The following is a 247,490-nucleotide window of genomic DNA, read 5'->3' on the forward strand; positions in this document are numbered from 1 at the left end:
GTCCATTGCTTGCTTGCTTTCCCTTGAGTCCTGGGAAGTGACAGAATCCAGGGCATTGCCATCTGTTTCTGAGCCCAGAGAGAGACTTGCTGGGACCAGATTAAAGGGTTCAAGGACTGATTTAAGCCAAGCTAGCTGACAACCTGCTACACACCCCTTCCATCTGATACTTCTTTAAAGAGATGAAAATAATGCCTCCAAAAGATATTGGGGCTACATCACTTTTAAAGCCTTTTGGAGACGTTGAATAAAAGGAACTATGTGGAGAAAAGAAAACAGCAATTATTCCTACTTCTCTTTTTTGCTGGTACTGCTGACTATTCTCTAGTTACACATCCTTTTATGTTCCTCAAAATTTCCTTTTACAGTGTAGGTAAAAGTGCATTCCTCTTCTCTTGTGTAGGAAGTGCTTGTGGGTACTTGTCATTAACTAGATTGAAAGGTTGGTTTATTGTATATGGACAGTATTTTGGGGAAGTCATAAGCATGCTTCATCCATTGCAGCTACTCTCTTTCTTTAGAATGAGATGGAAGTAGAGTCCTGAAAATACTTTGTGAGCACACAGGGTCGTGATATAGAAAAGAGAATCCCAAGTCTAATATATCTTTATTTACAATCCTTTAGTGGCTGGCTCAAGTAGAAGTAGGAGCATGTCTGAGCCAAATTGATCAATTGAGAAGACTGAGGAGGCACAATAAAAATGGGTACATTTTTCCTGTCACCTAATTGTTTCTGAGCCCAACCTTTCTGTGTTCCTTAAATTCAAGACAATTCTTTTGGAGGTCTTTGGCATAGCGTGGAGGTGGCCCCTTACTAGTGTAGTTCCAAGTCTAGCGTTGGTATCACATAATAAAAGTTCCCACATCTTCATCAAAATGCTTCCAATTAAGAGTCTAACTGAATTTCCTATGTGCCCTGATAGAAGGCATGGTTCTTACAAGAATAAAATAAGTAATTACTACATAACAAGACTTTTATACGTTTCTGTTTTAACATGATCAGAATAGTAATTTTCTTACCCTTGAGGCTAAGGCAGTCCTGAAACATGCTGAATATTACATTTTTTACAGGTAAACAAAGATAAGAAAATGCATGATATATATATATATATATATTTTTTTTTAACTAAGGAACAACATGAAGGATGTGTGTGTATAAAGATAATGCCTCCAAGGTGCTTCGTTGCCCTACTTTCTGCACGATACTGAGTGGTTTGGCAATTGCTGATCCTTCTGGATCATGGTGTATGCGAGAGGTCACCCAGACCTTTGATACTCAGTGGTAGCAGGAAAACCAACAACCCTGTTGTCTGTGGAGCTGGTAAAAGAAACTAACACAAAAGCTAACACAGAAATTCTGTTTGTATGTAGGTGTACAACTTCCATTCACTCCTGTTGGAAATATAGATGATCAGATTCTGGTCATACAAGTTATTTGTCGATAAGGTGGCCAAGGAAAGTTTTAGTCCGCTCCCCCCCACACTTTTTATCTTTCAAAAGCTTACACTGTGATATCTCCCTGTTTATACCTATTGAGTTAATGTTTTGTTAAGTTATGTAAACCTTGTTCTACAGTATACAAAGTCAGCTTTTATTTAGTATTTCTTTGACATTTTATAACTCTTAATGGCCATAGTGTTGTTCCCAGATGCATACATGTGTGCGTTTCAGGGATGAAATGATCATGGCCAAAAACACAACATAAACAGCAACCACCACTGCTCTTTTATCAGGTCTTGAAACAGTCTCTTTAAAACTTTAAAGACTGGAAAAGATAACTCAGTAAGGGTCTGGTCCAAAGCTCACTGAAATCTCATGGAAAGTCTCTGTCCCGCACCTCTGTTTGCTTCAGTAGATCTTGCATTGGGCTCTAGATAACTAAAACCTTCCAAAACTAATTTATATTCATGAAATAAAGCAGAAGACAAGTTTTCCAGCATTCAAAATGTAGTCTGGTTTAGGTCAGTTTTTTACTTTAGATAGCAAACACTGATTTAACTGTGAAAAGCTTGTTGGCTCCTTGAACAGGCTTTTCTGCTTACATCCCATGTGCCTTCCTATGCATATTTTGACCTACCCAAGTTTTAGCTGAGAAGTCCATATTTGGAATCAATTTTTGCTGTGGTGTGTACAGTGACGCTCGCTAAATTACATAATAATGTCCATTTTGTTCCTCTTCTGTAACTTCTGCTCGCCTGTCCTGAGTCTGTGAGCAAGTTCAGGTGTGTACTACCCACTCCCAGAAGTCTGGGAACTGTTTACCACAGAATAGGTGCTGCCATAAATAATGGAACGTAAAACATGACTTCAGTCTCATGTTTCATGTCTTCTCCTAAATAATCAATGTTATTCTGCCACAGATATTCCACCCTGAGAATAATTTCCATCCATTGACTTATAATATTATATGAGCCAAATTCCTTGAAGGATTTAAAAAAAATAATTTAGAGATGTTGTCCAAGGTGTTAAGCCATCAAGAGACCCTTCCTTTCAAAAGAGGCAGGGGGAATTAAAGTTAAAGAAAAAATAAAGGCAACAGTGGACTCCATTTAAGTCTTGACTCCCTGGAGCCATGAAAAGCTTAACCTTAGGTAGCTTAACCTAAGCTGCAAGCTAAGCAAAACAAAATCAGCATGGATGTGGGCTGTTTGGGCAGACCAGACAAATACTGTACTTGGGAACCAGCCTGAACAGGCTGCTACTGTACTCTGATTCCAGTTGAGGAAGTAGGCCATTTAGAGAAGTCTCTTCCTGTCTGTCTTCCCAACCTTGATACCACTATGTTTTGATTCCAAGGGGAGTAGGCCATTTGAACAATCCTACTCTTGCATTCCTCCACAAATAGCCTGTTCTAACCGCTTAACTGTAATATCTTGTGTTCCTTTGGGTTCTTTTTTTTTGTAACATGAATCATTTGGTCTGCTACTTTAATGTGAATGTTGGGGCAGTCTCTTTGGCTTAGAAGGCAAGTACAAAGGAAACATGTTGATAGTGAGGAGCTAAAAGGTAACCACATATAACATTCCTGGAGTTGAATTCACTTGTGTAGTTTTCAGATTTTTTTTAAAGAAACCACATTCTAGTACAAATGGAATTCCCTTCCTTTTTAGCTTTTTAAAAAGTAACTATCCCAACCTTGACCTTATTCAACTGTACAATAAATTTTCTATATTTGGAGCTTATAAAAACATTCTAAACTAGAATGTGATCATGAAAGCCCAAAAGCATTTTTTTTAAATAGGAAATATTTAATGTCCTATCTTTAACTATGTAAGTGAAAATAGTCCTCTATTGTTTTTTCTCTTAATTTTTCAGTTTTACACTTAAATTTGAATAAGCATGCCCTTTTCAAACCAGATGAGTTGCAATGAGTCCTTTACTCAAGCTTGGATGCCCAAAAGGACTTGTACTTGTTGAAATGAAATGAGATTTTTTTTTTTTTTTTTTTTTTGTCTCATGGAATAGTTGCACTGATAAACACACTTGGGACTAGGTTCACAAAGGGGAGTTAAGCACTTTAAATTTCTCTTTTCTAGCTTAGCCCACTTGGAGTGCCCTAATTTGCCCCTGACATTGTACAGGAAGCCTAATTGGTGATTTTACATTGTACAGGAAGCCTAATGTGTGACTTTTTCTTTTTTTGAATTATCCAGACATCTCCTTGGATGAGCACTTAGCCAAGTTGGATTGGTCACGATCCTTCCTGACCTGTGTTGAGGAGCTTTTCCTGACTCAGGAGGTGCAAGGGCCAACCAGAGGTGACACTCTGCTAGACTTGGTCCTGGCCAAAGGAGACAACCTGGTGATGGCGACCATGAAACCATCATATTCACTGTCCAACATAAGGCAGACAAATTGGATAGCAGGATTGAAGTCTTAGACTTCAAAAATACAAATTTCAACAAGCTTAGATCACTAATAGGGCAAGTGCTGAGGAACCAGGAATGGAAGATGAAAGGTGTACATGAAGAGTGGTTGTTCCTTAAGGACATGATCTTTGAAGCACAAAGGAAGTCCATTCCTATGTAGAGAAAAGGTAACAGAAGAACTGGGAAGTCCTCTTGGCTAAATAGGGAAATGGAGGAAGAAAGAGGCTTATTAACATTGAAAGCTTGGGGTGGGCCACAAGGAGGACTATTCCATGATGGCCCACATTTGCAGGGAACAAATAAGAAAGGCTAAAGCAGTGACCAAATTTAGATTAGCAACAGAACTTAAATTAGCAATGGGAATCAAGGACAACAAGAAGTTCTTCTTTAGGTACATAGGGAATGAGAGGAAAACTAATGGGACTGTGGGGCCATTGCTCGACAACTCAGGAGGGCTAGTTACCAACACCCAGCAGAAAGCTAAACTCCTGAATGAGTACTTTTACCAAGGGTCTTTCACTGGACCAAAGGGAAAACAACACCAGGTAGAGTACAGGGTGATCATGGTAGGAATAATCATCTTCCTACTATTGCCATAGAATTGGTGTATGACCACTTAAAAAAATTAGACATACAAGTCAGCGGGACCAGATGATCTTCTGAAGGAGCTGGCCAAAGTCGGTGCAGAACCTCTGCCAAAACTCTTCCACAACTTATGGCACTCTGGAGAAGTCCCTGGGGACTGGAAGAAGGCCCATGTTTTGCCCATCCACAGGAAGGGCAGGAGGGAGGACCCAGGTAACTATAGGCCAGTCAACCTAACTTCCATGCTAGGGAAAATCCTAGAAAAGTTCATCAAGGAGTTTATCTGCGATAAGCTTGGAGAAGGTAAGATTCTGAATGACAGCCAGCATGGCTTCATTGGCAAGGCAAAATTTGCTCACAATCTCATCTCCTTCTATGACCAGATAACTCGCCACCTGGACATGAGAGAGTAGGTTCACGTTGTATACCTAGACTTCCAAAAGGCCTTTGATCTAGTCTCCCACAATGTTCTCATGAGAAAATTAGAGGATTATGGGCTTTACTCCGAGACAGTTTCTCACCCACCCAACTGTCTGCAGAATGGGACCCAGAGAGTTGTAGTGAACAGATCTGTGTCAACCTGGCTGCAAGTGGGCAGTGGTGTCCTGCAGGGGTCGGTGTTCGGTCCAGTATTTATCAACATCTTTATTAATGATTTGGACATGAGGGTGAAGAATTCACTGGCCAAGTTCATGGATGACACCAAGTTATGGGGGAGTGTGGTCATGCTTGAAGATGGGCTACAGATACAGGTGAACCTAGACAGGCTGGCAAGTTAGGTGGATCAGAACCTGATGAAGTTCAATGTCGAGAAATGTAAAGTGCTCAACCTGGTGATGAGCAACCCCAACACCTACAGGTTTGGCAGCACCAAACTGACTAGCACTGTGAATGAAAGGGACATGGGGGTAATAACAGACCACAGTATGAATATGAGCCAACAGTGTGATGCTGTAGACAGTAGGGCAAACAATACCCTGGCATGCATCAATTGATGCATCTCCAGCAAAACCAAGGAGGTAGCTCTCCCACTCTATTACAGTGCTGGTGAGACAGCAGCTGGAGTACCACATCCAGTTCTGGGTACTGCACTTTATCAAGGACGTGGACAAGTTGAGAGAGTCCAAAGAAGAGCCACCCATATGATCAGAGTTTTACACAACAAGCCATATGAAGAAAGGCTGAAGGGTCTTGGACTCCTCAGCCTGAAGAAAAAAAAGGCTAAGAGGGGACCTGGTAGCAGCTTACCATTACACTAGGGGAATACATCAAGGGCTCGGTGAACAACTGTTCACCAGAGCGCACGAGGGGAAAAACTAGGAGTCATGGCCACAAACTCCTGGAAGACCGATTTCAGGCTCAACATTAGGACAAACTTCTTCACAGGCAGGGTGTCCAGACTGTGGAATAAGCTCCCTCCAGAGGTGGTACAATCGCCTACCCTGGAAATCTTCAAGACGAGACTAGACAGTACCTTGCTGGGGTCACCTGACCCCCCAGTTACCTTTCCTGCCTGGACCCGATGATCTTCCGAGGTCCCTTCCTGCCTTACAATCTATTAATCTAATGTGTAACTCGGATATGAATTCTGCTAAGTGGAAAGTAGCAGGTAGGGCAGAGTGGCATATTAGAGAGTAACTGGTTCAGTCGAGCATGAATGTTTGTAGGCAACAACCTACTTTGTCAGATGGTAAGTGGCTGGGTGCCCAAAAATTGCATCATAATACCCTCCCTTGTGCATCTGATTCTCATTCGTTGAGTAAAGAAGCCAAAACCTTCTGTAACTTCGGTAGACTTGTGTTACTTGGGGGGACAGACTTTTAAACTGTCAGAATGAGGTCCTTTTTAATCTAAAAAAAATGGACTTATCTTTGCAAAAATGTAGAGCTAGAGATGAGGCTGAGATAAAATTCCACTTGTGAGCTAAACTCTCACAAAATTTGAGGCATTTGGTTCTATGGCTTTTGGTTAAGCCACAAGCAAACTGTTTTTACTTGGAACTCTCTCACCACTTTCCCCATCTTGATTTGATAGCTCTCATTTCCCTGTCTAAACTCTGTAACTCTCTGGGTGTGATTCCTTTGCCCCAGACTCCAAATATCAGGCCATTTCCGTCTCAACTGTGCTCCATATTCTCCCTCCTTCCTCTGGTATCTCTAGGCTGGTGTAATGTCACCATGGCTGCTATTATATCAGCTGTGTATATATATTTCCTCTAGATCATCTCTACCCTTGATGCATATTGGATCAGGGAATTCAACACTGGTAAAATCAGTCCCATCTGCTATTCGTACAATGCACTGAAATTATCCCCCTATTAAACAGGATAGGTGCGCAACCTCCAAATATGGACTTCCTAGGCCTATGAATGTTGGAAGCAGTGAAGGAAGATGGACAGGGGACAGATTAATAGGGATAAGCCCTGCAAAAATCTTCTTTTCCATAGTATCTACTTTCTGCCACTGGGAGATGTAGGATACTTATGTAAATAGACCTATTGTCTGACCCAGTGTGTCATTTCTTAAGTTATTAAAAGGGTACACTTAAACCAAACCAAAAAGCAACCTGCCAAAGCACTACAGTGCAGATACAATTCTTCCTTTTGGGAGGGGATGAGTTGTGCATGATGATCATATTCATCACACCTAGAGGCAGATGTAAAATTGTTGTTTAAATTAATGGGGGGGGGGGGGGGGGGTTGAGAACTGTTTCTGACGCAACAATTTTTTCCAATACGTTGCATCAAGCTGTTTCATTGTAACAGGTCAGTAGCAGTAGAGGATATTATGAAATCAAGTAAACAACATAAAAATAGAAAAGCAAAATAAAATAAATTGTGACCATGAGTATTTTGAAATGCTAAGCAGCTCTGGTTATACTAATGCACTGCTGGACTCTGCTCAGACAGCATGTTGATGAGGGCAATTGAATACCTATATAGGACAGAACAAGCACTGTTACTATTTCTCCCCCCCCCCCTTTTTTTTTTTTAACTGTAAAAGCAGCATAAACACATGGCCATGTATTTCTTCTACAGTTGGTGCAACCCAAAGAGACTTACAGAAAATGATTATTCTCCTGATTATTGGTTACACTACAGATACAACTTCCAAAATGGAGAGATAGGTAAGTTATTCCTGGTATTTAGCTTGCTTTGCTTGTCCTTTTCCTCCTGATTCATCTTCAGTTTAGTGGAATATTCTCATCAGTTTGTGCTCAAGAGGAAAAAAAAAAAAAATCCCTCCCCTCCCAGTGGTCCTGTAAAATTAGATCTTTTAGGCTCCTCTTTCTTGGAGGTTAATATGGGAACTACAGAATCATTTTTTTTCTTTCTTTCAAGGTATGAAAGAAACTTATCTCTTATTAACAGCAAGCCAAAAAATTGTCCTGTTCTTATTGTGCTAACACATAATGATTTTTTTTAAGTTTTCAATACTAATCTTAATGAACAAGGCAGAGAATTAATTGGCTGAAAGAGACTGAGAGCAGGTCACTTTCAGGGTAAGCCAATCTTAAAATTACTGAGGCACTAGGGAAGGCTTTTAAATCTTTTGAAAGCATACCGTTTAAGATGGTTTTAAATCTTCTGCTACTATCTCTTGATATTATGGTGAACTCCCACTTACTTCCATATTATGGCAAGTGCCATGTACAATTCAATGCATTTTATATAAACTTGCATTTTTGTTTATTTGTAAGGAAAGGCAAAAGTTGAAGGGCCTTTCAGTAACTCTCCCCTCTTCTTTTATTTGTACTTTTTTCTAATGTGCAGAAGGTTTATTTGAACTTTAAATAGTGGGACTGAAAATGGATGGAAAAGTCACCCACAACCATGAATTAGCAAGTTTTGTAGTTGACCAGTTAATTCTACATGGCTCCAAAATATAGTTCCAGGGAAAAGTTCTGTTTCTTTGGTGCAATTCAATTTGTTCCAAAGCTTGATGAATTTTAGTATAGGGCTAAATATTATAATCAATTCATCTTCAGAGATACTATAGGTATGATTTTTCATCTAAACGTTCACAACCTATAGTAGCTTGAACAGACACCGAGCTGAGAAGGGTTAATCATGGATGATGCTGCCTAGAGCAGGGGGGCTGGACTAGATGACTTTGAGGTTCTTTCCAGCCTACTTCTCTATGATCTTATGATCCTTCTGGCCAATTGTCCATCAAGAAGGACAGGGGGGGAGGGGGAAGGTGGGGGCTGGTATGGAGTGCCACCACTTAATGCCCCATGCTGCCATGTTCTACCTCTTGCAGGGAGCAGGATGGGGCCACCCTATGTCCAGTCCTCGACGTGGCTTCTGAATCATAGCGATGTTCCCCCATGCTTGGAGCACTCTGGCTGTTTCCGTCAGCCAATCAGTGTGTGAATAAAGCATTACAGATGGATAGACAGACGGACAGACAGACTTAGGCTTTTAGAATATTAGACTTACTGGTATCAACTAACTGAAATGTCCTTTTATCTGAAATAGTAGATACATTCAGATTCCATGTTCAAACCCTGCATGTGTTTAATTAAGAGGGGAAATTGGGACATCCCAATAATAAATAAGTCTTCTGCGTTAAATGATTTCTCTTTGGATTGATTATTTTTAATTGTTTTATCAATGCTAAAAGTTCTGTATGAAGATACTTTTACATCTATCAAAAAGGTTTCTGGAGAGATGCATGCTATGCTCTACTCTGTCTCCTTGTCAGGTCTGATACCCCAGTGTATTACAATAAGAATTTTGGATACTATGAACTTGTAAAACTGGACCTACAATATCCTGAAATCCAGATTTAAGAGTAACCCTGTAGCAGGGAGTTGGAGTTAGATCCTGCTATGCTTACCCCTATGGATGAGCTAAAGCTGGAAACATGGCAGCAAGACTTCATTAATACAGATGTAGTCCCTTTAAGATGAGTGAACCAGTGCGATGTAAGGGAAGCGAGGAAGTCTAAAAGGCACTGGAGTTCTGGGTGGAGGAGAGGAGGCTCCAAACTGTGGGGAGTAAGAACAAAACCTAGCCTCTGGAAAGGGGTCAGAACCAGGGGGAAAAAACTTACCTGGGCTGGCATGGAGGTTCAGGCAGAAAGACTCCAGGGAAGTAATGCTGAGCAGAGATGGCCTTGCTGGTATTCCTCGGGATGCTGAAAGCTGAAGATTTCACAGACCTGCAAAAGACCGAAAGAGACTTTTTGAATGGGAATTGTGAGTAGGAGCAAAGCTTGGGGCTAAGGGAGGGATGCTACCTGGATGGTGAGGTGCCCCAGGTGGAGAAGACTGGGACTTCCAGGGTGAGGAAACAGCCTGATCGCTGATTTTTGCCAGGGTGTGGATCCAAGCTGTGATCACTAACAGCACAGGGAGGTATCCCTGAAGGGAACAGAGACTGCTATGATAGACTGCCACTTGGCAAAGTTATGCCTATGACTTTGACAACAGGGCTGTAGATAGGCCCATGGACATTGTAAACAGCATAACAAGGGTCTGCCCCAGAAGGGAACTCTCAAGAAAAAGGGGAACTTGACAGAGACTACCAGCGTTTTTATTTTGTGGTTATTATAAATTGAATAACAAACTAAAGGACTGGCAATATTTTTGACCGAACAGCAGAATGCAGATTAAGAACACAATGAGCCCTGGCTGAGGGTTCAGGTAGCTGGCCTGTGTTGTTCTTAGATGTAGGGTCGGAAGGGACCTGAGCAATCATCAAGTCTGACCCTCTCCCTCCCTCCTTTCCCCCTCTCCCCCCCAAAAGTAGGAGCTAGCACTGCAAGGTAGCAGTGCGGGGAATGCCTGCACATGCAGTGTGTGGTGCTGCAGACGGGTCTGCAGTGCCACATGCCATATGTCTATGCTCATCTGGACCTGTTCTATGTGACCAACTAGTAAACTGATTGATTGCTAACATGGATAATTTAATCATTCTTTTAGCTATTCAATGCTTGAATAAGGTTCGAGTAGTATGTAGTGGGTTTAGATTGCAGAGTAGTAGTGAAGATAAAAAGTCAAAGGTTAAAACCATTTCAGGTAAATTAAAACTGAGCTAAACATTCTTTTGAAGTGTGTTACTTTCAGATCCATTTGTCCTGAACAGAAAGCTAATCTCTCTGAAGTCTTTTAATGTTTTTTAAGACACTTCATTGCTTTTACTTCATGAAGCATTTGTGGCCTACATGTAGCCAATTCAAATTAACCATATTGTATTTCAATTGATCTCCTAAAACACATTGCAACTAACACAATAGAGTAACATGTTTAAAATACTGAAAGACTTGATGTCTAACCCAATGGTTCCCAAACTCTGACAGGTTGCACACCACCAATTTAAAATGATATAACCTTAAGTACCACCAGCAAATTTTTGTTACATAAATTAATTATCATAAATCTGTTAATATATACCACTGATAGTTTGTCTGGGTACCACCGGCAGTATGCCTACCACAGATTGGGAACCAATGGTCTAAACATTCATTGTAGTGGAAATGATTACAGGAAACCCTCGCTATTGGCAGGTTTGGCATTTGAGGTTTCAAATATTCATGAATGCTGAAACTGCATCTTAAATACATGTATAGGAGCTCTGCACTTGCCGCTGCCGGGATCCTGCTGCCACTGCCAGGCTCACACCATCACCAGCGCAGCCATGCCCCGTTCTCCACCCCCCGGCCACCAGGGGCACTGCGTTCATGAACGCGGTGCTGTATACGCAGATTTCGCCATTTGTGGGGATCTCAAGAACATATCCCCCGTGAATGGTGAGGGTCACCTGTAATTTGTAGTCTGTGATGATAAATCATTTCATCACTTGAGAGAAAACACAGTATTTGCATAAATGGTTGTATGAAATGTTTCCTTATAGATCCAGTGAGGTCAATGTAGCTACAATGAACTATATCAGCCAAGGATCTGCCCCCTGTTTTTGAGCTGAACTGTAAAATGTACTGTGTACTTCAGAAGAATATAACCTTCTCATAGTAAAGAGATAAGGACTAAAAACCTTAGGATTTTGTCCAAGGTCAATGAACTAATTCTGCATACAGTGAAATCTAAATGTTACTGTTGGCTTCAGTGGTAGCAGGATTTGATCCTTAGTAAACATTGCTGGACATTCCTTTTATTCCATCACTAGGAGTCAGAAACAATATAGAAAACAACTGAGTTGCAGGGTAATGAGAGGCATATTTAACATAAGTAAAATATAAAAATGGAATATTCAGCAAAACTGCCCCACAAACATCTGTACCTAGCCTACAGCTGTGTTGGTTTAAGGACACAGGCAGACAAGGTTCTTTGGGTGAATCTGATATCTTTTATTAGACCAACTTAAATTTTAATAAAAGATATCAGATTCACCCAAAGAACCTTGTCTGCCTAGGTACCTAGCCTAAGATGTCACACACAATTCAAAGTAAGTGATTGGAAATCAAACTAAACCTGTAACCATACAGAATTTCAGGGCACATAGTTAGTCTGGTCTAAAAATGGCAGAATCTGGTCCAAGATACTTTTTGGATCAATGTGCATTCAAACTTATTGAATTAGTTCAGTGCATTGAACTTCTGTACCAGATCCCCTTTTGAATCGTGTTAGGTCACCATCTGCCAGAGTCCCAGGTGCCTTTGCAGCCCCCTGACTCTCAGGAAGGCACGCTATCCTTAGCCTGCACTTGGCTGCTTCAGCCAAGCACCCAGCTGGCCCTGCTCCAGAGGCTCTTACAGATTGGAGTCAGCACAGTGGCTAATGATGGCCTACGATGAGGGGGAGGGGTACTTCACTGTTCTGTGCACCCCTCCCTGATCAGACTCCCTGGGTTTGCACCTGCTTGCAGGGAGCATGGGGGTCCATGTGTGGATGTGCAGAAGCACACCCAGGGAACCTTATACCTTTGTAAGTAGGTGCAGCACCAGGGAACAGACCTGGCTGCTGATGCCTGTGACTGATACTGGCAAGGGAGGCAGGAGTGCTTCACCATGCCCTACAGTTCAGTTAGGCTCCTTGGGTCTGCTGACACTCACTCCATGGTGATCAGGCACAGCACCAGGGCACCTACCAAGCTGCAGGGTATGGACAAGCATGGTTGCTTCCACTGACTGCCTGCGGTTGATAGACACCAGCAATGCAAGGAGGCATGCTGGCCTGTGCCCAGTAGCCAGTCAAGGTGGACTGGACTCTGGGCTACACTCAGCAACCTCCAGCAGCCTAGGGAGCCTGCAGGGCATACTGAGAGGCCTGCAAGAGCACCCCAACCTGCTGGCCTTAGCCAGTGCAGGCAGCCTGTATGCCATCTGCCCACCCTCCACCAAAGGTGAACAGGTGTTCTGTTTGCTCCTGAACTAACCTACCCTGCTTACAGAAACCCAAATATGTTTGATCAATTCCACCTTGGGCTTTTTGAACATCTGTACCTAGCTTTAGTGTTTAGTTGCATGTTTCAGTCTAGGATTCAAGTTAGCAGAAATAATTGTTGTAAGAAATACAATGTAGAAGAAAGATGCAATGGGGGGGGGGGCAGGCATTTCCCCCTTAAAAAAATATCAGTTTTCTTTAATGAAATCTAAGCTCCTAGATTAACCAAATAGTATTTATCTTTTGGCCCTAGGAACACACAAACTGCATGCCTGGATCAAACATGTGGTTAATTGGTTAAGCACCCTGTTTCCAACAATGACAAGTCTTAGATGTTTCATAGGAAAAGGCAAGATAACCTCCAAAGAGACAATCATAGGTTAACTTGCCATAAGGAAAGCTTCATGTGCATGGACAACTTACAGTAACATGTGGAACTCTATTCCCATTGCCATGTGTAGCAAAAAATTGACTTTCTCACATCTCTTCCAAAACACTTTCTAAACTGTGAATGAAAAAAGGCCACATCATATCAGTTCAGTGAAATGTGAGGGATTATATTACATTTTGCCCTAGGCACTAGTGAGGTTATGTCCTCCAGGGCTGGGGACAGAAATTACAATCAAACCAGTTTAAGTGATCAGAATTGGTTTAAACCTGTAACAGAACAGAAGTTCAGTGACATTTAAACCAGTTTCAAAATGGCTGAAAGTTGTCACAACCCAAAGTTGTGGTTTTTGTTTGTGTGCGCTTTGGCACCGCTAAATTATTTTCCCGCCGATTGTAGCTTTCTTTGCATGATAGAGTTCTCTGCTGCGGGAGAGAACTCTGGTGCAACGGGGGATTTCCTGCCAAATTACAGCTTCTTTGCAGGGTGCATTTCTTTGCTGCATACTAGTGATGCACGTTGCAAAGGAGTTCCCGCCATTTGTATTTGGATTCGCGCCACATTATTGGCCAGTTCCAAATGTAGGCACACGTGGCGGCTAGCTATTGGCTTGCTAGCCGTACAAAAGGCTTGGGTAGCTTCCGCCCAAGTCGGAGGGAGAGAGAGAGAGAAAGAAGATCTCCAAGCGCTGCGGACCCAACGCGCCTTGCCTAAGCAGACAATAGAGGCTTAATAACCGAACCTACGGAGCTTTTGCTTCTAGCCTCTCCCTGTCGCCGATCGCAATCCTAGACGTATCCCTTTCCTGTAAACTTAATCTTCAAACCCACGGAGGCTAAACAACTCTGGGGAACCAAGAAACCAAACTGGACCCGCAGAGCCTAAACAACTCCGTGGGAGCAATCGAATTTGTCGTGGTACTCTAGCGAGGATCTAAGTGGAGCTGAGCCTGGAAACCTGTCCAGCCTACACCACTACCATCTTTGGGTGTAAGTAAACAATCTTTTCAATCAACCACTACGCGTTTGTGACTAATTCTGGCTTGCCACCGGTTTTCTCCGACCCTGCGTGCCCGGACTGCTGGCCACAGCCCGCGTGCGCAAAAGATGGGCCGCGGATCGCCCCTCCCGACTCGCGCGTGGCGGTGGGATCGGGGCCCGGCCCACACAAAAGTAATTTAAGATAAACCTCATTGAATGTAGTATCCGGATTAACTGATTTACATCAACGCAGGTTATGAAACTTCTGTCCTAGACCCCTTCCTGGTACAAATTAAGTCGCAGCTCCCCCAGCATCCCAGCATGCTTTCTGGTCCTAGGCTGGGCTGGGCTGTGCTGTCTGCTCCAAAGAGCAGGCCTGGCCCTGTCCCTCTGCTTCCTAGCTGGAGCCAGTGAGGGCTGGCTCACTGGCCTCATTAGCTGGCTCACTGCCCATCCCTCCCCCCCAGGCAAACCTCATCTGGGGTCAGGGAGTGGGGGCTAAACTTCCCTTCCCCTGAGTACAGAGTTGCCCTGCCCTACTAAATTTACTGCTGGCTGCAACTGTGGCCTGTAAGTCCCAGAGGCACCCGGAAGCAGGAAGAAGTGACAAGCAACCCTACAGAGTCCTGCTGCTATGACTGTGGACTGCAAATTCCAGAGACCTTGGGGGCAGCAGGAAGAGGAAGCTAACACACAGCCCATAGTGGCTACATGCCATGAAGTCATGGTCTAGTGGCCCTGGCTTCTGGCCTGAGCCACTGCAAGCATGTGGCTGCATTTCCTGAATCAAATGTGAATGTTTGCTCAGTTGCTTATTGGTTCAATCTTTGCAGCTTAGACTAACTTGCAAAGACTGAATCAATTGAGCCTCAGGTTTTTTGACTATCTGTACTTAGCCCAGGAGATTATTTATTCTGTTGTTTAGAACATAAGTGGATCTAAATGTAATGCTTGTATAAATCCCTAGTTACCACTGACTCAGCAATATGTCAAATGTTCTTTAACTTAGTCCCTAAAAGTGAGAATAAAAAAATCTAAAGAGGCAAATGTACCTTCTAAATTGTATCATTAGACAAAGCACCATGTTACATGTAAATATACTGAGATGTATCAAATATGTCTTCACCTAAGTAACAGCCACTTGACACCCCATCAATTTCTGCTTCTCATGTACTAGTACCAAACTGCAGTGTTTAGATTTCAGACACTGAATGTCAATGCTGAAGCAGCATTTGACATTTTTAAATTGAGACTGGATGCTTTTCTAACAGATACCCTGCAGATGAACCAAGGTACGGGTTTGAAGCAGAGATCGTTGACTAAAGCCATGTGGCCAGGGTTATACAGGTCACTTTGTATTTCATATTTAAATCTATTAAAATAACTTGTCATTTTCTTATCTATATTCATGAAATAGCATTAACTGTTATGAAACCTATCACAATTTTCTTTTCTCTGTTGTCCAAATCAACTTTGTGTGCATGCATTGCACATACTTGGTTCTTATATTTGGAAGGAAATATGCCATAGACTTATGCTGAAACTACCGGCCATTGTCCTTTAAAAAAAAAAAAAAAAAAAAAGTACTAACTTGAGGGATGAGTTATTTTGGTGACTTAGCAATGAGGTATCAGAAAATTGCTCTTAAATTTTCCAGTGAATCCTAGATGCATAGTTCTGGAGAAAAAAGAATGTGTTTCTATAAGTGTCCAATGATATCCCATAAAAGCAAAACATGAGCACTGAATCCATTTCTACCACAACCACCACAAAACCTGGAACTATGATGCCTTAGATCCTTTCAGTAACCACCTAGATGCCTGCCAAGTCTGCTTTCCTTTATAGTTTAATTCTAGATTCAATAAACATAAGGAAAGGGCCATCAAATGAACAGGGACTATGTAATTTGCAATTAGAATATGTAACCGGTTTTATAAAAATATGGATATAGTTATGTCTTTGGGTTGAAGTTAAGAAGCCACAAGTTTTGACAACTTGCACCTGCAAAATAAATGTGCTGGGGTTTTAAAATTTAAAATACTACATTACGTGTACATAACAGTGTATGCTAAACTATGGCACTCTTTTGAAACGTAGCTCCTAAACAATGTTGCCAAAACAAATAGGTTTTGTGCTTTTAAACAATCTTATACAATCAGACTGCTGAATGATGGTATATGGATGAATAAAAATATCGAAGATCTGATGTTCCAAACAGGGTTTGTGGGCCAAGAAAATTGCATTAAAAATGACTTTGTAGAAAACAAAAGAAAATGAAATAGAAAAAGCATTTACTTCTTGTGTTGCAAAGCTGAAAAATGTCCTTTTCCTGACTAAGGATAATTCTTAGTTTTTTTTCAATCAAGCTACAGCTTTTAAAGTATGCTGTTACACTGAATTTTTTTTTTTTTAATTGAAGTTGTGATTTTGTTAAGGCTTTATGTTGAAGAGGTAGATTTAGAGACTGAGTTATTTCAGAGACTGAGCCAAACGCAGAGAGACACAGTTAAAGTTTGTATTCCCTTAAAGCCAAGGGACACGTTACCATTGACTGCAGATTAGCAAGCATGTTACCCATAGACCAAGAAGACCATCATCTTCATTAAGTGGCATGTGAAGCCACTTAGTGTGATGATCTAGCAGGCAGTGGATCTAGTAGGGAGAGCAGAGCAATGAATCGGACACCGAGGACAGTGTTAGATCGGGCAGGGTGGAGACAGCAGAACAACAGACGGGGAAGGGGATCAGACTAGCACTTGGAAAGTGGGGTCTGGCAAGGCTTACCTTAAGGCATGTTTTCCAAAAAAGTTGGCCCCCACTGATCTAGTCTGCCCTTCTGCATAATGTGGACTGTGCAATTCAATTCAGTGACTTCAGTTTGAATTCACACACAATAATTCAGTTACACTGGAGATACAGGAGTGTAAATTAATGTAATTCAGGTCTGGTGTTTTTGGATAATGCTATGTACTAATTTTAAATACATAAAGGCTCAAAACTGTAAAATATAGAGAGAGGACTTTTTCCCCTGGGTCTGAAAAATAATCCCATTTCAGTCTTCTCTCGTTAATATTTTTATTCATTATTTCTATTGATAAAGCGTCACAAAACCCCAATGAGAATCTGAGCTTCTCTTGGATGTTATACAAAGGCACAGGAAGATACTGTCTCTGCCCAAAATAATTTCTCACCTACCAGGAATCAGAAATCAAGAAGCAAATGTAACAAACAACAGGAAGAGGAATGATTGCAATTATAATAAGATCACTTGGTTGCTGAGGCTGCCTGTGGGTTCATACAAAATATGTCAAATTCATGGTTATGGGTCTAAAGATTTAAAAATAAATGCTCTGGCAGAACTAATTTTACAATTAGCAAAATACCAACCTTATTATTTTTAGTTTAAAATGTGATTTTTTTTTTTTTTTTGGATTTTATTTTAAGTAACAAGCACTTAAAGAAATCTGCTTTTAAATATCAGGCTGGGAAAACTTTCTGTCAGCTAAGAAACATGTAGCACAGTCCTGAGTACAGACAAGGGGTGATTTAACAAACACAACTATCAATAAAGGTTTTCAGAGAGCCTTATCTGTGCTATGAACTGTGCTTCCAACAACACAAATGCCATCTGGTCCCCAAAACCCTGAGCTAGATGGTCAGATAGTGGACATTAATGTGGCTTCAGTGGAGTCATGTGTTTGTCTTCCAAAGAAGAGGAAACTGTTTCCAGGTATACAAGGCAGCATGAAAGATGGTATTAACTCACGAGTATAAGGAGAGGGAAAAACTGGAAGGAGAGGAACAGTACATTTTCCATTTTTATCAGTATTTGAAAAAAAACCAAACAAAAAACTGAGATGCTTCTATTCCATTCTGGTTTTGGCTTAACCTGGATATGGAAATAGCTTAATATACTGCCATTTCTGGACCAGATCCTATTCTACCTATTAGGTGCATATGTGGATTTACATGCCTAAATGAGATGTCATTCCACTTCACCCAGACTCTTGAAAAACAGTTAATGCAAACTGCATATTTGTTACCCAGTCTGAAGCATATGCTGAAGCCATGTTATAAAAGTAATGGATTTTCAGGATATCAACAGAGCAGAATAGAATCACTTAATTCAATGCCTAATAGATGGAAAAAGAATCTGGCCCTTAGCCTATATTGTCCAGTATGTACATACTACAAAGAGCCCTACAGGAAACAGGCTGGATCAGTGTCCAGGATTATGTAAATTATGGCTTGGAGATATTATTGTGCTTAGATTTAGATCTTGCTATTCTGAATAATTATTTTATTTAAACCACCTCATTTGTGTTTCAGAATATTTACTTTGTTTAAAAACCTGCTTTCTATATACTTAGGAAAGAGAAAAATCTTGATTTAATAAATACTTGGGTAGAATGAGGATAATTTTTTGGTCAGTTTTGAGAAGTAAGAAATGCATGATTTCAAAGTGCATAACCTTGATCACTCTGCAATTAATGTGTGTAAATAAACTCCAGAGCTAATTGCTCCTGGGCATGCCATTTCAATACCTTTTTCACCTCAGTCATCACAGGCAAAGTCAGCTCCCAGACTACTGCACTGGGCAGAACAGTTTGGGGAAGAGGTGAGGGTACAACAGTGGCAGAAAACAGGTTAGGGACTATTTAGAAAAGTTGGACATATGCAAGTCCACAGGGCCGGATGGGATACACCCAAGGGTGCTGAAGGAGTTGGCTGATGTGATTGCAGAGCCACTGGCTATTATGTTTGAAAACTCATGGTGATTAGGAGAGGTCTTGGCTGAATGAAAAATGGCAAACATAGTGCCCATATTTAAGAAAGAGAAAAAGGATGATTGAGGGAGCTACAGACTAGTCAGCCTATTCTTAGTCCCTGGAAAAGTCATGGAGCAGGTCCTCAAGGAATCCATTTTGAAGCACATGGAGGAGAAAAAGGTAATTGGGAACAATCAGCATGGGTTCACCAGGGGGAAATCATTTCTGACCAACCTGATTGCCTTCTATGCTGAGGTGACTGGCTAGGTGGATGCAGGGAGAGCAGTGAATGCGGTAAACCTTGAATTTATTTATTTATTTATTTTTTAAGCAATGTTTTGATATAGTCTCCCACAGCATTCTTGCAGGCAAGCTAAGGAAATATGGGCTGGATGAATGGACTGTAAGGTGGGTATAAAACTGGTTGGAGTATCAGGCTCAGAGGATAGTAATCAATGGCTCAGTGTCTAGTTGACAGCAGGTATCAAGGGGTGTGCCCCAGGGGTTGGTCTTGGGGCCAGTTTTGTTCAATGTCTTCACCAATGACCTGGAAAATAGCATAGAGTGCACCCTCAGCAAGTTTGCAGGTGACACCAAGCTGTGGGAAGTAGTAGATATGCTGGAGGGTAGGGCTAGGATTCAGAGCGACCTAGACATATTGGAGGATTGGGCCAAAGGAATCTCATGACATTCAACAAGGACAAGTGCAAAGTCCTGCACTTGAGACACAACAATCCCATGCACCGGTACAGGCTGGGGGCTGACTGGCTAGGCAGCAGCTCTGCAGAAAAGGACCTGGGGGTCACAGTGGACAATAAGCTGAATATGAGCCAACAGTGTGTCCTTGTTGCCAGAAAGGCTAATAGCATACTGGGCTGCACTGGTAGGTGTGTTTCCAGCATGTCAAGGAAAGTGGATTCTTCTCCTCTATTCAGCATTGGTGAGGCCACATCTGGAGTACAGTGTTCAGTTTTGGGCCCTGAACTACAGAAAGGATGTGGACAAATTGGACAGAGTCCAGCGGAGGGTGACGAAAATGTTGATGGGGCTGGGGGACATGACTTCTGAGGAGAGGCTGTGGGAACTGGGCTTATTTAGTCGAGAGAAGAGAAGACTGATAGGGGATTTATTAGCAGCCTTCAACTACCTGTAGAGGATGGAGCTGGACTGTTCTCAGTGCTAGCAGATGACAGAACAAGGAGAAACAGTCTCAAGTTGCAACAAGGAAAGTTTATGTTAGATATTAGGAAGATTTATCCCATTAGGAGGGCAGTAAAACACTGGAACAGGTTACGCAGACAGGTGGTAGAATCTCCATCCTTGGAGGTCTTTAAGACCTGGCTAGACAAAGCCTTGGCTGGGATGATCTAGTTGGGGATGGTCCTGCTTTGAGCAGGGGGTTAGACTAGATGTGACCTCCTGAGGTCCCTTCCAACCACAATTTTCTATGATTCCATAAATGTGCTCCCAGGAGCGCAGCACATTGACCCAGGTCAGAGCTGCCTTGGCTGGCAGAAGGCCCAGGGGATTGGGCTACCAGCCTGAGGCTGCTCTTCCCCAGCACAATGTGCTGTGGAGGGACTGGTTGGGGCACAAGGGGCTCTAGTGCAAGTATATTAGTTTACTCCAGCCTAGTAGGGGCACACATGTAGGTGTGCAATTCTTATTGTGCAGTTAATTAGTCTACTGTGCAGTAAATGTCTTGTGTAGATACACCCACTGTGTCTGTCCGTCCTTAGAATTGGGAACAGAATTGATCCCTGAGTAAATTGTTTTAGCTTTTCTGTTTTACCAAAATGGAGATGTTGAACACTACAGGTAGTCTGACGAAGGGTTTTTGAACCCGAAAGCTTGCTGAATAACTATTCTCCAACTATTTGGTTTGGTCTAATAAAAGATATCAGACTCACCCAAGGAACCTTGTCTGCCAGGTAGCAACTAAGCACTCAGTTGAATTAACTCTTATCATCTTAAAAATAGTATCATGTGATAAAATAATTGTTCTTAATTCAGAATTATGGGAATTAGTCACTGAACCAATTTACCTAGGGATTGGCCACGTTTCTGACACAATCCAGTCTTGATGGGAGTGATTTGTGTTTAAAACATTTGTTCTAGCTCAACCAGAAGTTATGGGCCTAAACTTTTTTAGCCTGTGCTATTCAGGAGATCCGATTATTATAATTTTCTTTTCCAGGCTTTAAATTTATAAATTTACAGTGTTATTGATGCACAGGCACTCCTCGCTTTCCGTTCCTGCGACTAGGTCGTTAAGCAAATTGGTCGATAAGCGAGGAGCCACCCCTTGATACTGCGTGCCTTGGCTTGAGACACCGCGCTGCCGTTTCCACGACCAAAGTTCTCGTACTTACGACCAGTTCTCGCTGGTCGTAAGTCCGCACGGTCGTTAAACAGGTAGGTCGTTAAGTGAGGAGTACCTGTATAGATTATCTCTGTATCAGTGAATTTCTTATTTGACTAACTTAAAAGTGTAACCATTCAGGATTTTGGATGTCAGTACTAACATGAACATTATAAAATAAGAAAAGGACTGAAACATTGATTTTTGTAAAAGTAGTGCTTACTTTGGTTTCACTTTCAGGTTTTTCTATATTGCAAATCCAATTAATGACCAAATATGAAAAGTAAAACTGACATGTTCATGGGCTTTTTGTTGGGTTTTTTTCCCCTTCAGCTGGAAAAATACAGAAAATTATTTTAAAAAAACATTGAGAAGTAATAGATGTATATTTTTCTTTCAATAACTGAATTACTAATCTCTTTCTACATAGGCACCTAATGCCTATGTGCAATAATAGATTTAGCACCTTTCCACATAGAGGAAAGGATGGAGCACATTTCTCACAGAACAACCGCTTCCTGTCTGACTCCACTGTCTTTGTACTCGGGGGAAATCTACCTGATACTTTTAAAAGGAGAACTTGGGAACAAAAAAATCATAAACTGCTGGATACTAAAGACCAAGGCCTTAACACTGATATTGGTTTTATGGAACATTATAACGTACCTGATTCCTAAATTCTTCCCGTGTATGAAAGGTGATAATGACCCTCCTCAATTCTGATAGGTCTTGATCTCCCAGGAGTCAAGCCTTCCAGGCTTCTTTTCTTCTGCCTGGAAATGTTCCTCCCTCCTCTTCCAATTGTTTTTTCTTACTATTCTGTGCTAGTTTTTGCTTCTCAGACCAAGAGAAGAATGTATTGCATTTGCAAGCTTGTCTAACTGTATCCCAGCTATGCAGTTGGTCTAATAAATATATCACCCTTAGAAATTGTTGCATCTTGAATAATTCCTGGATTATCACTCTAACACTACCTTTAAAACTACTCACTCGTTCTTTCTCTAAGGTCCCAATTCTGTTGCTATAATACAGTAAAACTAATGGAACTTTGACCATTCAGTAAGATGAGCCCCAAAAAGGGAATCTAAGAACTGAGTGAATCTTACATTTCACTTCATATTTTTTATCTGATCTGATGAGAGGGTTCTTACCCAAACCACAATGTTGCATCTCTACATACAGGGAATTTTTTTTTTTTATTTACAGCAACATCCTGGATTGTCTGCATTTGAGTCCAGGTTACTGTCATCGCAGCTGATACAGCCACTAAATAGATCAACATTTTTTCATACATGCACATGGTTTCAATGATGTTGAACTTATTAATTTGTTAGGCTTTTTTTTTTTTTTTTTTTAACCATAGCCCAAAAGACTGAAAGGCAGCCAGACATAGCCACATCTAGAAATATTGCTGATGTGAACTGAATTAACTCTAGTATAAAACTGAGCAAGCTTTTTGCACTGAAAAGAGCAATAAACAAAACTAATTAGAAATATATTTATTTAGCTTGAGTGGAGCACATATGCATTTAAAATGTGATGGTAACTTTTATCAATAACAAACAGAATGACAATCAAAATGGGACCATACTGTTTCTAGGTAATAACCTACAGCTGAATAGCACCTTTCATACCAAAGCCCTCTACAGACTTGTAACCACTTATGCATGTACTTCATTTGACTTCAACTGGATTACTCTAAATATGCAAAATTAAACAAAAATGTTTGTCCATAGCCCCTGGTCCTGATCCTGGTCCAGGAGAGGACCCTTGCCAAATAAAAGCAAGTGGCATCCAACTATATATGCATGTCAAGGATGATTTCATTCCAATTTCAAAGGCTGTAGCCAAGAAGACATCTGACAGGGAGAGCTGAAGGACAATGTGGGGGAGAGCAAATCCCCCACTCTTCTGCAAGCTGTCAGGGAGCAGATTGCAGGGAAAGGAATATTGGTGTTCTTCCAAGCTCTGCCCATGTAATAAGCTGCCAATTAGAAATGTTGCTCACAGTAGATTTTGCTGTGGAAGGTCTGCTGGGATCCCTTAGTTTGGGTTTCGTTGAGTGGGGCGTAGACTCCTCACTAGGCTCTTTAGCCTGAGGGGTCTTTGTTCCTGCAGAGGAAGCTTCGACCGCACAGTCTCCATGGGACTTAGTTTAACAACATTAGAAAAAAAATATCCTGACAGTTTCTTTGAACCTGATGCATCACTGCAATGTCCCCTCCTTTACTTTCTCCAAATGTAAGCATGCCCTTCAGTCTCCATTTCACTGTGCTCTGCAAGAAAACCTAGCCTTTAGGCAAACACAGCGTGAAGTGAATTTGAACACGATAATAAAGAGAAGTAACCCAGTGGAATAATGGGAAATTTGTTTTAAAAAATCAAATTACAAAGAAACCTATTTCTCTTCTTTTCTGACCCCTCCTGCAAATAACCCACAGGTTTTGGCTTGCCTTGGCCTTAAGAAAGCTGTCTCAAACAACTGTAAACAATAAGTCATTGTAAATGAAGTTATAACAAATGTAACATTTGTGAAATAGGACAGAAACCTTGTAATACACTCAAAATTGGGCTTTATTAAGGATAACCTTATAGCCAGGCCTATGAGTCCATATAATGTGCTGTGTAAATCACTAAACATGTGGTTTCATTTAACAGATATTTTGCTTGAAAAGTGATCAGTCAGAGTAATTTTTACTCTAAATTGGGTGGGAAACAAAAATATCCAAAAATAAATAATAAATAGGGGGCACTTTGGACAAAACTATCTTTTCAAGCCACAAAGACCTTTTCTATCTAATATAGAACCGTTTCTTGGGTGTGTTTTCTTCAATTAACCACAAGTACATTTTGCGTATTAAAAGTGACATTCAGGAGTACACAAAGGCTTGTTCATACTAAAGATAAACAGAACCTGAGATCCTGTGTCTGGAGATTAAAAAAAAAAGTGAAATAATTTCTTGTTATAGCATTTGTTTTTATATGTAACACTAGGGGGGACTTTAATATGAATATAGTTCTCACTGAAGTCAATAGGAGTTATCCTCATTCCATTAAGAGTAGAATATATCTTCCAGTCCTGGTTCTCTCATGTAAGGTCTTGATGTATTAAAGTCTACACTTCCACTGTTATGGTTAAATTTCTAAGGCAGGTTTGGGCCCATTTCCACCAAATAAGTGGAAGTCCTCAGTGCTTATGGCACAAGATCTGACCCCTTCTTAGGAGTGTTTCCCAGTGAAGGTGGGAATCTGCATACAACACCACCAAACTTTCACTGTGGAATAATTGATTTGGATCCAAATTAACATGCTGCCCAATGTGAATTATAATTGACTATAGTGACTTTGAATTTAGTTACTACTTCAGCATCAGATCCACCATGACCAAGAAATGATGACTTTTTCAGAAAAGCAGTGGCCTACCACTGTTATGTTTCTGCCTTCTCGATTTGTACAGGTTTATGTTCTTATTTAGTGTCACCCTTGACCTTACCTCCCCTGCCCCTCATCATTATGTTCTTCACATACCTCTTGTACCCGATTCCTTCAAGAATATGTAAACTCAAAAGGTCCCAGATCACCATTATCCTTTACATCTATACAGCACCTAGCATAATGGGCTTTCCGTTGGGAACACCACGGGGCAATATATTGTTTATCAGCTGATGCAAAGATACAGCTTTATAGATGCTAATATTTATTAAGATATTTTCTTGTACCACAACTAGCAATTTACTGTGAAACTCTCTTATAATCCACTATGACCAAAGGATTCATATCTCCCATCTTGGCTGCTCCTCCTCAATCATATTTTGCACCAAGTAAGCATTGCAATACAGTGTTGAAAAATGCAAAAAGACTTTCCTAAGTGAAACACATTTATAATGTGTCTGCATCCTTTGTCAGAAGGCAGGGCAAGGTGGCACTCTAGAGACTTACAGGTTCAGGGAGGCATAAACTTTTATGGATGGCAGCCTACTTCATCAGATCTTGATGAAAGCTTATACATCTCTGAACTAGTTTGTGTCTGAAGTGCCACCCTGCCTTTCCTTCGGCCTGACTTCAGACTTAACATGGCTAACTACTTCTCTATATCCTCAAGCACAGTGGTTTTCAACTTTTTATCATTTGTGGACCCCCCAAAAAAACCATTTTGAACATTGGTACGAACCCCCTCAGGAATTTTGAAAGGAGGTGAAGACCCTTTGACTTGTGTGGGTATTCACATGCTTTTGATTAATCATAATCACCTTTCGTGGACCCGCTTTGACATAGTCTGCAGACCTCTAGGGGTCTGTGGACCACAGATTGAAAACCACTTTTCTAGCATGATGAACGAGCAAGGGGGGAAAGATTTCAGTCAGTTGCATTTATCTTTGCACATAGAATGTACAGAAAAAATAAGGTATTTGTACTGATAAAGAAATTAATTATATCAAGCTCTTCTGATAGACAGCAGTAGTGTGAAAGGCCAATTCATGAACTTGGCTGTGAAGCCATTCAAGGAAGTAAGCAGCCCTCCCTTGCAAGTGCTTGAGTTGTGGGGAAATCAGAATGGAGGTAAAACAACAATTTCTGAGTTGCTGCTCCCCATCCTGGCTAGATGGGATGGACCAGGCAGAGTGTAAGAAGCTGAGTTGGTGTGAAGGGAGCAGCTGTGGCAGGAAATGGCTGTCTCAGTTGTTCACCTCTGTGCAAAAATCAAGTTTGTTTTCTACCTATGGGGACTTTTTACCATCTTTAATTTTCCCTGAGCTTGAGGAAGGGTGCACGTGCCCAAAAGCTTGCAAAAAAAAAATATTTTTATTTTTTTGTTGCAATTTCTTAGTTGGTCTAATAAAAGGTATCATCTCTGACCAGAGTTTTGCATTTCTTCTCAGTTGTTCACCCACACTGGAGCAAGGACAGGGTGAATTGTCACTCTCAGAGCTAAAGGCTTTACTCTGCGTGGATTGCAAGGTGACAGACACTGTTAGCACTACTCTACCCCTTTCACATCCATCTTTAAAACTTAAACTGTCTGGACAATGTTTTCTTATAGTTTTATACATGTTCCTTTAGGAGCTCATCCAGGGCCCAATGTACTAAATCAACATCAACTTCAGTGAGTATCAAACATGTGACTGCCAAAACTTTGGTTGTAAAATATTCCGGCAAGAGAATAATCTGGATCATATGAAGCATTACACAATGCCATGTACACCTAAGATATTACATAGAAGTAATAGTCCCCTGAACAAAGATAAATGCTTATGATATTGTGGCATATTTCCATTGTAACCTTTAAGAGACTCTATTTCTGCTATGATAGTTCCGGTGTGATGAAAATAATTTTGTTTACCAATTAGATTACTCAGTTGATATTAAGTAGCTGGACAATAATCACGTTTCAGATGCCTTGTTACAAGCAAGCAAAAAAATGGCTTAGCTCTTAGGTTTTGTTTAGTTACTTTTAAAGACATGTTGCACCATTTTAACTCCTGTCTCTTTGTGTGTTAACCATTGTTCAGGGAGAGAAGTAAAAGTGAATAATACAAGTCATACAAGTCTAACCTCTTTTTTGTGATTCATCTTACTACTATGAAGTTTGGCGGGTTACATTGGCCATTGTGAGCATAGAATTTGGCCCAAGGAATCTCAAATAAACTGTCAGAGACAGAGCAATAAATGCATTCTTTTCTCACATTTGTATGATATTGAGTTCACCAATCTTTAAATTGCAGGTGAAAATAAATACCCAATGAATAACATTAAGAAATTTGAAGCTAACTTTTCTATGAAATTTTCAACCATTTGCAGGGCATTTGGAGAAATCACCCTTCATTGATGTAGCTCTCATGCTTCCCTCTAAAATTGTGGGAACAGCTGTGATTTATATTATTATGCTTAAGGAGACTACTTTTCTACTATCTGAACTTTTAAAAGGTTCTCTATGTGGACAGTGAATATATCTTTTCATTCTGCTCCTATGGGATCACCTTTGTATAACCTTATCAGTGCATGTATAGCCATTCCTAATACACATAGAGTAAAAAGGAATGCTTATTCTACTTCCTGAAATTTTATGAACTATTTCCCCCACTTTTAAACATCATAGTCAAATTGCCACAAGAGGGCATCTTTTTCTTGTTTTCAACAGTTTCAGTAAATGCATTGATTAATAACTGTATGATTTGCTTAGCATATTTTGGAAAGATTAAACTTTACTTGTTGATTATGTTAAATTTACAGTAAATAGCCTTATTCTAAAGAGAAAATGTGGCCATTCAGGAAAAAAACCCCAAAAAACACTGCCAAATGTTTTTTTTTTTTCCTTGTATTACATAAAGAATGTAGATTTTGATAAGAAATTAAAAAGGAGGCCTTTAAGCTTCCTTGTTATTTTACATGGCCTGAAATATTTCCAGTACTTAAGCAGATCTCAAAAGATGCTAAGTGCATCTTTCAGGATGCACCTAGCATTTAAGACAATCTATGTGATGCATGTCCAAAACTTTTTCAAAGTGCTTAGCCTGTTCAGGATTAGACAATTTTTAATGGATAGAAAGCACTCATGAAAATCAATGGAAGTTATATCTTTGCCAGTCCTAGAAGATCTGTATTTCTTTACTAAACTTCGTCTGTTGGAAAAGTGTCATTACCTGTAATCTACCTGACATGTATTCTGAACCTGGCTATCAAAGGGAAAAATAATTTTCTATACTTTTAAAATTCAAACAGACTTCTGGCTTCCAACATATTAATCACAACTCTGTTCTAACTAGCAAAGAATAACAAACCATGTTAAAACCATGTTGAGCATCATAGAAATTTTTCTGTGATGCTGAAATTTGTCTTTTCTGTGTGAATTGTTGAGGAAATGAGGTTGAAAAACCATTTTTGAAGTTTGCAAAACAGTACAAGTCAAGGCTGCCGGCCACTTCCAAGGTTCTATTATTCAGTGAACAACCTTCCTATATATATATATATATATATATATATATATATATATATATATATATATGATTGTGTGTGTGTGTGTGTGTGTGTGTGTGTGTTTGTGTGTGTGTAATTTCCCCATATAGAGGGAATGCCTACAACCCACACTCATGGCTCAGGGTTTAAGCAACATGGCAAAAATATGGTCTCTGCCTCCAAAACTTCATAATCATCATATCCTGTGGTGACAGACTTAATATAAAACTCACCCTAACTTTGTTGACAGGTGATAAGAAGACAACTCTGAGTTCTTGTTTTCCGAGGCAACCGTAATAACTAAAGTGGTCTCTGACCCCAATGTCGAGAAGTTTAAACTTTCCCTAAAGTGGAAATCCTAATATATCCCATTCTTTGACTGATCTTTGTTGTTCTTTTAGTGGAAGTCTACTGGTAGTCTGGTTCATAACCCAATTGCCAACTTTCAATCTGCGTTCCCTCTAGGAGGAATCAAGGCCATTTTTGGAGGAATGCTCGGGTGTCTTGTCTGGGAAGTTTGATACCATCCATGCAGTTTGTGCAGTGTCTTTCAGCCTGTGGTCAGCAAGGCTTTTCCTTGGCCAGCCACAGAATAAAAGATGTTGAGAAGGAAGCCTGGGAAGGGTGTTGGTTTGGTGTGGGAGTGGGTGGCTCCCAAGTGAGGCATTCTTTCTTAGGAAGTGGTCTGCCGAATGAAAAGGTTGACGACGGACAAAGGAGAAAATAACTAAATGAGAAGGCAGATCTACCCATGCTGGCCACTACTTAGTTCAGACGAGCTGCTTGTGAAGGTCACCCTGCTCAAATTATGGGCTCTTTCCTTTGCTCGTGGGCATCTTTTATCTCCTGCCCTTTCCCTCTGAGGGGGGAATCCTGCCAGTGATGAGAAGGTCTCTTGCCAGGGGTGTGCAGTGCTCCTTCCTGACCCGGAGGCTGCCTGCTGTGCTGTGACCCAGTCTTGCACCTGCCCAGGGTAGACACAGTCCTATGGGTAGCACCTCAAAGTGAACCTGTATAGCTCCGTGATTCATCCTGGGACCCAGACTGAACATGAATCTATGTGGTACCTATAGCTCTGTGATTCACCCTGGGACCCAGGGTGGGTCTGGTCTGGTGGGTACCACCGCTAAGTGAATCTGCGTGGTACCTACAGTGCCATGATTCACTCCGGGACCCAGAGTGGGCGTGAATCTGTTTGGTACCTATAGCCCTGTGATTCACCCTAGGACCCAGGGTGGGTCTGGTCTAGTGGGTACCGCCTCAAATTAATTTGTGTGGTACCTATAGCTCCATGATTCACTCCAGAACCCAGAGTGGGCATGAATCTGTGTGGTGCTTATAGCTCTGTGATTCTGTGTGGGACCCACAGTAGGTCTGGTCCTGTGGAGGTAGCATGTATTATTGAATCCGTGTGGTACCTATAGCTCTGTGATTCACCCTGGGACCCAGGGTGGGTCTGGTCTAGTGGGTACCACCTCTAAGTGAATCTGCGTGGTACCTATAGCTCCATGATTCACTCTGGGACCCAGAGTGGGTGTGAATCCGTGTGGTACTTCTAGCTCTGTGATTCACCCTAGGACCCAGGGTGGGTCTGGTCTAGTGGGTACCACCTCTAAGTGAATCTGCGTGGTACCTATAGCTCCATGATTCACTCCGGGACCCAGAGTGGGTGTGAATCCGTGTGGTACCTAGAGCCCTGTGATTCACCCTAGGACCCTAGATGAGTCTGGTGGTCAGCCTAGGACCCTTAGTGAATCTATGAGGTATTTATAACCCTCTGATTCCCCCCGGGACCCCAGCAGCACTGCTGGAGCTGGGTGTCAGTCCAGTGTCCTGGTGGCTAGCAGTGCTGGGGGGATACGGGTGTGCGTGGATGTGAGGGTGTGTGTGTGCAATACACTCTACAATAACTGAGGCTGCCTGGCCTCCGGGTGTGGGATCTGTGAAAGGGTGTGTGTGTGTGTGTGTGTGAGCGCGCGGCAGAGAGGCTCGGCTCTCGGGGTAGGTGTGATCTCTTGCGAGCGGAGCGGAGCGGAGCGGAGCCGGGGAGGAGGTGCAGCACCAGGCGCCCGCCGGAGGGTGCGCGTGTGAGGGCGGGCGGGCGGGCGGGGATGGCAGCGGGGGAGCAGGAGCGAGCTCTGCCAGTCCGGCCAGCCCTGGCGGAGAGTGCGGACCCCGCTGCCGCCGCTTGAGCCCCGCGAGGACGGGACGGGACGGGACGGGACAGGAGGGGACGCGGCGCCGCTCGGCTCCCGGCTGCAGCCGCCCAGCCCGCCGGGGCAGCAGCGCCCGCCCTCCGCGCCCGAGGACACGTCCAGCCCGGCAGGTACCCAGCCTTTCCCTGCCCCGCGGGCGGGCGGCCCCCGGCTCCTGCACCCGGGAGGCAGCGGCGCAGCCGTCGAGCCCCGGGCGGGGCAGCGCAGCGCAGCGCAGCGCTGGGGCCGGCGGCTCCGCTCCGCTCCGCTGGGCTGGGCGGGCGGGCGGGCGGGCGGCGAGAGCGGCAGCGCCGGGCACCCGGCTCCCGCAGCCCCGCTGGCACGTGGCGTCTCCCCCGGGGCCCGGACAGCCTCTCCCGGAGTTGGCAAAGCGGCTCCCTCCTCCGCGGAGTCCCCTCCGTTCCCGCAAGCGAAACGTGGCTCTTGCTGCTTTTTTCCTAGAGGGAGAAACCGAGGGGTGGTGTTTTCTGGGGGGTGCCCTGAGTCTAAAGAAGGGGCTTGCTGAGTTGAGGGTGGTTGAGGGAGAGCCGCCCTCCTCCTGCATTTGTGCTGGAAACCCCCGTCCAGCCACATCACTGGGAGTCGGGGCTGAAGTGCTGAGGATCTGGGAAGGAGGTCAGGCACTTCAGAGGCAGGCTGGCTGAAAGAGCTGACAGCCTGCTTGGTGGGATGCTGTGAGGAAGGTGCTGTGGGTAGGACGGCTGTTGCCTTCCAGCCAGGCAACGGGTCTCCCTTTGCCTCCCGCTCCTCACTCAGATGGGAATCTTTGTACAGGGACAATCCTCGGGCTTACGACACAATCGGTTCCTGAAAACCGCGTCTTAAGTCGAAACGTTGCAACTTGGAACCAATTTTGTCATAAGAAACAATGACAAAAATGGGGGATTGGTTCCTGAACCAAGGCCCGATATATATATGGGGTTATAAATGGGGGGTTGGTTCCTGAACCAAGGCCCGATACCCTATTTTCACTAAAAATACCCCAGAACTTTGTACTGGAACAATTATAGATGAGTGATATAGCTACATGAATGTATTTATATTGCAAATAGCAATCATATTGATTTGGAAGGACTTCTTTGAGGTGACTTTGCTGGACTTTTTGAAAGGCTGTTGGCTTCTCAGGAGTCCTGGCTGCAGGTTTTCCTGGAGTCTCGTCTGCTTTCTTAAAGAAAGTTTCCAAAGAAGTTTGGTCAGATGTTCTCCAGGGAGACAGGTGACACAGAGAACTTGTTCGCTGGCATGGCGTCGCATCGGATCAAGCATTGTAAAGTCGAAATTGATGTCATAAAGTTGAAACAGGGTGTCAATTTATAAATGTTGTAAGTGTGAAACGTTGTAACTCAAAATGTTGTAAGTTGAGGACTGCCTGTACATTCACCTTCGGGCCCTGCTTTGGAAATGATGTCCATGCCTAGTTTTCTTGTCTTTGATCGTTACTCAGGCTTAGCTAGATATTTCCCAGATCATCACATCAGGTGTGGAGTCGAAGAAGAACACCTGTCCTCCCTGGCAAGCTGTAGGTGTGATCCAGATGAATGCACTCGAACACTGAGGTATGGGGGCTGGAGGGGTTAAGGCATCTATTTTGCTATGGCTCCAGGGACATAACATTGAGCTCTGTTCTGGACTGATGAATTTCTCCAAATAATCCAGTGTAAATCGGTACTTGGCCATTCAGGCTTGGAAATCAAAGGTGGCTAGACATAATATTAGCCATGTCATGGCCTTACGTGCTTTTGCTCATGTGCCTTATCCATGTTAGCCTTACGTTAGGAGTAGTAGATGTTTGCATTACCTGCTCTTGCCCAGAAGTTGAGAAGACACAGGAGTGGATCCTGCTTGCTTGTTTAATCAGACTACAACAATGCAGGCCATACAGATAGGCAAGACTAGGTACCTGCTGGGATTTTCTTAGCATTTGTGGGACTAGTTCCTCTTTAAATGTTATTATTATTTTTAAACAGTGAAGAAGGAAAGACAAAGATGGCACAGGCATTTTTAGACTTAGTGTAAGTGTGACACAATTGAACTCTGGAGTTGCAGCTATTGAGACCAATATTCTCCTTTTTCTAGAAATACAGATATAGTAATGAGTATGGTCAAGCTAATTATATTGCTCCAATGCATCCATCCTTTTAATGGTTGACCTGTGGTGGTCAGCGGCAGGGGGTTGCTAGTTTTCTCAAACTGAAAACAAGCTGTATATTGCTTTGGGTACTTGCATAGTTGGTGCCCACGTTTAGTTATTCAAGATCACGGTTTCTTATAAATATTGAAAATGGCATTTGCTGTGTCCAAAGAAGAAGCATTCCACAGCGTGTGATGTAATTGGTTTTTGTGTATTGAAGAATCACAAAGCAGCAACCTAGATTTCCTTTAAAAATGCTTCACTTTTATTTGAACTAAGAAAAGTTTTCCAAGAACAATAGAGATCAAAACACTTGTCAGACCACGTACCAGACAATGCTTCCTTGTCTACTTACAGAGCAGCTCTCAGACTGCTCATTTGTATAGCTCTGCCTTTAGATTGATTGCACACGCAAACTAGATCTTAAGTTGTAATAATACATTGTATCACCATCTTACTCTTAATTACAAATCTGGCCAAGGGGAAGAGAGGCATGGGTTTTATCAGAACCTTCAGTTAATCAATGAACACAAAACAGAGCTTCATTTTCTACCTTGTGTTATTACATGTGTGAAATATGATGCATGTCTTTATCTTGGTCTGTTAGTTTGCTCAGCTGAAGATGAGAAAGTGATTAGGATTATGAGTCCTATCCAGAAAAGGGCTATGCTGACTGCCATTGTCCCTCTACTTTACCTGTGGCAAGTTAAGGTGCTATGCCTGGTGGTTGTGCAACAGGGTTGTTGGGGTAGTTTTAGTAATCGGTTAGACAGGGTTTGTGTCAGATGATTTGGATATGGATGATCCTGCCTCAGGCAGAAATTTGGACTAAACCTCCAAAGGTCCCTTCCAGCCCCACTTTTCTGTGATTCTGTAATTCTACATTCCTGAGAAGAAGTTTAATCAGAACATTGGTACCCAAGTCCTAGGAGGCCTAGTCTGATCTGTCTTGACAGGGCAGAGCAGCCTGGCTCCTGTATCCTCTCTAAGCATTATGGGAACCCAGAAACTAGGTATTCTTTTCTTGCCAGGCATTGATTGCTACATATTATGAGGGTGCTTCTAAGAAATCAGGCTGCACAGTGGTGATGGCCAGCTTAAGACAATCAGAGGAGGAACCAGCAACAGGATTCCCATTTTGCTACACAGTAGCTCAGTGGTTAGTACAGTCACCCATCATGTGAGAGACTCCGATGCAGTTCCTTCCCTTACCAGAGAGGATTCAAGCCTGTAACCCCCACTGCCCTCAAAGATGTGCTACCCACTGATTTACATGCTATTCTAGGATTTGCAGGATACTCCATTGTGCAGAGAAGGATTCCAAATGAATTGGCTGAGAGAGAGAGAAACCAAGAAAGACCATGACTCAGTAATATAGTTGTCTAATCACTCACCTGGGAGAGAGGAGGCTTGCATTCCAATCCCTGCTCCAGAGGCTTCTTATTCATTGCAACATAATACCACCATTAGAGAAAAAGCTTAAACGGCCTTTGGAGCAAGGCCTGGAACCCAAACAAGACTCTGCCATCCTAGGTAAGTGGCCCCATCACTTGGATAATGATGCTTCCCTTGGTGGTCTCTCTCTAGCCCAGCTATTGCATGAAAAGTAGAAGAGCTTCAGGTGGAGGCCTGAAGGGTCCAAGCCATGCCATCGTTTGCTCCAGAATGGCAGCTAAGTTATTTTCCTGAGACTGATGATGTGTCCCATGAAGAGAAATGCAATTCATCCAGGTTCTCCCAACTCTTGGTATATGCTTTAATTGCGTACGAGACATACGAGCATTATATGTAGATCAGCCTAACCGGGGTTAGGTCAGCCTGAATGCCTGATTGTACAAGCTGTGCTCTGCTCCCACCCCTCTGTCCGCAGCCCGATCCTGCCAACCTCCAAATACACCTAGACTGGATGCAGTGAATGCTTATTTGCAGCCTTAGTTATTGTATAAAGGGAGGGCATCACCAGTTCCTCCTGTCATAAATAGAAAGACTGACCTTTGCCCAGTATGTGAAAGAAAAAGCTTTGGCATCTGTCTTCAAGTGGAGGCTTTGGACTGTGAATCCCAGGAGTAGTGATACTGCTGAGTATATGGACTTGACCTAGATAGGGTCGTGGCAGCTCCCTGCTTAGTGTGACTCTCTCGCTGGCTCCTTACTTAGTGTACTTATTCTGCATGCCATCCTGAGGCATCTAATGCTCCTCAAACCCCTAGAGACACTAATGCTTAACTTCCGATTCTGGATTCCACTATAAAGTGGCAGGTCACCTAGGGTACATGCAGACATTACATTTAAATAGCCTAACTAGGGTTAGGTCAATCTAAGCGTGGATCTGTGCAGAAATTCAGGGAAGTTAAACTGGACAAAAAAACCCAATAGCTTGATCATAATTAGTTCAACTGAGGTGATGAACTAAGTTAGATTGGGAACAGGTTAGCCCAGTCTACTGAATGCCTGCATATGCTTGGAGCACAACCCTGGGACTGGAAAAGCCCAGCCACTTGTCCCAGCTCCAGAGCTCCGCTCTTCCTACACCCTTCTCTAACCCTGACTGGACTATTTTTAGCTCCCTGAACATCCCCACCCCTGCACAGACAACTTCCCGTGGACCTGGCAACCCCTTCTGCAGACCCACTAGGCCCCTGGATCCTGCCAACACCCCCCCCCCCCCACCCCCACCAACCCTGTACCTATCAAAACCTGATCCTGTCTGCCCCTCTCACCCAGAGTTACTTACATTGGGTTTCTGGCATAGCTTCTGGCACCAGAAAATGTGTATACAAGCCTTTCTTGATCTACAATCACTGACTTAAAGTATACTGAGTGTGGCAAACATCTGCATGTACCCCTAGGTGCTACAGCTTACAGTGTTATGACACCTAAGTGCCTTTATGGACCTAACTGACATGGCTTATAATTGATTCACAGTGGCTTTTCAGAGGTAATATTTCCCTATGTATGCAATTGTGTTCATTCACTGTTTGATACTACTGGTAAATTCAATTGGATTTTTGCAATTTATGGGTTAGGGCCCTAGGGAGAAGGCTTGTGATGTTTTAAAAATGATCAAATTAGAAAATTAAATATAAATAATGTTGCTTATAAGGTGTATACCTCAAAACCCTTGGGGGTGCTGCACAAGGGTAATGTAATGATTAAAATATCACTGTATACCACCCATACACCTTGTGAGGTTTTTCTACTGGAGGAGTCTTTAGGAGCTGGTTAAAGACTTGCCTTATAATTAAAAAAAAATCTCTGTTCTTTTCCTGTAGCAAGGTAGTCCAAATCAGTCAAAGACAATCAGTGAAAGACAAGAGTTAAGTTTTACCCTGTTGTCTTTTTCACCTTTGTAGAACACCTTAAGCCCAGGATGAGAGCTGTTCGATCTAAACAGATACAGTAAATGTGTTGACTATTTGCTTTCCCTCCTTTGTGAAATCTTCTCAGCTGTAGATAGATGGGCAACAGACAAGCTTAGAATAAAGATGCCCGCAAGGCATCTGAAGTGTGAAGAGCAATGACTCCATTTAATTTATTTGTGAAATAACCTTTTTCCATGGTGTGCTGTTTTGCTCTTGTTTAGTAGTATTTTGTAAAAGATCTGACATCTCTCACTGGGCTTTGTGTAATACATTTATATAGCAGTGGCAATGAATACGTGTTTAAATTAGCTAGGGTTAGCATACGTCTGGGTTTTCCTGGACATATCCTCTTTTTGAACCCTCTGATCTCCGTCCAGGTAGGTTTTTTAAATCTGACCAAATGTCTGGGATTTTGCTTTGCTTGCAGGGGTGGAGCGGCCAGGAGACACTGCCGGGGAATGGGGGAAGAAGTGGGGAGGGAGACCATTGCCAGGCTTTCTGGTGTGGTGTGGCAGCCCTGTCCCAGGGCGGGGGGTACCACAAGCCCTCCCTCCTCTTCCCTTCAGCCTGTGCTGGGGACGGATACACTGCATTGCTGCCTGAATGAATCGGAGCCACCGTGCTCTGACCCAGTCAGGATGGGGACAGCTGGGGCCCCTCCAGCAGGGCTAGGGGGGGAGGCAGAGGGCTGCAGGTCAGGAGTGAGGGGCATCAGGAGGGGCGAGCAACTCTGGTTGGGAGTGAGGGGCACTGGCAGTGTCAGGGGGCATCAGATTGGAAGTGATGGGCACCATAATGGCCCAGGGGGGCATGGTACTGCAGTCTGGGAGTCAGAAGTAGTAACCGGGCTGAGGTCAGTGGGTCAGGAGGGAGAGGCAGCAGCAGGGCTGGGGTTGGGAGAGCGGGGGTTATGGCTTGGCAGTGAGGGGCAACTGAGTGGGGCACTGGCATGTCACTGCCCACCCTCCCACACCCACACCCACAACAGGTGTCCTCTTTTTTTGGACTTGGAAATAGGGTAGCCGTAAAGCCCTATATGGACCCTTTTTTATTTTCCTATTTCAGCTTCCATCCTTCTGCATTTTATCTGAAACTACCCTCCTGTATTTTTACTTTTCAGATAGCAGGTAGTAAACAGCATAAACACTCTAATTATCTACGATAATGGTCCCTAGATTCTATTCTGCTCTGCACAGATGGATCAGGCATAACATGGAGTGCACCCAGAAGGAGTCAGTAGCCAATGTCTAGTCCGAAAATCCAATTTGTATTGTGGCAGAATTTAGGATAATATAGATTTTTGTAGAAATGCCCAAATAATGCATTGAGGCAATGTGGTCTACTGGGCAAATAACTGAAATCCAAAAGAAACCAGGATTACCATCTGGGTTGAATCATTGCCTCAGTTCAGCTATCATGCTGAGGGGTGTGGTGTTAATACCTAGAGTGTTAGATGTGACCTTTGGTAAATTATTGCACCACCCTTCAACCTTTCCAACCCAACTGGAAAATCTGATTAAAATATAGAGCTTCCCTGATGCTGCTACCTTGTAATGGACTTCACTAATCAAACCCTTGTCAAGAATAACAGTAAATTAGCCCTATTTAAGGAATAAAGACTACAACCTTTACTCTCATATGGTTCAAGATTTATGTGGGTACAGAGGAACTTTTTTGTCCTTTGGAATTAAATTATGCATAGGGGATTAAATGGTGAGGACCTTCACATATAATGTATGTAACCTAATGATGAGGAATTTTGCATATAATGTACCATCTATATTATTCTGTTTTCAGCAATATTTTTCCTCTTGTGCATCTTTAACATTTTTCATGTGTGTGTACAAAACAGAAGAACGTTTGTGAGTTTTCTCTCTTGATGTGGTCACTTTTAAAAAAAGAAAAAAAAAAAAAAACAGAATGAAATTGTTTCCAATCAAGTTGGTCAGTGAATCAGGATTCTTGCAGGAAGCAGATGTTGTACAAAAAAAAAAAGACAATCTTTAAAACACTTTATTTTTACAATTCAATGTGATGGGTTGTTTTTTTGGAGAGGGGAGGAGGAAATTACCCATTTTCCTGGAATTCCCATTCCAAAAACATTACAGATACTGCAGACTTGCTTCTGATCTCATCTCATTCCAAATAGCTCCGAACTCAATTCACTGCAGAAGGCCCAGAAATCAGTAGACTTGTACTAGCCTAACTTTCCAGATGTAAGCTTGTTCTTAGCTATCTGTAATTATTGACTTCAGCACAGCTTAACAGACGTTGTAAGAAAAGCTTGAGCTTAAGTGTTACTCTTGTTAGGGGTGCTGTTCCTGAATGGATTTTCCTGAAAACTAATGTAAGGTGAGGTTCCTAAAATGCTGAGTATAGTTTTCAAAATGCGTGTACCCAAATACTCCTGGGTATGACTGTAAATTGTATCAGACTGGAGGGCTTAGTAGCAACGTGGTGGGGGATACTCGTGGTAGGGTTGCAACCACAAGGTTGCAACCTCCAGAATAAGGTGAGTATCAAGTGCCTCAAGACCCCCACTGCCTTGTGGGTACTTCTTGATTGGAAAAAGGCTAAGGGACATCACACTGACAGAAGCATGCCCTTGCTGAGGTGTTAGGCAGTCAGCAGCAGTTCTTATCTGTTGCTCTCTGGCAGGACCTACAACCACTGAGGCACTGAACATCTGGACTTGGTCTGGCTTACAGAGGGGATAGTAAGACTTAGGCGGCCACCACTTCACCTTCACTATCCAATGGTATGTGCCTACCTAGCTTGTAATATATACTGGAGCTTATCAGTGACAGACTCTATGTAATTCTGCTTTTTTATTTTATTTTTTTATATAAAAAAACATAATTTCCTGGTTTAATGAAAGGAGAATGCAAAGAATTCTCTTTCTCCACAAGACAAATTGTTGCTTCCCCCCCAAAAGAAGATTTAAAAACAATGTACGCTACTCTAAAATTAAATGTCAGACTCTCTGCCAAAAAAAATGAAGAAATATATTGTTTTGTACATGTAGGTTTTTTCTCTTTGGGATTATAAAAGCTTTGCAGCTTTTTATGATTACTGGACATGCATTATAATACAGAAAAAATCCAGTTATACTATGCTTTGAAGCCAAAGCAACTCTGTGGATCCATCTAAAAAAAATGAAGGGTATTGGCAGTGGCAGGTACTTGTGTCTTGATGCAAGTGTGCTCTTCTCCAAACATAACAGAAAAATGACATGGCTGTTTGAGGCCATGCTGTATTCCACCTACTGAGCATCTAAGTAGATTTAGGCACTTAGGTATAATTCTATTCCACCTCATTCAAGTCCTTAAAAATCCATTAATGTATCTACTCACAAGAAAACATCAAGTATAAGAAGACCCACCCTACTTTTTTATTAACTGTTCTTAAGGGACTTGAGCAGGATGAAATAGGATCGCGCAAAGGCTCCTAGGGTCCACTTATACACCCAAGTGGACTAGAATCTGGCCTTTTATCGGACGACAGTCTCTGATTTTACCCTGTGTGTTTTGACTTCCTACATTTCTCTTGTCTTTATTACAACCTCCCAGTGACTAGCCTCTGAATTTTCAGTTTTTCATACAATATTGGGTCTTTATTCATTTTTTTTTTATTTTTATGTTTTGATAATGAGGGCCTGAAAGTCTTTATGACAAACAAAAATATTACTTTAAAGCTACTATAGGATAGTGTGCTCAGAGTTTAATTTATTCTTCTTCATTAAAGCTTCTTTAAAGTTTCATGGCAACTGTTGAGAAATAGATTTACATGCATATTTATTTGTATCCATTTTCTGTTTCTTCAAGCTTGTTCTTATTAGCAGGATAGTTTGCAAAATACAAAAATCTTTGGAATTCACCATCTGTTCAAGAAGAAGGTCCTTTCTAATCCAAGTGATTTTTAAATATTAGTGTATTATTTTTGTGGAAGCAGCATCTGGAGATCCCTGCCAGTGGTCAGGGCCTCATTATACCAAGCACTGTATGTATATCCAATAAAAATAAGACAAAAGTTTAACATTTTTAACGTATAATGTAGACAGTAGTTGAAGAAGACCAGAAACACAGCTACAAGGTGAGACAAGGGAGGCAAAATATGTTTGGTAGAACAAACAGTAGTTTCAACACACCTGCTGTCTGGGTGTTGGAGAATTTTGCAGGCATTATTGGAGAGTTGCACCTTAAGGAGAGGTTTGAAACTGGACACACTAAGGTTTCAGAGGCTTTTAGTAGGAGCTCTTTCTTAGAGATGAAAGAAGGTTATGCTGGTGCTAAGAAGGTGGGCACTGATGTTTTGATTGCTAGAATAGGTAAATAGAGTGGAGTGATGCATAGTGTTTGACATGATAGAGAAGGGGAAGCCACTGAAGGGAGGCAAAGACAGGAGTGGTAAAGCTGTAAGAGTGATGACACAAAGAAGTGATAGTAGCACCAATGCATTGAACAGTTTGGGGAAAAAGAATGCCCTGTTGCAGCAGTTAAGATACAAATTGAACATGTTAAAGAATTAAATGCAGGCTAATACTTAAACACATTTTAAACAGCAATAATTATAATAAAAAAATCCCAAATGAAATAAAATAAGCATAGTAATAATAAAACAGTCTTCCTGCTAATTCAGAAGCCTCCACTGGCTACAAAATATATTTCCAAGATGTACGGTGTCAAGGACGACATCTTATTCTGAGGAAGAATATTGCAAATAGATTAGGAGCCTTGACATGGTGCATCTGGAAAGCATCCATCCATTGAGATGCATATGATTTCCAGGCAGCAGTTTGATGAGGGGGAGCTAACCCCCAGTCCCCCAGTTCCCATTTAACTGGATGTAAAAGCTAAATGATCGAAGAAAGGAATCAGAAACTCCATGCACTCCCCAGTGTAAAGCAAAACATGCTTCTCTGTTTCATCATCTATAAAATGGGCATAACAACACTGCTCCTGTTTCAGAAAAGGTAGGAGGCTTAACTGGCAAAGATTTATGTTGTCTCCTCCAAAAGAAGGAAGTTTTTAGAGAAATTAGGCATTAAGCAATAGGGTAAAATACATTACTCGGGAACAAACATGTATATGCAAAAACCTGCAATGAGAAAAGCACAGAAGAAACTCCCTAAATTGTCCCAACCACTTGTCTTTGGAAAATAATAATAATACATGGTAGAAATAATTATCTAAATGGATATTTTTTCAAATGTTTCACAATAGACATCAATTGAACTTTGAAATCTGTAGGAGTTTAAGTCATACTTATGGCCTAATAGAAAGAAACTTCCTGTGTGGCATCCTATTAAAAATGAGAGCAGGAGAGTGGTTTAATAATGATTGTACTGTTAAAAATCCATATGTGTGGGTAGTTCTCAGTTTTACATAAGCTGAGATACACACCATAAATATAACTCATAGATGGGGTGGGGGAAAAAAAAAGCCTTATGAAGACATGCCAGAGCAGGAATAGGTAAGATTGCTGCAAGGAAAGATTAGATAGAACAACAGCTCTCTGTGCCTGCAGTGGGAGTAATAACATAGCCAACATTTGCAAAGTATTCAGGATTTTACAAGTCACAGCCTCAGCTGGAATAAATCACAGTCGCTTAATTGAAGTAGCACTATTTTATTTATACTAGCGGGGGACTGCCCTACATCTAGAGAAGTGTCCAGTGGCATCCCCACTTTAACGGTTTCATGAAGACACCCCAATTTTTGATTGCTGCTTATAGATTGGACACACTTTTTTTTTTACTACATTTGCAAAGAAGGATTAGACTTTGCAGTGCTTAACAGTTTTGTAACTTGGGGGTGGGGGCAAAATAACTATCACTGCAGCAGCACCTGCTGCAATTAACACACCAGCAGCTGATCCTGCTGCCCCATGTGTCATGGCTGCCTCGGTATAGAGCTGTCTGCTAGGCTTCTGTGCCAAGCATTGCTATCCCCAGCTTTAAGGCACTGCTGCTTAAGAATGAGATTCACATGAGCCTACACAAGGAGTGAGAAATTGCCTCAGTTAGCTAAAAGGAAGTTGAGGGAAGGCAATGCTAAACTCTGTCTCTCAGACTCAGATGTCTAGCATTGGGCTGAGGGGGATACATCTTGGCTAGGGATTCACCAACATGGTAGGTACCTAAACCAGATTAATCCCTTTTTTTTAAAAAGAAAGGGAGAGGGAATAATGGTACCCCAGGGATTAGAGCACTTACCTGGGGTCTGGAGGACACCTGATATATAGAAGCCTGCCTCTGCCTAAGGTGTTTTGAACCTTTGGCTCCCACCTCCCATGAGAGTGATCTAATCAGCAGGATAGAGGGTAGTCTGGGATAGGGCTGTTGTCAGCTCACCTTCTGAAGTTTCCATTTTGTGTGGAATACCATAATAAAACATCCCTTGGACAGGGTGGGTGGAAAGGGAGGTTGGTTTCTAGTGGTTGAGGCAGTCATCTAGGAGATGTTTGGCTTCTGGTCCCTTTTTTAAGCTAAATACAGACAGTCAAAAAGCCTGAGGCTGAATCAATTCAGTCTTTGCAGGTTAGTCTAAGCTGCATAAATTGACTGATAAACAAGAGAGCAGACGTTCACTTTTGATTCCAGAAATGTAGACACCCACCTGCAGTGACCCTGGCCAGAAGCTGGGGGGCAGTACTTGCTGGAGTAGGCAGCTTGGGCCAAAGCTAGCCTGCCCACCCTGTGAGGGGAGGTTTGCAGGGGAAATGCAAAGCATCCTGGGATTCTGAGGGACTGTCAGTTAACTTGATTTTGGAAGGGATCTGGGACAGAAGTTCAGTAAACCGATTGACCTTAAATCAGTTAAATCTGATACTATATCCATCTAGGTTTATCCTAAACCAGTTTGGGCCATTTTGAAAGCAGGTTATGTGCACTAAACTTCTGTTGTGTTACAGGTCTGAGCCACTTTCCAATCACTTACACCAGGTTTATGGATAACTTCTGTCCCTGGCCCTAATTAATGTTTTATATTAAAGATTTATTAGGCAAAAGTTTTGTCCCCCCCACAGGGCTAAGAATTGGTAGAAGTGGGTCACTTTGTCCCCCCAGTTCCTTTCTGCACATGGTTAGGCATGTTCTCAACTTGTTCCTTTAAAAAGAAACATTAATTTTGTCTGGGTTTAAATAACTGAATTAATTAAAGGGAAAGTGTTAAGGAAAAAGATTTTAAAAGCACAGTTAAACAGATGGGAAGTAAATCAGCTTGCTAGACTTGTTTTCTATTTGGGATTTATAAGATAAGAAAAAATATATTGTGTTGTTAAAACTGTTACTCTTCATAACAAGTACCTTAATGTCTTGGTACATAAAGCCAGTTTAACAGAGGAATAGTGACTCTAAGCAGGAGTGCTAATAAAAGATATCACATATGCTTAGACAAGGTTCTTTGAATAGGAGTAGCATTGTTAGCTTTGATATACAGACTGGCAGATAATTGCATATCCTTTTGTGACAACACACAAAGAATACCACAGAACTTGCAGAAGGACCTGTATCATCATTGTTATCTATTTGTTTTCATTCTTCTTTTTTGATTGGCACATCTGATATATGAAAGCAGAAGCCTTTTTGACCTGTGTTTTCACCTTTTCTCTGCCTATTATGTGTCTGTAGAAGAAAGGGGAACAGAGGAAACTAGGAAAGACATGAGCAATAGATGGAGGTCTTCATAAATGTCAAACAGCAACAGAGGCAGATATATATTGATTGACCCTGCAGTAAGCTTTGTGTAAGTGAGTACCTGTCACTCCTCCAACATGTCTTTCTGATAGGAGAGCTGGACAGTAGTTCACTTCATCAGCAATTGTCTGGTCAGGCGGGCGGTCAGCCTAATCCATGTAACTAAACCATACCACTCTGGCATCTATTGTGTCACACTGCCTTAGGCACGTGATATTTACTTGTTCTGAAGACGGCTGGAAAATAAAATAACAATTTTTAATCTAGGGTGGTTGATTGTCCTCTCTCTTTTTGTAGACATGGAGGTGGGCAGTAGTCTAATGGATAGGACATTGGATTGGGACTTGAGACACCTGGCTATGCTTTGACTTTGTCAAACAATTGTGCAGAGGGAATTGATAGATCCTTCATCTCTTTCTACCTTCAAATCAAGGAATGACTAGAAGATATGTTTTTGTTAGATAGGAGTTTCTAGATTCAATAGTGGAACATCTGGATGAAATTCTATGGCTTGTTTAATACAGGAGGTCACAGTACGTGATAATGGTCCATTCTAGTCTTAAACTGTGAATTTAGTAAAATAATATATGCAGAACATGTTTACAATCTTAATTTTAACTGGAGTAACTTTCATTTTATTTCAGGAGTCCATTTATATATATATCTGTTCAGTATGCATGTAATTTTTGAGAACCAAAGAATTGATTGGCTTTGGTGGTTTGAAAATGGGATGGGATTATTTTGGATAGTTTGAAGATCAAGGATACTGGCTTAGCATGAGAAACTAGCACATAGAGATAGTGCTCCTATTTTCACTTGGCTTGATAGTGAGACTGTCGCGGAGAGGGACCTCTTTGTTCAACATAAGCGATAATTTTGTCTCAAGGACAGCTTGCTTTTCTGCCTCCTTGTAGGGAAATTGTGCATACTAAGGCCTGATAATGGCATCTGAGCTAAAATTAATAAAGCCTCATTTATAAAATGAATGCAACTTGCTTTTCATCATTTGCTTTTAGTGCTTATTTTGGAAGCCCATGTATAGTTCCCACTGAAATCAGCACTAAAGTTGGAAAATTATTTAGGACAGTGGAAGAATGGCTCAGCACGCAAGATGCCAGCTTCTGTCCCTTGTTCTGCTACAGCCATCCTTTGTGAATTTCAGAAGTTAGGCCCAGACCACCAAAAGCTATTTTTTCCTTTTTTCCTTTCCCTGAAGAGAATTAGGCACTTAATACTTTGATCCTGGTCTTAACCTCTTTGTGCCCCAGTCTTGCATCTACACAATCCCTTCCAAACATAGGGGTTGTGGGGATAAACATCCTAGAAGATTGTGTGGTACTCAAGCACTATGTTAATGGCAATCGCATAAGAACCTGAGGCAGCAAAAAGACAGTATAGCTAGACTAACAGAATGAAACAAAAGAAAAAAAAGATTTAGGCTGGCTATAAAGGGAAAAAAAGAAATCTACCTGCCACTTATCTTGGGGATTGTTCTTCCAAGAATAATGAGGGCAGCTTTTTCAGCTGTGATCTTAAAACTGAACTGGAAAAAAAAACCCATTAGTTATTTTAAGTTCAGGAGAAGTCTTGCCATGTTGGAAGAGATTAATTATATGAATTAAGGTACAGACATTTCACATCCATATATTATAAGAACCTGGTAGGGGTATTAAGGGACTAGAGTAAGCAACTATTTCAAATGTTACAGCACAGATCTTCCAAGTTTAATGGCATTAATGTAACTTAAAGAACATTAAACACCTACGTGCCTCAAAAAATCTGGGCCTAAATGGAAGCCAATCTGTTTTGAAAATCTGGTCTTAAATATTTTAATAAGGAAAGTGGATTAAAATACCTGGCAGTCAAAATTGTTTACTGATACTTTGCCATGAGCAACAGTCACCGACTTGGTTAGGGCTCGGATGAAACAATTACCAGCACCTTGGAGAAAAAAAAGATTTAAGGAAAGTAAATGTCAAGGAAGAAGTATAGGATGCTTGGTGATCTCCATTAAGCTTGGAGCTGGGAGGTCCATGTGCAGAGCAGCTGGAGGATAGGGGGTCTTTGAAGCAATATTAGCAATAATGATGGGAGGGTAACCCATCTGAGGTCCCTTATAACCCATGCAAGTGCCTGATTCTACATTTCAAAGGAAGATGAGCTTAATTACTCCATCCTGTTAACGACATAGGCGTGACCTAGTGATTGATTTCTCACTGGTATTTTTACATTCTTTATCCGGTGAGAAGAACATCTTCTCTCTCTCTCTCTCTCTTTTTTTTGTCTAGTTTACTCCTTTTGTTTGTAGCCTTCAAAGTAAATGCCTGCTTTTAATGTCTTGCCCTTGTTGTTATGGAAACTACCCGTTCCACCCTCAGTGGACCTCATGCCCTCCTAGCTGGCTCCACAGCTACTCTCCCATCACAGCTGTTTGTGGTCGTTTACTTTTGCTGTCTCTGCAAGCATACACTCCCTTCAGCATGATGTTTCTATACCCACATTAACTTAGTTTCCTGCTGGCTTTCCTCATAGTTAAAGGTTAGGAGAGTGCAGGGGATCCTCAGTATGTAGATTGGATTTCTGATTGTCAAGCAACTGTAAAAATACATCCTATCTGATTAAGCTCCAAAATATAATAATACAAAGATGCTATCTTGCAAGAAGACCATCGTTTTAAGAATGTATGTTAGGAAGAGGTACCTAGGTTGTAGCCATATTGGTCTAGAGGAAAAGGCAATCAGGACTCCTAGTAGAGATGATATCCTTTATTAGACCAACAAGATTTTTGCAAAAAATGTTTTCTTTAATTGCAAGCTTTCAGGCACAAACACCCTTCATCAGACATTGGAGAAAAGATTGTAAAAAGTTCTCCTGGGTAGAAATGAAAGGAAGAGGAACATTAACAAATGCCCTGAGTTGTAGCACACAATTTGGATACCACTTTTTATTTTTTGTAGTTCCCAGGGGCCCAAGCTCTGTTGAGTCATATAAATATAAAACAGGGGCTAGTCCCTGCCTCTCACAGTTTAGGGCTGGAGTCACAATGCCCGACTTTTCGGCACTCTGCTAATGGAATTTACATCATCCTGTTAGGCACTAATAAGGTTCCCGGCACTACGCTTGGGGAGGCAATGGGATTCACAGAGGTCAGCCACCTCAGCTAGCCAGTAGGAAATGCTCAGGCAAGAAGGGTGTAATCCCAGCCCAGGGGGCTTAGGTCCTTATCTCCATACATGATTCACAGCCATGATGCCTCTCCTGGCATAAATGCCTAAGTACTCAGACCTTTTTATCTTATAGCCCAGAGCTTACAACAGGAAAGAGGATCAGATTTAAGTCCTGTCTTCATCCAGGGGGATTTGAACTCTCCTATCTCTTCAGCCAGGTAAAGGTTTTAGGCTTTCAGGTAACAGTTGTTTTCAGCCACACTTGCTAAAGCTGATTAATGGGGGGAAATGTATTTCTCCAAAAACAGAGAGAGACTTTAGAGACCAAGGGATTAGCATACTTACTTGAGGCAGGGATATGTGGGTTCAAACTCTTTTAGGCAGAGGAAGGACTTGTGTTAGTCTCCCAGATCCCAGTATTTTAGTTGGTGGGGTCTTGGTTAAAAGAGCTGCTATCAGCACCTCCTTTGGCCATTTGTTAAGTGGGGTTAATGTGGTCACAGTATGATCACACACAAGATAATTGGGGGGCATTTATTTATGAATTCTGATGGGGCCTATGTGTAAACTACATGCTGAGATACTCCACATTGTCAGGACTTGACAGTTGACTGTGAACCCAGTGGCAGAAATTTGAGTGCTTATGGTACTTTGGTACCAAAGTGCTATTTCAGGCATAAAGTCCTTGTGAACTGAGCTTTTAGATTCCAAGCATCTGGTTCTGCAAACACTTGTTTGAAGTCAATGCAAAGTTGCTCATTTGAAGGCCTCTATATGGGGATAAGTAGCAACAGGTGGCTATAAAACACAATAGAGAGGGCATTGGGAAGACCCAGCTGACATTAATAAGAACACAAGGTTGCATCTACATAGCTGGGATAGCTCAGCAGCTGGTGTCTTTGATGACTGTTCATTACATTATTCATAGTACCTTTTGCTCCCCATGATTATTGCATTCAGGTCATTATATTCTTAAGGGGAGGGACTGTTCTGGTCATCTTTGTAGTACAATAAGGTCTCACCCCTGATTGGGGCCTTGCATTGCTTCCCCAATAACAAATGCTATGGAATAATACCTTACTGATGTAACATCCATTAGTTCTCCAGACCCAAGTGGTGTCCTAGCAGGAAACTAATCTGTTGTCTGATGATGACTGTTTCATGCAATTGCCTACCCAGATTTTTGTAGAGCTAAAAACCCAAGAAAGATATGAGGCTGTGTGCGTGCGTGCGTGCGTGCATGCATGCATGCACGTTGGGGTGGGGAGGGGAAATCTATACGTATTGAAATTTGGGAAGTATTCCAGAGATGACTTACAAGTATGGAAAAGAATACATCTTTTGTGATGCCCAAGACTTTATCAGGTTAGTTTTGGAGGTTTTCCAAGCTTTTAAAGAATTTTTTTTGGAATGAAGCAATTGCACTGAATAACAGTAAAGTGTTTTCCATGTTGGTTTTTTTTTTTTTTTTTTTTAACTGCACTGGGGTTTTGCAGCAGCTTCCTCTCTTTTTATATAGCTTTGATTTTGTTCGTGCAGTTCCGCTAGGATCAGATTAAGCATTTATCTTGGTGACACACCAACACATTTTGGAGGGCTATAGTAACAATGCACAATGGAGCCAGTGGTTGGTTATAAATACTTAAAGGTACCTAGTAGCCCAACTATCCTTGGGCCCCCTTCTTGTGCTACTCACAAAAATATGGAAAAAGGCTGAGTTAAACTTGCTCTGAAAAACTTGCAATTTAAATAGACGGTACAGATGTATAAAGGAATCAAGAGAATAGTAGTATTCCCTCTTTCTGGGTAGGAAACTGGGGCTATGTCTATGCTGCATCCTTGTCATTCTGGATGAGGAATGGGCTCAAAATGCACTCTACCTGCTTGTGCTTCTTTGAGCTCTTCACATTTGGAAATGCAGTAGTGAATCCACTGGGTGGACATAGTGCATGGCTCCTCTCTGGCACCCTGAATCATGTTTCAAGAACCAAGTGAGGGAATGGGACATTTCTGGGTTTGGTGTTTGTGAGCTGCCCATCTACTTCTGCTCATAATCTCCCCAAAAATACTGGGGGCAGGGCTGATATACCTTAGAGCACTGCAAATGACTTGCTGTTCTATAGTTTTTTCCTTTTTGCAGCTAACCATTGCTTTCCCATATGAGTTGATAAAATTGTAGACAGTGTTTAGGATTACTGATGAAATGTTCTTGGCAGTCTTATCATTTGGGGAACATCCTTATTTAGCAGCAGCAGTTTCTTAAAACTTTGAACCTAGAGCTTTTGTGGAGTTGTGGTTTCAAGAGTTGCTGTGTTCCTTTAATTCTTTTCAACCCCATGTCTCCAAATGAGGAACTACTACTAGGACTGTTGTGGCAGCAGGTGCATAGAAAGTAGCATCTCTGATAGGTTCCCACAAGCAGACCCATGTCCAAAAACTTTGCTGTTCACTTGGTTGCCAATGCTGTGAGCCAGTGAACTTGACAATGCAGTAGCCTCAGGCATACCAGGAAGACCATCTAGTTAAATTGCTTTATCATATTTATAAAGTCTCTTCAATATTTTTCTTCTCCACAGTCTTCGATGAAATAGGCAAATATCACCAGCTCAAAGCTCAGTTACTGCCTTTGTTTTTTCTGCTGAGTAGGAGGTTGGGGCTTGAATAACTTCTGGACTTTAAACTACATGCAACAAGCTATTGAGTGGTAAAAGTGGCATTCCCAGCTAGTCTAATGGGAGTGACTCGTGAGCTCGCAGTTCTCTAATATAAGATTACAAGTTGATATCTGTAGCAGAAGCTTTGCATGCAACTACTGTAAGCTAAAATCCATGTTATGTGGGGAAGCTGACTGATGAAATGACATGCTGTGATCTTGGGCTGTTTTAATTAACCTCTAAAATTACATTAATTGTATATGGTGCCTCCAGCGACTGCAGGGGGCACCATGGTGGTGAGCAGCAACTGCCTGCGGAGTCGGCGGCAGCCACCCATAGAAGCCGGCAGCGGCTTCAGCAGCAGCCAATCTTGGGGGGAGGGGAGCACATGCCACCCCGTGCCCCACCTACATGTTGCCTATTTCCCCCAGTGCTGCCGGTTCCCCTTGCTCCTGACCCACAGCCGCTGCTCTCCCCCCAGCCCTGCCAGTGGTCCTCACTCCTGACCTGCAGCCTCTGCCCCTCCTAGCCCTGCTTTCTGTGCAGTGCGTGCATGTGTGCATGCGTGCGCTCTCACTCACATTCACACACGCGCGCAGTTGGCCAGAGCTGTGCAAAGACCACATGACCCCCAACAGCCAATCACCTTGCCCGCTGCTCCCAGCCCCAAACAGCCAACTCAGGAAAGCAGAAGCAAAGTAAAAACTTGGACATCTGCTCACATTTCAAAAACCTGCCTGGACATGAGGACGGGGGGCCAAAAAAGAGGACACGTCCAGGAAAACCCAGACATATGGTAACCCTACTGGTAGGGGCATGGACTATGCCCCCTCCTGCCCAGGCAGCAGGGAGGCAGCCTCTCCCCTGCAGCCAGAACCAGCTGATGCACATGCATCAACTTGAAACAGCTTTCTTGCCATGGGGGTAGGGGGGTACAGCTCCTGGTTGCTCCCTGGCTGGAAAGCTTGCCTTTTGACACAACTTTGTTGCCTACCTTCCAGGGGGTTGGAATGCCTGTTGGCTTCCCCCGTCCTACCACATTTTCCACTGCTGCAAATTCCCTGTGAATTTGTAACACTATAATTGAACACATCTCCCTAGCCTTTCTTTGGCTGCTTGCAGCTGCACCATCTAATAAATGATATCAGATTTACTCAAAGAACCTTGTCTGCCTCTTGTATATAGCCCAGCACCTATTTGGGCTGTAGCAGCCATTTCAGGGTGCAACTAGGTTGAAGAAGGGAGATTCTTGATTGCCTACTGTACTGGACCAGGGGGAGGAAGGCTTTTCTATGAACCTATATTTCTCTTCCAGCCATTATTCTAGTCTATTCTGGTCTATAGAAGGCATTGCTATGGATAGGCTTTCTTAAAGGGAAATAAAGGAAAAAGTGACTGATCTAGGGTTTTACTTTGTAAGCAAAAGATCCTGGCCTTTTCTCTGAGCGTCAGGAACTCTTGTCCTTCCAAAGTGTTGAGCCCCTGGAGAAACTTTTACTGTATCTATGAATGTGAGTTCATAGCCTGGATGAAAGTCAGGTCCCCCTCATCTCTCCCTGGGCTTCTTTTATTTTGAACTTCTTTATAAGCAGGAATTTGGACAAATGGTCTCATTCTTCAGTAAAGTTTGTCACCAAACCTAAAAAGACAAATGTCCTTCGTTTCCAAAGAGTTGAAAACTCCTTTTCAATAAATGAAATAAAGAAAAGGCCAGTTCTCTTCTTTTCTCAAAAAGTCTTAGAAGGATACAAAAACTGCTGCAAGGCAAGAAAGAGAGACAATAACAATTACTCCCTATTCATTTAACTAATGCTTATTGGAGGGGGGGAGATTCCCAGTGCAGGAGAAGAGTAATACAATTAAAGAGAAACAACCTCAGGGTCTTTGGGGTAGGAAGGAGAAAAGAAATTGTAAATGTTCTTTTCTCATGGATTGTTAAAACAAAACTAACACGTTGATGGCAAATCTGTGCCATAAAAAGTTCTGAGTTCCCTTTCCTTTAAGAGGTATGACAAAGTTTAAGAAAAGAAAAAGAAGAGAAACTCTTCCAAAGAATTGGTTTAGCAACAGAACCAGACCACCCTGTTTCAAGCAATATATATATATATATATATATATATATATATATATATATAGCTCTAGAGCTGAAAGAGGGGACCAGTTATGCTATTCCTTTTAATGGAATGAGGATTAGGCCCTACCCTTGAGCATCTGACTGGGGAGACCAAAAAGCAATGTGGCCCGTAATCTCTTGTGTGTCACAAGCAATGATATATTTTTTTTAAATGCAGTCCACTCTGAGTACTGGAATGTGCACTCGGAGTGAGCATACAGACATAGACAGAGTCCTATTTCAAAAACACACCTTGTGTTAAGGGTCTGCAAGACAGTATTTGCTTTCATTGCAGCACCTGCCAGCTTTTGCTGTGTTTAAGGATCTGTCAACAGCTTCAAAAGAAAGGGATTCCATGGCAGTGAAAATGAGGAGGGGTTTTACCTTAGGACTGACCTTTTTAAAAATCAGTTTTAGATTCCAAAGGGCACATCAGAATTTGTGTTTCAGCTCTCATATAGTTGCGTGAAACCCTTAAAATGTCTTTAATTTTTATTTTTTTGCAATTTCCATTCTCATTGTGGGTCTGGCTTTGATTCTGCCACCTTACTGATGCAATTTTTTTTTTTTTTTTACTTGGTGTGTAATCCTATTGTTTCTATTGAAACCACCCATGGAGAGGTAGTGTGGGCCCAATGCAGTAGGCACTGAACAGTGTCTTGAGACTTGGGTTCTGCTTCTGCTGGTAACCTGAAAAAAAAGTCTTCAAATCTCTCTCTTTCTGTTTCCTGTCCCACCATCTGTCTTGTCTATTTAGACTGTAAGCTTTTTGGGGTAGGGGCTGACACTAATTACTGTCTTACAGTAACCAACACATTATCAGGTCCTGACCTCAGTAGAACTCAGTGTGAATAAGGGTAGCCAAATCTGGTCCTCATTATATGCAGTAGTGTATGCTCTTATTATAATTTTATCATCTGGGGGGAAATGGAGGGTGTTTATTTAAGCAGCAACAACCACAAATTAATTCAAAATAACTTTAAGTCCTTAATAACTTCAGGCTAGTTATTGCTGCTGTTCTGAAGTCTTATTTCAAACCTTGCAGATTAAGCCTATTGCATTTTTTTTGTTTGGATGGAGTAAAGGGAACATTTAAAAGGAGGAAAAAATTCCACACAGCTTACCCCAGTCTGAAGCAGTTGCCTGTTTTTCTTGATTTGAAACACTTTAAGTGGAGCAGGGCAGGGCTAGCTATGGCAGTTTCCAGCCCATTTTTGGACTGCACATACAAAGCAGAGCTGAGAAACAGGCTTTTGCATGCATGCTTATTGGTAGTTGATCCAATCCTCTTTTTTTGTTGTTGTTGTTTGGGACATGTCTGGCTTGTGTGGGGGTTTTTTGTTTGTTTTTTTTGCTTTGTGGGTGCATGCAGGGTGTGGGGGCAGAGGCATTTGTTCAAACCTTACTTGAAGATGAGTAATAGAAAAGTAAGTAATTGTGGTGGGTAGCAAACAGAGCCCTAGGGTGATAATAGGATGCAATGAATAATCATCCCTCCATGTCATTCTTGATATAGACTTGAACTCTGCTGAAGGGGTGTTATCTGCCGAGGTCAGGATTGTGACAAAGTGTAAGTTTGAAAGGGAAATGTGCTAGTGAGAGTGATACTCGCACCCGCTGAGTGATAAGCTGCTGACAGAATGGCACACTGATGTTTGAATTGCTTTCTCTTGTGGCGGAAGTATGCCTCGGATCCCCTGGTGCATTGCCACAGCCAGCCTGTTTTGAAAGCTTACACTTACTTGCCACAGAGGTGAAAATGAAAGGATTCCTGCTGAATCAACAGTACCTTGAGTCTTGAGCCAAAGGTAAAGCAGCCTGACTGATGCGAGCTGGAAGCATTCAGTGTAGTTTTTTCCCCCCAAAAGAAGTTCATAAACAATAATCATACCCAGATGGCAGCCCATTGTTATCACTGTCATTATTAATATGTGTTTACTTAAACATTTTTCTAATGCCTTTTCATTAGGTCACTGTGTATATCTTAAATGTAGGGAACTGGGTCATGTAGGATAAAAAGTATGCATTTCTCATTTCCAAAGGAGGATAAAACAATAACAATGGCGAAAGCTCAGCATTCCACTAGTGTTTGACAAATTGGGGACACTATTTAATATATGCAGGCAGATTATTTCCGAATTCCTGTTCCTATTTGTTTCCTTCCTATAGCTGAAGTCTTAAAAGCTACAGACAGGGCCCCACATGGAGAGAATACCCTGATGAAAATACTCTGCTCTCCTCCCCCCCCAAAATCAGCCATAAAAGATGTTTTATTTAGATGCCAAAGGTTAGTCCTATATGGCTAAGAAGAGACTCTGTATAATGTGTGATCTTAAAAGAACAGTTAATGATAGGCCTTTACTGTACCACTTGGTTTGCTTTGGTTACCTTTTAAAGGTTATCTTTGCTGTGAAAAAAGTTAGAAACCTGATAGTGTTCAAGTAAAAGCACCAAGGGGATCTGACGCCTGGCATGAAGTGCGAATGTGGGATCTGATATCAGATCCCATCACACCATATTGCTGGGGCAGAGGGAGCAAAATCCTGGGTTACCCCCTGTACTGGCAAGTAACAGCCTTCTCCGTGTGCCCCACCAGCTGGGAGCCCCATCAGCACATGGTCTACTGCCCTGGCTGGGATCCTCGATCAAGGGTCTTGAAAGGCTTCTGTGTGCTCCAGAGGTTGGGCACTGGCCACATGTTCAGTTAAAGGCATAACAGAAACCAGCCACAAAGATGTTACCAATTTTTGTGCAATAACTTTGTGGGTTATTCCCCATTTTATCGCACCATTAATTGATTGAACATGTGGCCAGGTCACTACTTAAGACATCATTAACCAGTTAATTGAGCCTTAAGTATAATGTCTGTCAGAGACTTTAGGGTCAGATCCTTTTGTACCTGTAAGATGCCAAGGTGGACTTAGGTGCCTAAGTATTATCCTCTTCTACCCTGCTCAAGCCCCTTAAGAGCATTAATGTTCCAGTTTTTGTGAGGAGTCATTTTCTTAGCCGTAAGTCTTAAGTCACAAAAAGTGGGGAGGCGAAGGACACACTTTACTTTGCGTTAATTGTTTTTTCAGGACCTTGAAACTTCATTTAAATGCCTAATAGGTGGAATAGAATCTGTCTTTAAAAAAAGAGATGAGAATTTATTTTAAATTTATAGTCTTAGCAAGAGGGTCAGTTGCCCCTAAAATACCTGATGCCTTGCTCTTCTGACTTTTAATTTCAGGCCACTTTTCCATCAAGAATAAAAATCCCTGTGCTATTTCCTGATGACTTCCTGTATCTGGTCAGTACAGTGTTATCTATCTAGTCCCATATCCTGTCATTGGTAATGGCCAGGACCATCAACCTAAGAGCATACAATGCACTTTGCAGTATGATATTATAATATAACCTTTGAGAAGACATGGACAGGGTATGGACATATGGACAATTTACCACACAGAATAATGGAGGCAGGGCTTTACCAAGCCTCCGCTACTCTGTAATAATTGGCCATATGCGTGTTTTTACCCCATCCAAAATGGAAACTAAACCATATTAGGGTAGCCCTTAATAGAAGATGACTATGCTACTGTGACAGTCTTCATTTATCCTAAAAAATACATTTGTGCAAGTAGTTATTGGGGAGGAACTGACTTCCATTAAGCCCTGTTGCCTTTCATTTCGTGATGGACTGTTCTGACTTCCAGGGTCAGGTCCAGGGGTGCATCTAAAGGAGATGCAGTGGTGCAGATGCACCCTTCTTTGATTCCTGCTCCACCCAACATTTAAAACCAACTACCTGGCCACAGCAGCAGTATTATTCAGGCAACACTAATGAAGTCAATTGAGTTCAAGTCTCTTTATAATCCACTTGATGTCTGCTAATCTCTCTTCATCCCACAGATGTTAATGCTTTTGTCTTCTTTTAAATGGTCTTGGTGTTTCACTAATCAAATGCAATTTTGCTGTCTGTTAGCTACTCCTGCTAATGTTTCTCTTCTCCTGTGTCACAGCCTTATAGACATTAACTCAGGTGTAGAAATAACTGTCAGTGAAGTGTTGGATGCACTGTCAAGATGACTAAAGTTTGTTTTATGAATCTGAATCAGAGATGAACATGTAATTCTAATGACTACAGAAATAATGAAAAAACAACTTGTGTTTTTTGCCTAGTTTGTGTTTTAAAATTTAATATAACAAATTTAATGCATATTTCATAGTTATATATTTTCCCTTTGGGTTGAATCTTAAAACAAATAGCATAGCTCTAGGCCTCAATAATATTAGAAAAGCTTCTAGTTTTATTTATTTTTTAAATAGTGGTGATACATCACACCATCTGCACCCACCACTTTTCAAAATTTTAGATTCATCCGTGCATATATGTCTATATAGATGGCCCGCTCTAGATCCCCCTTTCCTACATTAAGCACACAGATTATATTTGCTTAGACAAAAATATAATTTATTGGAATAAGCCATGGGAGAACGAAGGGATATCTACCTACTCCTAGCCTGGTTGATTTGCAGATATCCTTTGCTAGAGGGAAAACAGAGACGGTCTTTTTTTTTTTTATTGCAAATTCCTAGTGAGTACCTTTTTACCAGGGTACCATGGGGAGCTTGTCTCTGTCCTCCAACTCCCTACCACACATGTGACTGGGATACAACATTCAGTCATGTTATCACAAAGTGCTTGTTCTACAAGATCTCTAGATCGTTCAGGACAGAGGATGGACATTGAATGAGGCAGAAGGCTGCAGGAAGAAAACTGATGTCTAATTGTTTTTGATGCATACTGAGAGAGAAGTTGACTGCACTCTATTTCTAGCTGTGACACAGATTTACTACATGATGTGGGGCAAGATATAATCTGAACGTGTGCATGCAAACCTATGCAACAGCTATAATTCTGTCATTTCCCACTTTGTGCTTGTCTTTGTTCTTATCTTGCATTTTATGCAATTTTATCTGTGACTGGTTTATCATTGCTTTTATGTCCCTTCAAATCAGCACAAGAGGGAACGGTAAATGAGACTAAAATGTCACCATAATAACATGCACATGTAACAACTGTCTAATGTGTTTTTTATTCCCTAGTCCAAATGGAGTGTAAGTGCTTACTGCTGCTCCCAGCTGATGTCCTTTACCTCAAGGGTAGAGGCCCATGTTTTTGTGCTTATGGTTCATGATTAGTTCCAGCAGGTGATCCCTGTTGAAGGGAATTACACACTACATAATGACTGTATTTTTGTTTCTCCAGTTCCAGACTGTGATAATTGTTCAAGTTGCGCAAGAGCCCTTGAGAAGCAACTTGGCGAATACTACGTTTTCTTGCCTATAACCTATACCCTTCTCCTGAAACCCAGCTGGGTAAGAGTGGGGTGTACAATGCATTATATGTGAGGAAAAGGGTTTTCAATGGGTCCTGAAATGTTGTCTTTGGAAATATTTAGCTGAGATGAGTAAAGTCAGGGCAGTAAACACAGAAGTGAGTAGAAATTTTGGGAGTTTCTTTTTGTTTGATTGGGTTTTTTTAATGAAAAGCTCTATATTTTCACCCAGTTGAATTGAAAAGATATGCCCATGAAATATTCTGTCTAGAGTATAATAAAAATATGAAGACGATTCAAAATGATGGGAAAATAAAGTAATTCTGTTGCTGTGTGCTTATATGCATTTATGCTGTAGGTCAGACCCTTCCCTGGAGTAAATCTGTGCAACTTGCATTACATTTCTGAAACAAATTATCCATTTTTTACCCAACTGTTTCTCACTGCTGAAGCATCATTTCAGTGTTTCATTTTTAAGGAGGCTTGAATTAAAATGAAATCTATACTCCAATAGCAGTAACAATGCTGTTCTGTATTGTTGCCCTTACACAATACAACATAATTTACCTAGTACTTTACTGAAGCCTGAGCCTTTAAAAGAGACAAGCATGGGATCAATGGGATAACACACATGAACCAAGAAATTCCTGTGTGTGTTTGTAGGATTGGTGCCTATCATTTGATGAGCATTATTTAGGACTAGATACTCTGCCTGTGTAACTAAACGCAGTTCTGTTACTTCCACTGAATTTAGCCTTTTACTTTGGCAAATAATTTGATGCTAGAGAGAAAATATACTTTTAATTTGCTTAGTATGTTGAATACATGTCCAGAGATAAATATTCCAGAACATATCTATCTCACTTTGCAACGATCATTTATAATAATGGTTTTGCTCTCTGGAGAGTTCCTGTTTTGTCTTTCTAGGAGTAGAAATGTAATGTAATAGATGTGTTTTTTGCAGTTTCTGCCTCCAATGGACTGAACAAACTGCCAGATTTCCTTAAATTACTGCTAACGTGGAATCTTAAAAAACAAAAATGTTTGTTTATTTGAAGGAATTTGGCCAGTTTGAAGGCTATGTTTAGATACAGCTATAAATGGACATTTAATTGTTTTTAAGACATTAGTATTGCATTTATTAGCTAATTGTTTGTGTTTAGCTGAGCTGTTGTCATGATATAACACTGCTTAACACCACAGATAAATGTGTCTGTTATCCCTTGAGGCCATCCATGAAAAGATATTCATTGTTTCTCAAAATTAGCTTATGTACTAGCATCCTGTAATCAGTTCTCTCAGGGCATGTCTACACATGCTATTAATTCGTTTTAAGCTTACTGCGCATTAAAATGAGGTGCAGTAAGTTTTCCCTGGGAGCACGTCTATGCATGTGCCCATGAGGAGCAGTTCATTGCCAAGCTATTGCTGCTCTTCTCTGCCCCGCTACAGCAGCCCGAGTAGCTCCAGGCTCTTTTGGTTGCCAGCCCCAGGCTGGCAGTGGCATTGGGGTGCGGCTTGGGCTCTGGATGGTGGGGGACCTGTCCCATCTTAAGGGGCATCTACTTCCCAGCCCTGCCCCCCAACTGGCTGGGGTTGGGGCTCAGAAACTACCCCTGCCCTGGGCAGCTGCCTGATTCTCAGCCCCCACTCCAATTGACTGATTGGAACGGGGGCTGGGAAGCAAGCACGTGCTCCCTGTTGCTGGGGTTGACAAAGAGCAATGCCTACATGTGCACTATTGTGCAGTAGCTACTGCATAATAAATCTACTACTTGTATCTACAGGTAGTAGGTAACTGTGCAACAGACTAATTTACTGTGCAGTAAATGCTGTGCACGTGTAGACAGTGATGCTTTATTACTCAGTAGATTAGTCTAGTGCTCAGTAAAGCATCTTATGTAGACACACCCTCAGTGTACCAGACTCATCCATTTTCTACCTCTGGCAAATCTACACCTATTCACCCTCTCAGGGTGGTAGCTTTGTCTCTGCCACATTCTTCAGCTTCTACCATATTTTCTTGCATTTAGCATGCCCTTGAACCTAACGGTCATCCTAGTTTGGGGAGAAGGGAAAAAAAATCTTACTATGGATTACAGGTAAGTACTAGATACCTGGGGTCTTTGTGACTGGGGGCTGTGCACTGGGGCCTGGGGGCCATGCGTTGGGGCCTGCTCCAATGTACCAGTACCAGTGCTGTATGCTGGGTCTGAGCCTGTTCTAGCTCTGGAGTCGCATGCAAAGTCTGGAGCCATGTGATAGATTAGACTCAGCCAGGTCTGTCCCCAGACCAACCCTGCATGTTGTTCTAATCTGGGGTTTCCCATGGGTCCAGAAATGTGGTAGTGGGGAGGGAGAGGATTAGGGAGGGAGTAGTGGTAGTGTTAATTGCCATGACTCCTAGAGCCCTGACAATTAAAACTCCTACTTCCCCTGCCCCTCCCTTCCAAATTTCTGAATGCATAGAGGCCCTCCTCTTCGTATAATGTATACCCCAATTTTCTCCAGGTGCTTTTTGGGGCAAAGTGTTTGTTATACATAAGACAATCTGGCATTCACTGAGTTGCTCCACAGCTTCTCAAGGATTCTTTCAAAATCCAACCTAGAATTCCTTGAAATTGTCAGACTACTAATTAGGACACACTTAATTGAAGGAAATGTTTTGGGTTTTTTTCTTTTTGTAAAGAGCTGTCAATTCTGTTGGGAGATGCACTGTGTCAGATCTGGATTGGTGTGATAGCAAAAATGGAGGAAGGAAAACATTTACCTTCTCAGATGGTTTGTTGTCTTCCACTTTCAGCCCCTATGTTTGTAGACGTTCTTAGGGATTTATAGCTAACCAGCTGGGAGATGGATGCAGACCCTTTTATAGGTAGCTAAGGTGAGCATAAGTTTTGGACCCACTGTGATGGAGTTACTTCTTTCTCTTTGTTAGGGCAAGCTGCCAGAAGTGTGTAAGAAAATTCTGGTTAAGTATTTAATAGTTTGATATTAATATTCCTTATTTTACTTTACTGCCTTTTCTCCCTGCTTTTTTCAGGGAAGTTTATTGAAAAACAATTAACGTTAGACCAGTTACACCTATACTTGGCTTCCAGAGATTTCACGGTCTGGTTTTCACTGCTGATGACTCAGTTTGGAAAAAAGAGGATGTGATGATTGTTAGTTAGAGAGGAAAATAGGTGGAACACGTATCTGTATCATCTGTTGACAGGCTGCTAACTCTCCACGAAATGTTCCTTCCTCCTAACATGGACCTCATATCTATCGTTTCCTTGTTGCCTTCATGCTCCATTGCTCTAATGTGCTTCATACTCTGAATTTTTCCTGCTTTACCAGTGGCAGAGAGCAGCTTCTCACCTTCTGACCAAAGCATTCTGCAGGGAGCCCATTCACTTGTGCTTAAACCTTGTTCACTTCTGTGTGTCATTTAAGGTGCCTGTGATAATATAAAAGCTTTGCATGGTCTGGTTTCCAAGCTCTCTCACTGCCATGACACTTAAGATATTGCTGTCATCCATGGGTTGAACTCTCCTTGACCAGTGTCAGGGATTTCTCAACTGAGGCATCCTGTGGTACTCTGCCAAAGCCCAAAACTAATTAATACCAGAGTAAAATTCAAGACACATGTGTTTGGTTTAGCATGTACTCTTTGTTTTTGAATTATGATTTTTTTAAGCTTATTTTCTATTCCAAACAAGATGACAATGTGATTAATATTTCTTTAAGGAACAGCTTTTTAACATTGTTATTTTGGGTAGCTTTATGTTAGTGATGTTTTTAATTTGGTAAACATTGATATAGTTTCTCCAATAAAAGACATTTTGTAGAATAGTAATATTATAATATCCATGGCTAAGTACAGGCATTCCAGAAGCCTGAGGCGGAAGCACTCTAACTTTTTTGAGCTTTACTCTTAAGCATCCAAAGTTAGATCAAGAGCCAGCAGAACATGTTAGCCCTTGGGGGCTAGGGGGAGGGTCGGAGACTGCCTGTACACCCTGAGTCCAGCAGACAGGGGTGGCTCTTGCACACCTCCCTGCTTGCACTGTGGGTTCCCTGGGCTGCCAAAGACTCCCAAACAGAGCTGAATGGCCAAGCCACTCCTGATTGGCTGTGATGTCCTCACCAGCTGCCCATCTGGACCTGATATGGTAGCACCTCATCATAGCATACACCATCTTGGGCACAAGCCATCAGCCAGCCACCCTACATATGGCCACCCAGTGAACTCTGCACCCACTGTGTGTGTGTGTGTGCATATGTGTGTTTTGGATGCCTGGGTCCCGTGTGTGTGCACACACATGTCCTGGATGCCTGTATTCCCCTCCTGCTGATGCTGCTGGCCCTGGCCCTGCACAGGGGCAGGCTCTCTGGATCTGTGAAGGCGTGGCCAAGTAGTTCTTCATCTTCATAGACCTGGAGCCCTCCCCAAATGAGTAGTAGGGCTGGAGGGCTTCAAGTGACACTGGTCCATGGGTCTCCAGCCCTGGGCTTCTCTGGCCCTGCATTCCAGGCAGTACTGCCCACACCCCAAGCTGGCCAGGCACCATTCCCCTTTCCCTCTCCCTCTCCAACTCCCCCCAGGGGCTCTCACCTGGGCTGCAGAGAGGATGTAGCCTGAGGAAGAGATCTGCCATGTTTTAATCAAATGTTAAAGCTGCAATACTTTTAGTGTGTTTATCAAACAAAACCCGAGGAAGGTTGCCTGCTCTGGAACTGGGAACCTTTTCAGGCAACAGTCAGCGAGTGGGGAAAGCCCCTGGCTGCACCAGGTGGTTATGGAGCGGAGGGCAAGATGGGGGCGGGCAGCCAACGGGGCTCAACTTAAACACAAAACCACGGGGCAGCGGATGAATGTTAGGCATGAAACTACTGCCCTTGGGCTTAATTAAATGTTGCAGCCACCAAACATTTTTTGTGCATAATAAAGAGAAATTGTGGAACATTACCTGCTCCAGAACTCGGACCCAAGCCTATGGGGCTGTGCTGCTCCCCTGCAGTGGGATGAATGACTGGACTGGCTTGGCCCAGTGGGCTGGGGGGTGTTTCCCCAGCCCGCCTCATTTTAAGTATTCCTGCATCCTTCAGGGACTGGCCTGGAACCTCTTTGTGGCCCTAAGCCTATGCTGGCAACTTCCAGCTGGGGTAACGAGTTGGCCCTAGAAGGTGGGAAGAGTCAGTGCTGGCCCTGGCAGTGAATCTCGGGCAGCCTGGTTCCTTTTCCCTCCCGCAGTACTGTTCCCCAGAGCGGGCCCTGCTGGATGCCTTCATGGCTTCTTGGACCATAGGTCAGGGGCTTCCATGTGTCAGATCTGTTCCAGGACTCTCCTGCTCCCCAGCATCTCCAAATCAATGCATCATGTGGAGCGTTCCCCCACAGCTGCCATCTGGCCCCACCTGCTCTGTGGGACTCTCGGGCATGTCACCCTTGAGCAGGGCTGTCCACGCCAGGGAAAGGGTAGGCGGCAGCTTGCCACACCATTCCTGCCAAGAAGGGCACCAGTCTCCCCTTCTGCTGCTTATGCTACTCAGGGTGGGGGGAGAGGGGGTTGTAGCTGCATCCCAAGTGGTCTTTGACCCTGCACATAAACACCTTATCCTGTTGCTGCAACTCTCTCAGTTCCTTACTGGTGTGGGTGATCTCCCTCAAAGTGGGTGGCTGTCTGTAGATCTTGTTTTTGGACCTTCATAGCACATTCCTGGGCCTGGATGGCTCAATCAAGTGGCACAGCAGTGTGGGTGTAAGAAATTGCTAACCTGTCCATTCCAACCCTTTATATCAAGGGTCCCATTTGTCCTCATTTTGCTAGCGCTGTCTACACGCGTCTCTGGCTGACCATCCTGGATCCAGGATTTTGGGCTCCACAACTGAGCCTCCCATGTGCAAATGTAGAGTCTGCAGACAAGGGAGACACCAAGAGACCTATGGTGAGTCCCTGTCCAGACTCTTTTCCCTGCCTGGGGCTGGAAGCTGCACAGCTGCTTACAGCCTGGCATTGACCATACTGTGTAATGCCTACAAACACATTCAGGAGGTCAGAAGTAAAGTCTCTACATGGGTATCTGCCTTAAGATGTGTAGCCAGCATGACATGGTGTGCCAATATCAAAGTGGTCAGAGCAGATTATGTGCTCCTGCATGGTCCAGGAGCCCATACTAAAAAGCTCAACACCATAGTTGCAGTGTACAGAAACTCATAATAGGATGTACAATTCGCACACACTCTCATGTATTCCCTGCACTCTAGGGCAGGGGTTCCCCAACTGTGGTATATGTACCCCTAGGGTACACAAGGCATCCCTAGAGGATACGTGGAAGAAATTGTGTAATGGTGGATTTAATTTTCATTATAATAATAATTGGCATTTAAATATTAAATTTTAAATATAAAAACGAAGCTGGTAAGGATATGCAGGCAGCTGGTAAAACTGGAAGGTGAAACGCAATAAAAAAGTTTGGGAGCCTCTGTTCTAGGGCATTAGACCAAGTGATGTAAAAAGACAAACCTTAACCGCTCCTGTGCTGCTGGGTTTTTGGGTCCATGGAGAGCCTGGCAGGCCTGGTACTGTGGCCGTGTGCATTGCACCTAATTTAGATAAGGGGTGGGGTGAATTAGAATGAAATGATCATTCAGATCAATCCAGTCTGAAATCTATTTCTACAGCATTTTATATCAAAGCCAAATGAGTGCCCCGTTGGGCACAACTTTGACAGAGAACTGTGGATCAAACTGAACAGACTGAGATCTGGATAGGGAAGCTTCAAAACAACACTGTACAAGATGAACATCTTGAACAGCCCTCTGTGTGAATGTGGTGTCCAGCAAACAGCACAGCACTGAAAGTTGCATTCTTTACAAATGCCCAGATGGGGTAGATGGATCCACATACTAAGCGATAATACCAGACAGTGGCCAGAGGGAATGGGGGTAGGGGGTTGGAAGCAGGAGGGGGCAAGAGCAAGGTCATTGGCAGTCTGGAGGCAAGGCCAGCCCAGCACTTAGGCAGACCAAATGAGCTTTGGCCCAGGACAGAGCATCACCCTTGAAGGGGGGGTGAGCAGAGTGCAGCAAAGTCCCATGGGTTGCCTAAGTCACAATGGGATCTGGTACAGAACTTCATTACAGTGCTGTAACCTACAGCACTGAAGTTTGATACCACATCTATCCAGGGATATCTTAGAGAGGCATCCACCATGTTTATAGCGCTCTATATGCCCTGCCCATCTGTTTGGTTAGGGCTGCAGAGCACTTTCTGTGTGCTTACCACGCAATAAGTGTACCTTCTGTACCTGGTCCCTGAAGCCTAACAGATTAAACCAATAAGGACACTAAGTTTAAAATCAATACAGCATTAAAGTATTAAGTTATCTCCTTTTGATTTTCTTGAGCCCCACTCACGCCCCTCCCAAAAAAATAGAGGTGTCATAGTTCTAATAAGTCTTAATTTTGATTGAAATGATATGTTTTCAATTGTTTCTTTGTTGTAGTGCTGCTGGATTTCAAATTTGGAGCTCTAAAAATAAAATATCTTAGTATGGATATTAAAAAATTGAATATAGGACCACACAGCCATTACTGGTTTGTCTACAGTTAACCATTTCATATCCTTTTGATCCCATTTGATCTCAGAGAGATAAACAGTCAGCTTTCAGTAATCTCTTTTTGATAATGTTTCCCTTAATATTCCAGTGCTAGAAGTGCCTTCATGGCAAAACTTGCAATGACAATGCTTGAATTCTGAATTAATCAGATCTCTGAGTTGGTTTTCTGTCTGGCCTTTTTCAAATAAATGTCTTGAGGGAGGTAATGTCCATAATTAAGTACAAAGAACATGTGGTTCAGCATGTATAACTCATGAAAATTATTGTGCAATATCAAAATAATCAAATAGTACGTTTTGTTTTGATCCAAGAAGAATACCTTTTTATTTCCTTTGTTCCCTTAGAGATTTATATTTCTGTGGAAATGTAAGTGATACCAAGGGCAGCAGCTTTCAAATGCAGCTATAGATAACAGTAATGGAAATAAATATTTGAAGGAATTTTGACATTTCAGCCATGCTTTGACATCAGAAGGTCTCTTGTGAGAAATAAGAATTATGCCAACAAAAATGCAGAAAACCATTGATTAGTGAATGCTGGATATAGAAATCCATAAGTCTATAAGGCATTTTTTATTAACTGATAATTAATTATAGGAACATAGTGAGCCAGATCATCAGGTGGTGTGAAGAACCATTATGCCACCTGGTCCAATTAGCTTATTAGACCAAAACAGATGTGCAATTTATTTAATAATTGTAAAACTCCTTTTCTATTAGCAACCCCAGCAATAAGGAGAAGAGAGCCAAAGCAAGACGGTAAGATGTGCAGCTTTGGGATTTAAGGGTTCACATATTCCAACACACCTTTATCTAACAGGCAGCAAAATGTCATATATCCATATTTGCAAGCCATCTTGTAAAGGTTATGGAACTGTTTTCACTGAAGTCAAAGGCAAAACACCTTCTAACAATAATGGATGAAAAATGTATATCTGGTTTTCTCTGTGTATATTTAATGTTTTCTTTCTGACATAAGGAAAACCTAAAATAAATGGTAATTTTATAGCATCAGTGAGCTTGGACAAATCACTATGAGGTTGATTCTTCTCTAACATCCCATCTGCCCTCTGCTTTCCCATCCCATCCTGCCCTCTGCTTTCAGGGCCTTCAGAAGGAATTGATAGCAGTCAGTAAAGTGAAGGATAATTTCTGCCAAGCCTCTGTAAAACTGACCCTATAACAACAAAAAATCATATTTTAAATAACATATTGAAGTCTATAATTGAATCTTGGAAAAAAAATACTGTAAAATTATGGTCTGTGGGGTTCCACATTCATGATAATACAGTGCTTCCTATACTGGAGTTGCTTGATTTACAAATTGAAAGATGCCATCTCTAAAAGGCACTTTCTCCAGATCCTCATCTGGGCTTTTATAGGAAAACTGGGTTCTTCCCATCTTCTTCATAAGCACCAATAAACAATGTTCTCTAAGCTAAATTACAGTCCCTTAAATTGAACTACTGAGGGTTATGACATTAGTAACACCCTTGTAGCCCCTTTCAGAACTAGTTAAATAGTTAGAGTAACTAGATTCCCAATCCTAAATTGCTGTCACTGTGCAAATATCATCTTGTATTTGTGCAGAGAGGAAGGAGTGCTTTTGTTTTAGATGGTTTTAGGATTTATAACTCTTGTGTAACACTGTTTCTGAATCACTGTGGCTGAATGTTTTGGGGAGGAGCATCCTTGAGGCTGAAATCTTAATATCAAACCTTTGATTTTTTTTTTTCATCTCCCTGAAAATAATCTAAATTATCTTTCAAAAAGTCCGAGGCTTTACATAATTAAGTTTTAAAACTGCCATTGTACCTAAGTTTATTGGTGCCTTGAATTATTCCAACCAAGAATCTTATATTAATAGTTGCAACATTCAAGCTTTCACTCACTAGAAAATAATGTAACCTGACTGTTGTGGTTAATGTTACACAATCTTGCCAGTCGAGCCTTGGTTTTGAAAACATAGTGGGTGGCTTAGATTCAGATCTCTCAAACCCTGAAATCTGAGGAGTTTTGGATGTATGATTCTACTTAAACCATTTTCCATCATCATCTGTGAATCAAGGTTAAAGTATTCCAACTCCTAATGTGCCTGGTTTATGCAAGTATGAAATGTTTGGCATCTACAAAAAGCTATACTAGAATAGAAAAAAAGACAAAATAAATGTGTTCTGTTCTGAGGATTACTCCTTCAATTAAACATCTAATTGTAGTACTAGCAAATTTTTTCACCATCCTTAATTTGTGGTTTACTGTAAAGAATTTATCCTGAATAGGAGCAATAGTTTGATAATGTGCTTTGCTGTACTGCACTTCATATTCCTCTTGATTTTAGGAGATACTAGTTGTATTTTAAAACTGCAAAATCTAATCTGCATTGTAGCTATTTGTGGTACACACAAATGAGGGACAACCTGTAAAACAGAGCTAACTGAAAAGCAGAATGTAATTTTATTTTTAATAGATTATTTTCACAATAAATAATATTAATAATAAAACAATTGAAACCTTTCTGATAGTAGGTTACTAACAGTGGTGGTTTCCATAGGCTATCATATGAGATTGTCTCTAAAGACAGATATGTTGCATTGAGCTTTAAAATGTATTTGTAGCCTATATTGAAATGGAGTTTGTGTTGACTGGTGTGCAAATAGATTCAGATTATAAATCCTACTGAGCCATTACTGAGGTAACCTGACCCACTGATTTCTTGAAAATAAAACATCTTCAGTGTGTTTGGGGTGCATCCTAAAACCAGAAACAAAGAAAATGCCTTACCAAGTAGTTCTTCCAAGTGTGTTCCTTTGGCAGCAACCATGGCAAAACCAGATGGTTCAGAAAACAATGTTAATCCTCCTGATTCTGTAAATAACCTACAAGGAGATACTTCTTACCAACCCTAACTAGGGATGTAAATACCAATTTAAAATATCCATTGACCCTGTTGTAATTATAATAATGATTAATCAGTACAACAACCCCCATCCTGGCCCACATGGGCCTGCTTTGGGCTGGCTGGAGGGGCACCCTTGCCCAACCCAGCACCAGTGGGGTGCTTCCAGCTCCACAAGGTGTGGCAGGGACTTGGGAGCTCCCCAGGGCCCCAACTCCCCAGAGCTCTGCCTCATGATGAGCTGGGTGGGTGGGCAGGTCCTCTTGAGGTGGGATGCACCATGGGGCTGAGCTGCAGGCTCAGAGGAGCCACTCCATGCTGGTTACTTCCACCTTGCTCCTGCTAGGCCCTGCAGCTACCATGGGTCTGGCTGGGGGGCATGCATGGGTGCCACCAGCAGCAACAGCTGCAGCAACAGAAGGCATCACATCCAGCCAGGCATGGAGATAAGGATGGGCACCGCAGGGCTGGGCTCCAACCTTTGGCAGGCATCACATGGCCTCTGATTTCCACGCTCCCCAGAGAGGGAGCTGAGTTGCTTTCCTTGCAGACAACAGAGTAGGGGGGGATGGAGTGGAGGAAGGAGGGACTAGTACTGAATAGCTAGGCTCCATGGACCCAGTTCAGCTGCTTCCAGCCTCCTGGCTACCTGCCACAGGCAGCCCAGGCTCCATGATGAGCAGTAGGGGCCTGCCTGGAGCCTGAGCTGCTCATGGGAGGTGGTGGGGAGGCTGCAGGTGGCTGCACCAGGGTCTGCAGATGTAAGCTATAGGTACTACTCCCCACCTCTCCCTTCTCACCTCCTCACTTCTCCCTCCCTCCCCCCTTCCTACCTGCCTTGCTGCCTTCCCGTTCCTGCTGGTGCACTGCACGGCTTCCCTTCCCCACTCCCCTACCAGACTGCCTATGCCATGCTAAACAATAACCAGTAAGCTATAACTGGTTATCGCTGGGCTTATTGGTTAAAGAATTCATTTTTTAGCCATTCACATCCCTAACCCTTCCTATATTAATCATAGATAACTGTGAAAGCTTATACATCTCTCTGATTCAGTTAGTCTATAAGTGAGCGTGGCAGAATTCAATTTTTATTTTAAAATAATTTTGGTAGGTAATATTGATATTTATTTTTAAACATTTGATTTTTTTTATGGATTTTAATTTTCAGGATTGTGAAAATTAAGGGTGTGGGGAGCAGACAATTTATTGATGATAAATGTAAGTACTGTAGGACTGCTGCCAGCTGAGTGGCAGAGCTGCCATCAGTCCTGGCTCTGCTTGCCCATAGCTCCCTTGTCCACTTTGTCACTTCCTTTTCCTTTGTTCCCAGTCCCCTGGGGTTTCTGGGAGTTTCAGTCCAAACTACTGCTTCCCCTGTCATCACACACTCCATCAGCCATCATTTTTCTTAGGTCCTCTTTCAATGAATTTTGATGATTAACAATGGAAATATTTTTTCATTGGTCACCGAGTGTGAATGTTTTATCAACATTTTCTGATTAAAATGAAATCTTGCCAAGTCTGTCTATAAGGTACCCTTCTATCTGGTTGTCTATATTAATTTATTTATGTCTGGCAATACTAGGCTCTGGAACTATTAGGCCTCTAAAAATAATTTCATCATGTGCTACTGTAGCGCTTGTATTCCTCAGGAGAAAAACTTTCTAAACATCTTTTCTCACTGTGAAAGTGCAGGTTCTTTGGTTTATTTTTAAATTCTCTGACTTTTATTATAGAAAAGTATAAACATGAATAGAAGTCTGACTTTCTATATGTTGTTTGTCATTTTTACAAGTCTCTGTAACACCCTTTTCTAGTCGTATCTTTTCCAGACTAACACCCCTTTCTAGTCCTCTCCTTTCCAGACTAAATAGTCAGGGGGTGTATCTACATGTACATTAGCGCACCTTTTCTAATGCACATTCAATTTAGTACTTCTGGGCACTTTTACATATTCTCTGGGGGTGGAGGAGCAGCCCTAATTAAAACACTACAGCATCTTATGTATTAGCATCCCCGCACTTAAAAATGGTGGCAGGGGCAGCACTTGAACTGAACCTTATTCAACAAGCTTTAACTTCAAGCACCCCTGCTACCATTTTCAAGTGCAGGGACACTGAGATGCAGGAGGCTGCTGGATCGCAGTAATTGTAACGCTGCAGCAGAGTCAATTAAGTGAGTTTGCTCCATTGTGCTGAAATTCCAGCACATCAGAGCAGTCTCCGCATTTCTGTACAAGCACCCTCTAATGTGAAATACTAAATTAATGTGCATTAGGCTGTGCTAATGTGTAGTAGTACATTTACATGCTTTTTAGTGATGCTTAATGCACAGTAGATTATTTTACTGCACATTAGCGTAATGTCGCCATTTTTTATACACAGTAGAAGTGTCTACTGTGCAGTAAAGTGCATGTGTAGATGCACCCAGGATCTTAAAACATTCCCTGTGTTGAGCTGTTATTTTATTGAACTGGAATACTCTTGATTTTTCTTATTTTAAAAACCAATGCTGGGATGGGGAGATTCTGATAAATGGGAGATGGATCAAAGAAGCAAATGTGAATAGTAGCAATGTACATTTTATTTTAGGGAATAGTCAGCAAGGATGAATGCATTGGCTGAGGGAACTCAAGATAGGCACATGCTATACCATTCTTCTTTTATCATTCATGTGCTTAATCTAATAAAAACAAATGCATAAAAATCTCAGGGCATGGTGCATAATGCATCATGTGACAAAATATGCTGATACCCTTAGTTATTTTCCAGTCTAAATCAGTCATTGTCATTCCCAGAATCCAGTGTGATTTCCTTTGTGTCCCTTAGTATGGTGGCATCAGTGTTTGGAGTAAATAATCATTTCAAATATTGTTAAATTATATTTTTGGTAAAATCCTTTGAGAGTCAAATGTTTGTCTCATACCATAATGATAAAATAAATGAAAGGATGGAAGTCCTTTTGTGTCTAATAGATACAAAGGATGAGGGGAGTTGGTAAAAAAAAAAAGGTTGGGGACAGAATATAAATCATTTGCTTGCTAATACATATTGGAAATGAGAGACTGAACTCTTGGCTAACACGTCAGTCTTCTATGAGTAAAGGGAGAGGCATCATTTTTCTGCAAACTAAGTTTTGTAGGCTTGACTCAGAGAACACAAAATGCTTTAATTAATGTTCAAAGGTGACCCAGTTTTATTATCCCAGCTGCCTGGACACAGGTTTGCAACCTCAGCGTTAAGCTTTTCCTTTTACTTCTGAGGTCTTCAAGGGATGGTTTTGCAATTTTTGGCTAACATTTCCCTCTTGCAAAGCTCCAAGGATTCATAATGATCATGGAGGGTAGATGCAGACATTCAAGGAAGTATGGGGAGATTACATCAAGGTAAAAATGACTAAATTGGGATGGGGGGGGTTGGGAGTAGGTGGGGTCCATGGGGGCAAGTGGGGTCTGAGGGTTGTGGGGGGAAGGCTAGGTCTGCAGGGAGAATTGGGGCAAGTGGGATTTGTGGGTGGCTTGGAGGGGTTGGGGTTGGTTGGGTCTGGGAGGGTTTGGCAGCATCAGGAGGGCTAGCGGGGTTTACGAAGGAGCTTGGAGGGATGGAAGGGCTCTCTCCTTCCGCCTCCCAATCAGGGGCTGTTTTTAGCCCACTGATCCTCTGCCTCCACCACAAACCTACTTCCCCAATCCCACCTGCCCTTCTCCCCTCTCCAATTTACTTTGATCAGCTCCTGGCCGGGCCAATGCTGGTAAAACTGGTACCAGAAGTGGCTTGCAATATTATGGGTTTTATGGTCTTGTGCAAGGGCTGGCTGGTCTATAGGGGAGGTGGTTGTCCATCTGAGAGAGAGGAAAGGAGTTGGGGGGCTAAACATATTCTCGTGCCAAGGGGGCAGGTAGGAAATGTAGAGACTCAGGGCTGGGGCCAACAGCTGGGCTTTCCCAGCCCCAGGGCTGCACTGGGAGCTATATAGAAATTCTTTCTGGATCTGATCTAAGTTAGACTACCTCAGAGGGTAGGGTTCACTTAGATTGGCTGGACATTTTTAGACTGATCTAAACTTTCTGAACTTCTGTATGGTTCACACTTAGATCCCTAGTTAGACAAATCTAAGACCAGGTACAGACATTACATATAAACCAGTATAAGTGATCAGAAAGTGGTCTAAACCTGTAACAGAACAGAAGTTCAGCACACACAGACTGTTTTAAAAATGGTGGAACCTGGTCTAGGATAGATCTGGATGGATGTTGTAACAGACTTAATTGTTTTTGGTTGTTTTAATTGGTCTGTAGAACTTCTGGACCAGATCCCATCCCAACTTAACTTAGGCTGCTGGCATCCCAGGCTGCTTTGTGGCTCTCCCTGCTAGCCCCTCCTTGCAGGGAGGTGCACTGGAACTTGGTTGCACTCAGCTGCTCTCAGCTGTCAGCTGTGGACAGGAAGGGGGAATGGGAAGGGAGCATCTGTAGTTGAGTAATTTTCTATCTTTATACAATGTCCCTTGGCATGGAAGGGCTCTCTGCAGAAGGAAGGATTGGACCCCTCTGACAAATTGCAGGTGGTTTGGGGGGCAGCAGGGAGGAATAGTTGTCATCCTGGCATCTGTGTCCCTGCATGGCAGAGCAGCAAAGTGGGGGGGAGTGGGGGAGGACTGCTCCCATCACTGTTCCATCATGCGAGGATGTGGTGCATGGAAACAATCCCTTGCACCAGTACCGGCTGGGGGCTGACTGGCTAGGGACATGATTTATGAGGACAGGCTGAGGGGACTAGGTTTATTTGGCATGCCCCTTCTGTGATTGAGGTAGGCCTTTTTTGTGGCTGAAAGGTCTGAGTTGTGAGCAGATACTTAAAATGCTGCTAGTTCAAGTCTGGGTGTGGGTAAATGATCTTAAGTCTCAATTTATTGGGGCTGGACCTGATGGTCTAATGAAATCCCTTTCAGCCCCTAACTTCTATGAATTTAGTCTAGAGAAGAGAAGACTTGGAAGAGATTCAACAGCAGCCTTCAACTACCTGAAGCGGGGTTCAAAAGAGGATGGAGCTGGACTGTTCTCAGTGGTGGCAGATGACAGAACAAGGAGCAATGGTCTCAAGCTGCAGCAAGGGAAGTTTAGATTAGATATTAGGAAAAAAATTCTCACTAGGAGGGTAGTAAAACATTGGACCAGGTTAAACAGAGAGATGGTAGAAGCTCCATTCTTGGAGGCTTTCAAGACCCGGCTAGACAAAGCTTTGGCTGGGATGATCTAATCGGGGATGTTCCTGCTTTGATTAGGGGTTTGGACTAGATGTGACCTCCTGAGGTCCCTTCCACCCTAACTTCCTATGATTCTGTGATGTGGATAGAGGGACACAGATACAGCCACAGTTAGGTAGGGGGCAGGCGTCACAGTGGGAGTGTCGCCCCCCCCCCCCACCCCCACTTGTTGCTCTGTCAGGTGGGGACATGTACTCTGGGATTTTCCCCACTCCCTGCCTGGCCGTGGCTGACAGAGAAGTGTGTGGTGGGTGACCTGACCTAATGTAGGGCACTTAAAGAATAAAGCATAAAAGTTAGATCACTTCCACCTTGGGTTTCTTGAACTTCTGTACTTAGCCAAAGTGTAAGATCTGTACCTGGGCAAACTCAGTCACATCAGCTAGTCATTTTAAAAGTATTCTGACTTCCTCCAACCTTGTAAAACATCTGTTCCTAGCTTGAGAGATCCAGATAGAAATCTGCTGTTGAGAAGAGTCTTGTACACATTGGCGATGCACAGGGGGTGCACATGCACCCCCTGAGTGTGGTGGTGCACCCCCTGTGAAAAGGCACCACTGACCCCCACCTGTCTGTGGGTGGTCCCCGATCACCACTGGCTGCTGCCAACTACTGGTCGGTCTACTCCCTGCCCCCGCCACTGCCAACAGCATTGGGGCCACCTGCGGGAGCTCCCTGCTTGCTACCACGCTTCTGCTGCCAACAGTGCCACTGCCGCCTGTGCCCCCCCTAGGCTCCAGGGGCATGCAGTGTTCATGCTTGTACAGTTGTATCCATCTGAGCAAATGACATGGATTATGCCAAAGTATTTGCCTATCACTGATGAACAGAAGAAACTTGACAATAAAAAATATATATATAGGGTTAAAAGCACTTACTTCAGTGTACATGTTTTTGACAAAAGATCGTTAGTCTGGGTAATTAAAGGGTCACAGCCAAATTGTAATATAGGAGCCAGTTCAATGACTCATAATATTGTAATTTTTTATTATGCACATAGGGTATTTATTTCACTTATTCTGTTGCTCTTGCCTGATCTAGTGTTTTACTGCACTTTTATTTTCAGTTTTTTACTTCGTAACTGTTTAGACATTTCTGTAACTAAGGCTGTTTTTAGGTGCCTAAAAATGGATGTAGGCAGCAAAGTTGGAATATACTCATCAAAGTAACCTGTTCTTCATCTCTGGATTATGTGGTTGGTCTGTAGCCATTCAAACCTATTTCATGTATGACTCAGCATTCCTGGAAGCAGCCAACTTTCCTGTCTCCTTAAAACTTGCATTAGTCTCTGAATTAACCTGCAGTGATAACTTATTAAAAACTGTGTTTACACTATGAATATCATAGCCATGATTATTATGCTTCTTTCCAAAATCGTCCTTCCAAAATCTGCCACTGTGTTCATCTCTTTGCGCATACTATCAGCATGGCAGTCTATTCTGATGCACATTTCTGTCCCTGGTAGGGCAGCCGTCGTGCTTACACACATGGTGATTCTGTGCTGTATGGATGTCTTATCAGCTCTGTGGGTAGAGGGGTTCATTTTTGTTAGCGTGATTAAGTCTGTTTTCATATTTACTTGATTATGGATCTCATACTGTTTTTGTGAAAACCAGTATAAGAAATTGCAGTGAGTTTGGTTGCAGCCCAAGTTATTGGCTCCTCTGGAGATCATTTGTGAAGGCCTTTCTTGAGGAACTGTATGTTCTCTCTCTCTCTCTCTTTCTCTCTCTCTTCTTCAAATTTCTTAATTTGTAAAAGAATCTACAGTTATAAAACTCGCAGTTCTGGAATGCATGTCTGAATTTTTTTTCCAGGGCCAGAGGCACTGCAACTATTTAACCTCTTTTTTTTATTCTTCTTGAGGATAACGTGGTCCATAAATCCATGCTTCTTTCTATCCATTGTTTTAGACTAACATCTTTTTTCTGAGCTGTTGTCTCTTGAGCATTTTAGATTCTCTTAAATGACCTTTTTCTGGAGATACTGAGTTTTTTATTATTATTCTCTTATGCTCTTTCTTTTGTCATGGAGACTGTTTTACTAAAAATGTAAAATTGTTGCTCTGGTGGTTAGAAATTTCTAGCTAGGATCTGTTTTCATCTCTGTTTTTTACTCATTGCAAGAGCTTTGAGAGAAGTTTAACCACTGTTTCTCTTCTTTAGTTTCCATATGATGAAATGAGGATAATAATTACCTGTAGTACCCCAAGGAATGGTTCAAAGATTTATATTTTATTAGGTGTCTTGTAGTAAGAGGATGAATAGCATTTTTTTTTTCTTTTTAAAGCTGCTGCTTAGTCATCATTGTTGTCAGCATCATCTGATCTCATTTAACCTTAGTATTTTTGTTCCCTCTAATTTCCTATAAGAAACTGTCATTCTTGAACTGAGCTCCTGTAACGTTGTATAATACGTGCTAATTTAATTGGATCTTACATTTGTAAGCTCCAGATGTATCCATCACTCTTAAATCTGTCACAGAAAGATTTTGTTTTAAATTTTGTCTGGCTTCATTTTTGGGCATCTCAATTCCTCCCTGTGCTTAGCCACAGCTGTGAGAAGAGAACGATACCTCTTTAATTCAGGAGATTAGGAGTTTAAGAATATTAAAGCAATGGGGACTATTAAAGCATGCGGATTCCAGAGCGTTTTGGAGGCTGAATTGCTGCCCATGTGTACAAAAGGCTACCAGAGGTCTTGTGATACCTGTGCTACTCAGCTTGAGTTGTTCAAAAATCCTGGGGAAACAAACAATTGCTCAGTTAATTTAAGTACCACATACACGTCTCTGCTTACAGACGTGGAAACCCCCCCCCCAAAATGGGGCTTTACTTTAAGCCCAGCGTGCCCCCACACCAAGTGCAGCACATGCCCAGAAGAGGTATTGCATTACTTGGACCCGGCTTGCATCAGCTTTAGATGAGTGCCAAAAGCTCCCACTGAAGCACCTGATCTACACAGATGCTGTGGAAACAGGTTGAATTAAAGTGATATGTCTTCCGGTAAAGTGATGCTTTTTTAAAGGTTTTTTTCATGTCTGTCAGCAGCCAAATGCCCAGGTCTGAGGGCCTGATCCTTCTAGCTGTTTCTCACATGAAACTCCTTTATTCATATAAATATTTCTATTAAAGGGAAATTGGGAGGATAGGGTTACCTTGAGAAAGGACTACCCATAGAGTAAATACTTGTGTGATTAGCAGTTTAGCCAGTTTAATCTTAAATTCTTTAAAAAAAAAAAAAATTCTCTGTACTGTGCAAACTTAGAAATTGCTCTGGAAACAATTTTCTGGGAGTCTCAGAATAAGCTTTTGGTCAGGCATTTAGTGCCTTATTGATATATCAGATTCTTGTAAGCATGAAGGGAAGGTGTCTCTCTGTATGTATTTCAAAGTACCCAAATTCTTGGGAGAGATGCCCTTGAAGAGCAAGCCAAAAATGAGGATTAAATCAGCTTGTGTGTTCTTGTTTCTAAAAGACCCACAATGCTAGAAGACATATGTTCATTGTCCCAGACACAGGGGAAGAACGGCAAGATGCAAAGGGTGTAGTTTAATTTAGCCACAGTTTTATTAACTTAACTCATCTAGGAGCTATCCAGAGCAATAACTCATACAGGGAAGGTCAGAAATCCTGTCCTAATTGTTTTCATATGGTGGGAAGACTGTCTGCCCGCCCCACCCCAAGTACTTCCTAACTTGTGACTGGCACCTCATAGCCCCCCTGCATCTCATTTGGAGGGTGAAAGGGCTAGGAAAGGGCCCTAACCTTATTCTGCAGCTTCTTTAGTGGATGCTTCCCCATAAACTCATCTCCAGTTCCAGGTTTTCAGGAACAACCCAACCTTCTGACCTGCTGTGAGGAAAATGAAAAAATCCTACTTAATCATGGTTAATCTTGTAATGAGAGGAAAAACTCTTTCTCAGTCCCCCAAAAAGTGTCTAGTTCAATGCCCATAGTAGAATAAAACTAATCTAACACTATGGCCCTGGATAGGCACATGGCAACTGATAATCTTGACATGTCAGGAGGCAGAGGGTTGATGTCTTCTTTCTGATGTGCAGTCCAAAAGCCTACTTGTCCACTTATTCGTTCAGTGATGGACCCTTCTTTTCTTTTGTCTCTGAACAGGCTCATGAAGTGGGCAGATGAGAACCTGATGGTGTTTAACACAGAAAAATGCAAGGTTCTCCACCTTGGGAGGAAAAACCTATAGCATGCTTATAGGCTCGGCAGTTGTACGCTGGTTAGCACTACAGATGAAAGGGACTTGGGGGTCATGATTGACCACAAGATGAACATGAGCCTTCAATGTAATTCTGCAGCTAGTAAAGCAAGCAAAACTCTGGCTTGCATTCATAAATGCTACTCAGGAAGATCCCGGGACGTCTTTCTCCCGTTGTACTCGGCCTTGGTGAGGCCGCAGCTGGAGTACTGCGTGCAGTTTTGGGCTCCACAATTCAAAAATGATGTGGAGAATCTTGATAGACTGCAGAGGAGAGCCACACACATGATGAGAGGTCAGAAAAACAGACCTTATGATGAGAGGCTGAGAGCCATGGGCCTCTTCAGGCTGGAAAAGCGCAGGCTCAGGGGTGATCTGGTGGCCACCTATAAGTTTACCAGGGTTGCTCACCAGGATCTGGGGGAACATCTGTTCATCAGAGCACCACAAGGGATACCAAGACCAAAGGGTCACAAACTCTGCTGAAACTTATTCAGGCTGGACATAAGGAAGAACTTATTTACTGTCCGAGCCCCCAAGGTTTGAAATAGACTGCCGCCAGAGGTGGTTCAAGCACCCTCTTTGAACACCTTCAAGACACATTTGGATGCTTATCTTGCTGGGATCCTATGATCCCTGCTGACTTCCTGCCCCTGGGGCAGAGGGCTGGACTCGATGAACCTCCGGGGTCCCTTCCAGCCTGAATGTCTATGAATCTATGAATTCATATGGTTGCATAGCAGAGCAGAATATATAGCATGAATCTACCCAGCAACTCAGAGGTTAAATGTCTGAAAAAGTTATGCTATGTTCCATCTAAGTACTGACTCATCTTTGCACTTAGTGTCCTCATAGTGTACTCAAGAGACAAAAAAAAAACAACCTTGTGGTTTGAAACCAAAGTGGAAAATAATTCAGAGTTTAATGGGGGTGCTGATCCCTGATTTTTTTTATTTTTTTCAGAATGATTTAAGTTTAAACCCTGAGGACATTGACACAATGCCCTTCACAAAACAGCCTTTTCTTTTTTTTTTCTGCTGTATTGCTCTAAAGATAAATGGAGTCCTGTTGTAACATAGGCAGAAACCTCTGGGTTATAGTAACAGTGCGTTCATCTACACATGCAATTACCCTGATACAATAAACTCCGTTGCAATTCACACAGAAGTCAGCTGCTCCGAGGCACGGTATTTACACATGCACCCAGGATTGCAACAATTCAAGCCAGGGCAGAGGAGCCCTGGCCTGGCAGGGGGATCAGGGCTCAGCCCTGGGCTCTAGTGGCAGTGTCAGGTGGCAGAGGGGTTGCCTGGGACACAAGGGTGCTACAGTGCAGGACTAGCTGGCAGGGCTACCTTTGTGACTCAGCCAGCCCTTGTGATAGTCTACATATGACTTTGATCGCATGTAATTACTCTGCCATAAGATAGTACTGTCCCTGACAGTAACCTGAACTACTATGCAGTAGTGCTGACAGATGTCTTTTTTGTGATGCTATCGTGCAGTAGCATCACTTCACTGTTTTTGCCACATAGCACTACTATGCAATAGTTTAAGGTGACTGCGTAGTCAGCATTTTGGGTAGATCCGGCAAATGAGTAGTATGTTACTCCAAGAGGAGGCTTACTGAATCTGCTATAGTAAGAAGAAGAATATTCTGCAGCTATCCTAGGGGCTTTAAATGAAGAGTAAAACCTTAGAAGATCCTTCTTCTATTCTGTTGGAAGTTCAAAGGAATGCAAATCATCCAGTCCCTGACCACAGGAGTCATGGCCAACAATGCATAGCAGGAAGAGTTAACAGAACAAGGGGAGAGGGATGATCTTGTGACTAAGGCATTAACTAGACAGGAAGGGATGTGGGTTCTGATCAAGGCTCTGCTACAGACCTTATGGCTATGTACTGATAGTCAAAAAGCCTGAGGCTGAATTGATTCAGTCTTTGCAGGTTAGTCTAAGCTGCAGAGATTGAACCGATTAGTAAATAAGCACACATTCACTTTTGATTCAGGAAATACATCCACATGCCTGCAGTGGCTGAAGCCAGAAGTTGGGGGGGGAGGGGGGAACTAAAGTATGCCTGCCAGCCACTGCCAGAGGGGAGGGAACAGAGAAAGCCCTGCTGGAGTGGAGGGGGTGTGGCCAGACCCCAGCCTGTGTTCTGACTGGGCAGTGCAGGGGGAGGGGGCAAAGGTAGTAGCATTGAATTCATAAAAGCTTTCACAAAAATAGTTCTTTCTCTGAAAAACTATAAACTAAAACCTATAAACACAACCTGGGAGGTGTGTTTGCTTATTCTTCCTGCTGTCCCCCAAGGTCTCTGGGATTTGCAGTCCAGTACCAGAGCAGCAGGACTCTGCAGGGGTCCTCATCACTTCCTCTTTCTGCTTCCAGATGCCTTTGGGATTTGTAGTCCACAGTCACAGCCAGCAGTAAGTAACCCCACAGTGCAGCTCCATACTCAGGGGAAGTGCAGTTTAACCTCCCTCCCTGGCCCCAGGCCCCAGACCCCAGGCAAGGTTTGCCTGGGGAGAGGCAGTGAGCTGGCCAGTGAACCAGCCCTCACTGCTCCAGCTAGGGAGCGGAGGGGCAGGGCTAGCCCTGCTCTCTGGAGTAGACAGCACAGCACAGCTCAGCCCAGGGCTGCAAAGCATCCGGGATACTGAGGGACTCTGATTTAACTTGAACCAGGAAGGGGTCTGGGACAAAAGTTTCATAAGCCAGTTTGACCCAAACCAGTTAAGTCTGATACTGCATTTAACCTGGTTTACCTTAAACCAGTTTCAGCCATTTTGAAATTGGTTTATGTGCACTGAACTTCTGTTCTGTTACAGGTTTAAACTAGTTTCTGATCACTTAAACTGGTTTATGTGTAACTTCTGTCCCTAGCAAAAATTGACTTCATTGAAGCCATGTCCTGTCTGCGGTAATAGGGAAATAATTGCCTCACAATGATGTTTTGAAGACAAATGCATTAATATATTGCTCAAATTGTATGGAAATGATTGGAAATCCAGTATATATGAAGAGGCCTACATTGCTAACTTAGGATAAAATGAATTTATTCACTCTATGTAAACTTATCAATGCTATATGCTATAACACTTCTCTTACTTCCTTCCCACACAGCCTCTGCTTATGCCTGATCCAAACATTTAAACAAAAGGAAAATTAAAACAAATACAATCAGCCCAGCAGGGAAATAACTTGGTTAATGTATAAATAAAAATCACCCTGCTGTAATATGTCCTTGCTTAGGCTTTCTTGAATATCATTTTACACATAGGCTGCACAAAATGTTGATCCAAAATTTCCTTGGACAAGCAACACAAACAGCTCCTCCAAAAGCTTTCAGATATATGATCATGAATTATAAAAAGAAACCAAAATCTGTTACAATTGTAAATTTGGAGATCCTTTTCTTATAAATCCCCACTTCGTAGTTTACATGCTAAATCCAAGCAAACTATGTTGTATAGAGTTCACTGGCAGTGCATCAAATAATAAAAGCATACACTAAGTTTAAGCATTAAATTAAACTTTATAGTTTAGTGTAGAGCAGACTTTTTGATCCCACACTATTATTTATAAATTGCTATAATTAGTAGATGATGAAACATGCTGACTTGAATTTAGGTAAAATAAATGACTGAACTTATTAGCAAACTTTCAAAGCAATAATCCACGCAAGCAGATAATATGTTGGCGATTACCAGCAAATAATGGAGCTTCCTATTAGTAGTAGTACAGAAGAGGTAATTAAAAAAATGTAGCTATATAAATAAAATATGCAATAAGTTTCAGTATTTGCAGTGTTCAAATATTTCCCATAGGAGTCTTCTCAGTAGAACTGGTAATTTTTTCGTACCACTGCTGTATCAAAGTTCTTCAGATTTCCTGAGGCAGCAATAAAGTAGTTAATGTTACACATTTTGTATTCAGAGAAGCTAATCGTATTACAAACATATGAGACACACAAAGCAAAAAAGTGTTTTGCTGTGAGTTGTAATAAATAATATAAATGAAAATGCAAGTGACACTTCTGCTTCTCCAATCATTTGTTTCATCCAGTTTTAACCTAGCATATTTGGGCTGTAACCCAAGGGTGGGTACACATTGTTGCCTCGCTCCCACCCTTGCTGATGGAAGGGCTGGGCAGAGCACAATTCCTTGTGGGGGCGGGGGCTGCAGCCTGGATGAAAGTGCTTGGTGGGCAAGATCTGGCCTGCAGGCTATATTTTGCCCATCCCTGTTGTAACCCCATGAGGTAGTGATTGTCATTTCCTACATTATGGTACAATGGCTGGAAAGAAGGGGCCTTGACCTGATTGAGACCTTTAGGAGCAATATGCACATTTACTTGCCGTACAAGCAGCAAGGTCCCACATACACGATTCTTCCTCCAGTTTTCTCAATCTAATAGCAATAACGCAATGGATCTCCAGTTTGGTACAGCCTCCTGTCACAGAGGAGGAATCGGAGTGCAATTCTTCCAGCTTCAGAAATGGGTTTCGCCAAAGCTGTCCTGTAGCTCCTATCTCTAGAAGTCGTAGTAGGCATTTCTCCAGTTTGTACATCGGTCATTAAAAAGTTTCATGAAATACTTATCACGTTATATAACATCTCTGTCATGGTAGGCTTATTCAAGGCTGGGAAGGTCTAGGGAACACTAATCCTGAGTAATGGATAACTCACTTGTAACAACCCATCATTACTAGTTAATTAGCTGTCCCATAAACTCTGGCATCAAAGCCCACACCTTGCTAATTGAACCTGGAGTTCTCGGCTCTTTTGAGTGTTGATGAGTTGGGGTGGGGTTGGAGAAATGCATCTCTGGTGGAGCCTGCACACAGTTCTCTCAATACACCTCTGGCAAGACCTTGGGAGCAGGCGAAGCAGACTCCAACTTTTAAATTGGCTGCTGCAGGTATGCTGCTGTGCCAGCAGGATAATGATGGCTGCAGGGGCAGTGGTTTAGCTGGCTGGAAATGCTGTTTGGGGTTTCTCAGGTTTTAGAAGAACAAATCAAATCTGGATGTATTTAACTGCAGAGGCAGATCTCCTGAAGAGGAAGGGCCTTTATTTTCTCTTGCTGCCATCATGACATTTTTTTGGCTTCTCGTTATTTTCTCAATAGCGGGCCAAGGTGCTTCCGTAGGCAGGGCTTCCTGCCTTTTCTCTTTCTACCCACTCGTTCCAGAGCTGAGCCAACCTATCTCACTGCTGCAGGTGTTGTCTAAATGCTCTGCCTCTGCGAGGAGTGCTACAAAACCCCTGACACTTGGAGGGAGGCAGTTTTCAGCATCCATTTGTTGGATATCAACTCCACACTTTTCATTTAGTGCCTCAAGGGACTTTATTTGTGTTGGCTTCTCCTTGTTTTGGATGCCAACCAAGGTTGTAGATATTTTTTAAATACTTCATGCTGCCTGATAGTTTCTATAGTTCCTTCCATTCAGTCTAATGAGTGAATGAGTTGTAATGAAAATAACATATTGGAGAAGCTTGGCCTTGGGTTCTCTTTTAGTTTTGGGTAAGCTACATAACTGCTTCACACCCCTTTGCTCATTTGCTTTGTTTCATTAATTAGCAAATGTGACGTTAGGTGGTTTTAAATGCACGGCCTCTGGGATGCTAGTAATAAAGCAGTGATATCTGGTAGCTGATGGAATGGCTCCTTAAAATGCAGATTCTTCTATAAACACAGGGAACAATCCCACATGAATTTAATTTAATAATGTTATTAATATTTGTACCCATTAATTAGTGGATACTAATTTTTATCCTTAAATGATAAAATGTGTCCTTGAATATAAAATTCATTTATTTATTTATAAATTTATTTTAAAACATATCCTTGAATATAAAATGTATTTAAGAATGTATAAAAAATGGATCCGTGAATATGAAATGTTATTTGAAAATAAAATTTTGAATAAAAATTTTATTTTTGAAATGATAAATGTATCCTTGAAAGACTGGGGCTTTTGAAGAGTCTTCAAATGTCTAAAAGCCAAACTTTTCTCCATCGAAATGTCCTATCTAAATGGAAAATAAGGAAGAAATAAAGACATGAAGAAAAAAGTTAGCTTATTGCACAGCCACTTGACAAATGCCAGAAGTATCTAATTGTGCTAATGTTGGGAAATGGACCAATACTGATCTGGAGTTTTTGTAGATTCAGAGAAATATTTTTCCTTTCTTTACAAAGGGGAACATTTGCTGCTCTTTAAACAGTACAAAAGCTGCTTAATAAATGGGAGAATGGCTATGAAAGATACTGTTTACCAGTTCTTAGAAGGATTTAGTTTTAAAGTCAGATTCTTAATTGAAGCAAAGAGGCTGAACTGTGTATCCAAGATATCCAGAATGCCTATCCAAGGAGGATAAGACCACAGTTTCATTGTGCACTGGATCAATGTCATCTTTGTTTTTTTAAGGAATGAGTGTGGATGCTAAGTGAGCCCCAAGACTAAATTATACTTTTATTTTTGTTTATTCTCTGATTTATTAACCCAATTCATATATATGTTTTTCATTTCCCCTTTGATTAAAACAGCGTTTTCAATATCTCATTCATGAGTTTGGTGCAGTTTTGAAGTTCAAACTAGTCAAGAGTAGGCATGTTCCTTTTGGACCCATGTATAGCTCTTTTAATTATAAGTCATCTGTAGGATGTATACATATCTATTTATACTTGTAACTTGTGTGTGCATGTTTGCAATTTTAATAGAAGATGGGATACTTTTTCCAATCTTTTTGCAACTAAGCGTAGCATTTAACCCATGTGTGCTTTACACTCATGTATGGATCTCACTGTAGTTTTAATAGCAAGCCTCCATGTACATCCATTTAGATCACCTAGTGAAAATGTTTTTTTTTTACTGGGCAAACTTTCCTTCTTTCTCAGCCTACAAACAAAGCAAAACACAACCTTCCAGGTTAATATTAAACACGTTGAAACTAAAGGGACAAAGAATTGAGTAAAGATATTTAAAATAGAAAACTATTGTCTCCCCATTTTCCCTACTCTGTTCCTAGCAGTCATAATCACAACAGCCCAAATGTTGGTTTTACCTGGATTTGATGCTATTCCTTCAGCTTGACCCTGTTGTTGTTGAGCTCAGCATACATAGCCCTGCAATTTAGTTAATGGACTGTATTTTCCCTCAGCTGTTCTCATCTTTCTCAGGTGGTATGAACTCATCATTTTAAAACCATCTCCTTGATAAATATTTTAAAATCAGTCAGTAAAGATTATTAAATATTAAAATGAGTATTAGATCAGCCACTGGCTGAAAACATCTATGTTTGTAAGTGAGACAGTCCTTTTGCTTTGGGGCTCCATGATACAGTACCAGGGAATGTCAGACATCCACTCAGTGTCTCCAACTGCTAGACTTTTTCATTTAGATGCCAGCTTTAGCTGAACAATGTGTTAAAATTCATTCAGTCAGACAGCTCCCTATTGGCTAGGCTCCTATGTCTGAGGAGGCTTAAGAGCTCTGTTTATTGCAACAAAGAGCCTGGAATAAATTATGTTTAGTAAATTGGCTCCAGGTTTGTCTAAGACAGTAGCTTCAGAGTCATCTATTTTACAAGCATTACAAAATTTGATCACTTGCAATGAGATGACACCTCTTTTTGAGGATACGGTATTACCAAGTACCAGCTATGCCCAAGTGGGCTTCCCTGGCTGTTGCAAGATGGCAGGATACCAGCAAATAAACACTTTGACAGTTAGCTGCTCTGCTAGTCCATGACCTACTCCAAGTTTGAGTTCCACTGTGGAGCCAAGCACATCAACCCCAGCGTAACGAGGAACTTGCAGACACACACATGTGCGCACAGGACTAGCACTCTTTCCTTTAGTGGAAATATCTTTGTGGTTAAAGCTGGATTTGTTCTTAAGCACTTTGATCATGGCCTTGACTAGGGTAACCAGAAACATAAAACCAAAAGGAGATGTATCCTGGTCTTAATCTTACACTGTAAATTGAGTGATGTTCCTGTTTCCCCCGCTTCCCTCCCAACCCCTTCTCCACACAACCACCATTTTGCTTTAGGAGATCTCACAAAAGCAAGTGCAGATGCTTAACATCGAAGAGCGGTAGGGACCAGGACAGTTCTTCGTTCTCTCTGATACAAACTCATTTGCTCTTTTACTAGTCCTTACTGATTCAGTTATGTTGAATAGTGTGATTACTGTTCATTTAAACCCAGACCCCTGATTGATTTAACAGATGCCATGGGAGGTGCAAGGCATTTCCTGGGGGATTAATGACCAGTTAGCTGGTCCGAAGTACATTAACCTGAGCTAGTTATTCATCTCCTTGAAGAGCCTTTTATTGGAGGCGGGCTTGGATTAGATCAATCGTAACCTAAAAATAAATGTGGAAATCTGGCCAGATTGCAGTGTGTCCAGCATGGGACGTGGCTGGCTCAGATTCATAGAACAGCTGCGTCAAGTGTAAACTAAGTTCCTTGTGTCAGGCATTAATGCAAATGGCTTTCCAGAGTCAGAGTGCAGATAAAACAAAGGAGGAAGATTTCTTCTGGCCAGAAAACTCTGACATGCCAGGCTTCTGCCAAAAGCTCCAAATCAGTGCTGGCTCTGTGGCAACAAATCAGTTGAAGTCAGTAAGTCTGCAAGTTAATGCTGCATCCTACCTGTGGCCCTAGATCTTGATTACACTCTTCTGTCAGGGAGCTGAGCCCCCACTCTGGTAGAGTATTTATTGGCTCTGACTTCCCAGTCATCAGTCCTTGTAATCTTTGTCGACCCTACTTAATCTCTTCTTTAGGATTACAACTTTTACTTTCCAAATATGGAGAAAGCCAGGGCATCTATTCACAATCCTTCTTTTTTCTTTTTTTTTTTTCTTTAGTTATTTTTTAGGTAAATTTAGGTACTGACTGGCAATAGGATCATGATTCTTGGGGACAGAAAAGCTTATTGTACTGGGACGGGAAAGATACACCAGGCAACTAGATACTTGAGGTGAAATCCTTTCTCTACCCATTCATGCTTTAACCATAGTCCCAGTTGCTTTCCACTGGGTAAAAGTGTAGGAGCAATGTAAAGGGGCTTCAAAGGCATATCAGTGGGTGAATCTACATGTGAACTTTACTGCGGAGCTGTCTAATTAGCTGGGCAGTAAAGCATTACAATCTACACATGTGCTTATATTAGGGTGCAGTAAATTAACTCTGCTGTAGGATAGTACTGTTCGAGACAAATACTATCCTACAGGGGAGTAGTTGTCAGGGGTGGGCAATTATTTCGGGTGGAGGGCCACTTACTAAGTTTTGGCAAGACTTTGAGGGCCACATGACAGGCAGCCGGGGGCAGATAAATATTAAATTTCTTAATTGGGGGGGGGGGCCCGCGGACCAGATAGAATGGCCTGGTGGGCTGCATCCGGCCCCTGGGCCGCATTTTGCCCAGCTCTGAGTTACATGCACTGGAGTGCATGTATAGACAGTGACTGGGACTGGCTGGGGTACAGGGATGCTGTGTGGGGGCTGCCTGCCAGCTAGCCTCGTACTTTAGCACCCTCATGCACCAGCCAGCCCCTCTGCAGTGCATTGAGCCAGTGTGGAGCAGCCCCAGGCTGCTCCTCTCCCGGGTCCTCTGTCAGCCAGGGCTGCTCCAACCCAGGTCAACATGCTGCGGTCCCAGGCGCACGTGTAAATGCAGCACCCAGGAGCAATAAATTCTGCCATAAATTGCACTGCAGTTGATTGCTATGTGCTAATTGCTGTTAATTGCTATGTGGTAGATGTGTGGTAACTTGGCAAACGCTATCTTTTTTTATGATGGACTAGTTTTAATGGATGTTCTATTAATTAAATTTGTATTTGACTATTAGCTTAACTTTGTTTAGAAAGCTCACATATTTTTACTCTCTCTCCAAATGTACCAGAATGATTTTATGCAAACAGATTTACAGCATTCGGAGGGAAAAAAAATCCCTAATGGCAAGCATGGTTACAGTTTAAACTCCTCTCTAAAATTAGGTCTGCCTTGTCTTCATGAACATGATTTGTGTGATGATGCAAAAGACATACAGATGTTTTTCTTTTTTGTTTTCAGATTGAATTTGAATTTCCTGAATGAAAGGCTTTTACCGGATTTCAAAACAAGATTGTGGAGAGAAGAGCAGAATGAGAGCTTCCCAAGCATCACATGCCTCCTGCTTCTTATCCTTGCTAATGCTATTCCTTCCAGTCACTGGAACTTCAAAACAAAATATCCCAAGACTTAAGCTTTCCTATAAAGGTAAACTCTTCAGAAAAGCTTTTAGTTCTGCCATTTATATTTTGGTTGGGTGCTGCCAGCAGTTCATTTTTGTTACGTATTAAACAACGAAATGGAACCCAGTTGTCCCCATTGTTTCTAAAGATACAAAGATAGAAATTCTGCTGGGGGAAAGACTCCTTAAACCACCTTCCTTTTTTAGGGGGTTGACTGCTAAAGGAAAGTTTCTCAGATTAATTTTTGAAGGGGCATAGTTTATAACTCTCCATAAGAACTGCAAAATAATTGTTGAACTTTGACTTGCTTTTTCCTTAAAACTAAAATGGCATTTATGAAAAACTGCAAGCAAATCACTGGGAAGGGAATTAGATGAATTGAGTCCTTGTGAAAAGCAAGAAAACAATTCCCGTACTTTCAAATACTTTTATGCAGTCTCACTAAATGTTTCCCTCTGGCTGCTGTTTCATAGCATGTCTTATTGTTTGATACCCTCTTTTCATTAAAGTTTGGGTAAAAGGTCAAGTACAATTTTCTGAAAAGTAGTTATGAACAAAATTATATTTTAGAGTTTTTTGATTGTGTGGCAGCTTATTTCCATATGAAATATATGTTCAATTTATATAAATATATAGATGTTGAATTTTTATAGCTAGTGGTTGCACATTTTCATATCCTGGCTTTTTTCACTGATTTTTTGAAGACGTTTAGCACACACTAAACATATTTTAGATCAGACAATATAGCAGTCATGCAACTCATCAATTTGTCTTCAATTTCTGTCACTGATAGCAACCATAAGAACGATGAATTTAACATAGAAATGCATTAAAATGTTTTGTGAGTATGATCATCTGATATGTGGCCTGTTGTTGCTCCTTATGCACAGAATACTTGCAGAGTTTAGCAAGATCATCCCATTAATATTCACAACTTTACCTGATGATATCTTAGGTAGAATAACAATTCTATAGTTAGTTGTTTTACAATCATGTCAGCGCCCTGTACTTAGGGGAAGTGATTCTGCATTCAGTCACATGGACAAAATCCTTTCTCAGCATGTAACCGATGGTAGATTTAGGTTCATGAGGATCTACAATGATGAGAGACCATAAAACCATCATTAGAGAGTCCAGCGTGTTTACTGTAAGCCATAACATGTACAAAGATTTATTGAATAAGTATTGTTTTATATGAAATGCTGTTTACAAGTTTCTCTTTGGCATTCCTTGCATTTGTATGCATGCGCATATACGCACATTTGTATCTCTGTACATCCATTTATAGGAGTGTGCAAGAGACAGAGCTTGACAGTTTGTGTGTAATTTGAGGAAATACAGTCATTTAAGCCAACAAAGAAACTAAAAGATCCAACACTGAGCTATGGATATTAATAGGAAGAAAGCTCTGCTTATATTCAAACTTTTCTTTCAGTGCCCCACTGGATTTTAAGCAGTGCCCTAAAGTTAAATATTACCTCTGAAGAAGGTGTTTTCTGTGGGATTGAACATCCTGATTAATGAATTCCTCTGTATTTCAAAGATAGCCACCTACCTGCAAAATTATAATGGACACAGTTGGTGGATAGGAGAATAGATAAAAGATCATCAAGGTCAGCATAGGAAAAAAAATATTTACTGGAATATTATTTTAAAATAGTGAAAGAGATTTGCTAGGAGTGGTATGGAAAATGTCTGACTCATCCTTAAAAAAAGACAATGCACAGATGATTGATATGGAAGTCCTACACCAAACTTTTATTAGCATCTTCATAAAACTTTGGGTTTGGTCAGCGGGATAGGTTTTATTCAAGCTCACCCTCCAAACCCTGCAGGAAAAACAACACAGAGGGGGAAAGAGACAGAGAGATAAGCTAACATGCAATTCCAAATTCAGAGAGTTGGGCAGAGACAGATGAGGCAGGTGTGCAATTAAGAATACTGATTGCTGTGTTCACTCTTCCTTTTAATGTAGAACAAAAGAGTGAAACAAAATTAAAAATAAGCAAAGAAAAGAAACCATTATTTAAAAGTTTCTGAGTTTCTAAGGCTTCTGGATAGTACATAAATAAAGGAGAGAGATGAAGAATAGAGGAATGATACTCATCCTTCATGCACTCAATGTACACCTGTAATCTTCATACCACCCAATAGAATTAAATGGGTTGCATCAGTTGCTTATGACTTTTGAGTTTAGTTTCTAAGACTATGAAGTAACTTTGTAAACCATTTGTAGGAATGTCAGACAGTTGGGTCACCAGTTGCGTGTGCAAGAAAAACTGGGCTGGTTCCTATAATTCAGAGGGCACCATTTGTCAACTGATTATTATATTTACTCAAATCTAGAATGAGTCGCCCCCCCCCCCCCCCCAGCCCATTCAGTATGTGAAGGGAGGGGACCCTTGTCTTTAGATTTGAGCATGAACCAGGTAGGCAGTTGCTGCAGGTCCAGTTGGGGCAGGGTGGCACATGCATCAGGATCGGGATGCATGGAGAGGGGGGAGTATGAGGGAAGGGGGGGGTCACAGTGCAGGGGATGGCATGGAGGGAAGGGGTGCATGGTGCTGGGGGGAGCACAGGGGAGGATGTGCGAGTGAGGGGGGTGCAGGGAAGGAGGCATGCAGTGCAGGGAGAGTGCATGGGAAAGGGTGTGCAGTGCTGTGGGTAGCATGGGGAAGGGTGCATGGTGCAGAAGAAACATGGAGGACATGGCAGCAGGGGGCATGTGGAGGAAAGGATGCACTAAGTGAGGAGAGGACAGAGAAAGGGTCCACAGTTCAGGGAGAAGCATGGGGGAAAGGAGCACACAGAGCCAGGGGAAAGTGAGGATAAGGCATAGAGAGTGGTAAGGGGAGCTGCTGCAGCTCTAGCCCTGACCCCAGTCCATGCTGAAGCCTGAAGCCAAAGCTTTGCTACTAACTGGCCTAGCCACATACTCTGTGCCCCCAGCACAGGCAGAGGCAGAGCAACTGCAAAGGAAAGTGGCAGGGGAGAGGATGTGGGAAAAGGGAAACAAGGGGCATGGGGCAGGCTGCCTGCCTTCTAGCCACAGCTTTCCCTGCTGCTGCTTTCCTTCTGCAGTGGCGTGGGATATAAATTGAGGCCTCTCCAATAACTAGACTCTAGACACGGAAAATTATAAATCTGTTTTATTTCCCATGTCTAGAATCTAATAAATTGGGGAGAAGGGTCATATTAAATTTGAAGTCACGTTGGATTTGGGTAAATATGGTCATTTTGAAGATGTACAGATACTTGTGATGGTAGTTAAACAATCCTTATGTGTTCAAACATTCATTTCCATGAGATAATTTTGATGTCTCTGCTTTATAGTGACTCTTCAGTAAGTGATCTAGTTTCCATTTTGGGTGGAAAATATAGTGACACCTACAATTAAAGGTACCTGACATTTGCCATGACAAGACCATGTGTTCATTTGCTTATACATTGACCGAATCTTTACTCTTTAGACTGAAATTTGACATAACACACGTTCTACCAACACTTTGAAATTGTTATTCTTTTCAGCTTAACCATCTGTTTCACCAGTAGTCTTAAACCCATTTCATTGAAAAGTTTCTAGTCCCTCAGTTTTAAAATATGACAGAAAACCTGTATTGTTCCTTTTTGGAAAACACCTACATTTCAAAGAGTCCCTGAAAAACTGCTGTTCGTGCAGTTACATTCTGTAAAGATTAGATCTTTAATGGATGTGCTCAGCCTTTCTTCATCGCTTCATCCAGTCTCTTACTAGGACAGAGCATGTTCATACTCATATTGCAACTGAGCATACAGTATTTTCGGACTGTGAATCCTGAGCAGGACTTTCCCTAGAATTACTGTCCCTGAGAAATGTAGACTGCTGGGCTGTTGGGCATAGGAACTGAAAGCAGGGAAACTATTTGTTATGTATTTTGAAGGCCTTCCTGCTGGGAAAAGGAAGAGGAAGCCACTTGCTAGTAATATAGAGGGGTGAGGAAGGTGCCAGGGAATGGGAGAAGAATAATACACTGTAATGGGATACAGAAGATATTAAAGAAGCCAAAGCATGGGGGAAGAAGGGAGAGGGTGATGTTACTTTAAACTGAGACCATACTAAGGGCACTTGAAACGCAAGTGTCCCCATATTAAAACTCATCAACTCAGGGGTGGGCGAGATACGGCCTGTGGGCCAGATTCAGCCCACTAAATGGTTCTGTGGGGCCCATGGCTGCTTTTCTGAGGGAGGAGAATCGTGTCCAGCCCATGGCTGCCCTGCTTGCTCTTTTCCCTTCCCTGTGCCATAGCCGCCTGCAGCAGCAGTAGCAGCTCTAGCTCCAGTAGCCAAGCAGCCACTCCCTGCCCTGCTGCCCACCGGTGGTCCAAGGCAGGGGGTGCTGGGCTCCTGGCCAGCGAGGATATCTGTGCACAACTCAGACCCTGCAGTCATTCACAGACCAAACAGCCCTGCCCCCGGCAAGAGTCAAAGCTCAGGTATGGTGAGGGTGGGGGTGCGGGGGGGGAACAGGAACAACAGGTTATCTGGGTCTTGCCATGCCAATCCAGGCGCTAGTAGGGGCTCAGATGCTGCTAACTAGGGGTGTGCAAAATGGGCCATATTAGATTTGTGTTCAGATTCAGCCTGAATCAGGGACAGCAATTTGATCAGTTGATTCGGATTACTAACCTCGATTCGATTCAGCCAAATCCGAATCTGAAGATTTGGTGCTGATTTGGAGAATTAGCGATTCGGCCACAAACAGCTTTAAATGTTTTTTTTTTTTTTTTAATGTACCTTTGAGGTACCAGGTGTAGCTTGCAAACACTGCAATGGTGGGGCAGATGGAGTGTCCCATAGGAGCACAGGGGGGTCCTCCGCGTGCTCGGCGGCAAACCTGGAAGTGGACCTAGAAGTACTTCCAGTCCACTTCTGGGTCCAGCGCCAGGAGTTCCCCCCCCCCCACCTCCCAGCTCAGCAATCAGCCATGGGAGGACCCTGGTTGCCCCCTCAGACCCAGGAGGCACCAGTCGCTGGGCTGGGGGAGTGTGGGGGGGCCCCCAGCGCATTCCCCAGTGGAACCGGAAGTGGATCAGAAGTGCTTCTGGTTCACTTCTGGGTCTGCTGCTGAGCATGCTGGGGAGCCCCCCCATGCTCTTGTGGGACACTCCATCCACCCCAGCATCGCAGCATTCACACGCTGCCTGGTACCTTGAGGTATGTAGAAAAAACATTTAAGGCTGTGTCTATGTCCAAATTGTCAAATCTTTCTGAATCTCTCCAAATCGATCTGGAGGGTTCCGATTCAATCCAGAGAGATTAAAGGGTCCTCTGATTGAATTCAGATTCAGAGATTTGGCCACCAAATCGGGCTGAATCTCCACTGAATCGAATCAGGGACTGAAGCTTTGCACAGCCCTACTGCTAGTGCAGTGTTGTGCTGTGTTCCTGTGCACCACTTTGGGTTATGCCATGTGGACACAGCTGGAGTGGCTGACATAGCTCCTGCCTGACCCTGAATCCCTAGCATGTGGCTGGGTTGGGCAGGAGACACTCTAGCTGCACCCATGTGGCCCAAAAATTGGCATGTGAGAACACTGTGCAGCACTGGCCTAGCTCAGCCACGTGCCAGGGGCTCAGGGCAGGGGGAGGAGGTGCAGGGAGAACAGGGAAACACAGCATGGCACCAGCCTAGCTGGGTCTACGGCTCCCAGCCCCCTTCTTCCTTCACCCCCCTTTCTTGCCCTGAGTCCCCAGCACACGGCTGGGCTGAGCCAGGGCCAGGCCAGTGCTGTGCAGTGTTCCTCCAGCCCAAATAACTGCCCACCTCTGCATCAACTTACGTTAAGTGCCCTCTGAGCATCTCAAAGTTATACCACTTCAGGTGAGGGTAAACTCTGGGCCATGCTACCTAGCTCATGTTAGTTCAGTCTGCTCCAGGGATAAAATGGGCAATTTACAGTCCTCGAGCACTCCAGGATGCACCACTCCAAGCCATCTTCTCCCTGCTTCTGACCAGGGATAGAGCCCAGGTGCCCTGGCTCCTAGTCGTACCCCTGCTTGTCAACTCTCTAGTGATAAATCAGGGCTGAGCAGGCAAGAAATTGTATTAATTCTTAACTTAAAATGTGACTGCTCACAGCATGTTCTAACTTTAACATCACTTAACATCCACAGATGTAATATGGTCTAAGTGTAATGTATAACTTCACACTGAAGAGAGAGAGGAGCATAGGAGCTAGTGGATGAGTGCAGTAGACAGGCAGACAGGGTGGAGCACAGGCTGGGACACAGGGAAAGATAGACCTATAACTGCAAGACCGCACTTTCTTCAAGAGCTTTCAGTGAAAACCAACAATCGATACGTACCAGTCCTCTGCTGTCAACAAATCTGACCATGTCTCTCATCTTCCCTGTATGTTATCCAGGTAGAAGAGGACAATTTCCTATTGCTGGCAGTCATTTAGCTAGCAACTGTGTCAGATATGGATGCTAAAAGCCTCTAGTCCTTCTAGTGAACAGTGGCTATGTGTATATGTACTTGGTGATAGAATTTATTTCTTTTTTTGTTAAAAAAATCGGTGGTATTGTCCACCCAGCAACTGAGAAGGGGGAAAAAACCAAAAAACACAATTAGGGTTGCAAACTCAATGATTATGATACATTAATTATATGATCTCATACTATTTTCTGCATGTCCCGAGTCTCATTAAGTGAATACATAGTTGCTGAATATTTCTTTTTTTATCTTTCTCATTCAAGGTTTGGCTCCAGGCCATTAGTACTGCATCCTGTTCACACTCTGTACTAAGTACCAAACTATGAATGTCCTCAGGTGTGTTTATAGGGTGCTCTCTTTACAGTATCTGAGTGGCTTAGAAATTTATTCTCTAAACACTACTGTAAGGCTAGTTGAGACATTATTATTTCCATGTTATAGCTGGAAAACTAAGAGATTAAGGGAGAATATTGTTAAAAGTGATTGCTAATTTATGCGCCTCCTTTGAGGCACGTATGACCTGATTCTGGAGGGTACTTACGAGATTAACATCCCTTTAATGGCTTGAAAACACAGTTATGATTGTTCTCAGGTGCAGTTATGAACACTGAGCACTTCTGCTAATGTGGCCCTAGACGTCTTGGTTTTACATTAAAGGCTTTTTGTAGCAGACAGGGATAAAACGTAAATCTCCAGGGTGGCATTCAACTTCCTTAACCATGACACCATCCTTTCTCTTATTTTAAAACCTGATCTTACTCACTACACATTTTCCAATGTCTGCAACAAATAAGGCAAAGTTCCAATATATAAGATACTATATCATTCCACAGAGGTCCTGTTGAAAACAGAGTATATGACTATATAATTAAAAACTGTCTCATGCATATGCAGAAGAAAGTTGAATTAACATTACACAGGAGATTTTAGTGCTGGTATTGATTAACTTTTGAGTGCTTGATTTCTGCAAGCTTCATCTTCTTTTTACATAGGCTTTTTGCTTGAATATATTTTGTTTAGGCAGTGAGTTGTTGGTGCATCAATAGCAGCAGCTACTTAGTATGCCCAGCCTTGGTATTTTTATAAACCAGTTTTCAACTCATGGCATTTGCCTTTGTATTTCAGAGAAGAGTATCAGGGCTCCTATGTATTTGCCCCTATTAAAGACGGCTCTGGAGGTACCTTAACTAATTCCAATTGAAAAGAAATAGAGTTTTCAGCGGCTTTTCCCACCTCTTGTCACATGAGGATCCTGCTGTGTGAATGAAGATGCCATGTGCCTAGTAGTGGCCTGTTCCCACTGTCACTGAAGTGAGTAGGAGTTTTGCTGTTGACAACATTCGGCGCAGGACTTCGTTCCCAGTTGTTCACATTTTTATGCAGCTTTATATGAGGGAATTGAGGCTGCAGAGTTCTTTGTATATTGTAGGATAACAAGTAAATCATCAGTCCTGAATAGGACTTAGTCTTGTTTTATAAGCTTTTAGCTCTGTATGAACAAGAGTGAAGTTTCTTGACAAGAAGAGCAATCCATTCTTGTGCACATAGCCAACAAAGAAGGCGGGGGGTATCATGGGTACTTTTGAAAATGTTACTGAGAGACGATACTGTAGTTTCTTTATTTTAATTAGTTTAATAATAATGGTTTTAAAGTATCTTGTAAAAATATCTTTGCAAGTTGCCAAGTTCATTGCCTTTTAGTTAATACCATATCAATTGAAAAGATGATTAACTCTTACTCTGCATACTTGGCTGTGCTACATCTGTCAAGTTGGCTTCTCTCCAGGCCACGTGCCACTTAGTTACACCTGTAATATTCAGTGACAGCAACACAGCTCCTTTATCATGGTTTAAGCTCTTACTAACATCTTTATAATTGAAACATCATCAGCAAGGGGTTGCAGAGGTGTAGCTGGCTGTAACTTAGTAAACTGTTGATATATAAGAAGAGACAGAACTGAGCTCACACTCTTGCACCTGTGTTGGCAGGGCAGGATTAGAAGGAAGAAAGAGGTAAAAATATACTTAAGTGGCAGGTCCACGGATATGACTGTAACTATAGGCAGGGAACCAGCAAATGAGTCAGAGAATCATTTTACACAATCCTTTCTTCAAAAAATGCTTTAGTCACCCTTGCAGAGGAAAGTGGAGATGAGAAATTCAAGATAAATGCAAAGTGTTACAGCTGTGGTTTGCAGTGTTTCCATTTGGTACAGGGTCCTCAAGAACAGATGCAGCTGCATGAAAAAACAAGCAGAACATCTGTGACATCCTCAGCTTAGGGGTCCTAATTATGGACATTGTGTAGCCCTTATGCAGGCTTTTTCATAACCACTGTCTTTTTCTCTGAAAGCAGTTAACATGGAAACTTGAGTCAACACTATGTGAATGTGGGCAGTCAAGGATGTCCTGTGTAGAAAGATCATTGTGAAGTCAAATGCATTGAATCAACCTGTTTTTCACTTGGGTTTCCTGAAAAGTTTTAGTAATTAGAAAACTAACACATTTCTTACCAAGATCCATGCCCTCCTCCCCCACCCCCTTCTCTAACCATTGAACTTCAAGGTCAGCTCTGGCTATATGCTGTATTTTCTGTCTTTATAATTATAACATATATTTATGTTCTGTAGGGCAGCCTCTGCTCAGTGACATCAACAGTTTACATAGCAGCTGAACTAAGAATAACCTTAAAGAACTGACCCATATCAACCTCATAACAGTGTAAACAGCTTGTAGCTCACAACAGTTTTCTCTTTTCATAATCTTAAAAGGGCCCCAATTGGATGAGAAAACATCTTCTGTCCAGAAGATACCATGCAGTAATGCTTAATGTTCCCTTGATTAAATCTCTGAAGATGACAGAGGAAATGAACAAGACTTGGGATAAAGGGTTGGACTATTTAAAGCGGAGGAGGAGAAAGCACAAAGAGACACATTTCTAAAAAGAGTAGAATGAGGGATAAAATGGGATCAGTGGCAGCATTTTAGGGTGGGGTTCTCAAAAGTGTGTGCTTAACTAAAGTATTTTAGTCGGTGGTAACATTCCAGTTAGTTTCTATGTGAACAAAGACCGGTGCTGAATACTGTAGGGTAGCAGGTGAACTATTTACAAGGAGTTAAAAGGGATGGGGAATCACCATGCATCAGCCACTCAGTGTAACTAATACTCCAAGATTCTGGTAGATGAATGATATCTAAGAGCTCAGGAATGCAAGCTGCACTGGTTTACTATAGGGTAGACGTGGCCAAACTGTGGCTCACAAGCTGTTTGCAGCTTGCTGGAGCAGTACTTGTGGCTCTTCCACTTCTCCCGGGACTGCTGGCTCAGACACTGGGCTGCTGGGAAGGGGGCTGCAACCACACCGTTTACCCCAGGGTGTGCTCCCTGCGGGGAAAGTTGGAGTGGCTTGACACTGCAGCAGTGGTGGGGTGGTCACCTCCAGGTTGCTCAGCACACACCCCCCCCCTCTTCTCCCCTCCTTCTCCAGCTCTTGAACTTCTGTGGAGGATTGGATGTGGCTCCCAGGGTCAGTAACTCTGGCCACCCCTGCTACAGGTTGATATAACAGTGAACCCTTGCCCTGTTACTGGAGAGTGGCGTGGCCCCTTTAAGGACAGGGTTTTAGCACAGGTAACTAGCAGAGTGGGGGTTAAGGAACAGCCCTGTGGGCAAGTCAGCTGACAGGGAGGTCACATGACCAGAAAGGGGCAGGGCTTTAGCACTATATAAGTTGGAGCCAGAGCAGAGAGTTAGACTTGGGAAGCAGCAGGTTGAGGAGGCCCTGCTGTAAGATGGATGCTACTGATGACTGCCTAGCAGGGAGCTTTGGGAATTCAACCCAAGGGACCTCATTATGGGCCTGGAAGAAGTGTAGTGGTACACAGCCAGTGGGCTGGGTGTTTGTGTTGCTGCCAGAAGGCTTAAATTTGTGTTTGGGTTTCAACTGATGGTTTGGGTGGAACTAGAAAGGGGTGGCTTTGAGGTCCCATGAATGCCCAAGTGGCACTTGATTTCTTTGAGCCCTGTGGAGGGCCCAGCTCAAGGCACAGATAGGGGCCAGGGGAGCCTGGAGCCTAAGGAAGGGCAGAGATAGCCCAGGAAGGAACAGAGTTTGGGGCCAGAAGGCCTGGGGCACAAGAAGGACCAGGATATTCCAGAGAGTGGCAGAGTGCAGAGCCAGAGGGTCCAGAGCCCAAGAAGGGCACAAATAGCCCAGAATGGGGCAGATCTTGAGTGCCAGATGGCCTGGAGCTCGAGAAGGGCTGAGACAGCCCAGAGATGGGCAGAACTTGGGGCCAGAGGGCCTAAAACTAGAGTGGGGCAAAGATAAAGACCCCAGAGGGCAAGATAAGGGTCTGGAACCCAGAAGCCCAGTCTAGAATAATGGGCCTTGGCTAAGGGACCAGCTAGAGTAGAGGAGCAGAAGCTGGGAAGGCCAAGATCCCAGTAAGGGAGTAAAGGCCTGAGGGGGACTGGTGGCTTTGAAGGACAAGTGTCCCAGCTGAGTGATGATACATAACATCTGCGAGGCATGGGCATGATTATAGGGGTGGTCGGAGGTCACAAGTCAAGCCCTTAAGGCAAGCAAGGTTGAGAGAGTTGGTCACTGAGGAAGAAGGAGCACATTTGGCTCACCAGTGTCAGAGGGCAGCCTCTCCTTCATAACGTTTCCATCAAGATATGGCAGGAAAAAAAGCAAGACGAGATCTTGAGAGACAGGAAAGAGAGCACCTGGCAGGGATGAACCAGTCTGTATGGAGCATCACAATGGTTCTAACCTGTTACGTGGGAGTACATGTAGTTACCATGAAGAAGTGGATTTGTGGTAATTCGCCTACACAACAGCCTCATGGAAAGTAGTTCATCTGCCCATAACCTAAGTCTCACCAAACACTAATGTTAGGATCTGATCCTGTCCAGTTGATACCAGTGGATGTTTAGGCATTGATGCCAGTGGGTACAGAATTGGACTGAGCATGAGGTATTACTTTGGTAACCCATGTCTGGCAGTGGTTCTCAACTTTTTTTTAATCAGGGCATTCCTCCTCAACTTCTCTGAAGGTGGCAGCATGCCCTGTTGAGAATCACTTGCACTGCCTCAGCTGACGGCAGTGGGTCTCAACTGGCTTTCACAGTCAGGTAAAAATGCCTTGTGTACAGCCAGACCAGAAGGGCTGTGGTATACACACACTCTCTTACTTCATTAGTAATCTTTGATAAGCCTAAAGCAGACAGGAGAGATGGCTTGTGATGCCAAGTCAACCCTGACTGGCATCTCCTGAAAAGAGACAGGCACAGAGTGTGGGGTGGGTTGTGGACCTGGAAGGTCTCTGGCACAAGCAGGCTCTCCAGCCTGCTTTAGGCTTATCAAAGAGTACTGATGAAACAGGAGAAGGTGCATATATTGCAGCCTTTCTTGGTGCACAGGGCACTTACCTGACTGCTGTGGTGGTGGCAGTGGTGGCTCCTGTGCTGCAGCACCACAGAGGGCACCTCATTTGAGACCCATGGATGCGCCAGTCTGCTGGTGCTCCTGGAAGAGGGCAGGGGAGTGGAATGTACTGCAGCAATTTTACCAAATACTTGCTCAGATGTGTCTGTGCTCTTCATGTGTCTGTAAAGTGGCACAAATGGATACAAGGACAAAAATCATCTAAGAAGTCAGCAGCTAGCTGTATATTTGAGGCTTCCTCTACTGCCAGGCCAGAGGGGGGGGGGCTTTGTGTCATACACTCTGGTTTGCAAATGGATTTTAAAAAGGTCTATGGTAGTGGTGCTTGACTCCATGGGCCAGATGAGTGGCATGAACTGGTCCACTGGCTGGACTGAGCCTTGTGCAGGAGGATTGGACTTCGGGGCCCAACAGCCACTCTCTTCCTGCCCTGAGCACTAGGATTGAGCCCTGGGGCCTAGCACCACTTCCTCCTACCCTCATGTGATGGGGTTGGGCCTTGGGGCCCAGTGTCACCCCATCTGTCCCCATGGACTGGGACCAGGTGCCCAATACAGCGTGAAGGGCCCAGGGATCCCAGCGGTTCCAGGAATTTGGCAGCCGGGATGTGATGTCACCACTCCCCTGTCTTCACATTTCCAAACTCCTGGGGAGCCCTGCAGGCTGGATGACTGATTGCCAAGGGGCTGAGCACTCCTGGTCTAGGGGGACAGTGACACCCATAGAGAGCAGCAATTCAAAAACCATCTAGATGTTCTTCCACTTCAATGGCTACAGAAGGCAGTGACATCTTAAAGGAGAGGCAAACTAGAAAAGAAGAGAGGACTGTCCCTATTCCATTCTATGTGCAGCCATAAGAAAAGTCTTTCTTCACAGTGTTCATTCTGGCAAAGCAGGGGAGGGAGATGATATATCTGGGGCCACATTATCTTTTAGCACATTGGAGCAAAATCAGGGAAACTAAAGGATTGCACAGCTGAGAACGGGATTTGATCTGGCATTTAAAATCAGAGGGTAGGGATGATAGAGTGGGTTTCAAAGGGCTGAGGCACATGAACTTAATGACAGTGGGAAAAATAAAAACAGAATAAAACAGCCTTTGATCCTGTAATACTAAAATGCCTTGTAGGGATCTCTGATATTGAGCTGATGTATCTGTTGGTAAAATGTAATTCGACAGTGCACATAAGTAGCCTAGGTAACTTTGCTACATTTTCCTTGCCCAGTTCTTTTTGATTAGTTAATTGTCTTCTCCCACATTAGATTGCAAATGTTTATGGGGCAAGGGCTGTGTCTATCTATGTGTTTGTACAGCTTTTTAGCACACTCAGGCTCCAAATTTGAGCCTGCCGGGCACTGTTCCAATGCAAATAATGGTATTTAGAAGTAATGTAGAAATACAGTGACATTTAGTTCCAAGGGCCTTATCCAAACTTCAGCTCACACCAGTATAACGAAGTATAATTGAGAATTATTGTTAACTGCTATGTCAGAATTGCATGATGCTAGTTGGAGCTATTACCATACAACGCCAGTTTCTTCACTGCTGAAATTAGCTGTGCTCTTACCGTGCATTACCATTGCAGAACCAGTACAAGCCTAATTGTTAGTAAAATAATCCATTGAAAAATCTATTAAAGCTAACTGAGTGTCCAACCAGATCTGTGCAAGTTGGATAGGAATAGATTGTATAAATCAAGCTAAACAAGGCTTACTCAACCTGAGACAAATGGGAATAGAAATAAAATGAGTATGAGGAGAAAATCATCTACACAAAATACTTTGAGATTTTCTTCTTTCCACTGGAATTCAATGGAGTTGACTAATGAGATTCCCTAGTATTGATTCAGTGAAAAAACTTAGTTCGTATGGACAGATTTTTGCCAAGCGGTCCTCCTTTCTGGTCCCAATTAATAACATAGTTTAGTTCTAAACTCATTACTCAATAAAATAATTCTGTACTTTAAAGCAGCAAAATTTTAACCTTTGGGTATGTTTGCACTGCTGTTAGCCAAAACCACTGACACCGAGGTCTGAACAGCACCTTGTGCTAACCTAGTCCAGGTGCGAGTATTTCCATAACAATGTCCTAAACACTTTATGGCATACTCCCTGTTTCTGCACTCAGCTGTATGTGTTTAGGGCTATGCCTACTGGCTCTTTCTCAGTTAGCTGTTTCAGTAGTCCAAGAACTTGTCTGCCTTTTAGGAGGAGTGTGGGAAGAGCGCTGGAGAACAATCAGCACTTGAGAGACCTTGCCCATGCTCTTGCTGCAAAGTCGGTGGGTTCTAAGTCAAGCTAACATACAGCTGTGGTCTTAGCCCTTACCCGGTCACTGCAAGTGGACACATTCAAAAGCCAAATAAGCTTATGAAGGTTTTGTGTGTGGACAGTGCAGGAGAAAGGTAAACCCAGGTGTATTAGTATGGCCTAAGATGACGCTATCCAACTTCTTAGCAGACCTTGCCACACTGTTGAGAGCCATGCATTCACCCAGCTGCACCATGGATGCACCCTAATCCCTGGTATACCATGCTGTGCAGGCTTCCTGCCACTGTGCCACTTTCCTGGCTGCAGTTTCCCCCATTGTACTGTGCTGTGAAAGATGCTGTATGCTCCACTGTGCCACCCTGCCCCCTGAAGTGGGGACAGGAAGCGGAAGCCAGAAGATGGAGGGCTAGCTATATGCAGCCTGCAGGCTGGCTGTTGGACAGCTCTGGCCTAAGACATACCTGTAGTGGACTTTATATTACTTTGCTTGTGTGATGAATTATTCTACATGCGGGAAAAGATTGTTTGAATGGCTCAGCACTGCCATCATGTGCCATGCAGTACTATTATCCTCTTGCAGATGGGCACAGACAGGCTAAGTCATTTGCCCAGGGTCACACAGGCAGATGCACAGATTTTTAGACTAATGGTCGAGCTACAAACCATCCTTCTCAGCCTGGGATGAAGCACAGGAGCTACTTAACAGTTATCAGCAAATTTAAACAGCAGTTTAGGATAGAAAATTAAGAATACCAAATATAGACAATCTAGTTCATTCACTCTCACTTGCTTTCTCTCTCCCCCAATTTTTATTTTTATTTATTTATTTATTTATTTTTTGAAAATGAATGGTTTATTTTTGGAGTAAATAGTTTATCAGCATTTGAAATAATGTTTTCTCGGATGTACATAAAATGTAGATTGGTCCCCAAGTCTAGTAACCTGTTCTCAGACAGTTGCTCTGATGTGGCTTCATTGGTTTTAAGCTCAGACCAGAAAACCTGACCTAACCACATTCAAGTGGAAATGCCTAAACAGAATATAATTGTCTAAATATAGATTTGGTCAGGACACCTTAGTCATATCCTTACCAAAAGTAGTCAGGATTTCACTTTTATATCCTATTCAGAAGCACAGTGCCACTGAACAGCATGACAAAAATTCAGTTCAGCCACGGGTGAAGGAAAAAAAATGGTCTTTATATAACCAGCAATCCTTCCTGTGGCACACTTGACACCAGATCCTCAGCTGATGGTACTTATCACAGCTTGAACTTGGAGTCAGCTTAATCTGGCTCCTGATTTTCCTTTCTCCTTTGTTCTTCCAGCCAAGTTTTGTGCTTGACTGCTAGGACTGCTGTTCCTACTTAGTTTTTGAGATCTGACAAGCTCATAGCATGTTAGCAAAATCAACCTGTTTAATACACTTCTTCTGGATTCAGAAGTTTTAAACACTGGACGGCATCTATACGTCTTCTTCTTTTTTCAATTCTAATTTAGTTTCCTTAGTAGTTCATACAACATTATTACACCAATAAAAACACTATGATTTTGTTTTCATTTGTAGAATTTAAAATATATCTATTTGAGTTGTTTTCTCCATAAAATGTTTTTTAAGCTTTAAAAAGGAAGGTGTTGAAAGTACTTAAAAGACAACTAAGCAAATAAATCTGATTTGTGTTAACCCTCCTTAACTTTGTCAACTCACCTACCTCAGCAGTGGTTTGTGCTGCTATATTGCTCTCCTGAGCCTGTTAGAGCTGATATTAATGTGCTTTACAGGCCATAGTCATTTGGCACTTTTATTGCAGCAGAGTTGTTCATGCCACAATAGTTCAGTGTTTCTCATCTATTAACTCATAAACCCCTGTCTACTCTGGTATAAAATTTACTCTCATTAAGAAGTTGGCAAATATGTTTTTAACTGGAGAGAGAAATTTAAGGTGAACATAGTCTTTAACAAGTGACTTTATAGAAACTCTGCCTTCTATATTCCACAGAGCTAATCTCAATGGGCCAAATTCTGGCACCAAACCCTTAATCCATGTTGCAAGTCAGGCAAGAGTAAGTCAGAAACCAATCTGTCAACACCTACCTATAGTATCAGGCATAGTACTGGAGCCAAGCATCTAATTTTCCTCAGTCTACTTCCACAAACTCTTGTTGAAGACAAGTGGCAAAATTACCATTAATTTCTCTGGGGCTAGGATTTTACCAGGGCTAAGTACAGACAGTCAAAAAGCCTGAGGCTGAAATAATTCAATTTTTGTAGGTTAATCTAAGTTGTGCAGATTGAACTAATAAGCAAGTGAACAGACCACATGCCTGTAGTGGCCTAGGCCAGAAGCTTGGGGGTGCTAGAGCATGCTTACCTGCTTGGCTGCAGAAGACAGCTTGGGCCAAAGCTAGCCTGCCTTCCCTGCAAGGCCGATTTATGAGAGATGTGAAAAGAATCCTGGGATGCTGGGGGCTGTGAGTTAATCTGAATTTGGAATGGATCTGGGACAGAAGTTCAATAAACCGATTTAGCCTAAATCAGTCGAGTCTGATACTATATCTATCTAGGTTTATCTTAAACTGGTTATAACCATTTTGAATGTGGTTTATGTGCACTGAATTTCAGGGCTAGGTACAGACAGTCAAAAAGCCCAAGGCTGCATCAAATCAGTCCTTGCAGGTTAGTCTAAACTTCACAGATTAAATTGAAACAGAAGTGAACAGACATTTATCTTTGATTCAGGAAATGCAGCCACATGCCTGCAGTGTCTTAGGTCAGAAGTTGAGGGGCACTAGAGCACAGCTCTCTGGATGTGTGTTCACTTCCTCTTCCTGCTGCCCCCAAGGTCTTTGGGATTTGCAGTCCACAATTGCAGCAGCAGGACTCTGCAGGGTTGCTCATCACTTTTTCCTCCTGCTTCCAAGTGCCTCTGGGATTTGTACCCCACAGTTAGAGCCAGCAGTAAGTTTGAGCAAGGGAAAAGGTGTTTAACCCCCTGCCTTGGCCCCAGACTCTAGCCAGGGTTTGCCTGGGGGGCAGTCTCCACCTGCAGACTTGGCTGCATCCCCAGCTGGGCTTTTCTTCTTCACCACCCCCTTGTCAGCCAGCTCTCACTGCTCCAGCTAGGGAGCAGAGGGGCAGGGCCAGCTCTCTGGAGCAGACAGCACAGCCCAGCCCAGGGCTGGAAAGCACACTGGGAAGCTGGGGGACTGTGATCAGGAAGGGGTCTGGGACAAAAGTTTCATAAACCAAATCAGTTAAGTCTGATACTCCATTCAACCAAGTTTATCTTAAACCATTTTCAGCCATTTTGAAAGTGGTTTATGCGCACTGAACTTCTGTTCTGTTACAGGTTTAAACCAGTTTCTGATAACTTAAGCTTGTTTATGTGCAACTTCTGTCCCTAGCTTTGTTGTCTTACATATTTGAACCAGTTTCCAATCACTTAAATTGGTTTATGTGTAATTTCTGGCCCTAGCCCAAAGGAACAAAAACTGAGCACGGAGTTCAAAATTGGTTGTATACCATCACCATATGACAAACTACCAGAGCCTATTTATCACATGAAAAATTAGACCAATTGATATGGTCAGTACAGAAAGTTCTGGCTGTTCCTTCTGCTTGTCCTCAGTGTGCATGCAGGGAGACTTGCCGTGAGCTTGCCTCCATGCCAAAAAGGGTGCATATAGGTCTTCAGCTGTCCACTTTTTCTCTTATACCCAATTCTTGCTGCCTTGACTGCACAGCAAAACCTTTTTATTCATATGCACCTGAAGAAGGAACAGGGCAAGCTTCTTATCTTGTATTTTTATCACATCTGTTGCTTTCCTGGAGAGGGGGGGTAAGAGTTTATCCTTAATTGGGTTGCAGAGTCCTCACAGATATGGGATACATAAGGTGGGCTCTGTTTTGCTTATGCCATTGTCAGATGCCTCCTGTGAGCTAATGCAGAGATGCCCCAGATGCAGGATGTAGCAACTTTACCATCCACGGCTCAGGAGTTTGGTAGCCTTTCACAGTTCCAATGTGCAGCTATGTCTTGGCTGCTGGCACATTTTTTATGTGGGTGCTTTATGTGGCAGAATAGTCCTGGTTTCATGTCATATGCCAGTTTGAGCCTACAGTGCTAGCAGTTAGCAACGTTAGTATTCAACATGTAAACTAAACAAATAGTGCGATTCTACAAATTTTTGTAGAAGAATAAATACTGAAGGCCAGGAGGGCCAGTTTGAGTCACACATCTGTCTAAAAACTTACTGCAAACAAACAAATAATCTTTTGAGGGTAGATTATAGGGATTTGGTGCTTGAAAATAATCCACGTTTCTTTGAGTCACTCTAAGGCAAAATAAGTCTTGAAATGAAGGGTTAGTGCTATTTTGAAGACATATGTAATGTAATGACAGTTATTTTATTTTAAAATGAGGTGCAGTACCAAGAATAATTGTGGTATGACAAAATTAAAGCACTATGTGTCTAAGTGCTAAGCTTCGTCATTATGTTACATTTTTAACACCTGGATGTGCTTGAAATGTGCAACATACACATCTGAGCTACGAACGACTACCAGGCTGCTGAGCCACTGATGGTAAAGTTGCCAAATATTGCATCTGCTGCAGTGTGCGCTGTATTAAGTCATGGAAGTTAATTCAAAACCCAGATTGCCTGTGCTAATTCTGATGCTATCAGCTTTCTGGTAAGCCCATTCTACTGCCAATTTTAAATTGTGCAAGTGCTACTAGTCCTAGTCTGTTTAGTAGGCACGTTTCAGTAACTATGGTAGCTAAGCAATTTCTAGGATGAACTGTACTCTTGTGGCTCAGAATCTCTATGGGAATGCAGCCTGTTTTGAATTTGAGGTCTTGTGATTGCACACACAAATGCAGTGGGCAATTTTAAAAAGCAGGGATGACAAACGAGGCTGATGGGGAGCAGGTATTGCGGTTGGGGTAGTTCACTATAAACAAGTTTGATGTAAATCATTTGAGTAAGCCAGCTAAAGAGAGATTTTTGCCTTCCTCTTCCAGAATATGAACTTTTCTGTTTGTAAAGTTATGCAGGATGCCTTTCCCTAATGCTCTCAGAGCTTCCATGCCTGACCTGAGAAATTTGAAGTAGAAGAATGAGATCTTAAGGTTCATTTTCAGTGGGTGTGTCTACACGTTCATTTATGCACCTTAGATCCTGCACATTTAGTTTTAGTACTTCTTTATTGAAGTACTAACTGAATGCACAGTAACTAGAGGTACTGCACAGCAGTGCCGGCACATACTTTTTAATGATGTTTACTGTGCATTAGCCTAATGACACTGCACAGTAGGCTATTAGCATGGTTTTTGCCGTGACATGCTACTGCGCAGTGTTATTAGGCTAATGTGCAGCAAGAGTCTCATGTAGACGTGCTGATCATAGTTAAGGCATTGACGATTTATTAATATAGCTAAACTGCTTTAAAATCCAGCGTAGGCAAAATGAATAACTGTAACAGATTTATGGAATCCCTGAGCTGTCCAAGCTCAGAGGTTATTTCCAATTCTGGTCTTGTCAAATTAATCTTTGAGGATCTGAACTTTTATTAAATGCGAGTCCCAGTGTTCAACTCCCAACGTGTTGGACCACTCCTAACTTATCCATGTGGGCTCTTGTTTGCTATACAAATTATTTTGTAGGTACATAGTGGACAAGAGAGACAGAATTATGGCAGGATATATGAAGGGGTTGCCTTTTAGGACAATAAAAAATCCATCTGTTTTAAATCCGGCGTACTGATTTTAGAAAACAGTCTAGATTCGTCGACAGCTTCTCTTTAAATAAATAAATAAATAAATAGTGATAAATAGTAATCCAGATCTTCAGAAAGCCTCCAGGACTTGTTAAGAAGCATTTTGAGTGCCCAGTCACCTCAAAATGTGGCAGGGTATCAGGTACGTTCTTAGATATCTGAACCTTAGCCACTGAGGGAAAGTTGTAAAAAATACAGGCTTTCAGGCTTTGGGATTTTCTAATACAGACCATAACTGCTTTGAAAGAGCCAATAGCTGACAAGAAGAACATAATCTATCAGGCTGAAAACTCACCCCCATTAGAAAGAAGAAACTAGTGTCAGAGAGTAGGGCTCTGTAAGGACTCACAGTTATGGAAACTTCAAATGGCATTTGAAATAAGGAGAAGAGAAGGGTGAGAAGTGATCTAGAGTTAAATAATGCAAACAATCTACCCCTTGCACCTGGGGCTTACGAGCATGTTTTAGCAGGGAGCTGTGGGAGGACAAAGGAGGAGCGGCAGGATGTTCAATTCTGAGAAACTGGGAAAGAAAATGTGATGGGAAGTGAGTTTGTCTTCTCCCCAAGAGAGATTTGTTTGGGGTGGAGTTTCCTTCCTGTCGTGCCAGGCTGACCCAGGTAGGTACAATCTGTGGATGTTCCAGAGCTTGCTTAGCTATTGTGAATTTGTACAGGATCAAACATTCAGTGGTTTCAATTAAATAAATAAATCAATCAGTAAATTAAATTGTCTTGGTCACAACAATTACTTTGCTTTATTTGGCAGTAGTGCAAGAAAGATAAAGTGCTGCGGAAAGAGGGAACCTGTGCAAATCCATTGCCAGAAATCATCTTCGTAATAATAAATGGTTTGGTCGGATACATTTTCATTTGTGCTGTGTCAGACTAATTATTTTGTTTGGCCGCGTAGAGTTTGTGAACTGGGCCCTTGCATTTTTCACCAAAAACATGAAGTCACAAAGCAGCTTTTAATCATCTCTGAAATAACAACACGTTAACTGTTATTTGTGCAGCTGTTTCTCTAGTCAAATTTGTTTGGAGATGAAACACACCTAAACTATGCAGCTATAAATGTCAGAAGGGATTGTTTTGTCCCTTCTGCAAAGTAGGGCATACTCTGCACATTGCTCCCATGTATTTCATGCTGTAGTTCCCAGCTCTTTTACAAATTTAAAGTATACAGCACCAAATAATGATTGCATACCAGAAATAGACTGCCTGTATCAAGCCTTTTCCTTTATAAATGTCAAGGGGTGCATCTACATGCTCATTAATGCACCCTTGCTACTGCTCACTAAGTTTAATACTTCTAATATGAGGTGTACTAGGTAAAGGCACAGTAACTGAGCTAATGCGGTAGCAAAGGTGAACTTTTTTGTGACACTTAATGGGCAGTAGGCTTATTCTACTGTGCATTAGTGCATTAGCACAATTTTTGCTGTGATGTGCTAATGCACAATAGAATAATCCAGTGCACATTAAGGCATTTTATGTAGATGTACTTAACCTGTTGAAAACCGGAGATGGCTCACTGAGGCAATTTAAGGAGGAAAAAATGGGGCTTATTACCACTACAAGAATACAAATATGACTTGATCTCAATGTCAGCATTATTTAAGCTACCATTTACCACTTGAGAGTCCAGTGAGCACACATTATTCTCAATGTGTATCACAAGGAAAATGAAGAAACATCACAAATAGTGAGGCTCTTATTTCACAGTATAACTACAACATGTAATCATCTTGCACTTAAATGCCTATGAAAGAGCAGTCCTGGGCATTTTGCAAAAGTGTGTAAATAAAATTATTCTTATATTTCAGGTTAAGGGTTGGCATAGGGATTAGGTGCCTTGCTTTTGAAATAAAAAGTGGTCAGGTGTGAAGTGGGCTATAGGTCTGTCATGAGTGAGTTTCACTCCTGGAACTTGCCCAAATTCCTGAGAAAGCTCAGTGTGCTTCAGAGATGCTATTTACCCTAATAGCAAGGAGTTTTGTGTTGTGGGAAGAGAGAAAAAATTACTTGCGACTGTTCTAGTCCCAGCATGTAAAGTAATCTTTTAGGTATCCCAGATTAAAATTATTATGAGGTTGAAAATAAAGATGAAGGTTTTGGCACAGTGGTTTATGGGGATCGAGTATGGTCAGCATGCTCATGGTAACCTGTGGTGTCAGGGAAGAGTACTGCTGTTCTCTGAAGTAGGTATCTGTAACAGGGCAGGGGCTCCAGGGGTGCCTGTAATGCACCCTGGTGGCTATGGGGTGCCTGCTGTACTCTGGCTCTAGGGTCCTTCCCCTCAATCCCACCTGTCAGGCCTTGATGTTCGTAAATTTGGAAAGGGAGGCTGCCCAAGGATGCTAGAACAAGTCCTAATAGGTCTTCCAGTCAGCAAATCCCTCCTACTAAGTTGACCCTTCCAGCCTGTACATGCCCTGGGGGCAGCTGTTGCTTTATGGGTTAATTTTGTGGCCTCTGACCTCCCCTACAGCCATGCCCAAGCCTCACAGCTGTCAGCAATCAATCAGTTCAGAGGGCACTCAGCCCCAATTTCATATCCCACCTCGGTGTGCTTTTACATCCTTTGTTAGTCTCTGCCCGTCTTGAGGCTGCCAGCCCCTGGCCATAGTCCGTTCCCCTCTTGGGCACTGTGCTTCCTGACCTTGGCTCTGTGTCCCTCTTGGGAACTGGGCCCTTTGACTCCATCTTTGTCTTTCTGTCAATGGCCCTTGCCCTCTTGGGCTACACTGCAGCTTGCACCCTGCCATGGCAGGCCCAAACTTCACGTGCCACTCTGGGACTTCCTACCTTCCCTATCAGTCTCCAACCCAATCCACCAGTTTAACTATAAAATAAGAGCAAGCTCTCTAGCCATAACACCTGTTGTCACTGAGTCTGAACCCCTAACATCAGCTGTTCTGCTGCCTTGCAGTACTTTCCCCTATCCTGAGCCCTATACTATTGCAAGTCAGCAGAATACTACCGCCTTCATACCCAGGGTAGTTTAAGTGCCCCCACAGAAGCTCCTCCACATCCCTCTTGCTCTGGAGCGCCTTCCTCAGTCCTCTCCAAGGTCAGACTGCCTGCGTGGTTCAAGCCCTAGGTCTATATACTTCCCAAACCCTGCCCCCTTCTGGTCAGGTGGCTTCGCCCAGCCAACTGCCCACCATTTTTCATCTAGGCCTGATGACTGGTTTTCGTGTCAACTTACAGATGAGGCTTTAGCCATGCCCTTGTTGCCCATAGTATGTTCTGTCCTACTGCCCTATTGTAAAGCAGTCAGCTCTGCAATTGGTACTCCTAGCCTTTGGCTTCTAGCTGCCTATTCTCTTGTGGCCAGCTTATCCTGCATGGTATTCCTTAGATGGGCTGTAGGTGTTCCCCTTTTCCTTAATGTGCAGCTCCCTGCCTAGGCAGCAGTGTTTCTTTGTAGCCTCCCTCCTTCCAGCTAGCCTATATTCAACTGCCTGGGCTCTATTTACAACATTCTTTCCTTTTAAAGTAACAGGAGCCCGAGGCTGCCTGTTATGGTGTCGTTTTCCTCAAGGCCTAGTAGATTGCATACTCCAGCCAGGAGGTAATAAGGCATGCATTATTGAGGCTTCTAGCCAGCCAGAGATGGTAGAATTCACTACTTGGCTCACAGTTGTATGAGAAATCATACTGGAATTATTCCCTATGGTTTAGGCTCATTATATCTCTTTGTCCTTAAGTACTTAACACAATGGACTGTTTAGTCTGTAAACTGCATATAGGGATCATTTCTCAGCCAACAGAGTGAGGCAAGATGGCTCTTTGGAACACTAACCAGCATAGTAGAGGAGCTATACATTTTAAATGGCAGGGAGAGTTTTAAGTATATGGGATTAGTAAGTATGTGCAGGTTAGTAAGGATACTGATGGAGAAAAAAGCCACAGAATAGTTTAAATAAAAATGCACACACATGCATGCGTGTACACATATACACACACACACACACACACACACACACACACTGATGTTCTTTTAAGGGAAGGTCCTTGGTAGATGTGAGCTGTGCAAACAGAGGAACCTTATCCATTCTACCATAATTAGAAAAAGTGGTTGCAAGTGATGAGAACTGCAGATCTATGTTTGCACACGACTGGAGTTTCAGTTTGCAGTGCTTCTTGTGCCACGGTGAAGCTTTGATCCAGAAATGGAAAGTAATCATGACTACAGAAGACTGTATGTACAATTAAGGGGAAAATGAAACAAAGAAATGAGGGAGCCAATCTTAAAGTCCAGGTAACCTGCACTATTGTAGGCATATTGGGTCATAATATGGCGGCATTTTATTTAAAACATTTTTAGTGAAAGTTGTCTGCACACGACAGCAGTTATAGGAATGGGAAGGCCAGTCTGGCCTATTGAGTTGCTTTTCTCAATTAATAGCAAGGATGAACTGATTTCTGCTTCATTTACAAAACAGTGAAACATTAACCTAAATGGAAACTTGGTGAGCACTGACATAATGACTAACCTGGAGCTGTTGGGAGACATACATTGTACTTAATTTTTAATATAACAGCAAATGTATCTTTTAAAGGGAATGGTCAGTGGACACTAATAAATGATCATCCAATTAATTACTCTGTTATTCTGTAATATGAGTATGCCACTGACATGCTGAAACCAGCCACTAACTGATGCAGGTGTAGTGATGCAAATCCATGTCTCCCTCTAAGGAACCATCAATTCTTCTTGATGTCAGTTGACAGGTCTGTTTTTATAGCAACTTTGATCAGCTTAATGTCCTTGATAATCTTTAATAGATTTACCCATAAGGGCTAAGTCCAACCCATAATATTGAATTGTTTTTAATGCAAGCAGGTGGAATGATTAATTTGCCGGTAATTTAATCAGTGTTCTGTTAATGTTTCCTTGCCAAATTTTAACGGGTCACTTCTTAGCTCTAATCCTATCAGTGATAGAGGACAGAGTCTAATTTCTAAGCCATTTGCAGTAAAAAAATATATATATTAAGAGTCCTGCATATCTGATTGTTCATTGCCTTGCAGCTTATCTTGTCATTTACTTCAGGACAAAATGAAGTGCTGTGTTTTATACCCACTGAATATGGAGAGTGAAAAGAGATAGATGACTCTACAAGGCACAGGATGCAGAGGAGTCATCTCTAAGTACTTCAGACTCCCAGTCAAGTGCTTCAGCCATGAGACAATTGCTGCCCTTCCTGGTAATAGCTGCCTTCAAAGATAATTAGTTAAATCATCTAGTATTTGTTTGTAAAGAATGGATGATGCATCATCCCTTTGGGATGCTTATGGTAGGAATATTTCCTTCAAAAAAAAGAAAAAAAAAGAAAAAAGCCAAACAATGTTTCAGTTCCCTTCCCTCAAATATGTTGAGTCAGTTTTGTATATCTTGGCAAATCAAGCATTGCACTTGTAACTTAGTGATTTCTTGTTCTGTGGCGGTGGGAGCCATACGTTGTTCAAAAGCAGTGTGTTAGTACCTCAGCAGTAAGGGCACTTATACATGTGCCAGACGTCTGCTCCAACACATGCTAATTAGCACACATCAGAGCACACTTGATTAATCAAGTCTGCTGGAGCGTGTTAATTAACATGCTTCAGCAGCCTCTGTGTCATGTCTATTCAGTGTCCCCATGCTTTAAACTGGTGGTGGGGGTGCTTGAACTAAAGCTCATCGAACAAGCTTTAGTTCAAGTACCCCCGCTGCCATTGTGAAGCATGGGACACTAAATGCATGTGATGCTGTGGGCACTTTAATTAGAGTGCTCCCCCCCACCCTCCCCAGATCATGTGTGTAGATGCACTCAATGTCTAGATTTATATGCTGGGTAAGGGGAAAGGAGGTGGAGGGGAAATGAGGTTGGTGGACTATTTTTGACCTTGTTAAGCCAACTTGTATGGTCTAGGTTTTTAATTCCATTGGAAATGTGCGGTCAAGAGAGCACAAGGTCATGAAGGGTGTTCATGTAAAATTAATAATGGTAAAATACATATGATGATCAATTAAGTATGTATAACCATTGTTTTTCCCTTCCTCCTGTCCATTATGCATGACCCTGAGCAATTAAATAAGGTTTTAATTTAGATGGCTAAAACTTTGGGGTGGGGAAGTACAGCTACTATAGTCCAGATTCTTTAGTAATGCAGCTAACAAGTATACCACCCTCTTTTTAGCTTACCTGACATGTTATGTGCAGAGAAGAGGAAGGAGAAGGACTAGCTGGAACTTAGGAAAATAGGGCTAGAAGGGAACTCATAAGGTCATCTAGTCCAGCCCCCTGCTCCAGGAATGGTAGTCCTTAACTACAGAAATCCCAGCCAAGTGTCTGTCCAAACTGGTCTTGAAAATTTCTAAGGAAGGAGATTCCACAATTTCTCTAGGTAGCCTGTGCCATTACTTGACCACCCTCACAGTCAGAAAGCTCCTCCTAATCTCCAACTTAAATTTATTTTGCTGCAACTTGAGGCCTTTGTGTCTGGAGTACCCACATCTTCTTAAGTCCTGTCTCCTATGGACACAGAGAAAATAACTTAGTAGCCACCCTTTTAGGTATCTGAAGTATGTAATAAGGCTGCTTTGGTACAAAGCAATCTTGCAGCTACCCTAGTGCTCATATTAGTACCTGATTAAAGCAACTCTATACCTGTAGCATAAATCATAGGATCACAGAAAGGTAGGGCTGGAAGGGACCTCATGAGTTTATTTAGTCCAGCCCCCTGCTCAAGGCAAGATCATCCCTGACTAAACCATCCCAGCCAAGTATCTCTATAATCTGCTCTTAAAAATTTCTACGGACAGAGATTTCACAACTTCTCTAGGTAGCCTATTCCAGTGCTTGACTCCCAGCAGAAAACTCCTTCTAATCTCCAAGCTGAATTTCCTTTCTTGTAGTTTGAGGTAAGTGTTCCTAGTTCTATCCCATATGGCCACCCGGGAAAGATCTCAGTAACCACGCTTTCAGGTATTTGAAGACTGTTATCAGGTCCCCCCTCAGTTTTCTCTTCTCCAGACTAAATAATCCTAGCTACTTCAGCCTGTCCTCATCAGTCTTGCTTCCCAGGCCCCTAATTATTTTTTTATTCTGTGCCTAAGTCTTACTGTCTACATCTTTCTTAGTGTAGGGCCAAAAATTGCATGCACAACTCCAAGTGAAACCTCTGCAGTGCTGAATAGAGAGGAAGAATCGCTTCTTTTGAATTCCAAGTGACATTTGTGTTAATACAACTCATTATACTGTTGGTTTTTGCTACAAGAGTGCACTGTCGGCTCATATTCAGTTTATGGTCTACTGTAAGCCCTGGGTCATTTTCTGCAGTACTGCAGCTTAGCCAGTAATTCCTCAGTCTGTATTTGTGCATTCAATTATTCTGTCCCAAGGGCAGGATTTTTCACTTGCCTTTGTTGAATCTCTTTTGGTTGATCATTGGCCATTTTTTTCATTCTATCCAGATCATTCTGGATCATAGCCTTACCCTCCAGAATATCTGCAACTCTACCCAACCTGGTGTCATCTTTAAATTAGCTAAGCAAGCACTCAGTGGTATTGTTCGAATTACTGATAATGATGATGAATTCTACCCATGATAGACCCCTGAGGAGCCCTACTTGATACCTCCTCCCAGTTAGACATTGAGCCATTGATGACTACTCATTGAATGCAATGATCCAACCAGTTATGTATCCACCTTCTGGTATTTTAATCTAATCAGAATTTCCCTATTGTTAATGACAATATTGTGAGTGGCAGTGTGTGACAGGGGGCCATCCCGGGGCCTGGTGTTATGTCACCCGCCCAGCTGTCTGAGTAGGGCAGTCCGCCCAGTCTTGTCTGCCATGAGCTTGCTGCTCACAAAACTGGTGTATAGATATAGGAGGCTGCCCATTTTGAAGCCCCAATGCCAGGGGGCACTATCCACAGCTCCATACCATCCCTACGTTGTGGCCCATGCCTCACAGATGGCATCCAGACTATCATTGCATCCAGGCTTCAGACCAGGCCAAACTCAGTTCACTGTTAGGACTCTTTCATACTTCCCCATTTTGGGCCTTATGCATACTGCCCGCCTCTCAGTGGGGCCTCGACCACTCTGCCCTCTCTCACCAGGCCTCTTGCATGCCGCCCCTCACTGGCCACATTCACCTTGCTCTGCTCCCTTGAGTGGCTCCCATAAGCCATCAGGATTATCTCTTCATTCCTTGGCTGGTCAGCACACAGCCTTTTGGGCCTCTCCCATGACCCTCATCTGCACAGTGATCGGGCAATTCACCAAACACTGGGCTGACTCTGCCCCTAGACCTTTCACTGGGCCACTCGTCTCTCTCACTTCCTCCTTAGGGCCTACTACGCACCCTTTTGACCCGAATTTGGCCTCACCATATCTGAGGGCTTAATGGGGTCTCCCTCTGACCCAATAGTTGGCCTCAACACATCTGAGGACTTACTGGGGTCTTGGCCTCTGGCCCAACTGCAGCCTTAGGCATCTGTAGACTGACCTTGGCCTAGTTGCCCTCTCATTAGGGTCTCCCACATTTGCCCCTCTACTCTGAGACCTCAACACTTGCCCCTGTGCTCTGGGGCCTCTAGGATCTTACACCCCTGTGGGGCTCAGGTGCCCAAAGGTGTGCCTGGCCCCCACTTGTCCCCTTCTCTTGGGCCTCCGGGGTCTTACACCCCTGTAGGGCTCAGGTGCCCGAAGGCATGCCTGGTCCCTGTGCCTGTCCCTGTGTGTGAGTAACCCACCAGATTGTGGGGGCTGGCATTTTAAGGCACCCCTCCTCGCCTTTCAGTAGGGAGGTAACTGGCCTGGCATTTCTGGGGGACTCTCCCACCAAGACCAATCCCACCAGACTACCCTATCCCTGGCAGGGTTCAGTTTTCAGTCCTACCCAGGATCATGAAGGCCTACCTGCCTTGGTCTGACCCTTACTGGGATAGGAGTTATTTTTATGGCCTGCTGTCTTGCTGAGCCTTCTGCCCCTAGGCAGTGATGTCCCCCTCATTGAGGGGACCACGAGCCTCCTTAGATCCTGGCCCCACCTCCAGGCTAGTCAGGGTGCCAGATGCCGCATCATGGCCCAGGGCTTCCTCTTGCATTGGGCTTCATTGCCCTTCAACCTTCTGGCCCAGGACCTCTTGCATTGACCAGTCAAGGTGTTCTGGTTCCAATACCACAGCAGCCGACCTCCTTAGACAACAGGGGTCCCCTCCTGGGCCCCACCATACTGCCACTCTGGGCTTACTTAAAGCCCCAGAGATCATAATACCCTGGCTCTGCTCTCAATTAATCTCATCTGAGCCCCAGGCAGCTCTCCTGCTTTTTCTACAGCTGGAGCTTGCCTAGCCCCTATGTAGGCCTGCTAACCATAAGCCCCTTCTCAGGCTGGGCCTTGTTCTATTTAGGCCCATAGCCTTCTCTCTGGGGCTTGGGGTCTCACTGGGTCCCTAGAAACCTCCTGCTATCCACAGTAGTCCTTCCTTACCTCAAGGTGTTATGAGCAGCAGCTCAGTTGGATGTTGTTGCTCCCTGGCTGCTTGCAGCTGACTGTTGGCTCAGCCCTGTGGGTCTGGATCTAGAATGGCCACTTTGTCAGGGCTGGCCTGCACCTGCACCTGTTGGTTGCCTGCTTTCAGCCTTAAAATTGCAGGCACCAGTGGTGCACTGCCACACAGTGTCAAAAGCCTTGCTAAAGTTGAGGTATATCACATGAGGTATATCACAATGAGTTTAAGCTCATTGAAGAGATTGTTGTCTAGCCAGACTAATTTTATGTTGCACTTCCCATTCTTCTGTCATCTTGGGATAGCTTGTTCCTGTGCCTGTAAAGAACTTTCTTAGATATAGCCAGCAATCCTGAATTCCTTTTCCACTTCTTTTCCACTCAGACTTATATCCTAGGAGATCCTACCTATTAGTACCCTGAGTTGGTTAAAGTCTGTTTTTTCTGAAGTCCAGTGTCTTTATTTTGCTGCTCTCCATACTTCCTTCCCTTAAGATCCTGAAATCTATAGGTGTGTATCCATGTGCAACAAGGCTGCTCCAACATGTTGTAATTACTGCACTCCAACAGACTCCAGTGCCACATGTATTAGCATCCCTGTGCTGAAAAATGGTGGTGGGGGTGCTTTAACTAAAGATCAAATGGCCCCTGCTGCCATTAGGGATGTTGATACACATGATGCCCTGGGCACTTTAATTAGAGCAGCTCTCCGAGAGCCATTCTAATTAGCCCGTCACCCTCCCTGAGCATGTGTATAAAAGCCCTATTATTTCATGGTCACTGTTGCCTGAATTACATTCCACCTTCACATTCTGAACCAATTCCTTCCTGTTTGTGAGCTGCAAGTTAAGAAGAACTTCCCCTCTAGTTTGCCTCTCTACCATTTGTATCAAATTTATTTCCAACATCCATCTATGACTGTCAGTCATATAAACTATCCCCCCACATCTTTATAAACCCAATTATATCATAATTCTATGATTATATTGGGGTCTTCAGTTCTTCCTGTTTGTTCTCTATGCTTCTCATATTAGCATATAAACATGTCAGGTATCTAACTGACAGTCCTGTCTTCTTCTTGAGAGAATTGTTAAGGCTTCCGCTATTGCTTTCCCTTACTAAGTTTTTATCCAGTTCCCCAGGTTCTTTACTTATCTCAGGGTTTTTGTCTCCATGCCCAGTGAATGTAATCTAAAGAATCTCCTCCCTAATTTAGCAAGCTTGCATAGGAAGACTGTCTTTCCTCTCTTCATCAGGTGGACCCCCTAGCAATCTATATTCTTTGAACACCACTCTATCATTGTAAAAGCCAAAGTCCTGCTGATGACATCATCTATGCAGCCACATATTGATCTCCAGAATGTGTTTGCTCCTAGCCAGGCCTTTAACTTTGACTGGAAGAATCAATGAGAGCACCATCTGGATCCCTATTCCCTTCACCCTTGCACCCAGAGCCCCATAGTTACTTTTGATCTGTTCATAGTCACCTCAGGAGTATTGTTAGTGCCTGCATGGATGGACATCTTGGGATAGTAGTCAGAGGGTCACATGAGTCTGGGCAACCTTTTCATGTCATCTCAGATGTGGGATCCTGGCAGGCAGCAGACCTCTAGAGCCAGTGCATCAGGCCAAAAGATGGATGCCTCCATGTCCTGCAAAAGGGAGTCACTGGCCACAACCCCCTATCATTTCTCTTGGCAGTAGTGGTCACCATCCTACCCCACAGGGGTGCATGGCTGAGCATCTTCTGTCACTGGAGTGGGCTCTTTCACATGAATGCCAGGGCTTCATAACAGTTCTCCGTATGGATAGCCACAGGTTCAGAAGGGAAGTGGTATCTGTTGCCAGAGGTGACAAGCTGTTGGCTCCCACCTTCTGCAGTACATGTGTCTTCTAAAGCCTTCTGTGAATGTGCAGCATCTATGATGCTGGAGGTAACTTTGTGAATTCAGTTTATGAAGGCCTCATGCTTGCAGACGATTTTGAGCCAATCCACCCCTCCCTGCAGTTCTCTTATCTAAGTCCTGAGACAATCCACCAGGAGGCATCTCTCACACCACAAGCTTTCTTCTACCTGGCTGTTCTGGGCAGGGATATACAGGCTGCAGCCCCTGCAAAATCAGACCAGAGTCATGGTGGAAGCCTGGGTGGTCATGATGTATTTCAGTAACATTAGTCTGGCATGCAGTGCTTTAGGGATTCTTAGATAGTGAAAGAAAGCATTCTGTAATTATCTGTAACCTCCTGCTAAATTGTTTTCAGCGGTAGAAAATCTATTCTTATATATTTCCGTAGCACCCAATATAGTGGCCACCAACCCCAACTAGGAATTGGGGCATTACTGTAATTCACACAATTTGTCACAAATAACTTTTGGAATAGCTATGATGAAAGTTTGAACAGCATTTGCTTCACAGTAGACAGTTATCCATACATCATGGGAAAAACAGATGTGAAAAGCATCTTCTCGGTAAGTGTCAGTGACTGGCTGCCACAAAAGCGAGGCCGATAAATAAATCTTGGAAAGGAAAACTGTCCCTCAGCTTTGGCACAAATGCTGCACTACACTAAGATGGTGGAGAAATTTAGGCTGCAGGGCCTTGTCTCTACCACTGGTGAGATTAATAGACATTTTATAACAATGGTGCGACTACACTTAAGCCAGCTATATATTAAGGAGCAATGTGGACTGTGCTCAGTTGTTTATAGTTCTCTGTCATGAAAATGTGTTCATCCATAACTATCCTCTTGTAATCTTGGTCCAAGTTAACAGACATTTCTTTTAAAATATTGTTTATTTGTTCCACGCTGATGACATTTTGAGCTCTGTAAAAGATATAAGTAAAGGCAGTTTTGCTCTAATTTATTTAGTTTCCAGTTTAAATCAAGTCTTTTTCAAAATACCACTACAGAAACCTCACCTAGGGGAATAGGAGCTGAGATACAAGACCATTTGTCTTCAGATTGTTTTGTATCAACATTCAACATTGAGCCAAACAATAACACACAAACCTCCTAAGTATAGAAGACACAAAGCCAACTTACAACTGTAATAAAAGTATCCTGAGTAACTATGATTAGTAAAAACATCTTTATTTTTTTTGTTTCCTCTGTGCTTTTTCCCCAGTAAGGACATTTTATTTTTTGCTTACCCTGTAGGATAAGCTCTGTCTCTCTATATTTGTGCAAGAGACGCGATGGGATGTTTTACTCATTGAAGAGTTTCTATTTGAAAAATAATAACTTTTTTGTCATGTGCTAGGTATATAAATACATCATGTTGGTTACATAAATGGGTGGGAATAAGTCCACCCATCTAAAGAAAGGATATATTATATTATCAATGTGAGGGATTTGGAAAGAATCTTAATTTCATGTTAGACATATTCAAGGATTCACATGTCTCTTTTAACAGATAGGTGTGGCTTAGTTTAGAGCACCTAGTGATGGAATAATTTATGCACAGGTTAAAGCACCTTTTCATCAAAATTCATGGGCTTTAAGGCTGTCTGTCATCTGAATGGGGAGTCTGAGCACGTTGTTCACATCATAATAAATTAAGAAAAGCTTTAGTGATTGCTTTAATAAATCCACTTTCAAAATCTGGAAATGGATCCATGTTGTTGAGTAGGATGGTATTGGTGAGAAATGCCAGGCAGAAAATGGATGAATGGGGTGAGTGCAGTTGTGATATATAGTGGCTTCCTTAGTGTGAATACTTGTAGAGGAGACCTAGACTAAAAGTCCTTTTTGGGGAAGGTTTCAGATTTTCCTATGGCTGATCAATACAGTAGTCAATTTAAAAATGAGTATTAGATTGCATGGAGTGAGCACAAGAAGGGTATAGCTACAGCCTCACCAACCTTGCTGACAGGCTGTCAGTAGGGAGATGTATAAGGGCATTGCTTGGGCATGCAGGGATGAAGTCAGGAAGTCGAAGCATAATTGGAGTTGCAGCTAACAAGGTACATGAAGGGTAACAAAAAGGATTTCTACAAGTATGTTGGTAGCAAGAGGAGGATCAGGAAAAGTGTGGGTCCCTTACTGAACAGGGGAGGCAACCTTGTGACAGAGGATGCAGAAAAGGATGAAGTCCTCAATGCATATTTTGTCTCAGTCTTCCTAGGCAAAGTCAGCTCCCCGACTACTGCACTGGACAGCACAGTTTGGGGAGGAGGTGGGCAGCCAAGAGTGATGAAAGAACAGGTTAGGGACTATTTAGAAAAGCTGGACATGTGCAAGTCCATGGGGTCAGATAGGATGCACCCAAGGGTGCTAAGGGAGTTGGCTTTTGAGATTGCAGAGCAACTGGCCATCATCTTTGAGAACTTATGGTGATCAGGAGAGGTCCCAGATGATTGGAAAGGGACAACCATACTGCCCATATATAAGAAAGAGAAAAAGGAAGATCCAGGGAACTACAGACCAGTCAGCCTCACCTCGGTCCCTGGAAAAATCATGGAGCAGACCTTAAAGGAATCCATGTATAAGCGTTTGGAAAAAAGGGTGATTAGGAACAGTCAGCATGGATTCACCAGCGGCAAGTTATGCCTGGCCAACCTGATTGCCTTCTATGACAAGATGACTGGCTCTGTGGATGCAAGGAGAGTGGTGGATGTGGTGTACCTTGATTTTAGAAAGGCTCTTGATACTGTCTCCCACAGCATTCTCACAAGCAAGCTCAGGAAGTATGGGACTGATGAATGAACAGTAAGGTAGACAGAGAACTGGGTGGATCATTGGGCTCAGAGGGTAGTAATCAATGACTTGATGTCTAGTTGGCGGCCAGTATTAAGTAGATGGCCCCAGGGTTGGTCCTGGGGCCAGGCTTGTTCAATGTCTTCATCAACATCCTGGAAGATGGCATAAAGTACACCGTCAGCAAGTTTGCAAATGACACCAAGCTGGGGGAAGTAGTAGATATGTTGGAGGGTAGGGCTAGGGTTCAGTGTGACCTAGATAAATTGGAGGATTGGGCCAAAATAAATCTCATGAGGTTCAACAAGGACAAGTACAAAGTCCTGCACTAACGACAGAACAACCCCATGCCCCAGTAGAGGCTGGGGACTGACTGGCTGGGCAGCAGCTCTGCAGAGAAGGACCTGGGGGTTACAGTGGACAGTTAGCTGAATATGAATGAACATTGTATACTTGTTGCAATGAAGGCTAGCAGGATCCTGGGCTGCATTGGTAGAGTGTTGCCAACAGGTCATGGGCCGCCCACTACAGAAAGGATGTGGACAAGTTGGAAAGAGTCCAGTAGAGGGTGACAAAGGTGGTGAAGGAGCTGGGAACATGACTTATGAGGAGAGGCTGAGGGAACTGGGCTTATTTAGTCTACAGAAGAAGGGACTGCAAGGGGATTTAACAACAGTCTTCAACTACCTGAAAATGTGTGGGAGGGGGATGATCTAAAAAGGATGGAGCTAGACTGTGCTCAGTGGTGGCAGATGATAGAACAAGGAACAATGGGCTCAAATTGTGGCAAGAGAATTTTAGGTTACATATTAGGAAGGATTTTCTCACTAGGAGGGTAGTAAACACTGGAACAGGTTACCCAGAGAGTGGGCAGAGGGAAACCCTGGCACACCTGACCCTCAAGTGCGCCAGGCTGCAGCCCCTCCACCTCCAGAACCTCCTCCTCAGGTTCTGGTTGAATTTCACCACCCACCTTTTTGTTTTCGGTCACCCTGTCCCTGGCTCCACCAAGTCCCGAGACTTCTTGGTCAACCTACTCCTGGCCCTGGCCAAGTGGGCCTTTTACTTGACCAGGAAGGAGGCTTTGGCTGGGAAGGTGCCCAGAGACTGTGGGGCCACTTTCCTCTCATTTGTCTATGCATGTTTCCAGGCAGAGAACCAGTGGGCAGCATCCACTGGCTCCTTGAATGCCTTTGAGTACTGGGAGTGTCTGCCCAGGGGGCTCTGCTCCGTGTCCCCCTCAGGTACACTTATTTTCACATGTTGACCCTTTGACCCACAGAGCACTCCTATCCTGTTTTTTTTTTTTTTCATTAATTGTCCCAAGAATTTAGTTGTTCCATTCATCCTTTAGCCCATGTAAAATGGGGCTGCTAGTTAGCCAGGTGGGCCTTGCCCATGGTAACTGGATGGACAAATAGACAAGCTATTGAGAGAGGTGATGGGATATCAGTCCTTGGAGGTATTTAAGACCCAGCTAGACAAAGCTTTGGGTAGGATGATCTAGTTGACGATGGTCCTGCTTTGAGCAGGGGGTTGGACTAGATGACCTTATGAGGTCCCTTCCAACACCAATTTTCTATGATTCTACACTGGGAATAGCATACCCTGCTGCTGCTTCAAGAGAAGGATATTGACTGAACTCCCTCAGGAGCCCTGGAGGTATTGTGCTTGGCTGAGGCATATTGTATGCATGTTGCCTCATGCATTTTCTGGGAGAACATGCCTCTGCTTTGCCTTCTACTGCAGGGCTTTATGGTATTTCCTATATGTCACAATCTAGTGCAATACAGACAACTAGTTTGGGCCCCAGAAGCAATGTAGCTATGTTAGCCTAGCTATGTTAGCCCAGACTAATATACCCTCCTTGTTATGAGGGATAATTAGCTTAACGCACAGATGTACCTACAATATTTCCGATTCTAGAATTAGCTTGTCCAGAGCTATCTCATTGGTGTATCTCTCCATGGTGGTCCATCGTACTGTGTATATGTATCCTATGAGGCACATCTGAGCCTGTTAACCTATAAATCAGCAGGCACCTGGTATTGGTTAGCCAAATGGTGAACTGAGATTTCTTTTATACTTAATCCTATTAAAAGGTTACAGTTACCTCATCCTAACAGATCCTCCGTCCTTGTTTGTTCAGTGTATCTACCTGTTGCTTCCTGCATAATTTTCCTGTGGATTATTATTTATACACCATTATTTGTATTGCACCTAGCACAATGGGTCTTGATCCTTCAGTAAATTGATATCCAAATTAGTGATTTCAATATGTAACCATAATTCATTATTTGATCATATTTTCTTACAGCAAGAAAAAAAGATAGCAGCAAGTTCTTTCAGCGTTCTGTCATCATATTTCCAATTCCTTCCAAAAGTTTGGATTCCATAAATATTTTTGATTTATATTTATTAACAAGGTTTCGATCATGCAAACATTTGGTGAAAACAAATATCCCCCTATTTAAAGCAAAGAAAAAGGTTGTTGAAATGTTAACAAAATCTATCTTATGACTCCAGAAAGATATGGCATATGTTGCAGTTATCTCACAGGCAGACTCCAAGCTGGGTGCATATATTTACAAAAGACACCGATGAGTCATATGTAAACATTTTGATTATAAAGATTTTCTTCATTTTCCCACAGACTTGCTGCTCTCAAACAGCTGCATCCCATTCCTGGGCTCAGTGGAGGGGCTTGATTTTCGAACCCTGCTGCTAGATGAGGAGAGGGGTCGGCTGCTAATCGGAGCTAAAGACCACATCTTCCTGCTCAGCTTGGTTGATTTAAACAAAAATGTAAAGAAGGTCAGTTTGTTTTCCACACAGTTCATCTGATAAGTTTGTTTTCAGCCCCTCCCTTACTCCTTTTTTGCTTCACTAGCTACATGGCAAATGCATTATGTGTGTGTTGTAACAAGACTTAATAATTTTACCTCCTGTTGTTACAATCGCTTTCTTTAATAAACTGAGTTTGTCAGTATATGTGACCTCTTATAGGAATAAAGTAATGTAATATGTCAAATACCTGTAGGGGTTCTGCACTGCATGAAACCAAAATATCAACACAGAGGCAAGGATATAGCTCAGAATATTTGTTTCTTATGTCCTCTGCTATCATGACAGCCCTAACCTAATGAAGATAACTGGGGCTAGTTTTCTTCATAGAGATCCCATGGGTGTGTCTTCATGCAGAATTTAGAAGATTGATATTCTAGTTTGCTGTTTTAAATATTCTCAATTCTGTTAATAATTGGAATTATTGCCTATGTAAAACATGTATTAGGACTTGTTAAGTCTTGATTTAACTGCACTAGGCTTGTTACGTTTAGTTACATTTAGACCATACCTTATAGATGGAAAGCAGTTCTTAAACTTCAGCATTTCCCTTGGAGATTATATTTTGATGCTTAGACAAACTCTTTTGGTCATTACATATAAGCACCAGCTGCTTGCCCAAGAACCCTTGCAAAAACTGCATTTTGTTTGTGACAGATATGTTGTTCATTTAGTAAAATTAAATCCTTAGCTGTGTTGCATACATTTCTTTAAATTTAATCAGCAGTTTTCAAATGGTTAAAATGTTGCTGTCATATACTAGAGTCACTGAATCCAGATCAGTTTGCCTGAAGCCAATGGAATTAACAGGTGTAACAGAAAAGACTTTGGCTTCATATGTGTAAGTGGAAACTAGGAGCTCATTGCAAAAAAAAAAAAAAAAAAAAGAGAGTTAGTGTCTTTAAAATTAAGCTTACACACACTGCTAGAAGCTTCTTTCCTTGTATGCTTTCCAAGCAGTCAGTTTTCATCTGGAAACACAGAAAAGCTACAATATAAAAATGGTATCTTTAACATAGTTATTCCTAAACTAGATTTTCAGGTCCCAGGTTGAGTTTCTGGCATGACCATCTAGAGAGGGAGAAAACCAAAATAATTTTTCTTGTAACAAAGGCAGCTTTTTTCTCCTGCCTAGTTGGGCTCCCTCCCATTATGTTTAAAGGCAGTTGAGGTATTCAGTACTTTTCAGGATTAGACCTTCAATCTTACTAGCTCAAGTTTATTCTTTAGCTAAACTATATCATTGATTAAAACAGAAGAAAAAGGGCAAAAAAAAAAAAGATTTTTAAAAATACCCAGTTCCTTATTTTGACTTCTGCAATGCTCCATATGCTAAATTTTAAAATTCAGGTTCTGAGTACTTCAGGAAGTGCCCCCCCCCCCCCCCCCCCCCCCCGCTTCAGTGGGAGTTTTGTTTCTATACACAGAGCTGAATACAGCTGAAATTACGGAGACAATTATCATTGTCTCAGTTATCATGATTGTTGAGATGTATATCAATGTAACTGTCTAGTTCTAGGCACCTAATTTTGTCATACAAATGGGATGCTAATATTAATAACCTTATGTGACAAGCACTCTAACGACAGTGTGTGTGTGCGTGCATGCGCACACGTGTGTGTATTACTATGTCTGAGATATAGATATATACATACACACATGCAATGATAAGGGGAAAGAGAGAACTCATATACATCATACTCACTTAAAAGTTTTCAGTGCTAAAGGGTACTCTCCAGTAGCAAGTGAGTGTCAGAAAGTAGTGCTTGTCTGTGCTGTGTTTAGACTGACCATGGTTTAGATTGGCTCTGTGCCACTCGGCTCAGTTCCAGGCCTTCCCTGTGTGAGGAAACCACACATGTTGGAGCTACAAGGATTTGAAGTGTGTCCTTTGTGCTCTTTGGAATAAGAGTCATCTGAAAAAATATATTGTACTATAGGTGGCCATTATGGATAGAAGTAATAAATTAGAATATTACATTTCTTCCTGCAAATGATTCAGCTACTAATGACTTTAAGAAAGGATGCTTTAAGGATATTATGCTTCAGGGTCCTGAGATGGGCGCAAGAGGTTTGAAAACCAGAAGGAAAGTTTGTGTAACTAATGCATGGTTTTCATTCTTTTTAAACAAAAATAAATATGAACTGTGCTGAGCATTATATATTGAGTAGATCTGGGGCTGTCTGCTGAGCCTTTTATTCGGTTTCAGGGGATAATTTTATTATAGCAGTGCTGTTACCCCTAAATGGCTCAATCTGAATATTGCCATATATACTCTCTGAATCCCCTTTTGGATACCTATTCACTCGTCAAATACTACTGTAGCGTCTGGCCATACACATTACAGCATTTCTGGAAGAGATTTAAAGTAACCTCAAAAGCAGGGATCCTTTTCTCCCTTTAAGAATATCTTTTAACAACTTCCTTCTTGCAGCATAGGGTGTATCTGAATGTGACAAACCAAAATATTGGGAAACATTTAGGTACTGGGAAATTCAGGGTATTATATTTATATATCATTTATAACTTGTATTCTTTTATTTCCTGTGGTATGATTTTAGCACCTTGCGGAGTGGGTTAACATTGAATCTACAGTTCCTTCAATGCTTATAACTTTTAATCAAATTAGTTTATATAATTGTGGATGTTGCTTGAAAACTCACATTTATTACTATGACAACTGGGACTTACTTGAAGAAATACCCCAGCTTTCAGTGCAGTACATGCAGAGTATAATCTCCTCCCCCCACAATAATTTCCATTGTATGTTGGAGGGAAAAATTTCTAAATTTAATAGGAATGAAAACCATTAAAATTTGGGAACATTTTATTCAGATTGTATACATAGAATTGTAGTTATATATAGAACTTAATAAGGAATGGTAAACGCGTTTCTGTAGCAGGGACAGAATATTCTGTGTCATTTTAATTGATGCAAATCTATGTTAAGGGTTTTTTGCCACCCTCCATAGAGATTTTCTGTAGGTGAGCAGACAAGTATGTGTCCTAGCGTTTTTTATTCAAAGAACCAATACATGTGACAAATAGTGCAAACTGTGACACACAAGGAAACCTGTGATACTTTGCTGTACAAAACATGGAGACTGATAGTAAAATGATCAGAAGAAAGCTTAAAAGAACAGGCTGCTCCAGTGTTCCAGCTACAAACAGCATACGTGATGACTTGCGTGTTATAACTGAGATAGCACGAGGGTTACAAAACAGCAGGGTTTTGCACAGAACTAAGGGCATGGCTATGCTTCCTACAAGCATGAAGAGGTAGGAAAAGAGCCTGTATAGAGATCTGGCATCCAGAGTTCCTGCTGAAATGATGACTTCAGTACTTCAGGGATTTCTTTGTATTTACTGAATTGCTAATAATTTGTTATTAGCTTTCTGTAACACTTTCTATAAACCGTTCTATTATTTTAAATCTAAATCTATATATCTATATCTATATTTAAATTTAAAATATATTTTGATCAGCCCTATAGATTTTTTTTAAAAGGTAACATAGGAATTTCTGTGCTTTTCTTAAAGTGGTGCTTACAAACAACAGCCCTCAGCAGTACAAGCAGGGTTTCACGCTAGCATGATTATCACTGAACAATCCGCAGTGAGACCCACCCATCTCAGCAGCAAAAGGAATGCTATCGAAGCCTTACAAACCCTTGAAATGCTGCCAACTTGCAGGAGCTGTCAGTGCTAGAAGACGCATCCACATGTGGGCCAAGGAGATAAACACATCAGATCCCATCTAGCTGCTTTGGAGCAAGCTGTTTTGATCTGCCATGATGTGCACTGACACTGAGTCACACGTTTTTAATGTTTAGGGTGTCTTTAATCTGCAGTTATTTTTTTGTCAATACCGTGTGCATTTTTAAAGGTATCGTGTGGATTGATAATCTTTTGGCTTGACCCCTTCCATTTTTGGAAAGACGTCAACTCACATGCTGGTAGTAAAAACAAACAAACAAAAAACCACACACACACACGGTAACGGCCCATTGTCTCTGAGACAAAACTTTTTATTTAAATCAGGGGAATTATGTCTAAATCTGGACTGAATTGGGCTTGTACACCATGGGTGTTTTGCTAGACGAATAATGAGGCTTTGGTTCTGTTATGAGCCTTGAGGTGCATACACACAGCCTGATGTGCCTGTTCGGGCCCTTATGCCCACTAAGGTTGTGGTTTGTCCTGGCCACATACATAAGCCCAGTTGCATGCGTTACAGAAAAGTATATAAAATTTTTCTGCCTCTTGGGCAGAGCCAGGGTTCGTTATACCAGTAAGTACAGCAGGCTTCACAGCACCAAAGGCCAGAAGATTCAATTGGGAAAGTTTCTAAGAAAACATTTCAAGGACTTTGGATACAGAGGCTGTGACAAAATCCTGAGGGGTAGTGAAACTGCCCTGGATCACTTTGTTTTCTTATGAATCCTTTTTAATAAAGAAGGGCTTGAGAAGAAAATTGGAACCAGGGCATTATTTGGAGCATGGATTTACCTTTCCCAACAGGTAGGTTAGCTTGTTAGCTTGCCAGTCCCAACATACATAATAAGAATCATGGTTCTTTAGGAAAGGGAAACAGGATCATTGTTAAGATCACATCTCTTAGAGAAATCGGTTCCACATATATTGCATTTCCCTTCCACCACAGTACATTGCATGGGGGAATGATTTCATCTGTTGTTCAAATTCAGCTACCTCTATGGTAAAAGCCAGCAACCTTTAAACCCTGCATAGCAACACAAAAGCAACAGATCAGGATAATACATAAAGAATGTCTTATCTAACTAGAATGACAGTGGAATTTTAGGTTGAAGAGAATGCACCATTCTTTTCCTTTAGCATTGTTGCCATAAATTACAGTGCAAACATCCAATGCCCTATTCAGATGTCACACTTTGACTTTTGGTGTAATTACAAAGTTAGTATCCTCCTGTCTGAAAGATCCTGCTCAGTTTGGGCTCTGTTCAAGTTATGGCAGGGAAACATACGCATTCATGCAAAAGAGGTGAGAATCTTGTCAAATGAGGTATTATTTTCCTTAGTTCTTATATGTAGCTTTCTCCTAAAAGCAATAGATGAGGATATATTATGTTCACAATCACACCAAGAGTAAGTCCACTGAAGTCTTTTTATAAATGTATATTGGTTTACATGAAATCAACATCTGAGCTATGAAAAACAGGAAAATGGAAGTTCTTAGTGAATCATTGGACATTCATTTTGCAGCATTTTTTAATTTCAGTTTTATATATGATTAAGTCTGAGGTAGAAATCATGGCCTGTTGAGACCTCCATGGCTAGGGACAGACATTACACATAAACTAGTTTAAATGATCAAAAACTGGTTTAAACCTCTAACAGAACAGAAGTTCAGTGCACATAAACCAGTTCAGTGCACACAAACTCGTGGTGCTCAGGTGAGGTCCTAGAGGACTGGAAAAGGGCCAATGTCGTCCCTATTTTCAAGACAGGGAGGAAGGAGGATCTGGGTAGCTATAAACTGCTTAGTCTTACCTCTATCCTTTGGAAAACCCTTGAAAAAGTATCAAGGATCACATTTGTCCAGTGGGTAATATGATTTCATACATTTCATAGATTTCTGGAGTCGGAAGGGACCTGGTAGATCATCGGGTTCAACCCCCTGCTTCAGGCAGGAAAGAGTGCTGGGGTTAAGTAACCTCAGCCAAATGCCTGTCTAATCTCCTCTTGAACACCACCAGGGTAGGGGAAAGCACCACCTCCCTTGGAAGCCCATTGCATATTTTGGCAACCATTAACATAAATAATTTCTTCCTGATGTCCAATCTAAATCTGTTCTCCTTCAGTTTGTGGTCATTATTTCTGGTAACCCCGAGGGGCTCCCTGGTAAACAGAGTGTCCCCTATTCCCTGCTGACCACCCCCCCCATGCGTTTATAGGGACCCCCCCGATGATGCTGAAAGGCCTGGAACCAGCACAGGTTCATAGTAGGTTGATCCTGCCTGACTAACTTTGTTTCTTTCTATGACCAGGTCAATAAATGCTTAGATGCAGGAGTCAAGGTAGATGTCATCTATTGGACTTTGAGGAGGCTTTTGACACAGTATCCCATCCTATTCTTATAAACAAATTAAATGGCTGTGCCATAGACGATTACACAGTTATGTGAATGGCAAATTGGCTTAAGGGTTGTACCCAGAGAGTGGTGGTGGATGGGTCGGTATCGATCTTGAAAGATGTGGGTAGTGGGGTCCCCCAAGTCTTGGTCCTTGGGTCAGTGCTGTTTAATATCTTTATCAGTGACCTGGATGAGGGCATGGAGAGCACTCTGTCCAAATGCACAGATGACCCCAAACTCTGGGGTGAAGTAAACACACTGATGGGAAGAAACCAAATCCAGGTAGACTTGAACAGGTTAGAGAAGTGGAAAGAGAACAATAAGATGGAGTTAAACAAGGACAAGTGCAAGGTGCTGCACCTAGGGAGAGGGAATCACCAGCACACCTATAGGCCAGGAGATGACCTTATCAGCAGCACAGCAGCAGAAAGAGCTTTCAGATTTGTTGTCAACTCCACGATGAATATAAGTCGTCAATGTGACAAAGTAATTAGCAGAGATAACTGCACTTTGTCATGCATTCGTAGGTAGCATCATGAACAGGTCCAGGGAAGTGATGCTTCCCCTCTATGCGGCACTGGTCAGGCCACAGCTGGAGTACTGCATCCAATTCTGGGTGCCACGATTCAAGAAGAATGTGGACAGCCTTGAGAGAGTCCAGAGGAAGGCCACTTATATGGTTAGAGGTCTGCAGGGAAGATCCTGTGAGGAGAGGCTAAGGGACCTGGACTTTTTCAGTCTGCACAAGAGAAGGCTGAGGGGGGACCTTGTGGCAGTATACAAATTCATGGGGGGGGGGGTAACAGGAAATAGAAGGTGCTCTGTTTACCAGAGCACCCCTTGGAATAACCAGAAACAACTGGCACAAGGTGATAGACAGTAGATTTAGGTTGGACATCAGAAAGAACTTCTTCATGGTTAGAATTGCTAGAATCTGGAACGCGCTTACAAGGGAGGTGGTGCTCTCCCCCTACCTTGGGAGTCCTCAAGAAGAGACTGTACAAGCACCTGGCTGGGGTCACATGACCCCAGCACTTTTTCCTGCCACAGGAAGGGTGTCAAACTCAATGATCCATTGAGGTCCCTTCTGACCCTATGAATCTATGAATCAGTTTCAAACTGGCTGAGACTGGTTTAAGATAAACCTGGTTGAATGTAGTATCAGACTTAACTGATTTGGGTCAAACTGGTTTATGCAATGTCTGTCTCAGACCCCTTCCTGGTTTAAGTTAAACCAGAGTCCCCCAGCATCCTAGATGCTTTGCAGTTCTCAGATGAGCTGGGCTGGGCTTGGCTGGGCTGTGGGCTCCACAGAACAGGCTGGCCCTGCCCTTCTCCTCCCTAGCCATTGCTCTAGGGAAGACTACAGGCACAGCAGGATCTACCTGGCTTCCCTTGTTGCTTGCTGCTCAATTCCTCCCCTCTCTCCCTCCCATGTCCCACAGAATGGATCCCAGCCCCACAGACCCTAGGCATGTGGTAAGTTCACTAATGCTGAGAGGTGCCTATGAGTGTGTCTCCAATTTCAGTGGGATAGGCAGACAGAACAGTGTCAGCTTAGGGCTTCTTGGAGCTAATTAACAGGTCAGCTGGTAATGTCCCTCCATTCCTTCCTTGGAAAAAAGCTGTTTAAGAAGAGCTTGATCTAATGAGGGAGGCTTTTGTTTTGCTGATGGGCTGATAACACTGTGGTTTTATCAGCCCCCTGCTGGTCTGCAGCCCTGCCAGGTTTGCAGACACAGAGATGGAGATTGAGAAGCTCAGTATCATCAACAGATTTGTGCACTGTACACCTCCCCATCAGAGTGCTAGCCCGGGCTGGGGTCTGGTAACACCCCCACCCCTTAAGCAGCGAGCAGGAGAAAAGCCTGAGACAGTGCAGGCCAGGGTGGGGGTTTAACCCCTCCCTAATCGGACCATCCTGCTGGGGCCTGGCCATGCCCCACTTATCTCAGCACTGCGGAAGGAAAGTGAGGTCTTCTCTAGTGCTCCCCAGCTTCTAGCCTGAGCCATAGCAGTCATGTGCCTACATTTCTTCAGTCCGGAGGGCATGTCTATGCAGTTACAAACCAATTCAGCCTACCAAGTTAGACTAACCTGCAAAGACTGAATCAATTCAAGTTCAGGCTTTTTGAATGCCTGTCCCTACCCCATAAGATTCAGAAGTATAATGCAATGGTCTCACCAGCTTCCAAAGAGAGGTTGCTCTTTAGCATCCACCTGCCAAATCATTCCCCTGTTTTAAGTTGCATCATGTTTGCTAAGTGTAATCTTCCAGGTAAAGATTGGTTATATCTCTGTAACTTCCAGTGTATTTATACAGGCTGATGAGGGTGTGAATGTGAACAATATGTGGGAGGTACTAAAATACCTGACACTACTTTGCTACTCTACAGTTGGTTTTGTAGTGTTGTAACTCCATTGACTTGGAGAAGAATCAACTTCCTTTATCCTTGATTCCATGTAGGGAAATATTTCCCTTATATTCATTTTTCAGTCAGTATTAAAATACTTGACTTTGAAAAGTCCAGTCAAAAGCTTGTCTCTACATATACAGTTTAGGGGAAGGAAACAATGTCAGGTGTGTAAATATCTGTTGAAAGCATAGAAGACCTGCAGCAAATGGGCATCAAAGTATAAGAATACCTAACATTTTAGTGTCCTAAGGTTTTTTGTAGGTCAGTTAACTCTAAATGCTTCAGTAAAACTGTTAAAAAGAAAATACAGTAAGTATTTAAAACCTCAAATATACTGTATTTAAAACATGAAATATGGAGAAATGTATAAATAAGGTTTGTTTTTTTTTAACCTTCTCTGTTTCCTAATGATCTAAATAGCTTTGGATTTAAAAGTACAGGAAGTTTTCTTTGGACAACCCGATTTTGATATTGCCATATTTAGTGACTGTTATATGTAGATTCCGAAAATAATGAATTTCCCATGCTGGATACATGCATAAAACAGTGTTTGTATATGTGAAGAGCAACTGGCATGCTTATGTAGCATTAATTCTGGCTCTCACTAACATTCCCATGAGCTATAATTATTTTTTCAGGAAGAATTTCAGAAAGGTGAGAAATTCTTTCCAATTTCCAAATACTTTCCAACTTTCTGGAAAAAAAAATCCAAGAAATTACATGCAATCATTTTTCTATCATCTCTCCCACTGATTAAAATACAAGAATAACAAATATGCCAGCACCAATGGGAAATAACCTGGAAAATCATTTTTAATCCATAGACTTCAATAACAGAGTTATATGCCACACTGTTACAATTTTAACTTTCCAGAAAACACATTTGATTTTTCATCATAACTTTTATTGATGCTGTTTCATTTTTCTGTCATACTATTCTCTTTTATATTGTATTATTCAACCATGGACTTCAAAAGTGTTTTACAAAAGAAGAGGAATTAACATTATACCTATCGTATTCATGGAGAAAATTGAAGGGACCTTGGCTGAGGTTACTTAGCTAAGGTCAACACTTCATTGAAAAAGCTGGGAAAAAAACGTTCTGTCCTGATGCCAGTGTTTTAGGGGTATACCGTGTCCTTTATTGCATCAGACTGGTAACTATTTAATCATATAGACATTTCTTTTGAGTCATGATGTTTATCCATGTGAGTTACTAGCTTTGCAAATTGGCCCCAAATTATCAACGTTAAAGGACTCAAAGACCCAATCAAACAAGACCTCTTTCACTAGTGCCTCAACAAAAAACTGGCAAATTCCAATCTACAACAATGGGAGAATGTTGGCAGTGCTTGAGGTGCATCCAAGTCCACTGTGATCAGTGTCTGTGAAGAGAACTTTGATTTTTTACCAGGAAAGAACAAGACTGGTTGGATGAGAATGACCAGGAGATCCAAGAATTGATTGGCCACACATGCAAGGCCTTCTGTGCTTGGCACAGTGGCATCAACTCCAAGCAAAAGAAATGGAATCACCAATAAGCCAAAGCAGAGGTCCAAAGGAGGACTCATGATATGAAGAACATATGGTGAAAAAACAAGGGAAAGGGGATTCAGCATCTCACTGACATCCACAATATGCATGGTTTTTTTTAGTGCCACCAAAGCTATCTATTGTCTGAGCACTCGGCCAGTCCCCTTGAGACCTAAGGATGGAAAAGACCTGATCAGGGAAAGGAGAGCCAGCAATGTTTATTGGATGGAGCATTTTGAAAACATTCTCATTTAAGACACTGTTGTTGACAGAAGTGCTTCAACTCCATCCCACAACATACAGTTAGAGACAATCTCAGAATCCCTCTAAGCCTTGGCAAGATGAAGAGAGCCATCAAGCAGATGAAGAATGACAAGACATCTGGAGTTGATGGAGTACACTGATGACCTCAGGGGTGCCATGATCATGACAATCCTCAAGAAAGTAAAGAGGTCCAATACAGAGGGATCATCAAAAGAAAGATCATTATGACAACTCTCCTGAACCATCTTTTTCCACAGCTCCTCCCTGAATTTCACGGTGGGTGTAAGGCATAAAGAGGCACAACTGACATGATCTTCACCGCTTGCCAGCTTCAGGAAAAATTCCGGGAACTGCATAAACCTCTCTACCTCTCTACATGGCCTTCTTTGACCTCATGTCAACCAAAAAGTACTATGGAGGATCCTTCTGAAGTGTGGATACCCATCAAAATTTATTCTTTGTCTGTCCCAGGACAGTATGTGAGCAGTGGTCCTCAGTAACAGATCTATCACAGATCCCTTTGAGGCTAAGATGGGACATTCATCACATTGATCATCACTCCAACATTCTTTTCAATATTTCTTACTGTGATGCTACATCTGACCACCAACAAGCTTCTAGTCAGAGCAGGCCTAAACTTCTGAATAGATGGTAAGCTGTTTAATCTTAGCTGACTCTGAGCCAAAACTAAGACCACCCCAACCTCAATCATCAAGCTCCAGTATGCTGATGATGCTGTAGTGTGTGCTCGTTTGGAAGCAGACCTTCGCATAATCATCAACATCTTTACTGAGGCAAACCAAAAAAATGGGACTGATGCTTAACCTTCAGGAGACTAAAGTCCTCCATTAACAAGCTCTTAATGAGCAGTCCTTAGGTCTGGTAATTCAGAGATACAGTGGACTCTGGAGAATGTTGAGTATTTCCCATACTTTGGAAGCCATCTCTCACAAAAGGTTGACATTGGCAAATAAATCCAACATCACCTCAAACACAGACAACCTTTAGACGTCTGAGAAAATGTGTATTTGAAGGTCGCAATGTCAGATCTAAAACCAGTCTCATGGTTTATCAAGCAGTTATTATCCCCATCTACTGTACAGAGCTGAGACGTGGACAACATAGGAGATACCTCAAATCAAGTCTCATCAATGAGTGCTGCAGAAGATCCTTTGAATCCACTGGAAAAATAAATACATCAACATTAACATCCTCTTGCAAGCAAAGACCACGAGCATTAAGGCAGTGATCGTCTGACATCAACTTTGCTGGGCCAGCTACATCATCCAGATGTCTGACTCCAGACTCCTGAAGCAAGTTTTATTCTCTCAGCTGAATCGAGGCATACGCTCAAGAGGAGGACAAAGTACTTCAAGGATGTCCTCAAGTCCAACTTGAAAAAATGTAACATCAACTTATGGGAGACTGTTGCTCAGGACTGCCCCAAATGGGGGAAGAGTCTGCTGTAGGGCTTTCGGGGCTTAGAAACCTCAAAACAACAACAACAGGAGATGGAAAAGCAGGAGCGGCAGAAACAGCATGTTGCAGACGAAATCAAGAATCTAGTGCCACACACCCCACATGGAAATGCATGCCCGAATTGCAACAAAGTCTGTTGATCCCAGATTGTCTTTGTCAGCCATCTTTGGACACAAAGATATAGCAATCATGGAAGATGATCCTCGTCAACTGCAAGAGATTGCTGATGATCATAGTGGAGGGCATATCAGCAATTCTTATTCATGTGAATCCATTTATTCACTTAAGTATGTTGTGTACATATCTGCCTTGAATTGTTATGGATGCATTTTAAGGAGGCAGAAGAAATCCATGTCTGTAATTTGTCAGCCAAATTGACCAAGTTGGGATTTTCCCTGGATTCAGATACTGAGCTCCTTCTGATGTCCATGGGAATGTTTTAGGTCACTGGCTCTTACAAAGTATCTTTTGTGTGTCATAAAAATGAAAAACTAAATGCTTGATCTGGTTGAGCAGTCAGCCTCCATGTTTTGTCAAGGCATACCAAAGATCTATTTGGGTGTTGCTAGGTAAAACTTACTCTCCCCATCACTACTTGGCCTCCAAAGAAGGCCAGCACCAGCCTACACACCAATTTTACCCTTAAATAGGAAAAAAAGTCCTCTTAACAGCATGGAATTTGACCCAGTGTGTTGTGCTGTGACCTGGTTGGTTGATGCTGATATTTCTAAAGCTCTCTTAAAGTGCTAAAATGACTAAGTTTTTTGCCCATCCTACTTTTACTAGAAGGCTGTTCCAGAATCTCACTGCTCTGCTAGTTATAAATCTTCTAATGTCCAATCTAAATGTATTCATGGGATGTCTTATACCCTTTTATTCTTGTGCCAACGTTGTCCTTTCACTTAACTAATGCTTTTCTCTCTCTTGTGTTTTCCCTTGTGGTGTATTCATAGGCAACAATCCTATATCCCCTCACTCTTTGTTTTACTAGGCTAAATAAATCACTGAGAACAACTGATTGTCACAATCTCTTTAGCCAGGTCCTTTAATCACCTTACAGTTGTAGTACTCATCTTCTATACGTACAATATCTCATGTGGCAACCTATTAAATGCTTTACTAAAGATAATTTCCTTTGTCTAGAAAATCAGTAGTAGTAGGAGGCGTCTGTCTGTCTTGCAAGGCAAGAGACAGTAGGATTGTGCCGAGGGAGGCCTCAGCTCACTGAACCATTGATAAGTGTGGCTGTAGAGCTCAATTCTTGAGCAACAGTCTCTTCCATTCTTATCACATTTGAAGTTCATATCAAACCTTTCTGAATGTGGTGAAGGGGGTCTTTCATGAGGTTTTTCTTCCCTCCGCAAGTTGGGCTCTTCTTTCTTCCCAAGCCTTTGTTCTATGCTTATTAGACTGTTTCCAAATACTTTTATGCTCAGCAATCTTCTTCCAAGAGATAAGGATGCCCATGCGGCCTTGTTCCTGTACAGAGTTTGCCATAAGAGAACTCCTTAGGTACATGCCCATCATCAACTGGAGTTGACTCTGGCTAAGAAGAGAACGGATGCTCAGGATGTTGGCACGTTCTAAGATCTCAGTGTGGGCGGCTTTGTTTTATCTAGAAATTCCTAAGTTGCATTAATAACACATGTAGAGGCGCCCTGTATGAAGTTCATTTTGTCCTTCAAAATATTTGCAACCTCTTACTTGTTAGAATCTGCAAATTTAATGTGCACTCTTCATTCCATCATCCAAGTGATGAATGAATGTATTAAGTAGTACCAGACCTTTGTAGGAAGTTCCTGGAATGAGGTGCAGTCAGTAACGTGAGGCAATTTTCTTGAGTAGAGTATCTTATCGAAAAAAGCTATCAGGTTGGTCTGGCATGATCTACCTTTGGTAAGCCCATATAATATTTTATCCCTTTTTACATTCACCTCCGTGCCTCTTTAATTACTTTTCCTTCAAAATGTGTTCTGAAGCATTGCATGCTAATGAGGTGAGACCATAGTTACATGGATCACATTTTTCCTTCTCTTTATTACTGACTCATGTTCTGTTTTTCACTTTTATGGATACCACCTTGGATTTTGATAGGTTTACTAAAAAAAAAAACCAACACAACTTGCTATTGAAAGTAATGGGCCTATTCTTTCAAAATTTTAGCACGGTGAATGTCTCCTTGATTTATTATTATGTAATTATATTTGCTGTAGAAAGGCTTCAGTCAGTGGCCTTTATTTTAATAGGTACTGTGGAAGCAAATAATAATGAATACCTAGGTCTTCTAAAACACTACAGCAGTAGGTCTAATTTTTTATCATATTAATTTGCATTTATTATATGTTTTTAATTTCTATTGGGTTGGTCTGGCATGATCTACCTTTGGTAAGCCCATACAGCATTTTCTCCATTTTTACATTCACCTCAATGACTGTTTAATTACTTTTCCTTCAAAACTTATTCTGAAGCATTGCATGCTATTGAGGTGAGACTATGTCAGGTTCCTATATGTTGGTATTCCTAAATGTTGGTAAAGAATATTTTTGTAGAACTAATTAAAAATAGTGATATATTACATTTTGATCAGAATAACACAAGATACAATCTGGAGACAGTAATAGCAGCACTGACCTTTTAATCTGCAATATAGATACATTGCAAGAAAAATAAACACAAAAATTAAAAGGAGAGAGAGAGAGGGAAACCTCTTTAAGGTTGATAGTCATGTATTTAATTCTTTGTTCACTTATGTAACCTGAAAAGTCACAGATACTTGTAGTACAGATGATCACTGTGAAATGTATAACATTATAAATATTTAATAGGTGGGATTTATAGAATGAAAGCCAACCCTATCGATTAATGGAATGAAAGTCAACCATATGTATTCTAAATCCAACCTTATGCATTTAGACTTGAAAATGATATGTAGTAACTGTAATATATCCATATAACATTTTAACACTTATCCATGTTCATTCTCAACATTTATGACCCTCACATTTCAGAATTCCAGTGCAAAATGGTGAGAAATTCGAAAACCATTATTTGGCATTATACATCTCAGTTGAAATTTGTCTTGCAGATCAGAGCGAGTGACTTTGCCAACCATCTACAGATTTGTGCATCTCAAGGCCAGACAGAATTGTTAGACTGTCTAGTTTGCATGAGACTGAGCCCAATAACTTATCAGTGACTAAAACGTATTTCCAAGAGAAGCATCCAGACTAAGTCCATTGCTGTTGTCTGGGAAACAATTATGCATGCAAATTAGTCTACACTCATGAGAAATCAGTCGGATAACTTATGAATGAAGTTACTTTTGTGTGCCAATGTCTGCAGGTTTAATTATGTATATTGATTGCTAAGCTAAAATATAGTTCTGTACTTTGGCTTGTGATAATACTTTATAATTTATTGTGTAGTTTTCTTGATCTGTTACATTTGAGAAATGACATTTTCTGGGAACTTCTGATTTCCTGCATGTAAATTAAACAAACATTGTATTAAATCCTCTGTACATAATTGTGAATGGATTCTTAGGTTTCAGTACTTAATTATACCTTCTAGTGGCTGATTTATAACACTAAACTCTGGGGCTGTAAAATCTTCAGAACTAAACCAACAGACTCTTCTATAGTCGTAATTGATTGTGGCATTTTCCTCAGTCAACAAGGCAATGCACACTTGATGATGTACCTCAGTTTTCAGCCCTGCAAAAGAGATCTGCATAAGAATTGGGATCCACCCAGATAGGTCTCTTATCTTTGAAGAACCATGGCCTTAGATTTATTGCACAACTCTTCTTCAGCCTTTCTTCAACAGCATCCTCCCAAAGCAGCCTCCCTTCCTTTTAACCTCACTACCTTCCATGGTAGTCCAGTATGTCATGTGCATCTACACATGCAACCTTTTGGGAGCAAATCTGCTCCCAGTGGGAGCAGCGTGGTGCAGGGCTGCTCCTGCCCTTCTCTGCCACCTGCAGCAGCCAGGGAGAGCTCCAGGTGGAGCTAGCCTGGTGGCTGGCAGGGAGCATGGGGACCTGTCCTGATAGACACAGACAGTTGTGTCCTGGCCCCATGCACTTCAGAGGCGTCCTGATGTCCATGGGGCCAGGACACATCTGCCACTGCAGGTGGCAGAGCTCTCCTGGCCCCATGCACATTGGGACACACAACTGCCAGTGAACCTCATGCCCTGCAGAGCTCCCTGCCTCCCCAGCAGGGGGCTCACAGGGAGCTCTCCCACTTGTGGGGCAGCTGCCAGTGAGCCTCCTGCTGGGCAGGGTTTCCCCAGCCAGCCCTGTGCTGGCCAGGGAATCCTGACCTGGCAATAGGCTTGCCAGCAGCTGTTCCACAAGTGGGACAGCTGCCAGCGAGCCCCTGGCTGAGTGGGAAAGCAGACAGGTCCCCAGCCCAAGCACTACTTGGCTCCCAGCTCCTCTGGGGAGCCAGGAGCCACGCATCCCTGGGATGGGAGAAGTCATAGAGTGTGACCCCATGCTAGTGCTGATTGGCTCTCAGTTCCTGGGATTAGCCATGAGCTGAACAGTGCCAAGACTGGGGACAGAGAAGTCCCCTGTAGCCCCCTGCTGGTGTGGCTGACCAGGGCCAAATTTACAGGTACTAGCTAACTGCGCAGTAGATTAATTGACTGCATAATAAATGCCACACATGTCTAGATGATGTCACTTTACTGCACAGTAGATTAGTTTACTGTGCAGTAAAGTGTCTCATGTACACATAACCATATTGGAGAAATTATCTGATATAAATTCAACAAGGACAAGTACAAGGTTTACATTTATGGAGGAATAATCAGCTGCACAAGTTCATATTGGGTAACAACTGACTAGGCAGCAGTTCTTTGAGGAAGGGCCTACATATTACAGTAGATCACAACTGAACAGGAGACAATGAATTTATACTATTTCAGAAATCCTACTGGTATACATACAGAAATATTGTATTTAAGACATATGAAGAAATTCTTCTACTCTAGTCAGCACTGCTAAGGGGTCATTTAGAGTATGTTTTTCAATTCGCAGTGCCTCATTCCAAGAAAGATATGGACATGTTGGAAATATTCCAGCGAAGAGCAATAGGCAGAGTTCTAGAAAACATGACCTATGAGAAAATATTGAAATAATTAGATTAGTTTAATTTAGAGAAGTGAAGAATGAAAGGAGACATGACAATAGTCTTCAAATAAGCAAAAAGGCACTGCAAAGAGGAGCAGCAAAGTTGACTATTTTTGTCCATGGTGGATACAAGAAGGGGCCTAAAGTATAACAAGAGATTTAAGTTAGATGTTTCTCAAATATTCAGTTCCCCCCTTCTAATTATAAGGATTATTAAGCACTGGACCAAATTACCTAGGGAGATTGCAGAATCTGAATCACTGGCAGTATTTAATAGCAGGTTAGATAAAAACCAGTTAACAGCAGAAATTTTGTTGGAGGAGGTTATCTGTTAATAACCCTTCAATTGTAGTTGTCTGTGTTTCTATGATAACTTGCTTGTAGAAGGCCAATATAGTCCATTTCAGTCTGAACGTACAACAAAAAATGGCTGAAATACAGCCAGAAAGGTTTCTTTCACCCCTGGTTTTGCAGCTGTTGTAGGTTGGAGTGGTTCAGGAATTTAATGAGTTTCCTGGAACCAGATCCTAGTTTGTGGTAAGACTGCTTTGGCAATCTTCAAAGCTACACTAATGCTAGTACTAATACCCTGTTAGAGTTACTCTACCTGTGGCATTAAAGCATAGGATCATAGGAAAGCCGGCCTGGAAGGGCCCTCATGAGTTCATCTAGTCCCGCTCCTTCCTCAAAGCAGGATCATCCCTGACTAAACCATCCCAGCCATTGCTCCTATTCTTACTTCTATAGGCACAGAGAAAAATCTGTCTTCATCTTCTTTATAATTATCGTTCAGGTATCTGAAGTCTGTATTTTCTAAATCTATGTGCTTTGCTATAATGCACTTCTAGCTTATTGGTCCTATTTATTAAACTGCATGCTATTATTTTCTGACAAATGTCCTTTTTGTTCTATTTCCCTAAAGCTACACTTAGCTTTTAGAACAAAACTCCTTTTCATATTAAAATTGGCAGAAACAGCTAATATTTCTTAATTGCTTTGCTAAAACGTTAGCCAGTGGGGCAAATTAATGTAATTCCAAAAATTATGTTTGACTAACTCCAAATTACTTTGGCCTATCGCATCCTTGAAAACCAAAGGGAGTTCACAGCACTGAAAATGCATGAGAGTCATGAAACCAGAGGGAAAAAGTGTTAATGATTAAACTGAAGAAAAGGTAATTAAAAAGAAGAAATGAACTAATAGCAGACCACATTTAAATTCCCTCCACCTGTTCTGCTAGAAATACATATGAAAAGTCACATTAATTCCTATTCATATTAAAAATTCTTTAATAGACTTAAAGCAATTTTAGCTGTGCTTAATAATGAAATTCTTAAGCTGAAAGTGAACTTAATGCCTCTTTAAATTACAGATTTACTGGCCTGCAGCAAAAGAAAAGGTGGAATTATGCAAATTAGCTGGGAAAGATGCCCATGTAAGTACAGGATTTTTTTTCTATTTTATTGTAGCTGGTAACACTGTATGCATTTGTTTCTAAGGGCACTATGTTGGATTATTAAACTGCACTCAAAAAGAGTTGATAAGCACATATATTTAGTATTTGTTTTCTAATCATGGCATAGAAGATAAACCTTCCATACTTTGTGCTTTTTTTTTTTTCTTTGAACTTTGAATTAGTTGTATTGGCTTCCAGTGTTTATTGAGACCATTAACTAGTTTCATCCTCTATTTCAAATGTTAATGTTGCAAATAAAATATGGAGCAACGAGTAGAAGTTGTCTTTAGCTATTGTTATGCATAAGTATAGCTAGATTTTGTTCTCAGGAGTGAATATATCCTGAATTTTACTCAGCCTGGAGCTGATCCAAAGCCCAGCAAAGTCAGTGAAAATCTTTGAATGATCCTCCTGCTTCATTGAAACTCACCAAAATCCTTCTCAAAGCTATGCCATTCCCACATAATTTGTCCTGGCCCACATCCTTCAGCCATCATAATAGGCATGTAGATCGTTCTCTGATGTACAGGGATTAGCCATTGCTCATGTTTTCCCAGTTCTTTTTATAGTGGGACTAGCATAGCTATTGCTTAGTGAAACGCAGACATGAGAGGCAAATGAAGTGATGAGATATGAGTATTGCTGAGGGCATAGTTGTACAATCTTAACATTTTCCTCATGTTTTCCTCAATAGACAGAATGTGCAAATTTTATCAGAGTTCTTCAGCCCTACAACCGGACCCATGTTTATGTCTGTGGAACAGGAGCCTTCCACCCTATCTGTGGATATATTGAACTTGGAACACACAAAGAGGTAATTTAATCCACCCGCCAGTGGCGCATGACAAGAAATGGCTCTAACCATACTTAGCATCCATCATTTATTTTAAAATACACTGTGCAAGGTATAAAAAATGAACTGACAGCAGTTTGTATAAATAGCAGGGTAATGGTGGGTTTTATAGGTCATATAAGAACTCATGTTCTCACATTTGATGTGTGCATATTATACTTGGACAAAGTTCTTTGCCCAATCAGAATTAATATACAAAGTTCTTTAGAATGACACATTCCAATGATTAATTATGTGAAGAGCTCATTTAACCCAGATGTCTTTCTTCCTAACAAGTCATTTCCCTATAGTTTTTCTACTCTGTTGCTTTCTGGCCACCACTGTAAGAAATCACTTCTACAGAGGAAAATCATAACTTCTAAAACAGCTTCCCTTGCCACTCAATGGGCAAGCTACCCATGGGAATGGAAGTGCCCTCCCATTGTGGGGCTGTTGAAACTGCTTTGCTTTGGTTAGTCTATTTACTACTTAAGGTGAAATCTTATATTCTCCATGTTAAGCCTTAAAATCACTCATTCCCAGTGAGAATAACAATTTTGCTACAGGAAGGAGAAGTACTGTGAAATGGCAAGGCAGTAGGGAAAGACTATACAGTGGTTTTCCTCTCTTGACAACTTGAAGACTCTGGGGATGGGATTGTAGTTCTCCTCTGGGTTTTCCACTTGTGTGGTCCTAGTGGTCAAAGTAATTGCTAGAAGGAGAATCAAGCTGCAGGTAAGCAACAAACACAACTCTGCCATGGCATTGTGCCCTAAAGATGCCCTTGAGAACAAACAATGGAGCTCTTCATATGGTCATTACACCATGAACATGGCTCTACTTGAGACTTTTTCATCTTAATCCATGGTTCCTCAAAGCAAATATGACATTATATCAGCTTGTCTCTATTAAGTATTATGTCAGCAGTTGTAACGGGGTGGAGGAATGCATAACCCTATTGCACTCCACTTTTTTCCTGCACCTCAGCTGAACTCTTCATTGATGCATGGGCCAGAAATCTTTCTTTTCAGGACTTTCAGGGTGTATTATAGAGCATTAACCTCATGGCTGTTGTACATAAAACCTTCATTAGGAGATACTAATGATTCACAGGCAAAGAAAAAGTATCATGCACTTTCTTAGCAAAGAATCAAACATATAATGCCAAGAAAAAACCGTTGTAAATAGTATACAACCTTGTGAGTAGTATTTAGAATACTATCACTTCTAACTGCTCAAGAGCTTTATTTTAATCTATGGATCTTCTTTATGTTGTTACCTATATTTAAAAATACTCTTCCAATATAATATTTACGTTTATTGCCTTTAGTGTGCCATATGTAAAACATTCCCCTCTGATTTGCATTCAGAGGTGATTTTCTTAGACATCGCTGCATGCCCGTAACATTCAACTTGGGTCACTCAGACTGTTGAAGCTCATGCAGAATAGCATCAGAATAGTTCTTTCCAAAAACTTCAGGATCCCATAACCAAACCAAAAGTTTGGTGTCTCCATAGCTGTGCACATTCCAGTCCTTGGGTTAGTAACTGACTAGTCCTCACTGACTGGTGAAACCAAAATGTATGGTGCACTGAACTGGTACAGATTTTGAGACAGCCATTCCAACAGATACATTTTGGTCTTGCATCGCTCAGCTGCTGAGTTCACAGGACCATCTTTAACAGCTATAAATGTGTATCTCCCATGTGTGTGCTCCAGTTGGTTCCATTCTCAGTAACTGGATACTTCCTGCCAGGCAGCTTGCTCACAGTGAAAACTTCCTGTACAGTTACAGAAACTAGTTCTTAACACATCCAGTAACTGTCGCATCCTATTTCTGAATGTTTATGGTTCCTTTCCAGCTGAGCTGTCCAGAACTGAGCTCTGCACCTGTCCAGAGACAGAGTATTCCAGCTAAAATTAATGTCTTCTGCCCATTGCTTCTTTCCTTTGCTTGGGCACAAGTCAGTTTTTGGAATAAAGCATCAGAGTTACCTGGTAGCATGCCAAAGTGTGCAGGAAGGAGACACCTGCATGCCATGGAATTATTTGGGGACACTTGTCTGAGGATGAATATTTCCATCTGAATACAATATGACAGAATTTCTTTTAAGCCTTTTTTTTTTCTTTTTTATTATTTTGCTGCCAAGCTTCACAGTCCAAAGTGAGGGAGGTTATGGGTGCTGTGTTTTCAGTCACAATTCTACATGTTTTCTCACTTTCTATGGACTAAAAGGACCTGGAGACCTGTGTAAGTTATGTCAGTTGCTTTGAGACACCACGGTATTGCAGCCCCCTCCAACCTCACCCACCCCAGCATGTATACAAATCCAGGATAAGCAGAGAGTTCCTCAGAAGGGTTCTAAACTAAAATTTAAAAAATGACCGTAAAGCTCTGTAATAAACCCCACACATTTTGTCACACCAATAGACTTTGCATCACTGGAGTTGCCCAATAAAATGGTTCTCTAGACATATACAAAGATTGGACTTGTCCTATTGGGTCAGGCTAGCATTCAATACAGTCAAGTATTCCATCTTCAGCATTGACCAGAACCAGTTACTTTAAGGAAAAATAAAGATTTCTATAATGTGCCATTATGGAATAACCTGACCATAGGTAAAATTTCATCTTAACCCTTCAATTTAGAGACAATATGGCTAGGGACAGACATTATATATTAACTGGTTTAAGGGATCAGAAACTGGTTTAAACCTGTAACAGAACAGATGCTCAGTGCATATAAACCGGTTTGAAAATGGCTAAAAATGGTTTGAGATAAACCTGGTTGAATATAGTATTAGACTTAACTGATTTGGGTCAAACCAGTTTATGCAATGTCTGTCCCAGACCCCTTCCTGATTTAAATTAAATTAGACCCTGCCAGCACGCCGTAATGCTCTCTGGGCTGGGCAGGGCTCCCTGCTCTGCAGTAAAGCTGGCCCCTCCCCTCTGTTCCTTGTCTGGAGCTCCGGCAGAGACTGCAAGCATCTGTCTGGCTTCCCCCTGCTCCCCCGCCCCCACTCCCTGCTAAGCAGGGATCCCCCCTTCTCCTCTGCCTTACACAGACACTTCTCAGCATTAGATAGCAGACCACATGCTGGCTAAAGTCCGTGCTGTAGGAGACCAGACAAAAGGAGTCAGGACAAGCTTAACTCTTTGGAGCTAATCAACAGGTATTTGGTAATGACCCTCTTTCCTTGGAACAAGTTGTTTAAGAAGAGCTTGAACTTTTGTTTTGGTGGTGGGGGGATAAATGCTGTGTTTAAACTCCTGCTGGCTCCCTCACTGACCAGCAAGGAGGATCTGATTAGGGGGATCCCTCCCTAATCAGAGCCTCCTGCTGGGGCCTGGCCATGCCACCCCCTCAGCTCAGCACTGTGCAAGGGCAGGGACGGCTTCTTTAGAGCCCCCCCATCCCCCCCCCCCAGCTTCTAGTCTGAGCCACTGCAGGCATGTGCCTGCATTTTCTAAGTCTGTGGGGTTACAAACCAATTCAGCCTAGGCAGGTTAGACTAACCTGCAAAGATTGAATCAATTCTGGCTCAGAATTTTTTAATGTCTGTCCCTAGCATATAGCACTGAGTTTCACCTCACCCTGTGCATCCTTGAGCTTGGGAGAAATTTTCCATGTCCCCGCCCAACACCTCACCTGATAGTATCTCTCACCTACAGTTGAATATTGTGTTAAGTGACAAGAGACAGTCATGCCTTTTTGCCCTTCAGATCTTATCTGACTGTCTGCATTCACTAGAAGTGACACATCAGGGCTAGGTTCCACTTACCTTTTTCTAAAAGTTATTGTCTGAAACATTCATTGGAGGCTGATTCTGTCCCCTGACACAAGGATGCAAATTCCATTTTCTTGCAAGGTAACTAGATCACTGTTTTTGACCCTTTTAGATTTTTATTTTTTTTAAAATCTGCATTATACTGATATGTTTTTAGATTAACAAACTCAGTAGGATCCATTTGGATTCTAGGGCCTAATCTGATGCTTAGAAAGCTAAGGCTCAGTATAGTCTTGCTTTTTCTTATAAGCCTTTGAAACCTCCCAGTATATCTGCCAACTGTCTGATGCCAGTGCTATGAAAACAGATGAGTCAGTGTAGGTCAGGTGATTTAAAACCATAGCACATGCTGTTTTTGAAAACAGTTTAAATCTCTGTGGGGTCACACAGTTGAATTTCAGGGGATTAAAATAGTTACAGTCAATACAGAAACTTCTTGACTACCAGGGAACAGGTTTAGGCCAAACTCATACCTTTTTCTCAAAATGGGTTTACTTTCTTTAAAAACTTTTTCCTAGGATAAGGTGTTCATTTCCCCAGAATACTTTGGTATTCTTCTGAGAATGTTATAAAACCAGTGCCTTTTTCTAAATATTGGTAGTGATAGCATTAGCCTAGTGGTTTCCAACCTTTTTACAGGGGGCATCCCTCTCCAAGATGTTTGAATTGGCAGGGCCCTGAGTCGAGCGCCACTGTTTCTGCTGCTTCAACTACCCACAGTGATTTTCAATTGGGTGATCATCACCGCCAGGTAAAACTTTCCCATACAACTCCTGCACAGCTAGACCTAGAAGGGGCATGACATGTGCACACTCTCCTGCTTCAGTAGGGTTCTCTGATAAGCCTGAAGGAAGCAGGTGAGACTGTTCCTGGCACCTCTGTTTCTTTGAGATGATGTGCACGGTTAAAATGGGAAAGGCTTCAGCACAAGTTGGCTTTCCTGTCTGCTTATCAGACAACCCTAATGAGGCAGGAGTATGTGTGTGTGTGTGTGTTGCAGTTCTTCCTGGCCTGGCTGTGTACCAGGCATGTGGGGCACTTTTACCTGGCCACTGCTGCAGCATCCATACTGTGGCACCCCTGAGGGGTTCTTACAGCACCCCAGGGTACCATGGAGAACACATAAAGAAACAACAAACTCTCCCTGTGCCTGAAGAAGGGTATTTGTACCCCAAAGCTTGCAAAGAACAATTTTTCCAACTATTTAGTTGGTCTAATAAAAGACCATCTACCCAAAGAGCCTTGTTTGTCTATGTCTTTAGACCAACATGGCTACAATTAACAACCCTAACCAGGGTACCATGGCATTTTTTATGGAGGACCACTGGAATGGGTCTACTGTTTGAAAGAATAAGGTGGATGAAGGAGTGGGGGTGAAAAAAAATTGTTCCTGGATTGGAAAGGGCCTTTTTAGGGAACTTATTTATTAATTATCCTACAAACATTGTTTTCTTTCCAATATTTTCATTTTTGTGTTGAACCTAGAGAATTTATAGATAGACATCTGAGAAAAAATCTAAAAAAGAAAATAAAAATGAAAGTCCATCAATCTAACTCATTATGAAGTCTGGTGATGAATGGGCCTCTGTGGGTAGATAAGTAACTGTCCTTCATACCTTTATACAGGATGGAGTATTTTTAAGTCAAGGCAATTTTAAATAATTTGTTTAAATTGATTTTTAAACTGTTAATTTCAATGAGGCTTCATAGTACTTACCTGAAAAATTACCTGAAAAACTTACCTTATATGTCATCATAACTTTAGGTACATACAGGCATTTGGGGAGGTTATGGGATGGTCGAGGTTAAATTAAGTTAAAATGGTCACCCAATCTAAAGTAAATAAGGATGTTGGGGGGGGGGGGGAGGGTTAGTGGAGGGGCTTGGGGACCCTGCAGGTACAAGTAGGGTCTGTAGGGGCTTGAAGGATTTTGAGGGCTAATGGGGTCTGTGGGGAGGTTGGAGGGATCAGGGGACTAGCTGGGCCTGCGGTGGGGGACTGGTGGGGTTTGGGAGGGTTCGGTGGCATCGGTGGGTGCTAGCAGGGTCCATGATGTGGGTTTGGTGGAGTGGAGGGTTTCTCTCTTCCCCCCTTCCCCTTCCTTCCACCCCCAGCCAAGCGACTTCCCCCAAGTGAACCAACCCCAATCTCACCCACCCTTGCCCCCACTCTAACTTACTTCCTAAGACTGACCCTGGGAGTGACTTTTGGGATACTGAGTTTGGCGGGCTTAGGGCAGGAGAGCTGGCTGGTCTATGGTGAGAGGTTGTCCATCTGTGGGGGAGGGGCTAAAAATAGCCAGGTGCTGGGGGGTGGGGGTTAGGAAAAGCACTGCCCTGGGTCTGGAGCCACTGGTGGAACTTTCCCAGCCCCAGGGCTGTGCCAGGAACTTTACAGAAATTCAGATGTTCAGTTAGATCAGTCTCACCAGACCCAGTCTGAGCTAGACTACCTCCGAGGTACAATTAACTTAGATTGGGTTAGCCATTTTTAGATTAACTTAGATTGGGTTGCTCTAACTGTCCTGAACTTCAGTACAGTTTGCACTTAGTTTGACCTAACTAGGGATCTGGGTGAACTAAATTAGATTGGTTGGCCATTTTTAACATGAACTAATCTCCCCCTAATCTCCTCAAAAGTTTGTATGTACCTTTTAGGTTAAACTGGCTGATGAACTGAATTATAAATACTAGAAGAGTTTTGAACTAGACTACTGGTAATGCATCCTATTTGAATTTTATGAAACAACTCAAGACTGAGTATATGTAAAAGTATCTGAAAATAAAAAAGTAAGGCCTTGCTCTCGCAAAGAGATCTTCTTACCCTCACAAATAGTTAAACTACCTTCAACAGGGTCACTCATGCTTAAAGTTAAGCATGCATGTGAGTATTGGCTGCATCAGTAGCTGCAGTTGTATTTATTTGAACCTTTGAGTTATTTGAGCTTATTCTGATCTCACAAGAATATTAGTACTTGTCTAAATGGAAGGTATGGGGTGGGGGGCATTTGTACTGGAATAAACTAGGCAGTGAATTTAAATAATTGAAATTATAACATAGAAATTTACTGTGTAGATAGTCTTACCCTGCTACCCACTCCCCGCACCCCTCCCCATGTTTCTTTCAGTTCAGCTTTTGTCACTTTGTTTAATAGGTAAACTAAAAAAGCCTCTACGTGGGGTGTTATATCAGCTTGACCACTGTAAAACATCCCTGTATAGTCAAATCCTCAATCAGGTCCTGGACTTCTCTTTTTCAGCACAGGTGGGTCTTTAAGTGTTAAACATGTTAGTACAAACCCTCTAAATATTAGGAAACCATTGAAGGAAACATTGAATTGCCCTTTGGCAATTAAAGGTTGTATATAGAACTAGCAACTTGTAAATTGTTTTACTTTATTAATTAGTTTTAATTACCATCTTTCTCTGCTTCAGTCTATGCCCCATATCTCTGCCCAGGAGCTAACAGCCATGTTAACAGTTACTAGAGGCACTGCTCCATAATGACACCCCCTGTACCATTAGCCTTCTTAAAGGGAGCAAGAAGACGCATATGATGCACCCATTTAAAGTGAGGCTGAGCTGAGCCTGTAATGAGTATTATTGAACCCCCCACAGTGAAATTCAGGTGGAGTCAGCCAGAATCACTTCAGGGCCTCCCATTAGTCTCTGTGTACTCCCTCCTTACTGGAAATGCTTTTTATGGCACAATCTAACCCTTATTCAGCCAGAATTGAATACTGTATCTCTTTCCCAATCAATTTATTTTTATTTGATTTAGTTGCGTTAAATGATCCTGCTTCATTAAAATACTGAATGTAAACCCCCCCCCCCCATCTAGATATGGAACACATATCATAAAAGTAGAAATATAAATGCCAGATACAAAACAGATACTTGTTCTAATACACATCCACTTTATAAGTATGAGACTAAGATACTCTCTGCAGCAACACATCCATAATGAATATGTATTTATTTTCAGGAAACAGTATTCAGGCTGGACACACAGACCTTGGAGTCTGGCAGATTGAAATGTCCTTTTGATCCTCAGCAGCCTTTTGCTTCCATAATGGCAGGTAAGACATTAAAGCATGGATGCTTTTCCCTCGCATGTTCACTAACGTATTCTGAAATACTGAAAATAGCAGAGATGCTCAGCAGGTGTAAATCAACTTGGATTTCAGTGATGCAGTGATGACCTACCTGGCTCAACAACATCCTGAAATCTGCATATGCTAAGAAGGGAACTAGGAGAGAGCCAGTAAATGGAAGCAATGCCTATTTAAAATCAAAATGGTATCATATTCATTGGTCAGTTCTGTTACCTAAGACATACATCTCCAGTGTTTCAAATAATTTTGGGCTTCTGTTTACAGCTACCAATCTGTTCCACTCTTAGAAGTCTGTGGACCTGAACCATTTCCATAAATACATTTTTGATGCTTCCAGTTACTTGAACGGCCACTTTTGAGGCATTCAATCTAAGAACAAGATAGCACAATCTGCCTCCTGCATAGGTTCTGGTGCTGTGTGGCCTGACATTTGGTGCCGTGAAAGGTCAGCTTGACCTCCGGATTTCAAACCACCAGAAGAGTTACTTTAGTCAAGGCTTGGTTCGTAGCTTTGGACAATTTTAATTTAGCTTGTCCATCAAGTGTACGAATGGAAGATAAGAGTAAAGTACCGTGACATTTTCATTTGAGTCAGAAGAGGAGTGGTGACAGTGCTTTGAAGTATTGGTCACTGTGTGTTATAAAAAGAATATGACTAATGCTCAGTCTTTATTCTCAGATAATAAGATAGATGATTTGTGATCCTGACCCAACAGATGGGCCAGCACTTCCTTTATTAAAAACAATAGATTAAAGCCAGTGGTTATCCTTCTCAGGAACCCCTAGTATTTTTTAATGGCCATGAAGTCTATTTTTAAACAACTATTCCAAAAACTTCTACTATTCTCTTTACCCTAATGTGACCAAACACTATGATTTATTATAGTCTTGTTTGCCTATTTCAGTAGCACTAAAATACTTTGACTTTTCTCTTAAATCTTTTGAAATGGAGAAACTGCTATGTTGCAGCTTGTGAAGATAAATTTTTAAACATAACAAGACCCATGCCAGACCAAATTAGTGATCTGTCTAATTCAGTATCCCTGTATGAATGTGAATGGTTGCAAATGCTTCAGAGGAAGGCACAAGAAATAGTACGGTGATCAGTTATGAAATAACTCGCCACTCCTAACACATCAACTGGAGATTATGCTAGAAGCCTGAGGGAGCTGTATGACTTCTGGCAAAGGCATGGCACTGAGATGCAGGAAATCTCAGTTTCTGGTTCTTATTTCTTTTTTTCCCTGTACCTCACTTCTCCCATCTGCAGAATGGGAACAATGATATTGTTCTCCTTTGCGAAGAACTTTGAGATCTCAAGATAAAAATATACATATGCGCTGAATATTATCTCTGTTTCTCTCTATCTGGTTTACTGCAGCCCATATAGTTTTTATTCTGTTCCATTTATTTTTCTTTTTTAATTTTTAAAATAATCTGGCAGTAATTCATCTGATTAATTATTCATTATGTTAAAAAATCCTGGTGGCTAGAATACATGGGAGCAGATATTTGCCAGTTTAGAGTTTATTTAGTCCATATCCTTACAAAAAACCAAAAACCCAAACTGTAAATACTTGCTGTTATGAGTATTCACAGAGAAGTCACAGATATCATTAGAAGTTTTGAATATTCACTTACCTCATCTGGGTAGAAAAATGACCTTTTAAGACCATGATTGTTACACGGCATTCTTATTTTTTGTTGTTATTTATATTCATGTTCAGGATCCCTCTTATTTAAAAATCTGTTCACCAATAGTTTTGTACAAAATAAGTAGAACTTGGAATGCAGGATGCCAAAAAAAAAAAAGCCCAACAAAAACTAAAGTGCTGAAAAGTTCTTGTCAACAGGAGTTAAGTGAGGATCAGCATTTTTTTCTTTTAGCCCTTCAGATTTATCAATCATTGAATGCCTGTCAGTTAGCAAACACCAATTATACTGTCCATTCCTCATTATGACATTTACCTTTCAGAATATGCTATTGTTCTTGCACAGTGGAGACGCACTGTCTGAAAGATGTGCTTCTAAATATTACCATGGAAAGACTACCAATCCAAGTTAATAAAAGCGGGAGAGATTTATTTGGTTGGATATATTGTGTGTAGATTTTTTTGGTTTTAATTGTTAAAGTACATTTATCTCTTTACAAAAGAAAACACACAACACTGTACTAATATTGGATATGCTTTCAGTATATGACTTTTTCCTTAAAGAGACCCTGAAAAATGTTTCCACTGAGGTCAAAGTTGAAATTGTGGATTTTGACATGTGCAATGTGATTGTTGTGAAGTTTAAGTTTCTTTCACTAAATTACAGATAACATGCATGATAGTTCAGTTGTTTCTCATGTCAGACAACAACAACAAAAATCACCATTATATTCAATGCTGTTATATAAAAAAATCCATTCTGGTAAATTATCTCTTTAGTTTGCAAGGAAGACAAACATGATGGAATGCATGATGCTATGAAAAACGTTCACAGCAAGATCATTTTTAAAATATTTCTTTTCAAAGAACAAAAAAGAAAGTATTGGTCTGGTCTTGTGCGTTCTTTGGTTTTATACAGTGCTCAGATATCAGGAAATTATGTATTGTATGCATAGCAGAATAAACCGTAGCTGTATTTACAGCTGGCACAACTCAAATGCATTACAGATGGAATTTCACTGTGTGAAATCCTGACCACCTTATCCAGGTAAGGCTCATTTACGTTGGTAAGTACATCAAGGTACAATAAGCAGGATTTGATCCTGTATTCAAACTCAAGATTAGTAGTATGAGCTGTACGCAATATTAATTTGTGTGAACCTGATCTCATTTTCATAAACGACACACTGGGGCACTTAGAAGCATAAGTCTCACTCAGTAGCCAATGGGGTTTAGGCTCATTACTGCCTAAGTCATTTTTGAAAATGGAATTTGAACTCCTAGGCCACTTAGAAAAACCAAAAACATTCTCCTTCAAGGAACTTGATCAAATCACACGTCAGAATTAAAATTAAAAAAACCCAGTGGCTTAAAATTAGAATTGTAAATATGTATAGCTGTGTTTATTCCCTCAGTAAAAATGGGAATGATTTAAACCATACATACAGTGCTCTTGAAATACCCACACTATTTCTCATTCACAGATGAGTACCTCTATGCTGGAACAGCTTCTGATTTCCTTGGCAAAGATACTGCTTTAACACGTTCTCTGGGCCTGTCTCAGGACCACCATTACATTAGAACTGACATTTCTGAACATTACTGGCTTACTGGTAAGATATTAAACATATGCTGGTACTAGTTATATCGTCTCTGTTCTTTTTCAAACACCTGTATAACTAACATAGATACAATCACTTAAGGGTATTTGTTGGGGATGTATAACTAGAGGATTAAGAAGCAGAATTGATAAAGTATAGAAAATACATACCAGAAAGGAAAATACTGCAGTTTCGAGGGAATTGGAATATCAGACCTCTGATCCATGTGTCTGTATAATGTACAGCCATTGGAAATAATTTTGTGACAAAAATGTTTCTATTTTCAGCATTGTCAGAAGAATTTTTTTCAACTAATTTTCCAATTACTTTTTCACAGCTCTTTCCTACAGTGTATTAAACTGACAGGTTAGAAAATCCATTTTGTTGGGTAGGAGGTCTTTTTTTGGAAGGAAAAAAATACTTTCTGCTGCTGCAAACAGCAGTTTAAAACCACTAAGGGCACTTTAAACTAGCTTCCCAAGCGAAACACTGCTTTTTCTTGCCGACTAAAAACTATTCTAAGCTAGTAAAGCCTCTGAAAATGTCCACACTCGCACCACACACAGAGCAACACAGAGAACTTCATCCACAGTCCTAAAACCATCCAGCGTTGAAGTGTCCATATTTAGTCACTTGTCTTTAAAAATGAGGTAACACTGCCCCCTGATATTGGATGCCTATGTGCCTTTTCTGAGTGACTTGTGAAACCAGAGGCTGCTGACCACAAGAGCGAATTGACTTTCCAACAGTTAACCTTTGAAATAAATTATTTCATTTGTTAATTCTTGGAGTCTCCAACAAGAGTCTCACTCTCTCACCTCCTTCCCTTCCTCACCTATGTCCCTCATCACCCCCATCCCAGCATCTCTCTTGAGTCAAAAAAAGGTAATGTCCAGAATACCCATAGTTGTTTTATGAGTGAGCCCTTTCAAGATCAGTGGAGACCTCTCAAATGCTTTCTTCATCATCCTCGCAGTCCTTATGTGTTTGGTCCTATGCCTGTTGTGTCCCACCCATCCTGCTGATGCCATCTGTCCCCTGCTGCTAGACAATGTGGGGTAAAGCAGGGCAGGTTCAACATGTGATCCAGGCCTGGATGGCATTCCTAGAAAGTAGAGCCAGTATAAGTTTCTTTGAGGCTCTGTAATGCAGCTAGCTCCCTAACAAACCAACCAGCTTTATAGCTGTGGTCACTGACCAGTCCTTATAGCATAAAGATTTTAACCTGATTTCTAAAAGGAAAGTTACAGTCCTATAAAGCAGTGGTTCCCAAACTGAGCCACGGACCTGGTCCACAATAACACACCATCTCCACACTCCTCCTTTCCCCCCTGTTCAGCTAAAAGTATTATAAATTTGATGATCTGTGTGGGTACCAGTCCATCCCTAGAAAATTTGGAAAGTTGACACACATGAGCACTGCATGCTGCTGAAAAGCGGAGTTGGCCTCCCGGAGCCATGTTGCAGCTTTCAGCCAGGATCGCCACTGCTGCAGCCCCGGGAGGACCCCAGGTAAAGCACCGTGCTGGCCCCAGCCTCCCCTACCACTTCCAGGGTAACATGCTACGCACTAAAGCACGTGTGGCACTGGCATCCCCCACGGAGAAGTAGCTGCGGCGCAAGCTGCACCACTGCTACTTGTCCCCAGGGAACCAAACATCCACATTTTTTCGGATGGAGCCAGTGTGTATATTTTAGTCCTGAGCTATAGGGCTTTTTTCTCTTTCTTTTTTTTTAAAACTTTTTAGATATGTTCATTATTAATTTTTGTTTTCAGTTAAAGCCACTGTGTTTATGAAAGCTTTACAAGGACCCTGTGCATTATATTGATGTTGCTGGGCCTAAAAAGAGCCAGCTTAGTATGAGAGATGGCAGTTTGAAAACTGTCCCATGCTATGAAAACAATGAAGCTCCAACTTAATATTCACTTAGATTTTGCTCTGGTTTTAGCCATATTAAAAGACTACAACTGAAGCACATCTGAAACTGAACCCAAATATTGATGAAGTGTTATACATTGAAATAAATATGAATTTGAGGTTTCTTAAGTGTGTTAAAATGATTGTGTTAAGGCTGAAGAAATTCTGACTGAAACGCTGATTTAACCATGTTGTGTGCTCAGTAACATAATACTCAGTTCATTATTAGTTTTTATATAACATTAATGGTCACATACATTTTCTGCTTTCAGCAAATTTTGGTGTTAAAAAAATATTTACTTGATTTTAAGTTAAAAAAAAACACCCAACCTTTCAAAACTTGACTTTACCAACCATTTACCATGTTTTAGACCTCCAGGAACGGTTGTACATATTTAAGTAATTGTACAATTAGTAATAAATTACTTGCAGGAGTGAGTCATGTTTTACTTAGGATAAGTGAAAAATGTGTGACTTGTTCCCTTTAGAGTGTAGAGAGGGCTGCACTAGAATACATTTTGGCATCTGTAAGTTCAATTTTGATTTATTAATATATTTTTGAAAGCAAGATTGTTTCCGCCTATAGAAGGTTTAGCAAAATAAAAGCAAAATGGAAAAACTAATACGATACTGTGTATGGCAACTCTTTCACACTTGGCTTTTACATAAATAGCAGCCTCACGAAAGAGATGGATGGATAACCTTTCTGGTGATTCACATATACATATGAACTCCTGTTCAGATTGCCACCAAAGTCAGAGAAGTCCTGAGGCTTAAGTACTTAAGATTGGAGAGCACTGGACATGACTTGATCCACCTAAGCATGTACATGACAAGTGTCAGAGAAAAAGGATTGTATAAGGATTGACAGAAACCCTGGTAGTATGTCTGGTTCCCAAGTTCTGCAGTCCTGTATCTGCCAGATATGCGCACACAGTCGGCAAATTCACATTCCTCCCACTTCCACCGACAGTTAATGCCATAATCAGAGTTAAGGTCTCCTTGAATAGTATTTATCTCTTAGGATTTGCCCCAGATCTAAGCCTCTTTTGTCAGAGGATAATACTAAAGGGAATTACTCTTCTTCTTCTGCATCCTACGTATGTTGGGACTAGTCATGTCCTCATGTCGTCTCTGGAGGCTAAACTAAAGACTACTAATGCAGAGGGTCTTCCACTAGCTCATTCTTCTTCCTTCGCATCCCCGTTTTCTGGGCATTTATTACTGCTTGGTGCCTTCAGCATTTGAACTTCTTACTTTGCCTCTTAACAAGGCTTCTATAGGTAGAATAACCTTCAGCAAGCCTTTTGATTATTGAGTCCTCTTATATTACATTGGAACATGTAATGAGGAAGGTAAATGGGCTGTAAGACTATCAGTGATCTTGGTGATAACAGAATCTGTAATATTACTACTGCTCCCAATACACCCCATAGAAGCAAATTGCTAAAAGTTTACGCCATACTAGGATCTAATGTGTTATCTATTCTCAGGATCTGCTGTCTCCCTTAGTGCTATATTGTTTGCTTACATATGGCCAAACCATGAAATCTTCAATTAAGAAAACTTTCCATTGAAGTCAGATGTATTTCTGAGTGATAAAGACCACATGCATGGGGATGAAAACAATGATTTAAAACGCAGTTTGTTTCTCGTACAACACTTCAATAACCCCAGCTCATAGCTGATTATACCTTGCTCTTCTACATAGTGTGAACTGAAGTCAAAAGATGAGACAAAGGCTTATGGATGGAATGCAATCTGTTTTTTGTATCATGAGCTGGGGCTATGTTTTTAAAGTGATTTTTATCTCTTTGTCCATGTACCTTTTCCAGTATATTTTTGTTTTGATTTAACTTTCAACATCTATGTTTTCAATTGCAATTTTAAGTCTTTAAGTATTCGTGTTCTTTTATTTAATTTTTTAGGGATTTTTCTAAATCTGTTCCAAGAACATATTTATGAACTTGTTTTTTGTGTTTATTTGCCAAGTAAAGCACTGAAATTTAATTTAAAAAAATTGGAATTCAGAGATCAGCTCTGCACATGTGGATTTAAAGAAAAAAATCCATCTAAGGCCTGTCTACACATTATATTTATGCTGCAATGAATGTATTAACACACAAATAGGAAGGCATGCACCCAATTTAAGATGTCATAAAATGGGGAGCAAGCCATGAAAGTGTTCCACGTGTAATGTAGAACATTTTATGACTTTTTTTTTGCATGGCACTTTAAATTGAATGTGGGGCCAGTGGCCAACGATCAGCTGATTGTCAGTCCAGCTAGAGGCTGGGCAGGAGGGAAGCCAAAGGGCCTCTGCTGCTGGGGACTTCCCAGCCAGGGCTGCCTAGGTTTTAATACCCAAGCCAGGAAGCAGAGGTTCGCAGGGGGGCAGGAGCCTTTAGCTTTTTCTGCTGGGGATTTAAACCCCACGCCAAGCAGCACTGGTAGGGCAGCCTGGCACAGGTGAACAGTCTTCCCCTCATCAAGGACTTTAAACCCTGCACCAGGCAGCTCTGATTATACAGCCTAATGCAGGAGGAGGAGAAGAGGTTCCCGGTGTGGGGATCAGAGGCTTCTCTGTGCCAGGCTGCCTGGCCAGAGATGTTTGGCACACAGTTTAAAGTCCCTAGCAGTGGAAAATCTCTGTTCCCCCTCCCATACCAGGACTTGAAACCCTGTGCTGGACAGCTCTGACTGGGTTGCCTAGTGTAGGGAAGCAGAGACTCCCAACAGTGGATCCTCCAGCTTCCCTCGCTGGGGACTTTAAACCCCATGCTGAGCAGCTCTGGGTAGCTGGGTGTGGGACTCCCTCAGCTGAGCTGATAATCAGCTGATTGTATGGCACCCAGGCTTCAGTTTGCCAGTGCAGGGGGAGCATTACTGCTGGATTTTATCCATGATTTTTTAGGTAGCTGCAGAAGCCTATGAATGCTTGGATCTGGGTCTTTCAAAAGAGCACAGTGGGGCTTCAGTGGAAATTGAATATATTTGTTTTCCTTACATTCATTTGAAAATCCTGGCTTAAATTTATGCAACTCGATACACCATTAAGGCATCCCAGTTTTAAAAGTGAAATAACATTGTACCTATTCAAGCCCAGAAATTGTACCATCTGGCACAAAGGAACATACTTGGAATTTAAACAAATTCTATCTTTTATCTCATGCTTGGATTGTAAGCATTGAGGCAGGGGCCATAGGCTTGTTCCATTTTTGTACAGCACCTAGTACTTTGGGCTAATAGCCCATGCCTAGAGTTTTTAGCTCCTAATATAAATAATAATGAAAATATAAATGAATGAACATATTTAAAAAGATGGGAAAAGATCATCCGACAGTCTAAAACATCAGTACAGTTTTTACTCTAGGTTCCATGTTAGCCTTTTGTCTGCCAGCCAAATTCCTAAGAGAAAGGAGGCACTTTACTGCATCCTGTGCAGGTCAAAGCCTTCTGTTCAGTGTCAGCCCAGGTAATGGATCCCACCATCGATGGTGTTTCTCTGCTGAATTTGCCTGGCTACTTACCCTATTCTCTTGGAAGGCAAAGCAGTTTTCTGTGTGTTAACGTAATGCTCTCAGGAGGGCTCAGGTCCTGTGGTTTATCACAAAGACATCTTAAAGCTATTTTCCTAAATGTCGAGTTCCTCTATTTATGCAATGTATGCTGTGTTCCAGTTATTAAGGTGTTTGGCATGTATTTGCTTTCTGGTTTGAATGGATAAGCAAAATGAAACTCCCAAGGTTTTAAACGTGTGAAAAAGAAAACACCAAGCAGAACAGGGGTTGAACCAAATAGCTTAACAAGTAATTTTAGCACTGCAGTGTAGGGAAACTGTTGGCTTTGTGAGACTATTGTAGGAAGTGATTAGCTTTGTAAAGCTGCCATAAATATATGAGTTTGTGTGTATAAACAAACAGATGTTATATTACTCTCTTCCATACTGTTTCTGCTAAATGTGGTTTTCTACTGTGCCTAGTCATACACAATCCATACAAGCAAAAAATCCACTTTATTACAGATTTTTCTTTTAGGCCTAAAAACCTGAACATAATACCTTTACATTCAAAATGGCAGCCATCTATGCCAATATAAAGAATGAAAGTGAAGCTGTCATACTAGAAATACATATTTTGGGAATCAGTTCAGCCCCCGTTCACTGAAGATAAAGGCAAAACTGCTCTCTATGACAACTCACTGATTTCATGACATGGATATAGAAGTGCAATCTTGATCTCAAATATTAAGGAATTTTTTACACCTTTATAACTTGTTGCTGTTTTTGGGGACTTCTTTTAGGAGCAAAATTTATTGGACTCTTCCCCATCCCGGACACGTACAACCCAGATGACGACAAAATCTATTTCTTTTTCCGAGAAATATCACAAGATAGCAGTACCTCTGATAAAACAATCCTTTCCCGAGTTGGAAGAGTGTGTAAGGTGAGAAATGCACTATGTTTCCTTTTCAGAAACAAATAAACTCGATTTTTTTTTTTTTAATAAATACAGAACATGCTGTCTTAGTAATATGCAAGGAAATGGATTACTAATATCATCTAAAATTTCCTGCAGAATGGACCTGATATAAGTAGTAAGCATAATAAGATGATAATTTTGAATCTAAAAGGCAAACTTCAGCTGCACTGTGGTGAGTGCCTTGGTTTTGTCACTCCTTAGCTGAGGCTCAGTATTGGGCAAGTATATGAGCTAAAGTAAATGGGCTTTTAGCATGAACCCAGCCAGCACTAGTTTCTCCCAGCCACAGCTATAACCCATATTCTGTAGCAACAGATGTGGTAACTGCAGATGCCCTTAAGGGGCTTGATGATTGGACTCATGGACTTGGGAATTATGGACAACGTTTAGAGAAATGACGCTTTTAAACCATATGGATCAATTTAGGAACATGTTTGTATTTAGTGAATTTCCATACAATGGCCATTCACATTTTTTTTAGTGAGACATTCTAATGTCCTATTTTAACTGCTTAAGTTCTTCTTCATGTTTTTTATTGAGTCTCATTGTACATTTAGTATGAAGATGTGAAAATATCTGGCCTGTACAATCTTTAGCTTATGAGATCACCAAAGTCTTACCAGAATTCCCAGTGGGTGCATCTATATGTGCCATTAAGGCAATGCGATAAACTCTGGCACAGGTCAGTGTCTGCACGTGTATGGGCCAAGGCGGAGGCTTGGGGGCTCAGCCCTGGGCTTCAGGTGGCAGCGTTGAGTAGTGGAGGGGTTGGCTGGGGCATGAGGATGCTCAAGTGCAGAGCCGTGCAGCAGGCAGCCCCCACACTTAACTATCCTCATGCTCCAGGCACTGTCGACATGTACGCTTCATCACACACAATTACTTTGCTGTAGGGTAGTACTGTCCTGACCATACCCTAATACCTAATAAAGGTGCATGCATAAACAGTGATGGTTTACCGCTGAGCTTAATTAGTCAACTCCCCCCAGTAAAGTGCACATGTAGATGCACCCCATTGACACATCTACACAAGCAATTAATGCAAAGCAGTAAAGTCTGGCACATATCATGCTGGAGTGTGTTGCTCTCGGGCATTGCATTGACATGCCCCCAGGACTTCAGGATGTTGAGCCAGGTTGGAGCATCCCATGTTTGTGGGGGTCAGCCTGCCAGCCCAGGTAACATGCTGCAGAGGGGCTGTCTGGAGCATGGGGAATGAGGGTCTGTAGTGCAGGGCTAGCCAGCAGGCAGCCATGCCCCAGCCATCCTGGTCACTGTTTACACGTGCACTGCTACAGAGTAAAAAACTCTGCAGCAGGATAGTACTTGTATTTACAAGTACTAATGTGCTCTGGCATTTGTTAGTTCCCTGTAAGCTATTAGGGCCACACATGTAGATGCTAAGATGTTTATTGCAGAGCAAATTAGGCAACTGCAGTAAATGTCTCATGTAAATGCGCTCTCTATGCAGTAATCTGAGAAATAAACCTACCACATTTCTGTGGTATCATTATGCATATTCTTCTCTTTTTTGTGTGTGTGTATTGTCTAACGTTTTGTCTGATGCAGCATTTAGCTGCATTTACAATGGTCATTAAATGTTATGAAACTCCTTGGTGGGGGAGGGGGGGGAATCCCTTGAAACTAAATGAAACTAAATGAAATCCTTCATGAGTCAGAAGGACATAAGCATAGGCTCCAGAAAGAAAATGGATGTGAAATGGCAGAAAAGCAGCCTGGACATATTTATATGTGAAAGCGAATATCATTATTGAGACTTCAGGGGCCACGAACACTTGACACTCCAGTCTTTGGCTTACAAATCTTGGAAGAAGATTGTGCAACTAGTTCCCTGTAGTCAAACAAGAATGGACAGGCTTCAATGTTTTGGGGGATTTTTTTTTTCCCACAGTTGAATGAAAACAGATATAATTTACTACTAGATGTGGCATTTTTTGATTATGAGGAAGTACTTAATGCATTAGGGGAAGTATGTTAGGTTCTGCAAAGCCAAGGCTGGGAGAGATTGTGTTAAACTAAGATGGATGCATTAATAGTAGACCTCCAGCCTCCTCTACTGAGAATAAAAATAGATAAGTTATCATAATAAAAGCAGAAGTATTGCAGAGACCTAATGACCAGGCAGAATTGAGTCGCCAGTGAGACAATATTCTACAGCAATAAATGAGAGAAATGATGTCTTGAGTCTTATGTTTTCACTTTGCTATTCATGAACACTATGGAAGAAATTGCAAAACACATACTTCTGTTTTATTAAGTGCAAGCATAACTCTCATTTACAGCAATGGGAGTTTGGTACATGCATAGTAACATATACGTTATCCCTCAAAATGCACATGGTTGCTCTGTTTACAGAGCCAAGTGTTCACAAGTTCTGGTAGGATCTAAATTTCAAAAGCACTCAGCAGCCAGCAGCTATGTAACAGGCTGAGTGGGAATTTATGGCTAAAGTAATTTTTTTTAGTGACTGTTTTATCTAGGTCCCTAAATGTTTAGGGAGTATAGCTGTAACAAATCTGATCATTTGCGCATTTGTCTTGATATCAAGAATGTGTATATCTAACATTGGTCTGGTTCAAACTAACTCCTTAGTTGCTTGTCTGTCTTCAGTATTCCCTGGTCTGCTGTGAGAAGTCTAGCATGCTTATAAGGTATATGTGCTCATATCCATGGCTACACCATATCTGAGTAACACATGGGTTTCAGAATTGTATTCACTCTACTACATTGCTTGATAGTTGTTAAATCTTAAGGTGATCGAGCCAATTTTCTACAAACTCAAGGGTTTTTTCTTCCCTCCACCATCTTTATAGGATGCAGAGGATAATACTGTGTGTCAGGAGACCAGAAACTTATTAAATAATTTGCTTGGTGGCTATAATTTCAGTTTCTTTCCCCAGGAGCTTCACTGTTCAGTGTCCCCTCGGGAGCCACATTAGTGTCACTCAACTAAAATTAACCTGTACTTTTCATAAGGGAGGTTAGTCATTGCAGCATATTCTGTAGCTCATTTTCATTGGCTGAAAAGTATTGTCTCTCTCTGATCCTCTCCCTCAGGGATAGTCTTGTCTGGAGATCATTTGCCTTTCCCAGCTACTTGAAGGCCTAAAGATTAAAATAATCTCCCTTGCAGTTCTTTGCCCAGAGTCAAACAGCTGTTGCCTGTCCTGTTCAGAGGGCTGTTCTTATTAAGCATCTCGAAACAGGCTTTGTACTAACACTGCCTCCATAGCAAAAAAAAAAAGGCACTTGATTAGGGTTACGTCATTCGCATTATGTACAACTCTGTTGTTATATGTTATTGTTCTGTGCTGGAAAGAGATGCTTTTAACAGTCATTTTCAGACTTGAATGTGTAATTTATTATACCAAATGGCACTAATTATTTTTGTTTTTAAGCAAAAAGGGGTATAGTGAACTTGTCTGTAGTACCTAACATTTCTTTTGGTGATCAGGGAAAACAGAATATTTCCCCTGAATATCAAATGTAATGTGGTTAGATGTTGGTTTTTTTTTTCCAATATCAGACTTAAAGATTCAGCTTAATGATTTTATTATTTTAAATATTAAAAAATGCAGTACATACCGCATAGCAGCCTTTCTTTATAGTCACAGGCCCAGATCCTCCAATGGAGTAAATTGTCATAGCATCATTAACTTTTGAGATCAGTGGAGAGGCAGTTATTTACACCAGCTAAAGATTTGGCCCAGGCCTGAGATGTTCAGGGCTAACTTTGAAACTGGCACTTTTGAACCTAAATGTCAGAGTTTACTAACAAACACTAGCCTTTGTAAATTGATCACAAATAGATTTCATAGTGGGTATAATATCACTTTTATGGAAACCTGCTGATAAACAGATAGCCAGGTATTTAGTACACTTATATGCAGCCCTTCCCAATAAAGGCTCAGGGCAACGGAAACCAAGAAAAATATTAAGACCTTTGTTACATGGTCACTTTAGGCAGCTTCTGGAGCTCTTAGGCCCTTGACTGACTGCATGTTAACAACTTTTAAGAGTCTTACGGCACTCGTTATTTAGCTTAACGTTACCCCGCTCCAGGACAGGGGTAATTTTGCTCCTGTTTTATTAACTTGTAGTCACTCTCTGCAGCTTTTCTGCCCAAGTTCTCAAACATCCCAGGAGGCAACAGGCGTGCTGTGCCTCCCGCCGCTGCTTGCTTTGACCAGCTCTGTTCCCAACAGAAGAAGAGACAGCTGGGTCCATGCAGGGGAGGGAACTGTGTCACCGCTGCTGCTCAGACCTGGCTCCTGTCCCTGCTGGGAGCAAAGCCAGCCAGGTACAAGCAGGAGGTGGTGGGTGGACTGTATTGTTCAGACCTGGCTCTGCTGCCCACCAGAGCAGAGCCATTTGGGCCCGAGCGATGTTGTTCCCATTCCCCAGTGAGACCTTGCTGGCTCTGCTCTCAACAGGGAGTGGAGCTGGGTCCAAGCAATGTGGTTCCTCCTGCCACTGGGACCCCGCTGGCTCTGCTCCCAAGTAGATTCAGTCAGAGCAATGGCGGAAAGCACCATGGCTTCCAGGACTTGGGGCTGCAGCACTCACTCTGCCTTGACAAAGCAGGGAGCACATCCTGCCCCTTCTCACCTTTCTGCTAGTGGTAAGTCACAGCTGTTCAGGTGAGGGGCAACGAGAGCAGGTCTTTTACCTTAACATGCAGCTACTCTGCTGAGCTGAACAGTACTAAACCTGATTAACATTTGTTCAGCTTACAACATAAGGTCTGACAAGGCCCTAAGATATTGCTGTCCACTGCATGGGGCTAAGAGAAAATTCCTCCCCCACCCCACCACTGCTACATGGGTCAGGGTGTTTTTAGGTTTCCTCAGAGGCATTGGGTTTGGCAGCATCCAAAACTAGGGGTTTTCACTGGCTCCTTTACCCCATGTTCAGATCAGTATGGATGGTGGAGGTTTTTGCCTTCCTCTAGAGGGGGAGTGGCCCTCTTCCTGGGATCTCGTTAGACTATAGTAACAACTTTTGCAGAAACAGGATCTTGGCTGCTGTGGTCCCTTTTTCTTTACCTGTGACAGGCTAGGGTGTTAAGTCTTGTGTTGTATCAGGGTTGACTGTGTAGTTTTGCTAAGAGGTTACACAATTGCTTTAATCATAGAATCATTGAAAGTTAGGCTTGGAAGGGACTTCAGGAAGCCATCTAGTCCAACCTCCTGCTCAAAGCAGGATCACCCCTAACTATCATTCCAGCCAAGGCTTTGTCTAGCTGGGTCTTAAAAACCTCTATTCCACAGCCTCTCTGAGTAGCCTGTTCAAGTGTTTTGCTACCCTCCTTGTGAGACAGTTTTTTTTTCTAATATCTAACCTAAACTTCCCTGGCTGCAACTTGAGACTTAACAACTGCCATTTACAAGTTGTTGCCTCGTGAAGAATGGGTGGAGGAGTGACGTGCGACAGCACGGGCAGCCAAGGTGTTGGGTTGAGGGTTCTAGTGATGCACCGCATTGCAGAAGTCAGTTGGATGTCAACAAATCAAGCGTAACTGCTTCTGGTCCCAGGCAAGCAGCAGACCTCCCAAGACAGCAAGTCAGGCCAATAAATGGATGCCTCCATCCCTTGTAGAAGGGTGACTCCAATGACCACCACCCATTGCTTCCTATTAGTGGCAGCGGTCTCAATTCTCCCAACCTTGAGGATGCCAGTCCTCGCCTCTTCTGCCAATAGAACATGCTCCTCCTCCTCCATATCTGTTCTCAAGTAAAACTGCTGCAGGTGGAGATGAATTTTTCTGCTTGTCACCAGACAGCACAAGCTTCCAGCTTCCATCTTCCTGGGAATCCATGTCATCTTCCTTCTTTAGTGCTGCCTCTGGTAGTCCTTCCTTTGCAATCCTAGAGGTCTCCTCCAGCCTCAAATTGATGAAGCCCTCATGGCAGAGGCTGTTTCAGACTCCTGTTCCCTGAAGGACATCATCAGGAGGCACCGCTTACATCTCAGGCACTCCTCGCATCTGGCTGTCATTTGAAGAAACCTGCAAGCCAGTCGCCACAGCCCCAAACCAGGACCTGGGTGTAAGCCTTAGCAGTGATGGGTTCTGCCTGGACAAACACCTCACAGGTAGAAGTAGAAGAAGAGCTGGCACTGGCAGTGTCCTCCAGCTATCTCTCTGTCTCTCTTAAACCTGCCACCTCTCTCTTCCTGCCACTCTCTTACACCCAACCACACAGCCCACCAAACAAGCACTCAGCAAGCCAAACACACAGGTAGCCCTGGCTCATTTACCTTTCTGGAGCAGGATTTGGTGCCTGATGCCTCGCTTCTCTTCCTCTTCCAGTTCTTCCTCTTGCTCCCAGCAAACTGTTTGGAAACTGCCTTATTTGCTGCCCCTCCATTGAGAGTCCCAGCAACTTTGAGAGCTGGAGAGTTGAGCAACTCTTCAGCAGCACCTCTAGCTAACAAAAATGCTGGATGGTTTGGAAAGGGATAGTCCCTTTTCAGACAGAGGTTTCATAGATTTCATAGACATTAGGGCTAGAAGGGACCTCGGAAGATCATCGAGTCCAGCCCCCTGCCCAAAGGGCAGGAAGTCAGCTGGGGTCATAGGATCCCAGCAAGATAAGCATCCAGTTTCATCTTGAAGGTGTTCAATGAAGGCGCTTGAACCACCTCCAGTGGCAGGCTGTTCCAGACCTTGGGGGCTCAGACAGTAAAGAAATTCTTCCTTATGTCCAGCCTGAAACGATCTTGAAGTAGTTTGTGACCATTCAACCTCGTCATCCCTTGGGGCGCTCTGGTGAACAAACATTCCCCCAGATACTGGTGGTCACCCCTGATAAACTTATAGGTGGCCATCAGATCACCCCTGAGCCTGCGCTTTTCCAGGCTAAAGAGCCCCAGGGCTCTCAGCCTGTCATCGTAGGGTTTGCTTCCCTGACCTCTGATCATGCGCGTGGCTCTTCTCTGGACTCTCTCAAGCTTCTCCACATCCTTTTTGAATTGTGGAGCCCAAAACTGGACACAGTACTCCAGCTGCGGCCTCACTAAGACCGAGTACAATGGGAGAATGACGTCCCGGGATTTGCTTGAGAAGCATCTATGGATGCAAGCCAGCGTTTTGGTCACTTTACTAGCCGCAGCATCGCATTGCAGGCTCATGTTCATCTTGTGGTCAATGATGACCCCCAAGTCTCTTTCTTCCATAGTGCTAGCCAACATAGCACTGCCGAGCCTATAAGGATGCTGCAGGGTTTTTTTCCCAAGGTGGAGAACCTTGCATTTATCGGCGTTGAACACCATCAGATTCTCATCCGCCCACTTGCTGAGCCTGTCCAGGTCAGCCTGGATCACCCGCCTGTCTTCTGGTGTGGATGCTTTGCCCCAAAGTTTGGTGTCATCGGCGAACTTGGCCAGTTCGCTTCTGACTCCAGTGTCCACATCATTAATGAAGATGTTGAACAGTATGGGTCCAAGGACAGAGCCTTGGGGGACCCCACTGGTCACAGGACACCACGATGAGTGACTTCCATCAATTACTACCCTCTGGGTCCGACCCCGGAGCCAATTTTCCAGCCAGTGGATCGTGGAGGACCCAAGGCGACAATTGACCAGTTTCTCCAAGAGGCAATCATGGGACACCAGATCGAAGGCTTTTTTGAAGTCAAGATATATGACATCAATCTCATCTCCCTTGTCCAGGTGATAGGTCACCTGGTCGTAGAAGGAAATGAGATTGGTCAAGCAAGACCTGCCTGCAACAAACCTGTGCTGGCTATCCCTTAAGATGTTGATGTCGGCCAGTCCATTAAGGATGGCCTCTTTAATAAACTTTTCTAAGATCTTCCCCGGGATAGAAGTCAGGCTGATGGGCCTATAGTTAGCCGGATCCACTTTCCTCCCTTTCTTGAAGTTAGGCACCACATTGGCCTTCTTCCAGTCTTCGGGCACTACACCAGAGCGCCAAGAGTTTTCAAAGATCCGCGCTAGAGGCTAGGCTATGATGCTCACCAGCTCCTTGAGTACCCTGGGGTGAAGATTGTCAGAGCCGGCTGACTTGAAGGTATCCAGCTTCTCAAGATGTTCCTTCACGAAGTCAGCATCAATGGAGGGCAGGGGATCACCCTCACCCAGACTTCCCAGCCCTGTAGCGGGCATGGGCGTCCCATAGGGCTGATGAAAGACCGACGCAAATTACCTATTTAATAGGTTGGCTTTTTCCTGGGCGTCAGTTGTCAGTTGCCCAATCTGGTTCAGCAGGGGTCCAATGTTGCCCCTGCTTTTCCTCCAGCTCCCCCCATATCTGAAAAAAAGACTTTTTATTGTCCTTGATGCTCAAAGCTAACTGGAGTTCAGTTGCAGCCTTGGCTTTCCTGGTCTGCTCCCTACAGGACCGGACCAGTGCAAAATAATCCTCCTTGGAGGTGACTCCCATCCTCCATCCTTTGTAGGCCTTTCTTTTTAGCCTCAGGAGGTCTGCTAGGTCCCTGGAGAGCCAGGGGGGCTGCTGTGCCCTCTTGCTGCCTTTCCTCCGAGATGGAATAGACTTAGTTTGTGCATTGAAGATCACTCCCTTGAGGAGCAACCACTCTTCTTGAACTCCCCTCTCCCTGTGGTCACGGTCCCTTAGGGCCTCACTGACAAGCCTTCTGTGCTTGTCAAAGTCGGCTTTCCTGAAGTCAAGGACTTGCATGTTGCTGACTGACTTGCCAGCTTTTCGGCGGATGGTGAAGGTGATCAGCTCGTGGTCGCTGTCACCCAGCTTCCCATCAATCACTAGGTCACCAACTAGGTCATCCCCAGTAGCCAGTACCAGGTCGAGCAGTGCTTTGCCTCTCGTTGGCCCATAGACTTCTTGAGTCAGGTAGAGGTCATCCACACACGAGAGGAAGCTCTGCGACAGCTCAGATTTTGCTGAGTGATCCTCCCACGAGATGTCCGGGTAATTGAAGTCACCCATGACAACCATGGTCCTGGAGCAAGCTGCCTCAGCCAGTTCCTGGGCAAACTCCTGGTCTAGCTCAGGACTTTGGGTGGGAGGTCTGTAATAGACTCCGTGTTCCCCACGGATTTTAACCCAGAGGGTCTCCAGCCATCCACCCTGGTTGCCAATATCGGCTTGCAGGGACATGTAGCTTTCCTTAACATAAAGAGCTACACCCCTGCCCCTTTTCTCTACACGATCCCTCCTGTACAGGGTATAGCCAGCTATCCCCGTGGTCCAGTCATGGGTGGAGTCCCACCAGGTCTCCGTTATCCCTATGACATCATAATTGTTTGCACTGAACAGGAGGATGAGCTCCTCCTGCTTATTCCTCAAGCTCCTGGCATTAGTGTACAGGCAGGCAAGTGCCCCCTGGGGGGCTCCTTCCTTGCCCACAGATTTTACCAGGGCTGGGGCAGGGGTGGGCTCCCTGAAGTGCCGTGATCCGCTGGCTTTGCAAGGATTGCTCAGCGGGCCAGCAGTGGCGGTAGTCCCTCCGTCCCCCAACAGGCTTAGTTTAAAGCCCAGTGGAGCAGGTCAGCCAGTCTGGCTGAGAAGAGCCTCCTCCCTAGGGGAGAGAGGTGGAGGCCATCTCTTACTAGCAGCTCGCTGCCTCTCTCGCCAAAGAGCGGGCTGTGGTCGTGAAAGCCAAAGCCTTTCTGACGACACCAGCGCTGCAGTCTTTGGTTGACCACATAGATCCTCCTGTCCCTTCTCAGCCCATAGCCTGAGACTGGGAGGACCGACGAGAACACCACCTGTGCCCCCAGACCCTTAAGCCCCGCTCCCAAATCCCTGTAGCGCCTCATGACCTGGTTGGGAGTGTTCCGAGCCGTGTCATTGGTGCCCACATGAATAAGGAGCATGGGATAGTGATCTGTGGGTTTAAGGAGCTTTGGGATCCTCTCCGCAATGTCCCGGATGCGGGCCCCTGGGAAGCAGCAGACTTGCCGGGCTAAGGGGTCGGGGTGGCAGATTGGACCCTCAGTCTCCCTCAGGAGGGAGTCTCCCACAACAAACACCTTAGGTTTTGTCTTGGGGAGAGCAGGGGCGGGAGCTGCAGTTAGGCCCATGTTGCCTGTGGGGGCCGGCAACTCAGCAGGCTCTGCTGGGGCAGTAAGAGGTGCGTACCTATTGCTCAGTTCTGGTGGGGGAGGGGCCTTGATGCGGCGGGCCTTAGGGCCCTTGACCACCTTGGTCCATGCCCCTGGCTGGACACAGCAGGAGGTCCCAGAGTCCTCCTCTGGCCTGGAGGGAGACTGTGATCTACTCTCCGCCTCCCGGGGGAGAAGGGTCTGGCAGTAGGAGTCTATCTCCTACTCGCAGTCCCTGATGGCACGCAGTCTCTGGACTGTGGCCTGGAGCTCCTCCAGCTGGCGCGCCAGAGACCCCAAAAGGGAGCAGACCCCACAAGGGGAGGTCACCATGGTCCCAGGCCCCAGAGCCTGAAAAAGGGACAGGCAGCCCCTGCAGCCGGCTAGTTTGAACTAGATGACCTATGGAGGTCTCTTCCAGCCTTACTTCTCTGTTTTTATGATATAAAACAAAAACCTGCTAAACAATATTCCAGTTCAACTTTACTTGCTAAATGTCTGTCCTAAAAGGAAGGTCTTGCAGTGTTTTCAAAAGATGTCCAGGCTTGGGGTCTGGTGCGCCTCAAGGGGGAGGAAGTTCTAAAGCAGAGGACACCTGCTGAAACAACCTCCCACATGGTTTTGCCAAGCAAACTCAACACACTGATGGCTGCTCTCCAGTGACCTTGGGGATGGAGATCAAGTGTAAGGGAGAAAGCAGTTTAGGGCTTTGTAACCAGGCCCTGGAACTGTGCCCTTATAGCTCTTGGAAACCTCAGCAGACTTTGGCATATTGGAGCAATGTGCTAATGGCACTAGTGATGTAAGAGTTTCTTTCCAAAGGTAGCTTTAAAGTGTTTTTCCAATATTACATACCACCTTCTTTATATTGTAACATAACAAACATTGTACACAATCTCATCCTTTCAGTGCTGTCACTGCAGTCATTATAGGATTATTTTAGAAGTTCAGTGATATATTACCGCAGTTACTATATGTGTGTTTAGCATCTAAGACTAGTTCCCAGGAGACCTTAACAGCCAAGAGAATTATTTCTTCTCTTGATTTTCTAAGTGTTCACTACCCAATAGTTTTTGTTGGCCATGACCAGGTGTTACAAAAGTCTTTTTTCCAAGCACAAAAGGGAGAACATACAACTATTCAAGGGATTTCTTGTGAAGGAGACCTGGGTATTCCACAAGAAATTAGGTTGGATATCTATAAGAAAGATCTCCCTCCTCCCAGCACAACAGCTGTCCACATCTCATAGGTGTGGAGCACTCCTAATATCCCACAATCCTTTGTTCTTCCTCCCTCCCTCCCTTCCTCCAAGAGAGAGAGCAGCAGTGGGCCCCTGATACCCCACTCAGGGACTGCCTGTTGTCAGCTCACCTCCTTCTCAGGCAGGGGAGATGACAGGGCACCTTTAAGGGCTGGAGTGGCCCAGGGAAAAGCCGTGTACTGCTCCCTGGCTAGAGAGCTCACCTGTGCAGCTTTCTAGCCATAGGGCTGGATGCATTTACACTTTAGTTCTTGGGTGTTTTCTACCAGTAAGAATTTTAGAGAAATTTCTGAATTTCAGAGTAATTCTTACCAGTAGATATGAATGCCTGCCTGTGGCTGTTGTTCTGAATGGAACTGCTGAGCTCAAAGTATCCAAACTATCCTTAAGGGGTTTTTTCTTTCTTTCTGTGCTACATTATGGTATTTAGACACAGCCATCTCTGTTAACGCTGCATGTTCTCAGGGGTAGCTCAGTGAAACATACTCTCTCTTGGTGCTCCAGGCTGGAGGACAAGAAAGAGCACACACAGACACCCTACTGTACCTTGGTGTAGTGCAGTTTGCTCCCAGCTCTATAGGCCAGAGAAGAGTCAAGGGCCATGGCTCTTGTTCCTTCCAGCTACTTTAAGACTATTTGTACTCATGCAGGGAGAAAGCAACCCTTGTATTCAAGGGATTGAAGTTATTTCTAGCTTTTGTTATGGGTATTGAAATTAGAAATTTCTTACGCCATTTTGTAAGTAGCCTATCCATCACTTTGTATTTGGATAATACTTCATGTATCTTTCTGATTCTCTGTAATCTTTTCTGGACACACTGCTGAGTGTGGAGGTGTTTTTATTTTGTTTATTTGAAAATAAAATTGGGAACAATATCACACTCCAGATATGTTCTGGTTTGTAAACTAAACATCTTTGCAACACCCTTTCTTACATGTTTTAGCAGCAGGGTCTCTAGTGTTCATTACTGATTAAAAATGTTCAGATGATGTAGAAAAACAGATGCTCATCAGAATTATGTCAGTTTAAGGTCTAATGTCTTGGACAGAGCCAAGAGAGGAAACGAAACAAATTCTACACAACATTTGTTTCTCACTCTAATGGATTATGAAATATTTGGCCAAGTTTCTCAGGTTTTTCAGTATAGCCTTGTTTTGTTGGCACTGTTACAGACATGAATATAGAAAGCCCTGTGTCATTTTTAGTCCCTGATGGGGGTTTTAATGATACAATAAGGAGCTTTTGTGAAATTTCATGATTTGTAGCTGAAGCAAAAAAAATGTTAAGTTGTGCTTCTGTAGAATGATTCTTCTTATGTAATTAGATTTACTGAGGAAGAAGAAGAAATTGGATAACGCCAGTCCATGCAAGCTATAACTTTACAATCCATTTTCTAAAATGCCACTACAGTGTTTGTGAAAATCTTTTTGGCTGCCAGACAGACTTCAGTGACAAATAGCTGTAACAATTTGCCTAGTATATTAAAAATGTCCACATTAATTGGAACATAGATTTTGTACACAAATATGGACTGAGGCAAAGCAAATAACTCCAGGGGGCTTTAGATCAGATCTTAAAATAATTAACAAATAGGAAATGTTGTATTTTTGCATATTTAGAAGCTTTATGACCTAACTAAGCCTGTGGCTCAGGTGTGGTTATTGCTTGTTGAAAAGGTTGTTACTAACCTTGTTGTGTACTAATATTTCATTCTGGTTGTCCCAAAAACATTGTGTGTTCATGCTCCAAATCTATGTGATTGCTGAGGTCAGCTTGTGGCTAGATGAGAAACAAGCACACCTCAGGAGTGCTTTGCCCCTGTCTTTAAGACACTTCAAAAAAGCAGTTCATACTCTAACTACTTAAAAACCATGTTTCCCATTCAGCATTGAATTACATTTCATAACAGATCTGATCACTGGACTTTCCCATGGCCTCATGAACAAGTATGTTGCATTTTATAATGTGGTGATCTTTTTTGCATCTGTCATTTTAATAGGTTTTATGTATTCACAGCATGTAATTTATCTTAATTATATATTAGAAACCAAACAAGAAAATACATGGATAGGTAAAGACCAATCAGAGACAGTGGGATGAAGCACAGAGTATACTTGAAATTTAATAAGGCATTTGACTTAGTATGAAACAAGTCTTCACCCCATTGCCACTGTCTTCAGCTTGCTTGGAATCTCAACCAATGTTATTAGTAAGGAAAGCAATGCCATTATTGAGTCTGTGATGTTAATGGTAAACTGGATATAACTGGATAACATGTTGTTTAGTAAACCAAAGTCAGAGAGGAAAGCAGTGGTAAATGGATATACTCAAGTAGAGTGCTGGGAGCAATGGTCCCAGCAATGGTCCCAGCAATGGTCCAGGCTTGTTTACACCTGTCACACTGTCACCTGGATGGATACGTGCTGATCATCTGAGGGCCTGGGAGACTGCCCTCCTTGGAGCGCCTCTTCCCCTACACCCTGCCCACATGCCAACTGCTGAGCTAACAATGACAGATCTGTAACCCCACCATCTACGGTTGGTTACCCAAGGATTCCAAACTGGCATCAAGTATGTTCTATCATGAGTCAAACACTTCAGCCGCGTTGTCGGGTGAATTCCAGCTACCTCTGGGATGTCCTTGCTCAAGAAAAAAAGCTATCCCCATATCTGGAATAAATTAATGGAGTGCTTTTTTCAGAATGGAATGGGTTTTCAATATAACACAGGTAAGTAAATCACCATCATGTAATCAGTTATCCATCAATAAAAATACATTAACAGCATTCACAATTCATTCACCACTACAACGTGGCAGTGTGACATCAGTTTCTGTGCATCTCCAGAGCTGCAGGAAGCACAAGCTGATAAATCGAAGTGGCAGCATGGTGAGCTGCTCTAGCTCCCACGTCTCTTCACCTACAGGTAGGTTAGTGTAGTCTCCTGCCCTTGCCAGGCTATGACCAGTTTTGCTACAACTACCCACCCTGATCATCAGGGCTCTCCCTGGTGTGGTTTGTCCATCCCCCTGGTTCCGCTGCTGCAACACCACATGTTGGTGACCTGGAAAAAAGCAGATGGGAGAAAAGCATAAAAATAACTTATTATTACACATTATTGTGTAAAAATAACTTATTATTACACATTACTGAGGATTAATGGATAGAGTTTGGACACTAATATATGAAGTTTTTCCTGGAGACTACCTGAGGTTGGAACTAATGGATTTTACCTTGCTTCTTCCACTGCGTATAAGACTTTCCTTTCTGAGTAGGGAAAAATAAACAATAGTGAGATTAGAGAAATCTTCTAGATGGAACAAATGGCATCCTTCTATCAAATATGAAATAATAAAATATTTTGTTATAAAGCTGGATGTTAGAGCTAAGATTCAACGACAGAATTGCATAGGTGTTGTTATTTTGAAGTTTCCCAATCAAGGCCCTGGTTCTCATGGGGGATTTCAATCACACTGATATCTGCTGAGAGGGCAATACAGCAGTGCGCAGGCAATCTAGGAACTTTGTGAAGAGTATTGAGGACAACTTCATGGTGGGATTGCTGGAGCGGCCAACTAGGGGCCATGCTTTTCTTGACCTGCTGCTCACAAATGGATGAATTGAAGGGGAATTTAATAGTGATGGCAACTTGGGCAGTGACCACAGGTTGATTGAGTTCAGGATCCTGAGAAAAGGAAGGATGGAGAGCAGCAGAGTGGGTAGGATTCCATGGGAAGCCAGTCTGAGAAGGAGAGGAGTCCAGGAGAGCTGGCTGTACTTTAAAGAAGCCTTACTGAAGGTACAGGAACAAACTATCCCAGTGTGCAGGAAGACTAGAAAGAGTGGCAGAAGACCAGCTTGGCTTAGCAGGGAACTCTTCAATGAACTAAATCACAAAAAGGAAGCTTATAAGAAGCAGAAACTTGGACAAAAAACTGGAGAAAAATATAATAGCATTGCTTGGGCATGCAGGGATGAAATCAGGAAGGCCAAAGTGCAATAAGAGTTGCAGGTAGCAAGGGATGTGAAGGGTAACAAGTATGGTTTCTACAAGTATGTCAGCAGCAAGAGGAGGATCAGGGAAACTGTGAGTCCCTTACTGAACTGGGAAGGCAATGTTGTGATGGAGGATTCAGAAAAGGCTGAAGTGCTCAGTGCCTTTTTTGCCTCCATCTTCACAAGCAAGGTCAGCTCCCAGACTACTGCACTGGAAAGCACAGTTTGGGGAAGAGGTAAGCAGCCCTCAGTGATGAAATGGTTTAGGGACTACTTAGAAAAGCTGGATGTGTACAAGTCCATGGGGCCAGATGGGTTGCAGCCGAGGGTGCTCAGGGAGTTGGCTGTTGAGATTGAAGAGCAACTGGCCGTCATCTTTGAAAATTCATGGTGATCAGGAGAGGTCCTGGATAATTGGAAAAGGGCAAGCATAGTGCCCATTTATAAGAAAGGGGAAAAGGAGGATTCAGGAAACTATAGACCAGTCAGTCTCACCTCAGTCCCTGGAAAAATCATGGAGAAGACCTCCAAGGAATCCATCTCTAAGCACTTGAAGAAAAGGGTGATTAGGAACAGTCAACATGGATTCACCAGGGGCAAGTCATTCCTGAGCAGCCTGATTGCCTTCTCTGATGAGGTGATTGGCTCTGTGGATGCAGGGAAACCAGTGAATGTGGTGTACCTTGATTTTAGCAAAGCTGCTGATATGGTCTTCCATAGCATTCTTGCAGGCAAGTTCAATGTCTTCATCAACAACCTGGAAGATGGCATAGGGTGCACCATCAGCAAGTTTGCAGATGACACCAAGCGGCAGGCAGTAGTAGATATGCTGGAGGGTAGGGCTAGGATTCAGTGTTACCTAGACAAATTGGAGGATTGGGCCAAAAGAAATATCATAGGGCACATCCACACATGCAAGCATGTGCGCTTGCAGCAGCTCAAATAGAAGTGGTGCAAATTTGAACCGGGGCTTTTTGCTTCAGCGCACGTGCTCGGACATGTACTGTGGCATGGAGCAAATTATGCCACTTGGGGCAAAATAACCCTGCCTGATTTGTCCCATATCTGCAGCCAGGGGGAGCTAGAGCCTGGGGCCAGCACCTGTGCTGTCCCCAGCAGTATAAAAAGCTGTCCTGGCAAGTAGCTCAGGGCTACTAGCTGTCAGAAGCTTCTGGGGCCCAGCCAATTGGTACCCGGGGACACTACCCCTTGTGCCACCTGGACTGCTGAAGCAGCCCTGAGTTCCCTGCATCCTCTACCCACTGCAGCAGTCTGGCAGTGGGGGATGCTGCCTGGCTGTGACCTGCTGTGCACCTGCAGACCCGGATTGGGACTGCAAAGGGGTTTGAGGCAGGGAAAGAGGCACGTGCGTGCTTGTCTGGATGCACCCATGAGGTTCAATGAAGATAAGTGCAATGTCCTGCACTTAGGATGGAACAATCCCAGGCACCAGGACAGGCTGGGGGCTGACTGGCTGGACAGCAGCTGTGCAGATAAGGACCTGTGGTTCACAGTGGACAGTAAGCTGAATATGAGCCAGCTGTGTGCCCTAGTTGCCAGAAAGGCTATGGCAGACTGGGCTGCACTGGTAGGTGTGTTACCAGTAGATCAAGGGAAGTGATTATTTCCCTCTGTTCAGTACTGGTGAGGCCACATCTGGAGTACTGTGTTCAGTTTTAACACCCCCCCCCCCTTTACAGAAAGGATGTGGAGATATTGGATATTAGACCCCCCCCTCCCCCCCCCATTGGAGAAAGGATAAGGAGTCCAACGCAGGTGAGGGGGTTGGGGCATAAGACTTAGGGAACTGGCCTTATTTAGTCTAGAGAAGAGGAGGTTGAGGGGGGATTTAATAACAGCCTTCAAATACCTGAAGTGGGGTTTGAAAGAGGATGGAGCTGGACTGTTCTCAGTGGTGGCAGATAACAGAACAAGGAGCAATGGTCTCAAGTTGCAGCAAGGGAAGTTTAGGTTAGATATTAGGCAGAATTTGCTCACTAGGAGGGTAGTAAAGCACTGCAACAGGTTGCCCAGAGGTGGCAGAATCTCCATCCTTGCAGGTTTTCAAGACCTGGCTAGACCCGGCTGGGATGGTCTAGTTGGGGATGGCCTTGCTTTGAGCAGGGGGTTGGAGTAGATGACCTGCTGAGGTCCCTTTCAACCCTTTCTATGATTATTTTACAATGTGTTTATATTTTTTTCCCTTGTGGAACAACTTGTACTACTGCTAGCGATCCATTTCTGCCATCTTCTATTGTCTTTTATACATTTGATTAATCCTGAAGATATAGCACAATATATACTGAAGATATAGCACTGTACCCCTGTGCAGTACTTGAGATGTTACCTAACACTGGCAAAAGCAGAGTTGTCAGAGCTTCCTTATGTGACTACACCGCATTCCTCCCCAAACACACACCCTGTTGTAATCTCTGTCACTTTACACTTGTCTGCTCATCTCTGTTTTGTTTTTTTTTTCTATGCACTGTAAACATGCCAGGGGCTTTTCTTACTGTACAGTTAGACTTTCCAATTTGGGCCCTATCCAAAAACAATTCAGTAGAAATGCAGGACTTGTGAAAATATTTTCTAAAATAAGAGTCATAGTTTTCCATAAGGGACTAAATAATTGTACACAGCTCATGTGAGTAAATTACAGCTTTGAAAGAGGTAACAGTAAATCTGAGAGGGACAAGAGCTTGAAGCTAAAATAGTCTTTCCTGTGCACAGTTCAGACAAAGGGCATTTCAATAGTTGACGTGGTCTGCTCAGACTGCATTCCTCTAGCTTTTCCTTTGGCTATGGTTTCACTCTGAGTACAGCCCTATTTACCTGTTATCTTAATACATAAAGATACATTAATACCCAGGAATGCATCATTATCTGCTATACTAATTTAACTATTGCCTTCCCACCCTGGCATGGTTTGATGATAACAGTTAAGGTGTCTTCCTACAGATCTAAAGGCACAAATTAAAGCCTCCCTCTAGACTCATTATGAAATCTGTCCCCAGTTGACCCAGCTATGGTCATCGGGTCTGGGAAAGTCAGTGGTGGTCTTCAGTAGTTTTAGTCATATCACTTCCTTGCATGACCTTGACTACAGGAATTGGTATGCCCTAGTCACAGTGACCTAATGCACTATTTAGGCTTGGATGGACCTTTTGCTTGGCTTTGTTTTCTTTTAAACTTCTATATCTGGCCCCAATCCTAAAATTAATTCTTTGCCATTAGTGCTCATGGAATGGTCTGGTCCAAACACTAATTTTTGCCTATAAGACTGTTTTATAATCTTCCTAAAGTCCTTTCATATCACTTTTTCTGCCACAGACCCTTTCCCCTATCCTGTGAGTTGGCATGGAGCCAGGTGACCCTGCCCAGCAGTGGCAACACGCCGTCTCCTGGGCCACTCCACCGTTACCCCCAGGCTCTTTGCAGAACCCCTGGTGACCTATTGTGGCAATGGGCTTTGTCAGGTACACTGAGGGGACTAAAGTAGCTCAGCATAATAACAACCATTTTGAGAAGTATTACATAGGTATTATAAGGGAGGTCTTATCTGGAGGATCCTGCAAGGCCTGAGTTTGTACTGTGCCAAGCATTGTTCCAGACCCATAGTGAGATTCAGTCCTTGCCCCAAAGACTTGCCATCTCAATCAGTGGTTGGCAACCTTTCCTGGCTATGGATCTAAAATGACCCAACTTGGGTCAGAAGACCCATCCACTACTGCCACCACTTCTCCCCACTTGTCATAGGGAAGCCTCCTGCCACCGCTACTTCTCCATGACTTGGCAAGGGGAAAGCTCCCTCCATTGCTGTTGCCCTACACTGCAGCATAAGAGAAACCAACATCACTGGAGCCCCACCACCACCAAAGCCCTATGCCTATGGGCCAAATCTGGCTCCATGGGCCAGATCCAACCAAAGGTTACTAAGCAACGATCTAAATAGACAAGACAGAAATATTATCCTTGTTTAGAAGATGCGAGTCTGAGACATGTAGAGATAAGTTGACTTACCTGCAGTCATATAAGGGATTTGCAGCAGAACAACCATTCAAACCCAAGCATTTTAGAAACCAGTCCAATGCCTAACCACATGACCATCTTTTCTTATTTATACTTGTAATCCTTTTGATTCTCTCTCATCCATCCCTCATAAGTTGCTTGTCTTCTCCAGGGCTGATCCAAAAACTCACCAATATTATCGGACTGAGATGGATAAGACTCTTAGAAATTAAACCCTAAGAGGAAGGGATCATGTATTTCTGTGTGTGTGGCCAGTAGTTAAGACAGTTGTGCACTGCCAGAATACATTTAAAAATAGCAATAATTAGAGTTGCAAAAAAACCATAAATTTCAAGCCATAATTGAATTGATCAGAACGTTGGCAGATTCTGCCTAAAATATCATTGAAGTCTGCTGGATACTTTCCACATAGTGTAGTTTTCTGTTGCCTGGGATTTTATTTGTTTTTGGTGGATCCATCACTTAGCCAGGTTACGTATGCAAGAGGGACTCCAGGGTTTTTTGCTGTGCCAGCTCATTTTTTCTTTCTCCTCCAGCATTTCCTTTTGTTCATGCCAGGAATTTGCTTTGGATGGTCTTTTTGTATCACTTGCCACAGGCACTAATTAATAACGTACTTCTTTGAATTTCACTTATTGTCTTCTCTTATTATTTAAGCGGCTGTTCAGGATAATTACTATCTTTAAAGGTTTATGGATCACACGGCTTGACATCTTCAGTGCTGATTGATTTCCGAAAAATTCTGCTTTCTGGTTTTTTGTTCAATTTGTCACCTTTACTTACAACCCAAGTACATGATTTAGAATTTGCAAGATACAGATGTTTTGTTTTACTGCCATCTGTTTTCCTGTCTAGTGGATTCCAGCATGTACATTTGTGCATTTTGATGTAGCTACATTACTAGCATATATATTTTACCTTCACGTGATGGCAGAAAAGAATTGACCTAATTTGACTTGTGAACTGAAAAAAGTTTCTGATCAATTTTTGTCTGAATTTATTTTGATTTCTAGAAAAGGTTGGTGCTTTGCCACCTTACCCTTTAACTTGACAGTTTAGAAAACAGTCATTTTACAAACTGCAGATCAGAAAGAGACTTCTTCTGTAATATTATTACAGAAAGAAGGCACAGGTTAAAACGCACCTGCACTTAGATATGAAGAAGGAAGATCAAATGCAATTGCTACGATCTGCTACGAAAAGCTGTTGTTCTTTCTTGTGCTGATTATGAGTAATGGTTTAGATGCAACTCCCACTGGAGTCCGAAAGCCTGTCTACTGACTAATAAGTGTTGGATCAGACCATTAATGTTGTGAAAGAATGTGTACAGCCGTAAAAGTACTCACTCAAACCACCAGGATCAGCCCTTGATCTCTTTTACAAATGTTTTATTCTGGCCTTTGGCTAGCATGCCTCCTTGATTTTTATGAAAGCATCTCTACTTCCTACCACACCTGTCTTTATTTTACTGTTGCCTCAAATAGCTGAACAGTTACTAGAAGTCATGGCAACTGGGTGTTCCTTTCCACTGGAAATTGTGAAATCTCAAAATCTGATTGCCTTCTCAGACATAACAAAAAGCTAAAATTTAAAAATTTTAATTAATAAAAATGATTTTGGGAATGAAACTACTGAAATAATTATTTTGAACACGTCTGCCTATTTTTTATCAAGTTAACATAGCCCAGCAAAACATTTGGATTCTATGAAACTCCATCTTCAAACAGAAAAAAATGTTTTATTGATTTATGTTGACCAACTCTAATAGTTACAGACACAGTTGGGATGTCTTTATGTACTCCACCATTTTAATCCCTTTAAACATCTTAATGGGTATGTTTCCCTTTATTCCTTAGTTAATTTATGTGCAGTCTTCTATTTTAATCCTACTGTAACAGTCTCTCAAGTTAAACTTTCTGCTTCCAGTTGGCAGTTAATCTAAAGCTGCCTGTAACTCCCAGCCACACATGAGTAACAGAGTTTACAGTCACTTCTTTATATTCTAGAAGGCATTTCAGGCGGAAGCATTGGTATCTGTTACAGCTTGTGAGATTACAAAGCAGTAAGTGCTAATTAAATCTTTATTTATATACAGAAAGAAATATGCAGCCTTAAGTGCTTTTTTCTGTAATGTAACAAAGTTTATTGTAAACACTACTAATCCAGTGTGTTCGGGAGCCATAGACAGTGATACTTATGGAGATAAGATTTCAGATACCTTTGGGCTGTTCGTGCGTTGCAGCTAGGATGGCCATGACTTTTACAATGAAAAACTAAGCTATTCATATTTCAGTAGCTACTCTTCTGCATCCTTACCACTGCTTTCCTTCAGACAAGATTTTTTGATGGTCCAGGCCTCTTTAGGAATGCTGGGTCATATTTTCAACTGCTGTAAATCTATGTAGATTCATTGGAATTAGTACTACAATGCAGATTTACACCACATGAAAATCCACTTACTGTTTTGGTAAGTCTTTCCTCTGCATCCTTTCCTCTTCTGGGTTTTCTGCTCCCCTCTTCTTGGGCTTCCTTTTATCTTTTTCCTCTCATTTCCTTGCTCCCTTCCCTTCTTGTTCCTCCCCTTTAGCAGTCAGCTGTTTACTCAGCCTCTGTATTTATGAACTTTATCATCTTACCACATCATTATAGCAGTGATCAAATACAATTAGATATTATATCAAATAAGCCACGAAAGAGAGACTGATATAGGCACCTTTCCATATATTACCCCCATCTCTAGCAGATGTTTGACTTGGGTGTGCTTTGAACAGACTATGAGGTCAGTAAGGATGAGCTGTGATGGATTGGGAATCCCGCACCAGAACCTTTTAATGCTCATGTGGGAGAATCTAAGGACTGCCAGCAAAAATGCCTCAGCTAATTTCAACAGGACTACAATTTCAACTTTTGTGATGACTGAACAAGGGAGGTATTTACTGAAATAACAGTATTCCCAAAGTAAACACAGTTTTTTCGTCAGAGCCAGTGCCTTGCATTAAAATTGGAAGTTGATAGATACCTGTGCTGTTCACAGAGCACAGGACTAATGCACTCATGTTGACACACTCCAATCAGCAGGTAGAATAGCCATGTTTTTCTGTAGCTGATGCTTGCGAGCGAATTTCTAGAGCTGACAATTTCATCTAGAGGAAACATGGTGGTGTCTGCATCAGGAGGGGAAACCAACACTTATTTAGATAAGCACAGGTCTCAAACGCAGTAAGAGCCTCCATTGCTATCTGCAAATCCAGGAGCAAAGTATTCTTCCAATATTATGTATAGGCCATAAACCTTCTTATCATGAGTTAGACTCAGCACATAGAGCAGTCACAACCTTCATCATGTTGTCATTCTGTTTTCTGGACAGAGTTAAAGTCAGCTTTTCATCAAAGAAGCTAGTCAGGCATTGTAGGAATACAGAAACTGCATTATCCAGGTAGGATTGAATGGAGATGTACAGTGTTGTCTGCATAATATATATTTTTTTAAAAGAATCCTTCTTGATGTCTCCCCTGGGCCCCATTCTTTTTCTGACTCTTAACCTTCCCTTTACAAGTGGTGGTGCTACTAGGTGCTACTGGAAGAGAGGTTCTGCAGCTATGCTTTGAATAGAATGATCCAGATGAGGCAGAGGCTATTTTCCATCTCTAATTTCTGTGCCAGAAACTTTCACTTTGTGAGCCATGAAGCATTTTGTGGTAGTCTGTGAAGAGTTGACTGGCCATATGACACTGCCCTTTCTCCTTGTGTGTTCATATCCAACTGATGGAAATATATTGCATAGCTTCAATTACTTGCTGAAAACCCTATCCAGAAAGTACTTGGCCTTGTCCTTAACTTGAGGAAACTTGTGGGACTACTTAAGGGCTTCATGTTAATAACTTGCTTAAACTCTTTGGCTGGGTCATAGCTTCAGTGATGTATTTTCCAACCTACAATAGCAGCAGAATGTCTGAGGGGACCTGAATAAATCCTAGGCAGTTTTTCTCATTTCACTCCCAACAGTCTTTTCTTCCCAACAACCCTCCAGCCTCCACACAGCTATTTAGAAATTATTTAAAAGTCTTTTGACTGTCTGCAGCATCCTCCAAAAACCTATGTAGCACACTAATAGGTGTACAGAGCTGGAATCATCAGAACAGACAAGTGAAGGAAAAGTTCAGAGCTATGTACTGCTTATGAACTTTTCTTTATCTTTATGATTGTATCATTTTGATTGTGTGTAGCACATTGGGATTCCAGGGGTGGCTGTAATACCCCCTAGTGGCACTGTGATTGTGCCCTGCTTAGCCCCTAAGGCATCTTCCTTTCTTGTCTGCCACGCCTTGATGGAAATATAATAATCATCATAATAATAATAATAATAGGTAGGCTGTCCACAGGCCTTCACATGGCCCCAGTCCAACTGATCCCCCACTGGGGTTTCTTAGCACTGTACTTATCTATGCCCAGGTCCCTCGCTGGGCCTCTCTGGTCTTAAGCCCCTAGCTGGACCTCTGTACAGCTGTGCTGCTGCAGGGCACCTGATGCCTTAGGGACTAAATATATGGCTCCAGCCCTTTTCTATACCACAGCCCAAGCCTCTTGGGTGTTGCTATCACACTGTTCTTTTGTTGGGGCTTCCCTTTGCTCTCAGCTAAGCCTTCTAGCCAGTGCCCACTGTATTGGACCTGGCTTTGAGGCATTAGCTCTGGTCTGTTTCTTTCAGATTTTGGGCCCCTGGCCTCTGTCTTCCAGGCTCCAGGCCCCTGTCTGGTCATGCCCCTTTCGGGCACTGGGCCTCTGGCCCCTGTCTGGTTGCATCCCTCTCAGGCACTGGGCCCCTGGCCCATGTCTGGCTCTGTGGCCCCACTCCCTGCCTGCTCTGGGCTCAATAGCCTGACAGGGCTCAAGGTAATCACATGCCCCATGGGTACCAATGGGACCTCTGTATACCATCCCTACAGTGCCAGCCCAAACCGCTGGTATAAAACTGACATAAACCATAAGCTCTTGGGCTATAACATAAACACAAAGGGAAGCAGTCCTCTGCCCCATTAAGAGGGAAAACATTCTCTGGCCCCTCAACTAGGATAGCCTCTCAGCCCTGGTCCATAGTCTACCGGGCTCCCCTGGCCTCACTGGGGATCCATATGCAGCACTGCAGTCCCTTCAGGAGCCCTGCTGCTGGAGTTCTTCACCCTGTGGCAGCCAGGGAAAGATCAGCCTGCTAGCCCAAGCCTCAGGGTTATATGCTCCCAGGTCCCTGCACCCTTCCAGTCAGCAGACTGCCTGAGCTACCTGCAGGTGCATGCTAATTGCCCAATTGCCCTTTTCCCCCAGCAACAAAATTTGCCAGCTGTGTCCTGGAACAGATATCATAATTCTTATGTCTTCAGAAAAATCTTTAAATCACTTAGCAGAGTCTTTTAGATCCTTTGATGCAGCACAGTGAAAATCATCTAGAGGAGAATATAGAAAAAAACTGAAATGAGAACATTGACTCAAATGAGTAATGTGATGTACCTCCCTATGCTTTATATGCATATGGCCAACAGCACAATATTTTCATTTATATAACCACAGGGAAGTGTAGTATTTTGTCTTTGAGACTTATGTCCAAAATAATCTTGTGATTATTCTGTTTATAAACAATTCCTAAAGAACTGCAGATTGCAAAAATAACTCTAATGAGAGTAAGAGGCTACAGGAGAAGGAGCCAGGTGGTTTGGGGCATTTCACGTATGACACTGACCAAAGAAACAACACAAACAGCATTGAAGATAGAGGATAACATTTAATCTTTCACTTGGTGCTGAGAAATGGTTAGTTAAAGGGGAAAAATAAATCAAAATGGGTGTTTCTCAAACTTTAAAGGAAAAAAGAAAAACACGTTTGGGATAATCTATGAATCTATAAATATATAAGAACAAGTCTCACATACTCCAGCTGAAAAGGTAAAAGTCACAAGGTTATAAACACATGACAGTGATGTTGTAAAGTAAATCACACTGCAACGTTAACTCTGGGAGGTCCTGCACCTGCTATCCTCAGCCTTTCTCTCTAGAGAAATGTTTATGTCAAACTCCTCCCCTTAATCTTTATTCTGCTATATATACATACATGTATGTGCACACAGACACACACATGCGTGCATTCATGCACACAGATGGTATAGGTGTGGTCAGAATTTGACACAAGACAAGAAGCATGGTTATAAAAATGGCTTGAAAGGGCATCATCAGATGTTTCATATATTTAGGTAAAGTCACTTATTTTACTCAAATGTTTGTTAAGCAAAACTATCTGTCTTTCTCAATTAGAATGATATGGGCGGTCAGCGGAGCCTCATAAATAAGTGGACAACTTTCCTTAAAGCAAGGCTGGTGTGTTCAATACCTGGGCCTGAGGGAGCAGACACACATTTTGATGAGCTCCGTAAGTTGAAATGACTTTTGTGATTTTACTCCGTAACTTCAGTTTATATTTTTGTTTTGCTTGACAGCAGTTTGGGGCCTCAATCTAGCATCACATTTCCCAGCACTGGCAGCTGCATTGACATTAACAAAATTATTGCTGATTTAAATCGAACGTCAGCTCAGTCAGAATGATTTTTACTCTCCTTTCTTCCTTTGGAGAGATGTTCATCTGGTTCCATGTAGAAATCAGCCCATTCACAGTCAGAATAACTCAGCACTTTAGTATAATTCACAGGACAAAAATGCAAAATCAAAGAAGTGTCAGGATTTATTGTATGTTTACAAAGTGTCAAATAAAAAGGTGGTGAATGTGGAAGTGTTTAATGGCTATTCAATAAAAACAAACTTTTCCTATTGCAGAAGATATATTCTTACTTTCTACAAGAGATGAGAGAAACCCTCTAGTGTATGGAGTCTTCACCACTTCAAGGTATGTATAGGGTTACATTCACCCTTGAAATCTACTCCTGAAAGCTTCATTAAGGGAAAAATGCCTTCAGGTCAAAGGGAGTTGGTCTAAATAAGGATTGGACTGCTAATCACCATGGCTTGTTTTTTCAAAAGTAGGTGCATAAAGTTAGTTTCCCAAATTCTTTTCTAGGTAGCTAAATAGGTGCCTGATCTTCAAAAGGTAGTTTAAAACAAGAATGAAAACTTCACAAAAATATTATATATTTGTTCTAGTTTATGATGTAATTGAATTTCAAAATTCATAACTTCTTGAACATCTTGACTGAGAACTCAGCACCTCCCTGTGAAGTCCCTTCATTCTGCTCTGTTGGCTGATCTTGAATATCTTTGGAAATTAAACAGGATTGTATCTCAGAGTCATCTAGCAGAAGGTCACTTACAATAGCAAATGGGTTATAGTACTACTGCCTAATTTACGGGTGAAGGTGGTAGAAAAATAACACTTCTTCCTCTCCTTGTTAAGGCAAATAATGTATTCTGTAGCACTCAGATACCCTTGTGAGGACCTCCACAGTACAGTCTATGAGGTAATTTAATAAAACTATCTTCATCAAAGGAGCCTGAGAAAGAAACAAGAATTGGAAGTCTGCGAACAATTGTGGAACTGTGATGCAACTGGAGTAACAGAGACTTGGTGGGAGCTCGCATGACTGGAGCAGTCATGGATGGGTTCAAAAAGGATAGGCAGGAGAGAACTGGAGCGGGAGTTGTGCTTTATGTAAAAGAGCTGTATGTTTGCTGAGAGCTCCAGAATGAAACTGGAGACAGGCCTGTTGAAAGTCTCAGGGTTAGGGTCAAAGAGGAGAGCACCAAGGGTGAAGTTGTGGTGGGTATGTGCTGTAGACCACCAGACCAGGAGGGTGAGGTAGATGCGGCTTTCTTCATACAGCTAGCAGAAGTTTTTGGAGAGGGTAGGGGACAACTTCCTGGTGCTACTGTTAGAGAGGGCAACTAGGGGCCATGCTCTTCTTGACCTCCTGCTCACAAACAGGGAAAAATTGGTGAGGAATGTAGTAGTGGATGGCAACTTGGGCAGTAGTGACCATGAGATGGTTGAGTTCATGATCCTAAGGAAAGGAAGAAAGGAGAGCAGCAAAGTACGGACTCTGGACTTCAGAAAAGCCATCTTTGACTCGCTCAGGGAACTGATGGCCAGGATCCCCTAGAAAGCCAGTCTGGGGGGCAAAGGAGTATGGGAGAGCTGATTTTATTTTAAGGAAAGCTTACTGAGGGTGCAGGAATGATCCATCCTTTTGCACAGGAAGAGTAGAAAGTATGGCAGAAGACCAGCTTGGCTTAGCAGGGAACTCTACAGTGAGCTAAAACACAAAAAGGAAGCTTAGAAGTATTGGAAACTTGGACAAACTAGAGAGGAGTGTAAACACACTTGTCAGACATGAGGGGATGAAATCAGGAGGCCAAAGTACAATTGGGGTTGCAATTAGCAAAGGACATAAAGGGTTACAAAAAGGGGTTTTTACACATATGGCAGTACCAGAAGGAAGATCAGGGAAAGTTCTGGGTTTCTTACTAAAATGGGGGAGGCAACCTAGTGACAGAGGATGCAGAAAAGGCTGAAGTGCTCAATGCCTTTTTCACTTCAGCCTTCACAGGGAAGGTGGATGTTGAGTGAGGTCATATCAAAAGCCTTGCTAAAGTCAAGGTATATCACATCCGCTACTCTTCCCGCATTCACAGAGCCATTCATCTCATCATAGAAGGCAAAGGGGTTGGTCAAGCATGACTTGCCCTTGGTGCATCCATGCTGAGTCTTCCTAATTACTGCCTTCTCCAAGTACTTAAAAATGGATTTCTTGAGGACCTGCTCTATGATTTTTCCAGGGATTGAGGTGGGTCTGTAATTCCCTGGATCCTCCTTCCCATTCTTAAAAATGGACACTACATTTGCCCTTTTCCAATCATCCGGGACCTCTCCCAATTGCCCCATGATCTCCAGATCCCTTCAACCTCTAGGTTAAAACATGCATCCAGGATGTTCACAGATTTGACAAGCCTAGGCTCCAACAGAGCAAAGCTTTAAATTCTTTTTCTCAATGATATTAAGAATAGCCTGATAACCTTTGACCTGATAACTTACAATTCTGTATAAGCCAATGGTGTCATCTTGTTGCAAAAAGAGGCCAATAATATACTGGGTTGTGTTAATAGTAGTGTCATTTCTAAATCAAGGAAAGTGATTTTCCTGCTCTAATAGCACTTGTAAGGCCTCAGCTGGAGTACTGTATCCCATTTAGGGCTCCTCATTTCAAGAAAGATATGGACAAATTAGGCAGAATCCAGTGGAGAGTGACAAGAAATTATTAGAGGTCCAGGAAACTTATTAGGATAGTCTGAAATAACTAGGATTATTTAGTCTGGAGAGCTGAAGATGAGGTGGGGTATAGGGGAAGCACTGGTATTTGATAACAGGCTTCAAATACCTGAAGGGTGGAGATAGACTCATTTCTGTGGCCATAGAAGACAGAACAAGGAGTCTTAAATTACAGAAAGAGAAATGTAGGGTGATGGTTATTAAGCATTGGAAGAGATGATCCAAAGAAGTTATAGACATTTTTCAAGAGACACTTGGATGGCTTAGTCAGAAATGATTCTGCCTTGAAGTCGTGGGACTAAGTGACCTCCTAAGGTTCCCTCTAGCCTACTCTTCTGTGATTCTACAATCCATAATGTACATAAATTGTAAATAGTACTCAGCCATAATAACAATCAGATATAGTGCTAGATGCAAAGCCAATCTGAGTCAGTGAGGATGATTATATTATCTTCAGTGAACTGTGGATCAGTTCTGTAATGTAGAGGTCATTTATAAATATGCTTTTATAAATATGTTTAAGTCCTTGTAAATATGATTATTTTCTTTCAGCTCTGTATTCAAGGGCTCTGCAGTATGTGTGTACAGCATGGCTGATATCAGAGCTGTGTTCAATGGTCCTTATGCTCATAAAGAAAGTGTGGATCATCGATGGGTACAATATGAAGGTCGCATCCCATATCCAAGACCTGGTACAGTAGGTATCTCTTTAAGAGTATGCTTATTTTTAGTCAGGGGACCTTCCCCCCCGCCCCTAAAAAAATTAGTAACTGATATTGTACTCTCAGGATGTTTTAAATTATCCTTTCAACTCTTGCTTATGCTGACAGCTCTGGCTTCTACCTTCCCTTTTTATATATGTCTTCCGTTTCTCTTAGATAACACTGTGCCCAGACTGTCTGTTTCCTCACTCATTATCACTCATGTTCTGGTTGCCTGTTTTTTGGCTATTTTTCTATCTGTAGGTGGAGAGATCATGTATGAAATGTCAGTACTTCATAAACCTCTGAGTACATTTATTTTTTGAATATTAAATAATGATGATGTACTCAGTTTTTAAATCTTGTCTTTTAATAGGACTTAGATGTAGCCATTGTTTCAGCTTCTATTGTTGGCTGAAACAATGAGTATCTCTAAGAATAGGCAGGTTGTGGGTGTATGTATGTGTGTATACACACACACACACACACACACACACACACTTTAAATAGAGGCAATACAACATTTCCCTGATGATGTCTATTAGTCTGTGTGTCTATGTGTTTGTCTGTCTCTAACTAGCTATTTACCCCTCTGTGTGTGTGTTAATTTTATTCTATAAAGTATGTATATAAATAAATATAAATAATGGTTCATTTTAAATAATGCTGATGAAAAAGTGATAGGAAGAAATCTAAAACTTATTATGAGAAAACATTTTCAAATAATTCTCTGGGTACAAGGTACCTAACAAAAGGGAAAAATAAAAAACCAAACCCCCCCCCCCAAAATTTCAAAATTTTCTCTCCACTTTTTTGCATTTCAAAATTTGAAATTTCATAAAAAAATCAGATGTAAAATGTCAACCTTCACTACAGTTGGAGAGCAGTGGACAACATTATTATGAAAAAAAATATTTCACCTAGTATCTAAAGAACTAGATATAGGGCCTTGTTATATGCTGTGCACCATTCACATACTGTATGTTATTAGTGCTAGCTCGAGCTAGGTGTTAGTGCTAGCTCAAGTTTGGAGGAATTGCATGTTCAGGCAAGTAGGAGTCTGGAGGACTGAAAAGTAAGAATCCCATCCCTCCTGTTCTGGGCTTCACCCCCCATCCCCTAGGCGCTCCCCTGGTTCCCCCCTGCCACTGCCCCGGGGCTTCTCCACACTACCTGCCTGCTTATTTGTTGCTGCCCGCACTAACCCTCCCCTGCCTGCTCCCCTGGGACAGACACCATGAGGAGCCACAAATAAATGGGGGTGGGCTGGCAGAGGGGCAGTAAGTGGGGATTTGGGGTGCTGGGGTGGGCAGGGGAGATAGTGGGTCCAATCCAGGCCAGCAGGAGAGAGGGGCTGAGTGGGGTGCTTACACTAAGATGTAGCCTAGAGTGGCTACACCAGAGTGTAACGCAAGATGGGTAAAACAGGTCAGAGATAATCCTGCCCTGGAGTGGTGTACCTTTGAGCTGCCTAACAAGCGCTTAAAATTAGTTTCAGCTGTTAATGTGAGGACAATTCAGGTGTTAAGAGCTCCAGCAGCGGCCCAAAATTACTGTGTAACAAGGCCCTTATTCTTTTTAAGGTTCTGTAGTGTCTGAAAAGGTTGAATTAGCTGTACTAAAATATATACACTGACTGAGGGATTGTAGTGTCAATCATTTATTGTATATTAACCACCACATGACTGATGTGTGATTCACACGTAGACGCGTCTGTGATTCTACTGGCTGATTTCCATGCACCTAGTTGAGAGAATGTTAAATTTCAGAAAGTTTGATGACAAACCAATACTTTCAATAAGCCTCCACCTCTGAAGTCTACAATGACTTCCTGTAAACACCTGATAACTAGGAATCCTAGTTTTCTCTGATAAAAAAAAAAAAAAAAAATCACAACTTCACTGATGAAAAAAAACCAAAACTTGCAAATTCTCTGATAAAACCCCCAAGATCCATGATTAGAATGACATGTCACTATCATGGATGTAGGTATCAATTGAACACAGTGTTTTATTGATACATTTACAACTTTAAAGTGATGTGGAAGCCTACCAGTGCCTCCGTCACTATAGTAAAATAAATTCTAAGTACCTATACATTTTCATATTTGATTTGGGGATTTTTATGATGGAAAATCACAGGTCTCCCTGCCCCCTTAGCTCACCAGGACCCAAGTCCAGGCCCCTCACTCCCCATTCACAGCCTCCTGAGCCTTGCTGATGCTTCTCACTCCCCATCCACAGCCCCTGCCCCTCTCATCCCTACTGGAGCAGGCCAGGGGTACAGGGTGAGGGATCCAAGTCCACAGTACCCTGCCCCCCTCAGCAGCACCCGAGCCTTGGCTACCACCCGTGAGAGGTGGTGGCTGCCGCAGCTCACTCGTGGTTGGCATGGCTGGAGCGGAGCCCGTGGAGGGTGGGTGCAGGCTGCTTGCTGCGGACTCAGGGGGTAGAACCAGCTCCCTGCCACTGTGCACACTCCAGGTGGTCAAGAGGGCCCCGTGCCTCCCAGATCTACGCGCAGGGTGGGGCTGGCTGCCTGCTGTGGGCTCAGGCTCTCTGCCCTGCTGCCCTCCACTGGGGCCTCCACAGCCCAGCAGGTGGGACCTGGCATGGCAGGGCAGAATGGGCCTGGGTGGGGAAGCTCATTGCCACCACTGTGAGCCCCACGCTGCCCTGGTAACATGCCCCCTGTCTGCCCTAGAGCAGCAGGGATGTCAGCGTGGGGTTGTGCTCTCACTGTTGCATGGCAGACAGGGGATGCCTCACCAGGGCAGCACGGGGCTTGCAGCAGTCACAGTGAGCTTCCCTGCCTAGCCCCGTGCTGCCCTGCTGTGCCGGGTCCCACCCGCTGGGCTGCAGCCGCCGCTGGGGTGGAAGCAGAGTTTGGGAGCCTGAGCCCACAGCAGCCAGCCCACCCCCACCCCCATCCTGCACACGGATCTGGGGGGCACGGGTCCCACCTGCCCCCCTGTAAGAGTGCGTGGAGCAGCAGGGAGCTGACCTGATCCCCCCAGCCCCCTGGACAAGCCACCTGTGGCCCCATCCTGCTTCCTGCTGGTGCCTGCTCTGCAGCTGCGGTTTGTGGCCCCAAGCCCCATGCATCGCCAGAAGCCCCAGCCCCAGCCCTGCCCTGCCCAACTGTCTCCCTCCCTCCCTCCCTATGGGGTCTTCAACCCCTGTCCCCCACTTACCTGTGGGACCTGCCCTGGCACCCATGTGCATATACTTGTACGTGGCACCCCTTGCCTGATCGCCCTCTTCCCACTGCCCCCAGCCCCTTGCAGGCTGGAACTCTGCCAGCCTGCAGAGAGCTCTTTGCAAAACAGCAAACTCCACATATTTCTCTGTTAAAATGAAAAATCTGCATTTTTATTGGGTAAAGGTGAAAATCTGCATTTTCCGTTTATCCACGGGAAACTGAAAACCCAGATCCCTGCTTATAACAACCATGAGAAAATAGTTCTATACAAAGTTGAAATCCTTAGGACCTCCTCATTCAGTCCTTACTCCATGGACTTGAGTAAGATTTTGAGTATGAGTTTGAGCAAGGGGCTGACTGGTAGTCAAGAGGGTCCTAGGAAAGAGAGTGTCTGTCATGTTTAACTATGCATCGAGTGAACATATTTATACACAAAATAGTAATTATTTCTATTACGTATTTTTGAAAATGGATCCTTTTTTCAATATTCAGATAGATCCATCCCAGATCAGAAAATCACTGAAATCAGAGGTTTGGGATATTGAGTCCAAATTAGGATTTTAATTAGATTTCCTTTCACGCTTCTTTTTTATAGTAAGCTAAACCAAAATCCTGTGCGAGTGGTCTTCAATTTTGTCAGAGAGAGACAGAAATCCAATTTGACAGACAAGCCCCCCTGTTCTTCTACTTTTCTGCTTAATGGTTATACAGCTTTTCAACATCAGTATTCAAGCAGGGGGAGATATGCTACAGGCCTTAGGGGTGTTCTTGCTGCTCCCTGGACACTGGAATCCCAACACGTTGGAGCAGACTCGATTAACAGGGTCTGCTGGAGTGTGGCAAATGCCATGCTTCAGCAGCCTCCTGAGTCTTGTCTATTAGCGTCCCCATGCTTAAACATGGTGGTGGGCACTTGAACTAAAGCTCATGAAACAAGCTTTAGTTCAAGCACCCCTGCCACTATTTTTAAGCACAGGGATGCTGATACAGGAGGTGTGGCAGTGCTTTAATTAGAGTGGCTCTCAGAGCTACTCTAATTAAAACACCACCACCCCACCCCTGGAGCACATGTAAAAGTGCCCATTGTGACCAAAGGAAAAGCCACCAGAGCTTCCCATTGGATAGGTTAACTCATGTAGTGCTTAGGGAATATTAAATAGACACAATCTAGTCCTTTTAATTTTGTCAAATACTAGAATACAAAGTGACTATTTGACTATAAAAGCTAAGCCATAAAATTAGCATGCCCAGCGTTGCTTCTGATTTAATTACATTTCTTAAGTTTTAAACAACTGGCAGCACACAAAAATGAATACACTGTGAAATGCATTTCCTTTGATGTTTGCCTTTGCAGAGATGCATTGACTTCCGTTAGGCATTTATACGGAAGCAAGAGACTGTCACCCTAATTTAACATTCAGCTCTGCTAACTTTATCTCCTAAGTAAATAAAGCTGCTTGCTATATATGCTGTGGCCACTTTGATATTGAAATTTTGACAAAATGCTTCCTGTGGCAATTTGTGTCAGAGATAAACTCCCAACATGTCCATGATGTCAGGACTTTACAATGCTAGACAATTACAGACAGCAGGAGCCCTTACTTGCTTCAGTTCCTTTCTCACTGGCATTGCTTGCTTGCCCTCTGGTGTTAGTTCAAGGCAAAAGGCAGGGTGGAGATGCACCTTACAGACTAAAGAAGATATGTATAGAGCGCAAGCTTTCATGAACTCGAGTTCACTCCATCAGATGCTGTGAAAAGACAGCATAGAGCAGTGTATAAAGGGGAGTGAGTGAATGGATTACAAAAAGTGGGAAAGAAGGAGGGGAATGAAGGGGGAAAGGGAAACAGTGTCGAGAGGGGAATACAAGCAAAGAATCCACAGGAGCAAAGGGGTCGCATAAGCTTATCCAAGTAATGGGATAAGAATCTGCGATCCCAGTCAGTTTGTAAGTTCAGGGACCGCTGATATGCCTGATTAGGGAACAGACACATTCTTTAGGCTTTGTCAGTGTAAAATGCATCTTTCTTTCAGCCAGACCTTTCCTGGCATTAATAGGGAGCTCCAGGAAATTAAACAATGGGGAAAGGATTGATAAGTACTAATGCTGGGAACTGGAGAAAGGGCAAAATCAAATATAAAAAGAAAGCAGGTCTGAAGCAAAGGTCTATATGAAAAGCAAGACATTATCATTATAACTTTCTTTCACCTCTAAAAAAAAATTGATCTGAATTGTAACCAGGTACAACTTAAGCTTGTTTCTTCCTTGTTGCATGAGGACTCACCCGGGACACTTCCATTAACAGTACAAGTAATGCAAGGCATATTTATGAACACAGAGATTCACATATATTGTAGAGTTCTTCACCTTTTTAAAATTTGGGTTTATAATTTCTTGTCAGCACCAAGGAAAAGGCAGAATAGCAGGATTTGGAGCAGTCCAGGAGATAAGAGCTTTTACTCTGCCTATGTACCTGTCTGTAATCACTGCAGTAGCTAAACACCTTACAACCTTCCTGGATGTCGCCCTCAGTGCTTCTGTGAGAAACAAAAAAATAATTTCCACTTTGCAGATTCGAAACTGAGAAATTGAGGACCAAATGTTTAAAGGAATTTAGGGTGGCAAAGCCTCAGTTAGGAGGTACTAATGACATTTTCACAGGTCTAACATTGAAGTCCATGGCAAAACTCCTAGTTACTTCAGCGGGTCTGCAATTTCTCATTAACTGACTTGTCAAAGGTCTGGTAGGAAATCCATGGCATAGTCTTTTATCCCAACCGATACTTCAACCTTGAAAGGAGGTACCCAAAGGAAGAAGCCATCCCTCAATCCATATTTAAGAGGTTGTTCATTTGATTTCTTCTGATTTCTTTCCACTTCAAACTCTAAAAGCAAAATATGACATGGGACTTCTGAATTTTTTGTATTTTTATTTCCTACGAGTTTCTTTTGAAAAAATCTAAAATAACTAAAATTAAAATGTAGTTTATCCTAAAATGTCTGTCTTACATTCTTGTTCAACTCCCATCCCCTTCCTTTTGCTTTCTCTTCCCCTTTGCAATGGACCATCTTGCCATAATATCTAAGCACCAATCTTATTTCTCTCCTTTTTCTTGTCCCTTATGATTTTCCAATGCAAAGGTAGGTAGGAGAGGTGATTTACTTTCCATCTACCTAGACTAGTCCCAGGAGAATGAGCCTCGGAGATATCGCTGTTTGCCAAAAACTCCCACTGTTCTCTTGGCTGGCCGGCTTTCATGCTATAACAAGTGTGTTCATAAAACACTGAGGTTGAACAGGTTTTGATTATTATTTTTAGACTTATCTCCTGTTGCTGCTGATCTTTTATAGGTTGGAATGCATTCCTTACTTCTCCCATTCCTCTCTCCTTTGATCTCCCCACTTTAATTGGGCAGCTCAATTACGTGAAATCTTTCACTTTGTTTTTTTGTCCAGAAAGGACTTCCTCCTCCTCCTCCTTACCAGTCTGCTTTCCTCACATAAATCATCTGTGAGTTAACAGCAGATTTCCAGGACTCAATGAATCTTGTTACCTTTCATACTTACAAGGCTTTAGGGAGCACTCTGCCACCCCACCTGCAAAGTCAAGGTCACGTAGCTGACTTCTCTCATTCCAATCACCCTCAGAGTAATTCTCTCTTAAAATATTTCCTAATAGTCACAGTACAGGTGCATTACAGAGAAATGCAATACAGCACGCTTAAGGGTGGCACTAGAACAGGGTAAAGCAGACCTTGAACAGAGGTTTAGCTGAATCCAGACTCCAGCTGAACTAACATTTCATTTTCTTCTGATTCAGTCTAGGATCAAGCATCAGCCAAGGGCATCTGAGCCTTTAGAAAAAATATTTCTCTTTCATGAAAAAGGTTGGTCCTTGACCACTTTACTTGTTTTGCTGTTCCCTGGCTGTGCCTAGCTGGTTCCCCTGGGGCTTGCTCTAAATATAAGCAAGGTTAGCACAAAATTCTGCTTTCTGAGCCTCCCTGTGGATTGCTCTGCCATACTTTGCCCTTTCTCTGTCTCTGGAGATACACAGATCATACTGGAAGGCACATTCAAAATGCATAATGTACAATGGAGCTCCACATGCTGCCAGCCATGGAACTGAATGTAGATTAAAATACTTAAAGTCATTCATACAACTTAACCAGTCCCATTTTTCAGAGTGGCTTAAGACTAGATCCAAATTAGCCCTTTGTCCAAAATTCAGCTTTTCAAAACTACTGCTTATCTTCAATGTAACCCTAACCCTCATGTGAACTTTGACCAGGCACTTGAAGTTCTTGACATACCCAGAAGCTCTTCACTCTTGATGAAGCTCAGTAGATCAGCACTGATCTTGCCTCTCCGTCCTGTGATGGTTTATAATCTTGGTATTTCTCCATCTCTTTTGCCTACAGAGCTTCATTTGACAAGCATTGCTGGAACATGCCTAGTAGACTCAGTGCTGCACAAAACACAGCAGCAGGCGGTTACGGTGGAATTCCCTGTTGTCCAATAGCTCAGTACCGAGGAACTCACCAAGGATGTTGGGGATCTACATTAATTCCCTCCCTGATTGAGAGGATTTAAGCTTAACTCCTAAGACAAAGCCATAAACACCAGTCTACAGGATGTTCTGGGTGAAGACCCTCCATCGTTGCTATTGAAGCTGTTCCATTTGGATGAGAGAGGGTATCTCTAAGCCTATGTCTCTAGTCTACTAATAAATCTGGCACTTAATTAAAAGGAGAAGATGTGGCTTCTAGCTTTAGCTTTACTGAATATTTGATGTAAGTAGTGGAATATTCAGTGGAACAGGGAATGAAAGCCTGGTTTCCTCCCTCCCAGATAAGTGTCCTAACTGTAAAGCAGTTGGCTCTGGTTCTTTCTCCCTTGATTCTCTCCTGCTTCCAAGAGCTTGCCTACTCTCTTCCTTCCGAGCACAGTGAAACAGCTTCAGGATTGAACAACAGCAAACAGGATTGAACAGGGTCCAAGAAAAGAGTCCAAATCTATGAATCTGGAATAGAAGGGGGCATCTCCCAATTAGTCCAGAGTAATGACCCTGAGATCCCAAAGAGGGTACACTCCTATCATCAGCAATTCCTATTCTCTAGCTTAGGCAGATCCCAGCTCAGGCTTTATGGATCTCATACTTCTGCTCCCAGCTTTCTCACACGTCCTTAGGGAGATTGGGTTCTTAAACTGCATGTTGTGAGTTCCACTAGGTGGCTCAGTGCCTAAAGATTAGGTACTAAATTATATTACCTATCACTGAGACTTTGGCTCCTAAGTGCTGAATGCACTCTGCAACATGGGACTTTAAGTTTGATTAGGTTAATGGCCCTATATACCTCTTGAAATATATATGAAGACTTATTTTTAGTTGTAGAAGCATTAGTAGTCATAATAATAATAAAGAAGTCAAAACAAATGCAGTGTTACAGATGCACTATTAAAGAAAAAGACAAATCCTAAAACCCAATATTTGAAAGTCCAGTTTCCAAAGTATTGTCCTGCTTTTCAGAGAGTACTCAGTGGGTGCATCTACACATGCACTTTCTGTGGAGTTGACTAATTAGCTCCACAGTAAAGCATCACTATCTACACATGCACTGGTATTAGGGTGCAGTAAATTATTTAATTCGCTGTAAGATAGTACTGTCAGGAACAGTACTATCTTATGGCGGAGCAATTTACTGTGCAGAAACACACATCTGCACATGCATCTGGGACCACAGCAGTTTGACCTGGGGTGATATAGCTCCAGGCTGGCAGCAGGCTTGGAGGGTCAGCCGCATGGCTCTGCAGTTTCGGCACTGTCATGCCCCAGCCAGCCTCTTTGCTGCCCAATGCTGCCACCCAGAACCTAGAGCTGACCACTCCTTCCTCCCCAGCCTGTTGCCAGTCCGGGGATGCTCTGTCCCAGCTCAAACTGCTGTGGTCCCAGGTGCACATGCAAACACTGCACCTGGGAGTATCTGCTTGTGCCATAGTTTATAACGTCATCTTAATGGCACATGTAGATACACCTAGCATTCAGCAGCTCTTACTGGTTTCATTAGGACCTGTGAAGTACTCCATATTTTGGTAAATGAGCCATTTAATCCAGAATAAGAGATTTTTGCAATTACTTTTAAAAATCTTGGCCAGGGTTCCTCCAGAATGTTAATGTAGACACATTGCACATTTTCTGAGCCATACACTCATGGCTGCATTCAACTACAAATTTAACAAAACAAGCAGATAATAAAAGAAAGCTTCTATATGTGCAATGTAGCCATATTAACCGCCATTATATTTTATTTGAGAAAGATTAGGCTTAATTTACCAACATCTGACCTGGTTTAGATTTCAATTATGCAGATTTCCTTTAGACTATAGAAGAAAAAAGAGAAGGGCAACATCTTCTATGTTGCTGAACCTTCTCCCTGTTATTACTTGGGAAGCCCCTGAGTTTCTTTCACTTCTCATAGGACCTCCAGCTCAAATTCCCCATTTTGCAAATAATTTGGCCTTCCCCATTTTGCAAATAATTTGTGCTCAGTTTTGGTACACTTGTATAACGCACTACAGAATGGATGTGGACAATTGGAGGGAGTCCAGTGGAGGACAACAAAATTGGTGAGGGGGCTGGAGCACATGACTTATAAGGAAAGACTGAAGGAACAGGGTTTACTTAGTCTAGAGAAGAGAAGACTGAGAGGGGATTTAATAGCAGCCTTCAACTACAGGGGTTCAAAAAAGAATAGAGCTAGACTGTTGTCAGTGGTGGGAAATGACAGAACAAGAGGCAATAGTCTTAAGTTGCAGCAAGGAAAGTTTAGGTTAGATATTAGGAAGAATTTTCTCACTAGGAGGGTAGTAAAACACTGCAACAGGTTACCCAGAGAGGTTGTGGAAGCTCCATCCTTGGAGGTTTTCAAATCCCAGCTAGACAAAGCTTTGACTGGGATGATCTAGTTGGGAATGGTCCTGCTTTGAGCAGTGGGTTGGAGTAGGTGACCTCCTGAGGTCCTTCGCAACCTTAATTTTCTATGATTCTATGTTTTAATCAATAGATACTAATATACTTTATAAAAGAGGAAAGTATCACTACCCTCATTTTACAGATGAGCAGATTTAGGCAAAAAGGTACTGAGTAACACACCCAAGGTCACCCAGCAGGTCAGTGGTAGTGTCAGGAATGAAACCTTGTCTAGTGGTCCAGCCTCCAGCCCACATTGCTTTCCTCACCAATGAGCAACTCAGTGCAGTCTGACCAGCTGGCCAGATTCTGATTCTGACCTTCGTTATATCTGTGCAAACTAGCAACTTCACTGCACTTTTTTCTGAGTTCATGCCAATATAACTAAGATTAGAATTAAGCCTAAAGCAGTTATTGCCTAAGTGAACTCCCACTGAAGTCAGTGGAACATAGACACTGGTGAATATTGAATCAATCCATCAACATTTGGTAAATATTTAACGTAGTGGTTGAACATAGATGTTCCAAGCATGTATTAATTTCTTTTTTTTTTCCTCTGGTTCTTTTTAATTTGTGAATTCATGTGCAAGTAACAGTGTTAAAAACAATGAACCAGATAAATCTGGCAAGAGTAACATATACTGTGGACATGTTGAGCTAGATCCTATTCCACCACGGGTAGATCCCACATATATTTGCCTAAATTCATTTAGGCACTTAATAGATTGAATAGTGTCTGGCCTGTTCTTTGCATGTTGCCATACACAGAAACTCCACTAGAGATGTCAGTCACGTCAAAATGGGAAGGTACACAGATGTTATGGTGAGATTTGTTATCAGAAGCAATGCGGGTTAATTAAGTTCTTTCTCATCCTTATATGTAGTAGGGCTGTGTGAAGCTTTGGTCCCTGATTTGATTCGGCGGAGATTTGGCCCAATTTGGTGGGCAAATCTCTTAAGCCGAATTGAATCAGAGGACCTTTTAATCTCTCCGAATCTAATTGGAACCCTCTGAATCTCAGAGAGATTTGGAAAGATTCGGACATGGAGACCACTTTAAATGTTTTTTTCTACATACCTCTAGGTAGCAGAGGCTCATGAGCGCTGCGATGCTGGGGTACATGGAACATCCCACAGAAGTGCAGGGGGCTCCCCAGCGCTTTTGGCAGCAGACCTGGAAGTGGACCAGAAGCATGTTCAGTCCACTTCCGGGTCCACCTGGGAGCGCACAGGGGGCTCGGCGACTGGTGCCATCTGAATCCGGGGGCGGGGGGGGGGGGAGCGGGGGGGGGGGGGAGCGGGCACCTGGGGTCCCCCCGTGCACACTCCCCAGCAGACCCAGAAGTGGACAGGAGGTACTTCCGTCCACTTCCGAGTTCACTGCTGAGCACATGGAAGGCCGTCCCACATTCCTGTGGGACACTCCATGTGCCCCAGCATCGCAGCAATCATGAGCCATCCCTGCTACCTCAAGATATGTAGAAAAACCTTTTAAAGCTGTGTCTGTGTCTGAATTGCCATTTCTCTGAATCAGCATTGAATCTTCAGATTTGGATTCAGCCAAATCGAATCAGGGACAGTGATCCAAATCAACAAATCAAATCATTGTCCCTGATTCAGGCTGAATCCTAATCCAAATTGAATAGGGCCCATTTCGCACACCTAATATGTAGCACTCCTGGTATTTAAGTCATGTGCCCATTGATATATATGAATATTCCTATCAACTTCAATAAGAAAGGATGATGGATTTTGAGGGCAACAGCTGGCCATCCTGATGTGAATTAATGTAGTTAATAGACAACGTAGAGATCGTAAGTCTCATTTCCACTTCTGACACATGCCAGGATATGAACTCAAGTTTTAGGAGGTGAAAGGCTTCTTCATTCTCCTAATCTGCCACCTAGCTCCTATAGTTATATATCAAGTTGATTTGCATGGAAGGAAGCAAAGATCTCAAGAGATGGTCTGTAATTATGGGTGGAGAAAGCTTTAAATGGCTGTTTGGTAACTTTGTAAAAGGCAAAAAACCTTTGGCCATCCACTAAACCATGCCACCATCTGAGAGGCTGATGGAAGCAGCTATCTTTGCCAAGTATAACACAGTTCCACCTGACCAGCTGTTCTCACCGGTGGTGATATCTTAGGATCTGATTCAAAGACCACTGAAGCCATTGGGAATCCCACTGACTTAAACAAATTTTGGATCAGGTCTCTAGTCCCTAACCATGCTTACTGATCAGTACAAAACTTGGCATGGAGCGTCACTGAACTTGATGGGCAGAGACTGCTCCATATCACGCGCTGTAGGACTGGAGACCTGGGGAATAGTGTAACTGTTAAATGTTTTCATGTTGCTAAATGCTTTACTGTTATTCCTGTTTTTTTGCTCTGCTGCCCTGGTTCTTTTTCCACTTCAACATTCCTAGCAAGATGTATAAAGATTTTACATTGGCAACAAGTGCAAAATCATTTGGGCCCAGACACTAATCCATTTTTTCAAACTGGTATTCAGAGAAAAAATGATTCATCTGTAAATGAGGCCACACAGCAAGCTTTCAAATATATGGACCGTTAGACATGAATGTAATATATTTAGCAAGTGATAATGTGTGCTACAGAAAAATACACACAAGGGGAAAAGAGAGAAATTTCAGTGTCAGAAAGCAATTGAACATTTGGAACCGGGGGCCAATGGCCTTGATTTTCTTCCAGCACATGCTGGTGCAAAGGCTTGATCCTAAGCTTAGTGGAGAAAATGAAACCTGAACTACTTTTCAGAGACTTCAACAGTTGACTCAAACCCCAAATGAATAACATCACCACTAAAATCAATAGGTTTTTTTGAGGTTCAAACCCAGTAAAAGTGGGAAGAGAATCAGGTTTGGATAGTTAAGAAGATGAAGAGAGATTTCTCTGGCACTGGACCTAAAAAATGTACTTCATATCTATGGTTTGGCTTGTTTGTGGTGGTTGTAGTACCCAAATTGCTTCCTTTTGTGTTACTATGGTTCTGTTTTTATTTTTCTAGAAATCTAAAAGCTTTTGACTGGCCCCAATTGATTTTTTGATTTGTCACAGTATTCTGTAGTTTTTAGCTACATAATATCAAAGTAAATAGTTCTCTGCTTAAATGTATTAAAATAACATTGTTATCTCCACAAATGAATCTGACTGGAGCCCATCTCCAGGGACTACCCTTGTAATGGCTTTCATTTGTGAAAGCATAGAAGAGAATAGAACGTGGGAGATCACGTTCAGCAAACCAGAAGATAACGATCTTATTCAAATGCTGGCAGAAAGCCACTAGGAATAACTTGCTCCAAAAGAAAATATATTTCCAAAGAAGCCTAGTTTTCAATAGGCAATTGAAATCCCTGCTCCTCCTTCGTTTGACAAAGCTCTGTGTTTTCAGAGGTGTTTTGTGAATACTCACCACACTGCAGTAATGTAAATGCATCTGCATTTTCTGTTGTAGGCTGACATGATTATAGAAGGATGTGCATTGACATTCGACTAGTGACTAATTCAGTGCCTTCAAAAATGTGGGGTACAGTTTTCAAAAGTGACTAAGGATCCTAAATTGTACTGACTTTCTATACATCTTAAGTTCCTAAGTAATGTTTTTAATAGGATTTAGACACTTAAAGATACAGACAAGCCTAATGCAAGTCTAACTAGTTTCTTTTTTCAAGGGTTTGTGCAGTTCTGTATGTAAATGTTAATCCCTCTCCTTCAAGAGAATAGTTTCAGAGGCTACTAGCTACTTTTACTACATGCCAAAATAAGCAAATTTATCTTTTTGACTTAGATAAACTGTACCAATTGGATTTTCCATGTGAATGTATGATCTGCTTATAGAATCAAAGTCTGCATCGTTGATCTCTGCTACAATTCTGTGAGCTCCTTAATACAGAGTTGTCAATAATACAATAGAAGTTGCATATAGAAAATTGTAATGTACAGTGGGGAAAAAAAGTATCACACAATCCACGTCTAGTAATGAATCTGCTAGGAAAATGTTGTTCCTGGTAACCGTAGCTGTCTAGTCGTTTGAAGAATGCACACTAACCGTGTAGGAAGGGTGCCCCCAGTATCTGGCATAGTATTGACATAGTGTGAATGTTTTGCATTATGCTGACTCTTTTGTACTGTAGCAAGTCTTAACCACTGAGCCTTTAGCTGGCATCCAAGGTAGAAAGCTTGTCAAATTGAAAATTGGGTATTTGAAAACTTAGCATGGAGATGAGTTCTGTTCTCTCTGTTTAAATCAGCTGTGAAGGATGATTACAAAACACCCTCACCACAAGCCTTAGTTTTGCCCAAGCACACTGCAGAGAGATTTCTTCACCAGCCATCCCTCCTTACGCTCTGTGTTATGGCTCCATCTGGCAGGAGGCACAAGGATTATTCAGCCAACTTTTTTTATGACAGGCATAGTGGGCAGCAAATAATAGATCAACCCTTGGTGAGTTTTCTGCAGGCTCCATGGCAAAGAAGTTTTAAGGAAGTTGTATTTGACGTGGGGTAATGAGGTAGCATTGGGGATGTTTATAGGAAGGTCTTTCCACATGTGAAAGACACTGTGGCAGAAATTATAGTGGTGTGTGAAGTACATTTGGAAGCCAGTATCCTGTGCCTATCCTCAGCCAAATTAGTGCCCCATTCGTCTCACTCCTTATTATTTGTATCTTCTTGATACACTTGACCTTGTGATGCTGAGAGACGATAGGTACGGTGGGGGTTAGACCTTAAGCATAGTTGAAATTAAGTCAAGTAGCTTGTGTTTGCTGCAAGGGAGAAGGGAAAACCAGCAGAGAGATGCAAAAACAGAGATGATGTGGTCAAGCCAGCAGACTAGGAAAATGATCTTTGTAGCTATATTGTGAATGACTGTGAGCAGGGCAAAGCTGCATTTCTCAAGACGATAAAAAGATGTTTCTATAATCAAGCCAGGAGATAAGAGCCTGAAAAGAGGGTTTTTTTTAGCTATGTGGGTGGATAGGAACGGCTGTATCTTTGAAACAGATCTGGTGTTTAAATTTTAAGAAAGGATGTTTGAAAAATTACAAGCAATTTAGAGAAAAGTTCCGGGAACCTGCCTTACACTGAGAGCCAAAAGGATCTCCATTCAGTTCATAAAAGAGAAAGTTAAAAGACAGCGGAATTACTTTCTATAATTACCTAACTCCTACCATAATCCCCCTTGAGCAGAGGGTTCCTGCCTTAAGCAGAGGGTTGAATTAGATGGCCTCTTGAGGTTTCTTTAAACTTCCTATGATACATAAGAAGAAGAAATTAGAGCAGTCTTTTGTCTCGTAGCAAAAACATAACAAAGGGAACAGGGTTAAGCTATTTTTTCTCATGATGTTCCAGCAGCGGTAATGCACCATTAGTTGGGGAGCAGATGGCAAAAGAATTGCTCTTGTTATGTTTTGGCAGACTCCCCCAATGCTGGAGAGCCCCGAACTTGATGAAATAGAGCAGTAGGGCATCTGTAGCCTTTGGGCAGCATGGAGTATGCTTCTGTTCACCCCTCTCCCACCCAAGCTCAGGGGCTTCTCTGCTTTATTTTGCTCACCTTTGTTATGCGTAGATCAGGGCAGGTTGTGAACCTGAGAAATTAAGCAGTTTGGGATACCTGCGAAACACTGACAGGCAGTGCTCTTGTATTTGTGTTGAGGATGCAGTATCTAGGAGCTTTCCATTGATAGTCACCAGAGGGCACTGTAGACTTACTGTTGAAAAATCGGATGTGCATGGGATTTGCTGACTGTATCAAATGAAGGGGATGCTGATGTATATATGAATCTTAAAATGGAGAGGTAAACAACAAAAGTTTTTCTTTTCCCCTTTATGTAGTCCAGATACTTATTCACTCTTCCAATATCTAAAGTAACAGGCCTTCCCTAGGTGAGGGGCACTCTTCTATAGAGCACATCTCTCACTGAGGAAGATCTAGCATTCAACAGACACTTGCCTTCCCTGGGAGCAGCAGTGTCTTGCTTCCAGATTAATAGTGTGAGACTAGGTGAGCACTATGGCTCTTCCTGTCTTCCATGGGAATTGAGACTGCTCTGGACCGAGCACTTGTTTAAAACAGAGACCCCCCTGGGAATTCTACTTTTAACAGTGGTAAGAGTTACAACAATAATGAAAGTCAGACATTTTGGAGATTTTTCTTCCTCGTGTTACTTGATCATTTATGGCTGAAGACTGTGCACTCTTGATTATCCTAGTGCCTGTTGGAAAGAATTTTAAAATGTGTCATGAACAACATGCATCCTGCTGACATATACAATTACAGTACAGTGTTCCTGAACACCGTGCTTAGTGATAGTGATACAACCGTATGACCTGACCTCGTGCTCTGTTCAGATGGAGAAGAGAACAGGACACTTCCAGTAATGGTTTTAGCATGTATTTACTAAAGTAACTTTAGACTTGAGGCAGAGAGGTAGCTTTAAATTAGTTTCATTAAAAGAGTTTTTCAATGAGGCAAAATGCCTACTAGATAGACCCTTATTACTAATTGCTAACTTATGCTGCTAACCCTTACTATACAATTCCAGCAACTGGCTGGCACTCGGAGCTCTCACTGACCTCGGTAGAAGTTCTTCCTGAGAGAGGATTGCTAGATTGTGCGAGGGAAAATCATCAGCAACAATTACACTGTGCGTGTGTGTGTGTGTGTGTGTGTGTACGCGCGCGCATGTGAGAGAGAGTTAGATAAAAAATATGATTTATAACTCTGGGTGCATCTAGACGAGATGCTTACTGCACAGTAGCTCATTACTACGGCACAGTAGCGTTGCTGGGCATGAACTGTGATGCGATGTTACTGCCCAGTAGTAACGAGCTATCCACAGTAGTAACGAGCTACTGCACAGTCAGCATCACCAGCCAACTGTGCCAGGACGCTACTGCACAGTAATGTCGGTTACTACCCGGGCATTTAGTACTTGGTCATGCAAGTACTAAATGACTGTGCAGTAACAGCTGCACAGTGGGCATCCCGTGTAGATGCACCCTGTAAATGAGTGGGATGGAGTAAATAAAATTTAAGTTAGTTTTAGCAGCCCAAGAGCAGTTCATAGGAGCAGAGAAGGGAGGCATAGGGATACATAGAACAAAATACAGAGTTGTTGGATGTCAAAGTACTTCTTTAAGTTAGAAAACCCATTGGAGCTTTTTCCAGTAAAAGGCCAAAATCACCTGACCTCTGGCAATCAGGCTTTACAAACAGACAATCATGAATTTATAGCAGCTATTCTGTGCACCACTGTGTTTGTTTAGAGATATACTCAATAAAATCACAGTAGCCAGGATGTTCTTTTTAGAAAAAAAATAGAAGGCTGCATCCTAATGCCATAGTTAGGCACTTGAATAAGGGGCCTGTTTTTGCAAAGGACTGAACAGAGTTCAGTGAAAGTTGGACAAAATCTTGTGTGTCAAACTCTGCTTCTAGGTGATTTTTCAGTTAAAACCTTCCTAACCTGCAAGCGAATCCTGCAGATTAATCTATATTCTTTCCTAATATCCTCTCCTTGTTCCCTCTCTTTTGTTCAGTGTCCAAGCAAAACCTATGACCCGCTTATAAAATCTACCCGAGATTTTCCGGATGATGTCATTAGTTTTATCAGACGTCATCCACTGATGTACAAGTCAGTTTACCCGGTGACTGGAGGACCTGTATTTACAAGGATCAATGTTGACTACCGACTGACACAGATTGTGGTGGATCATGTTATGGCAGAAGACGGTCAATATGATGTTATATTCCTCGGAACAGGTATGTGAAAGCACTCTTGTTATATTTCTGCATGGGCAATAATGCTGAACAGTTAAAAAGGATGAAGAAGATCATTTGAGACCTTTTTCATTAAGAATTTTTCCATTAGTTTCACTAGGATCTGAATTAACCCCTTCATCATTGCCACATGGGTTACAGCCAGAAGAGGAAAATAGGTGCTTAAAATGGGATGCAGGCAGGCTTTAGGCATCTAAGTCCCAATCAACAATTCAGACCACATCCATCCCCCCAAGTCAGCAGTTCTCTAACCCTGAAGGCACCTTAAACATCCTAGGAACTTTCCAAGCTCCCTAGGTCTCTACATTGCATGCATCTGAACTTCCCAGTCTGAGCAGCCAGGTGCCTACGTCCTACCTTCTCACCAGCATCCCCTGAAGGACACAATCCAGTAATAATTTGTGGAGCATGGCTCTCACACAGCAAGAGGACCAGCCACTTTCAGTTTTGCTGCCATGCCTTTCCATGCATTTTACATTACAGATAAATAATTCTGACAGAATGGACCTTAAAACTGAAGTCTGAACTCCCATTAAATGCACTGAATTACAGAGCTAGGTTTTTTACTTGGCTGCCGTCCTGGCCCCATGGACCTTGACTAACACCAGTACAAGCTTTCTGCTGAGCCTGGGATTGCCACCAAAAACCAAGGCCCAATCAGTCATTCCTGGTCTGCATGGGCCCAATCCCAAGCAGTTTGACAGTAGAGAGAACTTAGGTAGGTCCCAAATGCAAACCCCAGTGCCATTCTCAGGCTCTTCTGAGACAGCATGGGGATGCTCTTGGGAGATATCCAAGCGGGTTATATTACCTACTAGGGCTGCATGAAGCTTTGGTCCCTGATTTGATTCGGTAGGCATTTGGCCTGATTTGGTGGCTGAATCGCCAAATCTGAATCAAATCAGAGGATCTTTTAATCTCTCCAAATTGATTCAGGGTGATTTGGACATAAAGACAGCTTTAATGTTTTTTCTACATATCTCTGGGTAGCAGGGGCTTCTGATCGCTGCAGTGCTGAGGCAGATGGAGCATCCCACAGAAGCATGGAGGGCTCGCTCTCCAGCGCGCTCGACAGCAGACCTGGAAGTGGACCAGAAGCACTTCTGGGCCTACCGGGGAGCATGCTGGGGGGGGGGGGAACTCATGCTTCCTGGATCTGGGTGGGGGGCACCTGGGGTTCCCCTGCAGCTGATTGCCAGGCTGGGGAGGGGCATGGGGGAGGCCAAGTGCACTCCCCGACAGACCCAGGTTCGCTCCACCTGCCCCAGCATTGCAGCAATCACAAGCTGTACCTGCTACCTCAAGGTATGTAGAAAAACTTTTAAAGCTGTTTCATAGTTTCATAATTTTTAGGGTTGGAAGGGACCTGAGCAGATCATCAAGTCCAACCCCCTGCCATGGCAGGAAAGGATACTGGGGTCAAACGACCCCGGCTAGGTGATTATCTAGCCTCCTTTTGAAGACCCCCAGGGTAGGAGCCAGCACCACTTCCCTTGGAAGTTGGTTCCAGATTCTAGCCACCCTGACTGAGAAGTAGTGCCTCCTGATGTCTAGCCTGAACCTACTGTCAGTCAACTTATGGCTGTTATTCCTTGTTACTCCTGGTAGTGCTCGGGGGAACAGGGACTCTCCCATTCCCCTCTGGTCCCCTCTGATAAGTTTATAGATGGCCACCAGATACTCTCTCAGCCTTTTCTTGTGGAGGCTGAACAGGTTCAGGTCCCGTAGCCTCTCCTCGTAGGGTCTGCCCTGCTGTCCCCGGATCAAGCGAGTGGCCCTCCTCTGGACCCTCTCCATGTTGTCCACATCCCTCCTGAAGTGCAGCGCCCAGAAGTGGATGCAGTACTCCAACTGCGGCCTGACCAGTGCCTCATAGAGGGGGAGGATGACCTCCTTGGACCTGCCCGTGATGCATCTGTGGATGCATGACAAGGTGCGGTTGTCCTTACTGACCGCATCCCCACATTGGCGGCCCATGTTCATCTTGGAGCCTATAATGATGCCAAGATCCTTTTCTGCCTCTGTGCTGACAAGAAGGGAGTTCCCCAGCCTGTAGGTATGCTACTGGTTCTTCCTCCCCAGGTGCAGTACCCTGCACTTGTCAGTATTGAATCCCATCCTGTTCTCATCCGCCCACCCCTGTAACCTGTCCAGATCTAGTTGTAGTCTGTCCCTCTCTTCTCGCCTGCCCACTTCTCCCCACATCTTAGTGTCATCTGTGAATTTGAACAAGGTGCTTTTCACCCCCTCGTCCAAGTCGCTGATGAAGATGTTGAACAGTGCGGGCCTGAAGACCGAGCCATGGGGGACCCCACTGCCCACAGCCCTCCTGGTGGAAAATGACCTGTCCACCACCAGTCTCCTGGTCTCAGCTATGGTATCATGGGCAAGAAAACAGAGAAAATCTGGTGGAATGCTTAGCCCTACAGAGCTATCAATTTGCTCCCTCCCCTAAGAGCTGATTTCATTAAAAAAATATCATGAAGTGTCTTCTGTGAGAGCGGGATAAAGTGTGCTGGATTTTATTGCAAGAAAGGACTTTATTGTGGTGTGTTGTCATGTTACACACTGAATATAAAAAGCACTGCCTTAAAGCATGGAAGATCTTCATTGAACAAAGTCTTTTTGATAGGAATCAAAAGAAGAAAGTAACCACAACACTTTCAAAAAATAGCAAAAACCTTAAGCTTTAAATGGTTTTGCTACAGCTGAAACCTATGCATGCACACATCTGTTAGCAGGTTGAAAATGCCAGAAAAATATTAAAAGAAAAAATTTAGCAAACATTCAAAAAAGGTAAATTTGAGGCCAAACACATCTCTGCTATCATTTCAGTTTAGTCTAGAAGTTGCCCTCAGGTTTTTGCTATTTGCCAGTATTATAGCTTCTCTTAAAAAATAAAGTTATCAAGAGATCAACAGTTATACTCCCATCAGGTTAGCTATTACTATATATTACAGGCCCCTAGTTCTTCAATATATTTTTTCTGTACTGTAGAGATTTCAAATCAGGTAGTGAGCAAGCAGGCACTAGGTGGCAGTCCTCATTTGAACAGAAAAAAATTATTAGCTGCAGTCTTGTTACTTAAAGTGGAGCTTTTTTTCCAAGCACATGTTTTTATTCCATTTTATATTTTAAATTTGTCCTGTGGAAAATCAGAGTGAAAGATAATATTTCAAAGATTATATAAAAATGCACCAATTACTCAGAAGGTTTTGGTCAGCAGTAGATTGGAAGCTTAAAATATGCTTGAATGCATTCAGCACTCGTAGAGAATTTAGAAATGCTTCCTATTATGTACATATTTTGTAACATCAGCCTGTTGTAGCTCCACATTCTTTGCTAATTGTGCTCAAATTATTAACAGGAAGGCAGTGATGTTATCTGAACTTTGTGTCAGTAATTCCATCTTCTGCAGTTTGGAAAACCAAGAACCCAGAAATAATTCTTTACTTTCAAATCCATTCTCTCTCTTTGCGATACTACACAAAGTATTTATCACTGGATAGACTTGTCTTTCCCATCACTTGTATATCCCACATGCACAGGACCTGTGCCTTCAATAGTTTTTAATACTTTTTTGTTAAGGCAATGTGAGATAACCCAATGTTGACAAGAACTATGTAAAAAGATGTTGGTAATTAGTAAATTCAAGAGAAACTGAAGTTTCAGATCAACTGAAATTATCTGTGGTTGAAGGTGAATGGAGTGAAAAGTTTTAGCTGAAAGCTATCAAATAGAGTAAATGTTTCTATTGCAATGCTTTTATATGAAATAAGCACCATTTTTTTCATTTTGAAACACATTTCAAATGTACCTGCTATTTAAAAAAAGGTTTGGTTTAAGTTGAAAGAAATGTTTATTTCCCCCCCCCCACCCCCCATCCTCCGTGCACACCATGCTTCAGTCACCAAAACTAAAAATCCATCATGTTCATAGGACCTACCACCCCCCCCCCCCCAAAGAAATGACATCCCACCCGCAGAATTGCAGGGCAGAATTAAACCCAATTCTCAAAAGTGATTTTCAAGTATAAAAAAACAAAACAAAAAAACCCCCTCTTTCCTGTGAAGTTTGAGAAGGGCTGCAACTCCTGCTGAGGTGAAAACCTAAGTCACAAAGACTCCAAGTTACAGTCAGTGGCAGAGGTGGGGAGAGAACTAACTTTACCTCTCATGTCTGCACCTCAACAGGTTGAAGAGTATGCACTTGAGTACATCAAGATTTGAGATCTTAAATAACTGTCTATATTTCTTTTAAAAGTACTTGTGCTTGTGTTTCAAACACATTATATACTGTAAGTTGGTTATATAGTCGTTAAGCCCCCCCAATCAGCAAAACACTGTAGGACTTTAAGCTCTGATCTGTGCTATGTTTGAAGAAGGATGGTCCAGTGACCAAAGGCTTGATAGACTGGTTCAATTCCAGCTACATTACAGGCTTCCTGAATGTGACCTTGGGCAAGACGGTGAGACTCCCTGTGCTTCAGTTCCCCATTATAAAGTAAGGAAAATAACCTAGCTACCCTCACAGGTGTTCTGTTATGATAAATACACTAAACACTGAGGTTGTCATATACTAGGTTAATGAGGACCATGCACATTCCTAAGACAGCTAGCTGCCTTTTCGAGAGCAAAGTCCTGGATATGTGGAACATGATCTATGGTCTGAGTTTCTTTTTTCCTCTTTAGAATGAAAACATTTGTGAAGAAGAATTGATATGAAGCCAGTCCAAAAGAGTAAAAGGCTTAAATACCCCAAAATACCACTAGTTTTACACTACGTTATTGCCTTCTTTTCAGATCTAGGGACAGTTCTCAAAGTTGTGAGTATTACCAAGGAGAAGTGGGTAAAGGAGGAAGTAGTCCTGGAAGAGCTGCAAATATTCAAGGTAAACTTTAACATTCATTTTAGATAGAGCCGGAGTTTAATATCCTTAACTTCAGCCTGTCAGACTATTTGCTTATTAAAAGTAGTTTAGGTTCCAAATGGATGTTATATTTCATTTTAAGTGCTTTTTGAAAAATCAAGGGAATTCAACCAAAACCAGTCTGACTTTGTAAGTTTAATTGTGACTTACTGATTGTTGGTGTTTGTTGTCTCCATGCCATAGCTTCTGGAGTCACCTGGTTTCTTTTTACAACAGCTTTCTGGTTATCGTGTTTATGGAGAAAGAACTTGAAAATATGAACCATAAAGTATCATAAAGCAGGAGACAAATAAAAACAAAGAGTTTAGTCAGTGTGTGTGTGTGTGTGTGTGTGTGTGTGTGTGTGTGTGTGTGTGTGTGTGTGTGTGTAATATCTCATAATTGGGGAGCAGACGTTAGTTCATGAGTTTTGAGCGTTTGACAGTAGATTCTTAGAAGAAAAGTCACTGACATTGAGCTAATTTATGTACATGGATTCCATATTAATAGTCTTACACTGAGCCAAATTTTGCTCACTGTTACACCAAAACAAATGCTGATTAATAGTGCTAATTGCTTTGGAGATGTTCTGGATTTACACCAGTGTAGCTGGGAACAGAACATCTTCAGCCAGTTGATTTTTGGATTTAATTGTTTCTTTCTTATTCTTTTTTTTTCCAGTCTCCCTCAGTTCCCCTGTTATTCTGTAAGGTTCCCCTACTCTTATGTTTCTCATTTCTGGTCTGCTCTCTCCCTACCACCTCATCTTTGTCTTTGTTCTCTTTCATGCTGTAGTGAAAACTCACAAGTATGAGGATCTTAATCAAAGTTTTTACCCCAAAATAATTGAGTGAGTTTGAAACAGGGCACCACAAGTTCACCCAGCACACTCTGTAAAAATACGTTTACAGAGTAAATCACCCCACATGCCTTTGGATGCCTCATCTATACGATGAGAACATTCTTGATTTAAAGGTTCTCCATGTCATCTTTCTGCTGCCATGGACACCAATTATAAATATCACTTTGAAAATACCAAGATTGCTCAATGGGCTGCCAAGTAATCAGGAGGTTCAGTACGTGCACCAATTTACTGCATTCTTAAAATGTAACGTCAAGGGCAAATGTGCCATATCATATTTAATACCAAAGGGTTGGGTTTTTTTTCTCTGCTTAGCAGACTTTCCTCCACTTCAGAAATGTTATCTCTATGTTCTTTAAGAAAATACAGAAAATTGAAGGAGGAAGGATGACTGCAAAGCATTCTTTCCCCCTTCTCCCACCCTCCCCAGGCAATCAAAATTAAACAATAGGCTTAGACATATCTTATTCTAGTAGATGTTAGGTGATACAGGAGAATAGGAATTGGCAAAGCTTTCCCTGATTTCAATAAAAGCAAAATTCATTGGATGCAGAAGAGCAGCTTGTATCCCTCAAGTCTCGTTTAAGCCTTTAGAAAAGTGCTTAATAGGAACTAAAGTTGATACATAGACCCAATGCTGCCCTCCCTCCCCCCTCCACCCCAACAGGACGAATTGCAATCTGTTTGAAGAAAAACCAATTTGCTTGGAAATAACAAAGAATATTTACCCATGTGTATTTTTGGAACTAGGTATTTGATTATTTCTGATCTTTTTTTTTCATACCTACCTAAACTAAGTTGATTTGTAGTTTTATTTATTATGTTGTCAGAGAGATGTTCAGATCTTTTTTTCTTTTTAGTTGTGATAGAAATAAGCATACATGAATAGCTTTATTGACACTTATATATTCATTTTTCAGCATCCATCAGTTATCTCAACTATGGAGATTTCCCTGAAGCAGGTAATTTGCCACTTTGTTTAATTAACAATAGTAAGTTTAGGGTTTTCTGAGTGTCTAGCTTGTTGCAGGTGACATCTATTGCCTGCTGGCTGTGCTTTTAAAAGCTTTGTCAACACTAGCTGTATATGGGGAAATATATATATGAAACCTAGTTTGCTTGCACAGTTCACATTTGCCTGCAAACAGTAGTTTGTGTTCCCAAACTGGTAATTTATTCATGGAAACAAAACCTTTAGTCATATGCATGTGGGATTTGTGAATGAAGCTGATACGTACACAGACACAATAAAAGTTTGGCTCAGTATAATTTATCAGCCTAACAAGAAATTATCTTCATTTTATTATTGGCCATAATAGTCAAGAGATTTCATTGAGATCAGGGCCTCAGTAGGTTAGGTTCTTTACATGCATTAAGAGAGAGTCCATGTTCTTTGTGCTTACAGTCTATATAGGCAGGTCATGCAAAGAATGGGAGAAAGGACATATTATCACCATTTTATATATGGGAACTGAGGCACAAAGGTGTACCATATTTCATAGTGCATAAGTCAACATGGTGTATAAGTTGACCCTATTTTTCTGATCCAAAAGTTAGGAATTTCATAGATCCAGTGTATAAGTCAACCTAACCTAAAGTTCATCACGGGGGCACAGAAGGGAATTGGTGAGTATTTATTCACCAAGGCGCCCCCGGGGGTTACAAGAAATAATGGCCATGAGCTAGCAGAGAGCAGATTTAGACTGGACATTAGGAAGAACTTCTTCACAGTTCGAGTTGCCAAGGTCTGGAACGGGCTCCCAAGGGAAGTGGTGCTCTCCCCTCCCCTGGGGGTCTTCAAGAGGAGGTTAGATGAGTATCTAGATGGGGTCATCTAGACCCAGCACTCTTTCCTGCTTATGCAGGGGGTCGGACTCGATGATCTATTGAGGTCCCTTCCGACCCTAACATCTATGAATCTAACTTTTTGGATCAGAAATATGGGGTCAACTTATACCAGCCGCTACACACCCTCACTGCGGGCTGGGCACCCTTACTGCAGGCTGGGCACCCTCACTGTGGGCAGACACTGGGGTACACATGTGTCAGCACTACTTGCAGGGGATGGGGACAGGCTCAGCACTAGGCTGGTATGGCCCCATCCCCTGTGAACAGCTCTATGCCAGCCAAGCACCGAGCATGGTGCTGCTCGCAGGGGATGGGGCTACGTCAGCTGAGCAGTGAGCCTGGCCCTGCCTGCTGCAAGTGGATCTGCCAAATGCTGATCCCAGCCCTGTCCCATTCAAGCATTGCTGGGCTTGGTGCTTGGCAGGTGCAACCGGGTGCAGTGCTCAGCAGTGCCGCCCACTGCAGACAGGGCCTAGCTCAGTGCTTGGTTGGCTCGGCACAGGCAGCCCTGTTTGCTGGGATGGGGCCATGCCAGCTGAGTGCCGAGCTTAGCCCCATCCCCGTCCCCATCCCCATCCCCTACAAGCATCTTTAGACTCGGCATTCAGCTGGCGCGTCCCCATCCCCAGTGAGCAACACTGCCTAGGCCATGCCAGCTGAGCACTGAGCCTGATGCTGCTTTTAGGGGATGCTGATACGGTGTATAAGTCAAGGTTGAATTTTAAGAGTTAAAAATTGGACTTCAAAACTCGACTTATACACCATGAAATACAGTAATATTATTTGCCCAAGTTAACCCAAATGTCCTGATTATTAATCTGGTGTATTAACATCAAAACCATCCTTCTTATCAAATTATTAAAACACAAGTTGCCCTCTCTGGGACTTGCTGCTAATTTTGGATACTCTCCATTTATATTAACAGTTATAGTCCTTTTTGTGCCATAACCCTCTTCTGCCATCATGTTTCCTGGAATTGATGGAAACTTGCCAGTGCACGGAGTGTCCTGAGAAACATTTTACACTGAATGAGGAATTCTCTTTCATTCTGTAAAATCTGGGGCAAAGTTGAAAGCCAGCAACTGTGGTATTGAAGCAAGGAACATTTAAAAGAATTGCTTAAAAGTTGCTCCTAATTCATTTGCTTTGCCTACTTTGCAGCAACAATTGTACATTGGTTCCAAAGACGGATTGGTTCAGCTCTCATTGCACAGATGTCACACATATGGGAAGGCTTGTGCAGACTGCTGCTTGGCCAGAGACCCATATTGCGCTTGGGATGGAAACTCATGTTCCAGATATGCACCCACTTCTAAAAGGTAAGAAAATGGACAGTGTTTCTATGAAATATCCACCCACTCATATATTTCCCATTGAGAAAAATGGGAGCACTTTTGCATGTTTGTAACATGTCATTTAACTAAAATGAAGACATAACTTTGGCCAGGTATTCTACTTCTGTTGGGAGAGCTTAGAGGACACTGCACCATTTAATCATGTGAAGTTATAATGGTGAAACTGCAACTAGTGTAACCAATTCATTGTTTTATATGTGACATTCTTTGAGATGCAGATTGTAGCTGGTTTTATATAAGTGTACAAAGGGAGTAATGCAAACAGCTTTGTGCACTTCTGTTCATGCACTGAGGCTAAACTCATGTGGAGTTTAATGTGAGGCAGAATGTGTCTGCTTTAAGCTAAATGGCCCAGAAATCATAGCCCAAGGACATCATCATTCAGTAATCACTCTATGCAGGTCAACCACTGCAAGGAGACAGGGAGCTGCATTATGGTTATGTAAGTGCCATGTTGACTGCCGGTGACTGCATTTGCCTCCCCAAAGGAAAAGGAGTTGAGGTGTGAACTCATCCTAACCACCAGCTAGCAGAATTGAGCCAGCACAGAGGGGATGTCTACTGTACTCCCTCTACAAGGGTGGCTGAATTTCTGATGTGACGTTAGACGCCCCTCTTGGAACGCCCAAATTCTTGAAGTCACTCGTACTGGATCTCTTCCTTCTCCTTTAGATGATCCTACAGGAAACACTCGCAACAAGGTCCACGGTTGAAGTCCTTATAGGCAGCTGAATGAGAATTTTTCTTGCCTAGAGATTTCAGGACTAGGGCCTAAACAATTGCACAAGCTATTGTAGTACGTGAGTCATGGGTCATTGTGTCACACGTCAAGGAACTTTATACGTTTTACCTTAAGCCAAAGTAAACTAGAGCAAATTCAGAGAAACATAAAGGAAAAGAGAAAACTGTTAAGGGTCAGTAAAAAGTCAATCACCCAGGCAGCTTGTGGAGGGCAATCTTGTTCTTATTCCTGTGGATGAGGATATGGGGAATGAGGGTTTATTCATTTAAAAAGATCCTCAGATTGATGGACAGGTCAACAGCATGGACAAATTTACCTTTTAACTGCTCTAAAGGGGAGGGAGACCTGCTACTAGGTAGCATGTGTCAGCTGTTGCACCTGCATCCTCCTCGAGTGATATAAGTGAACTAAGTAGTCCTAACTTTGACCCTGAGGAAAGTTGCAGTGGTTTTGCTACATTTTCCTCTCTGTCGAATCATGCAGATTTAACAGCTGCATCATTACCACTTGTAATCAGTGGTCTTTGATATCAAGGCCAGTGTTGTGTCTGTCTATGTACCATTGTTTTGTGAGAGCAAGGCTGAAGGAGGAGGACTTGGTGAATGTCCTTGTGCCTCCTCCTATAGGGTAGTTACTCGTGACTTGTTTCCTTCAATTCAATCTAGTTATTTGGCATGGTGTGCTTCCAGCATATCTAATCTCTTTCTATGATGGACTCATGACATCAAGAGCCTACTTATGCTTTGCACTTTTGTAAGGTTTTACTCCTATCTGACTTACTGTATGACCTTGAGGATGTAGCATCCTCTCTGTGTCTCAGCTTCCCAATTCTGAAAAAATAAAATAATATATGTATCCTCTTGAGATCTGCAAATGAAATACAGTAGAAAGCCAAGTATGATGAGTAGGATTTTAACAAAAGCAAGCCTGAGTCACAAAGAGGTAAATAATGTGTTTAAAGCTCCATAAGCATTTAAGAATAGTAAAGAAATCATGAATTCTGACTGAGGCCCTTACTTTGTTCATCTGTACATAAAGGTCCCATATCCATACTTTCTGGCTCCTGGCTAGAGCAAATTAAGATTCAAAGCAAACCATAAATTTTCCCCTTTGCTTATGTTGTGGTTGATTCTCTAGTCAACAATACACAGTGTTGAACCGTGTAGGAATGTGGTCTGCCGAACCTTTTCATGATATGGCACACTGAGTGTTTTGACCAAAGATAATCAGCCTTAAGACCTGCCATTGGACCTGACAGAGCTTGTAATGCAGATTTAGCCATTCTTTCTACCCCTAGATTGCTCTCGGCCTGTTCTAGGTAGATATCCCTCTTCACAGTGGTTTCCTTAAATCACGGGCCTGTCTTTTTATGCCTATTTTACAAATCTCTCCCGGCCACATGCCGCTTTGAGGGCGAGGCTGGTTTTAGTTAGGGTTGTAATTGCCAGCAATAGGGTGGGAGCACTGCGGTCTCACATCTGCTGAGCTCCTCTGTAGTTTGTTGCTGAATTCCAGCAATTATGTCTGAAGTGTTACAAATTTTCATGCTCTTCCCATAGGAGAGCTAGGAGGCAAGATGTCAAATATGGAGACCCAGTTGCCCAGTGTTGGGATGCGGAAGACAGTAAGTACTTGCCCTTCTCTTTGTAACAGTGTGTGCTATCTGTCCATCTGTCTGTTTGTAAACACTTGTGGAATTAGGTCTCAGGAGAGATCAGGGCAGTTAATGCTTATGCAATTACAATCCCTAAACATTTACTCTACGTATAGCCCTTGTTCAGCAATTAAACTCTCTGAGTCAAGGGAACTTAGAAGAAAAAAATAAAACAGACTCACTTATACATCCCACGGGAGAGAGACACATATAGAGGGGAATAATATGGCTGAGGACACATGCACCTTCACCTCACCATGAGTATATGCAAGCACTGCCACTCCCTTGCAGAGTATTCGGGTAAAGGGGAAAACCAAGCAAGAAACCCCAAAGGAGGAAACAGGAAATACTCCTTCTTCCTCCCTGCCTCCCTACATACACTTGACAGAAGTCCCAAACCTCGGCTTCAGCTGCCAAAACCATCCCGTTTCCCCTTCTCTGCAGCTACTTAAACACTCCTGTTATTAACACGGACCTACACCCACCCCTGTCAAGAAACCCCCCTCTTTTGGCTGCCAAAGTGTCTGGCTCACACTTTTGGCAAGGACAGCAGTTCACTTACAGTGTGCACTGTCAGTACTAAATCCTGTGGTTACGCTGCAATTTCTGTGGCAGCATAAAATAAATGAAAAGCATTCAAAGTGGAGTTTTGGTTTGTCTGGGGCTTTTGCATTCAGTTATTAAAGGGAACCATCCAGTCAAAACACCGTTTATTGTATTGTTGAGCTTCGCTTTGGATTTGGTACACACCGCCGTTTTGGATTGATCTCTGGTAGCCAGCACGGGAAACCAGCCACCAAAGTCAGCTTGAGTCACAGCAAGGATCAGGCCTGCTTGCCCCTGGATCAGTCTGCTGCGTGGTCTGTGAAGCACTGGCTTGGCACACCCACAGCAGACATCATTAAAAAGTCAGGGCAGAATCCTGGTTTCATTGAAACGAATAGCAAAGCTCCAGATGATTTCAGTGCGGCCACGATTTCATCCTTGCCTTCAACACAGTGATGGTGTTGTGTTTGCCTGGATGGGAGATGATGTACCAAAGGGACTGTTTTAACTGAACAAATCTAAGACTACTTACAGAGTGCACGAATATGGACTTGAAAGCCTTAATATGGCAGCAAAAATAAAACATAGAGCCAGTTTAAGCAACTAGCTAGCGATTATCCAGACTTACATGGTCTTAAACTAATATCCCAGCCCCTGGCTTATTAATATTATTCATAATAAATAAACATGCTGTTATGGTATGAGACACTGTTAAGATTTAGGCCTCAATGTTGTACATGTTGGACCAACATAGCGTCAGAGGTGATTTGTGCTTGAAGATCTTACAGTCTGCACAAGTAAGATGGGCAAGGTTGAGAAGAGGAGGACAGACAGAGAGAGAGAGGTCACACAGCAAGTCTCTTCACATACAGTTCAGTGCCTTATCTGGTGTATCCTTGTGTCCCAGAAACCACTGTTAGTTATGTGTTGAGGAATATATTTTAATGTCAACCTGATGCTGCTGTAAAAGTGTTCAGGAGCCTAACAGGTCAGGGCACGATAAACTTCTGCACAGCTGCTGCCTTTCTGTTGTGGTCTCTTTTTTACTGACAAAGGGCCCATTCCCATTTTCAGAGGGAAAGAGTAGATGCAATCTTGAATTCACCATCAGTCGCAGTGTTTGTGTAAAATTGAGCAAGTCAGTGAGGCAGGTTTTATGACCGCCTCTAAAAGCCAGTTGCACGGGAGAAAAGTTAGCAGCCATCTCTAAATCCTAGCAGTTATATTTTAAGCTAAAAGTTAAGTTTCCTTTTGCTTTTTTTTTATAATTCAGTTGCTCCCATAGCATCTGTTCTGAATCAGTCTATTTTCCCATTGCTTTAAAAATCAGGTCAGGGTTAATCTTCTGTACCATGTTTGCTTTCCAGGCATTAGTCATGAAACTGCTGATGAAAAGGTGATTTTTGGCATTGAATTTAATTCAACTTTTCTGGAATGTATTCCTAAGTCCCAGCAAGCCTCTATTAGGTGGTATGTTCAACGCTCTGGAGAAGAACATCGAGAAGAGGTAAGTTATAGTCATCAAGGCAAGTTTCCTCTATGGAGAATTCAGCCTAGTATTCAACGGCAGGAGTTATTGGGATTAGTAGATGTTTTTACTTTTCTTTGCCTCAACTTAGGTATCACATAGCATTCTGGTATCACCATTTGGGCCATGGAGAGGGGAAGAGAGAGGCCATTTACAGTCTGCCACAGGCAGATTTATTTTATTTTATTTTGATTTATATACTTATTCCATTAAAGAGGAGTGCTCTAAAACTACTCCTGGGGAGACCTTTTTTTTTAAGCCAGACTTCTCTGGTAACACCCTTTTGCTCAAAACTTAACTCGTGGAACAACTCAACAGCAAAAACCATATTGAGAATCTTCTGGGTTTTTTTTTCCCGATCTTCTGTTCACCCTAGAATTGGAGGCATTTGAGGACCTTCCAGTAGCATGTTAAACATTTTGACTTACTAAATTTCATTGATTCTAAGACAAGGTTCTTCCATTTAATTTGGGGGGAAGCCCCTCATCTTAGAATTGCCTATGAGGATGCAGGGGAAGGGGGAGGGCAGGCTCCAGCCCCTACTCAGGGTCAAGGTCAGGGCCAGAGCTGCTGCCTTGCCTTCCTCTACTTCCATCTCCCCTCTGCAGCCTCTTCCCCCCCATCTTCCCCTTCCCCTTACCTTTGCTCCATGCCGGCAGGCTCCATGCATGCTGTAGCCTGGGGCACTGAGCCCAGCCTGTAGCAGTGGCATGCAGCTCATGGCTGCTACAGGGGCAGGGCTGGGGCTGTGTTCAGTGCCACAGGCTAGAACAGGGGTGGGACCTGCTGGCATTGAGAAAAGAAATAATGGTGGGAAGCGGGGCAGAGGCTGGGGGAGGGAAAGGCAAGCAGAGGCATGGGGGAGCAGAGCCTGGGGGGAGAGACAGGAAGAGGAGCAGAGGGGGAAGGGGGGACCCTGAGCCTGCAGGGGGGCAGACAGGGAGCAGAAATGGCAGGGGGCTAGGCCCAAGCAGGGCTCAAGCTACTTGAGTTCCCCATACCACCTGCTGCCCCCATTCCCTGCCCCACTGCAGTGGTGGGGGGATGGATTAAAGATGGCCCCTGGATAATTAGAGTCTATACATGGAAAATTAGAACAAATTTATAAATTTTCCAAGTATAGAATCTAATTATTGGGGGGTTGTCTTATATTCAAGGTCATCTTATATTTGAGAAAATAAGGTACCTCCAGCGTTCATGGTTTGTTCTTTCTCTCCACCTCTCACCAGGGAAGAGAAATTGCATGTGGGGAATTGCATGTGATAGGGGAAGGATTTTGCATTGAAACTGGGGTTGGGGGGGCAGGGGGAAGGGTTTCTTATGGCCATGCTGCTCAGTGTGCGTTAGAGAAGGCAGGTCAAAGCAGTGCAAGTTGTTAGTGTGATGGTGATGAGGTTCACAGTGGTGTTTAGCTCCTGTGGGAGTATGGTCCCCAGTCTGTAACCAGTCCAAAAGGCTCACGTTTCTACCTTCAATTCTTTAAGTTGAGAGGACTCAAAAAGAGTCCTTTCGCAACAAATAAAAAGAAGGAAAGGTGTGTGTTATGTGCTTGTGCATGCATACCTTTTGCCCTGAAAGTCAACAGATTGGGTTCATTTAGATGGGGTTGGAATGAGTTTCAGACATTAGAAGTCTTCACAGCTTTCCTCTTTAAAAAGCGATTTCCCTTTTCCAGCCTTTATATCCAGCCTCTGTAGTGATCAGAATTGCAGTGGCAGGGAAAGGGAAGGGAAAAGGATCAGCTCATCTGATCGTTAAAGTTCATTACGGCAGCTAGAAAACCTGTTTTTCTATGCAAGTGGCTCAGGATCTAGCCTGGGATGGGGTACTTTTCTTGTACCCACCTCTGTTTATTCCAGTATTATTTTAGTGCAGTGGAGTTCACCACTGAGAATGAATTAGAGTTTAATTGGAGTAATTCTAGATCTAGCACTTTCCACTCCTCAGGCTTCGTGCCATAGACAAATGCCTGCTGGTTTAAAACACCATCTTTGATATCCCTTATTATCGAATACTTAAAAATGATTGTGGTATTCTGGTCTGCAAGCTTGCTGAAATGTCTGGAGAATGATCCCAAAGTGCCCATGTTGAATGCTCTGTGGTTTATACAGACCATTGAAGATCTGTGTGCATCACCACAGCGCACTTGGTAATTCTTGCCCTGCTTGTTCAACTCTCCAATACCACAGACTGGATGCTTTACAGGGAGCACTTCAGGAACACGCTTCAATATATGCTAGTTGTTTCAATACATGCAAACTGTTGAGCAGGTACTTAACTTTAACCATGTGCTTAAGTACTATCCTTTCAAAGGGATTTAAGCAGATGACTAAGTTTTCCTATATTGAAAATTTAAATGGAGACGAAGGTGAGCCAGAATTATTATATAAAAAAAAAATCTTTCACAACTATACCCCTAACTAATGTTCTGAAAAGGAAATACAATATTTGGCACATCTGGCCATTTCTTATTTATTTCTTTATTTATGGGATCCCTAGATGCCCATGTTCGATAGCAGCCCTGGGTAACAACTTGGCGGGAGTGAGGGGAAGAAAAGTAACAGCTGCTGTTCCTGCCAGCTGGCCACATTGCCAGGACTGGCACCCAGAAGCTGCTGCTGCTCCAGGCACCAACCTGCCCTTTTATGCCTTCACCCACATTTGAAAAGTTGCCTTCCACCTTGTTAACTACTATTATATATACATACATCCAGATACACATGAGGATTATAGGAAAGTAGGGCTGGAAGGGACCTCATGTAATCCAGGCCCCTGCTGAAGACAGGAGCATCCCTGACTAAATCATCCTAGCCAAATGTATGTTTAATATGTTTTGGACAACTTCCAAGGATGGAGATTCCAGTTTGTCTAGGTAGTCTGTTCCAATGTTTGACCACCCTCATAGTCAGAAGGTTCCTCCTAATCTCCAACCTAATGCAATATATATCACGTGCATATATTTATTGTATATTTTATGTAGTATTATACAAAACAGAGGCCTCTATAGAAAACCCAAATATTAAAATGAGTTTTTTTCAACATCCTTTAGTTTGTCTGAAATACCACATATAAGAGAGACTGAGTAGTCATATTTAACATGTAGTTTGATCTTTGCTTAACCAATCCCTTACCACAATTTTTTTCCATTACAATTATACATTTTTCTCTTTTTCCTGCATCAGATTCCTCAGATAACACTGACCATTATTTTAGTCCATGCCTTAAAGGTATAACTTATTGTGATGACGATACCAGGCTTTGCAAATGACTCGGTGCACCTGGAACTTAAGTTATAGACTTTTAGTTCCAGTGCTGTAGCGGTTATGTTTCAGCAGATCCTCCTTGTACAAATAGAGGGTTACGCATTGTCCGTGACATGCAATACAGTTTCCTGAGGGGAGGGAAAGGGCAAAATCCAGACTAGATGGGAAGCATTAGGCCCAGCAGGATGTCTCCTGCATTTCACCTTTAAGGTCATGGTTCGGAGTCCTACTTCCAGTCAGAACAGCCTGTGGGAGGGGGACAGGATCTCCTGGGGCAGAGGAGCTGTCACCAGGTCATTCTGCCGGTACTGGGAATATGTTTCCCTGCAGTACGGAGCTGTTTTAAGGTCATGAGTCAGTTATCTAGTGCCTTTGTATTTTGTCTTGCTCACGTAATTGAGCATATTTATTCCCGTATTTGGAAGCTAGTCACCTACTTGTGGGAGAGCTTTTCTATTAATTCAATTAATAAAGAAAAAAGCACGTACGTCATTTGTCCATAAAGCTTAATGCACTGACGTTTCCTGCAGTTTTGGCTCAGATGTTTATTTCTTTTTAAATTCCAATGTGTTATGTTATGTACATAATAAGTGTCAGGACCGGAAAAAGCACACCCAGGGTTCCCTACAAAGCCATTAGCATTGGCTCCCTATGACTTTTAGAAATATTAGACCTCCTGCTTCAGGCTGGCCCTGACCCACAGTCTCCTTTGACCATCGGTTTGCCGATCTGTCATGTGCCCTTCCAGGGAACATAGCAAGCCATATGTTCTGAAATGACAGAGTATACATTGATTGTGCTTTAACTCTTCCTTTTCTTCTTCCATGAACACAGTGTTAGGAATGAAAGTAAACTTACTTAATAGCTAGGGCACATTACAGGGTCTTCATCAGGGTAGAGGTGCTGAACCCTGCTGGAATACCCAATATTTAACCAGTCACTATGTCAGAGATAAGGAGGCATTTTTTTTCCCCATGGTCCATTTGGTCAGAATTGAAGGAGTGGACTTTAAATAATACAGTAATGTCACTGACATTTTTGGTAGTGGGTTAGTGAGTGAGGCATAGGTTTCCATTGGTTTGCTGGGCTGATACTTTTTTGTGTAGAAAGAACCTATTTTCTTTGGTTGCAAGTTTCTAGACAAGACCTTTTTGTAGGGATGCCTGATGGAATAGCCTAAGAGTCAAATGAGAGCAGAGTGAGAAAGAAATGTAATTTAAGCAGTACATTTGGTTATGATCACGTGCTAGATCCACAAGGCATACTCAGGGAGCGACCTGCCATGTTATACATCTACATTTAAAATTAAAATCCTCAAAATCTCTGCCTAACCCTGAGAACATGTACTTTTTCTCAGTGTTGCAACTTCCAACGGTGAAGTCCTTGGGCTACCTAAATTTTTGCCACTAGGCAAAAACACCTAAGCCTTGGATAGGGGAGGGGGAAGGAAGCTAGAGATTGGCTCTGTATCCCTCTAATTAGGGGAGTTCCCTGGGATGTACACTGGTTTCCAGTCTCAATAAATATTTACTATTTATGGGAAGTGTAACAGTTTCAAAAGGAGCCACTGAGAGAGCTTACCCTAAAATATCCAACAGCCCCCCTTGAAAAGTACAAGATGCAGATTCAAGCCCTCCAAGCCCAAGAAGGTATTTAAACTGGGTGTCCCACATCCCAAGGGAGGACTCTAGCTCCTAAGGTATATGGGAAGGCATATTCTTGACTCTTTTTTGCTTGTCTTAAGCACCTAACTCCAGGAGAGGGTTCATGATTGTGATTCCCAATGACATATTTCCACCCACCCACCCACCCCCATTCTGAAAGAGGGTTAGGGGTGCAGCAGTCTCTTCAGGATTTCTGCTTGGCTAGCTTAAGCATCTCTCAGTCAACAGGCTGGATTTTGTAAAAATCATTGTTAGGTGCTTAATTTTACCATGGCTGTAGCGAGCCAGGCACCTACCATTGTGCTGTGAATTTATCCACTGGCAAAGCGCCCAAGTTTTAGGCATTGCAACATGAAGCTTATGCCCCCCTTGTGAATGTAATCCATATGTCTTATGGAGGGCAGGTTTAATAAAACTCTATCATGTCTAAGATCTAGTGATTTAAGAAGGGAAGTCCCAACATGAGTTTTTGATATAAAGGACCCAGTGACAATAAGAAGTGGAAACTATGGGCCAGGCTGAAGCAGACATTGCACAGCACAGATGAATTAATTATAATATCAGGTAGCCATCAAGAGGCAGACAAGGTTCCTTGGGTGAATTTGATATCTTTTATTAGACCAACCCGAATAGTTGGAGAATAATTATTAAGCAAGCTTTCGGGTTCAAAAACCCTTCGTCAGGCTAAGGAGGTTTCAGCAGTTGGGTGTGCTCTTCCTGGATGGAATGAAAAGTCAGGTAGCCATCAAGACACTTTCCTTTTAACTCAATTGAAGATGCAGCCAATTTGCTTTCCACCATATATTCATAAATTAGCGGCCTGTTGTGCTCTCTTGGGGAAACGATGTTATCTTACTGCTTATAAACTTAAACCTTTTCAGCACAATGCCAAATTATTCTTTCATTATGCTACTTACTGGACTTTTTTTTCCCCCCACCTTTAAAAAAAAAATCCATTTCCTTGAAGTCTTTAAATGAGATTATTATTTTTAAAATTAGGACAATCATTATTTCCTAAAAAGAAAATCTCCTATATTTAGATTATAGCACACAGAAAGATTGCTCTGAGCTGAATAAGGTTGTGCCGAGGATTTAAAATTAGCCTTCTAATGGGAAGTTAGGTTCTCTTTCACTGTACTGTGAGACTCATGTCTCTCCAGAATGTCATTATGTCCCCAACATTTCCTCCAGTTTTTACTTTAGCATTTTAATACATTGAGAAATAGGCTGTTAAAAAAAAAGGAGGGGATATCAACTTTTTTAGTTACTCAGACTCATTTTCCAGTGTAACCGTAGTGAAATAGCATGTAATTAAAAACAATCTTCATTTTCAATTGGATATTGATGAACACACTTGATAACGAAAACCAATAGGAATTCTCACAAAATGGTCCTTGTTTTCTCTTTTTCCAGTCTGCTTTTATTTGGAGGTTGTGCTCTAACACATGTTCAAGCCTAGCTTTACCACTAGTGCTTTCTCATATGTTGATTAATGAGGGAAGGCAGGCTTTGAAGCCACTTTCTTCTCAGAGACAGGTGCAATGTTTTAACTGTGAAAGAGTTGACATGGGAATTATTTGTAATGAGGGAGCTATCTAAACACATCATTAACAAAGGACAAAAGGCACTGACCTAACCTGATGGCACTTTCAAATCTATGGTTATTTTCCATCTTATGCCTATTTTTTCCCCATCGCTCAATTCCAGCTGTCAAAATCAGGTTATTAACATAAAGGGACATCTTCTTTCTTTTCCAAAGACCCTTTGTAACTCAAGTGCACTGCACCATTTATTCATTGCATCTTCGGCAAAGCAATTTTTTGTAGTGCTTCAGCCAAGGATCAAAAATCATTAAAAAAATTGCTGAAAGAATACATACAATATTTTCAAATGACTTCCACTTCACGGAGAAGGTGAAGGTTGCAATGTATATGCTGTTTGTAAACTGAATCAAAGCAGTGCATGTTATCAGAAAACATAACTGGACAAACATTTATCAAATGCTTAATTTCTGTGGCTCATAATTTTGTCTTGAGTTCAAAGAAACAATTTAAGTTTAACTTGAAATAATTGCTTGTGAATTGGGGCCTTTGTGCTGCTGAAGTGCTAAAAATATGGATCAACGATTAATAGGCCATCAGAGCTATTGATTAAAATACGACAAAAAACGAAGCCACATTTAACAAGAATAAAATGGTGTCTCCTACCTAACTAGACTTTTCACTAAACTCATGTTTTAATTAAAACAAGGTCTATGTCTGCAGGTCAAGAACCAACGAACAAATTAAGTATTCAAGGCAAAGGTTAAAAGATCTATTACCAAAATAATGAAATGCCAGGTGTTTATGAAACTCCAGAATCCTGTGGGGGGGAAATAGAGAGGAAAGACAGGAAGAGCTCTGAACCTCTAGGTAAAACAACATAAACAGGATACCAAAAAAGAGAAAGGAGGGGGGGGAGGGGAGAGAGAGGTATAAGGGAAAACAGTAATGAAGTGTTGCTCAATATGTGTTAAATCAGCGCCATAATTTCATCCTGTCAGAGGATAAGAAAAGAATGAACAATGAAGCCACAGAAAAGTAGGAGGTGACAGTCACTGTAAATCAATAATCACGATTTACACAGGATGTTCAATAAGAATCCTGTTCATTAAAAATAGAAATACTGATGGGTTGGGATCAAGGGACACTGCCAGATGAGGGGGGGTGTCAGTTTGGGGTATATATAACGTCTCAAGAAGAACCATTGGAGCCCCATTGTCTAGCATATTAAAACTAGACACAGTCCAAACAAGTGGGATTGCTATGGTGCAACTAGTAAATAAGTAATAATTAGTGGTGTGATGGACTCAGTGACTCAGCAGGTATTTCCTAATTCTAGATTGCTCAAGGCCCTCCACAATGCTGCTCCTTCTTTTACCTGACAATGAGCTGAGCCCCACTGTGGCATCTTCGGACAGGCATAGCCAGCATGAACAGCCAGCTGGAAATGTGAATAGTGTAGGAGGTGCAGCGTGCCTGGCCCTCTGCCAGTCTCCAGCATTGGAGTACGATGGAAGCATGCTGTGCTCTGACAATCCCAAGACAGCAAACAGCTACTTCGTGTTTATATACTTCGGAGTGGCAAAATATAGACCTGACTTCACCCTAGCTCTGCCGGTTGTTATTATTCCCAATTTACAAGTAAGGAAACTAAAGAGATCTGACTTGTCCAAAGTTACTTTGTGAATGAGGAGGAGAACCAAACAGAGCCTACTGATATGGCATGACTCCCATAGCCCTCCTCATTACTAATCCACACCACCTTTCTAAGCTGATCTGTAGTCTCTGATGCTATTACATCCGCAGTGGCACACAGTCTGATGGACCTCTCTGGTATGTTAGCTACCCACGCAAGCACAGGCAGTGTCAGGACCAAGGGGTTGGACTAAATGACCTGCTGAGGTCCCTTTCAACCCTCATTTTCTATGGTTCTAAGGCTGGCCAAAAATATGTTTCTGGTGATGTGAAAGTGATTTACCAAATTAATTATTAATTAATCCTCACAAACCCATGATGAGGCACTAGTATTTTAGTATCATGGGGAAAGATATGTATATATATGCATGTATGTGTGTGTATGTATGTATACACATATACATACATATATGTGTGTGTGTGTGCGTATATACACACACACACACACACACACACATGTGTGTGTGTGTGTATGTGTATGCATATAGATGCATATGTGTATATATCCACACACTGGTATATAGTGTATGTTTGTGTGTGCATGTAAATTCTGTGGTGAGGGGAGCGGCACACATTTTTCACATAAAGAATCAGCATGGAGGCTACCCATGGTAAAAAAAAAAAATCTAATTTAGCCATCTTTATGCCTCCCTGATCTTCATCTTCTGAAGTTTGCTGGAGGGACAGATGTGTAGTCTGGGACGGTTTCCAGAATCTCTCTCTCTGTCTCTCTCGTTATTGTTTTTTTTTAAGTGAAGCCCTCAGTGCCGGATTAAACGGGGTCCTTGTGTTATAACAATGCTACCAGTGGTGCTGAAGATGTGCTTTGAGTGCATGCTGCATTATGGGTTAATCAAGCTGAACTCTAGTCCCTTTGCTGCTGTTCTCTGCTGCAGCCTCTGTGCGGCAGTAAAACACAGCACAGTGTGAGGTGACAACTTTCCATTGCAATATCGGTGCTTCAGTGCGCCTTGGAGTATAGATAGGGGCAGTTAGCTCTGTTAGTATTTATGTTGTATGTTAATTGTTATATCATTAAAATATATGTTAGTTGGACTATAGAGTTAGTGCAGAATTGGGGGTCAGGGCTCTGATTCCAATTCCTGACTTTGCCATCGAGTCTTTGGTGTGGCCCAGGGCAAATCACTTACCCTCCATATTTTCCCATCTGTAAATATATTAAATTAACTGGGCTTCATCATTAACTATTACTAGACCATCATCCTTCATGATGATCAATTAATGTTCTGAATCACTCTCCGGTGTGCAAAGTAGCTGGCATCTTGGAGGCCTGCGTTGTCTCAGGTACCCGGGTATAGTGATGCAGTACTCCAGATTAGCATCTGATTATTCTATGTAGCAGATCTTTACCTTCTAAAATACAATCCTGAAAATGTTGCTGTGGTGGGGCACAGATGGCAGAGATATTCAGCCTCCACTTCAAAAAACATTGTGTCTTTTTCGATGCTCGCTTTCATAGATCCTGAACCGTAACAGGACCCTTAAATAATGGCATTAGATTTTAGCTCTCTGATCTCCTCGGACCTGTTTCTCACTGAAATGATGTGATCAGAAGTAACTCCACTGAAATTAGTGGAGCCCCATCTGCAAAACCAGTGTCAGATCAGAATTGTGATGATTAGCTTCACTGACTGCTACTTATTTATTTTGTGGTAAAGGCTAGAATCCCCATCATGGACCAGGAAACATATATGCTAGGTGTGATAGTAATACAGGAACAAAGCTGGTCCCTGGCCAGAGATTTGTCCAGCTAAATAATCTCTGCTTAATTAAAGAATCTTCCTATTGTTTTTACTTACTTAATATTGTAAATAAATTATCCAGGATGTAATTTTTACTTACTCATGCTGAAGCATTACAGACACTGTAACGATTCCTTGAAGAGCAGAACTGCAAAATTCAGAGAGCCGCATGCTGTGTTATACTGATGCTCAAGACAAGAAAGGATAGTCCCTTAAGTCAGCCATCCCCTCCTGCATTTCTGCTTCTCACTCGAATCGTATTTTCCCTATAATTTTTACATACTGTGTTTGCTTTGTCTGACCACACAGCTGAAGGCCGACGAGAGGGTGATCAAAACGGAACATGGCCTGCTGATCCGCAGCTTGCAGAAAAAGGATGCTGGAGCCTATTACTGCAAAGCCCAGGAGCACACATTCATCCACACCATTGTGAAGTTGAACTTGAACGTCATAGAAAACGGGCAAATGGAAAGCACGCAGAAAACGGAGGACGAGGAAGGACGGGTGCGGGATTTATTAACTGAGTCCCGGCTGAGGTACAAGGATTACATCCAGCTTGTCAGCAGCCCCAGCTTCAGCCTGGATGAGTATTGTGAACAGATGTGGCACCGGGAGAAGCGGCGGCAGCGGAACAAAGGCGGGGCCAAATGGAAGCACGTGCAGGAGATGAAGAAAAAGCGAAATCGAAGGCACCATGAAACTGCCAGCCGACATGGAGGCCCTACAGCCACGTAATTTGGATATTCTATTTAAAGACAGAACATTTTACATGTGAAAATACTGTGTTGGGGGGGGGGGGAAGGGGGGTGCTGCATCCTTCCTTGTAATTAATATTGCTTCTCACTGAGATCATATAATGCACAGTCATTATTAATCTGTATAAGGCTGTACTGTGGAATACAATATCAAATGAGATGTTTCTGATTTGAGTACCGCATCCTAGGCAATTTTTTTTAAATAAAAGTTTTGGACTTTTAGGTGGTACTTGGAGGGTGAGAGGCCAATACGCGGGATTTCATGTGGGTGTTTCATAGTTTCACTAACATAATTTTTCCATGGGATTTAGCGTTTGTATTACTGGCTGTTATTAATTGGCTGCTACATTCCACTCCAGAAGTGGCTACATTTCAGGGGTGGGCAGATGTATTTGTAGAAGTGTTTTGGCATCTTTATAGATGAAAGGTGATATATAAATATGTGACAGATCTGCAAAACAACACTAACTTGACCCTTGGGCTCATAACTAGGCATATGGGTGGGGGCTGCTAGCACAGAAAGGCGATGTGAAAAAAATCAATTAAGTATTGGCTTAGGAGTAACTTGTGCTTGTGCCAAGAAGAGAAAAAGAAAAGCCTGATCATAGTTTAAAAGGAGGAAATACAGAGCATTATTCATTAGGGTTTAAGTAGCCACCAGTTTGCAGTCCATCTGCTGAAATGAAATGTTGATTCAAATTGAAACTGCCAGCAAGATACTCGAGAGTAAATGTCCTAAACGGTGCGTGGGAGATGTGTGCACAAATCCGATTAACAAATAATCGGATTTCTGCCTTCACCTTTTTTTGTGTCTCTGAACACTTTACCCAGATTGTCTCCACTCACCTCTATAACTCCGATGTTTTTGCTGGCTTCTTTTCATGCTGTTAGTTCATGAAAGAAAAAAAATAAAGGAAGAGGACAAAAATACACTTGATAACATAAGACGATGAGGGAAACCTATTTTTTGACAGAGATAGTGCAAACGTTCCTCAGATGTGTGTATTCTTCTTTTTTTTTCTGTTTTAAAGGTCTTTTGTATTTCAGAGTCAAATTGTTGCATTGTTGAAATAAATACTTTTTATTATAATTAAATAAAAAACAAAAAGTACCCATGTGTAAATATATAGAAGCACAAGTCAAAAATTAGCAGATTTCTGTTGACAGTAATTCCATTGGGAAAGTATTGCTAGATTTATGCTTTACTGTTTAATAGGTTACATCATTCTGTACAGGCAAGAGATATGCAGCCTTACTCTAAGCAGTGTGACTTCATTGGACTTACTCCTGATTTACACCAGATGAAGCATGATCAAATTCAGGCTTTTCTGTCTCTTCTCTAGCTCTGCAGCCTGCCTTCCCCCACTTTGTCAAACCTTCCCTGTTTTCCCTTTCGCGCCTTTTTGAGTGTGAAATGACAAATTAGCCACTTCCTCACATGGAAGAGAGCTCCGATGGATACCAAAAAGACAGACTTTACTTGTTTCTCATGCATTCTACAAGTCTTGAGAGCAAAGTCTGTGGGAAACCCATGTGATTGGTGTGCAACTCATTAAGGAACTGAAAACTTTAGTTCTGAATACTAGAGATTAGACCTATCCACTACCCAACATGTGTGTGCATTTAGTCCCTGATCAATAATTGTGTAGATACAAGTTGTGTCATTGTATATTTCCTTTCTGTGGAATGATACAAAAACAATGATACATTTTTTTCACATTTCAGAAAGGAGCCTCAGCTTACTCAAGTTTCTTGTAAAAACCTAAAGCAAAATTTAAAAAATGTATTATATAAAGCCAGGAATACCAAATATAATTCTCTTTAGGGCTAGGGACCCACATTAAACACAAAAACTGGTTTAAATGATCAGAAACTGGTTTAAACCTATAACAGAACAGAAGTTTAGTGCATATAAATCAGTTTGAAAATGGCTGAAACCGGTTTAAGATGAACCTGGTTGAAAGTAGTATCAGACTTAACTGATTTGGGTCAAACTGGTTTATGCAATGTCTGTCTCAGACCCCTTGCTGGTTTAAGATAAACCAGACACTCCCAGCATCCTGGCATGCTCTCTGAGCTGGGCAGGCCTCTCTGCTCCACAGGAGGGCTGGTCCCTCTCCTCTGCTCCCTGGATGGAGCTCATCAGAGCATCCTCCCAGGACCTGGCCATGCCCCCTCAGCTCAGCATTGTGGAAGGGAGGGAGGGCTGCTCTAGTGTCCCCTGGCTTCTAGCCTTAGCCACTGCAGGTATATGCCTGCATGTCTGGGATGTGTGTGCAGTTACAAACTGGTTCAGCCTAGCCAGGTTAAACTAACCTGCAAAGATTGAAGCTCAGGCTCAGCCTCAGGCTTTGTGAATGTCTGTCCCTAGCCTAGATGTTTGTTTGTTTTTTCAGAAGAAGCACTGGGAATGTGTGCCCAATAGTTTGACAGTGCTAAGCACTAAGTGCTGTATGTTATAAAAGATAGGTAGTAGGTTGCTTTACACAGAACTTTAAACATACAGATCCTGCTGTCACTTGTAAGTGCAGAATTTTTAAAAGTGACTAGTGATTAGGGTGACTTTTGTAGTGTGAGGGATCAGGAGATACAAACAGCCATACTTTGGGTTGTAATCCAGCTGTCTGAACTTTTCTTACTGTCTCCCTAGTTCAGCCTTTTAGTGCTCTCTAGTGGATGTGGAGGACAAGGACTGTATGATCATACCACACCTTAAAATCGTTAAGGTCACTTGGAACTACTTATTGAGGATTTAGTGAGCATTTGCCTTATGAATATCAGGCCTCTCAAGAAGTCTTAATATGACTGCTGAAAAAATGAAATACTCTAAATCTTTTTGTGACTTCTGAAAATATAGTATGGTGATTGCCTTCACCAAGCAGAACTCACTGATTTATTCCTTGTTGGATTCTACCATTCCCCAGAGTACCATCTCTCAGCCTTAGCCCTTGTGTGAATATGAAGCAATAAGCCAGGACTAAACTAAGATGATTGCCTCATGTGGTTCATCCTGTCTCATGATTACATATACTGACAAGGGGCTTACTCCTAATTCTCATTGAAATTGGTGGGAATAGGATTGAACTCAGTATTTTAAGTACTGCTTACAGGTTAAATCCTGTTTGCCACCTGCAGGGAAACAGTATTCCTTGCTTTCTGTTGGCCAATTCCCCCAAGTAATATACATGGAATTTAGCCATAAATAGGTAAGAGTGTTGTTGCTGTCAGGATGGTCCAGGACATGTTAAAAGGCAAATCTTTTTTGTGATGGGACCAACTGTACAGTTAGAAAAGATGTTGGAGAAGTTGGGGGCATCAGGTGTCATTCCTCAGATGCCCAAAAGCTTATCCACTGGTTCTCCAATTGGTCCAACAAAAGATATCACAAAAAAAAGTCTTGCCCATCTCCATAAATAAACTAACAAAATGTTGTTTAATATAGTTTTCCACCTTAAAAGACAAATGGACTAGCTTGGGTTTAAATACTCTCGTGGTCTACAGTCCTCACATAGAACTCTCTACTGACTTCAAGAGAAGTTTTTATGTGACTAAAAGCTGGAGCTTTTTTTTTTAATTCAAATTTCTTTTGAAATTCTTAAATTCAGCTTCTTTTTATTTTATTTCAAATCATCTTGCAGTAGGTTTCCTCTCAGAGGGATGATCTCAGCACTCCTAGGTGGGGCAGAAAAGCAGAGCCCTAAGTGAGGTATGAGGCCACTTCTGTCTTGGGGAAATACATTCAATATCCTCCAAGTCATTATGCTGTATTGGAATCACCCCCTCCTCTCTCCCTAGGGAGGGGCATTTAATAATATTGTGCAGATAAAAATGTTTGGTTCAGTCAGTTTTATAAGAGTTGCCTGTTGAGCTAGCACAGTATTTTGCATTCATATAGATGATCCGTGTGCAGGGACGCTGGAGACCAGTAAATGAACTGGACAGATCAGGGACCACTAAGGAAGGTAAGAAGGGGTTTCGTTAGACAGTGTTTTACAATTCAAGGTTAGCAGCAGCTCCTTCAGTCCCAGAGGGGGGTTCAAAGGAGAACAAAATGAGCTAACTCTGGAATTGTAACATGAAAAGCGGGTCAGGAAAGCATACTTTTCCATGGAAAAAAAAATCAAGTTCTGTATAATTTAAAAGCCAAAACCTGCAACTGCTTACATTTCAAAATGAGGATTTGGGGGTCAGTCGTGCTGCTGAGCTGTACTGAGTCACAACAGGCTCGTAGTTAAAATGAAACTGAACCCAACTTCCTTAAAGAGCTCAATAAAATAATGCTAACTGAAATTTGGGTTGAAAGGGGGAAAAGTTATCCTTGCACTAATAATGGAAAGGTTTAGACAGATCCCTTAGTGGAGACTTGTAATAATAATAATTAAAAAACCCAATTTAGAGCTAATCCCTAAGCAAATCTTCTCCCCTCCCTCCAAATATATAAAACTACTTTAAAAAAAAAAGAAGCCCCCTTTCTTGGCCTGCTGGAGTTTGGCTGAGCAGCCTGTCAGACAAATGCATACAGTGCGGTTGGTAGTGATTAGGATGCTGAATTCGGATGCAACCTTTAAAAGACCCAACCGGGCCTTGAAGCTTGTAATAATTTTGAAGTCAGTTAAAAAACAAACAAACAAACAAAAAAAAACAGGATTAGCAGAAGACACAAATAACATAGTGACACTTATTCTGATAAGCTGGTTCCATTGCTGCAAAAAATGTTGTAACCACACATTAATATGCACACATGCTACAGACAGCCTGGGCCTGATTCTCATCCAAGCTGTAGTGATGTAACCTAATAAACCTTAGTAACGTTTTTAGTTTTACATTCTTGTGAGATCAGCATTAGCTCCAGAGTCTAAACCCTTATGAAATAAGTAAAATCCGATATGCCCCTAGTCCTTTATCCAGGAATCAATAGGTGGCTAGTGGAAACTGATTTTCTTCTGGTCTTTGTGCAATATGTATGATGTGTTGTAAAGACTCATACAAAGAAGGGTATTTTTTTTAAACACAAGGTTACTGCAATCAGTTAATAACATTTGAAAATATTCAAGAACCAGCTCCAACTCCGACTCATGTCAGTGCACTAATGATTATTTAGCTTATCCTTGCTAAATTTTGATCTAATGGATTCTGATCTAATGGGAAAAAAATAACAGCAAGGTCTTCCAAATCACAGCCTAAGTTGAAAGCAGTTGTGCATTGATCCATTGGCTTGATCCTGTTCTCATTCATGCAAACATAAATTGGGATTTAGCAACATGGAGGTCAATAGAATTACATGTGCATGAGTAGAAAATTAAGCCCACATGTGTCTCTAATACATTGTTACATCTTATAAAAAATTATATGGTCTCTAATATTATATTTTACCATAGTGTTGCTAACATTACATTGAATTAGGCTTCTGTGGTTAGCTGAAGTGGGGAATTCTTTGAGGTTGCAATCTAGATTTTGAGCTTAATAAAATGAGTTCATTTCAGAAAGCAAAAGGAAGGGGAAGAAAATTATACATGCCATGGGAAAGATTTCTGAAGCTTTGAAAAGTGACCCTGGCTTTTTACTTCCATGGCTTTGTACGATAGTGACTGCACCATTTATGTTTTTCCAGTGCTGAACATTTAAACAAGTGCTTGTGCAATTTATAATCCACATGTTAGCAAACTGGCTTGATCCTGCTTCTTTTGAACAGCGATAGGATATAATATAACAGTGATGGGATTGGTCCTTATCCCTTCAGATTTGGTTTTACATGCTTCCATTTAAATCTATTATCTCAAAGCACTATGTCTGATCCTATCTGAGTGTTCACTTGATCCTTACTCAGTCAAACACCCTTTGATACTGAGAAAAAAGGCTGTGAAAAACAAGGTGAAGATTTTATGATCTGGCCCATGGCTCAGTATATGAAACTAAATACCCTAAAACATCTCTTGCCATATTCTCAGCTCAGAAAGGGGTGTTTCTCAGGCACTTACATTTACCACCAAGTTACCTACAGTTCTGACATACAAATACTTCAGAATGGATGTCTGGAAAGATAAATCAGAGATCAGGAAGTGAAATTTCCATCAATAATAAGATTTTGAAATGTGTTTAAAGCTTTCTTTCCCTTCTCATTGTGTACAGATTTCCCAGTTTAAATTCAAAGTCTGCTGTGCTTTAAAACAACGTGAAATGATAATCGTAACAAATTCGCAAGGTGATGTAAGAAACAGAAGAACTGTTCCAGGTGACTTTTATTACTGCTGTAGACTGCTAGTTAATAGTTTCAAACAGTTAATGCCAAGAAAATCATCTGTCCATTCATAGACAACCATGCTATTTTTAATAGGCCTAGACACGGCTCAGTTTTGGTGGTGTTTCATATTCTGCTCCCGTGGTCTTATTATGTATAAGTGCCTTTGGCTGTTTTTTGTGTTCTGTTCATTTTATTCTTGCTATTAAATAGAAATGTCTCTGAGGCCAGCCGGTTTTTGAAATCTCAACATTGATGAATTTAGTGCATGGAAAAGAAGGGTTAGGAAGGTAATTTGACCTGGATACTTGTACATATTGTGCCTACTATGGGCAGAGTGTTATGGGTTTAATGACTTTAATGAGATTTCAGAGCCTTGTGGGACTTCAGCAGTTTTGTCTATAAGCTGAGTGTCAGGGTCCATTTACAAAACTAGTATTTACTGTACTCCAAAGCATCATCTAAAGTTGTGTAATTGGACTCCAAAGTTGTAAAATCTGATGTTTAGAGATGGCAAAAAAAAATAATTTAATAAAATATTTTCCCTATTTTGTTATAAAGGTCAAAGGAAATTCTTATTGATAAAATATGCTTACTAATGGCCCTTCAAATGCATATCTGAGGTGGAGTTGGGGGAGTTGTGTTAAATATATTGATAGGTCATGACAGTCAGAAGAGTTTTTTCAAAAATGTTTTTTGAGAATTTCAATTAAAAATATTCTTGTTCCCTTCCTTCCTCCCACCACTAAGAAAATTCACACACAGAAGGACAATGGCGCTAAAGTGAAAATTGCTTTGAATTTGTTTTCAAAATACATATAGCTTTAAAAAGGTTGAACCTGTTTCAAGGATTCTGTAAATTCTTTTTTAGAGACTTTCCATGCTTTCAAGTGTTTTAGACAGTTTAAAGATTGCTTGTCAAGGTGTTAACTTTGTAATAGCCTATATTTTTGGATAGAGAGAACAAAAGAGAGATTTTCTCCAAACTGCTCTATAATATTTTCAGTCAGTTCTATAAAGATGATTCCTGCCCCTTCCAAGAACAGCATCAGCAGCTCAGGATATATTTTGCCTGGCAAGAAACAGCAGCTCAGAAAATCTTCACAATCTTTTAAATGGAAAATTGAAACCAAACTGACTGACCGCATAATACCTTACATTCTCTTAGTAAGGTTAATGTATTCCTTTGGTGTGAAAGTACCCTCTGTTCCACATATCCAGCAGAATTCTGTATTTCTTATGTTCCACTTATATCCATCTTATAAGGTACCCATAGGACACAAGTCATTTATAGGGCAAGCCAATTGCATGGGGATGAATTTCACCTCTATAGGATAACTATTTATAGAATGATATGAGGAAAAACTCTGTTGGTGGGGTGAGTCTATTTGTAAATCTCCACAGTTAATGGTGTAACATGATTAAAGTGATCAATAATGAGAGACCTACCAAAATTGTGACAGAAGTGCACTGTGCAGCAGCTCCTTTAATCTTGCTTGTTTCACTGTGCAGCCTCCTGCCTCTGATTGGTGGAGGCCTTGGAGGTCCTGCTGCTGATTGGCCAGGAGGCAAAAACCATGGTTTGAAATATGGCACAGTTTTTGTCTCCTAGCTGATCAGGGACTGGCAGGGCTGCTGGGGCCCTTGGCTACTCAGCAATGTCAGGCAAAAACTGTTCCATATTTAAAACCATAGTTTTTGCCTCCTGACTGATCAGTAGCAAGCCGCAGGGCTCTGCCAATCGTGGGGGGGGGCACAGAAAAGTGAGCAAGATTAAAAGGACTGAAGTGCACCTCCACCACAATTTTGGTAGGTTCCTAATGGTAAGCTCTGAGTTTCCCAGACCTGCTTTTTTAAAATCATTTCCACTCTTGTATTCCAAAGGTAACTGAAACTGTTAAATGTATATTTTGGTTGTACTATAATAAACACAGAGCTGAAAAGATGTTGACTTCTGTTTTCCTGACAAACCAGGTAATACAGGGGTGGCCTTTGGGTTGTTGGGGCCCTGCACAAGAGTATCATTTGGGGCCCCTTAGAGGCTTAATTTTGATGACCTATAAGCAAGTTGGACATTTTCAATTTCCCTTTGCCCTATCCATGAAACATTCATAAGTTGAAGAAAGAACAATGTTTTTAATAGCTTCACTCCCCCAAAAAATTGTTGCAAAATTTTGGGGCCCCCTAAAGTGTGGGGCTCCAAACGGTCCCCCAGTTTGCCCTCCCCTAAGGCCGCTACTGGGTTATAGTAAGTTAGGATAGACTTTCAAAGAAAAAGCATTTGGCTCATTAAGGAAATGATAAGATTATAGAATAATCACTCTTTAGATCTTATTCAGCATTTTTTTTCACCAACTTCATCTAAAGTTCCTCTTGTCTAAGGACTATCCATAAGATTTATCCATGTGCACATTTCATACAGAAGATTTACAAGCTACTTGAAGCTCCAAATAGGGCATGATTAGGAGTCAAATAAGATAGCCCTTGCACCTGTTTCATAAAATGCATGCATGAGAAGACACCATGTTGGTAACACTAAATTAGGAAAACAGCTATTTCCAGAAGAGTTGTAAGTGCAAGTAGCATTCCAGCCATTGCTCTCAGCCTCCCTCTAAACTCTTATCCTGCAATCTGTGCTCCTCTCTTTAAGTTCAGTTTGAGCATCATCAGGTCACATCCTCTGCAGGTGGGAATTTCACAATTCTATTTAGGACATAATGTAAGCTTCAGTAGAATTTAGTCTTGTATGCAGGGGTGATGCATAAAAGGTGCACGTGTACCCCATGAGTGTCAGTGCACCCTCTCTCTGGCCACGATCCATTTAGCTGGCAGGCAGGAGCACCAGTGCTCCCCCCCCCCCGTAAGTACCGTCTGAGTAGTGGGGGCACCGGAAAAAGCGGCTGCACCACTTCCAGAAGTGGCTGTGGGAGTTCCAGAAGTAGCATGACCACTTTTATGGTAAGTGAAATCAGCCATATGATCGGCCACCAGGGGACCCCCCCCCCACCCCCGTCGCTGACTGATGTCAGGGGAAGCACGTGTTCCCCCTGACTCAAGGCATCAGACATCCATGCTTGTATGCGCCATGCTAGATTTCGCCCAGCAGAAGGTAAATGTGCACTCCAAATGACAGGGACAGAAATAGTTTGATATCTGGAACTCTGCTCAGTTGCACTTACTGCAACATCCCTGGAGGTCAGCACAGGAGTAGTTAAAGTACCGCACTACAGATCCAGGGGCATGGGGCATGTAGCGGTCTTACATTTAGATGGGCCTAACCGTAGTAAAGCCCATCTAAATGCCCTTTCTTGCAGGCATCCAGAGAGCTTAAATTTGCCTGATCTGCATTAGTTCACCTAAGGAGTTACACTTAGATTTAGAAGGGGTGAATTTGATCTAGGAAGGGCTTAAACTGGACTAGTAAATGCCTGTATGCATTCACAGCATAACCCTCTGTCTAAGAAAACCCAGCTGCTCTTCCCAGCCCTGGAGCTCTGCTATTTCTACCCAACTGACCCCGACAAGACTACTTTAAGCCACTCCTTCCCCCCTCCCAGCCAATTCACCAACCCACATCTCTGAGGACCCACCAACACCCTCTTGCATACCTACCAGTTTACCCAGACCTGCCTGCTCCCCAGCTTAAATAACCAGCCTAAACCTAGACATGGTATGGCAAACACCTATTCTCACCCATGAATTCAAGAGTCACTCCAAGACCAAGCCAAAAGCCGCCTCCTGTTGACCTAGTTTCGAAATGCTAACCTGGTGGTTCCAAAAGAGGCCAGACCTGGTGCTAACCACATCATTCACTTATGTGCCTATAGGTACCAAACCTGGTATGGCTTAATCACATGTGCCTTAGGAGCTGGCTTGGTTCAGGCAGATGTTTGGCTCATTTTGAGCCAGCCTGCATTAAATACAAAAATTATTCAGCATTAGGGTGCTGGGGTTGATAGGGTTTATTTATTTATTTATTTTATGTTTGACTATGTTCTAATCCCACACCCTCTGACACCCCACTGTCCCCCCATTTTTCTCCTCTCTCTCCTTTGCTATACCTATGAAGGTGATCTTCTTTTTGTTTAAACAGGAAAACAGACTCCCCCACACAGCCCCACCTCCTATCCACCAGCACACACACGAGGTTCTTTAAGGGCTATGATTTTGTTAACATACTGTCGACATGTTATTGTCAAGGCCAAACTTCATCTCAGTGGCACAGTCAGGAGTATCTGCTTCCTGGATCCATGCTGTATCCATTACACCACAATGCTTCTGACCTCTGGTCACGAATGCTCCCAGGATAGTTTCTGATTGAGAGTCAAGGCCAAATTCCAACTGTGGTAATAACATTCTGCCTACCTAACATCCACCTGCAGTTGCAATTGGATATGGTATTCTTCATTTCCTAGTCTAAACTGTTGTTCTGTATTACTGTGCACTGTTAAACAGCTGCTGTGTTCTTCTCCCACAAGTGGCCGTATTCTGGGAGGGTATGATGCGAGCCCTGCGTGAGATCAATGTTGGTTCCAGGGAAGTCAGTGGGGATATCACCACTGACTTTTAGTATAACCAGTGTTTGGCCTTGTGTGGGGCTGGTAAAAGAGTCTGAGCTCCTGGGGCCTGGCAGGCGCAATTATTAATTACCTACCATGCTATGCTGGATGGCTAACGGGAGAAGAAAGTGGAGGGGGATGGAAGAAATCCTTATGTTTCTTTCTGTAACCCCATATTTAGGATACTAGTAGGATAGTGCAGCACTATTTCACACGTGTCCAAAGAAAAGCAAGCTAATTAAGCTGAAATATTTCATTTTAGCTGAGAAGGTCTAACAGGGTCAAACACTGAGACAATTAGTGAAGTATGTGGTGTGCCACTTCTTAATTAAGAGTCTCCTGCAGAAGCAATGAGCTCCTCTAAATGCTCAGAGCCATTTGTTAAATTGGTCCTCTTCCTAAATTGACTTCAGTCTACTACTCAGAGCTGTACCTCCTTCCTCATCCAAGGCCTTCAAAATCAATTGGGCTTCTGGCTAAGTTTGGCACTTGTTACTTAAAGTGAGTATTGGGAAGGTGAAATCTGGCCCTCTGTGATCAGAAGTACCTTTGAAAGATTTTTGGGAGCTACTCATATGCAAAACTAATGTTGAACAGTAAAGCCAAGTGGCGATCCAAGCTTTTTTGGTCACTGGCAAAAATTTAGATTTTTATTTTCAGGTAACAAATTTAGCTGCCAGAATCATTAGTTTCCCAAATGGTACCTCTATTTCTACATTCTCTTTGTATTTATATTACTTACAGTTCAAGCTGTGAAAAATGGTGTCAAGAATGTATCCTTGTATGCCTGAAGCCTAGGTTACCATTTAAATTTGTTTGATAATGTTATTTATATATAACCATATTATGGCCTGGGTTGACAAACAACTTTAAAAGAATGTTAAAGTCACACAGTCCTCAACATAACTTCAATGACAAGCCTACATATTATTATATCGGCAGGTGTTAGGCTTAATTTATGAACAGCATATGGTGAATAAGTTGCCTGCCCTATTTGTATTTCATGTCCTGATTTTTAATATGTGGCCCTATCTCCCTCTCTGCTCACTATACAACTTGTACATCAAAAGCCAAATTCTGCAACTTCTTCAAAGGCTTCCAAATAGTCCTTGGCTAAGGAATATAGTTGCCAATGTGGCCTTTCAGGTTTTACTTTCTTTCCCTGATTATAACAACTTCCCTTGCACATCCCAAGGTGAAATGCCTTCTACTGACAAACTCCTTCCACTTACCTTGCTTGTCTTTACACTCCTGATTATTCCTACTCATTCCTAGTTGAGCACAAGCAACATTTACAGTATCGAAGCCATTGCATTTGCATGGGTGTTCAATTGTTGAAGGATATTTAAGAACCAGTTGGTCACATGAGAACTATCCTGATTAACATTTTACTAGACAATACATGGACCTGTGGTCTCAAACAAGAAGTAAGCCTGCTGGCCATTGTCATAGCACATAAGGGACTAGTGTAACAACAAAAGCGTAACCATTTACCTGCAAACACAATTAAATCAGCTGCAGAGAGGAAATCTCGCTGCTTGCCACAAAACACAATGCTAGCTTGGAAGAAAGGGAGTACTGAAGTTTAGCATGGGGAGATGAGAAGGATGAATAAGGAAAAAAAACCTTTTCATAATGGAAAAATGGTTCATAGCTTCTGAGCATTTCATAAGTTTTACTCCACAGGGTGTTGTGAGGATAGGAAAGGATAACACTCCTAATCCTACAGATAACATAGAGACACAAAAGGACTTGGGTGGAATATAATTCTCCCAGTCCAGGGGTGTAATCATCAAAACCACTGCTTACTGTGAGCTATGCCTAGATTTCTTAGCTGCTTACCTTTGTGCCTGTACAGCTTCTTAGGCTACTAAAATCCTGCTTTTTCACATACCCAGAAGTGCCTCAGGACTGTGTGGAGCAACTTGAGGGGCCCAGAGCATACCTGCAAAATCAGGCTCCACCCAAAATGAGCTGGCAGTTGCTTTATTTTTTTTTATTTTTTTTATTCAAAAGTATGTTTGGAAGAAGCAATATTCAAAAACTACCCAATGGCTAATCCTTGCACCCAGGATAGGTTTCTCTACCTCAGGTACATCAAATGACATCTATAACTCTAAAAAGTGCCCACTAGAGTGTAGCCTAATTTGAGGTAAGGGCAAATTCACTATTTATATAGGGTGCAAACAAGCATTTGCTGCACCCAGTCTAGGCCTAGGTCTGAAGCTGTCTAGACCTAGACTGGGAGCAGTGCACACTGCATTTGACCACATTGCTTTCAGGAGCCATGTGGGGAACACAAACACTAAGTACCTGGAGGTAGAGGAGATCAAGGAGGGATAGCAGGTCCATGGGGGCAGGGGTTGGCAGGATGGGAGGCAAAGGTAGGTCTGCAGGGAGGCATTGTCCAGTTTGGGGGAGGAGCCAGAGTCCTAAAATAAGCCTAGTCAGTAGGCCTGTGAGAAGCGGCTAGTATTCGCTTTGGATTCGGCCAATTCAGGGGACAGTGATTCAATTCAATGATTCGAATCACTGTCCTGATTCAATTCTGCCAAATCAGCCAGGCCAGGCCTATCCCCCGCCATCTCTCCCAGCCTGGTAATGGCTGCCCTGCCCGCCCCAGCTCCCAGCACTTGAGGGAAAAAAAGTCCTGACTCGGCACGGGCAATCCTCGCTGCCCCCACTGCCCTAAACTGCATGGGGAGCTCTACACGAGCCTCCCCTCCCCATCCCCCTTGCTCCCCCAACCTCCCCTCCATGGGTGCCCCACCCAGGCCAGCTCCGGCCCTTTAAGAATTTAGCAAAAAAACCCGGGACTCACCACTCCTGCCCCTGGTCTGCCCTATTTCCACCCTCAGACCCTGGCTAGTAGGGCTGTGCAAAGCTTCGGGGTGGTGGTTCGATTCGGAGGAGATTTGGCCTGATTTGGTGTCTGAATCTGCTTCAAATCAGGGGAGCATTTTAAAGGTCCAAATTGATTCAAAGCTCTCCAAATCTTTGGACAAGAACTTTTTTTCTTAAGAGGGGTGGAGCTGGCCTGGGCGGCATACTTGTAGAAGGGCTGGGGGAATGACAGGGGGGGAGGGGGTTGAGGCTCGTGCAGAGCTCCCCATGCAGCGTGGGGCAGTGGGGATCGCTCCCCCACTTGGCAGCACCTGGTGAGCACTAGGGCTTTTAAAAAAAATGCTGGGAGCTAGAGTGGGCAGGGGGAGCCATGGGGGAAAGGGGAGTTGGGGTGGCTGGGGGAACAGGGTGGGGGGTCAGGGGGGCTGGCAAGGATTCTCCCTTGGTCCCCTGTTCCCCGCCTCTAGTACTTACCAGCTTAGAGTTGGCTGCAGCCACTGGGTACTGCCCAAATCATCAAAGCTCTACAAATCTTTTCCAAAGATTCAGAGAACTTTGAATCGATTTGTACCTTTAAATTGGTCCCCTGATTTGATGAGGATTCAGACACCAAATCAGGCCGAATCTCCTCCGAATTGAACCACCACCTGAAGCTTTGCACAGCCCTACTAGTCAGGGTCTGCGGGTGGAAATAGGGCATTCCAGGGGCTCTGCAGCAAATGTGTACAGGCACTCATGAGATTCAAACCCTTTCTTCAATCAGGTTAACCAGATCTCATTCTAAGGTAGAGCATACTCAGGTGAACTAACTTAGATTGGGCACACCATCCATTGTTGTATGATTTAAGTCCTCTTCACACCTGTACAATTAGGCATTTAGATCAACCTAACCTTGGTTAGGTCAATCTAAATGCAATGCCTGTATATACCCATACTTGATATTAAGTAGTAATCAGAATATGTAAACAATCCTTATAAAAATCTCTGCTGTTTCCTAGGTGAATGCTCAAACCACTCAGCTAGAGAGTCATACTTTCTCTCTCTCTGTCTGTCTTGCTCTCTCCAGGCCAATGAATATGTAATTATTGTATGTAAAGTGAAATAACAGAAAATGAATATGCTCCTCTCCCCATTCTGCCAATGACATTTGACAGAAGAGCAGTCAAACGTTTAGGGCACATTTCAGGGAGGGGGGAGATGTGGGTATGAACTGACCCCAGACAGAAGAGAGACATGGGTTTACGTGGTCCACATTGTGACTTGTGGCTCTCATCAGTACAGTACTGCATAAAAGGCTACCACCACCCCCTTCTACAGAAGAGATTTACCAGAAAGTAGACACTGCCTTTTGTAGGAATCAGCTTAGATGTTTAAGACCAGGACATTGGTCAGATTTCTAAATCAGATGGCAAGCCTAAAGAGGGACATCACTTAT

The 247,490-nt window shown here is 42.4% G+C and overlaps 1 protein-coding gene across 5 annotated transcripts; it reads left to right on the forward strand.

The window, feature by feature from the left end:
• The first annotated feature begins 30,356 nt into the window (after positions 1-30,356).
• On the forward strand, positions 30,357-240,597 carry SEMA3D (semaphorin 3D). 5 transcript variants are annotated; one of them, XM_059725809.1, is made up of 19 exons: positions 30,357-30,579; positions 31,914-32,025; positions 87,004-87,189; positions 124,006-124,166; positions 142,515-142,577; positions 143,293-143,412; positions 151,209-151,302; positions 154,475-154,603; positions 160,813-160,955; positions 186,648-186,762; positions 187,164-187,233; positions 190,159-190,303; positions 208,049-208,271; positions 213,092-213,180; positions 214,981-215,022; positions 217,070-217,227; positions 219,565-219,629; positions 221,573-221,712; positions 231,969-240,597. In XM_059725809.1, exons 3-19 carry the CDS (start codon positions 87,024-87,026, stop codon positions 232,392-232,394), a joined length of 2,349 nt encoding a protein of 782 aa, XP_059581792.1. In that variant the 5' UTR covers positions 30,357-30,579; positions 31,914-32,025; positions 87,004-87,023; the 3' UTR covers positions 232,395-240,597. The 5 variants fall into 5 exon arrangements, with proteins under 5 accessions (XP_059581792.1, XP_059581791.1, XP_059581793.1 ...); XM_059725808.1 differs by lacking the exon at positions 31,914-32,025; XM_059725810.1 differs by lacking the exons at positions 30,357-30,579; positions 31,914-32,025 and adding an exon at positions 42,016-42,092.
• Positions 240,598-247,490: the final 6,893 nt, after the last annotated feature.

Source organism: Alligator mississippiensis, chromosome 4 (assembly GCF_030867095.1).
Source record: "Alligator mississippiensis isolate rAllMis1 chromosome 4, rAllMis1, whole genome shotgun sequence".
NCBI lineage: Eukaryota > Metazoa > Chordata > Crocodylia > Alligatoridae > Alligator > Alligator mississippiensis.

Bases quoted from the DNA above. Each gene is read 5' to 3' on its own strand.
- SEMA3D (XM_059725809.1), top strand. From the start codon at position 87,024: ATGAAAGGCTTTTACCGGATTTCAAAACAAGATTGTGGAGAGAAGAGC. The intron at 87,190-124,005 runs GTAAACTCTTCA...ATTTTCCCACAG, and splicing joins ACTTAAGCTTTCCTATAAAG to ACTTGCTGCTCTCAAACAGC. The intron at 208,272-213,091 runs GTATGTGAAAGC...CCTTCTTTTCAG, and splicing joins TGTTATATTCCTCGGAACAG to ATCTAGGGACAGTTCTCAAA.